The sequence below is a fragment of the Primulina tabacum genome, chromosome 10 (genome assembly GCF_025594145.1).
Source record: "Primulina tabacum isolate GXHZ01 chromosome 10, ASM2559414v2, whole genome shotgun sequence".
NCBI classification, from domain to species: Eukaryota; Viridiplantae; Streptophyta; class Magnoliopsida; order Lamiales; family Gesneriaceae; genus Primulina; species Primulina tabacum.
In genome coordinates, this window is record NC_134559.1 from 918,630 (window position 1) to 1,173,138 (window position 254,509).

A 254,509-nucleotide genomic window follows, 5' to 3' on the forward strand; every position below is an offset into this window, starting at 1 on the left:
AAATAATAAATATATTAAAGTCATCAGATACACTTGAAGTTGGCTTCAATTTAAAAATTTTGAATAAAAAGAATTTAATAATCAAGTTAGCTCGAAAAACTTGTGAATAAATAGTATATATTTCTAAACAGAGAGATGTAGCCGACATGAAGTTCGTTTCTAGATGTCTCAAAGGATACACTAGAAAGTATCAATGTATTGCCATTACTAAGAATGGAAATGAACAGACATTCATTAATCATAATCTAGTTTCGTTTATTTCATATAAATGACACTACCACCGAACTATTTTGCCCACAGAAGCAAAAAAGTTTCAACTGAAACAAAACAATAGCACAAAATGTCATACAGTGAAGAGTAGTATCATCTTCCTCGAGCTAATCTTTGATCATGTAGTGAGTAAATGCACACCGCACGAAATTGTGCAAATCATAAGCCCCAGCACAGCCAAGAATCCATATTTCCTGCACATGGAAAAACTATCAATTGTGTCATCATGGTCTCCTGCACACAAGAATCCCGTTTCCCTAAAGGATTGTGCCTAGATGAGAATTGCGATGCTCCGCAAGCCATAATGCGCGTCTTGTTGTGCACTTTCAATAATTAAGATTAACAGGCATGCATAAAAGTTAGAAACAAAGTGTGGTGCACAACCAAAATGGAACTGTTGTCTAGGCTTAAATAATATCAAGTAACCAAGTTGAAGTCCAACACGGTAATGTATCCCCCAGAGTTACTACTTAGCTTAGGCTTCACCCCGTTCCAAAACAAAAATCGATCAGTTTATTATGACTCCTGAAAACTCATTAACCACAAGTCTATTTCCATCAATGCTAAAGAAATTATTGGTCTTATTAATTGATTAGTTTGCGAACAAATTGACTTATAATCAACAATTTTAAAACTCCAAAGTGAAGCGCCATCGACTCAAGGCAATTCTAAGATAATGACACCTGAAAGCTTCCTATGTCATCACCGGAAAGAATCATGTTGGTTTAGTGGGGACAATCGTCGAATATGCATTCATGTGTTTCTTTAACTCACAATATGCATATTAAATATAATTAAAGTAAAAGATGATAGAATTGCCAACAAAGATCCAATAGTTAAGCATATCATAGATAAAGAATAGATCTATCTTCGTGTTTGGAATACAATACCATCAACCATAAGTTCTGAAACTGATCAAAGAGAATGAATGAAAGAAACAAACCCGATTGAAAGACGTTTTTGTGGATCACCAGTGGAATAGCCTTTGAAATAGTAAAAGCGCGAAACACTGTAAGCAACCCCGAGCGATGCACATATCACAGGATGCCTGATCCCTCCCAATATCATCAACATGAAAAACATTGGCATCATTTCCAACGAATTCTGGTGCCCCCTCTACACCCAAAAAATTTCTTACACATTATGTATCAACCAAGAATAATCATCACATAAGGAGAACACTTACAATCATTGGCTCGTTCAAATACAAATGCAACTTGCTTAATAAAGTTTTTCCACTTGAAAAAAAGGCTCAGTTAGACTAACCAAAGGCAATGCTTGATATGTTTTCTCGAATGTTTTCATTTCCAAAAACAAACATATTAAATCTGTTGAACTGCAATTGAAAATATATTTCAATCCGCTTTCACATGTCCTTAAACAATCATTATCTTAATTCAGCTTATCATTCTTAAGAATAATTTTAGTATTATATTACATTCTTATACAAAATATTACTTTTAAAGATTTTAAATCACGAGATCTAGAACAGAAAAAATGAACCTAAAAAAATAACAAATCATGAAATATTTTCAGGAAATTTTTTCTGAAAATACGTGAACATATAACCACAGATTCCAGAGCTTTAATTTCATTTCTATATGTTCATAATTTTATGTTATTCATTATTTATATCCATTAAAAATTAAGTTTTTTAAAGGCTTTAAAAAGTCAAACTTCAGTAAACCATGGTGATTAAAGTCCCAAGTTAGGAAAAATTGCTCCAAAAAGTTTTGAATCGGAGGGGTGATTCCATCCAAACATTCTAATTTGTAATGTTAAACTACGTTGGCTGATGAAATCTAGATATGATTCATGAAATATAATCAAGTCATAAATTAGGCCATAAATGAAACAAATAAAAAGCAAAAACCTGAACGCAGTTAAAGATCTTAGCATCTATGTTTTCAGCTTCTGTGACATACATCGTCGGATAGAACACTTTATACCTGCAATCAAATTAACATAATAAAACCCAGAAATTCAAGAACATGGCTTTCAATTAAATGCCTCAGATATCGTAATTAATTAAATCCCAGAGAAACAGTACCTCTTTCGGGCTCTGCCAACTTGTGAGGCCATCCAAAAATTGAGAAAACAGTAGAGAACGAGAACAAATACCACGTAGCCGTATTCTTTTGGCAGTAATTCAACTCCAGCCATGATAGTTTCTTTCGCAAAAGAACTCTCCGAAACTGGTTTCTTATCTTTTATTTTTTTGGGTGCATTTAGTGAGATTTCTCAGAGAACCGGTGGAGATTTTATCGACGGTGTTTCCCAGAATTAGCTTCTTCCCCAAGGCAGATTTATTGTTAAAATAATATAATTTTAGATATATCTATATATTATTAATTTGATTGAAATTCTGATTAAACGAAACTTATTTTTTTACTAACCTATAAATTATATATTTTATTTTATTTTACTTCAATTTAATTTTTCTATGATATCAAAATTTTATTAAATGTCTTTTATTTATTTGAAAATAATTTTTTTTATCACATTAACTAATTTAAACAATTACTCAAATTAATTTGTTTTTAGCCAAGACATTGCATGTATATTGCTCACAGAGTCGGAGTTATTCAGAAATGTATATACTATACGTAGTTAAGGTATGTATAGAAGATTTTCAAATCCATTCTTTTTTTTACTTAATTCATCGAAGATAAAACATCACAAAAATTATATAATGGATCCATTTAGGTACAATAATATTGTTTCTTGTTTTGGATTCTATGTATTAAAAAACGATTAACGGGTGATATACATAAATATGCTCAACACATGCTCGAACCTAATATGGTTCTAATTCCGGATGACAGACTCGGGCTCATCCCCAAGTCCGAGAACCGGTCTACTAAAACGGGCAGCTGAGGTGAGCAACCAAGACACTAGGAGGAGTGCTAAGTGGATAAAGCTGTGCCAAAGTGTTAGGATGAGTATTAAGGGGCTAGAGGTATGCATGCTAAGGAGTTGGGAGTTGTAGGGTGGGTTAAGTAGTTGAAATTCTGTCATGTGTAGACAAGGGGGTGACAAGAGAGTAGGTAATGAGAAAAATGCCTCAGGTAACTTTCTTTAGGGACCCGTTCTTCTGGCCTCCCCGACTTCTCGCCTTTTTCTTTTCTCCCACCCTCCCTCTTTTGTTTCTACGCCTCCTCCATGTTAATATATTTCTCAATCCGGGACAACAAATCCTCGAAATCCCAGGGTAATCTCTTCACTAATGATCTGAAGAAATCATCTTCTTGCAATCCATGTGTGAATGCAGTAGTTTTCGTCTCGGAGGCACATGATGGTACTTCTAGTGCTGCCCTGTTAAATTTGCGGATATAACCCCGTAGTGACTCATCTCATCCCTGTTTGACTTCAAAAAGGCTGAAAGCAGTCTTCTTGTATCTCTTACTGCTATTGAAATGATGCAAAAAGACTCTCTTGAAATTTTCAAAACTCCGTATACTCCGGGGCTCCAATCTGTTGAACCATCGTTGGGCAGAATCTACTAACGTGGTTAAAAAGGTCTTACACTTAATCTCATCGTCATAACAGTGTAACATGGTCATATTTTTGAATCGAGTCAAGTGTTTCCTCTGGATCAGAACTGCCATCGTATTCCCTGATGTTTGTCAACTTGAAATGGGTGGGCAAGGGCTCATTAATAATGTGGGCAGAGAAAGGGCATCCTCTCGGCTGGGCTCAGGGGACACACAAAGATCCAGCTTGCCCTTCCAGCTTCTTAACATTTTTTTCTTAAATCTTCTCGCTCCTCGGCCATAGTGGAGGCCTTAGAGCATTCTGGCGAGCTTTCTGTCTCTTCATCTTCTCATGAAAGGGGAGACTTGTCTCCTGCCCCTACCTTACGTTGTGCTCGGTTGTCACCAAGGGGTAACTTTTCCACTACATTTTTCTGGACTACCGCTGCTATGATTTGAGTGAGTTGCTCTTGATTTAATACAAAGGTCGATTGAAGTTAACCTTCTTGAGGGACTTCTGAGTCAGAGAGCTGCTTCCCAGCATCATCCCTTCTTGTGGATTTTTTTGTGGAAACCATGATCAACGTCTTAGATCGAAATTTCTCACAGACGGCGCCAATGATAATGACCGGGTGAATCATGTGTGAGCTTAGTGGGCGATTACACCGGGTCGGGTTGATGAGCCAGAGATGATTGCTTAGGTACCTGGACCTGCTCTCTCAAAAGAGAAAGGACGTTAATGGGCGCCGGAAGATTCTCCGGCGTGACCACTCCGACGCTCAAGTCAGTGAATGGTTAGAAAGAATCTTGCGGTAAATGTTATAGGTAATTTGTAAGTGAATGAATGCTTTAAATTTGAACAAACTTTATATTTATAGCAAGAAAGTCAATGATGATTTTGTTTTCATTGCTCACTTACTAATTATGGCAAGATAGTTGGTCATGCCTAGAAATGTAAATGAACCAAACCGTTTGTGAGCTATTCGAAGCTCGGCTCAATAAAAAACTCGTTTGAGTTCGTTTGTTAATCATATCAAGCCAAACTCAAGCTCGATTTCGAGCTCGAAAATTTAATCAAACCAAGCTGAAGAGCCTAATAAGCCTAAGGATATTAGGCTCGTGAGCTCGCAAACATGTTTGATAATAGGCTCGCAAACATGTTAGATAATAGGTTCGCGAGCTCGAGCTCGATTTGTTTAGGTGGCTCGTAAGATCGAGCTCGACTCGTTTAGGTGGCTCGTCAGTTCGAACTTGGCTCATTTGTTGAGTTGACAAATAAAAATATTAGTACTAATGTTAATGGAAGAAATTGAACACAAAACATAGTTGAAAAAAAAATTAATTTACACCACATAGTCACAATTACATTTTTTATATTACTTGCATATCATTATACTAAAATGTTATTTAAAACATAATAAATTAACAGAAATACATCAACTTATTCTTTTTTCCACAAAAAATTTACATCACCAAGTCATATGTTGAGTAACTTTAAAAATTATTATCTTAAAATATTATATTAAATTGAATATAATGAATTTATATTGATTAAAAAATAAAATTTATTTGGAACACAGCGAATAGAATATTAAAAGAATGAAATTATTGCAATATTATTTATATGGTGATATCAGTGTATGAATAATATTTGTTAACTGGATGTTGTATGTATTATTTTGGGATGTTCAATAATATAATGAGTTTATGTTTTTTTAGTTGTTCTTTTTGTCATTTTGGTTATTTACGAATGAATTTATATTTTTATGTCTGATTTAAAATTAGTTCATAGATATATTTAATTTTTAACAAGCTCAACTCGAGCTCAATTCTATGCTTTACGAGCTCGAAAACGAGCCGAGCTCAAGCCAGGTTTGTTAAACATGATAAACGAGCCATTAATGAATCAAGCTCGAGCCCGGCTTGATTAACATGATAAACGAACTTTTACTGAGCCGAGCTCGAGCTTTTTTCAAGCTTAGTAATTTCAATACAAACCGAACTCGAGCCTGATAATAGAAGCTCAAATCGAGCTCGAGCCTCAAACAATACTAAACGAACCAACCTCGAACCTGATACTGTTTGATTTGGTTTGGATTGTTTACATCTCTAGTCATGCCCTACTTTCTGACAACTTTTTTGACACGCCAAATCCCTATTATGGTAAGGTATTCAATACTTTGTATACTCGAGTGCGGTGCTACTATCGAGATAACCTGGATAGAAAACCCTTACCCGTGAACTTGCCTGGAAGCCCAGGCTTATCAACAGCCCAGAGAGATGTTGTCCCTGGAATGTATTTGTCATATTGGCCTAAAACTTCTCATACCTGATCCATGACCCGGGCTCATCTGATACCCATGACCCCGGGCCTCCCTGGGGGTATCACCATGAGGCATGGGTTGGGATGGACGAGCGGTATTCTGTCCTGTAGTGGCATCAACTGAGGAGAATGAGTGTTGGTGTGATACAAGTGCGGAATCATCGGCCTGGAGGCTGGAAGTGGGTGGACCAAGCATGAGTTTCTGACAAATTTCTGCCTGGCGTACTTCGGAAAATACTGTTCAATGGCTGGTTAAGGGCTTGGCGCCTGGAATACAGCTGCATACTTCATCTAGGTTAGGATTCAACCCAGATAGGAATTTGAATATTCGCCTCTTTTCAACAATCGATCAGTATCGACACGCATCATCTGTACATTTCCATTCAATCACTTCGAACAAGTCTATTTGCTGCCATAAACGTGTTAAGGTTGTGAAGTATGTTGTGACAGAACAATCATTCTGGAAGAATCCATGAAGTTTGCTTTCAATCTTGAAAAGTGCAGAGGTATTCTCTCTCGAGGAATACTCATCCTCCCTGCATCCCATATGTCCTTGGCCGTAGTGTATAACAGGAAGTTCACGCCAATCTCCGGCGTCATGGAATTAATTAGCCATGACATGACCAAACTATTCTCTGATTTCCAATTTTTGAATGATGGATCGGTGGGTTTTGGTTGAGTTGAATCTCCTGACAGAAGGTCATCCAAGTCTCGGCGCAAATGAACATCATCACTGACTGTGGCCATGCCGTAAAAGGCTCAAGTTGCCGCCATTGAAAAAGACTAGGAAACAGTAACAGCACAAATGCAAATGACGAATTTTCATTAAATGTGCGTTCTGTTGATGGTTTTCAGGGTGGCGAACAATGGACACCCCACCCCCACCCCATAGTGTCGAGGATTTTACTATCAATGTAAAAAAAAAAATACTATATTCTCATCTCAGAGAACCATGCTAAAATTTTAAAATCAAATTTGTGGTTTTCTAGATTCTTATGTAACAGTAGGCATCCGAAACTTTTGATCCAATCAATTTATTACAGCGTCTGATTTGGTTATCTGATTTATTTTTATTTAAATAAAAATTCAATATTATTATAAAGTTGGAAATTTTTATGAAATATAATTACACAGATGATATTATTTTTAAAATATATATTTTATTACATGTACAGAGGAAATATTTAAATAATAAAAAAATTACTATCGAGTGGCTATTCCGGAGAAGAAGAAATCCACGACAACATAAAAAAAAAACGTTTCAGCACAGTCTAATTTTATTTGCAAGATATAATTTGGCAGAAAAATAATTAAATAATAATACTTCAAAAGTGATATTTCAAAACTTGTATTACAGTCACCAGCATGTACCATGCACCAGGGCACTTCCCCCCAAGAGCATCAACATTTGGATTCATAAAAGGTTGGGTTTCTTGAACAAAGTAGTACAAATAACGTGTTTCGAGTACAGGGAGTTCTGTCTCAAACTCCAACTCACCTTTCATGTAAAAGCTGTGATGAATTTGTGGATCTTTGATTGTGCTCTCTCCTTCTCTTCCGGCCCATCGAGATCACCAATAAAGTCATGATATTCCTATAAATTTAGCCACAAAAGATAAAAATTGATCGCCGGTGTGTGTTACTTGCTGAATAACAAATGGTTGTGGAACTTCAGCAGATAATAATGGAAATAGTCAAAGTATAATTATGCATCAACTAATGGCAGAACCAGAATACGGTTTTTTTTTTCTTGGGGGTGGGGTGGGGTGGAGGTGCAGGGCTAATAAAATTTCAAGTGTAATATTAGCAAGTTCCTGGCATAATTGTTCTTTGTGCTTCAAGAAAGAGCGATTGTAATAATATGACAGGTCGCAAAGTTATATTGAAGAGGAATAAATTAAAACCAATATGCTACTTCTACGATTAAATGTCAACGGCTAACTCATACCTGAAGTATATCCTTAACATCCTTCCTTGTTAACTTTTGCTGCTTTAGTAACAATTCTATCCTTGCTCTCATCCGAGGATGCCTATGAAAGGAGGACATCAATTAAAAAGAAAAAAGGTCACAGAATCGACACAGGAAAACCACAACTTGCACCATGTGAGGCGGTAAGACTTACTCAGATGTCCAAAGATGACCCAAAATCACAGCAATTAACTGCAGCAGAAATAGATGGTCACACAACCAATGCAATTAAGAACAGAAAGTTTGATTGCTAATACAATAAAGAGTGAGGAGAGACACCTGAAGTGTATAGAGTCCAGAGTCTAGCTTCTGGTTATACTTATCTTCCTCAGAAATCTGCCATCATTATTAACGCTAGAATAGATTCGATGGTATTGTTTTGATTGTGCAACTTATGAAAAAGGATATTGGTTAAAGAAGAAGAATTCGATTAACCTCAAAATCATCCAGTACAAGCTTGTTAAGACGTTCGGTCTCCTCTTTCACTCTGTTGGAATATCTACAAATGTCAAAGAGAATAAAAGGGGTCAAAAAAGAACACGAGCTGCAGTGGTCTCATGATAATTCTTAATATAATATTCTATGGAGAAACCGAATTGGTTTTCCACTTCTGAAGCCTAGGCATGTAAACTAACCGTGTATAGAGTTCCATGAGTCTGTCTACTTTTTCACACTCATTCTCAACAAATTTACTCAGCAATCTTTCCCTTCTCGAACCCCTTAAAATACCACCTGGTAAATGGCATTGGTACATGCATAACATAAGCAGCTATTACAACTAATTAATTATCCTAAAACACAGACAAACTGCTTCTACTAAAAACGACAAGAGTTAAGGTCATCCAAAAGCCAAAAAAACTGTCAGGAAGACTAAAATGCAGCTGAAACAGAGCTAATGAAACACCTTTATGTAATCAAGTTACCTAACTCAAAAATAAAATATATTTATAGATGGCAAATGATTTCCAGACATCTTTTGTCCCAAATTCATGGAAATGCGAGAACTGTTTCCTGAAGGAACTTGCCTTACCAAATAGAGATGCAATCAACGAAATTAGACGCTCTTCCAGTTCTTCTTTGTATCGCTTTTTCTTGTTCTTCTTGTTCAAAGGTATCTAACAAGCCAAAGATTGCGTAAAAAAAGTGAGAGGGAATTGTAAGTTATCTAACAATCTGTCTTAGTTTTCAAGAGTATCAACTCGAATTCACTTGTGTATGGCCATCACAGATTAGTTTCTTGATCAATGAAACCAATCAAACGAGAAACTAACATGAAATTTCATCCTGAAGATCCCAAGGAGGACGGCATCTACATTAATAATTGATTTTATTTGAATCGAAAAAAATTTATCATTAGTCCCCGATACTGAAAGCTATCGGGCGCTGTTTTAGGGTCAACAAATTCGTTCAGAGGTAGCAAATCTCTCACGTGTAGAGAAGGGAACTGAACTTGCCTTACCCATAAAAGCAGGGAAAGCAGTCTTTAGACCCATGACATCAATAAACCGCTCACAGGCAGGAGGATAATTCGTTAGGGCAAAATCCAGAGCCCTGATAGCTGACCCATAACACGATTTCTTCTGATTCATGATAATGATCATCAACTCCACCCCTTCTGCCTTAACGAACCTCTCCTTATTCTCCAAGGGCATCAACAAGCAACACAGACAATCAAACAAATTCTCAACCATCTCTTCCTCGTCCTCCATTTTAGGGTCCTTTGATTTATACATGGCAACAGCCTGCAACAATGTGTCCACCCCATTCATCCCTCCAAACCTCTTCTGATTAGCAGCACTATTCTGCAAAAGAATGGCTAAAATCTCCGATGCATACTGCTTGTTGCTATCAAATTCGCGAACTTTAATCCTCGCCTGAAGCCACTTCAACAACTTCGTCTTCTCACAAACTAACTCGGTAACAGAAGGCTTAACCTCAATAAGATTCTCGATGGTGGACAACGTACTGTAAATAGCTGAAGATTCGTCCAAATCAGAGTCATTCAACCTAGCTAAATTCTGAACCAACAACTCGACCGCATTATTCTCAACCAACGCATCCACGAGCACCTGCGCCGGCTCGTCGTTATCCTCGATAACGTCAGCATCCGTAAGGTCCTGCAAGAGGCTAACCGCGTCAATGGCAATGTCCGTATTGTCGTGGTTGAGTAGAGCACTGATGGAATTGACGGTGCCGAGCGACACCAGGTCGGGGTAGAGTTCGGGTGCGGCAGCTAAAATTTTGAGCTTCTGGAGCTCGTCGTGCAGTTCGATTTCGGAATCAGCGAATTTTTCGGGTTGGTCTGGGTACTTGAGACGGGCTGCGGTGTTGGAATTGAGGCGGCGTTCGAAGGAGAGGGCAAGTTTCTTGAGGGTTTTGAGATCGAGGGTTTCGACGGGGTTGTGTTGCTGGGCTTGCTCGAGGGCTTCGAGGAGGGAGAGATCAACGGTGTCGACTGAAGGGAGAGGCGGAGGGGAAGCGGAGGCGCGTTTTCTCTTGGTGGGAAGAGGGGGCAGCTCCATTATAGTGATTTGGTGGAAGAGCACACTAAGCCAAGACCTAATTTGGTTTGGTAAACATACCTGGAAAGGCGACCATGATTGAATTGATTTCCGGGTACAATGAGCAATTATGACGTTCTTAATAGGAAATATCAGGTTCATCTTAATAATTTTACCATTTTGTTCTTAAATAAATATTAATATTATTTTTAATGTGTATAATAAAAAAAAAAAGATGTTGATTAAAAAATCGTATATCAGTTAAGACATATATAATAATTCTTACAAATATATTAAGGAGACAAATCTAAAGCTGAGGATCACTTTTTGAACCCCACTAATCTGTTAATTTATCTTATCTTAATATAAAGAGCGTGGTTCATCGATTTTGTTTTTTAAAAAACAAGACCATCCATAACAAAATAACCCAAAAATATTAATTAATGAAAAATACAAAACAAAGATAAAATAGAATTTAGTATATTAATTAATTTAAAACACAAAAACGGGTCAATCCAATTAAAACACTTGATACTCTGTAAAGTTCATATAAAACGAAACACCCTGGGAACATTTAAAAATTTAGGTCATTTATCAAAATGAAATATTAGTTAAATTTACTTTTGTTCTTACTGAATACATTTGAAATGTATTAATCTTGCCAATGATCATACCCGACTAGCCAATCCCAGTATAATTGCTATGAATCGCTACTTCTCCACAATGATATCCATCAATATTCACGGTTCAATCTCCTGTCATCTCTCAATCCGTAGCACCCGATCAACAAAATATCCGTCGCTGAATTCAGATCTCATCAGCCACACGTACTTGACAAAAAAAAAAAGAAAATGTATTTTCGGAACCATTGGTTCTGTCCTGATGCAGAAAAGCTATAGCTATTGCTTTTGTCGACGGAGAAATTCTTTCATTTCTGTGAAGATATCTGCTTTTACCACTAGACGCATCTTCTTCGAGTTATCCCAAAGCAAACCACCATATTCCCGAGCAAAGTCACAAGCAGCCTCATACACATCCTTGCATCAATATGATAAATAATGATAGTGAGACCCTTTAAAGATAAAGAATGGTATCGTGCTGAGTAACGGTTCGGTGCTCGTTCATACCCTGGATGGAAATTCATCATAAAGATGTGCAGGGGTCATCTCCACCCTGTTCAAATCTGATTCCCACAGCCTAATCTGGTTGAGCAAAGGTGTGATAGGCAGGGGGAGGGGGGAGAGAAATTTTTATTGATCTAACATCCTTTCAAGAAACATCGACAACAATTATCCATAAAATCATTAGACATAACAAAATAGAAATCGACGTTGTAGGGCCGATCATCTATAGTCGCACCAAAATCTATAATTAATGCTAATGAAACAAACTGAGTTTTTAAACCATATAAACAGCCAAAAAGGTTTGAGCAGGACCATTACAATGCACTATTACGCAGCCCGCCCAACACACTTCAAGTATATGTCGTCTTAGAACACGGCATGGAGTGTTAAGGTTTTTTTTAAGTAAGGAACATTAAAGAGAGAGCATAAAACAAAAGATAATTGAAATATTGGCAGTCGAGAGAAGCAAAAACCTGATCGGTAACATTTTCTGGTACAGAAGGGATTCTCTCAGCAACTCGAGGATGAGCATTCTGTTGAAGAAAAGATACTATCTGCATTCCACATATTAAGAAAGAAAGAGATTTAATCATTTCTCAATAAGAAAGAAAACAATAGCAAGATAATCTAGGCAGATGCACAACTTAAGAATTAAGATTAAAATCACATTGAACCAGCCATCTGTTATCATCTGGAAGCACAGATAATCCACCTTGCAATTGCACGTGTTTCGATGAAGAAAACACGTGGGTAATAAACAAATGAAAACTTCAAGATGGAGCTCAAATGATTGCTCATACACACACTATACAAAACCACAGCTACTATAGAATGTAATTTCTTAATCTTGCCTGCTCTGCAGTAATACCATGTTGAAATGCTTTATACAAGCTTTCTTTGGTAATTGCACAAACGATGAGGTTTGGTAGCTGGTACTCAACCCTGTCATTTCAGCAGAAGCTGTCATTCTTTGACTGACAAATAGCACATTCTGGAATAAATACACTGGAGTTCAATATAGTGTAAATACCACATTTTGGTTTTAATTTCTGAAAGAAAGAAACTAGAATTTATATTAGCAATCAGCACGTGTATATTATCTAGTGATCAATATTTTAATAATATGAGGAGTATCTAAAATATTAAATTAAAATTTGAGGTATGTTGCATTATATTAGAATTCATAGTTGATTTATAAGCACTGAAAATAATTTAATACAAAAGAAAATGAAAATGAGTTTGTAGTGTTGCTTTTTTTTTTAAGATAGGAAATTGCTTCAAAAAATAAAAACATACAAGACCTGTGTTTTCACCACCTTTATAACTTCTAAAGTGCATCAAAGTTTTGACACCGTTCAAAAAATGTGTCAACCACTTCACTTTTGGTAAAATATTAGATCAAGAATACATGCCAAGCTTAAGGAAGCAAAATGATGAGGCACCTTGAGAAGAGACGCAAGATCTCACAATGCAATTTGGATGACGAATATGCATACATCCGAAAGTTTGTTTCCACCACCACAAATCCCTGATGAAAGAAAACCCACTAAAAGTTATCAGGCAACTTTTCATTTTCACAAAACATTTCCTACGTATAGCCTAACAAAATAAAATAATATGACACCAATACAATGGAATCAAGTGGCTTGAAAAGTTTGCCAACAGAATCAAGATTATTACTCGTCTTGTAGAAATGAGCAGTAGGCTCTTCGATACCTGTTTTCTTGAAGTTGAATCTGCTAAGCTAATGGAGAGATTGGTAGCTAATTTAGTGGGAACAAACCAACTATCTTTCCTCCCCTGAACATGCCCTATCAGTATCGTTTAGTTCAGGATGAAGGCAGAAGTACCAACAAAACAAGTAGCAAACAGCATATTTGACCTGTTGGAGCTTGACCAGTCCCAAGTCGACAAGATCCTTTAGTATGTTCCGTTGTATGTCCGTCAGTGTGTTTAAGTTGTATGGCTACAAAAAGAGAGTTTCTGATCTCATATAAGAATTAATCTATTTCATATTAATTTTCATTTATTTCCGAAGAGGATGGGATAGTCCATGATCATTCTAAATAAAAAGGTTGAAGAAAATTCCAGTAAGGATCAAAAGAACGCCATAACAGTTGCTTCGTGGATGACAAACTCATAAAAAATGAAAACATTCATGATGTCCATTTTATTCCACCTATTAGTTTAGTATAAACAAGAATCTAATACCTCTCCAGTATTGTGAAAGCTGAGCTCCAGGAGGAATGATATAAGATCTGCTGCATCCACACCTCGCTCCTACAAAAGGAAATTTCGGATCGATATTTATTGAAAAAAGATAGACAACCACTATATATACCCATATATAATAGAAACTTCATTTGATGGATATAAGCAAAGTGTAAGGACATATATAATTCACAAGTTTTTTGGTAAAGAAACACAATCTTAATGCAAAACTGCGAAAGTACACACACAACCATGATAACTGGAAATAAGCATGATGAAGAGATTAAATCAAGCTGAGATCCAATATTTTTGTTAGCGAAAATGGTACTATATTATATCCAATTAAAGGTGGACTTGAAGTTGTCCTAGGTTTGAGAGCTCACCGTCGAATACAGTCTCAAGAAACCAATCAACAATTATTAAAAGAGAAGCAGACCTAGATATAAAATAAAACAAAGGACAGAGAGTCTAAGCATATGATACCTCAGAGTTGCTGATATATTCTCTGACAATGTACCAAAGTTGGGCATTTGTATCCATCAGCTGATCAAGGTAAGTATTAGTATTTTTAACCTTCGCTCAGAAGTTAATAGTTACTTTATTACGCTCATACCAGAAACTGAAAGCCACTTTCTGTCAATCTGGGTGGCTCCTTGTCATCTCTGAAAGTAAAAGTTTTGTGTAAATATCACACCTTCATAAAAAATAGTTTATTGGGTGCAGTAAATACTTTTGAGTCAGAAGACCACGCTGGAAAACTTTCATCATGGAATGAGCTGATGTTCGTTGACTTTTCAGCTTCGTTTGAGTTCATAAGGTGCAGCAAGAAACACTGATTTGTCACAGCTTGTTAGTCATAAGAAGATTGCCCAAACTATAGAAGGTAACACAGCATCATAACCAACACCGAAACCAAATAACTTCGACTTATTTTGTACATGGGTTGCCTTCTCTTGGTGCTTGGTTGATAAAAGTTTTTTGGAATACCGAAATAGAACCAACAATATAAAATGGAGAAGTTGATAACATTGATCAAAATTTGAGGTAGATTGCCTTGTAATGTGGTCTTTTAGTTAAAAACATATGCATGAAAGCAGAGAAAAATAAAAACGTAAATGAAGGTCACACCTCCCATTGTCGAAGAGCATATGAATCTAAATCCTCTAAGCTAGGGAGCCTCACTGCGATGTTTGAAGGCATTGGTTCTCTAGGTAAAACTCCCCTGCAGTTTACAAAATATTGGTTTTAGACAAACAATTCAAATAATTTATTGGCGTGTACTAGATAAGAAAACAAGCATAGATCATATGTGAACCTAAAGCGTACCCATGAACTATGTGCTTCTGGAGGTTAAGTCCGAAATGTTGGATTGAATCTATAAGTCGCTTCTTTTTTCCTGCCGCAGTCCCACAAAAAGAATTTAACAAAGTTTATAGTTAACCTTAAGATTTTGCTGTTTTCTTTGCAAAAGGGGCAATTTTATATATCATGGACTTTCAAGTGCGAACTACTGACCTCCAGCTCATCAAAGGAATAGCCGAATAGATATAAATTAGATGAGTTTTCTCTTTTACTTCATGATATTATATCTTGTCGATTTGCTTGTTTAGCTTTGTTAGGGACAAGCAAGTTTCCTTGTTGAGAGATATGATACACTGAGAAGAAATTTTCCTTCTATTCCCCATCCAATTATTCCAGATACTATTTTTGTTACCGAATAAAGAAGATTTCACCTTCCAATCTTCTCACTATGTGTTCATGTGCCTAGGGGGGTTGTGGATTAAGCACTCCAATGATCTTGACAGTAACATGTCTAGAGGTGAAGGCAGAGAGAGCTTTATAAAAAAATGGTGATGAGCAGGAGTATTGTAAGCAGCATTGTCCTGCTAGTGTAAATATTTTATATGGGTGGCTTGTTGTTTGGGCCTCTCAGATTACAGATCAAGACTAAATGCCTATTTCAAAAAATAGTGAATGGGAAACAACACAAGTACTTTAAAATGCACAACAAGTTATAATTTGCTTGAATGAAGTCCAGAACTATTCTATGAACCAATTCCTACCTACTTGTAGTCACTAATCCCAATTAAACTAAGATGTCAAAAAATGAGGGCAAATTTTCGGTGCATTTACAGAAACAGTCATAACAATGCTAAGAACCAAGTGAACCATTGGAAGCATAGATTATGCTACTAGTAATCACACGAAACAGAAAATGAAGACCAGAACAAGTGTGCAACCTGTCAAGAGTTTCAGTCAAGACTCTGAGCTGGATCAATCTATCTATGGCTACTTTGTGCTTTGAGATCCCATCAGCAAGAACCCATTCTTCTAACAACTTGGCTGACACTGCTGCGTCTACGTACAACAGCTGCAGCACATATTTCTTCGCCAATGGAGGCAAAGATCTGAGCACAACACAAGATCAAGTAAATACATAAAGGAAACCTAAAAGAAAATTGATTTTTACTTCTGCTGCCTATGGTTGTCTTAGAAAGGAAAATTCCGTTCCTGTCCAAGGTGGTTTTTTTTAGGTGGCAGTCATCTATAACATCAGAAGAAATTCTAGAGCATTGGACACACCAAAAGGGAAGCAAATTTACACCAGAACGTTGATTATAGGTATTACCTGAGAATGGCCTCGCAAATGAAGGAATTCTCATAAAGCCTGTCAAGTTTGATCGCGGGCAATGATGCCACCATGTCCATAAAATTTTTAGCCACGATTTTTACTTGCGGCATCTTATTCTTACCTTCGTAGAGCTACACAAAGCACAAATATCAATGAACAGTGATTAAAAATGGAAGATACCGACGGCAACACGGGAGAGCGCTGCGAAGGAAAATAGAAGACAAGGGGTCGCACAAAGAGAATAAATAAATAGACACAAATTAAATGTTTATATTTAAGTACAAAAAAAAACAATATTTTTATGTTCTAAATTTTTATTTAAAAATTAATATAAAATAGCAGCAGAAAAATCTTATTTTTAATCTCAAATTTTAATAAGCTTTTTATTTTGTCCCAAGATTGAACAAAATATTGGTAAATCAAAATTTGTATACCCAATAATTTTTATGTGCTATGTGAAAATAATTGACCATTACTTTCTCTATTCCTAAATCCTAATAAACGTTGAGATAAGACAAGAAATAATATCAAATTTTAACATCAAAAGTAAGATTTTTTTTTAATTATTTTTGTATATAATAAATAAGTTATAACAAATCTTCAAAACATAAAAATTCTAGTTGTTAACAAGCAAAAATATTTCCTTTGAGTTTTTTTAAGGCCAAGCCAAAATTTTACAATATTAGAAGGCAAAAACTTGTGTGAAACGATCTCACTGGGTCGTATTTTGTGAGACATATATCTTATTCAGGTTATCTATGAAAAAATATTACTTTTTATGCTAAAAGTATTACTTTTTATTGTGAATATCGGTAGGGTTGACCCATCTCACATATAAAGATTGGTGAGACCGTCTCACAAAAGACCTACTCATATTAGAAAGTTATTAGAAACAAGAGGGGTGAGAGCGACCTTGACGTTCATAACAAGAGTAGATCTATTGTGAGACGGTCTCACGAATCTTTATCTGTGAGACGGATCAACCCTACTGATATCCACAATAAAAAGTAATACTTTTAGCATAAAAAGTAATACTTTTTCATGGATGACACAAATAAGATATCCGTCTCACAAAATACGACCCGTGAAATCGTCCCACACAAGTTTTTGACTCGTAACAATATTCTCAATTTTTTTTACAAAAAAATAGATCACTGCATTACCATAAATATAAGATGTAAAAACTATACTTGGTTTCTTCAAGTATATAACTCAGTATTCAAGAAAGTTAACATGTTAAAATTTATGATTTTACAAGAGGAGATGAGGTTTTTGATGATGGTGGAACTAGAGACTTTGCATATGCCATTGGCAAAGCCATAATCTTCTTCGGTTTACTAACATAGGCCCTCCTCGTGAAATTGTTGTAGTCATTTGCTTCTATCTCGTCCAGTATTTGTCGGTACAACAGTAACGATGCCCACACCTGCACCGGACAAAACCAACGTAACAGAGCAGAAGATTAGTTTATATGGCATACAAATATTTTGTAACTAAAAGGGAGCTTGTTTAAAGTTAAAAGAGTAGTTTTGAAAAGGTAACAAATGCTTACGGGCCATCTGCTCGCTGAGCTGAGCTCTGTGACTCCTTTTTCTGCATCATCGAAGAATTTTCTTGCCCTCGCAATTTGTTTTTTCATAAAAGTTCGCCATTTGTCCGTTACCTCCCCGATGAATATGTCTTCATCCGAAAGCCCTGCCTGGGCTAACTCATCCTGAGGTAAATAGACCCTTCCCCTTCTTGCACTTCAAGAAGACAACAATGTTAGTATTCATCACAATTGTGTTTCATTACAAACCAAGTGCTATGTTTTGATCGACATGCCATATAGAACAGGGACAATTATTACCCAGAATGCATTTGTCAGAGATTAATATTCTCATCCAAGTAATTCGTTCATTACCTATATAAAACTATATAAAGTGTTGATAATAGAAAAGTTTTCTCATTGTGAACGGACATTATTACCCTTCATATGTTTACCTATTTTCATTATTAGGTAACATCTATATCTATACTATTATATTAAGTGTGAGGGCATTAGAATAACTATCTTTGAGGACACCAAAATATTTAATTCCATAACTACCCTTCTTATTCTACTAAAAATCTTTTCAAGTCACTCCATATTTTAAATAGAAAAAAATCAAAACAAAACTTCCCTTTTAAATCGAACAACTTTTCTAAGTCGAAAATAATTTTGTGTTAATTATTTAGTATTATTTGATCAAATTATCAAATTAAAAATAATAATAGTTGCATGTGCATCTTTTACTAGTACATATACAAAAGTGTTGATAATAGAAAATTTTTCTCATTGTGAATGGACATTATTATCTTTCGCATGTTTACCTATTTTCATTATTAGGTAACATATGTGGTAATTTCATATTTAGTCTATTAATTAATAAATAATACTAATTAACCACATTTTATGGTTATGATTTTGTGATTTTGACTTTTTTTATCCATATTCTTAAATGTTTGAGCTAATTTTAAAAAACATACTATTAAATTTACTTAATATTAATATCAATTATTTTTTTCATTTTAATAATTTTATTGGGCTTTCATTTAAATTCTAACTTAAATTAATTATGTTATATATTGTGCTATTTCACTATCATTTGAATAAATTCAATGAATTGTTAAATATAATTCTAAATTTAATATTGACAAATGAAAAAACAAAAATTAAATAATCATTATTATTTTTAAACTAAATAAATCAAATTGAATTGAAAATAAAATTATATTTAATCAAAATTTTAAATTTATTTTGTCAAACTATGAATTTCTAAATGTATGAAAAAATATAATTTCTTATAAACTTAAATTTTATTGTGAATTTAAATAATATTAATCAAAAAGTTAATAAATTAGAATCAGAAGAACCTATAAAAGTGTGGACAAATGAATCGTTATCCAAATACATTGGATGATATGATATTAGAAAAATATTGTTGTACAATTGCTAAAATAATAAGAAAGAAATATGTAGAAAATCAATCAATTTTTTCATTAGTTTTTTTTTCTTGTTTTTAGTTAACAAAAAATGAGGAAAAAGTTGAAAAAATTAGGCACAATGGAATCTAATGTATTGATAACCTTTTAATAATAATCAATTGAATTGGAAAATATTATTATAATTAAGTAATTATAATTTATTCTAATTCAAATTTAGTAACTTTTTAATGTCCAATATCTATACTTCTATACTATATTATTAAGTATGAACACATGATAATAACTACCTACAGAGGACACCAACTTTTTTTTTCCAATTTTACCTTTATATGATACTAATATTACACTTTTGTTTTTTGTTTTTTTAAATTTCAACACACACTTTTATTTTTATTTTTTTTATTTCAACCATTCAAATATCAATTTAGTTCTTCCATAATTTGTCAAATTTCACTTTAGTCCAACGATAATAATAAAAAAGATTGTACACACACGCATCGCGTGTGCAGAGTAACTAGTATATAGAATTCATCAGTAGTGTACATGATTTTATTTTTCAAATGATAATAAGAAAAATCTTAAAATATAAATATATAGTGAAAATGAATTTGAATTTTCTGTTAATAGCTTCTTTTCCAATGGTGAACGGACATAATTATCAATTATATGCTTATTTATTTTCATTATTAAGTAACATATGTGGTAATTTCACATTTAATCTATTAATTAATAATTAATACTAATTAATCACATTTTATTGTTATGATTTTGTGATTTGGATTTTCTTTCATTGTCTTTCTTTTATTCTAATAATATTTAATTAAGTCATATTTCATTAAAAAAAAACTTATTTCATTATATATATACATATAAATGTATTGATGATAGAAAAATTTTCTAATTGTTGTAAATAAGCTTGAAAAATAAAGTTGAGTTATATTTATATTTTAATTTATATGTAGCAAATAAGTCATCACCATGTTCTTAAATGTTTGAGCTATTTTTTAGAAAACATACTATTAAATTTACTTAATATTAATGTCAATTATTTTGTCCATTTTAATAATTTTATTAGACTCTCATTTAAATTTTAAATTAAATTAATTACGTTATTTATTGTTCTATTTCACTATATGTGAATACATTCAATGAATTATTAAAAATAAATTTTAATATAATTAGATTTAAAAAAAAACTTCAAAAAATTATATATATGAAGGACCTATGATAAAGTAACCGAGTGCTTTGAACGAAGAGTCATTCAAATAAATTCTAAATTAAATATTGAAAAATGAAAAAATAAAAATTTGAAATAATCATTTTTACTTTTAAATTAAATAAAACGAATTGAATTGAAAATAAAATTGTATTTAATCAAAATTTTAAATTTATTTTGGCAAACTATTAATTTCTAAATGCATGAAAAAATATAATATATTATAAACCTAAATTTAATTGTGAATTTAAATAAAATTAATAAAAAAATTAATAAATTTGAATCAGAAGTAGCTATAAAAGTGTGAACAAATGAATCGTTCATCCACATATATCGAATGATATTATACTAGAAAAATATTGTTGTACAGTTACTAAAATGAGAAATAAATATGTAGAAAATCAATCAATTTTTTCATTAGTTTTTTTCCACTAATTTTTATAATAAATAAAATAAATTGAATGATTAATTGTTTTAATTACTCTCATAGATTCTATTTTATTTAAGTCTCCCCTATTTATATATTATCAAATAGTCAATCATAACAATAATGCAATGACATTTTAATTGTATTTGTAGAGTTATTTACATACAATTATATAATGACAATTATATTGACAAAAAGATAATCAAACATTAAATAAAAAAATCAATAAACACTTAATTTGAACAAAAAAAATATTTTGAGTTTATTCATGTACGTTATCGCAATTGATACTTTTTCAGTTTATTTTTCTAAAAAAAATCAATGACGGCATCTATTATACGAAGAAAAAAAAATAGAATCAAATTGTACATAAATAAAATTATTATGAAATTGATTTAAAAAATGACACAAATGAGTCAAAAAAAATAAGAGTGAGATATTCCTACAAATAATTCTTAGTATAACGTTATCATAACTAAATTGAAAGTTATGTTGGTGCAGAGTAAGTCTCTTTTGAGACTGTCTCACGAATTTTTATCTGTGAGACATGTCAACCATACCGATATTCATAATAAAAAGTAATACTCTTAGCATAAAAATTAATACTTTTTCATGGATGACCCAAATAAGAGATTTGACTCACGAAATTGATCTGTGAGACCGTCTCACAAGAGTTTTTGTGGTTGATGTAATGAGAATCACCAGTTGTGCAAATAATATATAGAAATTAGAATTTAAATGAGATGATAATTAATTTTCTATATTTTATGTTAAAATTCTAAATTTTTATCTTTGTGATGCCTTTGAATTTGTATAAAGGAATAGATAATTTTATCTATTTACAATTGTAAAACAATTAAGTCATGACAATTATATCACTTAAATTAATATGATATAACAAATTTTAAAATACGAAAAAAAAGTTAGACCATTATAAAAATGACATTATCATCATTCATCTGACACCTCTAAAATATTTCTTATTATTATCATAAGTCGCAATTTTACCATCCCGATTAATAATTAATAAGAATTGATTAACCATTGTTATTACTATATCATTATTATTTATTATCTAATGTCTCACCATTTTGTGATGTTAAATTTTATTTTTTTAATTAACAAAAAAGAGAAAAAAGTTGAAGAAGTTAGACACGATATGAGTCTAATTTATTGATAATATTCTAATAATAACCAATTGAATTGAAAAATATTATTATACTTAAGTAATTATAATTTATTCTAATTAAAATTTATTAACTTTTTAATGTCCAATATATATATAGAATTCATTAGTAGTGTACATGATTTTACTTTTCAAACGATAATAAAAAATATTTTAAAATATAAATATATAGTGAAAACAAATTCAAATTTTCTGTTAATAGCTTCAAACCTTAGCAAATGTAATTCTAAAAAAATGAAAGGATAATGATTATGATGATACATGACACTGAAGATTAATTTAAAGTGGTGATATTTTTTTCTCTTTTCTGAGATAGAATATTGATATTTGAATGATTAATTTAAGGAAATGAATCTCCATTTAATAAAATTGTTGGAAATGAAGTTTTCTTAGTTCACTGCTTTAAGCAAATATATCGGGGATCTCAAAATACGATTTGTGTCCATAGGCTTTCTTTAGCTAATGTAATGTTTTATTATTTTTTTATATATAATTTATTGACTAACAAAATGTAGGTTTGTGAAAGATTTCGAATTTACGTGGTTATAGTTTAGAATATAACTTAAAATGAAAAATGGTTGTCACATGTTCTTAATTATTCCAAAATTATAAGTAAGTATTATTTTAGATTTTCAAGATATAATTTTTATATTTTAGGAACATATTTATCAATTAATTGATGTAATGAGTAGATAAATATCAACATCATATACTAAAATGTTTTCTTCCACTGTTATATTGCTTAATTAATTAAAATATATTCATATAATTCTATTTACACTCTTATATTGCTTAATCAATTAAAATTCTTTCATATCATTGTATTTGTATTGTTATGTTAGTTCAATTTAGTACTTGATCTGATAAATCATTATTTCAAATTCTTATAATTTGTTTTGATCTATCTTTTTTCGAACGAAATGTTATTTGATGATTTGATCATGTTATGTAAAGATTAAAAATATTTTTATTATTAATTTATTTTTTATTTAGTTAGAATATGGGTTTACGTGGGGATGCACGTGCTTTTTTGTCAGTTACAATAAATGCTTCAAAAAAATGTTGATATTTTCCAAGTTTAATCAATATAGACTTACTCTTCTCCAACGTCCCGGAGTATATTGGTCAACTGATTTGCAAGTCCTAGAGCCAAAGCCGCGTTATAGACACTTTCCGTGGTTGCCTGTGATCCAGGTGCGATTCCCATAACTGGTACACTCATCAATCCAACGGTACCAGCTACATAATAACAGTATAGATACAACTCATCAAAGTTTGAATATCTTGACTTCCACAGGTCCATCCTCATTCCTTCAATCATGTCTCTAAAAGGCTGAAAAATACATATGACGCGTCACATATAGTAATTACACTACGATTACAGACAATTGTAGTCACTGGCTGTTAATTCTTGAAAAGATACAGTTAAATCTGCTGATAAGGTACAACGAACATTCATTTTTGCATCAGCCTCCCCCATGTTCATATCAAATTGTTACATTTATTCATGCAGTTTGAACTTCCCTGTGAAAAGCCACAAATTATGCAAAATAACTGGCCTAATAAAATAATTTGACTTTAAGTAGCTTTGACATTAAAGAAAAATGGAAAACAAGTTTTTATTTATGCAATCAACTAATGTCTCCCTTATGTTTCCGAATTCTGGATTGTTTTTTAAATTCATCATGAACTGACATAAAAGTGCAGGAGGATATTTGAGTTTTAACCTGAATGTCGATAGGAAACTTGGAAACAGTATCAGATAAAGCAGCATCAAGCATGTCAAATGGACACCCTCTAAAGATATCATCCAACCTCGACTCCCACCTATCTAAGGCTGTAGGAGTTATATGTGATGCGTTTGGCCCGTCAACAAGTTCATCTGTTCTCCTACACCAAACTGCTCAAAGGACAATTGATAAAAGAATCGTGAGTCTTACACCATTAAGTCTTATCACTCTTGATTATGATTTCTTCTTTCTTTAAACAATCTGTTTTCAAGTTGAAATCAAAATTCAGGTTGTTAGTCATAACATTTATACTTTTAAATTATTCTTCAGAAATCATATTCATTTTTGTTTAATTTAAAAGAACATGCATCCTGAGTTGACGTTATCACACAATCACAAGAATCTAACATGAAAAACTTGCGAAAAAATGCGTCCAATAGGCATGATACTTGTAAATTTTATTTTTAAAATAAGGATCTGAAGACATCAGGCATTTAGAAATCATACTATCATTTTATCCAATGACCAACGACTTGTTGCTCTGGGCAATAGCAATATATCAACCTAGGTTAGCATTAACACAACAACTAGAGGCATTCTTTGTAATGCTTATTTCGGTTGGGGAGCTGAGAATAATTACTGACGACAGAAAATAATCAAAAGAATCAATTCTTACAAGGTGAAAGTAATGAATAATGGGTTTCTTGAAACCAAAACACGATTTGATTGCAAGATTTTCTTGATTCATGAAAATCAATCTATTGAATGCTGTTAAAAGGTAGCACTTTGCAAACTAAGATTGGATACATCTTTCAATACTTTCTCATAAAAAAAATAAGATTTATGCACCAATAAACCTTTACCATATATTGCCCAGATTGCTTTTCTCCTCTCGGGTGTCATGAGCATGGTTCCTGAAAAAGATTCCCCCAAAAAGGATCAGAAATAACTTCTATTTCTCCTAGTGAAAATTAAATTTTTGCTAACCAGATACTTGATCACAGGTACTAACCCAAATAAAACGTCTTGGCATACTCAGCACACACCTCACCACATCGATCATAAGCTTCACTCAATACGCTAAGAGATCCCGGAAGAACAATATCTGGTTTTACCTCCATGTTCTCAGTCGACTTCAGCTGTCTCTTAACCAATGCCGCCTGTTTCAAAACCACATCATAAACCTTTTGCTCGGATGATAAGGTGATACCTCCTGCTGGACTAGCCACCAAACTCGATGTCACAGAGAGTCTACTTGCAGTCCCTAAACCGGAGTTCCCCAGGTATGAATACCTAAAACCAGTATTTGTAAAACTAAAGTTCCGCCTATTCTTTTGTCCCTTATCGAGCCTGCCATTTCCGATCAAATTTCTACGCAGAGAAATGGACCTAAATGAACCAATAATTCGAGTTCCTTCATGAACAGGCTCCAGGAATCCAGTGCCATTAGAGATATCAGAAGCGGGAGAAACCACCCATAACAAAACAACAGACATTATGTACCTATGATTCTCGATGGACTAAACAATTCTAAGATGTTCTCCTTGAATTCTTTATCTAATCTCCGTAATTAATAAAACTGACGAATAACATTCAACTTTGTACCAATTTCCCACTTTACTTTAGAAAGAAAGAATGTAAAATCCAGCCGGGCAACAAAAACCAACTCAAAATTCAAGTAGGGCTTTGGTTCTTGCACAGCAACAGAACCACTCTAAAGGGCTTCTGCAGATTAGAAAACCACAAAATGACACAATATTAACGGTGCAAACACATGGCCTTTTCACAAAAAAAAAAAAAAAAAAAAAAACCACTAAATTAAATAACGAAAACATACAAAAGCACAAAGAGAGAAATCATTACGCTTCAAGAAACTGTTCGACTTGAATAAACTCAGCGTAACTCTACACCGTTATTATTTGAATAATGGGTTCACCCCGACATGATTAAAATAACCTCAAACTTTTGCTGCCACCAAAGTTGAGGCTATCTTGAATCTTCATATAGAAAAGATCCGAACTTTTTTATAATACCAATCTAACAAATCAACTAATTGGATTTTAAAATTTCCACTTACTTGATCTCAGAGGAATCAACGTCACTAGAAAGCAAATAAACAATGGCCAACCAATGACATCACGCTCTAGCACAACACACAGATGCTATTTACTCTTCCAGAAATTCAACGAAGCAGCAATTTGTCATTTAGTTCTCTTTTTATACTTAGCCTAGTTATTTTTCCATTTTGTGGCTGTGATGGAGTCATCGTTGGTGAATTATACAAGTCCAAGTTAATTCAAGAGGGTTAAAGGGAAGGAACTTTATTAAACGGGGCCCGCTCTCGACAGTGACCCGTTTGATTTGATTCCAAGATTCGGGTATTTCTGGAAATCGAGTGGAAAACGAGAAAGTAGTATTCATAGAAATATGATGCTTAACTTTAATATGATAGAATCCACCATTCAACGTGCAAGTTGAATACCGTAATCCACAGGTGCAATCCAGTCACCCAATGGGTGAAAGATAACCTAATCACCATGAAATTCCTAGTGGTCTACGTGGTCGTTTTTAAGTGGCTTGTTCACTAATACCCAAATTATTAATTTTTATCAGTCAAACACCAATTTATTCGAGGTGGTAGGAGGTAGTGAAGCGTCCCGTCTGTTTGGACAGTGCATACGAGCAAACCTCCGTCGTCTATGTATATAACACTGGTTCTCGATATTTTTAGAATAAAAATTATAATTTTTTCATTCATGAAATAATTTTACGGGAGTTTTTTGTCGTGTGTATATGTATACACACATACATACTATGGCATGTAAATTTGCACTCAATATTTTTCGGTACATACTGTGTAAATTTCGGTTAACGCAATAACCTGCAAATTATGTTAGCTAGATAAACAAATATTGAGAAAATTATGTTGGACAAACTCGTCCGATAATATAGATGACAACGGTGTGGGGCTGGGATGGGTTGTCATCCCCATCTCGGTCCCCGAATTTCATCCCCGTCTCCATACCACTCCTCAATCTCCGTCTTTTCGGGTTGAAAGAATCCTCGAACTCAAACAATCGGGATCAAATCCCTTTTAACATTCTCACCCTCACCCTACCTAATTTTCATTTCAAATACATTAATAGAATGTTACCCTCACCCTACCTAATTCTCATTTCAAATACATTAATAGAATGTTGCGTGAAACTTGTTATTTTTAATGATAATATTATTATATTATTATTATTGGGGTGTTCGATGATAAAGATAGAATCTTCATACTGTTCAAAATCTGAAAAAAAATCGGGGATCTCCATTTTCATATAGAGATTTTATGACGTCGAACCCATAAAAAAAATTTCGTCTCTATTAGAAATAATATGTTGATTGAGAGAATCAAATATCTAATAATTATTCAAGCTTCTCCTTATTCCACGACATCCTTTGGAAGCGACAATATCACTATGTTACCGTGGTTTTTATTTGAAGATTTTTTTTGTAAATAATACACCAACCATCAGAATTACTTGCCTCGGTACACGTATATTTATATGGTAAATAAATATTATGCATTGAATATGTATAATATATTTTTATTTCTAAAATAATTTGATGGAGTTATTATTGTTGTACAAAATAAGAATATAGATGTGTTTTTCTACCTTTAAAATTATGAGTAAAATTTTTAAAAAGTGACTTACCTTATGTCCTATACTATAGAAAATAATTAATATATATATATATATATATATATATATAACAATCATCAATAATAATATTTTTGACATAAAAAATATTTTTTCATAAATTAGTTCTAGTCAAAAATTTATATCGTAAAATTGATTTATGAAATTATTTTATATGAATTTTTATTATCTTGGATAATTAATAAACCCAAGTAATAAAATCTATCAAATATGATATTGGGACAAATTCATTTTTCTTTTTTTAATATACCAAAACGGCAACTTAGGTCATCTTCGACCACAAAATCTATTTTGGTGCAAATTTTACACTAAAATAGTGCGATTTCTACATCAAATACAACATCCGTCTCCAACCCATTTAATTCAAATCTTACACAAAAAAATATTTTCAAAATATTTTTTTATTTTACATATATTAATTATTATATTTTATTTAATATATTTTTAATTATAAATAATGTTTATATTACATATATTAATTTATTGCATTTGAATTATGTGTTTTAAGTTGCATTTGTATATCAATCATGTGTTTCAATTTAGTTATGAATTATATGGTTATATTAATTTTTTGCATTTGTATTTAATTATATTATTTATAAATCATTAAATCAAATCATTCATTAATTATTAATAATTAACATAAATAAATTAATATCTAAAAAATCAATAATTATTATTCTTTAATTTTTATTATTAAATATCTAATTATTAAAATAATAAAATATATAATATACTATTATTTAAAAAATCTTTATATTTTCTAATATAAATATTTATAATAAAAAATACAAATTTATGATATATATAAAAAAAAAAATACAACCCTCCACGCCAATTTGGCGCAGGGGCATGGCACAAGAATGATGTAAAACAAACATCATTTTGGTGTAGGATTGGAGATGTCCTCAGAACTCCTAATGCTTTAAAGTAAAAGATAATAATATATCATTATTATAGGGAAAAAAAATATGAAGTTTGCGTAAAGTTTGATAGAGTAGTGGAGCATGTCAATCGATGTTTCTCGATATAATCGATCAACATCTGAAGCAACTCAATATTTATATAAAAATTCATATAAAGTCATCTTCGTTCAATATTATTAAGTAAAAGATATGGTGAATTGGTGTCTGTAGCATATTTGAAACAAGTGTGACCTTAATAGTCCGGAAAAATCCTAATCTGAAATTCCGTCATGTACTTTTTGAATATCATCACGGACTATGGATATACCAAGGAATACTGCGGTGGTGCCTATGCCCTGTGGGAGATTTCTCTCTATTTACACACAACCTGGAGAAGAATCCGATCATTCATGCTGGAATTTTTATGAGAAGAGATCAGGTATTGCTCATACTCACTCATCACACATTATAAGAACTATGTTTAAGCCTGAAGATATTTCGTTTTTGTAATATAATTTTGGAGCAATAATAATCACATTTTACTTTTTTACTTCAGAATTTTTACGTGTCCTTTCGTCAAGAAACTGTGTGCGCCCGCTAAAAAATTTAGTGACATATGACCATTTTCCTGAGATCTTAATCAATATTAACTTAAATGCGGTTTTAATTTTTTGGTGGGTTTACAATCAAGAATTCCAGAGGCAACGGATCAAAATCCAACCTTGAATTTCTCCAGGGGATATTTTGCACAGGACAGTGTAATAAATTTCGATAATCTGACGAACTAATCCGGAATTATTTTCGATGAAAAACACCTTCTTTAAAAGAGATGAGTTCTACTGCAAATTTTAATCTTTTCAAGCTGAATCAAAAACAGAGATGGATCAGAATTCTGGCTTGAATTTTCCTCCAAAAAGGAAGAAAAAAACGAAATAGCGCTCAGTAATTTCATCGTCGAATCATCTGGGGAAATATTCATCACTTCCATCTCTTTGTCAAAAAAGATCAAATAAAAAAACCAAAAAAATTAGAGTTTAACCGCTTCTGATAGACTAAATCTCCTCTAGATTTGAAAAAAAAAGGGGATTTCTTGGAAAACAAGAAACGGCGGAGGAGAATTTAGCGTCGCCTCATACGTAAACGGCCATGGTACTAATCGGAGCGCCCGTAATCAGTAATCGACGCGAACAATTATTTCAAGATGTTTGGAACACAGGCAGTCGAGCATATGTATATATAGGAGGAAAAGTAGGGTGGCGGCTAGAGCTAGGCTAATTTGAGAATGAGGAGCACCGCTTCACGCTTTATAATAATATATTTTTGCGACTCTTTATTTTTTACTATAGTACTAACGTTTTGTGCCTTTGTGGCAAACAAGACAACTTTTCAACAAATATAATTATGCGAGCTTGAGCTTTTGTTTAATCTGGATTATATCATATATGTTTTGAAAAGTCGCCAATTTATTTAAAATACAAATACTATTATTAATGATAAATTGGAAAAAAAAATCAAATTTGAGTCCAAGTTGGATAATATTTTCAAAATCTTTGATTTGTTTACGTAGTTCATAATAAGGCGGCATTGGCTATGTATTGTAAACATAAAAACAGCGTCACTTTGGGCACTTGAAATTTCGTACAGAAACCAAAGGAAATTCGGGTGGCATTTTTCTTGAAAGTCTAGTAGAAAGAAAAGAATGATACCTAAATAAAATGCTCCTACCTTTGCTCCCTACGCGAATACAAGGAATCCTCCAACTATTTGGCTTGAGTAATAATGTTTGAGCATCAATATCATATCCATCAACCAAAAAATTCAAATTTACGTTTGAATTATTTAAAATTATGGATTCAGTCATCGTCCACACGATCGATTTCTTTAATGTGTTCGACAAAGATTCCTTTCTTTTGCTACATGATGAGCAAAGAAAGATGTTCTTAAATTGTTTAGCCATCCATCTATAAATTTCCACAAAGATCTTGAAAATAACCCATCAACCAAATCTTATTTCCTTCGATATCCAAGGCTCACTACCGTACAGTTAGACCCAATCCAATGGCTTCTAATGCACCGGCCTTGAAACGGTCAGAATCGATGGCAGAGAGCATGCCGGAGGCACTGAGGCAAAGCCGGTACCACATGAAGAGGTGCTTTGCTAAGTACATTGAAAAAGGAAGGAGATTGATGAAACTTCAACACTTGATGGATGAAATGGAACAAGTTATAGATGATAAGGCTGAAAGGACTCATTTACTTGAAGGGTTGCTCGGTTACATCTTGTGCACAACTCAGGTTTAAGAATCAAATTTGATATTATTACAATTACAATCTCTCTTACATATGCTCTGCGTGTAGTATAATTATATTTAACTTAAGTTTCGATTATATTAACTAAGAGATATCTCTTTCAACACTATATTGTTAGTACATGCACATGACGGTTGATGAATCTTTAGAATAATTTTAACTAAACTAACTCAGTTATTCGTCATTGAGTTTTACCAACGAGCATTCGGAACGAAAAATTTATGGCGGGTACATATTGTGCTAAATTTTCAGGAAGCAGCTGTAGTTCCTCCAAGTGTTGCTTTTGCCATCAGGCCTTCTCCTGGATTTTGGGAGTATGTCAAAGTCAATTCTAATGATCTATCGGGTGAAGAGATCACTGCAACCGAGTACCTGAAATACAAAGAGATGACAGTGGATGAGACTTGGTATTGACATACGTATAACATAAATCATCTTTTATTTGGTTTTTCCCCCTGGCATACCATAGAATCTACTTGTAGCAATTTAATGCATAATGAGGTCGATTCGAAGCATTTTTAAAAAAAGTCATAAAATTTGATGTATGGTTCATTTAGCATGAGATGAGTCATGAGTACCAACATGGTTTTAAACTGCAGGGCAAATGATCAGAATGCATTGGAGATTGATTTTGGAGCAATGGACTATTCTTTACCTCATTTGACCCTGTCTTCTTCTCTGGGAAATGGAGTTGGTTACATCTCCAAATTCCTTACTTCAAATCTGAATAACAAAAGCTTGGAAAGTGCACAATCTCTGGTGGATTATTTACTCTCCTTAAACCACCAAGGAGAAGTATGAAATTTCATTTTAGTGCACAACTTTTCATGAGTTTTACCTTATGTCCTAGTACTTTATTTCTACAAGAAAGAAACAATTCGGAGTAGTTGCCAATGAAGCATATAACAGGACCTTACCCAAATCTGGGCATATTAGACTTAACTGATAATAACGCTGACACAGATTCGGTATTAAACATACTTTTGGCCCTGGATTTGCAGAAACTCGTGATAAATGAGACCCTCAGCACAGTCTCAAAGCTCCAGGGAGCACTTATAGTTGCTGAATTGGCCCTCATGTCGCTACCCAAAGACACACCTTATCATAGCTTTGAGATGAGGTGGAAGTGGAACTATCAAATCATCCCAACATTCTTCTTAATTTTTCCAACTTTTGTTAACTCCAACCTTGATTCGGAAAAAAACGTACGATTATATATTTTATAATCAAATTCAGGTTTAAAGAATGGGGATTTGAGAAAGGATGGGGGGACACTGCTGAAAGAGTTCATGAAACAATGCACTCACTTTCAGAAATTCTGCAAGCTCCTGATCCATTAAACGTGGAGAAAATTTTTGGCAGGCTTCCGATTATCTTCAACATTGTGTTGTTTTCTGTTCATGGATACTTTGGTCAGTCCGATGTTCTCGGGTTACCAGATACAGGTGGACAGGTTGGTAAAATGGAAATGCATGTATAACATTTTCAAGACAAGAATATCCCACAACCGTTCTTGAGTTTAATGATTGAAATAATAGTTTTCGAGTGAATAAAATTTACTCCAATGCTCAAGTTCCTATTTCTTCTTTTGAACAGGTAGTTTATGTTTTGGATCAAGTAGTAGCTTTGGAAGAGGAATTGCTGCTAAGAATCAAGCAGCAAGGTCTTAATGTGAAGCCTCGGATTCTTGTGGTGAGTAGCAGAACTCTGAACATGGGAACATAATCTAGGGTCTAAACTTACTGTATTTGGGGGCAACCTTTCCTGCTCGCCTGAGATGAAATATTTTTCTGAAATACGTAAGAATGGATCAGAAAATATCAACATAGTCGTTACCTGTGATGCAGGTGACTCGACTCATTCCTGATGCAAAGGGGACTAAATGCAACCAGGAACTAGAACCAATTTTCAACACCAAGCATTCTCACATTCTTAGAGTGCCATTTAGGACAGAAGATGGAATCCTCCGACAATGGATTTCTCGGTTCGATATCTATCCATACCTGGAGAGGTTTACTCAGGTTTGGAATCCCTTCTCGCCCCATAGCTGAATCCTCCTCCCTTGTGTGTTTGTCTGTGAGTCATTTTGCAACTTGTTTTTTTCGATCTTTTGGTGTCAATTCATTATTTTACAGGATGCTACGAACAAAATCATTGAAGTCATGGAAGGAAAACCAGATTTAATAATTGGAAATTACACTGATGGAAACTTGGTGGCATCTCTTATGGCTAGAAAACTTGACATAACACTGGTACCAAAAGCTGATCCCTTTTATTTTGTTTGAACTATAAATATTTATTTACCAAAGCGCACACCAACACGACTTGAATCGAGCATGGGAACCTCATTTTGGAACAGGGAACAATTGCACATGCTTTAGAGAAGACAAAGTATGAAGATTCGGACATGAAATGGAAGGAACTTGACCCAAAGCACCACTTTTCTTGCCAGTTCACAGCCGATTTAATTGCCATGAATAGTGCAGATTTCATCATTACAAGCACATATCAAGAAATCGCGGGAAGGTATTCATGTCGAAAGAAATTTTAACTTCGACACTATTTAGAGTCTGAAGATTACATTTGATTTTTGGATAAAGACTAAGGCTTATGTTGGTGAAAACTTCTCCATATTTCAGCAAAGATAGGTCGGGACAGTACGAAAGCCACACTGCATTTACACTTCCAGGGCTGTATAGAGTTGTATCCGGCATCAATGTTTTCGAGCCGAAATTCAACATTTCTTCTCCAGGGTCCGATCAATCAGTATATTTTCCTCACACAGATAAACAAAAACGGTTTATGAACTACAGTGCTGCTATTGAAGAGCTTCTCTTTAGTAAAACTGATAATGATGAGCACATGTGAGTTTTGAGTTTCCTGAATACCTACATGCAAATATGGATCATTTGGTTGTAATTACTCTCGTTATTTCTTTCGAAAACAGTGGATATTTAGAAGACCGGGAGAAACCTATAATTTTTACCATGGCAAGGCTAGATATTGTGAAGAATATCGCTGGACTAACAGAGTGGTATGGCAAGAACAAAAGGCTTAGAAGCTTGGTAAATCTTGTCGTCGTTGGTGGTTTCTTCGACTCTTCAAAGTCGAAAGACAGAGAAGAAGCAGCAGAAATTAAGAAGATGCATCTTTTAATAGAAAATTACACGCTTAAAGGACAAATAAGATGGATAGCAGCTCAAACTGATAGACGAAGAAATGGTGAGCTCTATCGTGCCATTTCAGATACAAAGGGAGCTTTTGTCCAACCGGCTCTGTATGAGGCATTTGGACTAACGGTGGTCGAAGCCATGAACTGTGGATTACCAACTTTTGCAACTAATCAAGGTGGCCCAGCTGAGATAATAGTCGATGGCATTTCAGGATTCCACATTAATCCTAACAACGGAGATGAATCGAGCAACAAGATTGCTGATTTCTTTCAGAAGTCGAATGAGGATCCTTCTTACTGGAACAGAATTTCGGTCCAGGGGCTGCAGCGTATAAACGAATGGTAACTTTTATGTCAACATATCGACTACTATGTTTCACATAGAGTTAATTAGTTGAAACAGTACATTTCAGGAGATTAATTGTGGATTGCGAATGAATACTGACTTTTTTTCTCGGATTTGTTTGAAGCTATACATGGAAGATATATGCGAATAAAGTTCTGAATATGGGCTGCATCTATAGCTTCTGGAAAAAGTTGCACAAAGCTGAGAAACAGGCCAAAGGGAGATACATACAGACATTTTACAATCTTCAATTCAGGAGCTTGGTATATTATTTCCCTTCAAAACATGCTTTATTTTTGGGGAACTGTTGATTGAATTGTCTCGACTAAGCAAGTCGATCCTAACATGTAATAAAAACCGATGATAATTAGGTGAAGAATGTATTGATTAAAAAGGATGATGAAACTCCTCAACAAGGGGAAAAGGAGAAGCCGAAACAACAGATTTCAAGAAGGCGTTCCCAATCCCAGTCCACTTTGCAAAAGTAAGATTTGAAATATCAATGCTACATTTTTTTTATTAATCCGAATTTTAGTATGGTTTTTATGTTTATCGTGGATTCATAGGTTGTTTCGATCTTGATCAAGGTGTTTGAGAAGATGGTGGTAAAGATAATGGCATCGATAATCTGAAGAATGGACTCTTGGATAGTTGGATTCCTTCACAGGACATTTATACAAAAGATGTTGTACTACCAAAAAAAAAAAACAATTATTACCGAAAACTGATATGTAAACTAAAAAAATAAAGGTCAGAAAAATGAAGATTTATTATATTTATTTTTCCTTTTCTGTCATTTCTTCATCAGTTGATCATAAATCCACGTTCATAAAAAAATCAAAATCATATATTATAGAGCTTAGACAATTCAACCTCTTTGGTTACTTTTAAAAACCCAAGTACATGCAACCATTGATCACACCTCTTTAATCTATGAACAGCTATTGTATCTGGTATGAGATCATGTGAGCATCTTCCATTAGTTCCAGGATAGTCATATATAGCTGGTTTGTTCGAAAACCGGTTCTTCGCCTTCTTCCCGGTATTCAGCCATGTTGTGAAATTTAAATCAATCACAAACTGCAGACTTCACACGAGCATTCAAGAAACGCAAAACACTGAATCACCGAAAAATATGATCTGCACAATTATGTAATTCGATAAAGAAGAAGACTCAAGAATTATAGTGGTTCGGCTTAAAAATGCCTACAACCACTTTAGAACTCGGAGCAAAGCTTTATTGATGAATCACGAGAACAGTACAATATTACAGACTCTTTTAAGCAAGGTGAAGAAGATGATCTATCTCGCTAATCGATCACTCAACTGTTTATATATCAGATAACTGAATCTAATATCCAGTCCACTGACCTAATTAGCCCAGCCCAATGGCTTGTATCCTAAAAGGCCCATCCTTCTGTTCCTTAGTCCAAGTCAGTTGTTTATTCTTCCTTCATCACTTAACATTGGAATATGCTGATCAAAGTTTCAACAAATCTCCCCCTGATCAATATTCCAATATCTCCTCTGCTCCTCAAGTTCAATGCACTTTTCTGTTCAAGGAGGTTTACCAACTTTAAGTAGAGCTAGACAGCGTTGAAACTTGTCTCCAGCTACTACTTTAGTTAGCATATCTGAAGGATTGTCTTCGGTTGCTACCTTCTTGATATCGACTTTTCCACTTGCTATTACGTCCCGAAAGAAATGAAGCCTCACATCTATGTGTTTAGTTCTTTCATGGTGTATAGGATTCTTAGCTAACTGGACTGCTCCTTGGCTGTCACACCATACCGAAGCTTCTGCTTTCTTGCCTTCTATTTCTTCCACTATGCCTTTAATCCACAACGCCTCCTTAAAGGCTTCCGTGGCAACTACACATTCTGCCTCAATAGTTGAAAGAGCTACTATGTGTTGAAGGCTTGCTTTCCAGCTTATTGTGTTACCATAAAGAGTAAAGACATAGCCTGTTTGTGACTTTCTTCTGTCTTGATCACCAGCAAAGTCAGAGTCCACATACCCTTCAACATTTTCTCTTTCACTCCACCTGTTAGTGTAGGTTAGTCCAATATCTTGTGAACCCTTCAGATACCTTAGTATCCATTTAACAGCTTGCCAATGCTCCGGTCCGGGATTGGACATAAATCTACTGAATAAACTTGATGCATAGGCAAGATCTGGACGTGTACAAACCATTCCATACATTATACTTCCTACTGCATTGGCATATGGTATTGACTTCATTTCTTCTATACCATCCTCTGTTGTGGGACTTTGCACAGCCGATAGCTTTATATGAGCTCCTATCGGTGTTATAACTTGTTTGGCTTGTGCCATGTTGAACCGATTCAGGACTTTATTGAGGTAATTGCTCTGTGTAATGTGTAAAAATCCCTTTGATCTGTTTCTCTTAATTTCCATTCCCAGAATTTTTGATACTTGACCCATGTCTTTCATTTCAAACTCAGTGGCCAGTATTGCTTTTAGACTGCTTATGGTACTCTGTTTGTTGCTTGCTATGAGCATATCATCAACATATAAAATCAGGTAGATTACCCCATCACCTTGAGCATGTTTATAATAGAAACATGCATCATAGCAGCTTCTTCTAAACCCATTTTCTGTCATGAATTTGTCAAACCTAAAGTACCATTGTCTCGGTGCTTGTTTGAGGCCATATAGGGATTTTTTCAGTAAGCACACTTTATCCCTGTCCTTTTCCAGAGCATATCCTTCGGGTTGAGTCATGTAGATTGTCTCATCCAAGTTACCTATGCAAGAAAGCTGTCTTAACATCCATTTGTTCTAAATTAAGATCATAATGGACCACCATTGACAGCAGAATTCTTATTGATGTAAGTTTTACTACCGGAGAGAAAATTTCTTTAAAGTCTATGCCTTCTAGTTGTGCATACCCTTTAGCAACTAGTCTAGCTTTGTGTTTGGGATCCATAACCCCTGGAATTCCTTCTTTCAGCTTGAATATCCATTTGCTATCAATGATCCTTTGATTCTTTGGTTTTTGGACTAGAACCCAGGTGTCATTCTTCTTCAAGGATCTCATTTCCTCATCCATAGCAAATTTCCACAGTTGACTTGTGTCACTGCCCATAGCTTCATTGTAAGTTCTTGGTTCGTTGCTCATGAAGTCTGCTGCCGACATGAGTGCATATGCAGTAACTTCATCATATCCAAACTTTTCAGGAGGCTTTACAATTCTTCTTTGTCTATCCCTGGCTAGCTGGTAATGGCTTAAGTCATCTTGTTCATTTAAATCTTCTTCTTCAATATGAACTTGTGTAGCCTCTTGCTTTATCGTGGATATAATTTTTTCTTTATTTCCAGATGTTCCAAGATTTTCCTCATTTTCGTCTGTACCTCTGTCCTTTTCTGTAACACTTTGAGAAGGATTCTCTTCCAACATCTCTTGTTCATTGAAAGTCACATCCCTGCTTATAATGAGTTTAGACTTATCTCCATCCTTGGCCCAACATCTGTATCCTTTGGTTTCATCTGGATATCCCAAAAAAATACACTTCCTGGATCTTGGTTCAAGCTTTCCCTCATTCACATGTACATAGGCAGGACAACCAAAGATTCTCAGATTTGAATAATCAGTTTTCTTTCCAGACCACATCTCCTCTGGTGTTTTGAAACTTAGTGCAGTTGATGGTGACCTGTTGATCAAGTGTGCTGCTGTAGAAGCAGCTTCCCCCCAAAAACTCTTTCCTAAGTTTGCAAACTTTAACATGCATCGGACTCTTTCTAAGATGGTTCTATTCATCCTTTCCGCAACACCATTTTGTTGAGGAGTGTGTCTAACTGTCCGATGTCTTGCTATGCCATGTTCTTTACAGTATTCTGTGAATTCATGACTGAGGTATTCAAGTCCATTGTCAGTTCGGAGTCTTTTGATTCTTTTTCCTGTTTGATTTTCAATTAAAGATTTCCATTGCTTGAAGGTTTTGAAGGCTTAACTTTTCTGTTTTAGGACATATAGCCACACCTTCCTTGAATAATCATCAATGAAGGTGATGAAATATTTGGCTCCACCTAGTGTACTGATTGTTGCAGGCCCCCAAATATCCGAGTGTATATAGTCTACTATCCCTTTGGTTGTGTGTTTGGCAGTGTCAAACTTTACTCTAGTTTGTTTTCCAAACACACAATGTTCACAGAAACTCAGCCTATCAACTTCATCATTACCAAAAGCACCTTGTCTTTTTAATTCATCTATTCCTCTTTGGCTCATATGGCCTAGCCTCAGGTGCCAGACTCTAGTCATATCAGGTAGAGTTTATGTGGCTAAGCTGGTAGATGGGGAAATTGTATGACCCTGAAGCACATATAGACCATTTTGCTTGATTCCTTTCATAATGACCAGCGACCCAGAACTCACCTTCATTATTCCACCTTCTGCTTTGTAGGAGTAACCTTTGCCATCTAAACTTCCAAGTGATATTAAATTTCTCCTCAGTCCTGGTACGTATCGTACATCAGTGAGTGTTTTACATATGCCATCTTTCATTCTGATCCTTATAGATCCAATACCAGCAATGGTGCATTCAGCATCGTTACCCATTACCACTTTACCTCCTTCATAGTTGTTTAGTTGCACAAACCAATCTTTATTTGGAGTCATGTGGTATGTACATCCTGAGTCTAATATCCAGTCTTTATCGTTATGGGATGTTGAGACTGTTAACACCTCAGAACTTTCATACCCATCAGATAGCATTGCAAGATCACTTGTCTCATTTTCATTTGCTTTTCCTTTGTGTTTTCTCTCGGGACAGTCTCGCTTGAAGTGACCTTCTTTATGACAGAGAAAACACCTCAGTCTTGTTCGTGATTTAGATCTAGTTTTACTCTTTTTTCTGTATGAATTTAATCTTTTTTCTGGTCTACCTCTCATCATCAATCCTTCGCCATTTTCTTCATTCTTAGTCTTCCATTCTTGATTTTCTTTGGCCTTGATGGCAGTCACTACTTCATCAAGAGATATATTATCTCTTGAGAACTTCATTGTGTCAACTAAGATCTCATAAGATTTCGGTAATGAATTCATGATCAATATCGCTTTGTCCTCATCTTCAATATTGATTGCAAGGTTTTCCAATGCGATAATGATCTTGTTGAATTCATCAAGATTGTCTTCAATGGTTTTTTCTTCCATCATCTTGAATCCGAATAATTTCCCTTTGAGATGGATTCGGTTGTAAAGTGTGTTTGTCATGTATAGCTGTTCTAATTTTAGCCATACTCCTGCTGCGCTGGTTTCTTTGTCAACTTCACGTAGAACACGATCACTTAAATGCAAAATCAGAGTGATATACGCTTGTTCCAGGATCTCTGCTTTTTGATCGGGTGTGAGTGTTGATGGCAACTGTTTTTCCCCTTCAAGAGCTTTGGCAACCTTCATTTGTACCAGTATTGCTTTCATCCTCTTCCGCCATATTGAGAAATCTGCCTTGCCATCAAATCTTTCAATCTCTACGCGAGTCATTCCCATTCTTGATAATGTTGCCTCCGTGAAGCCCCAAGAACCTGGCTCCGATACCAGTTTGTTGTGAAATTTAAATCAATCACAAACTGCAGACTTCACACGAGCATTCAAGAAACGCAAAACACTGAATCACCGAAAAATATGATCTGCACAATTATGTAATTTGATAAAGAAGAAGACTCAAGAATTATAGTGGTTCGGCTTAAAAATGCCTACATCCACTTTAGAACTCGGAGCAAAGCTTTATTGATGAATCACGAGAACAGTACAATATTACAGACTCTTTTAAGCAAGGTGAAGAAGATGATCTATCTCGCTAATCGATCACTCAGCTGTTTATATATCAGATAACTGAATCTAATATCCAGTCCACTGACCTAATTAGCCCAGCCCAATGGCTTGTATCCTAAAAGGCCCATCCTTCTGTTCCTTAGTCCAAGTCAGTTGTTTATTCTTCCTTCATCACTTAACATTGGAATATGCTGATCAAAGTTTCAACAAGCCACTTCCCGACAAGCTTATCCTCTGGTCCAAAAGTATCGTTTTTAGGAATGAAATATCTCCTTATCCATTTAAAAAGATCCCAAGATAGCACAAATCCCATACTCGGCATGTAATTTACGAACGGGTTCATACTAGGACAAGGGATCACAAAACCATAGAAGGTGTCATTTCTTGGCAATGGATAGAGCGAAAAGGCTAGAGGTTTTAGCCGTAGATGCACATCGTCATCGGATTTCATGACATGGTCATATCGGGTGGAGAGGACTCTTGGAAGCGTGGAAAGTATGTGTAAGTCTTGCCCTGATTCATGTTTTCATGACAACTGAGGATGATTATGTCTTTGAAACTCGTGAGATACAAGGATTCTTTGTTCGAGTTTTGTGAGGTTGCAAAAAACAAACTTGATGTCTATTTTGGCGGTGGGAATGGATTGGGTTTGTGCCGTCGATCATAGGTGTCGGGACGGGCGAGGATTCCAATCAAGAGGGTGAGTTGAGTGAACGAGAGAGGGGAGATGTCGAAGATAATGAAGAAGGTTAAGAGCAGAATTACTATGGAGACTAATGTGGCTTGAATTAGCATTCAACGTAGCTTAATTCTTGCAAGGAAACGTAGTTCAAAAGAGTATGTGTGCATTTTTTTATCTAGCAAACTACTCACTCGGAGATTGATGAAAAACTGTGAGTTACTTGGGAAGACACGGTCAAAAAGGGCATTTTCATATGCTTTATCAAGATGTCTTCTGTCAGATTGCAAAGGATTTAATTCGATAGATTGCGAAATGGAAAAAAATACTCTGATTTGATCGATAAAATTATATATAAAAAAAATGAGAAAGATACATGACAAAAAACACTTTCTTTCTTTAATTTATTTTCTTAAATAAATATTGAAAATTTAGTACTGCAGTCAAGTAATATAAAATTATGATTAAGTATTTGATCTAGAGGAGTATCCAACACTCAATGATATTTCAATTGGCAATCTAAGATTGGTGGATCCATGGCAGTGGAGATGTCTCTGTTGCACATTTCAGGGCCAATGCTCACAATTCCTTCTCCCTGAAATAAATTGAAAAATAGTAATTTGCTTGCCCGTAAATATAATCTCACATCATCGTATTATTATATATCTCGGTGTCATATTTTTAAAAAAAAATTTGATTTCACGATTTAATATAATAAAACGAATTTTTTTTTAGAAAATCGATGTATAAAATATTAAATGTATATTTTACCTTAGCAATATTTCTGAAGTAAGTGAACGTGTAATTTGTAGATGGAAATAAAGTTTGGATTAGATCCGCCAGGACTAAATGGGGCTGAGAAATGGCTCCATCGTACCAATCTGCATCAAAATAAAATATTTAGATCATAGATTTTACTCAATGTATATCGAAAGATAACAGTTATGTGCATGTTCCCTCGTAATAATAATAATAATAATAATAATAATAATAATAATAATAATAATAAAACAAAACCAAAAGATTAAATATAATTCATTTACGTATTACATATAAAAGTTAAAGGAAAAAAAAAAATACCTAGAATAAGGGAATTTCGAGTTCTTTTGTCATATCTCCACAGGCTTTGATTGGACATGAAGGCAAAGCAAGATTGATCATCGACATTCAAATTTCGAAGAAAAGTGGAAGCTGTGTAGGATTGTGGATCATTAGTATAGCTTTCGTCGATCACCACGTCCACGCTCTAATAAATAATAAGATAATAATAATTTAAATGAATGATTATTATTTCTTTGTAAATTATATATATATATATATATATATATATATATAAAATAAATAAAATTAAACAATATATAATAACAGAGTTACGCATAGGATAGCCTGAAATGCATCCAATTCATCGAGCACTGAGACGTTATATGTTACTTTATTGATGGAAGAATGATCAACGTTTTCCCCACCCGAATCCTCCACGTACTGAATTAAATAAATTTAAAATCGCATTAAATGCATAATGCAATGCCTCTTAAAAATGAAATTAATTATATGTATACCTTTAACTTGTACGCCTCTTGCGTGAAAGACCACACCCCCTGCACCTCCATCTCATCATCACAATAAAATTATTCAAATAAAAAATATACAAGGAAAGAAGTTGTTTTTTACATCCTCAATATTGATTCTTTGTGTTATCAATAAAAAAAAAATAAAAGAAAATAGACTAAAATTGAAATTCGATAAGTTTGGACAAACAAAATGACCAAATTTACAATATTACTAAAAAAATAAAACCGATTTAATAAACCATAAAAAAAGAGTAATCAATGATGTTACATCTGTATAGGCCATCCAAGCCACCACTGGTTTGAAAGTCGACCCTTTCTTGTTGACCGCAGCCTTACTTAGGCACAAATAATTCTGTTTAATCTACAAATTATAATTAACACCGAAAAATCATATACAACCATCACAAGCATACATACATACACACACACACGTGTACTTACTGCATCGTAAACTTGATTTGCTCTCGTCTCCATATTTGCAAACACTCCCAAATATTTTATCCACTCCGCTCTCTGTCAGCCAACACAAAACTCCCAAAAAATGTATATGTTCTGGTGGCACCTCGAAGTTACATATAAGAATTGAATATAATATATATACATACCTGGAGAGGAGCTTCCTCATCCATGGGTAGAAAAGTTGCCAAATTACACGAGGATTGCGCGTCATTATTATTGATGAAATGGGCCTCAAATTGATTAAATTCGGTATTGTTGATGAGTTGAAGTTGGCCTTCACTGTACAGATTCAGTACACATTCCGAAGCCACTGAATCTGATGTAATGCCCATTAAACTTCCAAGTAATCCTAACAGCTGCATGCATGTCCTTACATATTTATATATATATATATAATACTTAAACATTAAACATAGCAAGAATGGCTTACAGAGTTGGGGATCTCACCTCCAAAAAAGAAACTGCGAGAATAAACAAAATAATTTATAATATATTAGAATATGAAATGACATTGTTTTCTGTAAAAATAACGAAAAACAGATGGACATACATATTGCCTATCTTTTTTTACTTTAAAAATGTAAAGGTTGGTTATTCAGGGAAAAAAAGTTTAAATTATTGAGATTGAAAATGGAATTAGCTTAAATATTTAATACTTACCTGGAAACTGGTTTCGAGTATCTATTGAATAGTTGGTTAAGGGAATGACAAAGGATTTTATCCTTGGGGAGCAATATTTCGTCCTATTTATTGCCATCTTCGAATTTTTCTGTGGAAATTTAAGAGACCATATCCCCATTCATAAGTTACTTAACAAATAGAGACCAATGAACGGTACACTGAAAATTTTACAAGTACTAAGGCACTGTTTAGACAAGTAAATTTTACAAAATGTTTTAAAAGTTGTTCTAAGAATAAATACGTGGTTTTACAATTATTTTATTACAAATGTTTTTAGAGTGGAAAGGTTGTTTGGATGAGTATTTGAAAAAACGATTTTATACACAAAAACAATTAAGAATGTGTTGAGACAACTATACTATAAAAAGTTTAAATCTCATTAATTAACACGTTTTTTTATTCTAAAAAAATAAAAAATATATACATCTCAATTATTTTTTAAACACTATATTTGGAGAACACTTTTTTTAAAAAAAAAAAAATTACCCAAACACATATTTTAATCAGTCTTTCATTTAAAAATACTAAAACATTTTTATGCCTACCGGACCAAAATTATTTTAGCTATTTTCCCTTTAGTACTTTAGCACACTGTACATATTTTTTGTCTTTCAAAGAGCGATTGAAGAAACAGAGCCTTTTTTTTTATTAAAAAAAAAGGTTGTCAAGCTTGAGTCTTTAGTTTATATAGAATCTGATTCTAAAATCACATTGGACCTAAATTAACTCGGATTTGGAGTCCGAGTTAGCTAGGTTGAGATATCGTGGAATAAACTCTACAACATGTCTCTTTATCCACAGAATTCTAAATAAACTCCTTATAATTTGTATTTTAAGGCCGTAGAAATACGTACGCAACCATATATACACACACACACAAACATATATATATATATATACCTGAATGAGAAGATAACTCTTTCCATCAAGTCCATTCTTGATAACTTTAAAAGTCTGCCCATAATATACTTGAAAGTTTATAGCATCTTCCACCCGTGAAATGTTTCCGACTTTCACCCTCGGAGCAGAAGCAGCATTGATCAGGATTCCAAAATTAATTAAGAAACAGGCGCCGAGATACACCAAAAACCTTGAAAACATTATTATTGCAGGCATGGCCTGACAAATGCCAACGAAATTAATGACCCTTTATAATTCTTCCCTTTGATCTCTTTATATATATACAGGAAGAATATTTCTGTAACCAACAGCATTAATTTATTACAAAGAGAAAGAAATATATAGAAAAGATCAAACCAGTCCACCAGTGTTTGTGTATGCTGAAACGCATGCAACCAACCCCGTTCTTCTTTGCTTGTTGAAAGGGCATCTTTATGATTGCGCATACTTTTATGGAATGTAATGACTCAGAATATATATGGTGGGTGGGTCATCTGGAGTACTTTAATTTGTGTCATGTAATATATAATATATATATATATATATATATATATATATAAAATAATAATTTAGATTAGTTCAAATGTACTCTAGCTCCAAATACAATTTAATAGGAGCTAGAATGCATTATGTGACAAAGAGTAGTTGAATTTGGCATGCATCTGCAGCAAAGAGTCGTGGTAGTTAATGACTAATTCATTAGTTAAAGGGCAGCCCGTGAATAGAAGTTGCCTTATTTCCTCTTGTCATCTCCCAAATAATCTTGAATATATATATATTGTTGCAGCATCAATGCATGTGCAACCAACCACTACCACTTTATTAATTTTCCCGAATAAAGCATTATAATCTTTTGTAAAAATTTATTACAAACTAGTAAGGGAAATAAAGAGAATATTGTCGTGCTTGTGGTTGTTTGTTTGGTAAGAGCTTTTCACTTTGCTCTCCTAGCTAATATATATTTTTATGTGATGTAATGTAAAAAATATATTAATCTCCGTTATCCCCACATTTGAAAATTCTCTCATCGGATTTCTGGTTTTGTCGACTCAAAACTGACACCCACAACATCTACTTGATATATATAGTTTGGTGATATGTTGATCATGACTTCAAAGTGGGTATCTACTGCTTTCGTTAATCAACCAAAGAATTTATAAAGCAGATTAGAAACAAAACAATGTAATCCTCATATATCTTGGGGGTTTTAAGTTTGTATTTGGATGGGAAGATTTCAAACCGAAGAGTTTAAAATGCATGAATGTTAAACTTGGAGAATGAATTTGAGATTGAAGAAAAATATACTTGAGCGACACAAAGATTTCAAATCCTTGATTTTAGTTTTCAGCCAAATGAATAAGATAGATTTCAGATCCTTGAATTCAAATGCATTCTAAAGTCTTTTCACAAAAGTTCAAGTACGATCAGTTAAACGGTAGTTAGATTTACATACTCTGATACAATATTGAAAATTCTCCTCATTAATTAATAGACCAAGGAATTTATACACCATATATAGTTATTATACTTCATATATATTTCAGGGGGGTTTTCAATTTACAACAGTATAATTTTAAAAATTAAAATTCGAAAAATGAGATGTAAATCATGAATTTTACAGCAAAACTAAATGATGTTTACACGAGTCATCTTCTCTAGCTAAACTTTATTTTTAATATAAACATTAAAAACATAGAATAAAAATGTACATTTTACGCCTTTACACGCTTACACTTGAAAAATCATTCGTATTTTTAGTTTCGTCTGAATTATTGACTCCAGATGCACAAATCTACATACGCTAGAGTCAAATATTCACTTAGCTAGAATCGCGAACATTAAATAAGGCAGAAAATTTGAAATGGAAAAATTAAATCACACCGTACCCCAGAGGTAGATGCTTCTGAATTTTACAAGTATTATAATTCACTTTAAAGGAAGTATATATGTCAACTAAATACCAGAAAACTACAGCATACATATTTAGAGCTAATTCATCTTATCTGACCCCATCTTCTCTATACCCCGAAATAAACCAAAAGAGAATAAAAAAAGAATCCAAATCTTGAAAGACTACCCTTTCATGTTACTTACATAACATTTACAGGAAATTAAATTGCATGAAAACATTTCGTGAAAATTTAAACATGTTGAAATCTCCAGGCAAGAAAGAACAATTGGCTTAATTAACCCCTATAAACGATTTTCACTATGCAACTTGCAACACCCAATTAAGGGGGCTTTAAGCCTACATTTTAAAATCAGTGAGTAGCCACTTTGTTTTCTTACTTAGAATTTTCAGCTCGATTAAATTTAATCAATGCTCAAAATGCAATTAACTATTCAGGTTCTACAAATCATGTGAGAAAGGTGTTAGAAATAGTGCCAAAACAAGGGCGAGATAAGGCCTTATAGCGCTCACAATCTTATCACAAAAGCTCCATCCCTTAAAATCATCTGTACCTTCATTTTCTTGAAGACCCCTTTCGCGACTTTGAATCATCAGATTCTTCAAACTCCAAGGCTTCATAACTCTAAAAAACCCTAATCCCTTGCTTCTTGAAAATGACACAAACTTATCACATAAACCCGAGCTCTTGGATATTGTTATTGGGAATTGATGGAATGCCACTTGATTATGGTGGACTCGAACCGTCTTTGATGGAACCACTTTATAGTAAAATGTTTTGGGTGCTTGCCGGGTCGAAATCAGCAATCCATGATTGATTTGTATCTTCTCATACATGTCAAAGTTTGGTGTACTAGAAAATTCATCCATGTCTCCATCATCATCAACCAAGAAATTGTCACTTGTATTGTCAATCACTAGTCCCTCAAAGATTTGATTATTTTTTAAATTCTGGTTACTTGTTTTTCCTACAATATTCATGCATACTGTATTATTCATATATATAATGAAGCTAGCTAGGTGTAGTTAGAGTAGAAAGGGTGGAAATGAGATTTTAAACTTCATAAAGTTTATATGAAAATAAATTATTTTTAATTTGAGGAGGTGATTTTCATGAAAATTGAACTTCCATGGACTGATTTTCAATGTTAATAAAATTTTCACTTATAGGATATGTGTTAACAGCTAGAAATGACTAACCTTGGAAGTCCTGACCTTCTCCTTGAATACTCGAAATATTTTCTACCGGAACACTCTTAAAATCATCCGAAAAATTCTGTCAAAGGACAAGGTATCGATGTTATATCTATATAAATACAAGAATGTGAATTGTGAATTTACATAAATATCCTTACCTTCATTTAATAATAATCATTAATACATATTTTCTTTTTCATATATTCTTTTAATAATAATCATTAATACATTTTTATTTTTTTCCATATATTCTTTTAATAATAATCATTAACACATTTTTATTTTTAAATTTAAAATTTACCTTTTTCATATATTCTTTTAATAATATTCTATATATATATCTCTATTATCCTTACCTTCATTTAATAATAATCATTAATACATGTTTTCTTTTTCATATATTTTTTTAATAATAATCATTAATACATTTTTATTTTTAAATTTAAAATTTACATAAATTAATACATGTTTTCTTTTTCATATATTCTTTTAATAATAATCTATATCTATATAAATATATGAATGTGAATTGTGAATCTAAATATATCTACAATTCACATTCGAGATCAAATTCACAGAAAATCACTATCATAATGTTATAAATTGTTAGTATTACGAACATTAAGGTAATAATGAGAAGACGAATAGAGATGAGTGTGATTAAATAAAATTAAATTAATAATAAATATTAAGGTCATATAACACATTTTTTTTCCCATTTAGAATGTAAATATATTTAGATTACTTATGTATCAACAAAAATACGTGATTGATAGAAAATATTTGTATGTAAGTGATTTCATTGCAAACATTTAAGTTATTTAATCAATTTTCAATATATTATGCTAAATACATATTACTAAATAATATATTATCTATTAATCTATTAAATATATGACTTTCATTTGTGAGCTTACTATTATATTATTTTTTTTGTTTTACAATTTGTCATGTTAATGGTGTTATTTAAGTCATTTTTTATCTTAGTTTAATAAGATCATTAATAGTGTATTTAACTCAATCAAACTAATTATTATTTTAATTTATTTTTAAATTTAATTTTAATTACTTAAATTTATACATTGCCGTCAAATAATAATAGGAAGACAAAGGGAGATGAGTCGGATTGAATAAAAATAAATTATTAATAAATATTTAGTCAATTTTTTTTATAAATGATGCTAAATAAATATTACTAAATAATATGCTCCATTTGACCATTTTGTATTCTTGCAATGAGAGGAGTTTTTTTACCCTAGCGTTAACATGTTTGATTGTTATATGTCATTTGTATTGATCATGTAATTGTGTTTGGATTATTTATGTGATTTGTTTGTTTGCACAAAGAAAAGAGAGAACAAAATCAAATATCCAACAAAAATTATTATTTTTCAATTTTTTATTGTTGAGATATTTTGTTAATTTTTAAACACATAATGCATGTTTTCTGTTTGCTTAGATTACTTGATTTGAAGTGACTTAGAAAATATTAAAAAAATTGAAATATTTCTTCGTTTTTACCTTATGTATCAGAATATCAAGAGATAATATTTTTTATTTATTGGGGCAATTGCAATTAGATGAGTTTTTTTACCCTAGCGTTAACATGTTTGATTGTTATATGTCATTTGTATTGATCATGTAATTGTGTTTGGATTGTTTATGTGATTTGTTTATTTGCACAAAGAAAAGAGAAAACAAAATCAAATATCCAACAAAAATGATTATTTTTCAATTTTTTATTGTTGAGATATTTTGTTAATTTTTAAACACATAATGCATGTTTTCTCTTTGCTTAGATTACCTGGTTTGAAGTGACTTAGAAAGTATTAAAAAAATTGAAATATTTATTCGTTTTTACCTTATGTCTCAGAATATCAAGAGATAATATTTTTTATTTATTGGGGCAAATGTATTTCCAAACTTCTGTCTATAAATCAATATTTAAAATTTTTACGACATTATTATATTCTCTAATCAATTTGTTTTACTTAAATTGATAGAAGACATTTTAGTTTGAGTTTTTATGTATTTGCTTATATTATTTTTGTAATATTATTTATTATGAAAATAATAGGTGAACTACAAAATTTGGTAGGTCTAAGAGTCTTCTGATGAACGACAAATATGGATAAATTATTAAAATATATAATATCCAGTAGATTTTTGGCATGCGATTTTGTTCTAATTCAATGATTATGCATGATTCTAAATTTTTATTATATCACAAGTTAACACATGCCTAATATTTTTCTATGGTTTAAGAAAAATTGTGTGACTTCCTCCAATATTATCTCGATATATTTCGAGGTGACAACAAGATTGTTTTTGTCTCTTTTTTTAGTCAAAGTGTCTAACCAGCTAATTCATAACATATATGATGGTAGCATAGAAAACCCCTCGTCAAATAAATTCACTAAGCCAAATATTGAAACTCAAATAAAATTCTACAATATTTCATCAAATTAATTTTGACTATCATAAAATGCTCATGAAATCTAAATGGTTATATTATTAGATGAGAATCATGAGATATTGAATGAGACAAATACTTTGACATATATTTGAATGATATCTCATATGCATATCTTAATTACATTATTCGTATTTCTTCTCAAGATTTTTAAAATACAATAATTAATTTTATATATCGTTCCACAAGATATAAAATATTATAAAACAAAATATAAACTCGATAGAAGAAAATTTGTTTAGTTTCAATGAATAATATAATATTATGTTCTAAACGCAACAAATGAGATTGAAACTATATCATCCTCATGACATGATGCACGCAATCATTATTTCAAAGCTTCCAAAAAATGACGATCAAGATGACTTTCTTCAATTGCGTCAAATTAAATGAGGACACAATTCTAAGATATAGTCATTTGAAGAGATTTCAAGTATTTTTCTCACAGTGATTGAGAGATAGTTGTTAAAAATTTATTAACCTTATAGCTATATGTTGATAATATTGATACTAAATATATAAAAATGATATCACAAATATCACAATATTTGAAGAAGGTGCAACATCATTCATTGGTTATGTTGTTGAAGAATACATAGGTTATACATATTTTTAGTCACAAGTGAAAACTTAACACGAGAAAAAACATTTTTTCTTAAGAGTTATAGTTGATGATTGTCAAAAGCGGAAAAATCATTTAACAATAAAAAAATAGTCGGGAAAATAAGATTATCAGATAAAAACAATGTAGAAAACAGAAAAAATGGCGTGATAAAGAAGCAAACTACGAGCATGTCAGATCCCCAATAAAGATTGTAAATAACATAATAGATGTTAAAGACGATCAGATACTTGCTGAACATACCAAAATAGTTATATGCATATTATAACAACTAAGACAAAGAGTTGTTGAGTTGTCAAAATCAACCAAGAAGCATATTGAAAAGTGTGTCAAGTGGATAAGATAATTTATCTGATTCATATACCGTCTATGGTCATGATTTTTTATTTTTTATGGCTTAGTTTGTTTCAGTTGATAAATGTTATTAACCATGTTTTAATTCATTTAAATATTATCAAAATTTCGTACATATATTTTCAACAGTTTAGATTTTTACGTGCAACGCACGCACATTTTTCTAGTATATATATATATACACACACACACACACACGAACTGAATGTTTAAAACTTGAAAAGTTAAAATGTTGTGCAGCCATTAGGTACCTTGTCAAATTCTTTGTTTGACGTGCCCACCCATCTCAAATTCTCTACCATTCTGTCCGGATTAAAAGCTTCATCCTTTTCCTCAATTTCAATAGGCCGATGAATCTGTTCTTCTCTTAAGTTGTTCATATATCTCGAAGAACTAATGTCAGGAATCTTTGGGTTATTACTATGAACAAAGAATGAAAAATCATCAGTAGGTGCGTAAGTTCTTGCAGTCCAAGGATCATGATTTTGAAGATTATGCGAAGCTTGAGCCACCGACAAGATTTCCTCTAAAATTTCAGTTTGATTTGTATTTTGATCATCGAACATAGGACTCGGACGCGAGAACGCGGTAGGATCCCTAGAAAAGTATGCCTGGGATAAGTGCTGTACTTCTAATGGAGGAAGTGAAAACCGGTGTTGTAACCTTGCACATTCTAAAGCTATGTCAACCTGAAAAATAGGGGAAAAAATAACAATTTGTAGCATAATTAAGTATTAGAAATAGGATGATGAATTTGTACAAAAATAATATAATTTTGACGGGGGGTACCTTTGATGGTGGACACGGTAACGGGTTGCAATCGGAGTAAGGATTTGGGAAGCTGAATGTCTCTTCGGATAAGTACTGCATCCATTTTGCATCACTTGATGGTCCAGTTACGATATCATCAACATCCTCCCCTGAGTTATAAAGATGCTGATGCTGGTGATGATCATTTATACCGGAGGACCGATCGCTTGCTGATGTTACGTGCTCGTCTCCTATTACTTTTGGCCCCATGTTCAAACTCTTCTTGAATATTCGGCACAGAGCATAAGCATCCTGAAAATATTTCCCGAAAAAAGAAGCAACTTTGATGATTTGATGTGATGTTAAAATTGCCAACCGATGTTAATACGTGTGTGTGTAATGTGCTGAGGTAATTATTATTCCGTACGTCTCATATATATATTAATTCTACTTTATAGAAAGCATGTTCAATTCCGAAACAACGAAACTAGGGTTCCAAGTTTCACCTGGAGGCCTGTATTCGTCTCGCATTCCCTTTCGTCGAGACGATATTCGTGCATGACCCAATCTGTCCGGGATCCATGAGGTGCCCTCCCTCTATAGTAAACTAGGGTTTTCTTCATGCCCACAGCCCTCATCTGTGAATTTACCTTCCTATCCTTTCCCGTGGCCTTCCAATATCCCGCTTTTGTAGCCCGATTAGTCCTCGAACCATTGGGATATTTACGATCTCGAGGGCTAAAAAAGTACCATTCAAGATCTTTGCTTGGCAACAATGATTTTCCTGCTTGTCATTATAATCTATTCAAATTAATGACTCAACATGCATGCCATCTTACCATATTTGTGACAAATAACTATCCATCAGATTCAAATTTCTCTTCATGAATTGAACATAAACTTCTTAATCAAAGATAATCACATGGGTTTATATGGCTTTTCTTGGAGTTGTTACAATTAAACTAAAGTAGCTAGGATAAAAAGCAGTGAGTTTTGTAAGATATATATTATTCAATCGAAGAATGTTCTTCTTTTATTTTCTTTTTGACTTATTACAATATGAAAAAGCTGTAGGGACCCGTCATGATTAAGCAATTTCCCCTTTCTCCAAGGGGTTACACTATTGAAAAAACAAAGCTAATTATTGTTGACCGATAAATTGGCAGTTCTTGAGGACTACTTTTTTAAAATTTAAAGCTCCAACTTAACGTTGTGTTAACTAAATAAATTCCATAATATTGGATACGTCAAAATTGTACAATTATAGTGTTATCAAATTTGTGTTTATGATTTTTCTCCATGTGCTACCGAAAATTTTAGTTAAATGGGATGGTCATGAAATCTCAAAATCATGTTATTATTTGAAGACCCTGACTGTGCATCAGGCGATGAATGAAATTTTTGGCAGATTCCCTCAGGAAATATTTTCTATGATTGTATAGTATGATATGTTGTCAAAATAAATACAGGAGTTGTACCTTTCTTCATCTTTTCACTTAAACTAATTTTGCAAATTTCTCCATTCTTTTCCTTCAGTCTTAATCAAAGTATAACGTTTTTGTCTTGCGTAACACAAAAAAAAAACACTGAATTTCACATAACCTATTTGCCATCATAACACTTTCTATCTAATCAACATTGTTTTAGAGAGATCAATGAATTTTGTTTTGACGATACTTTTACGTATATATTTTTAAAAAATACATAATTTATAATTTTAGAAAAAATTTCATTTTAAAAAATGGACTTTTCGTATTTCTCATGACTATACAACGTGATAGTAATGAAAGAAATATGTACCTGGCAGGTCCCATGGCTCACATTTGTATAGATCAACTTCAGGAATGACTTCAAGCTCTATTTTTTGACCATTGATCTTCCTCTTCAGATAATATGCAACAAGCTCCTCATCCGTCGGATGAAACCGGAAACCAGGTGGCAATGACACCGGGGCCATTGTGTATGATTAATCTTCTGATGAAAATGAAGAGAACTGTCTGGCTAGCCTCGAACCAAAAACAACAGAGACAGACCAGCCTCCTAAATATATATAGGACACCTATATATTGATCGAACTGTCGAAAAGCAACCAAATTAAAATAGATAACCTACACAAATCATAGTCCACACACATGTTTTGAATATAAAAATCGTAAATGCACATGTAAATACTGTATATATGCATACAAACAAATATATATACATGTTAAGAAAATAATGAGTGTGTCAGAGCCCAAGAATAGCGCAAATAAAAAATTTCAAGTCAAGAGAATAAGAGAGAACCTTAGTTCGAGAAGATCCAAAATGGATTGAGGAGGGAAACGATGAAGCACACAAATTGGTAGAAGGGGGAGGTTTTGATAAGAGAACAAAAAGAGAAAAGAATGCTTACAAAGAATAAAATATTAAAAAGCTAATGTGGGAGGCAGCCACCCCCTACAACTATTTCACTTTACCTTTAAGAAAAAATATACCATATTTTATTTATTTTTAATTAAAATGTTTGCTTTAATTGCCACTCTTTCTTCCCAAGCTCGCTTTCCTTTTCCTTGATCCTTTTCTTTGAGTTATGTGTGACACAAACTGATCGATCATTACATAAATATCTGTGAATACAACTTTGTTAATATTTCCCATTTTAATTTGTTATGATTTAATAATAAATATATTATTTTATATCTTAATAAAAAGGGAGTGTTAATTATTAATTAATTTTCCATATTAGCTAGCTAGCTAGTATATTGATCCTATTCTTGGGACATATCCTTTGTTGGAATCTGAGGTTGCCTGTTCCACGTGGTAACATGTCATTTGATGCATTGACATCATGAATTGAACTGGGTTTTGTTAGGGATCTTTGAATTGCTCCAAACTCAAACAAACATGTGTTTTCATTTGGCGGCTTTCTTAACTGTAACATCTCGACAAGAACATATATTATTTTTGCATTAATTATACATATATGTGTAGTAATAAATATTTTGGAACAATGATTGATTGTGATTATATGATTATACAATATCTATTTTTAGATGGTATATTTGATCTTACCTTATATTTTTTTCTGTTGAGAATTGTTTTTTTTTTTTTTTGGTAAAATATTAAGATTGTTTACTCCAAGTGTATAAATTTTTATGCCTTAATTGATCGATTAAAGCAAGATTAATGAAAGATATAACCACACATAAGAGGAAAAAGATTAGAGAACAATTTCCCATTTAATACATGGAAATTTTAATACATAAGATCTAAAGAATAACTTCCCATTTAATAATTACGTAATTATTGTTATTATTTTTGCCCTGTTATTATTAATTATTGCCTAGCTAGAAATCATCTACATCCAAAATAACCCATATTAAAACTCATTAAATAATAGTATAATAGAATATATATATATATATTTTTTAAAAAAATTTAACTTTTCTAATATTTTCCTTAATATGTGAAAACACATATACATGAGACGGATAGAGTAAAAAAAAACCTTAGGGAGATTTTGGCTAATTTTATTCGCACAAATGAAATTGAAACATGTGCAATAAATGGAGTGTAAATAAGATTTGTGGAGAATTTTCATTTCTTTCAAGTGTGGTAGTTATAGAATTATCATGCTGTCCCCTCCACACGTGCTATTGAATTTAAGAATATGGCTCTTTTAATTATTTTCGTGGAGATGAACTTTAGTTTTTTTAAAAGAAAAATAATTATTCAAAACTTAATATAATAGGACTCGATAAAAATTACTTGACTTTAGCTTTGCTATTCTTGCCTGATTAATAACATAAAACAAATATAAAGTAATCAAATTAAATCCCAACATTCGGTGATAAAAAAATTTATTAATATTTAAATAAATTTTTGAAGGGTATAAAAAATGTAGCATCAGACAAAAGTTTAAAGATTTTTTTTTAAAAAAAAAAATTGGAAACGATTGCTCACTCTTCCCTTGATGTGAAATAAAATATGATTTCATGATGATAAAAAAAAGGAGAAAAAGTTCGATACACAATTCCTTTCAGCAGTTCAATCCATTATTGGCTGTTTCTAGCAAAAGCATGATAATTCGCCACACATGCATCTGGATATCATTTTGCTTTAGCAAGACCACCCATCAACCTATTGTACGTAGCAATATCAGGTACAAACCCTCTATCCAACATCTCATTCACCAGAGCTTCCCCCTCTTCTCTTCTACCCTCCTTCGAGTAACCAGAAATCAATATCCTATACATCATTCCATCTTGATGCAAGCCCTTTTGAGAAGCCAACAACCTCAACTTGTTTGCTTCCACAGTTTGTCGAGAATCACACAAATGAGAAAGCAGACTATTAAACGTCACAGAGTCCGGAACAATATTCTCTTTAAGCATCTTTCTAACCAACTTCACTGATTCATCGCTCTTTCCAACACCACATAAAGCCTTCAATCAAAGTAGTGAACGAGAACAAGCTCGGTGCGTAACCTTGTCCCCACATCTCATCTACCAATTCAAATGCTCTTCCCGCATTTCCCTCCTTGCAGAGTTTCTCGATTAACATGAGATAATCGAACCCATGAGGCAGTACTCCTTTCCTAAAAAAATCAATCATCAAATCAGATGCTTCCACAATCTTTTCTTGCCTACAAAGTCCGTCAATTAAGATCTCACAAGTTGCACACGAAAACTTGCACCCGAAATCGATCATTTCATGTGCCAGTCCTATCGCCTCCTCAGTCTTTCCATCCTGAAAGAATCCTTTGAGCAAAGTATTAAAACTAACCACATTCGGTAGACAACCTTTTTCTTTCATTTCTCGGAACACATCTAATGCTAATGCAAACTTATTACTCCTACAGTAACCACTGATTAAGGTATTAAAGGTAACCACATCTGGATTCACCATGTCCCTGATCATCCTCCCATAAAACTCGACCCCTTTATCCAATTTCCCAAATTTAAAAAAACCATGAATCACAATATTATACAAAGCCGCATCAGGCTTTCCATCGATCAGTCTTTTCATAGTATCAAACGCAAAGAGAGCATTATCAAATTTACCACTCCTACAAAATGCACCAATCGAAACACGGAAAATAGCCTCAATCTTGGGGCAAGAGAAAATACCGTCAGCACAGGGGCAAGGATTGGCGGCGATGAACTCGAGAAGTGAGTGGAGAGAATCAAGGCGGTGGGAATAAACAAGGGAACGGGCCATGTACTCGAAAGTGGAATGGTCATGACGGAAAGAGTCAAGCGTGGCGGTATAACGGAAGAGGTAGAAGTCAAGGTGGCTGAGTGTGGGGTGGTGGCGGAGCCGGGTCTTCATAAAGTGGACGAGTTCATTAGGAGAAAAGCTCGTGGAGTTCTCTTTGAGATGGGTTTTGAAGAGGGTAGTGAGTTGGATGATTTGAGTTTGGGTGATGGAGGAGGTCGGAGTTAATTCCGAGAGAGAAAGTGGGGATTCTGGCAGAGTCAGTGGAGGTGGAGGCAGAGGTGGCACAGTGGGCAAGCGGTGGCCAGGTATTGGGAGTCTCTTGAGTGCTCTAGACATGCCCTGCTACTGTTTACTTGTTACAAGTCTCCAAAAACAGAAATTATCACATGAATTTTCGGAGTGCAATGCCTGACAGGATGCCTTTGGATATATAGGTGTTCAAGTTCAACCCGAATGATAAAATTAACAAGAACCCAGTACCAAATCTGACATGATCACAAAACAGTGAATAATTTCGACATGAATTTTTGTAAATCAGTTGCCAAGCTAAAACAGAGAACTTTCTTCTTCTATGCCCTGAGTTGTTACAAAATAAAATAAGGCACTAGTCTATGCCCATTCAAAAACCCCAAATCTGGTAATTTAGGGCAATCAAGTTTCATGGGAAAAGGGGTATAACGTTTATAATTCTAATTAGCAATTACATATCTTATCTTCCAATGGATCGAAGAACAAAAGCCAGTAGTGATCGTCGTCCCTTACCTTATAAAAGCTTCAAATTCGTGGAAGACGGCTGGGTAGAATCGGAATCGAGAAAGAAGTGGCGATAACTGATCGATTCTTCAAATTTTGGACCGATTGGATTGTTTTGTGGCTCAATTGGGTCCTTTCTCATTTCCAATATTTAATTTAGTTAGTAGAAAAAAAGTAAATAATGGGTTTAATTTCTGTTGATTTAATAATAAAATATGAATTTACGTTGGCTAAATCTAGATACTCTTACTTTGGGATCAAATGTTTTTGTAGTTATTTTCGGGTACAATTTTTGTATGCATTCAACAATTGTGTGTTTTTGAACTGTTTAGGGAAAATGTTTAGATTTCCAATCCGATCAACATCTGAACCAGCTAAATTTTCTGCTCCAAGAAACCATCAAGTCGAAGCAATCTTTGCAGTAGAATAAATTCATTAATAGATTGACTTGGGAAATATTTACAGCCAAAGGATTGACAATTTAGCCTCGACCAAATACTCATCGGTCAACATACATTTCTTTGTTACAAGTGTTGGATTATATATATAATATATATGTTGAGTTATGTGTTATTAGACTTTTTGTGTGTGTATTAAGGGTATGTAGTAAGTTTAAAATCATGAGTTTGGCTTTGCTAGAAAAATAAAGTTGGTATTACGAGTTTATTTTGAGGTACATTTTATGTATATATAACATTGACTAGTCAGGAGATACTCTCTCATATACTCATGTGCATTGAATGAATTGACTTGTGTGCGAAGGTGACTTGAGTGCGTCGAATGTCGGACCAACCAATGTGAAAATCGTCCATCTTTTGCTATTTATTATTCTCATTCAGACATTCCACATGCTCTACGAGACTTTTCACTGACTGTATGTTGTTGCTTCGGATAGGCAGACGTCTGGTGCTTTGGCTGGCCAACTTTTGGCCTTTCGGATGCTCATTATGTGATTGTGTGAGTATTCAAATATCATATATTAGTATCAGATCTTAAAATGTTGATACTCCAATATCATATATTAGTATCACACTTTTTATATTTTATAACGATTTTCATCGAGGAAAAGACATATGTCATTAATATCAACACTTAGGATACATGTTACTCGAATATCATATATTAGTTCCAAATTTAAAATATTATATATCATTAACATATTTTTAATATTTTATATTAATTTTCATTCTAAAGTCTAGTCATTAATATCAATATATATAATATTAGTATGATATTTTTTAATATTTGTACCATTTTCATAATATTGGATAATCTCCATCTCACTCAAAAAGACATGGAACACTGAGTTTTGTGACTCTCAGTTCATTTGACTCCCCTTCGGAAACCATTGGCCGTAGCCAGAGATCTCTTCTTTCCCTATTCCCATTTTCGGAAAGATTGATCTTGAGATAGAGAATATCAAGAAAAACCAAAGAGAACCGGAATGGGGTTCGAAAAGATCAAGGTGGCCAACCCCATCGTTGAGATGGACGGTCAGATTCAGGATGCTCTCTCTTTTTTCCACGATCTATTTATTTTTCTTTGCGATCGAATTTTCTTGTACATATTCTTTTTTATTCTGTTTATTTTGGCATATTTTGATGGTATTCATGAGTTGTTTGGAAAGATATATGCTTTTGCACTCTGTTTTTGGAGTATCTTCGGATCTTTTTTGATTTCCTGAGGAATGCGGGCCAAATTGCTCTGCTGTGAATTATCTAGTGTGACAAATCGATATGTGTTTCTGCACTATTTTATTGTCTGTGTCTGCTTAAATTGTTGGCCTGTATTTAACTGAATTTGTTTTTGAATATTTGATTCAAAATGGGCTTGAAATGATATGATTTTCTATTTACGTCCCTTCTCTGGCACCTTTTTTTGTTTCGTTTTTTACTTAAAATCTATATATGTTGTGCAGGAGATGAGATGACAAGGGTGATTTGGAAACTAATAAAGGACAAGGTATGAAATCAGATTTTCAGCTCAATCATAGTACCGATTTTCCCTATAGTGTCCTTTCAATAACCAGTGGATATGAATTCTTAATTGTGTTTTGATTAATAGCAGTTGATCTTGCCATTCTTGGAGTTGGACATAAAATACTTCGACCTTGGCCTTCCTCACCGTGACTCCACAGGATGATAAAGTTACGGTTGAAAGTGCAGAAGCTACTCTCAAGTAAGTGATCTGTATTTTTTTTGTAGGCTGGTAAACAAACAAAGCACGAATCAAGTGTTTAAAACATTTTCAGGCTTATATTTAGGCTCATGAAATCTAGGGTGGAACTTGAGTCGCTCATTGAACTAGTATAGAGTTGTTTGGGTTCAAAATTGAGTACATGAGTAGGAATCGTCTATTGTGTCGACGATATTAAACTGGATTCATTTTTGAAAGATTAAAAAATTGGTTTTATTATAGTATTTATTCACTATGTTTGATATGATATATGTTCAACATAGAGGTAAACAACCGCTAAGAATAATTAAAAGCTAACAACCAGCTCATGGAATAATCGAACTCTAGCCAAACAGCTAGGAAAAGTCATCTCGGCAAATCTTACCCCCGTGATCTAAATGAAACTCAACCATCCAAGAAGTAGACTTTGGTGTACTTCTATGACTCGTTTTTGTGTCTCCATACCAGCTGATTGTAGGGACGTATATGATGGAGAATCATTGTCAATTGATTATAGGCAAGTGTAATCCAGCTACTTTTCAGCAGTTTGCATGCTTCTGTAACCTTGCTATGGTTTTGGTTGGACATTTGATTATCTTTTACCCTTCTTTAATGGCCTTTCATGCTGTGTATATTCAAATTGCAGGTACAATGTAGCTATTAAGTGCGCAACCATTACTCCAGGTTTGTTAGCTTGAAAGTCATGGATTGCTCATGCCTCGTTGCTTTCTTCTAGATCTCTGCCACCATTAACCCTACTTCTTAATAAAGCGAATTATGATGACATAATGTTCAAAGCTTGCAGATGAAGCCCGTGTGAAGGAGTTTGGATTAAAGTACATGTGGAAGAGTCCGAATGGTACAATTAGGAACATTTTGAATGGTCAGTGAATCAACTTTCTTTGTACTCGTGAACTTTTGTTTTGTTTTTTAGATCTTGATGACCCCAATTCAACTCGATTTTCTCACAGGCACTGTCTTTAGAGAACCAATCATGTGCAACAATGTTCCTCGCCTTGTCCCAGGTAGGAGCTGTGACTTTTGTAGAGTTATTTAATTGGTTTTGTTACTAGAACTGTTCTAAACATTTTGATGCAACCTTCAGGATGGACAAAGCCAATTTGCATTGGAAGACATGCTTTTGGAGATCAATATCGAGCTACTGATGCGGTTATTAAAGGAGCTGGAAAGCTCAAATTGGTTTTCGGTACAGTATCCTAATTAACATTTTACTTGTGAATTTAAAGGTGCCTTAAGCTGTTTTGAATCTTTAATCGTATATCTTGGGTGAGTCTCTGAGTTTGTGACTGAATGATTAACTCGAAATACAGTGCCAGATGGAAAGGATGAGAAGGAAGTATTCGAGGTCTTCAACTTTACGGGTGCCGGTGGAGTTGCTCTATCGATGTACAACACTGATGAGGTTTTTCTTTACCAAACTTTCTGCTGAAGCTTTTGAATAAAACTGATAAGATGCTGGAAGCTGACTTATTTTTTGGGGATGCAGTCCATTCGTTCATTTGCTGAAGCTTCTATGAACACCGCATACCTGAAAAAGTGGCCGCTATATCTTAGCACTAAGAATACGATTCTCAAGAAATATGATGGCAGGTATACAATAAGTTTCTTACAATATTAATCATACAATTTTTCATTTTTACTCTGGTTATTATAATGCTCAATTTATTAGCATGGAACACCCTGAAAAGATTACCCCATGTGTCACCTCACCTTCTTCATTCTTGTCAATATAAGTCATATCAGGGGCCCATGGCCACTTCCATGTTAGCATATAATTTATTCATGAAAATATCCTTTTACAAAATCAAATAAACTAAGATTTCAAATGACATTTGTCATTTAAAAATTCTTAATTTGATATAGAGTGGATTTGAAATTCACTTGACTTAGTCTATTCAAATGAGTCAAGAAATTTGAAATTATAGATTAAAAATCCCCGTTTCAAATCCATCGATCCAAATGATTCTAAGTGAATCGAATATGTGGATAATACAATATCATTTGTGTAGAAGTGGTAAATGAATTGTAGGTGAGAGTAATTAATACTACGAGGCAATTGCATTCTAGGCAATAAAATAATAGAAGACTTGCAAATAAAGTTTATACTATATCTAGTGGCTATTTTGTATTTATTTATGACAAAAGAGCTTTGTGATTTCTATAAGCCAAATATAATAAAAGACTAATAATGAAAGCACTACACACTGAAAATTTCAAATTAAAAATTTGTCAAATAATTATCTTAATAATAATTATTTCATTTACTTTTTAAAAATGAAATATACATATAAGTTTGTGGAGCAATTTTTTTTATTAAAATAAAAAACCTGTCGTATATAAAAACTTTTTTTATAGATAATTTGCATAGCAAAGATTTTCTGAATTACTGATTGGTATCTTTTATTTTTAATAAAGTTTAAGCTTATTTTTTGAAAGCCAATGTTTGAAGTCTTATTTTTTATGAAATTCTCTCTTTATGTATAGATTTAATAAAGTTATATTTGATTTCCTGAATCACATTCTTTTGTTTTGCACATTGAAATTGAGATTAATTTTGAAAATATGCATTTTTGGATTGCCAATCTGAAGAGTTAAAGTTGCTTGTCTTTGCATTTATACAGAGAGTGGTATTGATCAAACTCATGTTTATTGTGTGCAGATTCAAGGACATCTTTCAAGATGTTTATGAATCTTCATGGAGATCCAAGTTCGAGGAAGCAGGAATCTGGTGAGTCGCCTGACCTATAATTTCCAGCATCTGGTTTTTCTTCAAATCTCACCCTGTTAACCTTCCACGATTTTCGCAAATGCAATATAAACTCAGGTATGAGCACCGTCTCATCGATGATATGGTTGCCTATGCTCTGAAGAGCGAAGGAGGTTATGTATGGGCTTGCAAGAACTACGATGGGGATGTTCAGAGTGATTTCTTAGCACAAGGTAGGCATTACTTTCTAAATCCCAACACAGTGCAAAAATCGTAATTATGCTTCTGATACTAATTTCCAGTGATCAAGGATCGAAGTGGACAGTAATTGTTCGTACCTAGAAGGGGCCTATCAATTATTATGTAACTTTTGGTGTTTATTGTCTCATCACCCATTTCAACACTATTTCAACTTTGTTCTTCCTTTATATTTGTGCTTTGAGTCGTTTCAATTCATTATTTCATCTATCTTGCAGGGTTTGGATCTCTTGGGCTGATGACATCAGTCCTGGTATGCATATACAATTTCTCTTCTATAGATTCTACCCACATTATTTTTATCTTGGATCCTTTTTGAATTTGTTGTCATAAAAAATTCTTATTTTTTTGAGACTCTTAACTTTCATTACTGAAATTCTATTGTATGTATTTGTTCACGACGTCAACTGCATTTCTTGTCTCCAAAATTAATAAACTCACTTATATCTGTTCATTTTCACCCTAGATTCTAACAGATTTCTGTACATGATTCAGGTATGCCCCGATGGTAAGACAATTGAGGCAGAAGCAGCCCATGGAACTGTTACGCGCCACTACAGGGTTCACCAAAAAGGAGGCGAAACCAGTACTAATAGCATTGCCTCAATCTTTGCTTGGACTCGTGGTCTTGCACACAGGTAACTATTAATATTTTTCAATATAAAAAATCCCCGTCTATCAAAAACCGAGCTTAAAATAGAAAACTAGTGATGACCGAGCCACACTTATTTATAGAGCAAAACTGGATGACAATGCAAAACTCTTGGATTTTACGGAGAAACTAGAAGCAGCTTGTGTCGGTGTTGTGGAATCTGGAAAGATGACCAAGGATCTTGCCCTTATAATCCATGGATCTAAGTGAGTCGCCGATGGGAGTTCTCAAATGACCCTTTCTTTTCCAAGTATGTTATAACTCGAAGTTTGGATTTATGTAATAACTCATTGTGTTTTTTAAAATTGTAGGCTTGGAAGAGATAAGTATCTGAACACCGAAGAGTTCATTGATGCGGTCGCTGATGAGCTTAAAGTCAAGCTTTCAAGCGGAGCATAATAAAATGGAGTTGAATCAGAAGAAAATGATATGAGAGATTGCTGCTTCCATTGTTTAAATGGATTTAATTTGTGTTGCAGTTGCAGCTGATGTTGAAATGAACCCTTTGGCTTAGTAGTTTTAGCTTCTTGCTACTATTAACTCTAGTTTTTCCAAGCATTTTGGAGAGATTTTAATACGCCGTTCCATTTTCTGTTTGCAGTTTTTTTTTTTTTTTTTTTGTGAGACTTGGATTTTCGAAAATGTCCTTTCACTCGACTCGATTGAATCATAATAAATTATTCTCAAGTTTTAGATCTTGAATTATATATCTATATCTATATAAGACAAAATTAATTCATATTCCTATAATATTTTATAGTGTAATTGTGAAATCAATTTGTTCACATGTTTGATTCAAACAAAAGATCAGGATCTAGAAACCAGCAGATTTGAAGACAGCCAAAGGAATTTAAATACTTTGACCGACCTAATACAAGACATGATTGACTTTTATGCAGAGAGATGGTAGCTGTGAATTAATTTGTAGGATCCCATTTAATTTAATTTTTTTACTATAGGTTAGCGGCTAAAATAAACTTTTATAATGTTTTGAATTGACAATTAGTCAGCATTCAATGGAACTCGTCAAATGTACATAGGCATTTATGTAATTTTGAGTTGGTCAAGAAGACGCATTATACCTACGGAAAGAATTGTTTTCAGTTGGCCGTTGGATGATAATAATCAAGAATTGATATTTATATTTTATTATTATTTTAATAATAATAATAATAATAATAAGTGTCCAGGGTCCCCATGCTTTTATTTTCACGCGTCCAAGCATATTCCTCCCCGCCATTATTTCATGGTATTGCTATTAAATTATACGACAAATGTTATATTTTTTAGCTTCTAAAAACACTTTTTTTTAAAAAAAAAAAAAATATTATACAAGACAATCCCTACAAATGGTTTAAGATCATACAATGTGGAATGGAGCTCCGTGAATGTAGATTGAGTGTTGGAAAGCTAAATTCATCATATTTTCCATGAAAATGTAATTGGCAAATTGTTTGGAACCGGAAACAATGCAATAATTTAAGAACATTGTTTTGTATTATATATAATCTTGTATATTATCCTGTGGCTGTGTCTGGTTTGACAAATCTGACTGCTAATTCCAAGTCTCAATTCAATGTTGATAAAGAAAAAAGCAAAAGCACCCCAATGAAAATAAAATATATCAAGTCGATCTAGACCATTATAATATGTTTGTTTGACGAAAAACCATTGAATAACGTACGTACGTGTGTTGTATGTAATAAAACCGTTCCAAAAGAATCGCTTTAGGAAGGTTCGGCCCTGTACTTGCCATCGGAGGCAGCTCACATTGGCCAAGTCCTGTCGATTGAAAAGTAAACGCATATATTATTAAATTAAATAATCCATTTATATATATATATATAGACACAACAGAAACCAACAATAAACCCCAACAAATTAAATATAAACATCTCTCTCTGATCAAGCTAATTATTCTTTGAGCTTAATTAACAAAGATGGTTCTCTCCAAGACCGCCTCGCAATCCGATGTGTCCGTCCACTCCACGTTCGGTTCTCGATACGTTCGAGACAGTCTTCCCAGGTAATTAAATCGCTCATCACAATTTCCATCGGAATATTAATTACAATTTTAATTTAAAACTCTTTTGGGCAATCGTCGTCTCTGTGCTGATGTGATCCTTTCTGGAAAATGCTAGCTGTGTCTGTGTTAAAACACGACCCGTTTGCTAAATCTGTCTGATTATTATAGCTGCGTCTGTGTTATGGATCAGGTTTAAATTGCCGGATAATTCGATCCCGAAAGAAGCAGCGTACCAGATCATAAACGATGAGCTGATGCTGGACGGGAATCCACGGCTGAATCTAGCATCATTCGTCACGACATGGATGGAACCTGAGTGTGACAAGCTCATCATGGCCGCCATTAACAAAAACTATGTAGACATGGATGAGTATCCTGTCACCACTGAGCTACAGGCAAGTCCAGTAAACTCCAAATTAAATACTGTATGCCCCCCTCGATTGGCTACCGGATCTTGATCAGGGACAAATCGAAGCCCCACCTATTAGACTTGCTTAAATAATTTAGAGTAATAATTTTATAAAATACCCAATATCGATCTCTATTTGTTCAGATAGGATGTATTCAACGACACATTCCAGAATATTAAAGTATTCTTGATTTTGAGAGAATAGTCACAATGGGATTCTTTAATAATGTAGAAAAGACATGCAAGTATTAAAATTCGCACCCCTTTAAGTAATTAGGTCAAGTAAAAATTAACTTTATACCTTTTCCCCCCATCAAAACGATGCTCTTGATTTTTTCTCAATTATTCTTAACCAAAGTCGCTAATTTTTTATTTTTATTTTTAATGTATGTACATTGAACAATCAAGATTTTAATCAATTTAGTATCTAATTTGTATTTTAACATTTTCAATTGTTTAGGATTAAGGCTATGCCCCACAAACACGTTGTCTTTGTTTTTTATTATCACCGATTCAGACCGGAAATTAAAGATGTTTACTTCGAGTGGAAGTGACTCAACTGATATTTATTCTCACGGGGCTTAGTGGTCCGTCCTTCCGGTGGCCGTCATAATATTTATTTCAGTTCAAATGATTTTCTACATTAACATTTTACATTATATATATTTTGTGTTTATTAGTGTTTGCATCGATTCTATATTTATTGTCTTTAAATTACTGTAGTTGGTGGTAAATTAATATCAGGCGGCTGCGTTAATCGCGGGACCAATATTAATGTTGTTGGATCACCTTTGACTTTTCCTTTATATATATATAGCCATTGTGATTTCTAATGCTTCGTTTTCTACACACACACATTGGTAGATCTATCACTGTTTTAATTATTTTGGTTGGTTGGATTGGATTTTTAAAATTTTTGGATTATTTAAATAAAAATTATATATATCCAAAATTGGATGTTACATCATCGTTTGAACCCAATCAATTTCTGTAATTGTTAGTAATTTATTTTATAAAACACAGAACGTGGCGCAATTTGATATTTTCATATATAAGAACCAATTAGGTTGACTAATTATTCTTAAAATTCTAGGAAAAAATGGGTTAAGGATGTTGGTGCTCCAAGCTTAATATAACACATCTAAATTATTTAGGAGTAACAGTAGTAAAATTGTAAATTGTAGCCTTCCCCTAAATCTCTGTGATTTTTTTTTAATTTTTTTTGAAATAAAATTTCAGTGATTTTAATAAAACTTGCAAGTTCATGATTGGAATTTCAATTAAATTGATTGACCCGAACTTCATTATTTCCGAATACGAAGCCCGTGAATTATCTATTTTTATGAGTACTATTAGCTACTTAAATTTTATATGCTCGTTTTTTTTATCTAAAATAAATTAAATTTCATATTATCATTTTGATTTCAGATGCGAGTAGTGACTCATATTCTATCTTAATTTATGCATATGCATGGTACATATGTAAGCCAGTTTTTCACAAAACCTTCTGCTTGGGTGCAGAATCGATGTGTCAACATCATTGCACATCTATTTAACGCACCACTCGAGGACGGGCAGGCGGCCGTAGGCGTGGGGACTGTTGGTTCGTCGGAGGCCATTATGCTGGCTGGGCTAGCGTTCAAGAGAAAATGGCAGAACAAGATGAAAGAACTTGGCAAACCCTACGACAAGCCCAACATTGTAACCGGTGCGAATGTTCAGGTATGTTGGGAGAAATTCGCACGTTACTTCGAAGTGGAGCTCAAGGAAGTTAAATTGAGAGATGGGTACTATGTTATGGACCCCGAGAAGGCTGTGGAAATCGTGGATGAGAACACTATCTGCGTGGCAGCGATCCTGGGTTCGACCCTGAATGGCGAGTTCGAAGATGTTAAATTATTGAACGATCTCTTGCTCAAGAAGAACAAAGAAACCGGGTACGTATATATGATCCTCACCATTCTTTTGCAACTCTCTCAATATATCGTTTGACTTTCCATCTTTGGCATATTTTGAATCATACTGAAAAAATTGTTTAACATAAAAGTATTATATATATATATATATATGAGGAATAGTGTGTTTTATATTTAAGTGTTAAATGAAGTGTTGTAAGACCTAAAACAACATGCAACATAATAATTTAGCACAAAATTTTATGTAAATAAATCAATACCGAAACAATTATGTACAAGTGAATACTTCACTTGTGCATGCCTCGGGACAAAAGATTTAATAGAAATATAGTCAGTTTACACACCAAAAGAATAATAATAAATAACAAAAGGCTAACAAATGACAATACAACAAAAACACGACGAAACTTAATTACTCGATTTTTCCGAAGCAACACACAGGTGCTCCGTTCTTCTTTGCTCTCTCTCATCGTCTCTCTTCTTTGCAGCATTTATCATTTAATAACATATTTAACCTAGAGATGATTATTTGAGTAATAGATACAAAACATGGAAAGTAAAGTTTTATTAAATATACGGATAACGTTTGTTTAATATGTTCGACACTCGATGCATTATCTTCTGTGTATCTGGAAATGAATATTGTAATTGATGGTGCAGATGGGATACACCAATCCACGTGGATGCTGCAAGTGGGGGGTTCATTGCGCCATTCCTATATCCAGAATTGGAGTGGGATTTTAGGTTGCCATTGGTAAAAAGTATAAACGTGAGTGGGCACAAGTATGGGCTAGTGTACGCTGGAATTGGTTGGGTTGTGTGGAGGACCAAAACGGACTTGCCAGAGGAACTCATTTTTCACATCAACTATCTCGGAGCCGATCAGCCCACTTTTACACTCAATTTCTCTAAAGGTAATTATATTATATATCGATCTACTCTCACTTTTCAATTCTTCACATTTCACACTCATCGGAAATTATCGCTCCATTGCAGTTGGTTTCATGTAACTGATAGAATGTACTCAATTTCTTGCAGGTTCTAGTCAGGTCATTGCTCAGTACTATCAGCTTATTCGCTTGGGTTACGAGGTTTGTGTAGCTTTTAATATTTGCCTCATGCTTCATAGCGATTAAGAATAATATATCGAGCAGATAAAAGATTTGTAATTTTTGGATATAATCTTTATCGAAAATCTGAGCATTATACTATGATAAATATATGCAGGGTTACCAAAACATAATGGAAAACTGTCAGGAGAACGCCATGGTACTCAAACAAGGTCTAGAGCGCACAGGACGCTTCAACATCATCTCCAAAGACCATGGAGTACCGCTTGTGGCATTCTCCCTCAAGGACAGCACCCGCCACAACGAGTTCGAAATCTCCGAAACGCTCCGCCGCTTTGGCTGGATTGTCCCCGCCTACACCATGCCTCCAGACGCCCAGCACGTGACAGTACTTCGTGTCGTGATTCGAGAGGATTTTTCGAGGACGCTAGCCGAGAGGCTTGTCTTGGACATAGAGAAGGTCGTCCATGAGCTCGATTCTCTCCCGGCTAGGGTCACAGAGAAACTTGCTGCCACGGCTGTGATGGAGGAACACCCCCCGGCCGTGGTGAAGAAGACGGCGATACAGGTGCAGAGGGAGATCACTGCTGCTTGGAGGAAGCTGGTTGCTGACAAGAAGAAAACTAATGGAGTTTGCTAGGCTGACTATAATATGGCTTTTCTTTAATTATATATGTCGTGTATTATTAGAGTGGTGAATCGAGAAACCGATTGAGCGGATACAGGGCCGTGCCTATTAAGAGGCAAATGAGTCCAGTGACTCAGGCTCATCTCTTTATTGAGGCCCAAAAATTTTAAAAAAAAATTATTATATATAATACTAGTTACTAGATAGCCCAAAACCAAGTATTTATTAAATGGAATTTGCTTAGCCTGTTATCGATTTATTCCCCAATCTTCCCCAATATTCATCTGCGGACAAGCCTTAATTGACTCCAGGCGTTGCGTCGTCTCTAGGTTTGATTGAAAGACCCGTGAGGAGCTGTAAGTCTATTTTCTTGTATTTGCTTTGCTCGGGCTTCTAATTTTTTATTGTAGTTTTTTACTTTCTTTGGGGCTTTATGTGGTATCTATAATCTACGCTTTTTGACTGAAATTTTGGTGGATGTAATGCTTATCCGTCTTTCAAATGCTCATATTGCTTATAAAATCTTGTTCACTGTCCCGGTCACAGTAGCAAGTGCAGAGCGAAGTTTCTCAAAGATAAAGCTCATCAAAACTTTTCTCCGATCAACCATGTCACAAGAAAGATTGAATGAATTGGCTATGTTATCGATTGAGAAAGAAATTACTGAACAACTTGATTATACATACTTGATAAGTATTTTAAGCTTTAAAACTATTAGGCGGGTTGTTTTTTAGTGACCATTTTGGACATAGTTGATATTTTTATTCTTTTAATTTTTTATATTGTCTTTGACGTATTGATTTAATTTGAAAAATTACTATGGAACTAAAAAAAATATGAACATACATTATGATTCAGAGACCTCTTTTTAAAAGTTAGACTCAGGCCCAAATATTGTTAGGATCGGCCCTGAGCGGATACTATTTAACGCTTTTTATTGTGTTATTGTTAAGTTTTGTTCACGAGTTTAATGTCTTTGTCTTCTCTAAAAGCATTAATGCAATATTATTATTGTGAGACAAAACATATTACTAGTTTTTTCATTCTCCTAATTAACTTAATTCAGGTAAGCAATCGTGTCTACTCTCTGCAGTAGAGTCTATATATATCTCGCTTGCTATTAATTTGCCCTCCTCTCAATCAAGAAAAATAATGAATATTTAAAATGTACTACTGTTTGACTCCGATTTTTGCGTGCAATTAGCGTGACAACACAAATCATGCCATAGTGTGATGAAAAAGTGAGCACATGAAACTTCTAATCGGACGTTGTGAGTCCTAATTCGGTCGCCCGCTCTAACTTCCTCGATTTTGACTTATTAACCAATGTAATCGAAGAACAAAAAAAATAAATTCTTCTAATGACTTGAATAAGCGATTATTTCATTAAGAGTTAAAAAAAATTATTTCTGCAAGACATAAAAAGTTGAAGTATGAAATCAAAGCTGAAGGAACGTAACTAAACAAAATATTTTAATTTTACATTTTCTTTTTCGGCACTCATGTTCATATGTGAGCGAACAAACTCTAAAATCTGAGTAGCCCTTTCTGCTTTGCCAACCAATAGGGCTAGACAGAGATTAAAACACAGTTACTCAAAAGCTGATCAATAAATAATAGAAACCCGTCAAAATTCATTCTTTAAATTAAGTAAAAGGCCTGATACTCACGAGAAATTTAGGGTCCGATTCCAGCAAGTGTCACTAGTCCAGACGCAGGTTTTGAAATTACCCTGAGCCTGAAATCACAAATAAGATCGTTATGAGGGGGCCAGGAGGGTGTCCTGGCGTAGCCCCTCCGACGCTCAAGTCAGAGACTGAGGATATATGGGGGGAGCAACTAAGGGTGCTGCTGAAAATAATATAATCATTTTTTTATCATACGCTCAAACATGGTATTTATAGGAGAATACCTGAGCTTTTCGTGGGCCAGTCACCTGTGGGCCTTAGAGATGGGCCGGGAATTTGGGCCGGATCTTGATGGGTTCATCCCTGGGGTATCACCAGTCTCCCCCTCCCGAGTCGAAGTGAATCGTAGGTTCAAAGTTCGATTAATTGTGTTGTTCTCGGTTTACAACATGTGAGTTGTGTGCCCTTCCTCTTCTGCTCCCTAGTCTCCAAAAATTTGGAAAGAAATTAAATCACCTTCCCCTTGTGAAGGGTCAGATAAATGTGGGGCTCCCCTAAAAATAGTCATCCATTCCTCACTTTATTCTCACTTCACCCACACAGCATTTTTCACCCACGCTCACGCCCTGCTCACGCAATCCATCTCCACGCTGCGCCGGATGCATGCCCCATCACCCCACTCGACCGGACACTGCCCGCCGCGCGCAGCCTGGTTCGCCGTCTCCCTGCCCAGCTAAAGCTTGCCTAAGCCCCCGAGTTCGCCTCGCCTGCCTCGTCGTCTCCCTGCCCAGCCGAGCTCACCCAAGCCCACACGTTAGCCCCTCGCTTGCCTCGCCGTCTCCCTGCCCAGCCGAGCTCGCCCAAGCCCACACGCCAGCCCCTCGCCCTCTCGCCCGCCAGCACCTCGCCCCTGCCCAGCCGCTCGCCTCTTTTCCTAGCTCCCTGCCTAGCCGAGCTCGCCGAAGCCCCCGAGCTCGCCTCGCCTGCCAGCACCTCGCCCAAGCTTCGCCCCCTCCTCCGCGCGCTCCCTCCCTAGCCCCTGCCCAGCCGCTCGCCTCCTTGCCTAGCTCCCTGCCCAGCCGAGCTCGCCTCGCCTGCCTCGTCTCTCGCCAACCCCTCTCACCTTCGCGTGCCAGCACCTCGCCCAAGCTTCGCCCCCTCCTCCGCGCACTCCTCCCCTCACCCCTGCCCAGCCGCTCGCCTCCTTGCCCAGCTCCCTGCCCAGCCGAGCTCGCCTCGCCTGCCTCGTCTCCTCGCCAACCCCTCTCCCCCTCGCCTGCCAGCACCTCGCCCAAGCTTCGCCCCCTCCTCTTGCTCGCCCACACCATGCCATGCTCGCCCCTCGCCCGATCGCCCAAGTCCTCGCATCGCCCATCCTTGTCCAGTATGTTGAGAATTTTGATATATTCCCTTGCGAAGGGTTGTGTGATTTCTGAATAGCTTTTTGAGGCGTTGCCCCCAAACCCCCATGACCTGACCAGGAAGGTCAATCCCCACGACCTGACCGGACATGTCGATCCCTGTAATTTTCACAGCAGCAAGCATTGTTCGTTAACGACAAACGAAAAAAAATTTTCTAACACAGTATGCTCTCGTCGCCGCCATCTTCAAGGTCCTCTACTAAGCTTTTGAAGAGAAATGGTTTCCACTTCCCCGCGCCCTTGACTCCTCTGCGAAAATAGTCCTTAGCAGGAAAAATAAAGCTTTAACCTCTTCATCTTCTAATTCCTCTGCTAGGTGATACCTTAGCAGGAAAATAAAATTCAACACCTCCACCCTGTAACTCCTCTGCTAGGTGATGCCTTAGCAGGAAAATAAAAATTCAACAACCTCCATCTCTAACTCCTCTGCTAGGCGATGCCTTAGCAGGAAAATAAATTCAACACCTTCACCCTCTAACTCCTCTGCTAGGCGATACCTTATCAGGAAAATAAAAATTCTCCACATTCACTCTCTAACTCCTCTGCTATGCGATACCTTAGCAGGAAAATAAAATTCAACACCTCCACCCTCTAACTCCTCTGCTAGGTGATGCCTTAGCAGAAAAATAAAAATTCAACACCCCCCATCTCTAACTCCTCTGCTAGGCGATGCCTTAGAAGGAAAATAAAAATTCAACACCTCCACCATCTAACTCCTCTACTAGGCGATGCCTTAGGAGGAAAATAAAATTCAACACCTCCACCCTCTAACTCCTCTGCTAGGTGATACCTTAGCAAGAAAATAAAAATTCAACACCCTCCATCTCTAACTCCTCTGCTAGACGATGCCTTAGCAGGAAAATAATTTCAACACCTTCACCCTCTAACTCCTTTGCTAGGCGATACCTTAGCAGGAAAATAAAATTCAACACCTCCACCCTCTAACTCCTCTGCTAGGTGATACCTTAGCAAAAAATAAAAATTCAACACTCCCGCCCTCTAACTCCTCTGCTAGGTGATACCTTAGCAGAAAATAAAAATTACACACTCCCACCCTCTAACTCCTCTGCTAGGTGATACCTTATCAGGAAAATTTAATTTTTCACGCTGCTCCTCTACTAGGCGATGCCTTAGTAGGAAAATAAAATTTCTCCGCGCCCCAACTCTGCTCCTCTACTAGGCGATGCCTTAGTAGGAAAATAAAACTTTTTCTCTTCTTCCAAACTCTGCTTCTCTACTAGGCGATGCCTTAGTAGGAAAATAAAATTTCTCCCCGCTCCAGCTCTGCTCCTCTACTAGGCGATGTCTTAGTAGGAAAATAAAATTTTTTCTCTTCTTCCAAACTCTGCTCCTCTACTAGGCGATGCCTTAGTAGGAAAATAAAATTTCTCCCCGCTCCAACTTTGCTCCTCTACTAGGCACAGCCTAAGTTGGAAAATAAAAAATAAAATTTTTTTTTCGCCCCAACTCTGCTCCTCTACTAGGCATAGCCTAAGTAGGAAAATAAAATTTTTCTCCGCCCCAACTCTGCTCACAGCCTAAGTAGGAAAATAAAATTTCTTCGCGCTCCAACTCTGCTCTTCTTGCACCTTCCTCAGGACCAAGTCACCTACCTGGAAGTTCCTCTGAATGACTCTCCGATTATAAGACTGTGCAATACGGTTTTTATAAGCTTCCATGTGAATGCTGGCAGCCTCTCTCTTTTCTTCCAAAAGATCAAGGTCAGTAGCGCGTCTCGCATCATTGTCTTCGTCATAAAACACTACCCTTGCCGATTCCAACCCAATCTCAGCCGGGAGCACTGCCTCATTACCGTAGACCAAACTGAAAAGAGTTTCTTTGGTTCCTTCCCTCAGAGTGGTTCGGTATGCCCATAAGACACTTGGTAGCTCATCCACCCAATTGCCCTTAGCTTTGCCAAGTCGAACCTTCAGACCCTGCACCAGTGTCCGATTAGTCACCTCTACCTGACCATTACTCTGTGGGTAAGCTACAGAGGTAAAGACTTGTTGGATTTTCATCTCTTTACACCAAGCTTGGATCCTGGCCCCTTGGAACTGTCTCACATTATCGGATATCAGTTTCCTAGGTACTCCGTATCTGCATACTATACTCTTCCACAAGAACTTCAGGACGTCATTCTCAGTGATTCTGGCTAGAGGCTCTGCTTCCACCCATTTTGAAAAATAGTCAACTGCTACCAATAGGAACTTCTTCTGAGCAGGAGCTATAGGGAAAGACCCCACAATATCTATTTCCACTGGTCAAAAGGACAGGCGGCGGTGACAGCCTTCATTGCCGCGGCCGGTCGGTGATGTAACCGGGCATGGCGTTGACAACTATCACAAGACAGCACTAACTCTTGAGCATCACGCAGCACGGAGGGCCAAGAATAACCGGCGAGCAGCACCTTCCTTGCCAATGCATAAGCCCCTAAATGATTTCCACAACATCCCTCGTGAACTTCTCGGAGCATATAATCAGCCTCTTGATAACTCAAGCACCGAAGAAGCGGCCCTGCAGAAGACGTTCTATATAAAACTTCTCCGATCATCACATAACGCGAACACTGGGTCTTCAACTTACGAGCTTCGCGGGGGTTATCAGGAAGCTTTCCCTCTTTCAAGTAATCAACTATGCCAGTCCTCCAATCATCCTCCTCTTGTTCAATTGCGAGTGAACTCGTGTGAGGTGTGAGTTCAACTTGAAATACCACATCTCTAGTCTTCCAACTTCCCATTGTTCCAGCCATTTTGGCTAGAGTGTCTGCCTTTTCATTTTCTTTCCTGGGAATCTGTTCAAATGTAATCTCTGCGAATTTCTCTCTGACTCTGTCCATTTCTCGAGCATACTCAATAAGCTTCTTATCTTTCACATCATACGTCCCCTTCATCTGTTGTGCTACCAACTGTGAGTCAGAAAAAATAAGTACCCGGGTAGCTCCCACATTTCTGGCTGCTCGCAGTCCTGCCAACACAGCCTCATACTCTGCCTCATTGTTGGATGCTCGAAAATCCAATCTCACAGCCAACTTCACTTCCTCTCCAGCCGGTGAAATCAATACTACTCTCACCCCACTTCCATCCTTCGACGAGGAACCATCCACATACACCTTCCAAGGGTCTTCATTCTCCTGATGCACTGTCTCAGCCAGAAAATCGGCTAAGGCTTGTGCTTTGATAGCTGTTCTAGGCTCATACTGGATGTCATACTCTCCCAGCTCAGTAGTCTATTTTACCAAACGGCCAGACATATCGGAATGAGTGAGGATTCTGCCCAATGGACTGTTAGTTAGCACCACAATTGGATGAGATAGGAAGTAGGGCCTCAAGCGCCTCGCTGTCATCACCAAAGCCAAAGCCAATTTTTCCAACCCTGAATACCTGATTTCTGCCCCTTTGAGTGCATGCGAAACGTAGTAAACCGACTGCTGAACTGATCCTTCCGACTTGACTAGGACCGAGCTCACAGCTCCTTCAGTGGCAGATAAATATACCCACAAAGGCTCGCCTGCTGCCGGTTTGGCCAGGACAGGAAGCTCAGCAAGATACTCCTTCAACTCGGTAAAAGCCTTCTCGCAATCCGGACCCCATTCAAATTTTTTCGCCTTGCGCAACGTCCGGAAGAATGGTAAACTACTGTGAGCGGACCTCGAGATAAAACGTGCTAGAGCAGCAATCTTCCCTGTCAACTGTTGAACATCTTTGGGTCCCCGAGGAGAGACCATATCTTGGATAGCTTGGAATTTCTCGGGGTTGGCCTCGATCCCTCTTTCTGTCACCATATAACCCAAAAACTTTCCACTCCTCACCCCGAAGATACACTTCTGAGGATTCAACTTCAGCCCGTAGGATTTGAGGGTCGCAAAGGTTTCCACCAAATCAGGTACAAGCTGGGATGAGTCTTTTGATTTTACCATGATGTCGTCCACATACACTTCGACATTCCTTCCCATCTGCTCAGAAAATACCCTATCCATCAGTCTCTGATACGTGGCTCCGTCATTTTTGAGTCTGAAGGGCATGACCACGTAGCAGAAAGTTCCTTCAGAGGTAATGAAACTCACTTTATTTTGGTCCTCCACGGCCAAAGGGATTTGGTGGTATCCCTGATAAGCATCCAACATACACAAATATTGATGTCCCGCTGTGGAGTCCACCAACTGATCTATCCGAGGCAGAGGATAACAATCTTTAGGACATGCCTTATCGAGGTCTCTGAAATCCACACACATCCTCCATTTCCCTGAACTTTTCGGAACAAGAACGACATTCGAGAGCCAAGTAGGAAACTGTACCTCTCGAATGTGCCTAGCATTGAGCAACTCCCTCACTTCTTTTTTTATAACTATATCTTTCTCAGGCTCGAAATGTCTCTTCTTCTGCTTTACGGGACGAGAATTCGGTAAGATGTTCAATCGGTGCTTTGCTACATCTGGGCTCGTCCCTGTGAGCTCTTGGGCTGACCAAGCGAATCCGCTAAGGTTAGCTTGTAAACAAATAATGAGTTCCGCCCTGACTTTTGGGTCAAGGTCAGGGGCTATTCTGAGGGTCTTCTCATCGGGCTCCAATGTCACAATCTCCGGCTTTTCATCCATCACCTCATGAACCTCCCTCACTACCACGGGCAACCCGCTTCGTCCCCTTCTAATCATATTGACTTCCACACGAGCCCTCTTCCCCTCTTCTTTCACTATTCCTTCATAACATCTTCGTGCAACTTTCTGGTCTCCACATAAGACTCCCACCTCCTTTCCCACAGGAAATTTCAACTTCTGATGATACGTGGAAGCTACGGCCCTGAAATCCTTTAAGACTAGCCGCCCCATGATTCCATTATACGATGAGGGGGCATCCACCACGGTAAATGTTATCATCTTTGTTACCCGCCGAGAGTCACGTCCCAAAGATAGAGGAAGAGTAATCTGACCCGACGGCGGAATGACATGGCCCGCGAACCCATATAGAGGAGTGGAGACTGGATCAAACTCGAATCCTTCAACCTTCATCTGATCCAACGTGCTCTTAAACAATATATTTACAGAGCTCCCATTATCAATGAAGATCCTTGCCACATCGTAGTTGGCAATGGTGGTCGTCACCACCAAGGCATCGTTATGAGGAGCCGCGATGCCTCGAAGGTCTTTCGGCCCGAAGCTGATGACAGGATCTTGGGGTAAGTCTGCATCCTTGGATATCTCAAAATTCTCCAACCTCCTTCCGTGCACTTTCCGGGCTCGCCCAGAGTCTCCATCAGTAGCACCCCCCGAGATCATGTGAATCATTCCTCTCGTGGGGTGGTTATCTTCATCTGCTCTCCTCCTCGGTTCGACAGGCTCCCGAGGAGCATCCTGACCCCGCCCTTCTCTTCTCGTCTCTCTGACCCTCTGGTTGATCCAAGGAGGACCTCGACCCCGCCTAGGAGACGGGCGAGGTTTTGGTCGATCCCCGGATGAGGATCCCTCTCGTCTGTCCATCGGAGGCATCTTAACTCCGCCCTCCGCTCTCTGCGACTTCTCCCACCTTCCCTCTGGCTCCCTTACCTCCATCACTTTATCACGATTCCTATTGAGATAAACATGTGACGAGAATTGTCCTCTACTTCTAGTTCTGTCCTCCTCTCTTTCCCCCACACCCCTCTTCCTTCCCACTTTCTCCACTCCATCAACTCTACTTCCTCCGGGCCGGTTCTCCATCCTTCTGTACCATTGGGCATCCTCCAAGTTTACATACTTCTCAGCTCGAGCCAACAGATCATGATAGCTCGACGGAGACTTCTTGACCAGCGACTTAAAAAACTCCCCTCCTCTCAGGCCTTGGGTAAAGGCACTTATCATGATGTCCGGGGTAGCCGCTGGTATCTCCAGTGTTGCATTGTTAAAACGCTGGACAAATTCTCGCAAAGTCTCAGACTCTTGTTGTTTCATCACGAACAGGCTCGAATAAATTTTCTGATATCTCTTGCTACTGGCGAACCGGTGCAAGAAAGCGACTGAAAAGTCCTCAAAAGAACAAATGGAGTTAGGCTGCAAGGTGTTAAACCACTGCTGGGCTGACCTCACTAACGTGCCCAAGAACACCCGGCATTTCACTTCATCTGTATACTGATGCAACAAAGCCGCATTCTCAAATCTCCCCAAATGCTCTTCGAGGTCGGAATGTCCATCATATTCTCCAACATTCAGTTGTCGGAAACTCGGGGGAAGTCCTTCTTCCAGAATGGCAAGCGAAAAAGGACTTTCTTTCTTGGGGGCCGGCGCTCTGCTTCCTACCTGCTCCCTCAACCTCCGTATCTCCTTCCACATCTCCCCCATCTCACTAATCTCCCCACTTTGGAGGGGATGCGTCTCTTCAACCCTACTCTGGTGGACTTCAACATTTTCCTCTCGCTCCTGGCGAGTGGCCTGCTCTTCAACAAACGTAGATTCTTGGTTCCTCTTCATAGCCTTATCCACGGTCCGAGTGATAAACTGGCCCAACTGCTCCAGGGTCAAGTTCCCCACATTTTCATTAGGACGGGGTTGCTCGACCTTGTTCTCTTGACGAAGTTGTTCTGTTCTCGCCTCCTGATGGGGTTGTTCCTGCCTTGCCTCAGCATGAGATTGTTCGGGTCCCCTCAGAGGACGCGATGATGCTGAGGTAGCTCTTCTACTCCCTCTCTTTCTTACCATCTCTACGTCTCAACTCAAATTTTCCCACAGACGGCGCGGGCTTAGCCCAGATGGAAGACATGGATGGGCCCACTACTCTTGCCTCATCACTAGCCCAAATGGAAGACAAGCCCATCAAGGGCCCAGGTATCTTCCTATAAATACCAGGTTTGATTGTTCGGTTAAATTATTCACTATATTGTTTTCAGCAGCACCCTTAGCTGCTCCCCTCATATATCCTCAGTCTCTGACTTGAGCGTTGGAGGGGCTACGTCAGGACACCCTCCTGGCCCCCTCCTAACGATATTATTTGTGATTTCAGGCTCATGGTAATTTCAAAACCTGCGTCTGGACTAGTGACACTTGCTGGAATCGGACCCTAAATTTCTCGTGAATATCAAGGCCCGTTAAGATGAAATACTAAACATGAACTTCAAGAAGACCACAATTTGCCCATTTCAAAAAAATGTAAAAGCCCAGGTTAGAAGCAACCTGCTGTTCATCCACGGGGAAGATATTAATTCTACCACGAGGTATATTTTTTATTTGGCTGTGAGCTGACCCTTCTGTTGCTGCTTTGCAAGGTTCCGATTTTTTTAAATATGTCTGCTGCTGTTTCACTTTAAAAAATCTATCATGCTTTGTAAAGCATGCTGTCTTGTATCTGAAAAGATAATATCCAAAAAATTGAAGTGATATTTAAAAGTGAATTATAGGTTGCTATCAAGCTGTGTACCATGGAGAGACAGAAGAAACGAGTGGAGAAGCAATGTAATCAATAATCATTATGGTGATATTTATTTTTTTTATTGTCGCATTAAAATTTGACCAAACAGATTGACCAAGTTTTATAATAAAAAAAAAAACTACAGCCACATTCTCTACATATGATCAAACAATTTTAGAATAATCCAAGTCCGAACAAGAAAGGCTCGTCTCCATATTTGCACCTTAATTGTGAAAGTTGGCTCAATTGTTACGTAGTCCTTTTTATATCGATTCATTCCATATTGAATCTTGCTCAGAGAGTAGTATTTCACAATAATAATTAATACATGCGATTATAAGTTTGTTTCTCATCTGTTGTATAATACGATTTTGAAAAATAAAATAAAACATCAGATGTATATTTTACCATGATCGATCTGCAAGAAATTTACGGTCTAGTACTATTGTCTCAGCCTTTGATTTGCTAGCAAATCCTATTATTTTAGGAGATATAATATATATATATATATATATATATATATATATATATATTGTATTGTTAACGCCTTTTCATTTTCAACTACATATATAAATATAACATTCAGCTAGCTAGTTCATTAATTGATGGAAAAATTATCTCAAATAATTAAAATATTGATTGATAAAACTAGAATCGCGTCACACAAGACAAGATAATGAAGAATTTATTTTTATTCACACACATTAACACAAGATTTAATATGTCCATTTTTTAATTAAAAAAATTACGTATTTGGATTTGTAGGTTGGGCCCAGCCCAATCCATGCTTTAACATACCGTATGTCGATGGCACAACCGTTTCCAAAAATCAAATTTCACGCTTAGGGTTCGCCATTTTCTCCATCGCTTTCCTCTTCATTCCTTCGAGGTAAGAAAATGTTTAATTTTCCTTTCTCCGATGAATATTTTTGTCGAATCGACCATACTTTCTTGAAGGAAACAGCCAGCAAGCTCTTAAATTATTATTTTTACTCTTTCGAAATTGTGTCGTATCGTGAAATTAATGTTTGAGCGTCATTCTTCTATCTGCAGTCTCGATTACGGTAACTGGAACATAATTTTTTACTAGTGATATATGTTTTTTTTTTGTTCGAATTCTGAATGCAATTATGTGAGCTTTACATGGGGTTGGATTTTAACACATTTGAGTTTGGCCGCGGGACTTTATTTGAAGAAGAAAATTCAATTTCAAGAATTGCGGAGTTGTGTAAATTTAAACGCGCTATCGACATTCCTTGATAATCTTCCTCTTATATTTAAGCTTTTGGCTTAACTGAATTTGAGCGTTATAAATGTCAAAAGCGACATTCTTGTGTTTTCTCAGGTTAAGTTCTAAGACCGTACTTTCCGTTTCTTTGTTTGCCTGTGGTTTACTTTTGAGTTTGCTATTATATTTTTTCTCCAATGTGTGATCAATCATGTTTAAACTTTAAGACTTTCTTGCGAATTCAGCAGGCAACTGAATGATTTACAATGTCTGAGATAAAATCAGCTGGGAGATCAATCGATCTACTATTTGAAAAGGTCCTGTGCATGAATATACTTTCTTCTGATTACTTTCGAGACCTTTTGAGATTAAAAACATATCATGAAGTCATTGATGAGATTTATACAACGGTTACACATGTGGAACCATGGATGACTGGCAACTGTCGGGGGCCTTCAACTGCATTCTGCCTTCTCTACAAATTCTTTACAATGAAACTCACTGTCAAACAAATGCACGGCCTGTTGAAACACCCTGATTCTCCTTACATAAGAGCAGTAAGTAGATATTTGGCATCACATGTATTATGTCTTTTTAAATTCGGAGCTCCAGTTTCCTATAATATTGAATTATGCAGAATTAACTACAAAGCAAATTATGTATTCTGGGCATGAATTATTATGAGTTATATCAATTAAATTGTTCGAATTCATACTTGTGATATGAGGTTCTTTTAGCTCCAAATAGTGTTAAAAGTGACTAAAGTTGCCTTTTCATCATTAAAATTTTAGTTGCATTTTTTACCTGTTAATTTATGTTCCATATTGCTTTTTATCTTGCATAACTTGGTTTGAAACTAGATTTCAACTTTCTTGTTTGCAAGGCATAAATCATGCATCACCTGCACCAAATTGAGCACCGAGCTTTACACTCAGTTAAATTTTTTGCATCCCGAAGGATTTACTGAGATGACTAAGGTACACATTTTCTTTTGCAGATTGGATTTCTGTATTTACGATATGTTGCAGATTCAAAGACATTATGGAGTTGGTACGAACCATACCTAAAGGATGACGAGGTGCGAAAATGGCTCATTTTCTTGCTTGTTATTTGTTATGTATTATTGTGATTCTGAGTTTTCAGTGCCATTTTAAGGTAATGGAATGCACATATTTACTGTGGCATTTCCTGAAGCATAATATGCCTGAAAATTTTTAGTGCTGAGTCCAAATAAGATGGATAGTATGTGCTGTGTGTGGTCTGTTACAGATCTGGTCTATATGTCTCGATATTAATATGAGATATTGGGTCTTGGAGGATCATTTGCCAAATGTAGCAGGTGTTACTTCCGTGAAACGTTGTGAAAAATCTCTGCTTTATCAAACAATCAATTTAGGAAATCCGTCTTTCATGCTTGTGCCATTACTTTTATTTGGTGTTGATTTCACACACTCAGTTAACATGATATTGAGCACTGCTTACTCATAAGATTATGCTCTTTCTCTGTGGGTTTGTGTGAATAGAGCTTTTCTTTTATTTGGGAATCTTCTGTTCTTGTTTCTTATACCCTGTGGCTCAGGAAGGAAGGATTTCTCAATCCCGCCGTGGTGCATCAGCGTGATTCTTGTGCAGGTGAACTGTCCTTGTGTGATAACCATGATTTAACGAAGATCTTGTTATTTTTGGGATAGAGTGGTTTAATGTCAGTCAACACTTTCCAGTTCTCTGTAAAGTTTCATAATGTGTTGCATGGGCAGGTTAAGGAGTGGGGTGGGGGTTGACTTCATGGATTTTGAAGAACTGACATCTTTTTTCTATGAAAATTTCTTTGAAACTGTCATTTAGTTTTACAGTGGCATCTTTAGGCGCTTCACTGTATAGGCCCTAGTTTATTTATTTTTGGTTTCCATACCTTCAAATTTTAACCCAGTTGAGTGTCGCCATATGATAAAGCTGATTTCTGTGGACATTCTTTATTCAACGTCAGGAATTCTCTCCTGGTTCAAACGGCCGAATGACCATGATGGGTGTGTATGTACGCGATTTGCTTCTTGGACAGGTTATTTTCACCACTTTATATCTCAAAATTTTCTCCACCAACTGCTAAGCTTCCATTCCTCACTATTTGTTTCTGAATGCAGTATTACTTTGACACTCTTTTCCCACGGATCCCTGTTCCAGTTTTGCGAACCATTGTAACAAATCTTGAAAATATGAAACTGCCTACAAAACATTGCGGAACTACTGGTGAGACAACTCGTGGATCTGAGGAGACTGCCAGGAGGCCACCTTCTGTCAAAGCTGCCCTTTCAGTCTCTTTTGGTCAGCGTGCTCCACACCGTGCGTCAACTAGGGATTCATCTCCAGTTCGTCGAACAATAGCTCCATCTTATGATAGAGATGCCGATTCTAGACGGTCCCCCAATCACCATCGGAGCCAGAGCCGTGACTTGTCAGATGGAGAATATGCAGACAGGGATCGGGACAGGGACAAAGACTGCGAGCGGGAAAGAGACAGGGACAAGGATCGTTCCCGTGACAGAGACCATGGGAGAGGTAGGTACAGAGATAGAGATAGAGATAGGAGGCATGATTATGACAGACGATCCAGAAATAGCTATCGAAGGGATTATGATAGGAGCGAACATGAAGGGCACCGTCGTGGAGAAGGTAGTTCTCTTCATAGTCGGAGCCGTAGCAGAAGCAGGAGCAGAAGTCGAAGCATTCACGAAAAGACCGGATATGATCAAAATCGTGAAAAGGCATCTGCTTCTAGTAATTTAGCCAAACTTAAGGATCTATATGGTGACTTGAACAACCAAAAGGAGGATGTAGGCAAAGACAAGGGTCCTAGCCGGTCTAGTGGTACTGAGGAGGTGATTAGACTCGGTGGTTCAACATGGAGGTAACGGGCATGAATTTGTTTGAGAACCACCGGACATGGGTTGAGTTCAGATTATGTTCCTGTCAACTATACTTTATGTTGCATTTCGAATTTCTTTAGTGCTTTGTATTTCAATCTACCCTGGCAAAAAATGAATATTATTCAGACACGAAGATAGATAGCAAACGCTACCTGGCACGCGTTGATATGTAATGAATGAAGGAATTCATCTGTAATATACGCAGTGTGTTATTTTCTATTAGATTAATAGCAGATTCTCGAGAACAGGGCATGTGATGAGATGGTACCTGAGCATACAACCTATTTTGTGACATTCTTTTTGGGTCTCTGTCTCTCCCAAGTTTTTTCCTTTTTCAGATTCAATTTATGAGATGATGTGCTTAAGTTGGCTGATTCCTCGGGGTCATGAAAGTTTACGGTTTGATGAAATTTGGAGCGATGGAATAATATATGATAAGCATCTTATTTTCATCATCGAAGGATGATCATTTCTAAATCATATGCAGTAAACAAATAAATCAAGGCATTTGACTCGCAGAGTTTCCGTTCCGTCCTATAATGGTTTCGTGCCCAAGTGTATAGTGAATTATTAGATATCTAAATCATGCCAGTGTGCTAAAAACCTAAAAAAAAAAAGTCGATAAATCTTGAAGAAAACGTAAGTTTTCAAGAATGGCGATGTAAAAGATGACATGCTCTCCATTCGAAAAGTCCTATTCCCCCTAGTTTCCTCTTCCACAGCAAAATGCCGACCATATTTATATAACGTGTAGGAGTACAATAAAATCCAGTAGCTCGGCTTACTAGCACTTAATCCAACCATAAATGTGTCGGACAAAAAAGATTGCTGCATGGAATCCAACAGTTCAAGCATGAGAAAGAATCCATAGCAAATGCACGCCATGTATCCGAAGAAGAACGAAGTTTGTATAAAGCCCGACATATCTGAGCGTGTGTAGAAGTAATAAAAACAGTCTCCATATATGAACAGCCCAGTCGAACCGCCGCATAGAAAGGACCTGTAGAATAAGCCATCAACAAATAGTTATGTCCATCAAAAGAAATTTGTAATTGGTTCATCACAAAATTTGTAGGATTGTACAAAAATGTTTTTATAATAGAGCTTAGAATTAGAGAGAACGATATGAATCAAAAAATTTAAAATAAGCGAAAATTTGCATTGTTGTGCCACATAAAGCAATTACACGGGGAAATAATGAAAATAATTGCTCTTAACACAATTCAAGCACGATAGGCAAAATCGATGAGGCACCAAGTCATTTAAGATGGTTGCAGAAATTTGATAATACAAGTGTGTGGAAAGAACATGAAGGGACTAGTAAAAAGGTCTTACCTCCACAACCATTCATGGTCTTCAGCAGCAAGCTGGGAAGTAAGTTAATGCCACAGCGATCAAAAGGACGATGAAGGACTATAAATAAGATGCTATAAATGGTATAGATCCTATGTCCCCACACACTGGCAAATATGTAATAGAGTTCAATGTATATGGCACTGAAAGGCAAGACCCAGCCATTGCCATGTGAGACACAGCTCCAAGGTACCAAGGTAGCGGCGGAATCTCTCTAGGATATTTTGTGGTACGACATGGAGCTTGGAATCCTTCTTTGCTATTCTTTCCAGCTAATCCCCCAAGACTAATAATGGGGAAGTCACAAAAGGTCATATAAGAAAAATGACAACAATAGTACCGAATGGCAATGCCTCAGTGGCATTGTATGCAATGGCAACAATATTAAGGAAGCAGAGGTTAGGTTCCTAACCTGCAAAATGAGAATACAGCATCAGAATCAGTCAATGCAAAGCCAAAAGGAGGATGATTTGGATAGCCACCCTCTTCCCTCAGAAATCTGCCGATAGACATTTATTTATACACAGGGTATGATTTGGCTCTCTCCAAACTTTTTATGTTCTAATTTTGCCTTTTAATGCAAATATTTGGCATCTCCACTGAACATTTTAAAACTCAGCATCTATACACTTTCTCGCTCTCTCCTTTCATTTACTTTAAGAAACAAATCAAAGAAGGAATTACCCCCGACATGGTTAATTTTGACCCATGATTATGACGTGGAAAACTGGTCATACAACTGCATCAGTGTAAAAAATGTTGTCGAGGAAGGTGATACAACCCATACATATCCAATTGGTTCCTTCTAGTTGGCCATAGAAAGAGGATGCAGTGTAGCCAGCAATCCCAGACAAAGTGCATAAATGACAACCAATGCAGTGAATAGAGTTCCATGGTTGTATGGATAAAACACACCGACCAATGCAAGGATAAAAATGAACACCGTGCTGCGCGTTAGAGATTATTGAAATTACAAAACTAAAACAATTTACGATCAGAAGTCAGTTGGATTGAGATGAATTTCAGTAAAAGTAGCTCAGATTAATACCTACAGGGTAAACAACTGGTTGCTAGAACCAAGAGATGCTGCAAACAAAGATTTGTATTTGGGAAACCTGAATACATCACCATGAATGTACTTCCAACCAGTCTCTTCTTGATCTTCAACTGTCTCCTCATCATGAGCATATCTTTACATTAATGAAATTATATTGCAAACATTAGAAGTCAGAAATTTCAAATAGAGAAGAGTAGATATAGATAAAACCAAGTAAGATCATACTCACTTAACGAAATCATTCTTAAGGACTCGCATGAGTATAGTAGCAAGAAAACCAGTCAGGAGAAGAACTGTCACACAGGAGTTGATTATCGAGAATCAGTGAATTTGCCAAATGCTGAGGCATTGCAGAAAACTGTGAATACTTCTCCATTCTCTTCTCAAAAGGAGGCTTGTTTCCTTCCATTTTACAGAGGTATATGAACTCTACATCAGTTTCCTTGTCCCCTGTTATGTCTACAGGGCATTTGGGCTGCTCGTGCATTAATCTCAATTACACATCTTTATTGTGAAAATGAATTAGATAAGCAATCTATCAATTAAAAGAAATCAGATAAGCAATATAATCGCATTGTAAATATATATCATCATCATTATTATTATGAATTAATTTATGCATGAAATTTTGATTATGATATGCAAAAATTATAAGAATTTTCAATATTTGGTTGTGAATCACATTTTTTAAAATAGTAATTTACAAGGCAAACACGAACTTTATGATAGAAATTGTGAAATGAAGGTGCTTGAATAGATAGAATTTGAATTCTCTGCGATCGGATTTTTCTTTTCTCTCAACTCTCCCCAAGAAACCCCAGAATGGCAAATCATCATAGTACATTTGGAAATAGTAATCCTTTGAGACAGCACTATGAAAGCGTGAAACTTCTTCCTTAGTTAACTTTTGTTGGAAACAGTTTCAGAGTGCAAAAAGTCTAGTTTATATGGGGCACTGACAAGTCGATCTCCGTTCAAAACTTCACCAAGAGCCTCTTCCTTCTCTTTTACATCAGCTACCGAGGAGTATCCACCATTGGCATGAAATTAGTACATGTCATAATTTTCCTAGTTTATATTCGTAAATAAAACAGGAGGCAAAAAAGATAAGACGAGAACCTGGGGAACAGAATGGAAGATCAAAGAACCTGCATGCTTCGCTGGCATTAAAAAACAAGCATCATCCTCATCGGTTCACCATAAATAAAATGCAAAAACCAAAGCTGATCTTTACAGTTAAGCACAATCGACTTAATCACCTGACACTTTAACACAATTAAGAATATTCGTCATACATAGCACCTCAATTAAAAAAAAAATCGATAAGAAGTATTTGTTTATAGAGCTCAAATAAATTCATTCAAGATGTCAATCAGATGCATGGCATGCCTAGCACCTTTCCCCCCCTTTTTAATGAATACGTAAGAACAGGTTTCATCTTATGTGTCCATTAAAATAAAAGATTTCACTTCTTGCTTTAGCTGTGATTATGGCATTCATACAAAAGAAAGAAAATAAAGGTGACATAGCAATACGAAGAATCAAAATCATTTTAAAGAAAACTTTCCAATAAAACTTCATTCCATGAAACTCGTTTAAAACAATCCGATGATACTAGAACTTTCAGACGCATCTACTTTAAAAATGAAGCAGATAAGAACCCCATCACTCTTATCATAACTGTAAAACTTCAAACTGGACTTCAGAACGCAGAACAATTTAGCAAATACAAAATCGATTGAGCGACTCAATATACATGCACACACAGTCGGCTTTTTTGCCAACCCAATTAAAGAGAGCAAAAGGTTAAATTTTCACCTGGGATTATGAAAAGGTCCGACTTTATTGCCATACAGTGGTACCGGATCCCCGACATTGTACTTGTGAGTTGTGATCCGAGACATCGAACCTCACGATATAGAGCAGCGCAGTAGGAGCAAAACTACAGCGTACCACGCCAATCTCCATTTTCGCACGCGAGCACATTCAAAGAGAATGAGAAGAGGACAGAATATCGATTTCCGAGCAAATGGACTCTGTCGCTCGTTCAGGTGATTGTGGATTAAAAACTTGTTAAAATCCGTAGAAAAAGTTATATAAAAATTTGATCTGAAAACTTATATAAAAAATTACAGTAATATTTGTCCACTTTTTAATTATATATGTTATTTTTAGATAAATATTATTGTTTTTTAATTATGCGCAACGAATAATTTAATTTTGTTTCAATTAATTTACTTTTTAAATACAAATATGACAGTTGTAAACTTGAATCGATATTTTTATAAAACAAACATTACAAAAAAACGCACGGGGTGGTGTATCATAGAATCACCAGCGAGGTATCGATATGGAATCTTGCATGTCGGCAGTGTCACGCTTCTAGACAGGGGCTGGTTGACACCGACGTTGCTCTCAAATTTACATTCGAAAACAATTAGCCTCAGAAGTACAGAATTCAGAAACCAGTCTTTTTATTCATAATACGGAATAAGTCAATTGTCTTATCTGTTATAACTCGAATACTAATGTTTTACAACGGAAATCTAAAACCAGACATAACAGTGTCTTAACAGATACAGCGGAATTAACATAAAAATAAACTGAGAACAATAATCTTCTTCACCAGCCCCAGAACTGGATCTACTCTTCTTCTTCTAATTTTTCTTCCTCGTTCTTATCTGAGATGGGTTTGGTGGGTGAGTGATATGATTGTCACTCAGTAAGCAGGGGCGGGAATAACTCCCGGTTTTCAAAAAACCATTTTTACAGAAACAGTAATACAATAATGTACAGAAAATTCTTATTTTCAGAACAGTAATCAGAGTTCAGAGATCACAGGTTTCAGAACAGAAATCAGAATTAGTAAGCACTGAGCACGTTAGTGAATTTCATGGCTAAACCGATATCAGTCCCCTATATGTTCTCTCCTCTAAGGGGTGAGGCCAGAATCAGAATCAGAATTCAGAAATGTTCAGAATATATATTCCTACCATTAGTTCACTAGAGAGTTTCAGTGCTTCAAAATCATATATCAGAAGTCTGGAAATCTGATTGCCTCGCTACTGGATTTTACAGCTTCGAAAAATGCAATCTCTTAGCTCTAATTTCAAGTGATAACTCAAGATTTTGGTAACATCAATTCAGAGATTGAGGGTGCTATTTATAGTCTAAAATCTGACTGTTAGTCTTCCAATTAATGACCATAATCTGTCATTAACAGCCTTTATTCCATGTTAAATACTTCAGTTATAAGTTCTGAGATCTGCTAGAATCTCGTTACTGAAATCTTCTGCTGCTGGATTCTGTCTGCTGAAACATCTTCTGAAATCTAAGTTGTTGCTGAAATTGTTAGCTTCTACTGAAATTTGCTAACTGCTGCTGCTGGAATCTCACGTTCGCACAGGCAGCCTGCGGGTGGGGTGGGAAACCAGGGACCGATCGTCTACGTGTTGGAAGCTCACTGGTCACATTGTTATGCATAAGCCACCCAATCAATTTCACTTTTCCTGTAGACGTGATATTCAACAATGGCGGAGGATGATACCAACGGAATACTGATCCAAGGCGACAGTACTGGCCAGCAAACGATTGACGAATCGACTCTTTACGATGTTCTCAATTGTTTGTTCTCAACGATCTTCTTCCCTGATCCGGATTCAGAGTATGCTTCTGCTCCGCTGCTGCAGAGGATCAAAGCTTCGCTCTCAGTTAATATTCCTCTGCTTTATGATGCCTCGAGGAACACTGGTCGTCGTGCTCTTCTCTGGACTCGCCGCGGCGGAACCTTCCGTGCGCTTCTCGTAGTTTCAGTGAGTGGCTTTTGCCCTGTTTCTGGGTTGATACTCTCTGGATTTGATTCCTTTGGTGCCATATATATGTTTTTTGACGAATCGAAAATTTTGGGTTTGAAATTCTAGGCTGATTGATTATAAATTGTCCACGACTTTCGTTTTATTTGTAAAACGAAAGGAATCTTTTCTTTGGATGCACAAACGCTAGCTTCTAAGAAAAGGTTTTCAGATCTTGATCTTTTTTTTTACGGCAATACCTTAGATTAAACACATTCAAGAACGTACATACTTGTTTACAACATTAGATTTTTTTTTTTTAAAAAAAGAGGAAGATTGTCCAACACTCAGCACTAGCTAGTTCTTGATCTTTTAAAGCATAAATAAGTTTTAAAAGTTGCCAATATTTGAAAGTAGCTACAGTTGAAAAAATGGTCGATCTCAAATAATGTGATTGTGTCCGTATATTTGCTACCGGTTCATAAGTTTTGGATTCTTTCTCAATCACATCTTTTAATTCCATATTTAATGTTTGTGAAGTATAAAAGGTTCAGACTTCAGAGGTTGCGTTCGAGCACATCTTTTGGAGAAAGTTTTTGGCTACTTTTGAATATTGATTTCATCAGTCATATAATATATTTCATCCATTTAAAAAAAAAGGGACTGAAACTTTACTATTCTTCTTATTCTGAAGATTTTTGTCCTTTAACTTCTGATCAAACTTTTATATTTTTCCAGGCTGGGACAATAGCTGTTGTCACCTTAACAGGATTGTTAGTGTTCATGCTCTTCTTCTTTGCGGCGACCTTCAATGCTGTGGTCATATCCCTTCTCATGTCTTTGGCAGCCGCTGGAGGATGCTTGACTCTATTCTTCGCCTTTGTTGCAGCCATTTACTTTGGGGCAATATCGGTTGCTTTATTTGTCATTTCCACAGCAGCTATTTCTTCGGTTATAGCTGTTCTTTTTGCTACAGGTACTGATATTGTTTTCTTTTTGTCACGATATACATTTTTGGCCAGGGTTTCCCACATTTTAGCTTAGGTTCGTTAATTATATGAAAACTGCACGAATTCTTTCACTGATTATATTTTTCTGCGTCCATTTGTTGAGTCCCAAAATTCTAGGCTTCGATCTGTATACCACATCCCCTTTAGCTTCTTCATATAGTAAGTTTGGCACAAAATCATATGTTCACCTTGTTTTTGCTCGAAATCAGGTTGGATTGGATTCATTTTAACGTTGTGGCTGGTTGCAAAGAAAAGCATCGGTGTGGCCAAGTATTCCTTGTTCGTGACCTGTTCTGCGGTTTCAGCTTATTCTACAGCTGCTTGGCATTCCCCGAACCAAAATGTATCCAAGAAATCAGATTGAAGCTCTTTGTGGCATGCAACGCTCTCGGTATAGCATACATGGCAAATGTTGATCGGTCCTCCTTGAGATGGGTTACCCGCATCAATTTTTCCACGGTAAGCTTTGTATTCGTTTCAAAATTTCCAGTTGGTGAGCAACTTTGTTTCTTGTGAATACTATTTGTGGAAAAATTAAGAAAACTATTGTAGCCTTTGTATAGTGAAATTTTTAATTTGTTTATTGGAATAGACCCATGGAGTCTTTAGAGTCGTATTGAATCCAAACCAATCCCTAATCAAATTAGACCAGAGAAAGTAGTACTTAGATCATTTTGGACCATTTGATTACTGTCTTTTTTGCTAACATGAACTCAACCGTTGATAAAGATATATTTTGGATAATTTGCTAAAACTTGGAGATGACTAATCAAATTCATGAAATAAAAAACATGTCGAAAGAAGCAACGAGGAATTTGGTAGCAGTCAAACCATACTTTCTATGGTTTGAATTATCTTTCCATCCGTGGAAAAAATAGTGGGAGCTTAATTAAGGATAAGGAAAAGAAAAAGATGAGCATAAAAATGAATAAATCTTGTATAAGACATGTCGACTTGATCCATATTAAAGTAATATTTTTTTTTTATCTATTTCATAGATTGGGTCGGATCTGAGATTTTTTTAATTAACCCCCGAGTCAATGTCATAAGAGTTGTCGTGACGAAACTTTAAATGGACCGATATATTCTTTTTACAAGTTTTGCTTATTTTCTTTTGGAATTAAATATAGTCGATGAATGTTATGTAAGATTTAATACTAATATTTAATTATACGAGCTTAAGTTATTCTTGCGTAGCATATACGATTTGTTAACCTCCTAAAATTTAAAGAAAATAAAAAATACTATGTTTTAATATTCATAGAGGGAACAAATAGCCATTTAAAACAGATATTTTTTATTTTCATTAAATTTTTGGAGGTTAACAAATGGTATATGCTAATGATCATCAAATGTAGAGGGGAACAAAATACCAATCGTATTTAATACTACTTTAAAGTGGACCCAGCAAACGAAACAAAAATATCGTAAACATACATGTAGTGAATTTGTTAAAACTGATCAGCAATAAACAATCATCGGAAAATTCAATTATTTTTTCAATATATGTTTCTTGTTAGTTTTTACATGCTGTCAGAGTTAAATTACATCATGAGTCATTCAATAATATCTTGTAAATTTTACGCTCTAGTTATTTATTTTTGAGTGTGAGAATGCATATTAAATATATCACATCAGTTAGACTAGGTCTTTAAAATTTTTATATATCAACTTGAGCAAACTCTCTTTCAAGAGTTGACTTTTAGGTCGAGTTAGATCAAAATCTCAATCTTAACAAATTTTAAAACAAATTCTTTAGCTTGAAAATAAAATTCGACAAGATAAAAATATCGTCCATTCCTTTTTTAAAAAACAATTCAATCCCAGAACCTAAATATAATATTAACTAAGAAATAAACAAGGATATAATAATGTCTTACTCTTACCATCGTTTTTGAACCGTGCTCTTACCATCGTTTTGATACCAGTATTAACTTATTAATATTTTCCATGATTTTAAATATTATTATCTAATTTTATTATATATCTTAAAATAATGAAAAAAATGTTCAATTAATACAAAGTAGTTTGGATATTTTTTTATAGGTAATTTGGCAATGAAAACATGTGATATTCTTTCCACGCATTTCTTTTATATTTATGACTAAAATTCATGCCACCCCGCAAATAATGTCGGTGTTTTATTATATATAATATATACATGTACGTTCGTTATATATATATATATATATATATATATATATATAAGATGTTAGGTCATAAGTCTATTTCGTCACAAAATTATAAAGCCACACAAATATTTCAGTAACATGTTATGGATGAGTGAAATGATCAATACTTGTAATGCTGGAAATAAAAATATTGTAATGATAATTGGAATTTTTCATATTATTTTGCTGAAAACACAATTTTTCTGAGAATAAATTTTTTTGGGTTTTCTTAGTTATAGTGCTGTAAATTGGCATGAAATATTGAATTGATCTCTAATAATGTAAAAAATAAAAAGAAAAATTGATGTAACAAATAGATTAATAACACATTTAAGGGCCTTAATTTGATCTCAAAAACAGAACCATAGGTAAAAAATTTGTGAACAAAACATATGGTATGAATGAGGATCGGAGTTTAAATATTTTCATAAGTTCAATCCATTTAAAATTATAGATTTGTCAAGAATCATTATCTCAATTAGCGAGAGAAGGACTAGTTTGATTTCGCTTTCCATAAATATTGTATAAAACAAAAAAGAAAATTGAAACATAAATTTGAAATAATTGATTATAAATAAGTAAATCTAAATTACTTAATCGTTAATTTAATTAAGTAGTTGTTGAGTATAATCTACGTAATGCAAGAGACTTGACGCCTCCCACCATGAAATTGACATAATTAAATTTATGTCCATGCAACAATAGCAATTTTTACGAGAACAAAAATTTCATTTATCAAAATTTCATGAACTCAGAATTAATGACTTCATTGTTTATTCTCCAACTTGGACTTGTTCAAACCTCACAAATCATACGTCAAAAGGCCAATCTTTATGAAATATCATGGAAACACCCCATGCAACTTCATATGAACCATCCCCGCCCTCTTTTGTCTCTATATATACATATACATCGCATATATATAGAAAAAAATTAGAACACACAAATTATTCTATATGGATTCTTTGAAATCAAATGTCGCAAATTTCAATGAAAAGAAACCAGGGAACTTCAAGGCCAATGCGCACTGCAAGAAGCACCCAAAACACAGGCAAGCACCGGGGGTTTGCTCCATATGTCTGGGGGAAAGACTCTCTCAATTACCAAACATTGCTACAAGTAGTGGTAGTTCGAAAGTCGGGGTGTCTTCATCACTTTCTTCTTCTTGTTCAGATCTATCTTCTTCGAATGCTTCTTCGTGTTCGTCTCCAGTCGTGAATTATACGTGCCGTGTGGAGTATTTGGAATCTGGGAAACCCATGAAAGTGTTCAAGAATGTTGGCCAAAATGTCCTCAAGAAGAGCAAATCAATGGTTTATGTGTTGCAGAGACGAAAAGAGGAGGGTCCCATGGACGATGATAATGGTAAAAATATCGACGTCAAACGAGGGTTTTGGTCGAAATTGTTACCTAGAAGAGGTAAGGCTTTGAGGTACTCGAGAACTATGAGAGAAAGAGTGGTTACGGAAGTTCATTAGCAGAATATATACGCTCAACGGTGGTGGAAGTGGTTCACGAATTTATGCAGTCGGTTCGAGTTATATTGGTTGCGTGCGTTTGGAATTTATGTGTTGAATCATTACTCGTGATCTCCATCAATTTTTAGTTTCTTTATCTAAATCGAAGATAAATAAAAGGGGATACCTGTAAAGGAAAACCTTTGTAGAAATTTGTGTTGGCTACGTCGTAAATATGGATTCTTCATTTGAAGGTGATTGCGGTAAAACGTTTCATTATATTTTTTGCCTCTTGTAACTTTGGATTCGTTCCTTCCACGTTGCCTCTTTCATGAATCAACTTTTAAAAGTTGGGGTATCGATCTGGATGTGTTGTGAAAAGAAGTTGTATTTTCTTTTTTGTTGAGAAAATGAATCAAATTGTATTTTGATTGATTGAAAATTTGTCAAAAGAAGTGTTGATTGTGATACGATCCAAATTACATACCAACATACACTCCAAGAATTGTAGAAGAGATGGGGATTGGAAAGAATTACCTCGAAGAAGAATAGAAAGATCAAACAAAACAAGAGAGACGAATAGGAGTACAGAACAAAGCACGATCATCTGAACATATGAATGATGCACGTTGGAAAAAACTGGGGAAAAATCTCAAAATGAAGAGCGAAACAACATTGCCCTTCGAATAGTTGCGATCTTTCCATGTATAAAATTAAATTCTATTTAAATTTGAGCCACCGAAGAATGCCATCTCAAACAGAATACAAATTTCATAAAGATGGATTGTTGCTAAAAGTATTCGAACTTTAAAGATGGATTGTATTTTAAAACAACAAATCTCAAGTTCTCAACATCAGCATATTCCTCAAATTACTATACAATTTGAGGTTGCAATATTCATAATAATAGCTTGAAAGATATACAGCCTTTGCAAGTAAGTTTGCTGCTCATCAATCAACTTAGAAAGCTTCCAACCGCTTCCTGAAAGTGAGTAAGACTTCAGACATCTTCTTGATCGGTCATTTAGCTGAATTGGCTTCAGTCGACTTAACTTCTCTTGCACACTGAGATACATACGGTTTTAGCTGCCAAAAAAGGCAGTACCATTAAAAAAAATAGCTTTATTGGTGGTAAATTGGTAATAGAAAATCAAGTACTAATCCATCTCAAAACTTATTCATGCTCGCACCAGTATTATTTTCAATATCACAAGGAGAGGGGCACGTGATTGGATTACACATCTCAGCTAAAAGTGTTTGGTCTATGTCAAGTTCGTGTGAACAAGGAAAATTTGAGCATAATTATAACCGAACAAAATTTGGAGACAGTTCAAGTCTAAAAAAGCTCAACTACAAATGGAAAAAAATGTCAGGTAGAGATTATTAAAGATAAATTTCACAGAAAAGCTTCTAAACCATGCAAATTAGATATATGAGCCGCCAATTTCAGGTGGGACTAGTACTTTTGTTAAGAACCTGAAGGCTTCCTAAATACGAAGCTGAAAGGGCAATAAACGAGATGAAGAATCCTGACGTGAGCATTAAACAAACATTATCATCACAACGATCAGCTCAATATCCAAAACCGAGAAAAGGAAAAAATAAAATAAAAACCATAATAACTTCTATGCATGAATTATAAATGAAACTTTACACTTTGGGAATTAAAAACTGGAGAACAAGAAAGGCAAAAACACAAAGGGTGGGAGGACAAACGTCACAGCCAGTTCCTACTGTTGTTCCACACTTCCAATACAAAGAGAGGATTTGTTGAAAATAAGACAAATTCAAGTGATATTCTATAATATTAAAAAAAAAAGTGATATTCTCTTATAGTCGAAATATAACTGAAATCATAAGCAGCCACTAGCCATCCAGAAACACTAAGCAGTCTTATACTTCTCCACGAAGATTAATGTGCTCTTACTCACCATTATTGCCACTATGATTTTGTGATGTGAATGTGTTTTGAGTACATTTTTTCTTTGATTACGAACCTTGAAGTCAGTCAAATCTGGTACTACATAGTGCGGCAACTTTTCAGGCATAACCACATAACCACCTGCATAAACACCAAATTACTCTGTTATTACGAAATTTTATTTGTAACTGCTTTTCTTTCATTTTTACTCATAAATCATACACAGTATCAGGATGTATTGCACCATGAACAGAAGTGAAAATGTTAACATGAACAGACCAAATCACATTAATCAATAGAAATGAGAACATAGTCTTCGGTGGCTTCTTCATTTTGAAAAGGACACCACTTTCTCAATATTTCCTTTTCTCCCCATTGTAATAATCATTTTCTTACTTTATAAACGAGAAACAAATACAAGATAATTGTAGGAAAAAAAACCATTTTGGTGCATAAAAGCTTGTTCTTTGATTATTCGAAAAAAATAGTTGTATGTGAAAAATCTATCAATATGTGCAATGTAAGATTTTTACCTATCTTCTTCCACACTTGAAAACAACCTAAAAACTCGTGAAATTATCATGAGTCAACCTCACGAACGCATTCTCGAGTTCAAGTTTTATTTGTTTGGTTTAAGCTTGACCCCAAGTATGAAAATTTTAAGGTGGTTGAACTCATTATATGAGTTCCGAACTTTGTGAAATTCTACAGCTTATGAAATTTACCAGCAATTCACTAGAGATATACCTTTGCGAGTGTGAAAGCCAGTGGGTTTGCAATTCTTTCCCTTGTAAAAACCTCGAGGACACTTCTTGGTCGTTAGAATATCAAGTGATGAGGTCCGCTTCCTCCTAAACGCCCTTCCTATTCCCAATATCAGTCCTATCGCCATTTAAGATCTTTTTCTACTTTTCCTCCTGAAATCTGAAACATAATTTTCGTGTTTTACTGCATAAACAAACTACAGCAACTATTTTGTCGTCATCATACCATAAAAAATGTTGGTCAGAAAATAAAAAATACCGGAGTGGAAAAAAGGTCAGCATTGTAAGCAAATAATAGATTGACGACCTAAAACAAAAGTTAACAGCCAAAGCCACAATAGTTGGTCAATTTTGGCAGCACTCCTGCTCAATTTCACCAGAACCGTCAAACAGAAGGGAAATGAGCACGATAATGCCAAGAGTGTATGAATTTACAATCATCAGTTCAACTCGATTAGGAAAAAAATTCGAAGGAGAAAGGACTCACCTTGAAGCGATGAGGAGCTAACGAGCCCTAAAATTTGATTTTAGGAGGCCCTTCAGCTGAAACACATAGCCCTGGCTCTCAATAGGTAATTATTTTTAGTAGGATTGTCTAAATCTCAATTATTTGTTTTGGTTTTAATTTAATTTTGTTCAAATTGTATGAGGTCAAAATTATACATAGTTTCAAGAAAAAAGACGGAGGGGGTAAAAATTAAATTAGTTAATTTTGTGAGACATATCTCATATTTGATCTATAAAAAATATAAATTTTTTTTATTTCAAATGTATTGTTTTGACTTTATATATATATTATACCGACTCGTCTGGTATCTTATTGAGAAAAAAGATATTAATATTCTTTAAGTCACACCTCAACTACAAAGCTAAATGAGATTAATTATTATAAGCTGGATATCGATATATTCCAATGTTTTAATTAAAAAAGAAATATTTACATATTTTTATTAAAATATTAATAATATAATTAAAGTGAAATTTCGATTCCGTTGCGAATAAAATTCAGCAATACAGTTTGTTATCTGAATCGGTGCGGCGGTGCTCCACTCACCGGCGTACACTTTCTCATCTTGAATTTTTTATCCAATAATTAATAAGAAGCGAGAAAAAAAATGAAGACTTTATCACTACCAACCTCCTTCCTTAATCTACGCCACCTCCCTCCTTTTTCCAATGTTAACACATCAATAATTTACTCCTTTGTCGCCATTCATCTCCTCCGATCCGCCGCCGGACGCTTATAATTCAATCCATGGCCGCCTCCACTAGTTCCGACCTTAATCAGGTATTGCTAATCGTTATTAGTTCCTCTTGATTTTCCTTGGCTTAGTTATCAAGGTGTGTACTGGAATTCGAAGAAGCGAGCTTTAACTGATTTTGGTGAAAAATCTTATTTTTTAGAATTACTACGTTTCTTTTCATTTATTTACTGATGATTTTTCATTAACGATTATTTGGCGAATTGACTTATTATTAAATTGTTTTTTGGAGCAAAGCTCGTATGATAAAAGAAATACATAAAAACTGATACTTTTTCACTGGAGAAAACTTGGCTCCTCTCGTTCATTCTGTTTATTTATTCATGGTTTTTTGATTCTTTGTGGGTATGTTGATTGTGGTGGATTAGGCAACTTAATATATTTTGAGAGCTGAACGGAGACACTGGAAAAAAATTGAATTTTTCTCCTTTTGAATTGCCATCTTATTATTAATATGCATTTCGACTCATGTCATTTTAAAATGCAAAAAAATCCTTCGTTTCTATTTATGTGATTCACTGCATTTTTTTGTGATTCAACGCCTTTTTTACTCACGATAATAACTCCAACGCACACTCTTAGAATATTAACACTGAAAGTTATTTTTTAACAAATCGTATAATTAGCGGAAAAAAAAGGTATCTATTACTAACTAATTTTAAGCTTTTATCTCTAGCATATGCTGACTAATGAGTGAAAAGAAAGAACGTTCCATTTCCATAGGATAGAGAAGCGTCTACTGCCCTACTGGACTATGTAAAAGAGCAAAAAAAAAAATCATAAAGATTCTTAATAGGCCATTAAAAAACTTCATTGAAGAACAGGGGACCTTTAGCCAAAATTTTAAATCATAGGGTGTTGCGCCTATTTTTTAGGGCATTTTTTTATGCATTTGGCCCTGTAGTTTACTAATTTCTTTCACGTGATGCTTATTGATGGTTTTTGCATTGAAATGAGTCTGTGTCACCGCCGTGGATGGTAATTGGTGATGAATTTCGTCAGTCTAATAATTTGAAGTCAAATTTACATTTTTGAGGTGATAATCGAGTATAAAAATCTAAGCAATTCCGCCACTGATCTTCTTATCTATTTCATTTGGCTAATTTATGATTTTCTCACAGGACAATTCAGTATCGATTGCTTCTAATGTTAATAACGATGTCTTTCAACTCATTCAAGCTCACCAAAATAAAGCTTCAAGGTTAACACCCGTACAGGAAGTTAAGACATTTCTGTGCCACAGCTTACGTGGAGTTCTCTCAACTGTCTCCATGGTAATTTTGAAACTGTATACATATTAATCTTTCACCCAAATTTATGACGTGTCTTAGTGTTTCGTTAACTTGAATGCTACAGAAGCACGAGGGTTATCCATCTGGATCCATGGTTGACTTTGCTTGTGAAGCTTATGGAGCTCCAATATTGGCAGTAAGTGATTTGGCAGTTCATACAAAGGTATGCATGCACGACAATCTTGAATTTAGTGTAAACAAACGTGGAGTTTTTGTATTTTGTCTTAAATTTGAAACTAAATTTCTTATGGTAATTCAGAACCTTATGGCCAATCCCAAATGCTCACTGCTTGTGTCAAAAGATCCCCAAGATCGAACTGAGTTAGTAGTCACTGTGCACGGTGATGCCGTTCCAGTAAGCATAATTTTACCATTCTTGTTTATCTTTTTTTTTTTTAATGGTGAATCCAAAGAAAGCCTGTATAGCTCTTGTTGGGGATTCAGAATTAACATGGGATTTTCAATTAACCCTAATGTTCTATGTGGTATGTTCATGTAGCTACGGCCGAGATGTGGTGTTTGAACTACTATATGATCTAAGAGAATTGAGTTGTACTTGGTGACGCGATAGGTGCTTGGTTTTTCAATTGTTAATAGAGGCAAAGATATACATTTTTTGATTTTCATGAGTAGTAAGGTTGTGTAATGATTTGAAAGGGGGTTATCGAGGACCGATACTTGCGTTGCTATTTTTTGTGGCTGCATAGTGCGCTGCGGTTATTTATTTATGGCACTTGGGTTGCTATGCAACAACTATCTGCTGAGCTTTTTTTTTGTTTTAAACTTCCATCTAAACTTGAATATTACTTGTTTAATACAGGTCCCTGAAAAACAAAGGGAAGAAATTCGAGCAATGTATTTGGGCCAGCATCCAAATGCGTTTTGGGTAATCTTTTGACATGCCTAATTCTCGCATCCTCAAATTTCTGACCATTGTGAATGGTAATATTTGATAGATAACCCCTTTTGAAGGTTGACTTTGGCGACTTCCAATTTCTTCGCATTGAACCAAAGGTCGTTCAATACGTGTCAGGAGTTGCAACAGCTTTGTTAGGTTCTGGAGGTTTGATTTGCCAAACTTGCCCGTTTTTCAGTTGCCTGTTTCCCGTGTCCCTTTTATTTACGTATCATGCCTTTGTAGCTTCTTTAATTTCTGGAAGATTTGTGAGAATTTCATCGGTATCCATTTACTTTACTTTCAGAATTTAGCAGAGAGGAGTTTCTAACAGCTGTAGTGGATCCTATATATCAATTCTCAAAGCCCATTACGGTATGCCGAGCAGTAATTGTGATGTGTTGAATTGTCCTCTAGTGTTTCGCTACTTAAAAGTTTAAGTTGTACTAATTTGTTATACATATTAATTTATTCAGTCACATATGAATAAAGATCATACTGAAGATACAAAATTGATCGTACAGCACTCTACATCTGTCCCGGTAACATTTACGGTTTTCTCAAAACATTTCATTTTCATTCATAATGAAGTGATTTTATTATATACCAAAACAATTCTTTCAGGTTGACTTTGCCCAAATGTTGGATGTAGACAGTCTGGGCTTCAATGTGAAGGTTATATTTTACTATCTTCTATTTCCCTACTTAGACGTTTTATGATCTCTTTATATCCTGATAGAAGCTCGCATTCTCGACATGTATCACGTTTCGTGGCATGAATGTCATGAATTGTTAAAGTATATTTCAGGCTGACTGTCAAGGGAACACTTTTAAGCTTCGAATTCCTTTTCCAAGGCGTGCGGCAGACAGAAAGTGAGTCATCCCGCACCAATGTGTACAATCCCATTTCTTTATGTATGAAATAAAAAAATTCATCAAGTCATGATCATTGTGTACCACGCTCATTCTCTCTCATCAAATTTACACAGGGATGTGAAGGCACTCATAGTTGAAATGCTTCAAGCGGCCAAGGCCTCCAAAGCTACTTGATTACGCTCATGAAGGTTCGATTTTCGAATTCATTTGTGCTTGTTTTCTGTGCAATTTTCCGGCTGGCGGTACTGTTCTGACTTTTTAACATGATATGAAACAGAAGGATTTGCGGGACGTGCCAAGAACAATATTCAAGTGACTTAAATGGACATGAAACTTCGTGCAAAGTTTACAAGGAATAATGTCTCTTATGTACAGAGATATAGCTGATATATTATAATTTTTGCTCTGCGACAAGATGCTTGAGGAGGAATGACGATCAAGAAAACATGTACACAGGTAGATTTGTGGAATACGTATTATTTACGACATATAACATGTAAACAAAATAATGTCACATCGTTAATATGTCACGCCTTTGGGCCTGCAGTTGGAGCGCATGCAAGTGAGACTGCCTATAATGAATTATGCTAACCACCAACTCATATTTGTTCCAACTTTTAATATTAATTAAAATAATACATCCCTTTTATAATATAACATGACCTTTTTTGTCATGCTAAAATATTCAAAACATTGCTTCTTTTTGCACAATATTAGTGCAAATATTCAGAATTGTTTAATTATATAAGTTAGAACACGTGCACGTCTGATCATAGATTATGTTTCAAATCATCCACTGGAATCGAATCTAGAGATAGATCGTCAAAGGGTAGTATAAGTGCAAAACAAAAATTTGAAAGCTTTGGAGACCAAAATGTGAAAATAAGGGTAATATCACGTTTTAGTCGTTAATATATAGTATTAGTAGAATACATTTATTCCATGAGAAGACTGCGGAACTCAGATTGTGACAATCTGAGCTCCACTAATGCAATGCTTTTGATACATGAATAGAACTGAAAATTGACAACATAAATCTCAATGGAACAAATTAAACATACAAGACTGAAATAGCAATCGCACCAAGCCAACGCTGCAAACGACTTTCAAGGCTCACAAAATGGGAATGAAAACAAAATTATATTTATAAATTATCCTATGATATCCCGAAATGAGATAGATTTTTTTAAAAAAGAAAAGGAACCAAGGAAAAATAAATGAAAAATATAAAAATTTTCTTCTTCTTCTTCTTCTTTTACTCAGAATACTTTCTTATACATTCATGCATTCTTTTCTTGAAAGAGTTATACAATTTATACTCAGAGTCGAATTCGAGAGAGAGACTAAAGAGGGGCTGATAGTCGAGGCTATACGAGATGACTATCGTCGTGAAACTTTTCATTGTTGAGCCCTAGCGTGAACTCCAAACTTGGGTTTTTATAATTTTCTCCATTCTGAATTGCGCCATAGCTCTTTCCCCTTATGGATTCGCATTCCTGCATATGCATTTGTACGTAATGTTTAAAATAAGGAACTGATCTTTACGTTTATAAAACACACATGCTTTGTACTAACATATGCATATCAATATGAAAAACAGTATAAAATACATCAAATAATAGTTCATTTACTATAGTTCAAGATTACAAAATACTGCTCAAAATTTTGTAATTTTTTTTTTTTTGGAATTTCTCATAAATTTATTTACATTGCATGTTCAAAGGAGCTGATTTGGTAATTGTATGTATATAGTCAAATGATGGGTCGATCCGATCCATACTTACCCTAAAATAATATTTTTAATGAGTTGGGTCGGGTCGGATATTCGTCTCATAAAATTGACTCATGAGATGTCTTACTAAAGTTTTTGTATAATTAAATTAGAGAAACAAATTATAATCTCCACTGCAATCTTGACTAATCATAATGCTAATATTATACATGATTAACAACTAAAACTTTCTAAAATTATCAATCAAGTTCTTGACTTGAAGTAAAACTCAATTACCTCCATTAATTGATTGGACGACGATATGTTAATGAAGCTGCGCGACTCACCAGCATTCGCTTGTAACCAATCCTCTCTACTACTGAAAATATTGAAACATAATTTACTTTGTTAGACTAATAAATTAAACTAGATTACTATAATTTAAATATTTCGGGATAGATCAAGTACAAATGTTAATTACAAGAGAATAATAAGATATTTTATATATTTGCAGAAACTCAAACGATATATTTTGATAGTCATTTTTTCATCCAGACGATGATGATAAAGGACAACTGATTGCGTGCAGATGCTCACTAATTACGTTTGTTGCGTAAATTTTGAAATAGGATTCTTTCATTTTAATAATCATTAATGAAGTAATTTGTATTAGAACACAAAATCAATGGAAGTATTCGTATTTTATTTACTCTATATCAAAAAAAAGTATGATATGAGTCAACTAATGGTGCAATGATTTTGAAAGGAAGTGAAACTTTAAGAAAAGACATGAAAATTTGTTTTTAAAAAATTAAGTCAGGGGAGGAGGAGGCGAATTGTCTCCTCTTGCACTCTATTGAAACTCCCATTTCTTCCATTTTTCCGCTCTTAATTAATACATATTGGATTATGAAATTGATGTATTAGACAAAGTAGAGGATCTTTAAATTGGTCATCTCATTTCTCTTCTTGACAAACAAATAATAATTGTGAATTTATAAATTTTTAGGGCTATAGTTTTTCAAGTTACAGTATTATTCCAGCAAGTTGTTCTTTTATTCATTTTTATAAATTTTTTAACGTAGCACAGATGTGGTACAGCACATTTCAGCAAGTTACAGTACCACAATATCATTGGTGAAAATGGACAAAAAGTGAAAATAAAAACCAACTTACTGAATTAAAACTAAAACGATCAGTTTATTAATCAAAATTTTAATTTTCCCTGAATTACTATCAAAAGAAAAGGAGAGTATTCAATGTATACAGCTAAATAAACATTAAGCAGTAATAGTATCATGCCCTCGAACGAAAAAAAAAACCATAAAACCAAATGTTAAGTATCATGATATATTATCATGAAATGAAATGTTATATTTTTTCAAAATGTTTGCCATATATATGTAGCATTTTTAACAATCCATGAATAAAGTATTCGGTAATATCAATGTAATGCAACATGTAAATAACGCCGAACTCCAAATTTAATAATAATTTTTTTAAAAAGCATTTTTTTAGTATATAACATAAAGTTTTAGAAAATAGAACCAAATTAAGGAGTCTCCATCAATTAAAAAATCAATAAAGTTTGAATTAAAGCAGAAACTTTTTATGGGGTGAAAAATTATTCACCAAATTCAGACAAAAGTGTTGGTGAAAATCAAAAGCCTAAAAATGGAAACAATATCTCTTAAACAAGAAAATGATGAAGTAAAAAAAAAAAAAAGAACCCTCCTGCTGAAACCAAAACGTACAGAAGTTAAAAAAGGCTCATAAACAGAAAACAGCATCGTTTTGGAGTTAGGAACCTGTTTGTTTCAACATTTTGGACAGTGTGTGAATTAAACAATTTGTTTTGTATAAAAAAGAGGAATTATCCAAACAAAATAAATGACAAAAAAGCTGGTATCAAACATTGCTTTAAACTATCTATGCTACTATTTCAGTATGCAACGGCTTTGTGAAAATTAAAGAGATGTAGATGAATAAGAATGATTAGATGGATGCATGATAAATTTAAATTTTATTGCAAACTCCTTTTCAAATTAACAATCTACTACAAGAAATAACGGGCGATAGCGACGGTTTGGATCGACTGCTTAAGCTATAAGAGGGCTTAAACATTTGTCATCCATCAATCAGAACAAAAATAATGATGGGTCAATCTCAGGTGAAAATCTTCCGAAATATTAAAAGATCATATTAAAGAAAAGCAAAGAAGAAACTGAACATAAGTAAAGTAAAAGCTTACGCAAGAACCCCTTTGTTCTTCGAAAATGGTGGACGAAATTTCACATTTGAGTTTCAGGCACCATGCAAAAGGAATTCATAATCATTACATTTTAAGATAATTTATATGTGAACATCAATATGAGTCTTAAGCACTATTCAAAATCCATCGGATCTCATTATTTCGTTGGCAATCGAGTTTATTTATCTATTATTTACTAAACTTTTCGAGACTCTTTTTCATGGATATCTTTTCCTTTTTAGAAAAACTTGTTGACTACGTACCTAGAGGAATTGCTCCATAATGTACCCGCGGCGGTGGAAGGGTAATCCACATCTTGTTGCGAAGAACCGTCGATTCCTCCTCCTCTTTGATCCAAGAATCGTCCCTGATCAGTGCTACCGCCTCCTCCATTACCGATCGTGGAGAGATCATCTTCACCGGACCCATCGGAGTGCCCTTCATGAAATTATACATATATATAGTATTCCGAGATGTCAAGAGATATACAATGATCAACTCATCATGATATTTATGCACATGATGTCTAGTCAAGAGACTGATCCAACGAGAACAAGCAAGCCGATTTATTTTTTCGGGTTGCCCGTTTGAAGAAAAGCATAACGTTTTTGTAGTTAATGCTGAAATAATAAAATCAATTGTATAAACTTATTTTCAAATGATCGATGGAAGCAGCTCGGAGTGATTCATGAGAAGTGAATATGATTTGCAGCTAATATACCTGAAGAAACTGCAGGCTTGTCAGTTGTTTTAACAGTTCGATACATCTGTAATTTAAAACCATTAAACAGAATGAAAAACTAAAATCATTGGAAATCAAAAAAGAATTGAAAAAAAAAAATGAAAGAAAGAAAAGACAGTGGACTATGCATAAAGTCTAGTGCTACTCCTACTCCAAAGTACTGTAGGATTTCTGGGCTTCTGAATCATGTCTTGTTTTCACCAATAATCGAAGAAAATTAAATTACGTAATATCATTGAGAAATGATGACTTTTGTCCCACTGTAATCTCTCTCTTTATATTCATTCATCATCGATTTTTGTGCAAGAAAAGTAGACATCATAAACCTGCAGAGCTAAGAGTGAAAATGTAAGGTTGGATTGAATTTATTTTCTTGGTCTTTTTTTGTTTTTGTTTTTTTTTTCTTTCGGAATAGAGCAATAAGATATACCTGTAAATGGCTCTTGACGTGAGCTAAGGTGAGATCCTTCACATCCATGAGCTCCAGTACAGATTTTGGAGTCGCTCCTGAAATTCAAAACCAGTCAAATTTAAAATAATAGTAATAAAAATAGACCTAAATTTTTCATCTTGGGACTGGGAATATGAAAAAAGGAAAAAGAAAGCGAGAAAATTGGGGGGAAGACAGAAAATAGAAGTATATGAATCTTACTTTCATGGCCACCAAGAAGCTCAACTGCATGCACAAACCGCGCGTGAAGTGTACTCGTCCACCTCATTCTTGGTGCCCTCATGCTTCTTTTAGCCGGAAGCTTCGGCAGAAATCTTGATCTCAAAATGCCATTATGTGAAGTGTCGTGCGAAGCCCCCAAACCATACTGGTAAGAAGCTGCGAGCCCACTAAACCTGGCGCTGCCGCCGCCCGGGATACGGTAACCACCGACCGGAAAAGATGCATTAGGCCCCGGATTAAACATTGGCATGTGAGTTTGATTCAAACCACCGCCGAAACACGTAGAACAGGGGCGATTCGAAATCGAAGAAGACGAAGAGCAAAAGGAGGAGCAAGAAGAAGAAGATGATGACGACCAGGAAGGATAAGGCATTTGGTAGTAATACATCTTTGGATCTCTCTCTCTGGTGTGATTGTCCAGAGGGAGGAATGGGAATGGCCGGTTGGGATAAACTGGAATCCCCTTTATGGGTCTCAGACCGTCGGATACATCGAGCAAAGAAACCCCACCATTAATTTGATTCAACTGGGGATTAGATTGGTGGTAGCTCAAATGGTGATAAGGTTTTTGGAGCTGTTCTTGCTGCGATGCTTCTGATGTGAAGAAGCTCTTTTGAACAGGCCGGAATATTTCGTCGTTTGAGGGATGAGCTAGGGATAGCTCGACGAAAGAACTGCTGCAATTCTTGGGGGTTTTGTTGCTCCTCAAAAGATCGAAACTCGAAACCACTTCTCTTCCGCCGTTGCAGATTCCTGAGGAATTAATGTTGGGAGGGCTGATGTGAAGAGAAAGATCCGGAGCTTGCTTTGAAGAGACGTCGACAAATATCCCTTCCAAGGGCATTATTTTCCCTTTCACAAGACTATTCTTCTTGAAATTGGGGAAAAAATGGTGGCTTTTTTATCCCTTGAAGTATTTTTCTTCCAAAAAAATGGAAATATTTTGCAAAAGTCGAATGGGAAAAAAAATATTGGGGAGTGAAAGACACACGGACAGCTAAAGGGGACAAATATTTGACAAATCTTCAAACTGATATGTAAGCATACAAAGAAACGGAAATTAAAGGGTTCAAAACTGCAAAGTCTTGAGAAGAAATGAAAACATAGGTAACCTAAAAAAGAAGATGAAATCTCAGACAAGTTAAAGCTAAAGCAAGGATATTGCAGGCTCTCTAAATTTATTTCCAAACCAAATCCAAGTACTTGTTGACGAGCAAATCAAGAAGAATATTTTTTTAAAAAAACAAGTCTTAAAGATATGAAAACCCACAATTTTGAGTTGATTCTTGTAAGATTTGAAGGGGGGACTAATTCCCCATACGAGATTGTAAAGTTGTGAAAAGATAGAGCTTGTCTGATATGTTGAAAAAGCCAATTAAAGGAGGAGAACTCAAAGAAATAGCGATGAAGAAGACTCTTTTAATTAATTACCCTCGTGGAGAAGAGAGAGAGAGAGAGAGATTCAGAAAAGATTGGTATTTGGTGTAATTCTATTCCTCCTCGAAAGTATATCTCTGAAAACGACACTTGAACAAGGCCTCTCACTCACTAGTCAAAACATACAATATTAGTTTCTCATTCAGTATGAATCCATTTATTATTATTTTTTTGAAATGTAAAGTGAGTATATATATACTTTCTTCCTCCCGATAATATTACGTTGTTACAACTTTATCTATTTTTAAATAATAATATACTAAGATTGATTTAAATATTTAATTTCGTAAAATAGTTAATATATAGAATAAACTCTTGACAAATATTAAAAGCAAAAAAAAAAAAAAAGAAAAAAAGAAAATGAATTTGTTTGATGGAATAGAAAACAAGGGAATATGAATTTTATATATATTGTGATGATTTGATTTCCTGGTTCCCCGTAGACGACGGGTTAAAATTGGTTTGACAGAAAGTAAGTGTCAAGTGTGGGATACCTTTCCCCCCACCCTCTTCGCTTCGTATTATAATCTCTCACATCCGCACGCACGCAAAAAGAGATCCACAATTTTATGATTTTATTTTATATATTTTGGATGGAACTTTTACACAAAATAATTCTATTTTCATGTAAGACAGGCCAGGCCAGGCCAGCCCATATTAAATATATGGTCTCGTGATTGTTAGGTCAAATATTATTTGGACTGGAGTGAAAAGTTTCAAAGTTAAAAAGTTAATTTTGTGTTCTTGTGATTAAATATTATTTAGTTAATTTGATCATTTTACTATTGTTGAAAAAGTTGAATTAAGTTACACGCTATGTATGTAATTAAACAGTGATTGATTTCACAAAATCATTGATATATGTTTTTTATTTAATAAAAAATATTAATACCAATTTCAGCAAGATCACAAAAACGTAAATTAGAATATGCTCTTGCTTATTATATAAAGAGAATTAATTTTTAGTTTTGACAAATTCGGGCATTTTTGTTTAATTTCTGACGTGTCATACGATAATGTGACGCATTTTCCGAAGTCACATGAACATTTTCCGAAGTCACGTCAATAATTAAACCAAAATAATCGAAAATTAAACCCATAGTTCAATAAGTTGGTGGAAAAAAAATATTTTCCCACGTTTTAACTAAATTTTTAAAAATAAAATGCTCGAATTTGTCATTTGGGATGTTTAGCTAAAGTTTATCGGTTAGTCAATTTATTTTTTCATTTTTTACATTGACTACAATTAACGCTTAACACTCCACGCGAATCTTGCTCTCTTATGTAAAATTTACGTGCTGCTTTAGATATTACATTGTATGCTAATTAGTTACTTGATTGGATCGTTTTCGTGTGTGTTCGTTGATTTAATTAAAAAAAACTCATTCACTAAAATAAATGTGATCGTCATTAAGTAATATTCATCGGTATAATATAAAATAGTTATTTTGAAATGAGAATATATATATCTTTTAATCATTGACTCTTCTCCCACCACCGCCCCAAAATATTTGGGGTTTTATTTTCAAAACCCTAGGTTGGATCGAAGAGTAAAACTATATTTATTTTTAGCTGTAAAAAAGGCTATATTTATTTTGGATACATATATATATGCACACATTTCGTCTCAAATATATAGATTTGTTTTTCACACAGATTAAGAAACAAATTTTACAAATAAAGTTTATATTTTATCCTTATTTAATTCATTAAAAAAAATTATTTCACATTTACAAGACTTAGTTAATATACTATTGAGAAACAAGAAAAAATCATATTAATTTTAGAAATTGGGTTATATATTTGGGACAACGAAAGAAGGAAAAAAAACTATATAATTTTTATGACATGCGAACCCGTTTCTGCTATTTTTCAATGCATACTAGGTAATCTCCCGAGCTAACTCAGTATCTTGCATGTGTGTGTACGTGTGTGCGCGTGCAAATTTGTGTATATGTTAGAATACTTTAAATTTCCCCTCAATTACGCTACTTCTCACAATTTCTTCTTAAACGCGAAAGTTTTTTTTATTTCTTTTAAGAACCTGTAAAAAGAATATTCTAGAATATATTTATATCATGCAAACTTGATTTTCTAATTTTCAAAAAGATATAGTACCATAATTTAAATTTTAATTAATTAAATAAGTACGTAGATCAAAGTTTCGAGATAAGAGTAGCCGTGAATTTATTATCACTTTCGATGAAAAAAATAAAGAATTTTCGCATAACACTGTTGAATTTTCGTTACTTGCGTAGACTTTGCTTTCCGTAATAATGGTACTGAACGAAGCTTTTTGGTCCTGTGATTAGAAAAATGATGGTATATTAATAATGGGACAAGATAGTTAGCTAATTCAATTAATAAAATGTTGAATATCTCTTTGGGTATATATTGCATCGATCGTTGCATTTTCAATTTTTTTTTATATAAAATTATATTTTGAAACAATATTGCATGAATTTATTACCTTGGGAATCGTTGTCATTCATACCATCGACTGAGGATTTCTAAGTCTAATCTATAAATGTATCGACTCCGGATTTTTTGTTGTACTATTTTGTAAGATGTAGAGCGTCAAACTCAAATGACAATTATATATATATATATTTCGACTGTTTTTGAAAATTACTCATGGACACATCGATTTTATTCAATGTCACTAAATTTGACAAGAACGTAACCTGAGAGATCACTATTCCTTTACAATTACATACTCAAAACAAAAATTTACCATTGGAAACCACTTGTATCATATTTATTACATCAAATTGTTTGTATTTTCGATCAACAATATAAAATATCAAAATCGTAAAAAGATAAATATAAAAAAACAAAAATTACAACATGGGATAAGCCATTAACTTTGTTACAAGAGAATATTTGAAAGAAAAAAAAAAATGTCGAGCACATAGAAGTTAGAATCTTTATCTTTGGTGGCGTGTGAAGTTTCATTTTCCTGGAAAACTTTTTATGGTAGTAAATAAAAGAAGAGGAGCTGTTTATTTTTTGAGTGAAGGAGCTATTTAATTCGAAGACAACATGAGAGTTCCTTCGTTCTGTATGGCCAACCGAACCTTCAATATAACTCGCTGTAATATTTATCCTATACAGGACCCACCAGCTAAATTAGCATTGTCAGAAAATGTGTTGCACAAGCATTTTGTGTCGGAAAAATTATTAAAATAAATAATCTTTGTACTAAAATTACTATTGTGTCATAATTATAATAAATAAAACTATCTAATTAACCAACCTAATTTTCAAAAGAAAAACCCAGTAATTCAAAACTCACTAATTCATAATGAAACATGAAACTTTAATAGAATTTTCTTTTCTTAGAACATGCACGAAAGGATAATATTTTAGATTTGTCAGACGGTATTCTTTATGTTAATTAATCAAAATAATATGGTTATAATTAAAATAAGCATATACATGATATATTAATTTTAACTTAATAAAGCTTACAATTAGGTTAAACAAGCATTAATTTTGCAGATTCCATATATAAGATATATATGTATATCACAATAGGAGCATAGATTGAATCATATTAAGTGTTGAATATTGATCAATTGTATAGTTAAGCAATTGTCATAATTAGTAAAAATCATAAATATAATTTAAAAATAGAATCCAGATTACATTTTCAAGATTCAAATTTCGTACACATCTTCCAAGTTATGGATATGCATGGTATGTTACATAATAAAATATGAAATTCTTATACCAAGATCATAAGAATACAAGATTCCCTATTAATTAGTTTTGTATCATCTCGTCACTTCCCATGATTTTAAATGTTCTAATTGTTTTCGTGACAGAGGGGCGTTGATTTTTATATATGTCGAACTGGGATCTCGAGATATATAAGAATTGTGATATATATATATATATATATATATATATATATATATATATATATATATATATATATACAGGTTAGATTATGGATACGATGAGTATGCTTCTTGTTAGATGTGATGATTAATTGAAACTTTAGACTCGGAACATAGGTAGCTAGTGGCTAAGTATGGAATCAAATTGCGTAACATTGCAATTTTTATTCATTTTTTTTCTTTTTGTGTTTAAAACAAATATATATATATGGAATACTTAGATAGATAGACGGTAGAGATATGTATTTAGTTTGTAATATATATATATATATATATATATTACAAACTAAATACATATCTCCACCGTCTATCTATCTAAGTATTCCCGTTAAGAAAAGCATAGCTTTAGCGAAGTGAAAAGACATTGCCTAAACTAAAAGGAAATTATTAATTTCTCAAATAAAATACCTAAGCAACCCCTTTTATATTGAAGCATGGTACTACCTGTCAATACCATGAAATAGAAACCTTTATATTTAATATTACATGGTTTGGTGTCCAAATACTCTTTTATTTTGTTAACTCAACTGGAGAGTTGGCAATTAATAAATTCGAGAAATCGACCGAGTCATAAATGGGACCCGATCGAGGAGACTGTAGAATTTCCTACAGGACATGGCATTGAATACCAAAATGCTCAAGATTGATGCTGATACATCAAATTGAAATGTCAAATCTTTTGTGCAATAGTTGTGATTAAAATATAGGGCCGATAATATCTTAATTGTCACGTCAAATTCCCTAGAAATGGAATGTCATGTTAACCTCAAATAATTCTATTTCTTTTCTGCAAATTCTCATCAGATCAAATCCCATGCCCAATGCTTCACCAAACCAAACCTTAACTACTCATTAACGTAAACAATAGTTATTAGTACTACATAGTTTTAATTTCTAGTTTCTTTAAGGTGTTTAATAGAAATTAAATCTTTCTCATCCAAATCAATCTTGTGATAAAGTATTCCATTGAGACGATGCCGTATGTTTGGGAGATTCCATGTTTATTAAATGAAAAAAAAAAAAACATATAATTTAAAATCTCTATACAATTAAATTTGGTTTAATTTCATTTACACATATGCATACTGTGGATATGTGTTTGACTATGACCTTTCATGAAGGAATATAGTTGATTATAAAAGCCACCCCGATTGTAAAAAGATATTGTACCTAGGATAAGATAAGAAACCAAATTTCACGAAAATACAGAATACCACTCAATTGTAGGCGTTGCATTTTTTCTTCATAGATTGTAAAATGATAGCAAGCCTTTTTTTTATTTTTATTTTTTCACCATCATTTTAGATAACTTAAAATATGTATGTGTGAGAGAGGGAGAGAGAAAAAGAGGAAATATGTAGTAGGAAAAAAGGATTATATTACAAGGAGCAATCAAAATCACAAGGCAAGAAAAAGGGTACTCGATTGCCATCCGACTTTCGCTATTCCACGTGCTTCTATTTCTTTTTAATGTTAATTTGTTCCTATTTTTCATTTTAAACCTAAAATACATATCAGAATACACAAGTTTGTGACGATCTTTTTTTTGATTAAAAAATATTAGAAAAAATTGCTAAAAACAGTAACGTAGAAACCAACTCGTAAAGATAAAGCAGTAACCGAAACAAGTGTAATGTTTACAGTAAGAATATCGTGCAAAGGAAATCAAAACCAAACCGAGGTCTGTAGCGTGTACAGTTTCCTTAAAACAGATTCGTCCTCTCCGGTATGTGCTTCGAGATTTCAGCGGACGTCTGTTTCCCAGGATACAACGGAACAACCAGCAGTGACTTAGCACGAGACACTACTACGGCGAACTGAAAACGTACCTTTACTTTATCACCAAGATTTAACGGGGGCCAAATGGAAAGATAACAATATGAAATGCAAGAGAGTACTTAAAAGAGATAAAATTTTCATGTGTATGAAATGAGGAATTGAACACACTATTTATAAGCCCCAAAATGCATACCAAGAGTCATGCAAGATTAATTAACTCAATTGATCTTCCCATTATCTCAACAATATGAAGAGCCAAAACTCTTCAACTAATTCAAGAATGTGGAGAGCCAAAAGACACTCCCACATTCATGAGATATAATTTTTATTCAAACTTTTCAAATTTCCAACAATCCCCCACATGAATGAAAATTGATACAAATCTTGGTGACAAAGTTCTACAGTTGAATCATGCATATGATAGGTAGGTGTTACCCTTTGAACCTTCCATCATGAAATATATTTGCTTTACTAGCTGACCAATAGACATGAAGCCCTTGAACTGTTCTGTCGTTTATGTAAATTAAGATATACTTCACACAAGACTCTCCCTGATACTATTCAGTTCTCATGATTGTGTTCGTTTTGGCCATGAACACAAGTCTGGTTCTGCAAGAGGGTCTAGAATTGAGCCCTGCAATTCCTTCGAAGCGGCCCCACTTCTCTCTCACATAGGTGATTCTATATTGCTTCTTATCAGAATCATTAAAAGCCATAAGCTTATCCCCAACATTCACTGTTTCATAATAGGAATGGACTAGGGATAACCCCCACAATGATATACCAAATCAGTGCGATTAGGTTGTCCCATTGAACCTAGTTCTTGGGATCTCCAGTTAGCGTAGGTTGGGTTTTCCTTCGCACCAATTTATACTATAGGCTTGAGCCCCATTCCCTTTGACGATTTCGCAACTAACTCTCTGTTTAACCCCTTGGTCAGCGGATCCGCTATATTATCCTTTGACTTTACATAGTCAACAGAGATAACTCCAGTTGAGAGTAGTTGTCTAATGGTATTATGTCTACGACGCAGATTGGCTATCACAATGTATGCATATAGCCGGGACTGGTTTTTTCCATCCTGGAACATCTCCTAAGAAGTGACGCAGCCATTCAGCCTCTTCAGCACACTTGTCAAGAGCTATAAACTCATATTCCATTGTGGATCTGACTATTACAGTTTGTTTAGAAGATTTCCACGTAATTGCTGCACCTCCTAAAGTGAATACAAATCCACTTGTAGATATTGAGTCTTTCATATCAGATATCCAATTTGCATCGCTGTATCCTTCAATAACAGCAGGATATCTGGTATAGTGCAGCCCATGATCACGAGTGTACCTTAAGTACCTTAGCAATCTGATAATTGATTTCCAGTGTTCAACTCCTGGATTACTCGTGAATCTACTCAATTTGTTCACTGCATAAGCTATGTCTGGTCTTGTACAACTCATTAAGTACATCAGACTTCCAATGACTCGAAAATATTCTAATTGAGACATACTCTCACCTCGATTCTTTGATAGATGCTGACTGATATCTATTGGGGTTCTAGCCAATGGCAGAGTCATCCTTATTGAATTTCTCAAGTATTTTGTCAACATAATGTGACTGACTTAGAACTAGCCATTCTGATGTTCTATGAATTTTAATTCCGATGATTACATCGGCTAAGCCCAAATCTTTCATGTCAAATCTTGAGTTCAATAACTTCTTGGTGGATTTGATCATCTTATCATTACTACCAATGATAAGTATGTCATCTACGTAAAGACATAAAATGACATATCCAATTTCAGTTGTTTATATGTATACACATTTGTCACATTCACTGAATTTAAATCCACTTTCTATCATGGCTTTATCAAATTTTTCGTGTCATTGCTTTGGCGCTTGTTTTAAGCCATACAGAAACTTCATTAGTTTACAAACCTTGTTTTCTTGCCCAATCGCAGAAAACAAGCGATGGGACATTAAGCCATACAGAGATTTTCATGACTTAATGTCCCATCGCTTTCTTTGCATGTAGGAATTTCTTTTGTGCATCTGTCTTTTCTCATGCAATATATCTATCAGTCGGTCTTATTTAATTTTGTACAATTAACTTTGGCCCAACGCTACATGGTATAACACCGTATGATAAAAAGGGATTATGCGGTCCACACACACACACTATATACACACACACACACACACATGGCCAAAGCATGCTCTCTCTATGCATGTATGTGTGTTGTCAGAGAGAGGCATGCAGGGAGGAGGTGACAGCTTAGGGCCTAATGAAAGGAACAAAGGCTCTGTATTTCATTCAATATCGACCGAATATATATAATTTCACCTCAAACCAAATTTAAAAATTTATTATGAATTTCAACAATATGTAAATAATAATAAAACCAAATTGCGTGGGTTCGACTGATGGGTGGGATTTATAGATATATTGAAAATAAAATGCATATGTTTAATGTAATAATTGAGGTGACTGATGGATCTGATTAGGCCATGCATGACCGATATATATCTATCTATCTCCTCGACAAACTGCTACCCATTTAATAAATAATTCGTCGACACTGGGAACAAAGGCCTAAGCATAAGAAGTTGACAAGAGTGGAGTGGGGGCAGGGAGGGTTTGTCTCATTTCCTCCAAAAGTGAGTAATAATAAATATATATTACAGAGTAGATAAAAGATTTATTTATGCGAGTGGTGAATCATTTTGTAATCGATTGCTTTATGATTGAGCTATTATAGATGTATATATATATATATATATATATTAATTTATTATAACATTAAACAAGTAGAAGTATGTACTGAATACGACTTTCAACAAGGAGAAGAAAATAGCAGCAACCTTTTTGGGACCTCCTCCCGTATATATTATATAATAATCGGGTTATATTTTTTAAATATGTTAGGTTGGTAAGTTTTGTTGTTATTCACAGCTCTATAATTTTTATAGTATTAATTAATTAATTAAGTGGTTCTGATTGAGGAAGAGAAGAGCAATCAATCAGGATGAGAGAATAGAACTGCACTTGTATTTCTTGTCTCTCCCACTGCCCTAGGTAATTTAAATCAAGGACCCCCCCAACAATAATAATCCATATATATATTTATTCAGGACGAACCCGACATTTAATCGACTATATATAATAATTTAGCAAAAAGAAAGAAAAAAAAAAAAAAAACTTTTTCGATGTATTAGTTAAGTTTGAGCTAAAATATATGTTCATTGAATATCGGGGGTGAAAGGGGGGGCCTATGCGAGTAGAGACTGATGTTATCCTTCACGAAATTAAAGTCGCTGACCGTATTGTCTACCCCGCCATTCAAAGCTCGCCATTGTGCTTCCAACCCCACCATATTATTATATATTAATCAAATGAAATTTTTTAATATTAAATACTCTGGTCCTGGTATAAGATTAAATCGATTGAATATTTGAATTTTGTAAAATTTTTTGTTAAAATATTTTAATTAGAAGGTTAATTGTGAAATGAAGACTTTTGGACATGTAATTTATGAACGTACGTACAGCATGTTGATGAGATTCATAAATAGTAACTTAATGGACAGTAACCACACCAAATGCTACAATGGGGTTACCTCTATTTATTTTATTGATTAAAAGTAGTCTTAATTTCCAACTTTATTCTTTACTTTTGTGGACCCAAAATTCAAATTGTAGAGATTTATTTAAATGGCATTCAAAGTCACTATTATTTATTTATATGTTCATAAAAGAGCAAGGGATGCTGCTCTTTGTGTATATATATATATTTATTTATTTATTTTTTTTACTTTTGGCCAAATAATTTTTTTTTTATACTTTTGGCCAAATAATTTATAGACAAAAACTTGTATGAGACAGTCTCACGGATCGTATTTGTGAGACGGATATCTTATTTGGGTCATCCATGAAAATGTATTACTTTTTATGCTTAGAGTATTACTTTTTATTATGAATATCGGTAGGGTTGACTCGTTTCACAGATAAAGATTCGTGAGACCGTCTCACAAGAGATCTACTCTAATTTATATATGATGGATTTTGCCGAATTGCAAACTATTGTTTGGCTGCTTCTGTTCTCCTGGTTTTGAAATGTAATCAGCCCCATATTGGAAACACATGGGTACTTGGCCCTAGGTATCATTAATATTTTTCGGGCCGGTCCTTCACAGTCAAGGCCCAACCTAGCACCATTATTGCCTAGGTCGTCGGAACGACTTTTTAAAATTATATATTTTTATAAAGTTGATAGATTTGTACAAACTTTCATGTAATTGTAAAAACGTGGATTCCTGTAAATTTTTTATAAGATTTTTACCAATCTATGAAATTCCATAGATTTTATAACTTGAACAATGTTGAAGATGACGATGATCAAATATAAAAAAAAAAAAAACTGAACATCATAGTATATCGACCAATGATATCATATATTTTTACCCTAATATGTTATTTTAAACACAAAATGGCAACATTTTTTTAAAATAAAATCAGCAAAAAAGTAACATTATTGTTTGAATTTTTCAAAAAACAGATTAAAACAAATTATATCATTAAACTCCTATGAAGTCGTACAATTTTTATCATAATGTATTCATTTATTTTTTTAATTTCACCAACTAAATAAGCGATTAAAAAATTTAATCATTATGATCCAATATTTTAATAAATTAATTTTACTACTGTGTAAATTGTGATATTTTTTAAAAAAAGTAAACATAAAAATACATTTAAATGCGGGAATCAAAATGGTGGAGAGAAGATGTTTGAAAATTAGATAAATAATAGAAAGAAAAGAATTTAATTAAATTAATTATGAACTTATATTAAATTTTGATGGTTTTATTTCATATTTATTATTATATAACTTTTCATTATTGATGCTACACGAAATTCAGGTGATAAATCTGCCCGGGTGAACACGTTAGTATGAGAGGATATCCGCTACTTTCGCGTCCACACCAATAAATCTCGGGGTCGCCACCTATGTCACGAATTGAGGTTAGAGGTATCGAGGGATACCCAACAAAAAAAATCCTCCACTCTCAAATTAGCAAACACCCCAAAATATGTACTCTCAAAAGCTAGATACTTATGGAGCATATAATGAGATAATGTGAATCCCCCCTTAAAATGGTGGGATGGCTCCTATTTATAGGCTTCCTAGTTGAACCATGAGCTTAGATTATCTTGGGCTCTCTATTGGGCCTAATCCTTAATTTATGGCCTAATCCAATCTCCACACAATTAATTATGCCTAACTTACAAAAATAAACAATTTTTTAGACTAATACCCATCATAAGCCCCCCACTCTGGAACACCTACATTTTATTGAAGGTGATCGAGAGTAACAATTTATTAGAAGAAAAAGCTTCCTCCTACGCTCCTAATAAAATAACAATACAATAACTTAAAAAACTTATTCTATCATTTGCTTTAATTTTGCAATTAGGTTGAGCCCTACTCCCCTATAAAAGGGGCCCACACGCCTCACTCCTCTCCTGATCTTCCGCCGTCATGTCAGGTATCCTCTCTGCTCTATTCCCTTTCTTTATGGGTCTTTGCTGCTGGTACTATATTATACTATATAATATATATTACAAATGCTTTTCCTTTATGTATTCGAATTTGTGCTCCATGAAATAATAGTCTTTCTTCTTCCTTCCATTTGCTTTACTGTTCGTAATCTTGTGAGGCTCCCGGGGACTCTTTTTCTGTGAACATCACCATAGAGCAAAGAAATACGTACAGTAAGCCACCATTTTTGGGAAAACTCAGGCGACTTATATGTCGCAAGATGGTCCGACCAAGGCTTCGGCCCTGGTTCCAGGTGGTGCTATGCTTTTGTGGGTTTGAAATAACCGGAAATCTTAAAAAGATCTCATGCAATCCATGCGTATCTGTGAGCCTCGTTCTGTATATACTGGTGAGAAGTCATCTTCGCTGCTACTCAGCCCAGCAGATGCTAGTAGAACCGATCTTACGGAGCTGCTCCAATCGGGGTGCACGGATTCGAGCAGAGCCGCTGCGCTGGCGACGGTACTGGGCTGGTGCAAGGGTATTGGGTTGGTGCAAGGGTATTGGGCTGGGCTGGTGCAAGGGTATTGGGCTGGTGCAAGGGTATTGGGCTGGGCTTTATTTATGTAATGGGTTTGAGTTGGGGTGGTTTGGGCTAGGGATTGGGTTGGGTTGTTGCAAGGGTATTGGGCTGGTGCAAGGGTATTGGGCTGGGCTTTATTAATGTAATGGGTTTGAGTTGGGGTGGTTTGGGCTAGGGATTGGGTTGGGTTGGTGCAAGGGTATTGGGCTGGTTTGATTCATTTGGGATAGGGATTAGACTGAGATTATTTGTGGATTGGATTTGGGTTGGGGTATTGACTAATCTTTACAACATGATACGGGTTGTGCACCTAATGCTACTTCTCTCGGGTTATCTGATAAATTTTTAAACTTCTTGCAGGGTGCGCGCCTCGTGGTAAGGAGTACTCTTTACTAATGGCTAGTCGTATGCACAAATCTTCCCTTTCGAGTGATTTTAGTAGGGGTGAAGCTTCAGATACTTACTCTTATCACTCTGACACTCCGTCCCTCTTGAGCGATTTGGGTTCTTTGGGTGACCTGACCCTCCTTGGTGACTTGGGTTCTTTGGGTGATGATGTTTTAATGGATGATCTCGAGAGTTCTTTCCCTCCTATCCCTCAAGTGCCATTACCTTGCCCTCGTGGTTCCTCGTTTGGTGATAATCCTGACCAAGAAGTTATTCCTGAGGACCTAGATCGGAGCCTTCTGACTCCTCAGGATGTGAAGTGCTTGAGTGGTAAACTGAAAATCTCCTCTGACTATGAGTTTAAGGCTCCTAGCTTGGGGGATTCTTATCACAACCCACCCGCAGGGTATTTTACCGTGACCCTTGCCCATTTTAATAGCGGGTTTTCCATTCCTCCTCATTCCTTACTAGTCGAGGTGACTCGTACCTTAGGTGTAAGCTTCAGTCAATTGTCCCCAAACTCACTTACTTATTTTCTGGGATTCTGTCATCGAGCAAACGAGTTTCAAATTCAGGCTACTACTTCTTTGTTCCATTCTCTTTTCTCAGTACGATGCCTTAAACCTGACTACTCCGTCTACTTCCAACCTCGTGCTGGTTTCAAGTTCATGGTCAGACTACGCTCGACTCGAGGGGATTGGCGATCCCACTTTCTTTTTGTAAAGGATAGTGGTTGGGACGTACCTTCAACTTGGAGCTCTAGTTGTAGTGTTGTGAAAATGAGAATGATTCATCGACATTTGCAAGTTCAGTGCCAAACCCTGGGGTTTTTTGATTATATATTTGATCCTAAGAGTTTGTTAACCCGCGGTATCTCTTTTGTTGCTTTAATTGCCTTTTTGCACATCGTTGATTTTCACTATTTTTAACTTTTACGTTTGAGTTATGAAATTTTAATGCTTCATTGCCCCCTATTTTTCTTGTAGGGTTGCGCGTGAACTTGGCCACCCTTCAGGCTCGCGAAGACACTATGGGGAGGTCTCTTTCTATCGGAGAGAAGAAAAGAGTTGATGACCGGCGCTACCCTCCCGCTCCTCGATCTTCTATCCCTTCTTAGGGGTCAGCACCCCCAGTCTGGTCGTGGAGGAGGGTCTAGCTCTCAAGTTCGTCAGGGGCCTCATCCTATGTCCACTGACAACCATGCTTCTGGAACTGTTATGGATAAAAGAAAGGACCAGTATACTAGAGGACATGACGATGGCAAGAGGAAGGGCGAAGTGGCCACCCCACCAAACTTTAAGAAAGGTCGTGGAGATCCGATATCGTCTTCTCGAGGCTCTCAGAAGAACTCTCTATTCTTGGAAGGAGTTAATGCTAAGGAGAAAGTGGGGTCTTTTTGGGATATAGATGACCCTGATATGGGATGGAGAAAGGGGAGGGAGATGATATGTGATCATGACATGGCTCATTTGGTCCCTCAGCCCCCTGCTGCTCAATCCCACTGCCTAGCCTTGATAGGTTGCCAGGTGCTTTCCCCGCCCCTCAGTGACTTTTCTGTAGGGACGTTTATGTGATGTAACCAACTGTCTCTTGCTTTTCAGGCTGTGTCTCTGGCTTGTGCTTATCAGGCTCGAGAGAAGAGAGGTCGAGCTGAGGAGGCTCGATTTCGCCGAGAGCTCTCCCAATTAAAGGAAGAAAATGAACGTCTTCGATCGGAGAACATGAAGTTCCAAGACGATCTTTCTTTCTTGACAAAGAAATGTGAAGAAAAGACTAGATATGATGAGGAATTGCGTAAAGAGCTCGGTTCCCTCTATGACAAACACCATACCGAGGTGAAGACTGGCGGGATGTTCTTGGCTTCTAAGACGGGGAAGTCCTTGGTGACGGGTGTTGAGGAGAAGGCACTAGCAGCCTTTCGTGCTTCTTCGGCTTATGCTGATGAGGTTTACAGTCACGCATTTGGTCTCCGTGACGAGGTGGTGCGAGACTGTCGTCTCCAGCTCCGCTTGACAGGTTTGGTTCCTGAGGAGGTGATTATGAGGATTTCACCTCATGTGGCAGAGTTGGATGACACCGCTCAGGTTGACCCTCTGCCAGAGTTTCCTCCAGCGGGGGATGTTGACTGCGAGGTCATTGGTGCGCTGCACTTGCTCCCTACTGACGAGGCTATCGAGGATGGATGATTTTTGCCTTCGCCACTAGACCTGTCTGAGCTTTATTCTAAGATCGTACTTTTGCATAACTATTTTGCTTAGTCGAAGTTTATTTTGATTACTATGTCATATGGGCATTAATTTTCGTTTTTTTTTTATCATGCTTTATGCTTGCTGCTTAATTAAATATGAATTTGGGCATAACTAAGCCTCTGTGGTCTCGACGGGAAGTTATTACCCTAGCGTAGGTATCCCGGGACTCTATTTTGGTGACCTCTTATAGTGTCTGAGCACTTTCCCGCTGGGCTGGCCAAGCCTCTTATGCTTGGGTGGCTCTCTATGACATCTTGGGTCTCGCGATGACTTTCGCGCGCGTTACACACATTTTTTTTCTTGGTTCTTTAATTAAGTAAAACGAAAAGACGATAATTGCAAGGAAAACTTTTAAATTTATTGATAAACGTAACTCAGGTAATAACATCATGTCACTGACTGCTCTTTAAGTAAAAACAAATAGAAACACGTAGTCTATACGTAAAATTTCTTTAAGTTCGCAATGTTCCACGTTCTTGGTAAGGTCTTCCCATCTGGTTGATGAAGACGATATGCTCCTCCTTTGATTATCTCGATTACTTTGTACGGGCCTTCCCATTTTGGATCGAGTTTACCTATCTGCCGCAAGATTTCTGCCCTCCTCAAGACTAAGTCCCCTACTTGAAATGACCTATGCTTAACCTTGTTATTGTATGCTCTGGCCATTTGCGCTCTGTTCCTTTCTGCACGGAGTGATGCCTCTTCCCTAAGCTCTTCTATGAGATCCAAAGATAACCTCATCGCTCTTTCATTATCCGCTAGAGTATAATTCTGGACTCTCATGGAAGGTTCTCCTATTTCTGCGGGAGCCACTGCTTCTGCCCCATAAACCAAGTTGAAGGGTGATTCTCTGGTAGAGGTGCGTGACGTAGTCCTATAAGCCCAGAGGGCACTCGGCAGTTCATCCACCCATTTGCCTTTGGCCGCTCCTAATCGGGTTTTGAGGTGCTGCAAGATAGTACGATTTGTAACTTCCGTTTGTCCATTCGCTTGGGGGTTTCCTACGGAAGTGAAGAATTGTTTGATGGAAAACCCCTCACACCACTTTCTTAATTTGGAACCTGAGAATTGTGCTCCGTTATCTGAGACGAAGGCTTGTGGTATTCCAAACCTACAGATTATATTCTTCCACACAAAGTTTATTACGTCTCTTTCGGCTATCTTAGCTAAAGGTTCAGCTTCTACCCACTTTGTGAAGTAATCGACGGCCATAAGAAGGAACTTTCTCTGCCCAGTAGCTATGGGAAATGGTCCCACGATATCCATTCCCCATTGTGCAAAAGGCAAAGGGCTTTCTAAGGGTTGCAGGAGCGTAGCTGGCCGATGATTGATATTCGCGTGTTCTTGGCATGTACGACAGTGTCTTACCAACTTTTCTGCGTCACGCCTCATTGTGGGCCAAAAGTACCCTTGTCGCAGAGCTTTATGGGCCAATGCCCTTCCTCCTAAATGATTCCCACAAATTCCTTCGTGAATCTCTCGAAGTACGTAATTAGCATTACTGGGAGCAAGACACTTCAAGTATGGTAAGGAGTAGCTCCTTTTGTACAACTCATTATCTACTATTGTAAATCGAGCGGCTCTTATCCGAAGCTTTCGGGCTGTAGAAGGATCTTGTGGTACGCTTCCTTGTACAAGGAAACTGATGATTTCATCTTTCCAGCTCGGTTCACCCTCTCCAGTGCACAGAATGTCAAGAGTTGGTCCCTCCGCCTCTTCCTTAGTAACGACTAGAAAAGTGACCCTTCTACTGTCAATATTTGTCATAGAACTTGCCATCTTGGCTAACCTATCTGCTACTTCATTCTGGGCCCTGGGTATCTGCTTTATCTCATAGTTCTCTAGACGCGAGAGCGGCTCATTAACCCGGAGCACATACTTGGCCATTTTCTCCTCCTTAGCCACATAAGTCCCTTGAAGTTGGTTAACCACAAGCTGGGAGTCACTGTGCGCTATCAACCTCTTTGATCCTGCAGCTAAGGCTAGCTTTAATCCTACTATAATAGCCTCGTACTCTGCTTCGTTATTTGATTCCAAAAATTGAAGCCTTATGGAATACTGAAACTTGTCTCCATGAGGATTTTCTAACAATATTCCGGCTCCACTTCCTGATGCAGTGGAAGATCCATCAACAAACAGTGTCCAAGTGGGGCTGGAACATTCTGCCTCCATTATCTCCATTTCTACTATGAAATCTGCCAGAACCTGGGCCTTGACCGCCGGGCGCGGTTGGTACTCCAATCCGTACTCGCTCAACTCCACCGCCCATTTGACCATCCTACCACATGCCTCAGGGCTGGAGAGTACCTTCTTCAAGGGATGGTTGGTCAACACTACTACTTGATGAGATTGGAGGTAAGGACGTAGTTTCCTTCCTGCAATGACTAGTGCTAGGGCCAATTTCTCGATATTGGTGTATCGAAGTTCTGCTCCCTGCAATGTTTTGCTCACGTAATATACTGGCTTATGCTCGCGTCCTTCCTCTAAGGTTAGCACTGCGCTGACTGCTTCGGACGAGACTGCTAGATAAAGGAACAACGTATCTCCTTCACACGGTTTTACAAGTAAGGGTGATGTGGTTAAGTACTTTTTCAAGCTGTCGAAGGCTTGCTGACACTCGTCCGTCCATTCGAATCTACTTCCTTGTCTGAGCACTTTGAAGAATGGCAGGCCTTTATCTGCCGACCGAGAGATGAATCGATTAAGACCGGCGATCCGTCCTGTTAACTCTTGTATTCCTTTCAACGTCTTCGGAGGAGACATGTTTAAAATTGCATTGATCTTCTCGGAATTAGCTTCTATCCCTCTAACTGAGACCATATAACCTAGGAATTTCCCTCCTCCGACCCCGAATGTGCACTTTTCGGGGTTCAACCTTATTTTATACTTTCTTAGAATGCCAAAGCATTCTCTGAGATCTTCGGTGTGGGTTGAGGCCCGTATGCTCTTGACAAGCATGTCGTCTATATATACTTCCATGTTGTGCCCGATTGTTTTTTCAAACATCTTGTTTACCAACCGTTGGTAAGTTGCCCCTGCGTTCTTTAATCCGAATGGCATCACCTCGAAGCAGTAAATCCCTCGATCAGTTACAAAGCTTGTTTTTTCCTGATCCTCGGGTGCTAGCCGAATCTGATTGTAGCCTTGATATGCATCCAAGAAGCTGAGCATGTCGCACCCGGCGGTGGAGTCGACCAATGAATCAATCATTGGCAACGAGAAAGAATCCTTAGGGCATGCCTTATTCAGATCAGTGAAATCTATGCACAAACGCCACTTGTTTCCTGGCTTCGGAACGAGCACGACATTTGACAACCACTCTGGGTACATGACAGGGCGGATGTACTTAGCTGTTAATAGCTTCTCTACTTCTTCACTGATATGTTTGCTCTTCTCGAGACCGAACGTTCTTTTCTTTTGTTTAATTGGTTTTATCTTTGGATCTGCTTTGAGTTTGTGGAGTGCATACTCCTGGGGTATTCCGGGCAGTGCTTCATCTTTCCAAGGCAAACACATCTGCGTTATTTCTTAGAAAAGTTGTCAGGGCTTCTTCTAAATTAGTTGGCAGGCCCGTTCCAACCTTGACCTTGCTCTCGGAATTTCCTGGTATTATTTCTATACTTTTCAGTAATTCTGCGGCTTTAAGTCTCTCGTCTCTTCCCGATTTGCTCTCAACAACATGAACCTCGCTGTTTTCCGGATGATGCTCCAACTTCTTCTTACTTCTGGGTGATGAGTCCTTTGAGGCAGCCTGCTTCTTTCGGTGATTTGTTGTCCCCTACAAGGTGATGGCATGACATTCTCTCGCCAATCGGCTATCACCGGTTGCCTCCCCTATTCCTCCGTGTGTGGGGAACTTAAGTTTCATGTGATACGTAGAGCCTATTGCCTGAAACAAATTTAAGCTAGGCCGTCCCAAAATAATGTTGTATGCTGACGGAGACTTAACTACGAGAAACCTCACCATCTTTGTGGTTCTTAGTGGGTAAGACCCCAAGGAAAGGGGAAGCGTAACCTCTCCTAATGCCTCAACTACCTCCCCCGCAAATCCAACTAGAGGGGTATTTACCGGGGCTAGTAGGGCATTGTCAATTCCAAGTTTTACAAAAGCGCTATAGAAAATGATGTCCGCAGAACTTCCTGAATCTACTAGTATCTTTCTCACCCAGAAATTGGAAATGGTGGCGGAGATGACTAAGGCGTCATTGTGTTCCCCACGAGGGAACTCTAGATCACTGTCACCGAACGCCATATCTTTCTTTGACTGGACTATCTCGAGCATGGTGTGCGATATGGTATTGACCGCAGATGGAAGTTCTTGCACCGCTGCGCGAACCAAGGTTTTTCTCGCCCTGTTTGAATCCCCACATGCCGGGCCTCCAGAAATTACTGCGATGACTCCTCCAGTAGGCAGGTTCTCCTCTATCCTTTCGGGTCGTTTCCCTTGGTCCTTGTTCCCTCTCAGAGGTCTGGGCTTGCGCTGGAACTCTGGGCGCTTATTGTCCTGCTGATTTCGTGACTTATCCACGAAACTACCCAAGTATCCTCGCTTGATGAGTTTCTCTATTTCTGCTCGCAGGACAAAACAGTCTTCTGTGGTATGGCCTTTGTCCTTGTGAAAACGACAATACTTGTCAGATTGCTGTCTTTTCGAGTTCTCTTTCATAGGGCGTGGGGGCTGCAAAAGACCTTGCTTCTCGGCTACTACTAATATGTCCGTCAAGCGTGAGTTCAGCGGGATGTGTTGGAGATGAGGGCTCTGAGTTACCCGCCTTTCTTCTTTCTTGTCTCCAAATTTCTCATCCTCTCTCTTTCTTTTCCCAAGGCAACGAGGTTCTACTGCTTCTTCGATGCGAATATATTTTTCTGCTCTTTCAAGTAATTCTTCTAAAGTGTTAGGGGGTTTTCCCGCTATTGACTCTTTGAATCTCCGGTGACGAAGGTTTTGCTGCATGATTCCTGCCAGTAAATCGTGATTGACGTGCGGGACCTCATGAACGGCCTGAGTGAATCGCTGTACGAACTCTCTTAGGCTCTCTCCCTCTCTTTGGACTATGGTGAACAAATAAGATGCTGTCTTGGGATATTTCCTATTAATGGAGAATTGTTGAAGAAAACGTCTGGTGAGTTCATCCAGGCTGCCTACTGTCCCCGGGGGTAGCTTGTTGAACCAAGTAAGGGCTTGTCCTGATAGGGTAGTTCGAAAGATTTTACAGTAAGCAGCATCGCTGATGTCATAAAGGTCTGCCTTAGCATAAAATTTGTCGAGGTGATCTTGTGGATCCCCTTCTCCTTTATACTCAGGTAGGTTTGCTATCTTTAATCCAACCGGCAGCATTTCTGCTAGTACAGCTGTGGTGAAAGGGCTACGTCGTGCAGGTGAAATTGCAATTGTGACCTCTTCTCCTCTCTTGGCGTGGAGTTTCTGATAAGAAGGAGGTGCCTGGCTATGAGCCTCGTCATCTTGGAGTGCAGTCCCTTTCTTTAGGTTTGTCGGCGGCACGTCGTTGGTCCCGACTACCTCTCTCTCTGGTAAGATTCTCTCTGAACGATGCGAATGGGCTCCTTCACCGTGCGCTCCCCTGCTCTCGTTGTACTGCTGCCGAGTTGCGAGGTATCGCGCCACGGCTTCGGCTGCAGCCCTAGACGCTGCTTCCTCCATCATCACCTTCAGAACCTCGGACGTGATCAGGAACTCCTCCTGCTGTGGGCGAGCTGGAGGAGGGCGCCCATGCTCCTCTGGAGCGTCATGAGTCGTACGCGACTGTGTTTGCATTCTCAGTGATCAGGTGGCAGGTGTTCCCACAGACGGCGCCAAACTGATGCTACACGAAATTCAGGTGATAAATCTGCCCGGGTGAACACGTTAGTATGAGAGGATATCCGCTACTTTCGCGTCCACACCAATAAATCTCGGGGTCGCCACCTATGTCACGAATTGAGGTTAGAGGTATCGAGGGATACCCAACAAAAAAAATCCTCCACTCTCAAATTAGCAAACACCCCAAAATATGTACTCTCAAAAGCTAGATACTTATGGAGCATATAATGAGATAATGTGAATCCCCCCTTAAAATGGTGGGATGACTCCTATTTATAGGCTTCCTAGTTGAACCATGAGCTTAGATTATCTTGGGCTCTCTATTGGGCCTAATCCTTAATTTATGGCCCAATCCAATCTCCACACAATTAATTATGCCTAACTTACAAAAATAAACCATTTTTTAGACTAATACCCATCAATTATAAAAACTTTGGTGCATGCAAGGGGAGGGGGTGGTGCAAGCGGTGTCCCCCAACCCAAACGCCCAAATAACCCCGTCTCCACTCCCCCAACCGAACAAAGATATATAAAAGTAATTTTTTGATAACTTTTTTTGGTAATTAATGGGGTGACCCAATTAAAATTTTTGAAAAAGACAAGAAGTTGGTTACCTTTCACTTATTCATGAGTCTGAATGTGTCATTGCATGTGAAACTGTCAATATTATGATGCTAGTGATAGAAGGATTCCCCATTATAATATATAATTCTACAATATTAGATGGAGATCTTTGTCGATTGCATATAAATTTAAGGTTTCCGTGTTGATTTTGCTTGTAACTTATATTCTTAAGATGGTCTAATAAGCTTTTCTTTAAACTAGCTGACACTGCTGTTGGGATTATTGGCTGAACCAAGAGCGAACCATATATCACAGACTGAGGAGGAATGAAACGTACGTAACTCTTTTATAGTGAAAAGATTGTCATCAATCTCTTGAATAAATTTCTAGGTCTCTTTATATATAGAAATTTGGTACATGTTTATCAATTGAACAATGATACTCACGGGAAATTTAGGGTCCGATTCACGCAAGCGTCACTAATCCAGACACGGGCTTCAAAATTACCCTGAGCCTGAAATCACAAATAAGACCGTTAGGAGGGGGCCATGAGGGTGTCCCGGCGTAGCCCCTCCGACGCTCAAGTCAGAGACTGAGGATATATGGGGGGAGCAGCTAAGGGCGCTGCTGAAAACAATATAGTAAATGAATTATCATACGCTCAAACCTGATATTTATAGGAGAATACCTGGGCTTGTCATGGGCCAGTCACCTGTGGGACCTCAAAGATGGGCCGGGAGTTTGGGCCGGATCTTGAAAGGTTCATCCCTGGGGTATCACCAGTCTCCCCCTCCCAAGTCGAACTGAATCGTAGGTTCAAAGTTCGATTAATTGCGTTGTTCTCGGTCTACCGGGTGCGAGTTGTGCATTTTCTTCCAGCCGTTCGTCACTGCCGCACGCTCGCCCCTCGCCGAGTCGCACTGCCGCGACGCTGCCCTCGCCTCAACCGCCAGCTTCGCCAGCACGCTGCTACACCCTCGCCAAGCGCCTCTCACCCTCCTGCCATGCACGCGCAGCCGCGCACACGCTCGTCCTCGCCGAGCACTCCTGCCGGGCGCCCCTGCCGAGCGCGCCTCGCTCGCCCACAGCAGCTCGCCCACCGCGCGCCTGCCACGCTCGCCCCCAGCAGCTCGCCCACCGTGCGCCTGCCCCATCTGCCACGCTCGCCCACCATGCGCCTGCCCGTCTGCCACGCTCGCCCACGGCAGCTCGCCCTCACCCCCAGCTCGCCCACCGAGCACCTGCCCCGTCTGCCACGCTCGCCCACTTCAGCTCGCCCTCACCCCCAGCTCGCCCACCGCGCACCTGTCCCGTCGTCCACGCTCGCCCACAGCAGCTCGCCCTCACCCCGAGCTCGCCCACCGTGCGCCTGCCCCGTCTGCCACGCTCGCCCACAACAGCTCGCCCACCGTGCGCTCGTGCCTGCTCAGCGGACGTCAGCCCGTCGCCTCGCCCCTCGCCCTCATGCAGCCTCGCCCCTAACTCCCCAGCGCGCAGCCTCTCGCCCTAGCACTGCCCTCGTGCTCGCCCAGCCACCACCGCCACACTCGCCCCTCGTAAGCCCCGCCCAAGCATGTTGAGATTTTTATTTCGAAGAGGTTACAATAGAGATATTCACTTGTGAATGATTGTTTCTGAAAAAATTATGGGGGCGTTGCCCCCACACCCCCATGACCTGACCGGGCAGGTCGATCCCCGCGACCTGACCGGGCAGGTCGATCCCCGTAATTTTCGCAGCGGCAACATTGTTCGTTAACGACAAACGAAATAAATTTCTCTAACACAGTATGCCCTCGTCGCCCCCATCTTCAAGGTCCTCCACTAAACTTTTGAAGGAAAATAATTTATACTTCCCCGCGCCCTTGAATCCTCTACAAAAATAGTCCTTAGCAGGAAAAATAAAAACTTCAACCTCCTCACCCTCTAACTCCTCTGCTAAATCGGGCCTTAACAGGAAAAATCAAACTCTCACCTCAGCATCCATAACTCCTCTGCTAAGCCGGACCTTAGCAGGAAAAATAAAAATTCCTCACTCTAACCCTCTAAATCCTCTGCTAGGCGATGCCTTAGCAGGAAAATAAAATTCAACACCTCCACCCCCTAACTCCTCTGCTAGGTGATACCTTAGCAGGAAAGTAAAAACTCACCACCTCCACCCTCTAACTCCTCTGCTAGGTGATACCTTAGCAGAAAAATAAAAATTTAACACCTCCACCCTCTGACTCCTCCGCTAAGCCGAGCCTTAGCAGAAAATAAAAATTCAACATCTCCACCCTCTAACTCCTCTGCTAGGGGACACCTTAGCAGGAAAATAAAAATTCAACATCTCCACCCTCTAATTCCTCTGCTAGGGGACACCTTAGCAGGAAAATAAAAATTTATCACCTCCACACTCTGCTCATCTACTAGGCGATGCCTTAGTAGGAAAATAAAAATGTACCACCTCCACCCTCTGCTCCTCTGCTAGGTGACACCTTAGCAGGAAAATAGAAATTCAACATCTCCACCCTCTAACTCCTCTGCTAGGGGAGACCTTAGCAGGAAAATAAAAATTTATCACCTCCACCCTCTGCTCATCTACTAGGCGATGCCTTAGTAGGAAAATAAAAATTTTTCTCCTACCCATCTCTGCTCCTCTGCTAGGCGATGCCTTAGTAGGAAAAATCAAACTTCAGTCTCCTCACCCTCTGCTCCTCTGCTAGGCGATGCCTTAGTAGGAAAATAAAATTTTTCTCCTACCCATCTCTACTCCTCTGCTAGGCGATGCCTTAGCAGGAAAAATCAAACTTCAACCTCCTCACCATCTGCTCCTCTGTTAGGCGATGCCTTAGCAGGAAAATAAAATCAACACCTCCACCCTCTAAATCCTCTGCTAAGCCAGGCCTTGCCGGGCCTTAGCAGAAAAATAAAATTCAACGCGCCCACCCTCTAACTCCTCTGCTATGCGATGCCTCAGCAGGAAAATAAAATCAACACGTCCACCCTCTAACTCCTCTGCTAAGCCGGGCCTTAGCAGGAAAAATCAAACTCTCACCTCATCATCTCATAACTCCTCTGCTAAGCCGGGCCTTAGCAGGAAAATAAAATCAACACCTCCACCCTCTAACTCCTCTGCTAAGCCAGGCCTTGCCGGGCCTTAGCAGGAAAATAAATTCAACGCGCCCACCCTCTAACTCCTCTGCTAGGCGATGCCTTAGCAGGAAAATAAAATCAACACCTCCACCCTCTAACTCCTCTGCTAAGCCGGGCCTTAGCAGGAAAATAAAGATTCCACCTCGTCATCCTTAAACTCCTCTGCTAGGCAACACCTTAGCAGGAAAATAAATATTCTCCACCCTCACCCTCAAACTCCTCTGCTAGGCGACACCTTAGCAGGAAAATAAAATTTTTCTTCTCCCCAACTCTGCTCCTCAGCTAGGCGATGCCTTAGCAGGAAAATTTATTTCTCCTCCTCCACTCTGCTCCTCTGCTAGGCGATGCCTTAGCAGGAAAAATTTAACTTTTTCCCTCCCCCCCCCCCCTCTTCTCCTCTACTAGGTGCAGCCTAAGTAGGTAAAATTTAATTCATATAATCCCCATAATACAAGAACAACCATGAACTTAATATAAGAACTTGGCTTTATTAAATATCAACTGATAACGTAAGACAAATTCAGGAACGAAATACATCAAAAATGAAGTAAAGATATTCTCTAAGGTGGTAAGCGTTCCCATACCTCTTTAGAGCCTTACCCAGCGCATTCTCCAACTTTCCTCTCTGCTCCTCTTGTACCTCCACAGGACAAAGTTACCCACTTAGAAGCTTCTTCGAATGACTCTACAACTGCAAGACTGAGCTCAAGCTTCCATGCGAATGCTCGTGACCTCTCTTTTCTTCTTCCTTCACGATTCTTTCATAACAACGACGTGCGACTTTTTGGTCCCCGCACAGGACTCCAACTCCTTTTCCCACAGGAAACTTAAGCTTCTGATGATAACTGGAAGCTACTGCTCTAAAATCCTTCAGGGCTGGTCGTCCTAGAATTCCATTATACGCTGACGGGGTATCTACTACAGTGAAGGCTATCATCTTTGTTACCCGCCGAGAATCAGTCCCCAAGGATAGGGGAAGAACAATCTGACCCAAAGGCAAGATGACGTGTTCTGCAAACCCATACAGCGGGGTGGATATCAGCTCAAACTCAAATCCTCCCATCTTCATTTGATCCAACGTGCTCTTGAACAAGACGTTCACGGAGCTTCCATTATCAATAAATATTCTCGCCACATCATAATTGACAATGGTGGTCGTTACCACCAAGGCATCGTTATGTGGAGTCACAACGCCTCGGAAGTCTTCCAGCCCAAAGCTGATGACGGGGTCTTGTTGTAAGTCTGCACCCCTAGATATCTCAAAGTTCTCCAACCTTCTCCCATGTGCCTTCCGAGCTCGCCCAGAGTCTCCATCAGTAGCACCCCCCGAGATCATATGAATCATTCCTCTCGTAGGGTGGTTATCCTCATTCATTCCCCTCCTCGGTTCGACGAGCTCCTGAGGGACATCTTGACATCGACCTTCCCCTCTCTGCTCCCCGATCCTCTGATTTATCCATGGAGGGCCTTGACCACGCCTAGGGGGCGAGCGAGACCTTTGTCGACTCCTGAATGAGGATCCTTCTCGTCTATCCCGTGAAGGCAATCTAGCACTGCACCCAACCCTTCGTGAATTCTCCCACCTCCTCGCGGGCTCCCTCACCTCCATCACCTCGTCACGACTCCTATCCAGGGGAACATGTGATGAGAATTGTCCTCTACTTCTAGTTCTGTCTTCCTCTCTTTCCCCCGCACCCCTCTTCCTTCCTCCTTTCTCCACTCCCTCAACTCTACTTCCTCCGTTCCGGTTCTCCATCCTTCTGTACCGTTGGACATCTTCCAAGTTTACATATTTCTCAGCTCGAGCCAACAGTTCATCATAGCTTGACGGGGGCTTCTTGACCAGCGACTTGAAAAACTCCCATCCCCTCAATCCTTGTGTGAAGGCACTTATCATGATGTCAGGAGTAGCCGCTGGTATTTCCAGCGCTGCACTGTTGAAACGCTGGACAAATTCTCGTAAAGTTTCATTCTCTTGCTGTTTCATCACGAACAGGCTCAAATAATTTTTCTGGTGCCTCTTGCTGCTAGCAAATCGGTGCAAGAAGGCAGCTGAGAAGTCCTCAAAAGAACGTATAGAGTTGGGCTGCAAAGTATTAAACCACTGCTGGGCTGATCTCACCAACGTGCCCAGAAAAACCCTACACCTGACTCCATCTGAATATTGTGCAACAGAGCCGCATTCTCAAATCTCCCCAAATGCTCTTCGGGGTCGGTATGTCCATCATATTCTCCAACATTCGGTTGTCGGAAACTCGGGGGAAGTCCTTCTTTCAGAATGGCAAGCGAAAAAGGACTTCCTTTCTTGGGGGCCGGCGCTCTACTTCCCACCTGTTGTCTCAACATCTGTACTTCCTTCCACATCTCTCCAATATCTGCATTCCATTCGCTTGGGAGGGGCTGGGTCTCTTCGATTCTGCTCTGCTGGCCCTCAACATTTTCCTCTCGCTCCTGGCGAGTGGCCTGCTCTTCAATGAACACAGATTATTGGTTCCTCTTCATAGCCTCATCTACTGTCCGAGTGATAAATTGACCCAACTGCTCTAGGGTCAAGTTCCCCACATTTTCATTAGGACGGGGTTGCTCGACCCTGGTCTCTTGACGAGGTTGTTCAGTTTTTGTCTCCTGATGGGGTTGTTCCTGCCTCGCCTCAGCATGAGACTGTTCGGGTCCCCTCTGAGGACGCGATGACGCTGAGTTAACTCTTCTACTCCCTCTCCTCCCTACCATCTCTACGTCTCAACTCAAATGTTCCCACAGACGGCGCCAAATGATACTCACGGGAAATTTAGGGTCCGATCCACGCAAGCGTCACTAATCCAGACACGGGCTTCAAAATTACCCTGGGCCTGAAATCACAAATAAGACCGTTAGGAGGGGGCGAGGAGGGTGTCCCGGCGTAGCCCCTCCGACGCTCAAGTCAGAGACTGAGGATATATGGGGGGAGCAGCTAAGGGCGCTGCTGAAAACAATATAGTGAATGAATTATCATACGCTCAAACCTGGTATTTATAGGAGAATATCCTGGGCTTGTCATGGGCCAGTTACCTGTGGGCCTCAGAGATGGACGGGGAGTTTGGGCCGGATCTTGAAAGGTTCATCCCTGGGGTATCAAACAACATGAGCTGGATTTTGGTTATATATAAATCACTCTCGAGCCGACATGATGACCCAATGGACCATATATATATTTACCGATCGATCTTCATTTTCATGTATGGACTCTATGAAAATCAACTGTGCTTATGAGGACCATATAAATCATACTAATAAATACTTTGAAATTGGGATAAATATTGTCCCCATCTTCAAACTACGAAACGCCTTGTTCGAAATGAAACTAAATGCCATTAGCCCAAAAGCGTGACATTTTGTGGCCGTTTTGATGCCTATGATCGGGCCATAAATTTAAGAAATTTCGATTTTAAATAGTAATAAAAAATGGAAATTTCAAATATGATTGTTTATTTTATATATTGACATTGTTGTCAAGAAAATGAAGCTTTAGTTCCTGTCAATATGCACGAGTTTTGACGCAGCTGGGATTTGTCGTTTACTATCGGCGGTTTCTAGAAAAATGGATTCACTTTCGTAAACACATGATAGGTACGTTCCAATAACTTGCATACACATTTTCATATCAAATTTTATTTCTTCATACGTACGGTCTTCCCAATGACAGCCTACATATCATATATGTGCCCAACAACTAACAATATCCATGTTAATTACTAGTCTACATTAGGGGTGCAAATGCTGGACTCAAGCTCGGTCAAAATTCGAGAATGGGCTTGAGTCGAGTTTCGATAGTTCGATCAAATAAACTTAAGTATAGGATTTGTACGTCAAGTTATGTGGAATGGACTTTTAAACTGTTTATATATTAAACAAATTGTATATGAACCCGTGACATATGAAGTACGTACTATAGGATATATCATAATGATTTATGACATGTGTACAGTGTTTTGCCATATCCACTATCTAACTATACAGAGGGACGTTTTTGAACTAATAATCATCCGTATATTACATTTTAAATGCTATATCACAATTTAACGAAATAAATAATATAAAATTGTCCACCAATTATAGCCTATTTGATATCACAGTTCCAAGTTTGAAACAAAATTTTTGTTTAATTTTTTTATTGATAAGTAAATGTAATAGTTCACTGCTCTTTCTAGAGAGGCTCGTTTTTACGTCTTGTTTGATTGAAATTTTGGAAGTTTAATTATTGTAATTCTTTGAATAATTAATGAAATTGCATTTTTTTTTTTTAATAAAAAAAAATTGGAAGAAAATTTCGAGTTGGAAATTCAATTGATTATAACAGACTATTCCAGGAAAAAAAAACCAGCATGCTCCTTCCTCATTGATCACGGCAAAAGAAATGTTAGAAAAAGTGAGGTTATGATCTGTCAAAAATAATGGCAGACCAGCTAACTGATTCATATTTACTTACGTTGTTATACAAGATAGCTCTAATATTTTATGTGATATTATTGATTCTTTTTGGTTTCCAATTTGGTGTCCTAATTATCTTTTGAAACTCCATGTCATTTCGTAGAATCACTTAGCTTATAAATAACTCAACTGTGCAATAGATGTACTCCCAAATGTGACTGGCCAGCTCTAGACATCAACTTTTTGGCCATTGGCATCCGCCGAGAAACTAAATTCTTCCCCGGCATCACACCTCAAAAAGTTTAATTATTTATAAAATAAATCATATTACTATACATAAATTAAAGCTATTGGAATTATATATATCATAACGCTTTTTATTTCTCAGTAGCTCTTCATCTTTTAACACCATTCATTTTATATATATCCTCAGGTATATATATCGACATGCATGTCAAGAACCTTGGATCTATCTCTCTTCTGATTTTTCAAAATATACACGCTGTTACTATTTTTTATATATGTTTTGTCCACATGACATCAAATTTTTAAATCCGTCTAGCTCTAACCATAACTCATGCGAGATATTAGAAAATGAATGCATGCATCGAGAGCTTTTGTTTGAATTGAAGCCTCTTAATGCAAAGGAGCATACTATAATTAAGATGCAAGATGCTGCCTCAACTGGAAACAAACTTATTTCTTTCTCACCTTCTCTTTTCTTCATCATAGTCAAATGGCTCATTCCAAATTAAATGGATTCAAACTTAGGGCAACCATAATAGTCGTCTCCCACACACACACACACACACACAGAGACATATATCTAATTTTTATTTTAATATATTGATCGGTTTCTTGGGATGAATTTGAAATCCATTCAACAAAAATTCCTTCGAATAAGTTTAAAATCCATTTCATTCAATTACAACCTCGATATTATAATAAAATAATTACTTTCGTAATTTATTCGGATGAATAGAGTTGTACTATTTGTCAAAAAAATCTCTTGCTCTGCTCTGTGGTTCCAAAGTTGAAGAGGGCTACTACATTTTTGTTTTTATATTATTTTTGAAAATCAAGAGGGATACATCATAGATCAGACAATGAAGCCTAGGTCTACGAAATAGGCGAATTATATAATTAAAGTGGGTCCCTTTCTTAATAAAGAAGGTAGGGTGGCGTCCGCCGACGGAAGAGGACAAGACAGGGTCAAGGTCTTGACTTTATATCTCCACGGGGGTGACGTTTAATTTATTATTATTATTAAATAAAATATATACACAACACAATACAAACCTGAGGACGTTATATTTAAAAACACATTAGATTAAACATCTATTAATATTTCACGGGGTTTAACACAACTTTGATTTCCCCAGTTCTCACACTAACTAAAAGTAAAACTAAAAAATAAAATAAAATAAAATCGATATGCTGATTTAATTTATTTAACTTAAAAATGAAAAAATGTCGAGCACCAAATTTAACTGATCCAGGGAAGGTTAGAGTTTGGTCCATGTTCGCCATTAAAGATAAAACTTGCTAATAAATAAATGTTTGGCTCTTTCTATTAATTAATTTTTATAAATGATCCAAATAGGATCAAAATACGATATGAAAAATTGTTTCACACAGATTTTTTGCCTAAAAAAACCCAATTTTGCAAAGACGGAAGCCAACAAATAATAGTTGTCTAATAGAATCTTGGATTCTTTATACTATAAATTCCAAAACCTTTGATCACTCTCGTCTCTTCCCCCACCATTCCACACCTATGTCTCTAACTTTTTGGGCCACAAAATGGATTCTTCACCGTTCAGAAAAGAAGATATCTCTAAAGAGATTGAGTCGTTCAGTATTTTCAACCCACCTGAAACTTCCCCATCAGACACAGCTGAGAAATCAGAAATTAAAACTGAAAAACGATATCTCGGTGTTCGAAAACGGCCATGGGGGAAGTACGCAGCAGAGATTCGGGATTCCACCAGGAATGGAGCTAGGGTTTGGCTCGGAACATTCAGTACAGCAGAGGAAGCAGCATTGGCTTACGATGAAGCCGCGTATGCCATGCGTGGATCCACGGTCCCTCTCAACTTCCTTTAGAACAAGTAATGGAATCACTTGAGAAGATGAATTACAGTTACAAAGAGGGCTCGTCACCAGCTAAAACCCTGAAGGAATCACACAAAGTACTAAGTGCGACCACGAAAACACAAAGGAATGGTAAAAAGAAACGAGTCAGTCAAGAAGAAATGGTTATTCTTGAAGACTTGGGATCTGAGTTGTTGGATGAGCTTTTATCCCAGAGTTCAACTACCAGTAAGTGAAATACGTACACAAGATTGATAGTTTGATAGTTTCTGTTAGGATTATTTTGTCCGACGGATGCTACAAATAATAAGACTTTCTGTATAGGATGTAAAACAATAAATTTGTGTTTTATCATAATTAAATGTTGTGCCAGATGTTACAACATTTCGGACAACATCTATATGCAGCGAAAAATTAACTTTTATAACACAAATTGATTTGAAATAAATAGATTGACAAGATTAAATATGCACAAGTATTAATACTTGTGCGGTGCCTTATGGCAAAAATTAATCACTAAAGAAACCAAATCGTTTACAAAAACCTAACACTAGTGATTATGACAAAAATCAATTTCCTCAACAAGTTGAGAAAACAAATGCTTTCTAAAAAACAAACAACCAGAATAAAACTAAAACAAGAAAGCAAAAACTTGATCCCGGAAACCACTATCAACTAGATGCAATCTTCAGTCAACATCAGTTACGGATGTTGTCTATAGATGTTGGCACCATTCAACTTAACACGGGAATCACCACTCCAAACAGCAACGGCTTCGAGAATAATTTTTCTCTGTAAATCTCTGCAACGTGTGTGTATGTATGGTCGATATTGCAGCGGCGGCTATCAATGAGCTTTTCTTCTTATTTATAGGTGAAGAATCATATCTCCTCAAGGAAATCTAAAATACAAGGAAAGTGAGAGTTTTATTAGGAATAAACTCTTTTTAAACACTAATACCATATCTCTTGAATTAAGATCTCATTATCTAAGGAAGGCAAAATCATATCAAATATTTGCTCAATCAAATTAACAAGGAAAACTTTATTAGGGAAATAAATAAAATATATCATTTAAAATCGAAATCTTATTTCCCTTCATTCTCCCCCTTTTTGCATTTCTTGGACAAAATGAGATCAAACTCATTTATCCTTGTTAAGATCAAATCAACTCCCCCTGAGTTTTAGATTTTCTCCCCCTGAAAAAAATACTGTTAGTACGGGGTGTTGTTAGAATTGTTGGCAACACTTAACACAACACCTGCACCAGTTCCATTGACAGTTAGAGATTTAGCCAAGACAAGAATACAAACAGAAATATTAACAGACAATTAAGAGCAGAGATAGAAACATTTAAGCCAACAAAATCTAAACATCATCATCTTCATCCTCCTCATCCTCAGTTTCTTCATCCTCACCGTCCTCTTCCTCTTCATCATCCTTGGTCCGTGACGGACCAGCACCAGTTTGATCATCTCCTCCTTTTTGTCCATGAACGGTCATATCTAACATGACACTGATGGCAGCAGCCAAACTCTCATAGTAGGCCAAGTCGGCCTTAGCCTGGGCAATTTTCTTAAGAGCATGATCGAGATGGGTCTAGACACCTGCTACGGTAATCTTCACATAACCAGGTTTAGGTGGTCGAGAGGTAGACGCAGGAGATGGTCCAGTAGCATTCGGTGCGTTGGATGAGTCTTTCCATGTAAGGTCAACTTTGCGGTTTCCTTTGAACAGGGCCTTGGCAATTTTGATTGTTTCTCGGAAATCAGACAGACCCTCATCAACATTGCGAACAAACCCTTGAGACACCAGTATCCCATAGATCAGACTGGGAAATGGGAGTTTGGATGACTTTAATCCCCCATCAGCATACTGCATCACAGTGTAAAATACCATACGCCCAAAATTAAGAGTGCCATTGCCAATGGCAAACAGAGTCAGTGCTTGAGATTTGGTAACCACCGTGGTGTTTGTGGACGGCGTCCAATTCCGGGTGGCAACCTTGTGCAAGGCAGAGTATAGGGTCGTGAGATTAGCAGCTGAGACCTTGTGTGGATGGGCAGGGAATTTGCCAATCAATCCACCAGTTAGTACAGAGACTACCTCATTAAGATCTGGTGGAGGGCCTTCAGGAACAGATGGTGTGCTGTAGTAATCATTAATGATTTGTGGGTCAAAGTTATATATCTTGTTCCGTACAAAAACCTTGCCAAATTTGGCCGATCTTGGATCACTGACCCCCGATGAGAGATTGCCATAGAATTCAGCCACAGCTTTATGGCAATAGGGCAATACAGATGAGACGGTAGAGAGCAGACCACGAGTTTTAAGAAACTCGATCAAATTGTTTCGGGAGAAGGCTTGCCATATCAGCGTTGCGTTCTTCAACAAACTCCCTGTTGGTATAGAGATCCCAGTTGGAGAGTGACTTCTCAGTATAAAACTTGGAGTTATAGCTACCGTCTAGATCATACTCGCTAAGATCAGTGTTGTCAGAGGTGTCGGCAACATCGTTGACAGTATCCTCGTCCACTGCCTCGTTTGTTTCAGGGGCTTCATTGACTGCAGCAGGAGTATCAGCAAAATTGCTGGAATCAGTGGACTTTTCAGTTTCTTGGGGAGCAACAGGAGCGACAGGGGCGTCACTTTTATGATTTTTCAGGTTGGCCATAAATTGGGCCAACGTGATTTCTTCTGCAGTGGAGGGCGAGATCTCTTGTGGAGGAACATGGGTTGTTTGCTCAGTGGTGTTAGTGGCATTGATGGAGGTAGACTTGCATTCCGTAGGCGGAGGGGCACTCTTCTTACGGGCCACAAACTCATAATTCGCATCATCAGAGTCATCACCGGAGGTGTCTTCTGGATCAATCAGCGAGGGGCGAGTGGATGGCTGACCCTTGTATCGGAAACGTTTGCCCAGCGTGAGGTCTGGGTTATGCCCAGCGTGAGGTCTGGGTTATACCCAGCTTGTCGTTTTGAGCGTCTTTTTGGAGGAGAGGGAGGATCGAAAACCCTAATGATAGGTGGGTTATCAATATCCTGTGGATTACCAGGCTCACCTGGCTGAATAATCTCCAGGGGCACTGCGTCTTCAACAGCAAGTATCAAAGGTAGCGGCGATTCCACAGTGGGTGTTGTAACAGATGTTGTCGTGCTGGGGGCAACATCATCTGTGTTTCCCATTTCACTTCGAATATCATGGGGGTCAAATCCCTTTCCTGCCATTGATAGTAGATCGAAAATTAATTTACGAACAGGGAGGAAAGTAAAAAATTTCGAAACAATGAAATATTCCTTCAAAGAAAAATTTCGAGATGCCGCTGTGAAATTTAGAGAACTGATTAAGTAAACAGAGATGAATTAGGCGGTGTAACTCACAGAGTTAATAACGAGCGCACAGTACAACGGTAAGAAAATTAGTAACAGATTATTCAAAAAGAACAACGGGTAGAAAAATAACCGTTACTGCCTTCAGAGTTTATCGCAATAATTTTGTGCAATATCAGTTCAAAAATTAACTCCAGTCATAAAACCCACATCGAATTATAGCTCCACTTACCATCAAGGTGCACATTAATTCGATTTCCTGCGAAGATTGGATTTGTAACAAAACGTCTTTGTTGTAATACAAATAACCTCATTACCCAATTCACACTGTTATGTTTATGCATGACTTATGGATGCCTAAAAACAGAATGGAACATAGATAAAAACATGAGAGCAAATATGAGATATGTTTACAGATGAAGTGTTGTCACAAATGTTGGCAACATCTCTATTCAACACCCACAGTTCCTGAAAACAAAATTTGATAATCTTCACACTCAGTGACTTAATAATCTTTTTAACCTAGAAGTGGTAGCTCCCACACTAGAGGAACAGTCTTCATTGGACTCCTCTAGGTAGCTTTTTCCATTTTCTTCTATTTCTGTGTTAATTTTAGAAGGGGTAGCTCACACACTAAAAGCACAGCCTTCATTGGGCTCTTTTATGTAGCTTTTTCCATCTTTCTTTCTAATCACAGACCCATCACTTGATTTTTCAATTTTACTTCGTTTACTTGTCACATTGGTTAGAGTCAAGTGACCACACTTCAAATCTTTCTGTGACTAAGTTCACATGTAAAGGTGTGAAGTTTGATAACAAGGAATTGTAGAGGTGCAACAGAGAATTATGCTACACATGTTCAACACATCATATCACAGTATGAATGCAATGCAGAATGTCTAAGTCCTATAAATGTATATGCAAATGAGATGTTGTCCGAGATGTTGTAACATCTGAGACAACATCCAAGAATGATTAGGCAGAACACATGCTGAGAGATTTCCGAAGGTTGGAAAATCTCTCAAAATCCAATGCTTTGGTGAATATGTCGGCCAGTTGGTTATTTGTATCAACAAACTCCATTTGGATCAATCCTTTCTCTACAAGATCTCGAATAAAATGATGTCTTATGTCAATGTGCTTTGTTCGAGAGTGTTGTACTGGATTTTTTGAAATGTTAATTGCACTAGAATTATCACAATACACGACTAAGGATTCACTTTTAAGCCCATAATCTTCTATCATTTGATTCATCCATAAAATTTGGGTGCACGCATTTCCAGCTGTCACATATTCTGATTCAGCAGTGGAAAGTGAAACACAGTTCTGTTTTCGACTATGCCAAGAAATCAGATTATTGCCAAGATAGAAACACCCCCCAGAAGTGCTTTTTCTATCATCTAAATCCCCAGCCCAATCAGCATCAGAAAATCCTACCAGGTTTGAGTTGGTTTCGTGTGTATACCATAATCCTAATTCAATTGTTCATGCTATGTAACGTAAAATACGTTTAACAGCTTTCAAATGAGAAATTTTAGGATTGGATTGATATCTAGCACATAAGCAAACACTAAACATGATGTCAGGGCGACTGGCAGTCAAATACAGGAGGCTACCTATGATGCTACGATATAAGGTGTTGTCAACATTTTCGGCAACATCATCTTTGCACAATTTCTCACTCGATCCGATAGGAGTTTTCATGTGTTTTGGGTTTTATTTGCAAATTTCTTAATCAAATTCTTAGCATACTTGCTTTGACACAAAAAGATGCCATCATGCATTTGTTTAATTTGCAAACCAAGAAAGAAATTTAGCTCACCAACCATGCTCATTTCAAATGTAGATGACATGCACTCAACGAAATCATCAGCATGCTTTTGAGAGGAAGAACCAAAGATTATATCATCAACATATACTTGACAAATAAGAATCTCACCTTTGGACTTTTGAATAAAAAGAGTTTTGTCTACCTCACCTCGTTTGAAGCCAATTTCGAGTAGATATTCAGTCAATCTCCCATACCATGCACGTGGTGCTTGCTTCAAGCCATAAAGTGCCTTATTCAACTTGTATACATGATCCAAATGGTGTGGATCCTCAAAACCCTTAGGTTGTCTAAGATACACTTCCTCACTCAAAATACCATTTAAAAATGCACTTTTAACATCCATTTGAAAAAGTTTGATTTTCATGTAGCATGCAACGGCTAGTAGTAGTCTGACTGACTCAATACGGGCTACAGGAGCAAAGGTCTCATCAAAATCAACCCCCTCAACCTGTGTGTATCCTTGAGCAACCAATCTTGCTTTGTTTCTAATGATGTTTCCAGACCCATTGGTTTTATTTTTGAAAATCCATTTTGTACCAATTATGTTACCATGGTCAGGAGGTAGAACCAAGTCCCACACATCATTTCGAACAAATTGCTCAAGTTCATCATGCATAGCATTAATCCAAAACTCATCTTTCAAAGCTTCGTCAACATTTTTAGGCTCAATATTTGATATAAAACATGAAAATCTAACCTGTGAGTATGTAGAACTCATGCAAATCAGTCCAGCCATTTTTCGGTAATCAATCTTTTCTTTCTTCCGAGTTTGAACATCTCCACGCATGTTTCCAATTATTTGAGATGATGGATGGTTTTTCTGAATTTTGCTTGGAATACACGATCCATCATCTACTGTATCATCATTGCAATGCGGTTCTTCAGATTCAGTGTCTTCAGTGTCACATGTTGTGCCAGATGTTGCAACATCTGGGGCAACATCTGCATTTTTCAGTGAGATTGGATTGTCCAGAAGGTCTTCAACGTCATCTTCAGCAGTTTTCCTCTTGAGATCTGCACAATCATCAAACACCACATTAATGGATTCCATAATAGTCCTAGTTCTTAGATTAAACATGCGATAAGCTCGACTATTTGTGGCATAGCCCAAAAACAAACACTTGTCGCTCTTTGAATCAAACTTTGCAAGTTGATCCCTGTCATTCAAAGTGTAGCAAACACAACCGAAAACATGAAAATATTTAAGATTAGGCTTCTTTCCCATAATGATTTCATATGAAGTCATGGTTGAACCACTTCTTAAATAGACTCTATTCGATATATGGCATGCTGTATTAAGGGCTTCAGCCCAAAAACGCTTTGAAATATTCTTTGAGGCTAGCATCACCCTTGCCATTTCTTGCAGAGTCCTGTTCTTGCGTTCGACAATGCCATTTTGCTGTGGGGTTTTTGGTGCTGAAAATTCGTGTGAAATACCTTTCATGTCACAGTAGGATGAGAAGGATATGTTTTCAAATTCTTTACCGTGATCAGTTCTGATCCTTCTCACTTTTAAATTGTGGAATTTTGAGATTCTTGTGAGCAATTGTTTAAACACATCATAAGTGTCCGATTTCTCCCTAATGAAGCTCACCCATGAAAACCGCGAGAAATCATCAACACACACAAAAGAATACTTCTTACCTCCAATGCTTTCTACTTCCATGGGACCCATAAGATCCATGTGCAGTAATTCCAGACAGCATGTTGTCCCAGATGTTGGCAACACTGGGTGCGACACACGCGTCTGTTTTCCCTTTTGACAATCTCCGCACACATATGATATTCCAGATGAAAGATTAGGCATACCTCTAACTGCATGGTACTTACTCAAGTTCTTCAAGGTTTTGAAATTTGCATGTCCGAGTTTTTTATGCCAAAGGTCAAGTTCGGTGATTTGCACATGTTTGCACGAAAGTTCCTTACTTATTTGATAGCAATTATCCGAAGACCTTGTACCTGTCATTATGCACTTGTCAGATTCATCAAAAACTTCACAAGGATGTTTATCAAACTTAACAAGCAAATTATCATCACACAGTTGGCTTATGCTTATCAAATTTGAATTTAATCCTTCAACATGAAGCACATTGTGGAGCTTTGGTAGTCCTTCAACTGTCAAAGTACCCTTTCCAACAATTTTTCCCTTAGCTCCCCCTCCATATGTAACTTTGCCATCTTTTTGCTCAACATAATTGGTGAGACATTCTCGTGATCCAGTCATGTGACGGGAGCTTCCACTATCAAAGTACCAATGACCTGCAGTGTTAGTTTTTAACGAGGTATAAACAACTTTACAATGAGTTTTTACCTTTGGGACCCAAATTTGTCTTACTGTAGGTCGATGGTGGGAGGTGTTGTGGAAAGTGTTGGACAACATTCGGGGCAACATCCGACTCGACTTTTGATTCTTGCGATCATCCCTGAGTTTAAAACAGTAGGGCCTGATATGACCAGGCTTAAAGCAGTAATGACATACATACCTGCGTTTTCTTTTCTTAGCGATTGGTGCAGCAGGTTGTCTTTTTGATGAAGAGATTTTGATTGGTGAATTGGATTGTGGTTGTGGAGATGTATCAGCTTTTCCCTTCACAAAAATCGTAGACTTGGAAGATTCACCTATTTCAAACACACCGTCTTTGAACCCTAAGCCTTTCTTGTCATCTCTTCCCATCAAAAGTATGGATTCAAGCTTGGATGTGCTTGAATTAAACTTGGACAAGGTTTCAGTTGCCTTTTGAAGTTCTTCTTTAGACTTACCAAGTTCCAAGTCCTTTTTGCTCAAAATTACTTCAAGTTTGGCAACTACGGCTTTTAGTTCAACGTTCTCCTTCATGAGACTTGAGTTCAACTTGTTTCTTTTGGTCCAATCTTCAAACAACTCTTCATAAAGCTTTTGCACACTCTCAAGAGTGAGTTCTTCATAATCAGCTTCTGATTGATCATCTCCACTCAAATTTCAAGAAGTTGTGGATTTCAAACATACTGAATTTTTGCAGATGTTGCGGCCAGGTGTGGCAACACCTAGGGCAACACCTAAAGGATTCACCTGCAGCCAGCAATTTTCTGTAAATAGTGCAGTCGAGGAGGTTTGACTTTCTTCATCAGTGGATTTCTCCTCAGCATCGGATTCTTCATCGCTTAGAGACACATTGTAGCCTTTGTTTTTTCGCAGTCGGTTAGCACATTCATTGGCATAGTGTCCAAAGCCCTTGCATTCTCTACACTGCACCGAATCGTACCTTTTTGAATTGTATTGTCCCTTGCCTTCATTCCGTGGCTGAAATTGTTGCTTGGCAGGGTACTGTTGTGACTTTTCAGGTGCAGGCAGGCTAGGAAATTTAGATGGTTGTGCATTCTTCTTTTTATCTCGGATTCTTTTCAAATAATCACCAAATTTTTTTGTGATAAAAGAGATAGAATCATCGCAGAGATCAGAATCATTGACTTCTTGAGATATTTGAAGGAGTTCATTGCAGGAGTCATTTGAAGCTTGGAGTGCAATTGTTTTCCCTTTATCCTTCTTCTGCATGTCCAAGTTCATCTCGAAAGTACGTAATGAACTGATAAGATCTTCCAATGCCATCTTAGAAGTGTCCTTAGCCTCATCTATTGCGCAAATTTTTATGTTGAATCTTTCGGGCAGAGAACGGAGGACTTTGCTAACTAGGCGCTCATTTGAGATAGCTTCTCCAACACCGAATGCCTCGTTAGCAATTTCCCGTAGGCGACGATCATACTCAAGTATGTTCTCAGATTCTTCCATCCTCATCATCTCGAATTTGGAAGTAAGCATCCTTAATCTGGTTCGTCGCACACTCTCAGACCCTTCACAGTGACTTTGGAGAATATCCCATGCACTTTTAGCCGAAGTACAGTTTGTGATTAAACTGAACATGTTCATGTCAACCGATGTAAATATAGCATTCAAAGCCTTTGAGTTGTGGTTCGAATTTTGCACTTCATCAGCAGTCCAGTCAGTTTCAGGCTTTGGCCGTTTGTCACCCTCTTGATCTATCATGACTGGTGGAGTCCATCCATTGATGACACGCTGCCATGCCCGTTCATCTAGAGATTTTATATAGTATCTTATTTTGACCTTCCATAGGCTGTAATTGGTACCATCTAGAACTGGTGGTCGAAGTGCTGCGCTTGCAAATGAATTGTCCATCGGATTAGTTCTGTCAAACAAAAACAAAAACCAGAATCAGCACTTAGTATATCAAGAACCTGCTCTGATACCACTTGTTAGGATTATTTTGTCCGACAGATGCTACAAATAATAAGACTTTCTGTATAGGATGTAAAACAGTAAATTTGTGTTTTATCAGAATTAAATGTTGTGCCAGATGTTACAACATCTCGGACAACATCTATATGCAGCGGAAAATTAACTTTTATAACACAAATTGATTTGAAATAAATAGATGGACAAGATTAAATATGCACAAGTATTTTATACTTGTGCGGTGCCTTATGGCAAAAATTAATCACTAGAAAAACCAAATCGTTTACAAAAACCTAACACTAGTGATTATGACAAAAATCAATTTTCTCAACAAGTTGAGAAAACAAATGCTTTCTAAAAAACAAACAACCAGAATAAAACTAAAACAAGAAAGCAAAAACTTGATCCCGGAAACCACTATCAACTAGATGCAATCTTCAGTCAACATCGTTACGGATGTTGTCTATAGATGTTGGCACCATTCAACTTAACACGGGAAACACCACTCCAAACAGCAACAACTTCGAGAATAATTTTTCTCTGTAAATCTCTGCAACGTGTGTGTATGTATGGTCGATATTGCAGCGGCGGCTATCAATGAGCTTTTCTTCTTATTTATAGGTGAAGAATCATATCTCCTCAAGGAAATCTAAAATACAAGGAAAGTGAGAGTTTTATTAGGAATAAACTCTTTTTAAACACTAATATCATATCTCTTGAATTAAGATCACATTATCTAAGGAAGACAAAATCATATCAAATATTTGCTCAATCAAATTAACAAGGAAAACTTTATTAGGAAATAAATAAAATATATCATTTAAAATCGAAATCTTATTTCTTCAGTTCTTTCTTCTTTGTTGTTCTTTTTAAAAAAATAATTGAAATGACAATATTTGAAAAGGAAAAGTAATCTGACATTTTTTGTCTTTGTGGGATTTGATACTGTTTCTTGGTTGAACCCTACTGGAACACAAGTTATACTATTAATTGTCCAATTCATTGGCAGATTTAGGCGACACGGCAATTCATGCAGTTAACTTATCTTCTCCGGAAAATTTATAAGATGATTAAGATTTTTAATTAATAGATGTGATTATTTATTATATTATCAATACGTATATATCAGAGACACTCATTCTCATGATTTTGCTACTATTTCCAACAGTACTAACGAATATTTTTCTTTTCAGGTTTAGGACAAAAATGTGAAATTCTTATATATTTTTTTTTATTTTGTGTGTGCGTACGTACGTACATATTAGTTTCTTGAATCAGTATTATGATCACTCTTAAGCTTTAGTGACCTTTCATGAAATTCACGTACTTAAAAATGATTGCCTTTTGTTCATTTTATCTTTGGAACAAATGAATTTGGGTATCAAGAGACTGAGTAAAATGTAACTAATATATCAGGTCTCTTTCTACCTTGATGCTTGAATATTTTTAGGCAATCACTTTGGTTTCACATATATATGTTTACTCAATTGCATCACGCAAACACAAACTAAATGTTATCTTGTTTCTACTAATTTATTCAATATATTTTTTAGTTCATTATAGCTTAAGTTTACTAGTGAACTTTTCGATTTCGGTGAAAAAGATCTTCGATATAAACTTCTCTTTGCGCGTGAATTTTCATGAGAAACAACTCTATCATTCTTGGCAGATTAGAAATGGTCATTCTTTTGGTATTAAAATTATAAAAATGTAATAACTAATGGTGAGAGAATATTAGTAATGAGTATATATCTCTTATTCATAGCAAAATTGTTTTGCTGTGGCAATGTTGTCAAAAATTTCATGGTCGGGTATATCAGTTTCAGTGACTAGCCCTCAATAAATCATGGATAAAATTAAATCTTGCATATGGGTTGATGTATGTGTTGCCATATATATGCATTGTTTTTGGTCTATCAATTTGTCTAATTTTAGGTTTTGGTTCATTAAGCTTTCCAAGTTTTATTTTGGTATATTAATTTTTATTTTAGCCTGAATATTGTTGACTTGTGTCGACGTGTCATTAGACAATTGAGCAATTTCCAATGCCACAGTAAGAATTTTTCGATGTCACATCAACATTTTTCGATGTCACATCAGTATTACGACGAAATGAGATTGAAAGCACAAAACATATTAAAAGCTAGTAAACAAAAACAAAATTTGAAAATTTGATAAACCAAAACATAAAGTACGAAAAGTTGGTGGATAAAAAAATTATTTTCGCATTTTATTAACACTACATAAGTCATCATGTTATTATTCACCCGTATTGTTGTGTCTTATATGATTCCTAATTTGAGATTGTTTACCAAACATTATTTAATGATGAGATATTTTGTTTTGTTAGGATGTTTTTATAGGATAAAGAATTTTTTTTTAAAATAATCTAATTTGTAGGTCATGGTTAAAAAAATTCAAGATATATACTCGTAAGATATTTTCACGAAATCTTTATTTAATTTTACAAAGCTTAATGTCATATATATTTGAACACAATGAGTTGTGTGTGTGCCAGATAATTCTTTTGGCATATTTTGAATATGAATGTTAAAATTAGTATAAGCACATTTTTTATTCCTAAATAATTAATGCAAATTTATAAAACTTGATCGACTGATAAAACAATCACATCAACTTGTTATATATAGTTGTAGAAATTGAAACAAAGAAAAAAGAACAGCAAAAGATCAAGCTTAATTCCACCTGTTTCTTCTCAAACAAAAAATAACTGTTTTTTTTAATCTCTCTTTAATTCAGGTCCACGGGGTTTGAATATATTTATGTATGTTTCAATCTCTAGGTTTTTCTGATCATGTTAAGCCTTGAAAAAGCTTCTCCATTTTTGTGCAGAGAGCACTTCTTGCTGGGTATAAACCACTCCATAAATTTTTTCAGAACCCTCTTCCAGGTAAAAAGTGGCAATTTAATCAACCCCCTCAATTGAGAGAGCTTCATGAATGAATATTCGAGTGCACATACAAAAATAGCTAAAACGGTTACCAAAGGGTGTCTGAAATCTCATCTCTTATAGAATAACAACTACAATATATATATTTATATTATGTAGTGAAAAACATATCGTATCGTTTGGTTCGAGCAATGAGATCGATGATTAAAGAAGTATTAAATCTATATATATAAATAACTCTAATCTCTAACCAAACGATTAAGTGAAATAATAAAGTATAATAATTTAATGTTTTATTGGCACGTAATCTTGTACCTAGATTATACCTCATGCCATATTAATATAATACATATGGGGCGAAAGAAATTATTGTTGATCGTATACACACCAGTAACAACAATTCTCTACTTCCATTATTGAATAGTGGGGTCATTTTGGAGTCTTGTCGAACTCTCAAATGGAGTACACACGTGGATGAGCATTTCAAAGCTTGTCAACCAAGAAAAGTTGAAACGCTAAAGTCTCTATTTATTGAACATTTTCTAGTCTAAAGCTTGACAAATCTACTCAATATTAATCCACATTCAACTTCCCTTGTCAAAATTACTCTCATGTTTTGATTAAAAAAAAGAAGAAGATGATACATCTTTCATCAAGCGAAAAGAAATATTTCTAGCTAGAACTTTTTCCACTGGTTTGACATCTATCTACTCAAGGCATGGACAGAAAGGAAAAAAAGCTTCGAATTTCTTCTATCCCCCTGTTAGGTTGTGTTATGGAAGCTATTTTGGTTATAATTTTCGGAGGAAATGATGAAATTATGTTGGAGGACGATTGTAATGCTCCAGCAGCTTGTAATGTGGCAGCTCAAAAGCATTTTAGGCAAAGTCAGCAGGTCTGGCGTGGTTGATAATTAATTAGTTTGTTTTCTTGCAAGTCAATATATAGCTTGGTGCCAATAATTGAAAAATATAAATAAATTAGTTGAGCTGTGGGATGATTTAATGTTGAAACGATAATCAATAATATGTGTTATGATTTTGTAAGTGATTGTGGAGCCTCGTTTCGTTTGCAGACTATTGCGTTTAAATTTATCTAAAACATCAAATATAATGACTACAGGTTCTCGAGATCTATTATTATAAAAACAATGATGATAACAAACTTTTCTTAAAAATTTGGGACGGAACTTAAAGATCGAAGGTTTGGATAACTCTAAAATTCAAATAAGCTAATATAATTTTTTGGCAAAAACTTTGGAAAGAACGGAGAGAAGAACCATGGGGGTTTGAAGGAAGGAAATTGGACCTTAAATATCTTTTATTATAAACTTCTATCATCCCGGGTCACACAACCAACAGGCTAGAGCTTCAGTAAAGGGCCGATTGCCATTAAACTCGACGGAATAGTTTTGTAGTCTGTGCAACCGACAGTATTTTACCGAGAAGTAGCACAAATGATCAATTCGATACTTGTGAATCTTCAGTTTGGATTCCATGGCCTAGGGATTTCAAGTTTAAATCTTCCTGGCAATTTTCTTACCGTTGACTGAACACTACGCCATGGACTCGTACCTCCCGTTACTCTTCTTCGTCGCTCATTTCCACCACTCTTTATCAGGTTTTTTTTTTTTTTTTTTGACTCGACTTTAATTCCTAAATGAGAGGGCCGTTATCAAAATTTGATTTTTATCAAGGGTTTTGGTCATCCGTTGGCTCATTGTACGTTTTGACGGGAATTGTGTGCAGATTGAACGGTTGAGCTTCGATTGGGAAATTATAGAATGAAACTAAGGAGCTATTATTATTATTTTTATCAGCAGCTAAATTTGATTACCACTCCATTTGTAAAACCATTATAATTTAGTTCTAGTGAAATGCTTATAGCAGCTTCTACATCTGAGCTATATTGATTTTGGACAATTTTGGCATAGCCAATCTCATTCAAGTGGACAGCTTCAGATAATCAAATTCATTTGAGTTGTTTTCTGATAATGTAAATGCTCTGTTATTTGAAATCCCTTCTCGGTTTTATCGCGTTTGCAATTTGTTTTGATTTAATATTAGTTTGATCTGGGTTTGAGCTTTATATTGACTTTGAACAGCTTCAGGGAAGACAATTTCTTTTGAGTCAGTTCCTGATCTTGAAAAGTCTATGTACACACAAATTGACGGATATCCATGTGTACGACTGCTCAACATTTCTGGGGAAATTGGTTGTTCAAGTGGGTACTGTTATTATAAGGTTCAGTTAGTCGGACGATGAGGTATAATCAGCTAATTATTAATTTGGATTTTGGATCCTGGTCGAGGGAAAGTTGTTACTCCAATTGTACAATTTAAGAATGCAGATGTGTTGGTCAGATCAACTGCAATATGGGTTTCTGCGGATGAATTTGAAAGCTTACTTTCAAAGCATGCAGTTTTTGGTTTCTAATATAGCTGCCAAAAATTAACAGTTTCATTCCTCATCGAGTTTTCTTCCTGGCACGTTTTACTATTCTGACAATTTTATTAGGTTTTTCTGATGCTTTATGTCCCATCAATGCATTCAAATTCCATTTCAGTTATTCAGCAATATGTGTCCATTCGTTGGTAGACTTGGTCGGGTCTTTGATTGTATTTAAGTCTTTATTTGCTTCTTCCCTTTCTTCGTGTCGTACTCCTACTGTACCAGTTTTCTCATGGTGGCCCAAAAATAAATGTATTTCATGAAGTTGGCACCAGTTCATCCCTCTCAGAAGAGTCAGAACCATGATTAATATTCACCAAAATTGAGTATGAACTATTTGAGCTGACACTAATAGCAGCAAACATTGAAGAAATAGTGTAGAACAAAATTTGGATTATAGTTATTACTATGGTAAATGACTGAGCGCTTGGATGTAATTAATTTTTTTAAAATGACAAAAAAGAAACTAGGCGTCATAATATATGTGGGTCCATATAATGTCTGCTTTTAGTTTTCATCACATTTATTATCCTCTATGCTTATTCAATATGGTATGTTCAAATTATTGTTTCCTTTAAACATTTATCTTTTGAACTTGTTTTTATAATTAATTTTGTTCTGTAACTACTGGTGTTTATGCTGTTAACTCCAGTCAATTGAGGAATATTCTCTTTTATTAGTTTTCACTATTTGTTGTGTGTATCTTAGAGTATCAAAAGATCCAATTTTTTCAAGGAATGTGGCTGGGGTTTTAGTTGAAGCAAGAGCACTCAGGTCCAAAATGGTTTAAAGGGTGAGTTATTTAGTTAATTTTGTTTGTTGAATATTGAGAGAAAAAGAGTTCATTAGCTAACAGTTAGTGGTCATTGCAGGAAATTCCCCAGATGCAAGTTTCCACAAGCTGAATTTGCTCCATATAAAAGCAACAACTTTTAGTGGAATCCATCGGTGTGTGGTGAAAAATGATTAGCATTTTAAAGCTGCACACTTTTGCTAGTTGAAGTTTCTTGAAACACATTTGGGCTAACCTTATTAATTAATTAAAAGACATAAATACTTAGATAGCATTCCAAGGAAATTGATGTTTTTGTAGTCATCTACGCCATTGAGTTTTTTTTTCTTATGAATCTGTTTTTTCTCCTTATCTTCCCGATGTGGATTATCTTCCTTTTTCAGTTATTCCACTGACTATCTTATATACATTACTATCCAGGTTTTAATGATGTTCCTTAGGGCTTAGAGACATCCAATGGTGACTGAATACATTTCATGGAATTGCTTGTATATATCAAGTTCTTGCTGCGTCTTTTATGCATGTATATTCCTGCATCATACTCTCTTTGGAAATCCAGCATATTTCAATTTTTGTGAATATGATCTTGTTGTCAACACCTGCAGGGTTCTGGAATTATGTGGAAAGCTTTTAACTTCCATGTGGTTTTACTCTCTGAAACTAGCACACCAATCTTGCAAAAGGTATTGAGTTCTAAAGACAATTTACATTTGACACTTTGAATTTCTAGGTAATTACTTGAGTTATTGGTTCCAGAAGATTACTAGATGCTAAAAATAGCAAGATGTAGTTGTGTTTTATGAAAGTCCTAGTAGCTGTTAAAGACACTAAAGATTTTTCCTCCTTTTTCTGTTTGTTGATAAGTTTCTGTTGACTGGGTTAAAGCCTCAGACACCACTACCATAGTTGTTAATATGACACAGCCGGTTTCACCTAGGAGTTGAACCTGTATTCCATCAAAATCCATAGATGGAAGAAGATGCTGTAAATTAGATGCAAACGAGAATCATTAGTGTTAGCACTCTTCCCTTTACAATCTCTCACTTAATTATCCATAAATCTTAACTAAATCTAAGTGTCCACTGCTGAAGAATTGACCCATAAGTCACCAACTCAATCAGTATTTTGCATTCTTCGTGCACAATGCATCCATCACAAGAAAAAAAATTCCCATTCTGCAGGCTGTCTCGACAAATGACAAGAGAAGGGCATCTTATACTGAAGATGTTGTTGAGTTTGATCTGGTGATGGATGTAAGAAATTCTGGAGACCGAATTGATGTCCGCTATATTTTTTTCGAAACCATAAAAGTTGAGGATATTCGAGGACTCTTATCACCCGATGCTAGAATGTTAAAGTTTTTTGAAGTTCCGTGTTCTAAAGCTTGGTTGTCATCCCAGGTATGTCCCTGCATATTCAACCCGATTGAAATACGAATCAGGTGGCTGGACATTGCTACCCTACAACTCTTCAGATATCATGAGCATGGAGGATCCAGTTTGGACTGAAAGTAATTGGGATACAATTGGTATCGGAGTGTATACGGTCCAAGACGCTACTTATGACCGTCTGATTTTGGTGTCGGGCATCGTTATAACTCTCTTGGCTTACCTTTTGATAGCGTTAGTTAGAATTCTAATCCGAAAGGCGTTGAAGCAAGACTGAAACGCTGCTTTTTTGCATCATTTTTTGGACCTCTAGTTCAGGTTATATTTGTCGCGCAACTGAACTTTTACGGATGTGTGGCGACTGTTGTATATATCGTTCTAAGTTTTACTTGTAACAATCGGTTATTCTAGAACGGTACACGACATGTTTAGTATGATTATTTGTTCTATCTTGAGCCTAATTTAAGGCTCTAGTCAAATAAGTTGAGCATTAATCCGTTTCAGGTCACGGGTCACAAAAATTTACAAGGAACTCATAAATCTTAAAAGTTTTATAATAAAATAGAATATACTCAGCTCCCTTGGAAGCAACTTTCATAGTCATCCAAACCATTACATACATGCCGTGAGCCACCGTTATAAGCATAACTTATTCCAAATAACTTTTTAAAATGCAGACATCCGACATCTAATCTATAGTAGAGGATATCATTGATAACTAAATGATATTCTAATTAATTCGCACGCAAAATTCAAGTTCGAAAATTTTAATTGTTTTTGAATGTTGAGTTTTGATTTAGAAGGGTTGCCCAGAATCATGATTGAACCGACCTTGTTTAAATTTATAAATAACAAAGAAATATATATCTTAAGAACATGATTTAAAAGAGCTTTTTAGGATAGTTCTGTGATTTAACAATAAATAGTGCATATAGTATTTTCCATTTCAAATTTAGGTCTATATTTCTCTTAAAAAACGATAAGAAAAATATTTCATTAACTTCTCGATTTTGATTTATTAAGATTTCTTTTAAAAAATAAGTCCATGTGCAATTAAATTAAAAAATAAAATAAAATTTGTACCAACACTCGCATACAATATGCAAGAACCTGGAGACATAAACGTGTATTGGAATCTCCAGTAGTACTTCCGCAGAGTGTACACAAAATTCAATCTCTTCTTCAAAATTCAAAACTCTCTGCAACTAGTCAGTTTCCGACGCAAGAAGAATAGTTTTGGTTGAGTGATGTTATCAATTGAAAACGAGAATTTAATATTTGACATTTCACTTGCAGCAGTGGCATTGACAAGTGGTGGTTTTTCCGGCATTTTGGAGACCTACAAGCGAAAGTTCCATTTCCTGTTTGAAGAACAAGCTGAAAGGGAATTTTAATAAAATCCTAAGCCTGTAAGGTATGATTCTCGATTTGTCGTCAAGATTTTTCAACTAAATTCTTCGTACAAAAGTTCAAGAGCATAATTTTTCTGAAAATAACTTCAATACATGGGAGCACATATACCTATTGCAACACATGACAAAAAACGAACTTCTGTCGGTAAAAAGCCAGTAAATAAATTGCTGTCAAACATATGAAGGTAATATTTTTTGGCTTACATTAAAAATCTGCTCATGGATGCAGATTTTCTATCATCCGAATTCATACTTGCTTTACTGTGAACTGGTTTTATTGCTAGGCATAGCTAAGATTTATGCTGACATTTTTTGGAGCTAAAAGATTAAAAAAATCAGAACATGTCTCAAACATTGGGTAGAATACTTCGTTGACACAAATATTGAGTTCAGAAATGACTCCTAAACAGCTAAGTAACTCATACTAGACACACAAGGTTCTCGTACTCGATCAACTTCTAGAGATTTCATCTTGAACACGCTGAATCTCATTTTCTATTTCTTTCCCCATTGCAATCTCACTTGCCTTGCTTTTGCTGATTAAATCGTTTAGACACTGTAAACAGGAGAGATACTCGGCTTTTACTTCAGAAGAGTCCAACAATGACTTCTCATTGCCAAACTGCAGGAAAGTAAGAAAGGAAGCATTTGAACAAAAATAATTACGCATAAATAACATAATACACATTTACATCACTAACTCATCAAATAATAATATATAACTATTGTCTGTAGGAGTTGTTCAGTGTAGAACAAAAATAATAAAACAATCAAACGTCACATTACATACTATCAAACCACGTAGAATACAGAAAAAATTCGAACTAAATTAGCATGTACCTCCTTCAAAATAGACATGCATTGAAGAAGTGAAGCCTCAGCCTCAGACGGAATGCACTCCTGTTTTATCAAGGAAACAATGATTATCTTCTAGTATAGAAAGGTAGACTCACAATGACAGATGGTGAAATTAGACAAGATGAATGCGACACAAGCTACTGGGATAGAAATAAAATCGATGCTTCATAGACTGTCAGTAAGAGTCATGAAGTTCAAAAAAGGAAAAAAATCTTGGCAAGCCCCATGCTTCTTCCGATACTATGAAGGTAAAGATTGAAACAGATATACTTCACTCTGCATTTTCTCACAAATTTCTCTAAAAGTCGTGTTTATCATATAACTCATTAGGGAGAAGAAACAGAGGAAAATAATGCTGCTCTGAATTTTCCAAATGCAATAACACATCAGCTAAAAGACATACAAAATTATGGATATGTATAATAAGCAAGCAACAACATGTTTGGAACACGATAATTTCATCATGTAAAACAACTTATGGATGCAAACAAAAGGGTTGCAAAAATATTTCAGTCCACGGAGTATAAATTACTCAGATTTTGAAAATTATTGTGATACATTTCTGAATCATGCAATTTCAAATGGTATGATCCCAGTTCTATCATATATTGTAGCCATAATCAAGGATAGTAGAAGAAAATCCGCCTAAAACATTTCAAGATCAATCATAATTTGACAGAATAAATTCCATACAATTATCTCTATCAGGTTAATGCATACTGACCCTTGAATCCTGAAATTGCAGTTTTCTTATCTCCAATGATCCGAGAGCATTGAGTGATTGTAGCTACAAGAAGATTTACACAAAATGAGCTATCTTGCAACACATAAAGTGGTATCAGCAGATAAAATATGAGCGAGTTTAAAAATGCAAATTACATAATCAAGTAAAATACATAATAGGTGAATGTTATATAGCTGGTCCGTTGTGCACTAGATTGCAAATTAACATAGTAAACGAACCAATATCAACATCATGGGATGCCCATCTTTTCCGGTTTTTGGGTACACCACAATGGGCTCTTCGTTCCCTTTCTCTTTCACAAATTGGAGAAGAATTTGTCGAGCTATTCTGTTGAAGATAGCCATTAAAAAATGTAAAACACAATTTACTTCAACAAAGCCAAATTTTGTTTATTTAAATATAAAAAACCACTTTATACAGAGAAAGAAAAAAGAGCATGTTCCAATTGGAAAAACAAAGCCAACAGATAATGGTTAAGAATATCTTCGACTATCCTAGCAGTTAATACCTCCTAAAATTACTGATATAGTAACTCTCTGATCAATGCTGATATAAGAAAACACGAAAAATACTTTTAACTTTTTTCCAGGAATGCGTACCATTTGAAATGAAAATTAACATTTGACTAATGGAAGATATGTATTATAAGTTTGCTGTGATTTGTGAATGCACATAATTTTCCAAAAAAATGCCTTGAAAATGTATCTCAAGAATAGAAAAAAGGTGCTATTTTAAGATTTTTAAAAAAATCAGGAAGCTCAATTGAAACTATCACAAGCAATACGACATTGTCAGTAAATATTCAGCCGCACTAACCTTATCGATCCCCTTAGTAGTTTTTTGGCCCTATCAAGCTCAGTAATTGCTTGAGAACTATTTCTCTTCATTAGATCGTCGGAGATGAGCATTTTCACTTTAGCAATGTACAGCATGTTGGCAGCATTCTGTTCACAGAGAAATATGGTACTAAGTGTGTCACCTTAACGAAGGGACACGATAAGGGGAAAAACGCAACACAGAAAAAGAGAGCATCAAAGTTTAAATTGTAAGTATCTGAGTAGTGCTTGAAACTTGGCTGCTATCATTTAATCACATTAGCTGATTATAGTGGGACCCAAATGATAGGAAAAGGATTTTGTGAAAGAGAAACCAAGAGAAGGGAGCAAGTTATTGTAGTTTCAGTTGCCGCATTTTAAACAATAGATCCACATGAGATGGAAAATAAGATGAGGCGTCTGAAAACAGCAAAAATATTAAACCTGAATATGTTCTGCAGGAAGTAAGTGCGTCTGAGCTTCAAGACATCTGCTACAGAAGAACATCATGTCATTCTCGAGCAGAAACATCTGTGGTTTTGAATTCACGGGGTAGTTAAGTATGAAAGTACCTCTCCAGTAGCTCTTCAGCTTCACTAAGCTTCCCCAATGATTGGAGGGTTAAAGCAAGGCGTTCAGCTGCGACAACAGTGCCCAACGATTTCCACCCCTTTGACATGAAATAATATCTCATTTATGCTTACAAATGAAACCATGGAAAATCCAGAAAGATTGAAGGTAATTAACAAATTAAGTAGGATCTCAAATTCACATTAGTTACAATATTTTAGGGCCTATAGCAGTGTGTTCAATAGGAGGGTAATTCATAACCAACTGATGAAAACATGTTCATTTGCCTTGATAAAATCAGAGTGGTGGAGCTGGCAACATTAAAGGAAACAATACATGCCTAAGTTACTATTTCAATGCATGGTATATGTGAGGAACCGATGTCTGATGAATATAATAGCTTTCTTGAGAGATATGCATAACAATAATATGAATGACACTTGATAAAAGTAAACGACTCATAAAACAGACAAGAAACAGAAAACAAAGATGATAAACCTTTGATAATTCCAACATATGCAGAATCTTTCTCAATAAGATCTCAGCTTCAGCAAATTGATTCGACTTGACGTACATCTATAGTAAATGGCGGAGAAAAAATCACGACACTATGATTAGATTATAAGAATAATTCAAAAACAGAAGACATACAAGCAAAAACATTCTCCAAGAAAAATATCCCCCAGATAGCGTATATGATGGCTAAAGGACAATATTCATGTGATTAGGTGTACTGATCACGTTCATGATTCTTAAAGTAAATATCCTGCCAACTACAGTTTCTCTCAAGTGATCTGTTCGAGTAAAAATCCATTTTGACATAAGTTTTTGAAAGCATGGTATGAATTGAACCATTCATGGAAAATAGAAGTCGTGAACAAGAGGGGATATTACGATTTCATTGCACTTATCTTTCTTCCTCTTTTCCTCCTTGGAGGTGGGACAGCAGAGGGTACCAATGGTCAACCACAAACCGTCTAAGATAAGGGAGACACAACAAAAAACATTCATTTGGCAAATGCATTATCTAACAACACCAAGCTTTATGAGATGAGATATGTACAGTGTTTTTGAATCTGCAATATGTGGATAACAGTAGAAACATAGGTAAGAGGCTGCCCATATGGGGAGATTTGAAGGTCGTCAAAATGTTTTTGTTGTGACATTCTTTTTGGGGAATTTTTCACTATTAAGGCATAAAATATTTTATTCAGGTTTTTGTGGTGTGTGTGTGCATAACATTGGAGTGTATAAGAGTGTGTTCGGACTTATTTTATCACATACTGTGGCAGTCTCAAATTGTTGTTAGATAAGGAATTACAACCTGAGCAAGATATTGCAATCTCCTAATACATATGATGGTCTCCCCTTGCCCACTTTCCTACAAGGTTAACAGGAAACAGTCGGGAGAAAAACTTTTTATTTCACATAGAAAATCAGCACTCATCATGAAAGAATATTGGCAGACCTCCAGGATTCTAATCGAATTCAAAATTAAGTCTTCAGAATCCTTTACTTTCCCTTCAAGATACAAAACCTGTTCATTGATAACTTTTTTAGAAAAAGGCTCATAATTGATATTACATCTTCATGCCTTCACTGACGATTCCATCGGATCATTTTGTAGCAACCAGTTTAGTAATGACAGCAGAATAAGTAAAGGCAACAAACATCGAGGCATATTTACTTGAAGGTGAAATGGATTTCAATTCAATCCTTACAAGATATATGACAATTTTCTGCGCACAAAATACCATTGAAACACAACCACCTTGGCCATAGGCTCACCATGACAACCGGTCACATCAAGTCATAACACTACCACGAAGCACGAGAAGGCTATAGGCACGAGTAGTGAGGAGGGGATAAATAAACAGGGGAGTTAGTTATATTTCAAATTTTTACCGGGAATCTAGAAAGGGAAGAGGGAGAGTTTGCATGTGTGGGGGGAAAGGGATAAAAAACAGGGGAGTTAGTTTTTTGGTAGAGAATTTTTTCTGATTGAATGTTGCTAGGGTGGGAGAGGATTGTATTCTGCTAAGAGCACTATTCCTCTCAAGGACCGTATCTATTGGAAAGAGTGATTACTATCTTGTAAAAAACTTACCTGTTCAATGAAATTTTTCTATTGTTATTGAGTTCCAATCCTGTATATATTCTCCCATAAATTGTTGGTTGAATTAGTGGTTGCAACAGCTTTCATATATCTTCAACCCCTTCGAAAAGATGAGTTAAACTTGACAGACTTGATTCTCACTTCTAATTTTTTTTAGGGACACGCATCAAGACTAGAGTGACAAATATACCAACATGCAGCTCCTTGCCCATAAAGTGCAATTGTCATGAACATATATTTCAAATGTGTTCCATCAGATAAAAAGCAAAAGGAATTTCAAGGGTTAAAACCACAAAAAAACAACAAAGAATAATTGATTAGTTTTTCAAATTCCATGTCTGTAAAAATAGACAAAGAGGTGAGCTTACAGTGCCAAGATGATACATGGTATCAGCATAGTCTGTGTTTGTTTCTCCCAGAACACTTCGCTTTTTCTGATCAATAATAAAATGGTAACGAAAGTACAGAATATTTAGCTGAGAAAGAAAAAGGTTGGATGTACTGCTTGATATGTACCTTCAAAGCATGCTGCCAAAATTGTAAAAAAATAATTTAGAAAACGTTAGAAACAAAGAAAATTATGGCGAAAGTGAAGAATGATACAGCCATATCATATGCAAAAACTCAGTATAGACGAGCAATATTACACCTCTATCAAACATTATCAGCAGTTAATGCTTCACGGCAATTGATGAAAGAATAGTATGGTACTTTTACACATCAGCCAACACAAATTACAACTTTCAAAATGCCAAGAAAAAAATTAAAAAAATGTTTTAAAAAAAAGAATTATAACAACAAATTGACATCTATAGTGTGAACATTTACCTCATAGCAACCACGAGCCTTTTCCAACTCTCTCTGCACAAGGAAGAATTGGCCTAGATTATGAAAAGCAGCCCCAACTCTACAATATACAATAGGTAAAGGCTACATAAGATGTATTAAGGTGATTTTAAGCAATCAAGCTCCATTATAGATTCCAGAAAAGATGTGAGAAAAAGTAACAATGTCAAAATTTTCTAAGATGTGCCATATGGCCCATATCTACAACTGATCATTCATTGTCTAAAACAGTCGTTGAGGTCGTTGAGGCCATTAGCCACATGCTTATGATTAAGATATGGTAGGGCTAGCCAACCCCCATCTTGTGACGGCACTTCAACAAAAATTTCAAACCTTCTTGCATACGAAAAAGATTATAACATAAGCAGCACATGTTGATGTACAGTTTTTTATATATTGAAATACATTAAAACATGCAGCTTTTGTACAAATACACCAAACATGAAGAAAATGTGGCTTTTATAAAGTCATTTTTTTGTTACACTGAGACTCAACTCGAAGAAATTTTACACGAAGCAAAAGAAAACATTCAAAAAGTTGTGATACAAGTACATAAAGTTAATTGAAAAGGTTCAAATTATACATGCCTACCTTACGTCATCGGGTCCAAAAGATTCTTCCAGTATATGTATGGCCTTCATGTACAATGGTTCTGCTTTGTCCAAGTCCTTTTTGATCCTATAGAGCTCTGCCTGCGTATAACATTACTGTTTCATCGACTTCAAAGAATATCTTGTTGTCAGGAATTTTAGAAGGACAGATCACTACAAGTATCTCAAACAGGAAGAAGTTTCCACGATGGGCGTTCCTTAATAAGAGGTTTATGGTGTTCCAAGGAGATATGCCTGATGCTCTGACCCAGAATCAAAACCAGAATAAAAGTAGAAAATGAATCTAGCTCATGCGCTGATTAGAAAGTAATTTATCATTTACCATTTGTGTTACTCCAGATGGGGATTCATCTATCATCGTATATAGTTTATTTTGTGTTAAGAAACAGGCAGAGGCTCGTAGAAGAAATGAGACATATCAAAGTTCCATTAAAAAAACTCTAGAGCACAAGTTCATCGTGATACAACCATATTAGGCACAATAATGATTATCTTTACTGTGTTTTAAAGAGGACTCACCAGATTGTTACAAGCAGAGGCAACATGTGGATCACTTTCTCCAAAACCTTCAATAGCTTCTTGTAATGCTGATACAAAAAATTTCTCAGCTAGCTCAAACTTTCCCTAGATGATATCAAATGACAATCAGACGACTTGCTAAATTATGAAGAGAAACTCAAAGATAATAATAGCTTATTTTGGAAAGCCCAAAGAAATGTAATCAAGAACGTTCACCTGCATAAAAAAATCTCTACCACTATCAGTAAAAACTCTCCATTTGGATGTATGCTCGTTCGATATCACAGAGCCATCTTCAACTTTATTCAAGACAGAAACATCAGCCAAACTTGTACCCTTTTTGGAAGTTGATTCAATAGAAATATCATCCGCCCTTGAAGGCATGGAATTCATCCCCAGAATTAATACTAAAGAGAAAATATTGAGCAGTTGTCATTTTTGAGACTCGGTTACAAAAAACAAGTAATTGTTGGGAATGCAACCAAAGTCCCACATTGAAAGATCGAGAAGAAGATAATAGGTTGTTAATAAAATAGAATGATATCTCCATTGATATGATGTCTTTTGGGTAAAGTCTAAAAACAAAACCATGAGGGTTGATGTAAGGTCTAGAAAATTCAAACTATGTAGCCTGACTGCATGCAATCTAGGGTTTTACTAAAACATGTGTTTAATTATTTTAATGCATTAAATGCATGGTTATTGCATGGATATGTATTTTATTTCATGATTTATTATTTCATGGTTTATTAAGGTTTCATGCATTATGATTTTTAGTAGTATTTCGCGCTCGAACGAGGAACGGAGACTGGGGTTAATGAGGAAAAATATTTTTATTAAATTTAATATATGGTGTAATTAAAGGTGATTTTCGAAAATGAGCATCGGTTGGGTATTTTTACTCGTCAGGTCATATTTTAAACCAGTATGCAAAATTTAGCGAGTCGGGTACTTTTTGAGGGTTCGGGCAATATTTTCAAAAACGTGCCTAAACTAGCAAGTGTTGGTTCGGGGCTGGTCCATGTCGGTTAGGCTTAGAGTCAAAGATTTGGCTCGGCGGTGCAACTAGGATTAGGGTTATACGTACATAATTTTTCCAGCAGGTTGCAGCCGAGATTAGGGGGCTCAAAATAGCCGGAATATGGTTGGTTAGGGGCTGGTAGGGTGTGATTAAGTTGTGGTTTAAGTTTGGAAAAGTTTGGTTGAGTTTCGGGTTTATTCAGGTTAAAACCAGGACCCCGGTCTAAGTTTTAAAACGAATCATAAAAGTTACGGAACGGCTCGAAGTTACGTCTAAGAAATGATTATAAATATTTTCAAAAACGTACCTAAAAGTTAGTAGTTGACGTTTCAGTTGATGCCCAAATGGACAATATCATACCAATGTGGAAATATCTGAGTTTCATTGCACTACAAGCCAAAATGTTAGCCGTAGGCCAGGGACTAAACTGTGGTAACATACAAGGAATGATTAACAACATCCACATGAAAGCATTTTACTGATTAAAAATATAACATATGTTCCTAAATATAATCAATTCTTTAGAAGAAAGAAATATAAGTGTAAAAGAGCAACATAAATACGAAAGACTTAAGCTGCGATGAAACACATAACTGACTTAAGTATTGTAATCATACGAATACATATATGCTCAGTACTTATTATTGCCTCAGAGAGAAACAGTTCCATTCAATCAAGCTCAACGGACACCAACCAGATAAGCCAAATAATCTCCTGACACACCTTGAATCCTTGTGAAGAGCTCGAGTTATGAGCCATTATAATATTTGTATGCTTATTACCTTGCCTGTTTGGCAGTGATCTTTCATACCTTGATTTTCTATTTCTAGCAGAGACGGAGCCAAAAGAGGGGTGGGTGTGACCGCCTCACCTCAATTCCTCCCATCCTCTTCCTCTTACTCCTATTTCATTAAGAAATATTTATTTTTCTAAATAATTTTAGCACTCTTGCCCCCCTTTAATTTAGTCAATACCATTCATAGTCCTACTAATTCTTAAATACAGGTTTCCAAACACAAAATTGTTCGATAAAAATTCTTTTACTAATAATATTTATTTTAATAGTGTATTGAAAAATAACAATAATGAAATTTCACCCCCCCTGATGAAATTTTCTGGCTCCGTCATTTTCTAGGTTTGACAGGTCATTGAACCACTAACACTATTGTTCACGTTGAGAATCGACACCGGGGAAGCGAAAACATAGGAAGAGGCTATCCTCAATCAGTACTGATAAAATGGTTTAGGTTGACATTATAAGATGTATTTACCGCAGCATACACTAAATACCGACAAATGAGTAAAGGATAGCCAGAGAGGACAATTGTGAATGAGTTGTATGTCTGGGGCCCGACAGTCTGACGTGGATACTTCCCAGATCTTATCAATTGTTACTACATTGAGATGTAATCAAAACATATATATTTTTGAGATGGTAACCCAAGGCATCATGCATACCAGCGGACCCAGGCAAAAAAACCCATCGAAGTGCTTCCGTGTGGTGCCTCCAATCACAATAGCCAAAACCATGTTCCAAAGAAGTTTTCAGCTCTCCTGAAAATGACAACAAAAGTTGCTGATGAATACCAACATGAGATGAAAGGCACAATGAACAAAATATAATTCAGACTTTATATATCCTGATGACTAAATTAGACATGGCAGTCTAGTCATGAAGGAAAAAGCTAGGAGCATTTGTTATTAGTTTAGTTCAACATCATTTTTATTTTATGAAAAAGGAAAGCAGCTTATCAAAATTGCTTTGGTGCTCCAGACTTCAAATACTCATTTAAAGTTAAAAAAGAAATAGCATCAAACAACAAATAACTCACAGTCTCACAGAGAATGATGCTGGTATCGTCCAGAAACTTCTTTACCAAATAGAGGAATGCTAAAAGTAATGCCAAGTTAGCGGATAGTATGATGGAAACTATGGTGTATATGTCAGGATTAGATTAAAGCCGTGCATGGTGGATATTGGTCATACATTGCCGTATTGGATAACAAAGCAACCATTCAATACTAATTCAATCCAATATAATGTGTGTGTCAACATTTGATAACATAGGCAGTCAAAGAGGAAATACAAAGAAAGAACCAATAGATAATAGTGATACGTATTTTTACCGAATGAATAAATGGCGCCAGTCATATTCATATGTACTACACTGCCAACTAATTTACAAAAATAACTGATTCCAGAATAGACATTCCCTATTTCTCTGTATCGCACTTTAATTTTGCTAGCTGAATTCGAGTTTGCTAGTACACCCATAAATCTATTATCTTGGTAAGAAGTTACCTGTATTTTGCAGAGAATTACAGGGTTTTGCCGGTAATGAATGACAAGACCGGATCCTACCACATAATTTAGCCACCGATTGCCGATAATACATTTCTTCTTGCCTTCAAAATTTAAAACTCAGTGAATTCGAAAATCACCAGAGGAATCGTTCCCCTTTCCACTCAAACAACCAACCAACTCGGATGCCTAGCGGGGCCGAATTGGTCCGGATCCGTACTAAAATTACGGGTAAAATAACCCGAACAAGTTGGCAGCTTAGATTGGACCGGATGTGGGAGGGCATTCATTCCTAGGACTTGTTAAACAAGGCCTCCAATAATTTTAAAAAATAAAATAAGATATTTAAAAAAACTTATATTATTTTGTTCATCAAAATTTTAAAAAATAAATAAATATTTTTTAAAACATCAAAACTTTTTTATTTTATCGATCATAAATTATTCGGATCTTGAACTTTTTTCTGGGATCTTTTCTCATTAATTAGTTCTTTCTGAGAATTCTTCCATCATGTTGGCAATGGGACGGGACGGGGGAGGGTTTGCCATCCCCGTCCCCTAATTATATCCTCGCTCCCATCCCCGCACCCATCCCCGGATCTACCTAATCGGGGAATCCCCGTCCCTGAACCCGCGGGGATAAAATTCCCGTCCCCGTCCCCGAACCCGTTTGAAATACCCGAATATATTATTGGATTTATATATATATATATATATATATATATATATTACTGTATTTATATATATATATATATATATAAGTATTATATTACTGTATATACTTTTTCTCTATAATATATATATTACTGTATTTATATATATATAACTGTATATCTATATATATATGTTATCGGGGCGGGTTTGGGAGGGTTTGGTATGGGGATAGAATTCTCAAACCCGTCCCAATATATTTCGGGGATTTTTAAAAATCCCCGAATCCGAAATCAAACACATTAACATATCCCCAAACCCGTCCCATTTCGGGTTTTTCTCGCGGAGCCTCGAAACCGCGGGGAAAATTGACATCCCTGTCTGTGACAGACCCACATGGTAAGACACTCGAACTGTCCAATTTTTATAAAAAAAATTATATGTAAATTTTTGATTAATATTATATTAACCCGGATATATCAATTTAAAATATTAAAAAATTCTAGAGTTTAAAATTTTAGCTCGAGTAGAATTATATTCTTGACTCCACCACTACCCACAACAGCTCTCGACTATCAATTCCCCTTAAAAAAAAAAAAAAAGAGTAGTTGAATTGCTTTTGCTTTCATTTAGGTTGCACGTGAATTAAGGAATTTGAAGTGTTGTTCGAATGAATTTTGATTTTACGTGAAATTCAAATCCATCACCACTTTTTAAATTTATATAATATAAATAGTAACAATGATGAATTCGTGAATAGATTGAGGATGCTTTTCATTTCAAATTATTATTTTTAAATAGGCTGATGGTTGTTCTTGTTCGAATAAATAATAACAAATTTTTTATAAAATCAAAAAAACAAATAATAGTTAATTTACTAACTTGAATTTATTAAACGGCCTTCAATGAATCCCAACACTAGCTAGTCCACATGTTTATAAGAAATTCATAAATGCAAGAAATACAAATTCACGTCATAAAGATTAGAGATCGCCTTGCGCATTATTCTATTTTTCTAAATATATATCAAATATGGTTTTCTATCATATTCACAACGAGAGCGTAATTTTCTCACCCAAATCGTGAATGATAAAATTTCAACTGCGTGAGAAAACATGGAGGAGTGGACATGAATCTAGCGACAAACTGTCAGAGAACTTATTACACAGAAAAAGATAGCTAGGCTGGGAGAGCAGCAAATAAAATGGAAGCCAGCACAACCCATTACCACAGATTTACTTACCACATCATCATTTTCAATATGAAATCCTATCAATCATTTTGTAGTTCTTGAGTGTTTTATGAGCCAATCGATCACGACGTCTATGTTCACCGACTCCTTGCAAGAGATCATGTAGCAGCAAACTTCCCTATCTGAAATCGAACTCAGACCCCTGGAAACATAACGAACGAGAATGAATATCGAATACACATTTGGTAAATTCGAGTTTATGGGAGTAACACTTACAACTGATCAACCAGTGCTTGCCTTGAAAGAGCTTCAGACTTGTCAATTTTGTTTCCAAGGACAAGCAAAGGAATCCCGCCTAATGAAGGTTTCTTCAAGAGCTCGTCTAATTCACTCCGAGTGATAGGGATGCTGTCTCGATCTGCAGCATCAACCACGTATCTGCCTCAAAAACACAATAATTATTTAGGACTGACAAACAGGGGAGTGAACAACCATTTACCAGACTCAGCAGGGAAGGGAGTAGAATTATAGTCTCTGAAATGAATATTCCTTAATTTTCATGGGTAATATTTCTAAAATGGCCAATTTTGCCCCTCCTCGACACACTAAATTAATTCCAGTTTATTGAATTTTCCAAGTCCGTCAGGATACACTACACGAAAACAGTCAACCAACTCTCTTCATTTTTTTCCTTTTGCCCCCTTGAACTAGTCAGCCAACTTGCATTTCGGTTATATAACAGAATACACTCACAATTCTTTTCACAACAGAATTAAATTAGCTTTAAGGATTTGAAGTTTGCGACTTACAGGATAGCTGAGACACCACGGCAGTAACGCTCCCACATGGAACGAAATCTCCGTTGTCCCCCCAAGTCCCACAATTTTATGGTCACATTTCCTTTCGTAACTTTACGCATATTAAATCCAACCTGTTTTCAAACACATGAAGAATAGTTTTGATTTGAGTAACGTTATCAATTGAAAACGAGAAGTTGGGGCAATTTGCATTAACAAAAAAACATAATACGTACGGTTGGAATCATGTCTTCACTATAGCCTCCTGTCTGAAGAAAAACAGTATCGATAACGATTAAAATATGAGAAATTTCGCAGGAATGGAGGTGAAGTTTGTGTTTTAGCATATAAAATGTGCTTTGTATGTGAGCGAGAGAAAGAAAGAAATCTGCAAAAAATTGGCATTTCGCTTACAGCAATGGCATTAACAAGTGATGTTTTTCCGGCATTTTGGAGACCTACAAGTGAAAGTTCCATTTCCTGTTTGAAGAACAAGCTGAAAAAATATAGTCGGAAACAAAGTAATTTTAGATGTAGATATCAAATATATTCTCATGGTAATATTTTACAAATTTTAATAAAATAAGTCCATAAGGTACGATAGAGGTGATCCTCGATTTGTCATCAAGACTTTTCAACTAAACTCTTCATACAAAAGTTGAATCATGCTAGTTCAAGAGCATCCATCTCAAGACATCATTAATTGGAACAATGATTGTTTCACATTCAATGTTTTTTTTCTGACGATAACCTCAACAGATGGGAACACATATACCTATTGCAACATAAGGACCATGGCAAAAAACTAACTTATATCGATAAAAATCCAGTAAATAAGTTGCTATCAAACAAATGGATGTAATATTTTTTGGCTTACGTGAAAAATCTGCTCATGGCAAGTATGAATTCGGATGATAGAAAATCTGCTCCGAATTCATACTTGCTTTGCTGTGAACTATTTTTATTGCTAGGCATAGCTAAGATTTATGCTGACATTTTTGGGAGCCAAAAGATTTAAAAAAATCAGAATATGACTCAAACATCGGGTAGAATACTTCGTTGACACAAATATTGAGTCCTGAATTGACTCCTAAACAGAAATACAACCTAAGGGGCCAATTTTCCCAAATGATAGTCGTGCAATGGGTAATTGTGGATCATGGACTCTACCAAGAAAACCATAGACATAAAGTCCATAAAGAGTTTTTGATATAAGATGTAAAGAACTTAATTTTATTTATTTCATTCATTTTCATGATATTCAACACCATCAAAAATTACTCCTTATTTCCTTGAAGGAAAATTAATTGAAAATCTGTTCCATACATTGATTTCGTTGTTTTTTTCCATTTCATCAAAATCCTGAATATTACGAGGGTCTCCTCAATTCAGAGTCAATGCCAGAATACACAGCTACAGCTTCAACGTTCAATTTCTAAAACCAGGATACGGGTTTCTAACTCATTTATAAACAAAATGTGAACAGATTTGGTCGTGAATCTATTTCCATTAGCACAGCTGGGGCAGGCAGCTAAGTGGAAAGGAGAGAGCTGCACCATGTCCTTACAAACATGGATTTTGCAGGATTGCGAGTGTATTCAAATTTCAATGAAATAACAACACATATTCCGTATACATCACATTTAAGCCTTTGTTTCTCATTACTCTCAACGCTAGTAGGCATAAATGTAATTAACTACTACCCCATACCAATTCCCTCCTTCTTAGTCACATAATAAAAACATTTTAAACAAATATTACGGCCAATCAACACTTTACCTGAACGGAACCAAACTCATAAACCAATATGCATGATGAAGAATTTTAGAATCTAAACAATATATAGCAAAAATAAAAACTTCATGCACAATATCTTGATCGAACAAGCACTATAAGTATGTACATCTAACTAATCGATAAGGCAAAAAGCCAATAGAAAATATGTGGTGTAAATCCATTTCAAATAAAGAGCTACACAAAGTTCACCTCCGGAGCCAGTTGAGAAAAGAATCCCACAAGCCCATAATCACGACTCAAAAGATTAAAAATTGAGACTTTTTGGATGAAATCAGCAAAAAGAGAGGTTGGAAAATGAACCCTTTGGATATTTCGCAAGGTGAGTTCTTGAATTATCCGGGGGGAGCACAAAGGTGACAAATGAGAGGAGGTGGGTGGGACAGACAAATGGGAAACTTCACCGACTGAAACAAAGAATCGCTTCTTACTATTAATTTCTTTATAATCAAAATCGCATTTCCACGACATATCATCTTTTTTTCTTTTCCATGTATATGATAATTGTATTGTAAATACATATTTTTATTAAAAACTTTAAAATTAGATCATTATTACAAAATTATGTGAGATTAAAGTTAAGTAATTCGTGGAAAAAAAAAGATATAATCCAGAACCAACTATGGGAAATTTATTAGTTAAATAATTTATTATTATAGGTTTTTTCATGTTTTTAATTTCGACTTAATACTTAAAAAAACAAAATATCATTATTTAAATAATGTTCATTGTAACAAGAGAGTAGATAGTAATAATGATAATTAAATTGCATTTCATCTAACATAAAAGTCTCAAATTTGAAACTATATTTTGAATCTCAATTATATCGATATTCTCGTCCAACTCAAAATAATAATAATAATATAATAATAATAATAATGAAGACTAACAAAATATTATAATATAATGATGCTAAATATTATCGTTACAAAAAAAAAGTTTTATTTGTCCTCGTTTTTAATTCGATGCAATTTAGGTTTTGAAATGAAATCATTTAATTTTGTAGATTTTTGGAGATTGTATTGGGCTCTCAATATATAATATAACGCACATGGATGGATTTGTGGCTTTGTTGAACTGATTTAAGTAATGATAGCATCGTAATTCTACCTTAAAGAATTATTTCATCTAATTCACAGCAACTATATATATTCCAAATAACTTTATGACTAATTCTTTTGTGCTGTGTTTGAGGTTTAATTATTAATTGTAACCAAGCAAGCTCTCATTCTAAAAAGTCTTGAAAAAAGCTTTTTTTCCCTCCGGAAAAAAAAAAGAAAAAAAAAAAAGAAGAAGACCCCATTTACATTCTGTCGTCTCACACTAAACCCTAATCTCGTTGGTATAAATAAGGGCATGGAAACACTTACATACATAAACGGCGACAATCCCAGCCAATGCTTACATTTTTAGGTTTTTTTTTTAAAAAAAAAATTCTCGTTTGATACTGCCGCAATCGGTTTGCGTATTCGATTATCTCGTCTGTGTGGAAAAAATCACAGAAAATGGAAGCGATTGCCATAAAAACATATATTTATGTGCTCATGGACACGCAGACTCCTGTTTTTCTCCATAGATTACTGCGTTTTCTCGTGAGTTCTACACTCTTCTTCGTAACTTTTTTTTCAAATTTTTACTGCAAAAATGCTCGATGATGATGGATTTGCTTTAACCACACCGAAGAGAAGCTGATGGATCTGGAATATCGATTAGATTTTACGGCAAAGGAAGATTTCGCCGTCTCGCTTCGGATCTGCTTAATGGTGGTTTTGTGAATCTTTTCTCCACCGAGTTAAGATGAGAACTCTGTTAAGCTCTTTCGAATGGGAATGGTGAAAGAATTTCTTATTTTGCTTTAAATCTTTGAGGGATTTGATCGATGTCAGTTTTCTAGTGTGGAAGAATTTGGCCTTTTCATCTGAGAGCTCGAAAACGTCTTCAAATTGTTCGCGAACTGATTTAAAATTTGCTTGACGCCGGTGCTGAAATCACGATATTCAAGTAAGATTAGTTGGAATTTACCCAGCTTTGAACTGGAAATTATGTTGTATCGATGAATAAATTTCGTATGACTAATAGCGCCAATGAGCATGAGCAATATTTTTCTACATTAAACTCATACTCAGATTTACATTTCTTTTGAATTCATTTAGATATCTTATATTTTTTGTATTTCTATTAACGTATGTAATTTGTGAAATAAAATATTGCACAGGAGCGGAAGTGCAGGGACAATGAAAGATTCCAAATAAAATCCTCTCCTTATTATATTCTATATTGCACAGGAGCGGAAGTGCAATATATGATTATCGTATACATTTGCATAACTTTAAGAATAAGATTATAGCCAAAAAAATATTCATTTACCTCTGTTTTTCTCATGCAAACTTCTAAAATGAAAACGAAAAACACGCATCTGTAAACAGAGTTCAGTAAAATGCATGTTTCATTATTTTTGTGTAAAATATATATATTCTTTTATTAAAATACGATCTTTATAAATTAGTTATTATACAAAATTTACAACGATAATTAATTTTTAGATAAATTATAAATAATTTGAAGAAAAAAACCAAATGTATAATATTTAACAAATATTATAAAAAACATCATTAAAAAACCAGTTGAGAAGATGATAAATTCCGAACAAGCATCATCAGCAATAGAGCCAAAACCAAATCTAGCAGAACGTTGAACCTCGAATTTGTACAGCTAAAGATCTATCGAATATACAGTTTCCAGGTCTAAGTTCAGAAAAAGGTTGAAGTAAACCATCAACTCTGCATAGCTTCAGCGTGATAGTGGTCCAGCTCCTTGTCAAGTTCATCTGCAGATTTCTCCTCAATCTTTCTCCCACGAGCTACACCACTGCCTCGGCCGCGACCACGGCCTCTTCCACCACCACGTCCACCTCCATGACCAAAATTTGAACCACCAAGACCCCTATGAATGTCAACATAATGAAAATAAGCTCCAGCTCCTATAACACAAATCATTAAGAAAGTCCAAAAAATTGGGTTCAGGGGAAACTTACATGGGTCCCCGGTTATTCTTATCCACCCTGGAGCCACCCCCGAAACGACCAGTTCCAGGCCTGTGTATTAGTGAAGATGTGGTTGAAATGATTAATCAATCACAAAATATTATGAAAACAACCTTTCCTAAAATTTTAGCTACTCACACATCTATAAAACACAACGAAGCAAACAAGCCAAGAAGCCCTTCAAAGAAGGATCCAGGTGTAATAAGGCTACTAAATCAATATGCACATACAGCAAGGGAAGATGCTAACATCTGATGTTAATAAGGATCCAACCAGATCTCCCTTAGACAGATCAGTATTATCAGTTTCAAAAAAAAAAAAAAGATCAAATGGAGTGGATCATCGATCAGTAAACCGTATATAATCAATCCAACTAAAAATTTTTGGTATTTTCCAGGCTAATCTTGATATTAACTTGGAAAAATTTATAGACAAGTAGAGCTTGCATAAAACCACTCAACACAAGAAGGCGAAAAAATAAACTTCGATATGTTATTAACCTTATATTCAAATGACCATACACTGTAGCAGACAACACCCAAGTAAAGAAAAATACACATTAAAAAGCTTAAAAATTAAAGCCACGTACCCCATTACAACAGTTCTTTTTCCAATAGCTTTTCCAAAAATGTTCAAACGAGCAGAAACAGGGATCTCAGCATCATCACCAATTATCTCGACCTTCATGGGCTTCCCATCCAATTGGACATTGTTATATCGCTTAAGCGCTTGAAATGCATCACTCCTCCGGACAAATATCACTTCAGCCGAACCCTGTTTAATAGGTGAAGAAATTATTAAAAGATGAAAACTAAAGTAAAGCAATCAAGTACGGCAAGTACAAAATAACAGAGCATTCTTTTAGTTACATTCCTTCCCATTCAATCAAAGCAAAACTATCAAAATCAAAGCAAAAATCTGCAAGCTAGTAAGAATATACAGAGCAATCCTCCCACACAGGGCAACAACAAACAAACAAAAATAATAATACATTTTCCATTAATTATTTCTAAGACCAGCAGCCAATATGTTGAAGAGGATAAAAAATTTAAGTCATCATATAATGCTCCAACTTACACTTGGGCGTCCATTTTTGTCATAGTGAACTGCATAATGCATCAGCTCTCCAATCTCAGAAAATAGATCCTGTCCCCACACCCATCTTCAGAAAATATAGAAAAGTATACCAAAGTCGTAAAATAGCAAAAGATACGGCTCAAAATTGGTACCCTTATATCTTCAATAGTGACTCCAATGTCCAAGTTGGAAACGTACAACTTTGTACCATTTACTAATCCAGATAACCCAGCAGCTTTTAGACTATCCTCGAGGAGACCATTCCGCCACAGCAAATTCTTGGTTCTGCGGAAGGTCTGAGGCAAGCAAACCAATTATCGAGATTGCGAAAAGCGTCAGAATCAGACCACAAAAAATAATTGAGATTCTTTTATTGAAACATCAGGATATTTCCGGGACAAAGTCACATTGAAATGCTCTAAAAGAGATCCATGGAAAATAAGGGAATGCAATTAAGTCTACATGGTTGATGGTAGTTGAGATACAATCCACAACATGCAAACTAGTGTCATGCCAGACGTGGAGCTCCAGTTCAGAATTTCAGCGAAGGAAGCCACCTTTGCAAAACGCCATGAACTGAGATATGACAGAAAGTCTCACTCCCCAAGTAACTCCAGCATATACGGATGATATAGATCATAATATCATTCTTCATACATCAAACCAATCCATCATTAACTCCCAAATGACAACGGGTAACGACAAACAGAGAGCCAATGATTAATAATTATTATCGATAAATAATGAAACTCAGTTTCATGCTTTCAGTTCTTAATGGATGTTAATGGCAAAAGCTCTTAGCATCAAGATAATGAAGCTCCTCTATATAGGGTGCAAAGTGTCATTAAGGGGCTACGAAATCTTCCACTTTTGACATATATAGCTCCATCGCAAGTTGTCAGAAACCAACATTTACTGAAAAATCTCCTCAAGAACAGAAAAACTGTCAGAAAACTCGGGAACTTTTGCTACAACATAACATTTTTTCCAGGCTCAAAATGGTGTCTTCCCCCGAATGACGAATAATGCCACAAATCAATCAGATTTCGATTTCTAAAGCAAAACAAGAAATCTTCATGTAACGTACTAAGGGCGTAGCAGATTTGGCTATGTAATGCATAAGACATCCACAATTTAATCTTGCCTTGGCAATCATTTGAGCTGACGGTCGAGTATTAAGTCCAAGTGGACCTCTCCGAGGAGGTCCATATGTTCTGCCGCCACCCCGGGATGATGACCCTCCTGGCCCTCGTCCCCTTCGTGAGCCTCTTGAGCTGGCTTGTCCTCTGTTACGCTCACTATTTTTGCGGATTTTAATCATATCATCCAACGACATATCCAAGGAGGCCATTGACACCAAATACTGCAAATTCCTGTAACAAGAGCACCATTCACACTACTAATTCAGTGCCAGCGGCAGAAAAGCGGGAATCCAGTTGCAACTTGATAGATTAGAGCAGACGGCAAAAATGGAAATTCACATCAAAGCTACAACATGATCCAAAGGAGAATCAAATCAGTTATTTCTTTCAAAGTAGAAAATGCAAATCAATTCACCATACCTAAAGCATTTAACCGTCAGAAAAAAATTCCAAAAAAGGCCCATTATTAGAACATGGTATTTGCACATCTATCAAGAATAACGAAGAAAAAAAAAAGAAGTAAGATAAACATCTAATTAGCATCCACCAATCCATCGAACAAGATACGCAAAATCAGATTACAGAACAAAACGCGTCACAGGTCATCATTAAATTAAACGATTAAAACGGATCTTGATTCTTGATATATTAAAAAGACATCGCAAAAAATCCTACAAAGACAAACATTCGCACAATTATCCCAAAAATATCACCAGCAAATTCATTCTACATAATCGCATCATCTTATTCGTAGAAATAAATGAAGAACTAACATAGACATCGAAATACGTGCAGATAATACGAAAAACTCGTACCAGAATCAAATCCCCAACAGAGAAGACGGCGAACAACTGATTTCCGCGGATCGAAATGAATTATTAGGTAAATACTGAAAAGACGGAGAAGATTCGAGAGCTGCGGGAGGCTTGGGGAGAGTCGCAATTAAAACACCCCGGGTTTCTTGACGTACAAGACTATTGGAGAGGCGACGGCCCATATATAATATATTGGGTTTGTGGAGGATTTGGATCGAATTTACCCGACCCAACATCCTGGATTTGATTATTAGTTGCGATGCGGGGTGGATAATTAATTTAAAATTTTGAAAACTGATACTCACGGGAAATTTAGGGTCCGATTCCGGCAAGGGTCACTAGTCCAGACGCGGGTTCTGAAATTACCCTGAGCCTGAAATCACAAATAAGATCGTTACGAGGGGGCCAGGAGGGTGTCCTGGCGTAGCCCCTCCGACGCTCAAGTCAGTGACTGAGGATATATGGGGGGAGCAGCTAAGGGTGCTGCTGAAAACAATATATTGAATCCAATAATCATACGCTCCAACCTGGTATTTATAGAAGAATACCTGGGCTTGTCATGGGCCATTCACCTGTGGGCCTTAATGATGGGCCGGGAATTGGGCCGGATCTTGATGGGTTCATCCCTGGGTATCACCAGTCTCCCCCTCCCGAGTCGAACTGAATCGTAGGTTCAAAGTTCGATTGATTGCGTTGTTCTCGGTTTACAACATGTGAGTTGTGCATTTTCTTCCAGCCCTCCGTCAGTCTCCAAAAAGTTGGAAACAAATCAAATATCAATCCTAGCACCGCTTCATCATCACCTCGCCGCCTGCACGCCAGCCCCAACAGCGTGCGTCCTCCCTTGCGCGCCTCGCCCCCTCGCGCGCTCGCCCGGCGCCCTCGCCCCTCGCGCACTCGCCCCCTCGCGCACCACGCTCGCCTGCTCGCCCGGGCGCCGGCTCGCCCGCGTGCCACAGGCTCGCCCTCAAGCCCTCGGCCATGCCTTCGCCCTAGCGCCTGCTCGCAAGCGCCACGCCAGCTCGCCCGCACCCCGCAGCTCGCCCGCCACTCCCGCTCGCCCGAGCACCAGCTCGCCCCTAGCCCCTCGTCTGCCGCTCTCGCCCTGGCCCGCCGAGCGTCTGCTCGCCGCGCACCCGAGCGCCACACGCCAGCTCGCCCGCGCCCCGCAGCTCGCCCGCCACTCCGGCTCGCCCGAGTGCCACACGCCAGCTCGCCCGCGCCCCGCAGCTCGCCCGCCACTCCGGCTCGCCCGAGCGCCTGCTCGCCCCCGCCACGTCACGCCAGCTCGCCCTCACCATGCCAGCTCGCCGAGAGCCTGCCTGCCCGCCACTCGCTTGCCCTCGCGCCACAGGCTCGCCCTCAAGCCCTCGGCCACGCCTTCGCCTCGTCCAATACGTTGAGAAATTTGATATATTCCCTTGCGAATGATTGTGTGATTTCTGAAAAAATTATGGGGGCGTTGCCCCCACACCCCCACGACCTGACCGGGCAAGTCGATCCCCGTAAACTCTGTTCCCCGTAAACATCTTTTGTTATCGACTAACCAAATAAATTTTTCTCTTCCCAAACTCTGCTCCTCTGCTAGGCGATGCCTTAGCAGGAAAATAAAAACTCAACATCTCCACCCTCTAACTCCTCTGCTAGGTGACACCTTAGCAGGAAAAATAAATTTAATTCTCCTCATCCACTATTCTCCTCTGCTAGGCGATGCCTTAGCAGGAAAATAACATTTTTCTCCTCCCAAACTCTGCTCCTCTGCTAGGTGATGCCTTAGCAGGAAAATAAAAATTCACCACCCCCACCCTCTAGCTCCTCTGCTAAGCCGGGTCTTAGCAGGAAAATAAAATTCAACTCATCCATCTAACTCCTCTGCTAGGTGATACCTTAGCAGGAAAATTTAAATTCAACACATCCACCCTCTAACTCCTCTGCTAGGCCGGGCCCTAGCAGAAAAATAAAATTCAACTCCTCCATCTAACTCTTCTGCTAGGTGATACCTTAGCAGGAAAATAAAATCAACACATCCATCCTCTAACTCCTCTGCTAGGCGATGCCTTAGCAGGAAAATAAAATTCAACGCGCCCACTCTCTAACTCCTCTACTAGGCGATGCCTTAGCAGGAAAATAAAATCAACACCTCCACCCTCTAACTCCTCTGCTAAGCCGGGCCTTAGCAGGAAAAATCAAACTCTCACCTCATCATCTCATAACTCCTCTGCTAAGCCGGGCCTTAGCAGGAAAATAAAATCAACACCTCCACCCTCTAACTCCTCTGCTAAGCCAGGCCTTGCCGGGCCTTAGCAGGAAATTAAAATTCAACGCGCCCACCCTCTAACTCCTCTGCTAGGCGATGCTTTAGCAGGAAAATAAAATCAACACCTCCACCCTAACTCTGCTCCTCTGCTATGCGATGCCTTAGCAGGAAAATAAAATTTTTCTTTTCCCCAACTATGCTCCTCTGCTAGGCGATTAACTTAGCAGGAAAATAAAACCTCTCCTCATCCCCAACTCCGCTCACCCCCTAACTGCTCTGCTAGGCGACACCTTAGCAGGAAGACAAAGATTCTCCACCCTCACCCCTAACTCCTCTGCTAGGTGATGCCATAGCAGGAAAATAAAATTCAACGCGCCCACCCTCTAACTCATCTGCTAGGCGATGCCTTAGCAGAAAAATAAAATTCAACGCCCCCACCCTCTAACTCCTCTGCTAGGTGACGCCTTAGCAGGAAAATAAAATTCAACGCCCCCACCCTCTAACTCCTCTGCTAGGTGACGCCTTAGCAGGAAAATAAAATTCAACGCGCCCACCCTCTAACTCCTCTGCTAGGCGATACCTTAGCAGGAAAATAAAATTCAACCCCTCCACCCTCTAACTCCTCTGCTAGGAGATACCTTAGCAGGAAAATAAAAATTCTTCTCTTCCACTATGCTCCTCTCATCGCCGACTCTGCTCCTCTGCTAGGCGATGCCTTAGCAGGAAAATAAATATTCTCCACCTCACCCTCTACTCCTCTGCTAGGCAATGCCTTAGCTGGAAAAATTTAACTTTTCTCCCCCCCACTCTTCTCCTCTACTAGGCGCAACCTAAGTAGGTAAAATAAAATTCATATAATCCTCATAATACAAGAACAACCACGAACTTAATATAAGAACTTGGCTTTATTAAATATCAATTGATAACGTAAGACAAATTTAGGAACGAAATACATCAAAAATGAAGTATAATATTCTCTAAGGTGGTAAGCGTTCGCATGACTCTTTAGAGTCTTACCCAGCGCATTCTCCAATTTTCCTCTCTGCTCCTCTTGTACCTCCACAGGACAAATTTACCCACGTAGAAGCTTCTCCGAATGACTCTACAACTGCAAGACTGAGCTCAAGCTTCCATGCGAATGCTCGTGACTTCTCGTTTCTTCTTCCGTCACGATTCTTTCATAACAACGACGTGCGACTTTTTGGTCCCCGCACAAGACTCCAACTCCTTTTCCCACATGAAACTTAAGCTTCTGATGATAACTGGAAGCTACTGCTCTAAAATCCTTCAGGGCTGGTCGTCCTAGAATTCCATTATACGCTGACGGGGTATCTACTACAGTGAAGGCTATCATCTTTGTTACACGCCGAGAATCAGTCCCCAAGGATAGGGGAAGAACAATCTGACCCAAAGGTAAGATGACGTGTTCTGCAAACCCATACAGCGGGGTGGATACCGGCTCAAACTCAAATCCTCCCATCTTCATTTGATCCAACGTGCTCTTAAACAAGACGTTCACGGAGCTTCCATTATCAATAAATATTCTCGCCACATCATAATTGGCAATGGTGGTCGTTACCACCAAGGCATCGTTATGTGGAGTCACAACGCCTCGGAGGTCTTCCGGCCCAAAGCTGATGACGGGGTCTTGTGGTAAGTCTGCACCCCTAGATATCTCAAAGTTCTCCAACCTTCTCCCATGTGCCTTCCGAGCTCGCCCAGAGTCTCCATCAGTAGCACCCCCCGAGATCATATGAATCATTCCTCTCGTAGGGTGGTTATCCTCATTCATTCCCCTCTTCGGTTCAACGAGCTCCTGAGGGACATCTTGACATCGACCTTCCCCTCTCTGCTCCCCGATCCCTCTGATTTATCCATGGAGGGCCTGGACCACGCCTAGGGGACGAGCGAGACCTTTGTCGACTCCTTAATGAGGATCCTCCTCGTCTATCCCTTGAAGACAATCTAGCACTGTACCCAACCCTTCGCGACTTCTCCCACTTCCCCACGGGCTCCCTCACCTCCATCACCTCGTCCCGACTCCTATCTAGGCGAACATGGGATGAAAATTGTCTTCTACTACTAGTTATGTCTTCCTCTCTTTCCCCCGCACGCCTCTTCCTTCCTCCTTTCTCCGCTCCCTCAACTCTACTTCCTCCAGGCCGGCTCTCCATCCTTTTGTACCGTTGGACATCTTCCAAGTTTACATATTTCTCAGCTCGAGCCAACAGATCATCATAGCTCAACGGAGGCTTCTTGAACAGCGACTTGAAAAACTCCCCTCCCCTCAGTCCTTGTGTGAAGGCACTTATCATGATGTCAGGGGTAGCCGCTGGTATTTCCAGCGCTGCACTGTTGAAACGCTGGACAAATTCTCGCAAAGTTTCATTCTCTTGTTGTTTCATCACGAACAGGCTCAAATAATTTTTCTGGTGCCTCTTGCTGCTGGCAAATCTGTGCAAGAAAGCTGTAGCAAAATCGTCAAAAGACTGTATGGAGTTGGGCTGCAGGGTATTAAACCATTGCTGGGCTGACCTCACCAACGTGCCCAGGAACACCCTGCACCTGACTCCATCTGAATATTGATGTAACAGGGCCGCATTCTCAAATCTCCCCAAGTGTTCCTCGGGGTCAATATGTCCATCGTACTCTCCCACATTCGACTGTCGAAAATTCGGAGGAAGCCCTTCCTCTAATATGGCTAGTGAAAAAGGGCTTCCTCTCTTGGGTACCGGCGCCCTACTCCCTACCTGCTCCCTCAACCTCCGTATCTCCTTCCACATCTCCCCCATCTCACTAATCTCTCCACTTTGTATGGGTTGCGTCTCATCCACCCTACTCTGGTGGACTTCAACATTTCCCTCATGCTCCTGACGAGGGGCCTGTTCCCCAGCACCCATGGACTTTTGGTTCCTCCTCATGACCTCATCTACTGTACGGGCGATGAATTGGCCCAACTGTTCCAAGGTCAAGTTTTCCACGTTCTCATTAGGACGGGTTTGCTCAACCCTCGTCTCGTGACGGGGCTGCTCAGCTCTTGTCTCTTGACGAGGTTGTTCATGTCTCGTCTCCAGACGCGTTTGTTCCTGTCTTGTCTCAACATGAGACTGTTCGGGTCCCCTCTGAGGACGCGATGATGCTGAGGTAGCTCTTCTACTTCCTTTCCTGCCTGCCATCTCTACGTATTAACTCAAGTTTTCCCACAGACGGCGCCAAGTGATACTCACGGAAAATTTAGGGTCCGATTCCGGCAAGTGTCACTAGTCCAGACGCAGGTTCTGAAATTACCCTGAGCCTGAAATCACAAATAAGATCGTTAGGAGGGGGCCAGGAGGGTGTCCTGGCGTAGCCCCTCCGACGCTCAAGTCAGTGACTGAGGATATATGGGGGGAGCAGCTAAGGGTGCTGCTGAAAACAATATATTGAATCCAATAATCATACGCTCCAACCTGGTATTTATAGGAGAATACCTGGGCTTGTCATGGGCCATTCACCTGTGGGCCTTAATGATGGGTCGGGAATTTGGGCCGGATCTTGATGGGTTCATCCCTGGGTATCAAAAACCAATTTAAGAATTTCAAGTTTTTTTAACGAGAGACCATCTCAGTTCAACCAGAACCTTTTTCCATGTAAATAGCATCAAGTATGTTTAATTTCTTGTTAATGTCAAATTGCAATAATCCATATTTCGAGTCCGATTCATTTCCGTAAATTTTATTACCTAACTAAAATTATTAGACGAAACTAATTAAATGAAATAATAAATACAAGATAATCCTGAAATGGGGGGGCTTGGGATTAATATATTGTGGTTTGATCCGGCCCAAAACAGTTAAACCTTTTTAAAAAGATTTGTGTCATATCAAAATATCTTTTAATTATGAAATAATATTTTTTTTTAGCCTAGTTCAAATATTAAGCAAACCAAAGTTATTTGTCGCTCTCAGCAGTCGTGGAAAATATTCAATTGCATTTTACATGCATGACTTTTGAAAATGACAAAAAATTGCAAATTTACAACAAGAAGAATAGCTCCCATCCAAAGAGGAAGAGCTGGATATTTCATAAATGATTTGCTCCATTTTATATCATTATTTGCCATGCTTGCAGTTTGTACATTTTTTTTTTTTTGGCCTTATAGAATTCGTTATTTAGTTTTCTGGATATATATTCTAAATATTTCCATGCCTGCCTTTAGAATTTGCCAACTTTAGAAAATTTGCTCGTGCATCTCACAGTATACAAAATTATCTAGCTAGTTACGACTTACGACCGACTATTAATATTAATTAGACTAGTAGGACATTGTCTTAAAGCTAGGATCTCATGTCCCCGTTCGGAATTATAATATTATTTAGGACATCAAGAAACTCGCGTACGTACAACGTACAATTAAGATGCTCTTAAAGGAACCAACAAATTTAACCCCACCATGGGGGAGAAAAAAAAAACCCACACTCGGATACAGTAATTAAAATAGTTAGTTATATGCTATACCTCTATTTTGTACTATTTCAAGTGAAAATACTTCAGATGTCCCCTCCATTATTGTACTATGTCTTTTTTCCTATTTATATTCAGCTGGGGTTTGTACCCTCTACACATTTCTCGATCAATGCATATATGCAATGCGTTTTCCATGTATAAAATAGATACCTGAATAGTTAACTCGATCGTACAGTATTCAATAAATAAATAATAATATACAGACAATTCCATCTATCACACACATGCATGCAGTATCCTGTCGACTCGATCGAGGCTATCACTGAGCTCGATCGGTACCACTTCCCCAACTAATCCGTGTTCCTATTTATTTCTTACATTTACTTTTCCCTCGACTTTTTATTTACCTTGCATGAATTATCACTACTGTTACGTTAGTCCCAGGTTCCAATTTATGGCGCACATCACATACAGCAAATTATTTGGTCCAATTTGTATTAACAACGTATAACCCCAGATATACATACCATCTTGTAAAATTTCAGTGGTACGATGGTCTTTTGATACTTATCATTCCAAACTAAAGATGATTCCATGTCATTTTCTCATCCCACATTAATATATAAACTAGCATAAGCTAGCGCACTGTGCTCGAATGTATTATATAACATTATATTAGCGTCTTTTGGAACATATGCTGCATACACGTACATTAATATTTTGTGTTGTGTGAAACGTCTAGATATTATATTGAAATCATCTTTTCTTCTATTTTGAATGATATTATCATTTAAAAATTCAATATTATAGCTAGATATATAAATTAACACATATATATGATGTCAAATTTTAGTATTCATCTGTTATCTTAGTCTTTTTATAATTTAAATACGTTGAACCGTTGATATGTGCATGTAGTTCTACATCAGACTATTGATAAAAAAAAAATACAAAAATTGAAAGATATATGACGACTAAGATTGAATTTTTTTAAAAAAAGTGAAAACCACAAAAAATATATATATATAATACCAAAATTGCAGCTTTCTCCTATAAATGTTGCATGCACTAAGAATTATAAGACGATAGAGGGTTTATATTGTTGATTTTTATTTTTATTAAAAAAAAAAGAGAGAGGTTATTACACATAATATAATTGTGGCATCCAGAAGAAAGGGTAGAAAACTCTTGGGCCACGATCACATGCACATTAAATTCCAACCAATCATTCCATGGTTCTCATACATGTGTACATGCATGATCGAAAGAAAGCTTCCACCCAATTATTTACATGGCATCTTGGTCCTAATTTTTTTCGGTCGCCCTCATTTATTCTCCTAAAACAAAAAATTCTTCGTTTTATTATTTTCTATTCTTTTTTCAACTACATGCGTGGATTGATCTCTCTATTCTACCTGACCCCCCCATTAGATAATCTGCTGTACGTCTTTTCTTTTTTATAAGACCCCTCCTTTCCATACCCTCATATTTCTCTGTGTATGGCTTGTATGTATATATCACTTTCTGGTAAGATACGTTCGCACACTTGAAATCAACTTATTTCATTCCAAGACCAGAGATCTAACCTGCATAAACACATCTCATATAGTTTTCTGTTGATTCTTGAACCTTGATGAAGATCACAAGAAACCGTGATTAATTTCTGTTCCTTATCTTTCAAATCCATGCATGAAATCAATTATATATGAATTCATCACTATCTTTCCCTCCGAACTAGGAAACCGTTAATCAAAACCAAGCATTTGGATCATGGATTCACAACTAATTTTATCTGTTTCTTCACATGTTTGTTTAGTACAAGTTCACATTATTATATTCACCTTCCTTTGTGTAGGGTTTTAGTTAATCACAAGTCTTACATCATGTCAGCTGATAACGAATCACTAGCTGCCGGAAAGGATGAGTGCCAGGGCTCCAGCTGCCGGAGAAACACTGTTGTATGGTCTCAAGAACCGGCTCTCAAGTGCCCGAGATGCGATTCAGCCAACACTAAATTTTGCTACTACAACAACTACAACCTTACACAGCCTAGGCATTTCTGTAAGACATGTAGAAGGTACTGGACTAAAGGAGGGGCCCTTCGCAGCGTCCCGATCGGAGGTGGCAGCCGGAAAAGCAAGAAAATGAAGTATTCTCCAAGGGTTCCGGGGGATTCAAATGGACCACATCCCTTATTGTTGGGCTGAAGTTATATCAGAACATTTCACCGGCCATGGATTTTCAGCTCGGAGGGTTGAATTTACCTAGGTCCACTCGACAGATGCCAGTCTTTTCAACCAGTTCTCATCTTTTGAACACATATCAAGCACTTCTGATGCGATTTCTTCAAGCCATTTTCTTAATCTCAACCCTTCAGCAAGTTCAAATTTTCCAATACTTAGATTCAACAGCGCTACTGATCCAGGGTTTGAAGAAATGGGATCTTTGAACATTAGCAGCAGCAATCTTCTGTCTTCAATTGAATCAATGAGTTGTATAAACCAAGACCTTTACTGGAAGTTGCAGCAGCAGAGATTGAACATGCCGTTTACTGAAGACAATGAGAAAAAGAACAGCACAGCACTCCAATTGGCTTCGAATTTGGAAGGGCCTATGAGTGTTCAGAGACCACAGCCCATTTTATTCCAAAATCAGGATAGTTCAGAGCAAGAATCTTATGGAATTGGACGTTCAAGAAAAGAAGGCGACTTATCAACTGAATGGTTCTTTGATAAGTATCATGCAAGGGTGGCTCCAACTCTAGCATCAGGTAGAAGCAATGGAAATAATCAGGAGAGTACAAGTCATTCTTGGAGTGGAATTCAAGCATGGAGATCTGATTTGACTCGGTACACTGCATTGCCCTAATTAATCGAGGTCATGAATCAAAGGGAGAATAGATCTTGTTGAGGCCAGTGTACTACTTCATGTCGAATAATTAGCTTTCATCTCAGTAGGGAATTGGTAGGTTTGATTGATGTTCCTTGTCTTTTAACTTAATCTAATCAATTTTTATTTATTTGCATTTCGATTTGCAACTCTGTAGCTAGAATCTCAGGTGGGTTTAATTTTATTTGTTGGATGCTACGGGCACGAGAGTTGCGTTCTTAAATATTGAGGATTGATAGACCAGGACAAGATCGAGTTATATTTATGTAATAAGACAAACGAATTGATATAAAAATATAATTACTCGTAAACCAATTAATGTGTTAATCTTCGGAGTAGTCCAACTTTAGAACCCGGCCGGAGTATAAATACTAGGGTACTCCGTTCCAAAAAATAAATTTGCCCTTTTTTCCATTGCATTGCTCACCGTTGATCTTGCTTGTTGCTTAAATAATTTTGGACCGTTATTATTTAAGGATATCTTAGATTAGCTTCCTGAACTATACTATGTGTCAGAGGTGAGGTAACCAATATCTCAGAATTTAAGGAATGCTGTGACACTCTATGTAGGCCTGATTCTCAACCCACTTTAATTAATTACTACCAATAAAATAAAAAATTGGAGTGGCTTATGTGGGGGTGAAGGAGAGATACATGTGTGACATGATTAAACTAAGTGCGAGTGTGATATGCAAGAATTTCACGACTCTTCGCATCGCTTTTTTTGTTTGTTTTGTTTGCTTCATCTCACGCATTAGCTAGTTGGTCACTTGCATTGAGCACTCGTCGTTACATGTGATGTATGCAAAAATACAAATTGTAGATGAAACGTCTGCTTATTCGTTTTCTTAAAAAGTAATAGAAATTTTTTTTTTCCAAACTTCACGTAGCATTCGGCCGAATCATAAAATATTTTGGAACTATTTTAAAAGTAAAACAACCAACTATTTTATAAACCCAAAAACATTATTTGAAAAGTATAGCCCATACTATAACCTCTCAAAAATCTCTCGTAACATAAATAAAGGTCGTAAAGACATCTTTAACATAACTTAAAATCATGAATCATAACTAGTGCGGAAAACTAGCGTCGGTCCTCGGGTTATGTGCACCTCCAGTCCAGTCAGATCAACCATCAAGACCTCCATTAACATATTATCATAATCACCTGCATCAATCACACCTAGTGAGTCTAAAGACTCAACACATCATATTCTTGATAACAAGTAATACGTAATACAGTTAACATATAACGGTGAAAAATACTTGTACTTAAAATATCATTTTCATGAAGATGCATAAACTTAAACTTAAACATTTTCGTAAACATTTTCATGATGCATAAAAACATTTTCATAAAAATATAAACATATTCATATTCATATTCGTATTCATATTCATATGCATATCCATATTCATATCCATATTCATATTCGTATTCATGTTCATGTTCGTGTTTGTTGAATTCAGATCGTGATTGTGACTCGTATTCTTAAACGTATTGGGCGATGGATCCATCTAAAGAAACCACAGTACTGGGCGGCGGGGACACCAGCAACACTCTCACCGGTCAACTGGGCCTGGGCCTACTTATTAACATATCATGTAATTGGAAATACGATCTTCGGGGCTCCCACTGGGGTCTTTTCCCATAAATGGGCTCCCTCTGGGGCCTTCTTCCCTCACGACATCTCCAATCATATCATCGTATTCGTATTCGTATCAACGGAAAAACGATTGTCGGGCTCCCACTGGGACCATAACTCTCACGATATTTCCAACATGTAGTAGTCACAATCTCTTCACGTCCTTCAACATGTTATCATCACTTAATAAAAACATGCATATAATATCATTTTTATTTTGAAATCAAGCATGCAACATGTCTTTTAAATGCCCATATTTAAATCATAAAAATCATAGACATTTAAAAATCATAACTTAACATATTAAAAATCATAAACATCGATGAACATTTTAATATACATTTTTAACATCGTAAACGTTTAAAATAAACATTTAAATCATAAATATTTAAAATAAACGTTTTAGCATATTAAATCATAAAGCATCAAACATATTATCTTAAAAATCCATAAACATTTAAAATTGACATATGACCATATAAACATCCATAATCATTGAAAATAATCATATTAACATATAAAACAGCATTCAGGACACTGCCATGACGTTTACTAATTTTTAGGTGTAAAAAGACCGTTTTACCCCTGTACGTAAAATTTCACGTTTTTGATATTATCTTAATTTCATTGACTCAATCATGTCACAAATAATTATTTAAGCTTACATGAATTTTCTCATATTTTTATTTAGTTTAAATCGAGGGTTTTTAAATTAATCTTTAAATATAACATATTAATGCGTTTTAATCCCGAATTAAACCAAACCTAAATATAAAATTCCCAAATTTAAAACTTAGACTTATAATAATTATTTAAGCTTAAACCTAATTTTTCATAATTTTATAAAGCTTAAACTAGGCATTTCAATTAATTCTTTAATTAACGTTTCGTGCGGCGATTAAATCCCGAATAAACCCAAAACTCGTTATTTTAATCCCAAATTTTAAACATAGCATTTTTAAGATTTATTCTACCCTTCCAAGTCATGAGCCACACCCGTGGACCCATGGATTCAATTTTAGCCTTTTAATTTTCGTTTTTGACACCTAATTGAACACACCGAGCCATCTCCTAATTTACCTGAGCCACGCCCGAGCCACCTTGAGCCAAAACCTAGCCAACCCATATATGAACCCTACTGACCAGCCCCACGCCCAAGAACCAGCCCCTAAGCCGCACAAAACCTTCCTGGAAACTGACCCAAGTTCTGCCCCTGTGTGTGCGTGTGTTATCCTTGAGCCACAGGACTCCTAATTGAACTAGGACTCATCTAGCTGTGAATCGCTCGACCCCTCATGAACCTAACCTTCCCTGGACCACGCCCAGACCAAGCCCAGACCGACCCAGCCCCCTGAACCCAAGCAGGGAAGCTCTGAACCAGATGACAGCAACCTGCGCTACTACCCCTTGCAACTCACGGGTTCCCTCTCCTCTCGAGCCAGCGGCCAGCACCGCTACTCCAGCCCCTGGCCCAGCCCTTGCCCATCATCCTTAGACCCTAAAGGACCCACCTGGCACACCCCCAGGCTATCCGCAAGCCCCTTTTTCTCAGCCTCAACAGAACCTGTGCGTGAAGATGGGAGGAGTCCCACTTCGGGTGGACTCCTTCCACAAGCCTAGAACTCGAACCCTAGCCATTCTAGGACCCTTCCTATCCCTAGACCGAGACCCCCACTGCCCCTGGACGAGCCCCAACAGCCCATGCATAGAACGAGCCACTTGACTCTTGCACAACCCAACACACTTCGGCCCCTACTTTGCTGCTCATGCCTTCAGTTTTGGTTCTTCCTGATTGCAACGTTTCTGGTGTGTTTTAGGACTCTTTAAAACATGTAAAAACATCCCCTAACAATTACTAATCATGGCAGCCCCTTTGACAACAAAACAAACATGTTTTTGGATGAAAAATCAAGAGTTTAGAACACATATATGCATAGTTAAGAAAATATCAAGTTGTGTGTCTTGTTTTCTTTCAAATCATATTCCAATAAATATTATGATGTGATAGATTTTTGAAGGAAAGAAATATGGCATGCCTTTGCGTTAAATACGCTCGAATATCTGTTGACGACGAAGAACGGAGGGACACCTTGGCTTGTACTTGTGCTTGAACCTTACGAATTGCTCCTCAAAGCATCGAGTGAAGTGAAGTGGGTGTGGAGAGGTGCTTGAGAGAATTTTCAGAATTTTAAAACTAGGTGGCCGTGAATTTGCTTTGCAAGGTGTAGGGTTTTGGGATTTTTAATATATTATATACTCTAATTAACCACTAACTAGGCTTTAGGCCTATTAAGCCTTGAAATTTAAGCCCATTAGTTTTAATTAGGATTAAATAAAATATTATCATAGCTTTGATTAAATAAATTTGTGAATTTATTAGCCGGGTTTGCCAAAAAGCTCGCATTTTGTTGAAAAGCCAACACCGATAAAATTTACGTCCCGGCGTATAAAATCATCTCAAAACCCTATATTTTCAAAAATAAGAAAAAGCAACACCCATATTTTTAATAATTTAAAAACAATTAACCAATAAAAATTATTTTTTATTTTTCAGCCCTCGATCTCCGTTCCTCGATCGCAACTCGAATATCCTTTAAAAATACATTTTAATGCAACCATGTAGAAAAATATATTTTAAACATGTAATTAATGCAATTAAATCATTTAATTACAATACAAGAGAATTTAATAAATCGTATGCATATGGTTCGCGTGGACCTTTAAATTTTCGGGGCGTTACAGTAGACGACGATGAACCCCATGACTTGGTTGGCTTATGTTTTACAACTTCACGAAAATTATGATAATATACAACATTTCCATGGTATTGAGATAATTCTTACATTTGCGGAAATAAGAAAAATGCGTGGATGATATCACTTCAATTTAGCGTTACATGCCCGAAAAGAAAATGCTCATTGTGGTAAAGATGGTAATGTAAGAGGAATCATTACTGAAAGGGACTCGGCAGCTCAGAGAATGTATAACAGTAGAAGATCGAAGGCAGAAATTTAGAGACTGACAAATTCCTCTAGTATCTCGTGTGTAAATCATTAAAAGATTTTGTTCGCTCTTCGTCTTTGAAACTATGCCATAAACGTTACTGTGATAAAAGTAATGAATAGATTTTCGTATAATGAGCCATGAAAAAGGCAAGAGCTGATTCAGTAATGGAAAACAGGTTGAAAATTAATCCATAACCAGGGTGCCCCTGCTCATCTTTCAGCTTTCATGTTATGGGCAAAGCTTAATGAAAATAAGCTTACTTTACAGCGTTCCAGCTTCTCCCTAAAGATCTAAAGCCTTTTATAAGAGTGAAAACTTATCCTAGCTCTTACCGGGTTAGATACCACAAATCCCACAAATAAAAACTACAGTTACTAAACATCAGTAGAAGATTAGTATTGTTAATAGGACTGGTGAGGCCAAATGAAGAACTCCGGTTGGGACGGCATCAGAGTAACCATGGATGAGACTGTGCTAGATGAGTCGGTCCCAAATGAATTGCTTGTTTGGAGGTGTTGAAAGAAGTGGTGGTGATAGAAGGGCACTGAAGTGTCGAATGGGATGCCACAAGGGATGCTGGAAACAGTTGGGGTTGAACCAACACTGATGCTGCTGCCGACGTTGCTGCATGATGGAGTTTGAAGGATAATGTTGCTTATAGGTTGTGTTTCTTCGGATTCAAGAGAGAGTTTCAGCCTTTTTGCAGCTCCTCCAATGGGGAGAGAGGTCTTGGAGATGGCCTCCACATCGTATCGGTTCATCTCAAAATTAGTCACTGCATTTACTCCTCTGAACTTTATTGCAGCTATGTCATATGCCTCAGCTGCTTCCTCCTCAGTTGCTGCCATCATGATAATGAAATTAGTAAATTATAAATAGTTGGAGCACAATTCCAATCTTCTCTGCAATATAGTAGAGAATGATGCATGAAATGTAGGTTGAATCTAATATTCATAACGGTTCAAGAATGCTCCTATTCTTTAATTCATATTGAAGCAAATATATGTGGTTTTTTCATGGACTCGATCAAAAGTGATCATTTGAATAGGAAGTACAGATAAAAGTATTATGTCTGTGCATACCGAATGTACCGAGGTATAGATCTTTATTCCCTGCAACTCGACCAATCCTTGCTTGCCATCGGCCTTGTTGATGATGCCTAAACAAATTCAACACACTGTAATGATGAAGACGACTAAAAGACAACAGGAACACAGGCCTATACTGTACAATAAGATATCAAACCTTGTAACACCCCTATAGATGGATGCTCCTCTCGAGAACCCGCTGCTTTTCCTGGCGACATTCAATAAGTTTTCATGAGAAATTTTGACATATCTGATTTAACTTTCATCATTGATAAAAAAAACTCAAGAACATTTATAAGAATATGCAAACCTTCGAAGCGAGGCAATGAATTCTTGTTTCGTCTCATTCTTCATATCCTCTATTTCTTTACTATAATCGGAGATCTAAAATGCGGATATTTCCATTACATTTAGGTTATGCCTCAAGTCCAAATGACTAATCATTAAAGTTAGAAGAGTACGTAAAGTTACAGGGAAGTTCGTAGTAGCAGTAGAACCCCAATATTTCAAAGCTGCCAAATCATACGCCCGTGCCGCTTTCTCTTCTTTGTCATAACCACCTGCATTCCCAGAGAGTCCATCGTAAATAATGGCGACACGTACAATTATATTGCACAACATATATAGAGCATAAAAAGCTTACAAACAAGGTATCTTACCCAAGTAAACTGCAGAATATAGTCCAGGATGTAGCAGCGTCCAGTTTAAAATTCGATCCCCGTCCATACAAAGAGTAAAGCTCGTTAAAACATCGCTAGTGTAATGGCTTAAATTAGCCAAAAATCACACTTCCTACGGTAAATCATACGCAAACTACATTGCCATGTAAAATGAATCTGCACACTTCCGCCTCACACGTAAGTCCAAGCTAATGTAGTAAACAAGATGTCAATGGAGAAGTATTTGTTTAGGCCATATAGACCCTACTTTTCCATATTAATTACAACAATTTTCTAATTAATGTAATAATAAACCAAACACTAATATCTAACAGACATAGCCAAAAGTATTCGTAAGATGAGGTTGTCATATTCGAGGTCAGTTCATTTATATTTTCGTATTGGGGATGGAAACTTTGGTCAAAACCATCACGGGTCTTTGACAGAAAACAGAAAAGGTAGAAAAGTAATCTGAAATTATTCAGAATTTCATTCATTTTTGTTCAGAAAAATAAGTCTAGCTGTGATGTAGAGTATAACAGTGTGGGCACCAAAAGAAAGGTGTGGGGACCACGAAACTGTTCCGTCTCGACTCAATTTCTTGGTGCTATTTTTCCAGGAATTTGAATTTCTAAGATAAATGATTAGTTTTAATACTGGCCTTTTTCATTCAAATAGTTTGACTAGACTAGATCAATCAAGACCACGTTCCAAAATTTGGAAACTAATTTGAGTTAATTCTTGATTCGATATATATACGTATTAACTCATGGACAAATTGAATCTCCACCTATAAACCTAAGGATGAAACAGAATAACCAGAATGTAGAATATATTTGTAAAAAGGTCAGCCCAGAAGATGAATAAAAATGGCGGCACATCTGATCAAATCAGTGAAAGATTGAAGTACACTTTGTGCATGCATATTCCAGTCAATAAATCATCGCATAAAAAGTTTGATTGAAACAACAAATTTTGCGAAGAACCCTAATTTTCTCATCACTATTTCGTTTGACACCCAAAATTTTGTAGAATATATACCTTGACGCCCTTTTCTTGCTTGGCCTTCCCTTCTACAGCTGTTATCCCATAGATGCGCTTCATATCTTCCTGTCCATCTATGTCTGCAAGAACCACCACCATCAAATTAAATTAATCAACTTTTTCTGTTCAGCAAATGAAAAAAGAAGGGTTCTTAACATTGTTATCAAGAAATGAAAAACAAATTAATTAAATCAGTACCTGGTAACGCCTCTGTAGATCGAAGTTCTTTGACCAAAAGTATCAGAAATTTTCTTGGAATTATCAGAGTCAACAGAAACAATGGTTTTGCAACCATTATTCTCGGTGCCCAAAGCATTCTTACTATTAACTCCAAAAGATAAAGCATTAGTTGTAGCAGTAAAAGTGAACTGAGAGTAGGCCGCTATTTCGTTTCCCGATTCGGCCGGCGATTGGATTTGCCCTCCGAACGACGTGGCATCCCCTTCGGAGCCCGAGTTTGCGGAGAATGCCTGAAACCCAGTAATGTTATTGAGTTCTTGCTGCTGATCTCCATGGCTGAAGAAGTAGCCTGCGGCGGATGCGCCGTCTCCAGTGTTGTGGCAGTGGTCGTATAAGTGAGTCAAACTCGAATCTTGCGTTTCCGTTGAGTCGCCGCCGAAAAAATATTCCAGCTTCGGCGGCGGTTGCACTTGCGATGAATCCATGTAGCTTACAGGTTGATGATTTTCAACTTCAGGTAGGACCGTAGGAAGGGAGGACGAAAACAGAAAAAAAAAAAAAAAAAAACGGAAAAATTAGAGTGATATGAGCTGCGAAGAACTCGAAAAAAAAATGCAATAAATATCGAGTCTAAAATGACATATAACCGAACGAAAGCTCAAGATCGTAAAAAGTATGACGATTGGAATGGGAAAAAAAAGAACGGAAAATGAGATACACGGGTGCATTTTTGTTGTCCTTTCTGCTTTATTCAAACTTGGTCTGCTCAGCAAACAAACCGAAACACGGAGGGTTATATGCAAAATTTCCATCATTTACTCAAACATACGTACATGCACATTAATGCATGTATATAATATAAAATGTAAATTTTATGTTCATTTACCATCGGCATAGAAATTATCAGAAAAGGAGTAGAAACGGTGAGAGTCTGCAGACTGCGAAGAAGGGTTGAGCATTTGATCCACTGAAGATTGCAGAGAGAACGACAGCCAATTGTTTTCTGGTGCCATTTTCTTGCTTCTACCAAAACCACCTTCAGATTTCTTAACTTCGCCTCAAAAATTGCAATCCGACTTGGGAACAGCACAAATTAGTCCCAAAAGACTGCATAAAGCATAAGTACAAACAAAGTTAAAAATAAAGAAACAGTAATAATTTTGTGTACACACACTCGATCGTATATGTATATATCATATATATAAAGTAAAGTTTAAGAGGAAGTGACCGTGAAAGGAGACATGGTTAATTATCATACATCGCTAATCAAGGATCAACCATCTGCCATAAAGAATTTAACTTTGAAGCCTTCATGAACATCTGAGAAAATGGAGACAGTTTTACATTCTTTAAGTAAAATAAACAAGAAGCATTCATATTTAAACTGAAAGAAAAGGGGTATAGATTAGATTCACTCAGCAAATTAAACTCTTAAGCAAGAAATAAAGAGATTAAATTGAAGGGATCTAAACCGAGCACATGCAAAAGTTAAAAGATGCTAGAAAATTACTCAAGATACAGCTAGATAGCATCCCAGCAGGAGGCATACGCGAGTGAGAAAATGGTTTCCCGTGGCTTCATCCCCACTCATCACGACATATACATACGATGTGTGTGCGTGTAGTAACGAGACAAACACGAGCCGATCGAGTAGTAAAAATAAACGAGTGAAGATAGACAGTGGTGGCAGGTGGAGGAATATAATGGGAAGAAAGAGGCGGTACAATCTGCCATATTCGGCGCAAAACCAGAGGGAGGATTCATATTTTATTATATATATAACTTATTTTTTACTAGTCTCTGTATTTATTAGAATTATGTGGTGGTGGAGTAATTTTGGAGGTGTTGGCTTTGCGAATGGGGGAATTTGTCTGCTTAGCAAAGGTAGCGAAACATCCGGGCGACTGCTCGTTTTCTTGGAGCATGATTTGAAATTTTGTTTGCTAATGTGTGTTAGTGGTGTTTCATTGTTTTTGCCAACTGGGCTGGGGAGACTTTTGGACTTCGAAATTAATATATAATTTTTTAAAAATATATATTGAAATAAGGCTCGTTTTCTAATTTCAAAAAATTATGTATTTTAAACAAACTGAAACTTTGAGTTGGAGTCGAAGATAAATTGTAATAATTTCTGTGTTGGTATAATTTGATTGATTTGGAATTAGTAAAGACATTGTGTCGTGTCTCGCTCGTATCCATGTATATTGTACTAGCATGAATTATAACGTCTATATATGCCATTTTAAGCTGGATTTAATTCAATAATTTAATTTGTGTGATGTGAAATATGCCATAAAACTTGGTACCGAATAATATATAATCTGAATTAATAAATATATATGTAAAACTGTATATATGTTGCATGCGTCCAAAAGTTGCAGTCCATATATTTTTCACTACTAGTTATAAGAATTAAGTAAACACATCAAAACACGATGGTTAATTGATGTATCAAGTTAAATTTATGAAAAACTTTAATTTTAATATAATTTAATATGAAGATAATTACGAGCGACACACGAGAGAATTCAAAGATTTGGATTTGGATGCATGCAATTACCAACACGTAAACATTTGTTGATTTATTTATTATCATCATTTATTTTTTATATCTATAAATAGAAATTTAAATATATATATATATATATATATATTTATTAATTATTATATACTTTTATATAGAAGAATATTCCAAATTAATAGGATAATAATTCTATTAATAATTATAATATATACTGCTTTCAATATACTATTTCGAACCTCAAAAAAGGCTCTTTTTTTTTTTTTTGTTATGTGAAATCTTAAAATTGTTGTGAAAAAGTAAAAATTTATGGTAAAAAGTAAAAATCTCAAACTCTCAAAATTTACCAAACTACACACTTTATAATATTTTTCTCTCTACTCAATTGTGATTTTCTTCACAAATGAGAGATCTATTTATAGGAAATCTTTACAAGTAATCCAAAAATAAAATACATCATTACCTACATCATCACACACTAATTTTCAATATTTACAACTCTTATTTTCAACATTCAAATATTCAACATTCAAATATTCAATACTCACATTTTAAATATATTTTTCAACACTCCCCCTTGTGATGATGATCATAATGATTGTCTTCATTACGTGTTTTTATACTGCCTCGTTAAAAACCTTACTAGGAAAAACCCATTGGGATAAAAACCATAGTAAGGGAAAAAGAGTGCAGTCACGTAAACTCCCCCTCATGTTGACACGAACAATTCTTCACAAATTTCGTAGATTGCGCATCCCAATATTATATATGTGCTTTCTGAATATTGACGTAGGAAGTGCCTTTGTGAAGAGATCTGATGAGTTTTCACTTGATTGAATGTGACGAACATCAATACATCTATTCTTCTCAAGCTCCTTGGTGAATGCGAAGAACTTAGGAGGAATATGTTTAGTTCTGTCGCTTTTTATGTATCCTTCTTTCATTTGAGCAACACATGCAGCATTATCTTCATATAGTATCACAGGCTTCTCATCAGATGATAATCCGCATGAAATTTGGATATGTTGGGTCATTGATTTTAACCACACACATTCACGACTTGCTTCATGTAGTGCAATAATCTCGGCATGATTTGATGAAGTTGTTACGAGCGTTTGTTTCTGAGAACGCCAAGATATTGCAGTGCCTCCACGAGTAAATACATATCCAGTTTGGGAACGTGCCTTGTGTGGATCAGATAAGTATCCAGCATCAGCATAACCAATTATACTTGGATTAGCATCTTTTGAATACAAAAGTCCCAAGTCTGTCGTTCCTCGTAGATAACGGAATATATGTTTAATTCCGTTCCAGTGTCTCTTTGTTGGATATGTGCTAAATCTTGCCAACAGATTCACGGCAAAAGATATATCAGGCCTTGTACAATTTGTAAGGTACATAAGGGCACCGATGGCACTTAGATATGGTACTTTTGGACCAAGAATATCTTCATCATCTTCACATGGAAGGAATGGATCCTTTTCTATGTTTAATGATCTAACAACCATTGGAGTACTTAAAGGATTTGCTTTATCCATATTAAAACGTTTAAGGATCTTTTCTGTATAATTTGTCTGGTGAACAAACATTCCACATTCTTTTTGTTCAATTTGTAAACCCAGACAATATTTGGTTTTTCCAAGATCCTTCATTTCAAATTCTTCCTTCAAGTATGACACAACTTCTTGAATTTCTTTATTCGTTCCAATGATGTTTAAATCATCAACATATACAGCAATAATTACGCATCCGGATGTTGTTTTCTTAATGAAAACACAAGGGCATATTGAATTATTTACATATCCCTTTTTCATCAAGTGATCACTTAGTCGATTATACCACATTCGACCTGATTGCTTTAACCCATATAATGATCTTTGTAATTTCACAGAATAACATTCCCTGGGTTTTGAACTTTGTGCTTCAGGCATCTTAAATCCTTCAGGGATTTTCATATATATATTACTATCAAGTGATCCATATAAGTAAGCTGTAACAACATCCATAAGACGCATTTCTAAATTTTCAGATACCGCCAAGCTAATCAAATACCGAAACGTAATTGCATCCATCACAGGAGAATACGTTTCTTCATAATCAATTCCAGGCCTTTGAGAAAAACCTTGTGCAACAAGTCGAGCTTTATATCTTACTATTTCATTTTTCTCATTTCGCTTTCGAATAAAAACCCATTTGTATCCAACAGGTTTTACACCTTCAGGTGTAAGGACTATAGGTCCAAAAACATTACGTTTATTTAGCGAATTTAATTCAACCTGGATGGCATCTTTCCATTTTATCCAATCCTGCCGATTTTTACATTCACCAAAAGATTTTGGTTCATGATCTTCGTTATCATTTATGATGTCGATTGCCACATTATAAGAAAATATATCATCAATTTCATCTATATCTTTTCGGTTCCATATTTTTCCAGTATTAATATAATTGATAGAGATTTCATGATTCTCGTCAGTTTGTGGTTCTGACAGAACATTTTCATCATCCTGTGTTTCTTCAGGAACACCATTCTCTATTTTGTGATCATCATGTGTTTCTTCAGAAACGACATTCTTTATTTTGTGATCATCGTGTTTCTCTATGAATTTTCTTTTTCGAGGATTTTTATCCTTTGAACCGACTGGCCTTCCACGCTTCAGGCGTTTAATGACATCATGAGTATCTTCCATTTGTTTCTTTGGAATTTCAATTCGAGCAGGGGCATTTGCAGCATGTATATATGATTTAGTTACCCCTTTTGTGTCTGCAAATGCATCTGGTATTTGATTTGCTATTCTTTGCAAGTGTACAATTTGTTGTACATCTTTTTCACATTGTTTTGTTCTTGGATCCAGATGTAACAATGATGATACATACCATGTAATTTCTTTTTCGGTATGTTTCTGTTCTCCCCCTAACATTGGGAAGATTTCCTCATTAAAATGACAATCAGCAAAACGTGCTGTGAACACGTCGCCTTTCTGAGGTTCAAGATATCGAATGATTGATGGACTATCATAACCGATATAAATTCCAACCTTTCTTTGAGGTCCCATTTTCTTTCGTTGCGGTGGTGCAATAGGCACATACACCATACATCCAAAAATTCTCAGATGAGAAATGTCTGGTTCTTTACCAAATGCAAGCTGCAATGGGGAGTATTTATGATATGCACTTGGTCTGATGCGAATTAATGAAGCAGCGTGTAAAATTGCATGTCCCCATATAGAAATAGGGAGCTTTGTTTTCATTATCATTGGTCTAGCAATCATTTGCAGACGTTTAATCAATGATTCAGCCAATCCATTCTGTGTATGTACATGAGCAACAGGATGCTCAACAATGATTCCCATAGACATACAATAATCATTGAAAGTTTGGGAAGTAAATTCACCAGCATTATCAAGTCTAATTTTCTTGATTGTATAATCGGGAAATTGATTCCTCAATTTTATTATTTGAGCAAGTAATCTTGCAAATGCAACATTTCGAGTTGATAATAAACATACATGTGACCATCTGCTGGAGGCATCAATCAATACCATAAAGTATCTGAATGGTCCACATGGTGGATGGATTGGTCCACAAATATCACCCTGAATACGTTCAAGAAACATTGGTGATTCAGTTTGGATTTTGACTGGTGATGGTCTTATAATAAGTTTTCCAAGAGAACATGCTTTACATTGAAACTTATTATTCTGAAAGATCTTCTGGTCTTTCAGTGGATGACCATGTGTATTTTCTATAATTCTTCGCATCATTGTTGAACCAGGATGTCCCAATCGATCATGCCAATTGGTTAATATCGAAGAATTATCAACTACCATGTTTGATTCAATGGGACTTATATGTGTATAATGCAATCCAGTAGGGAGCATTGGTAGTTTTTCAATCACATATTTCTTTCCTGATTTATATGTGATAAGACACATATATTTCTCATTCCCTTCATTCATTGTTTGAGTATCATACCCATGGGAATATATATCATTAAAACTCAACAAATTTCTTTTCGATTGTGGTGAATATAAAGCATCATTGATCAAAAATTTTGTACCATTAGGTAACAAAAATTGTGCTTTACCACATCCTTTAATCAAGTCTACAGGACCTGATATTGTATTCACCGTTGTTTTTGTTGGTTTTAGTTCCAAGAAATATCTTTTATCTCGGAGGATAGTGTGCGTTGTACCACTATCGGGTATGCAAACTTCACCTTTGCTCATAGCATTTTCCATATTTCAACTTCAAAAAATATATGCAATGAAATAAAATTACTGACAATAAAATGCAAAAATATAGCACACAATAAAACATTATCATATGGGCACATAAAATATTTTACATATTTATTCCACCAGCAAATTGATCATTGTCTGAGAAATCAATCAGAAAATCTCCAGCATCAAAATGAGTTAAATCACTCAAAGATTCACTTTGTTCAGTGAAGTTGGTCTCCTTTTCTTTCCCCTTTAATGATTCTTTATAAAGTTTACAAAGATGCTCAGGGGCTCGACAAATATGGGACTAATGTCCTGGAGTACCACATCTGAAACAAGAACTTTCATATCTTTTTGAGTGATTCTCATTAACACTCATATTTTCATGATGCCTTTTCTGTGGATGGTTTGGGACGTTCTTTTGAGATGAGTTATAAAAGTAACTATCTCGATTATTTTCAAAACCACGGCCGCGTCCACGACCACTTCCACGTCCACATCCACGACCACGACCACGACCAAGATTTCGTCCACGACCAAAATCTTGTTTATAACTTTGATTTTGGTTTCCAGATTTAAATTCATTTTTGCTTACGACATTTACTTCAGGAAATGCCGTTGAACCAGTGGGTCGTGCCTGATGATTTCTCACTAAATTCATTTGTTCGAATCTTTCTTTTAATCCCTTCCACAAAGCCATGGGATGCCAACGCAAAAATATCATGGCTTTTGCCTTTTCTTGGGATGTCGATATGCCATTTTCTTTTATGGTCTCATTTAGACTCAATGACTCAAGATGCATTTATACATCGAGAGTCCATGGCATATAATTTTTTTTCCGTGATATCAAGAGGAATGAATTCGAGTTTTGCCAAGTTTGACATGGTGGTACTAAAAAAATTACGATGCATTTTATTAGTTAATGAATATTGCAATACAAAGTAATGGATAAACAACAAGTACAAGTATTTGTAAAAATAAAAAAAACACACGAGGAGGATATTCTCCGATAAATAAAATACTCGTGAGTATGATAACCAAAATAATTAAAAATAACTTTGAGAAAGTCATCTTCTTTTTTCTTCGAAAAATTTGATGAAGAATAATTTTAGAGAAGAAGAGAAAGTTGGAGTGATTGAATGTGTTTGTGAGATGATATTTGTAGGGCAAAAACTAGCCGTTTTGTTACCGTTTATGACCGTTGGTGTACAAAAAATAAATGTATGTATTTGTATAATTTTATGGTAATAATATGGTGAATATAATATTAATCATGTTTAAATAATTATGTATATCACATTATTATAACGAGGTGTCGTAAGTTATTTTGTTTAAAAATCTTATAGGCTTTTATACTTGTCGTATCCCTTACCGGGAGTGTGGGATGTCGTCTTAACATCCTCCCAGGATTTATAACAAGTTTTTGAAAAATTTATTTTTATTATTTCTAATAATAACATTATATTGTATATTAAATAAATACACAATAAATAAATAACAGTAAAATAAATATAATTATTTTTGTTACCTTTTTCTTCTGTTTGGAGCTTGGAAAAGTATGTAGGACTTTTAGAGCTTCGTGCTGATAACGTGTTGTGAAAAAGTAAAAATTTATGGTAAAAAGTAAAAATCTCAAACTCTCAAAATTTACCAAACTACACACTTTATAATATTTTTCTCTCTACTCAATTGTGATTTTCTTCACAAATGAGAGATCTATTTATAGGAAATCTTTACAAATAATCCAAAAATAAAATACATCATTACCTACATCATCACACACTAATTTTCAATATTTACAACTCTTATTTTCAACATTCAAATATTCAACATTCAAATATTCAATACTCACATTTTAAATATATTTTTCAACAAAAATGAGTGAAGTGAAAATTAGAGAGAGGTGTAATTTTGATTTCAATCAATCAGATATAACTCAAATTCCATTTTTTAAATTATTATCAGATCATCGTTATAATTCACATGCATGCCACGATTGATATTTGGTCAATATTATCAACTGTCATCATCCCATTAATTTATGTTTTGACCTTTGACTGGGATTTCACGTGCGTGGCATCTTTTTGACTCGATAATCACGGAGACGCGCACGTGCGCTTTCTGTCTCAATCTGAGCATAATAATATTCTTCCAGCCGGTATTTGTGTTTATGCTAAAAATATTTGGTGTTGAAGAATTTGGAAGTTATAATAATAATAATAAAAAAAAAGAGATGATACTGACGAAGAATTTAGGAGAAAATCGGAGTGATTTAGTTGACAGTACTACTCTACTGTTTGAGGCCTCCGTTGGCCCATACTTAAGCTTACTAAAGGATTTGATTTATATTGGAGTGACTATATTTTTTTCAAGTCTCAATTCTAAATTATCCATATTTTATGAATAATAAAATAAAATGAAAAACCCACCCAAATTCCGTCTCTTCTAGTATCGGGCATATTCCTGATTCATTCAAAAGTTAAAATCATCATAGTGATCAGAGTGTATTAATCAACCAGATATGATTGCTTCCTCTAACAGTTTAAAGAGAAACAGGCTCAAGATTCCGTCCGTGGTCTGGCCTACTTTGAAATTTAGGAACGTAAAAATGTAATAACAAATCAACAACAATATCTGAATTGTACAAGTACCAACTTGTTAAAAGAATCGAACAACAATCGAAAGATCCAAGTGTTCCAAAGATCTTTATGTATGTGTACTACCTCTCATGAGAGGGAATCTTCTATTTGGATGCATACAAGCTAAAATAGAATGCTTCTGCTTCTTCGGTTTCGTTCCAAAAATAAATGATCGTAAAGGGATTCGTGACCTGCTCATGGCCTGCTTCAGTTGCTGTTGATCACTGCAGATCCCGAACTCTTCATTCAACTTTCTTAGCCATTTTTCGATATCAAGTTGCAGCGTGCTAACATGATCAAGACCAGCTTGTAGTTCATCCCTAACCTTAATATTCTCTTGTTTCATGTTCAAGATTTCTCCTTGGAATTTTGCAGCTTGATGGCTGCTAAACCCGATTTCTTCTCCTTCAACACCTTCTTTCAGACCTTTCGTAATCTCCTCTTGAATGCTGCATAATGATGCAAATCTTCGTTTCTGTTCATCTTTTAAAGACGCGCTTTGTTCCAACCAAACAGTTAGCTCGGTTTGAATTTCCCTTAGGTGCTTGTAGATTGGCCGCACTTCTGATTTTTGCTCCGTTGTAACACTTCCCACTTGCATTTTCTTCTCTTGAAGTTTCAGTATTTCATCCTGCAGATCTTGAACTTCGGTTTTGAATTTCTGAATCTGATGAAAAGCAGTGCTGAATCTTAACCAGAAATCCAAATTCTCGTCCAGTATTGCATCGATGTCCGTACGAAGCTTTTCTTCGACTGCTGAGATCGGTGAAGTTCTATCGATAAAAACTAATTTGATGTCGCCTTCCTTGTTTATGAACGGATTTTCTTCGAGGTCATCACCTCCAGCCTCAGGTTTAACGCCACGTTCGTCTGGAACAGAATCTACCTTGTTTTCTGGAAGAAGGTTTAGTTTTTGGCGTAGACGCTGAATTTCTTCGTCTCTTTTTGCTATAGCATCCTTCAGCTCTCTCATTTTCACTATGATATCAAATTGGCTATCCCTCTCTTGCTTCTCCATGTCACCGAGCTTCTTCTTGACATCCTTATAATTTCTTAAAATCGTGGTATACTCTTTCAGCAGAATTTTCTCTCTGTCCTCCATTCCTGTCAAGAGCATCTGCTGCCAGTTTAGCTCTTCGTCTTTCTCCATATTTTCTTTTGCTTGAGCATTTATAAGATCATCTGAATGATCCACCAGGATTTGTATCTTCTGTTTCTGATCCAAGAATGTGACGGTTTTTTTGGTTGAACATTTACCTGATGACTTTGTGCCTTCAACCGTCGTATCTATTTCTTTTACGTCCACGGAGTCTTCTGTTTTCGAATTACTCAAGAATTTTTCACCGCCACCTGGGCTTGGCAAAGCTGGCTCATCTTGAACTGAACTTGTCTCCTCTTGCTCTTCGTCTGGCTTGATACTACTTAATTTCTCAGACAGGTCATCAAGACTATTACGGGCTTCGGCGAAATTTGTTTGTAGATTTCTGTTTTGGTTTTCCAAATTCTTGTTCAGATCCTGAACCTTCCGCAACTTTTCCTCAATTTCTTTCAACCTGGTGGTTAAAATGTGCGTGCTATTAATCAGGGTCGCCTTCTCATCTTCCAATCTCTGAATCTGTGAATGGAGATCGTCCGCTTCTGTTCTTAAGGTGCTGATAAGGACCGTTTGAGACGACACCACAGTTTCCAGGCCGATCACCTTGTTCACAAGTTTGTCAACCTTCTCTGCCATTTCTGTCACCGTAAGAGATTCCAATTCTTCTTGAATTTTTACAAATGATGCCTCGACACCCTCCATCTCTTGAATCACTTCAACCACATCTATAGTCGAGCTTTGTGATTCATCCTCAAAGTTTGATATTTTATCATTGTCATTCATCTTTTCCTCATTAGTTCCATCATTCAGAAATTCTTTTTTAAGGGACTCGAGTCTCTCGTGAGCAGTTTCGATCTTTAGCGACTCTTCTCTCGCCTCAATGGCAGACCTTTCTTGTTTATTCTGCAACTGAATCAATGTTTCTTGACACGATTTAAGGGCTGCCTCAGCCATCAACGTCCTAGCTTCATCATCCTCAATAACCGTATCCACATTAAATTCATCCTGCAACCTGCAAATTTTTTGTTGCATTTCCATTATCTGGTTTTCAGTCCCCCAATACTTCGAAAGCCCACTTTCGTATGAACTCCTAGCAAACTCTTTAACAGTTTGTAATGCTAGAATATCTTTCTGAAGCTTATCAATCTCTTCAACAGCTTCTTCCTTGGTTAAACCAGATTTTTGAACAACTTTATTAGTTTTTGATAATTTCTTGGCTTGCAATTGCTTCGAAGTTGTGGTTATCAGGCCTTTTAGATCTTTAATGGGCGCCTTTGGAGCATTTGGAGCATTTCCTATATCTGGTATTTGGGAATTCTTGGTCATTTTTGCCGAGACTGATTCATCATCTTCATCCATTGCAAACTGAACCTGTTCTGGGAAAACAGTGGCAATTGTATGGTTGGCATTTTGAAGTTCTTTGGATAAGAGGTCGTAACGATCAGCCAATGCTCGGAAAGCCTTGTAAGCTTCTTCTACGGATGTTATAAGCTCTGGCCTCCTCTTGTAGTACATCTCAGCTCTCTTGGCAAAGGAATCTCCATCTTCTTCTATGAGCTTTAGCATATTTTGCACCTTTTCTTCCATATCTACAATGTGATATAGAACATTTGAAAGCATGCAAAAAATATCTAAAGCATGTAACTGAGACGGAACCAGCAGAAATCACAACCTCGAATGAAAGAAGTCAAAATTTTGTTCATTTTACCGCTTCCTTGAGAAAAATTTGTTAAGCTTGCATTTGAAATCATCAATTTGGATATATTATTTTGATAGAAGACTAGTCTGGAAGGGGGAATAGATTTCTCAGAATTCATGATCATAGCTTGAAAATGGAGGATTTCAAAAGCATCGCAAAATCCTTCAAGAAAATTATAATCTAAGTCGAGGGGGGAAAGAAGATGTCCTATAAATTCAAGAAATGAGACACATCCGATCAAGACGATTCAATCGCACATTTTCTATGATCATATTATTGATACATAATAATATCACATTAAAAATGATAATAGAAACGAGAAGAGAATACGTCATGATGGATCAAATTTCATGCTTAATTTTTTTTTTTCCTGAAAATATAAGCTTAATGGCTAGACCATAAAAGAAAAAGCAAACATCGTGGATGGATAATGAGGGAAGAGAATTTTACCCTGAAGGCTTTGATCCAGCCATTTCGATTGCTTGGTCCGAATGTGACTAGCCCACCACCATGAATACGCGTTGTTCGCGGCTCTCTGCAACATCTTTCGATAATCTGATCCTTAATTCTTCCTCGTAAATCTTAAATTATCATCTTTCGCTCCTTCACAAGAGGGAATAGGAGGAGTTTTTGAGGAAAGCGGAGAAATTAAATTAAAGAACAAAATCTCAGATATTTTGGGACAAGAATGGTGAAAAGAGATCACGGAAATGTCATGGGATGCATGACCGGTGGAGAGATGGTTTCGCTGCATTAGCACTGATCGGCAGTCACAACATGAACGTGGCGTCCACTGCCCTTGAACAGCTTGGGTGGCATTCTGAGCTACAAAGGAAAACTGTCGCCTTTTTATCCTTCCTTCCACACCAAATTTGTACTATTAATTATATCCAATCGGGTTCGGTTTTTGGATTAATATTTTCCCAAGAGAGTACAATCCTATATAAACTTTACATGACAAAGTGATCATATAGTTTTGTATTTATAGAACAATAACAAACACAAGACCTAAATCAAGCTATAATTTTAATCAATCCGACCCGGACTCAGTTTTAGCAGGAGGGATAATATATATATATTTTTTCTGTCAGATCCTACCCATCAGTAAATCAAACTTTTAAAAAAATGTAGCCTCGTTGTGTTGATTGGGCTTGAAATCTTGCTTGTCTGGTCCATACCCATAATCAATAGTAAGAATTGTACGGGGTTCAATATCTTTTACATCATATCGAGAACATGATGGTTTGAAGCTCACACACCATTGGCGGTCAAATGCTTGTTTGATCAACTGTGGTCTACTACACTGTATTACATGATCAGAAATGTGAAAGAAAACCTGCTTTCGGTTATTAAAATGTAATTTTTACATGCAGCAATAAAACAAAAAACAAAAAAAAAAAACAAAAAACTCATATGTATCTTTACAATGGTGGGGTAGCTTCATTTCTCAGCAGCAGGAGGCTTCCTTCCCAAATGAAAAGTCTTGGGCTTTATTCCAGTACGAGGTAATCTTATTATCAGGGAATGGCCAACATAATAGTCGATTTGTAATGTTGAAAGTCGCAACAAACTTTAAACCACAATGTGAAATCACAAATTTCGATCCATCTCTGCGAGTGATATCAGTTTCTTCTGTATCAGATGGCCGAATATGACTTACCCCAAGCCCCATGTCATCGTGGAAGCAAGATGTGATGCCATATTCATAAGATACACAATTTGCTATATCCATAAATAAATCACGACTACAATATACTTTTGATACATTAGTTTATTCTTAATGTGCGAATGAATAAATAAAACTCAATTTTATGATTTAATTTGTTATCTAATTATACCAATTTTATACACACGCTTAAGTTCATGATCTGATTTATTTTGCTTAAAATTAACATAATATAATAAAATATAAAACTAAATTCTTATAAATTTGACCAAGAAACTAATTTATTTACTGAGTTTACATAAAACTATTTTATAAAGAGTTTAATTTATATATAATTATTTTTAAAGTATACCGTTTAAACTAATGATTTATATTAAAATTAAGTTGATCGATCTAAAACCAAGTTGATGGACATTATTTTTGCGAACAAAAAATCAAGCATTTTGTCATTTTGAATGTGTGACAAGTAGTATAGTAAACTTCAAAATAAGTAAAAATTACAATTGTTTGGATGTTTTATTTCTTCATAGGGGTTTCTAGTATTTTCTAGTACAATTACAGGAATTGAGATTAAATTAATTTGAGGAACAAAACTTATAATTTCATAAACAATGTCATATAATATTCAACAATAGTTGCTTCATTCTCAGACAAGTCGGATATGAAATTTAGAACTTTCTAGTGTAAAAGAGAGACTTCACCAAAATATTTACACCATAAAGATATCAGATATGAAATTTAGAACTTTACAAGCCCCTATTGGATCAAATCCCAGTTATCCATCCTGACTAGCGCAAACAGAAACAAGAAATGAGACAGGTATGGATAGCTTTGTTCCATCATTCGGCATCTTTACAAATATATTTACACCATAAAGTTTAAGGTGTTAGCACTTGGTACAAATTCACAATGGTTGTTTAATTACGATAACCAATCAGCAAGACATGGCAAAGTTTCAACCAGCCACAGTTGACATGAGAACCTATAGCCAAGATCCCGAAGAACATATTGAACCACCCAATCGTCTGAAAGTTGAAGAGACGAATCAAGTTTACCCCACGATGCATTTCTCCGCAATTTCAGCCTTAAAACCGTGTCCTGGTTAATTTCAACAAGAATAGAATGAATGACAAATGTGGTCGACGATCAAGTATATGGTCAAAAGCTATGGCGGCTTCAAAAATTCTGAAGAGATGAAAGCCACTGCTCCATGTACTTCTTGCCTTCTGAAACTGAAAATAAAAAATCGGTTTCAGATTATCAAAATGCAGGAAAAAAGTTAATAATATACGAAAAACAAATATGTCTTTTTCCCCAACACTATGGTGGCAAAGTACCAAACACGATACGCTATAAGAATAAATTAGATGCATATGGCTTCAAAACAAATAACATATAAGGCATAAACCAATGCACATAAATTAAATGGTTCCAAAAGAGTAAGAATAACAACATTTGAAACATTAAACAAGGAGCCACTTTAAACTAGTGTTAGACAAATTACAAGCTAGTTGTTCTTTTTAAGGGTTCTCCCATTTGTTGGCTATGAAAATGATGGCCAAAATCAGTCTTCAGTAGAGATTCAGAAGAACATGAGTTGAATCTCACTGGGAAGCCAGGCACACAAGGTTTGAAGGGAATAAAGCATGCAATCATGCAACTCATTCAACATTGTAATCCTAAAAACTAATTTAAAAAAGAGCAGGCAACAGACCATAAGACCAATTCCTCTGCTCTATGGCTAGCTAATTGTATTCTAACAAGTTTTTTGTTTGGGGCTAACATGGTCAGTAATCTGCACAAAACCATGGTTTTCTTATAAAAACAAAAATGCAAATCCTAGTTAGATGGCAGGGAAAAAACTAAATCACTTAACCTTTGATTCTGTACTTTCTCAAAGTAATTATAGAGTATTCGATAAATCCAAAGGTACCCAACAACGATCAACACATTGTACAGAAGATGAAATAAGCAGGGGTATTTAGTTACTTCGGCACGGCAAGCATACAAATGTTTTATTTCCCAAATCCAAACAAAATAAAACCCAAATTGTAAATAGCAAAGGAAAGACAAATCAGAAGAAGCAAAACAGGGAAAAAAAATTCGAATAAGAGATACATGAAAGCAGCCAAAGATATCCAATTTCTTCATATAATCCCAAGCTCTTACCAGCAGAATAACCATTTGGAACGTTCTTAATGGCACTCAAGAATGGAACACTAGGCTCCTCGCTATTCTCCTCTAAAGTCTTGCAATCATGCCTATAGCAAGGAACTAACACAGCAAAGCTATCATCAGCCTCTTCATCACTCTGGAAACCAGGAGCGTGTGGCTCTAGCCACCCAATCGACCAATCCGAATCATCCATCTCCGATCCCGATAAACCAACCCCATCAGACGGCACCAACACCACATCATATTCTTTATCAATGCTCCTGCTCCTCTCCTCCCTACTCTTCCATTTCTTCTTCATTTTCCTACAGGAACTCGAAGACGGCATTCTTTTATCAACCCCCTTCACAGAGTTAAACTTCAAGCTTTCTGGTTCTCCTCTCAATCCTAAACCCCAGTCACTTAACGAATTTAATGAACTAGCAAGTGACCCATTCGATACTTGCTCTTTTTCTTTACCACCCAACCATAGCCACGACAATCTAGTGAAAGAAACAGCCATATCTTGTACTCTTTTGCTCAAAGAACACAAGAAAAATGATATTACGTGTATATACAAGTAGAATCAATGAAATAGCAAGCTGAAAGGAATCGGAAACTTTGAAGCTTCATACAAAAGAACAGAAGATAGAACTTTCAACCAATCAGATCTAAGCTCCAATATATGCATCGAACAACAATAAAATATCTAGAGCAAGAAATAGCCACAAGTCTTTGGTATGAATACCAGTTTCAAATGATCGGGAACTAGTCCTTTTCAAATGCCCGAGTTACAAAATTTTGAAGAGTTGAAAAAGAATTTTCAGCAGTGATTAAATGTAATAATCATGTCGACAGGCATAACATCATTACCATATTTACATATAAAGATCAAACTCAAATGAGGTAACATATCCAAAGATAGCCTCGATTGGAACACAGCGGACTTCGTCAACAGTTCAAAGAGTCATCCAACACCAAATAATCAAGGAAATCAAAATTCCAGAGGAAAAAGCAAGGAAATTATTGAAGATGATGGTACTGAAAGACCCTTTTGTCCACCCATAAAGGCCTCAGCTTTATAAAATTTTGAATTAAAATCAAACGCTGTGATCACCGGGGAAGCGGACATAATATCCAAGATTGAACAAAATCAAACAGTAATATCACCGGAAACCCAACTTCCAGAGGAAAATTGGGATGCAAGTTAAAAGAGAGAAGCAGAAATTAAATTTGAAGCTATCTTTCAATGAAATCCATTTTTTGACGACCCCTTCTCCGATTTTCTCTCCGTTATCCTTCCCCAAAGTTATCAGAAACAAGAAATCAAAGGAAAGTCGTGTGGGGTGCGGCCATCATACACAAGCGATTGTTTTTGTCTTATTTAAATTTAAATAATAAATGTGAATATGTCCATATTTTTTTAAAAAGACTATTAGCAAACATAATTAAGGGATTTTTGGAGTTACTTTCGCTGTATTTGTTCTCTGATATTTGCACCCTGTGTGTTAAATTTAAATAATAAATGTGAATATGTCCATATTTTTTAAGAGTAGGTTTCTTGTGAGACGGTCTCACGAATATTTATCTGTGAGACGGGTCAACCCTATCGATATTCACAATAAAAAGTAATACTCTTAGCATAAAAAGTAATATTTTTTGATTTATGACCCAAATAAAAGATCCGTCTCATAAATACGACCCGTGAAACCGTCTCACAAAATTTTTTATCTTTTTTAAAAAATACTATCAGCAAACAAAAGTAAGGGACTTTTGGAGTTACATTAGCTGTATTTGCTCTCTGATATTTGCACCCTTTGTGTTAATTATTATTATTATTAATAAATAAATGTCTGATAGATTTACCATTATGTATATACAAGGACATAAAAATAATTCACAATTTATAATTAAAAAAATTGTGAGAAAACCTTCCCATCCCATCCCATCCCAATTCACGTCTGTCGTCTGCGATTCTGGCAAAAATATGCTTTCTTGCATGATTCATTCATGTAAACATTTTTATGAGTCGGTGTATAAAATTTATGGTGTAGACGTAAGTGGATACAACATGTTTCGACTCATGGATGATTCATATTCTATCGCAAAGGGTCAAGGCTAAGGGAAAGTAGGAGAGATTCCTATTTTGGAAGGTTTTGTTCCGGGTAGCGAATAAACCATTATTATAAACAATGATGAGGATATGCGATCTTGATTTGATATGTGTACCATAGAACAGTTCATATCAGATTGAGTTTATTGCAGGCAAATAGTATAATGGGGGTGATCATAATGAAGAGTCTCATATGAGTGATAACTCTAGCTTGTAAGGAGTGTGACTGGAATGATGAAGAAAGGAATAGTGGGGAGCCAGATGGCTTTACAGCATTTTTCTATCAGAAGATGTGGTCTATTGTGGGTGAACATGTGATTACAGCAGCGCTATCTATTCTGAACGATCAGGGTGACCCTTCAGAATGGAATAAAACGTTAATCACTCTTATCCCTAAAAATCAGATTCCGGAATCACTGAAAGACTTCAGGCCTATCAGTTTGTGCAACACATGTTACAAGATAGTGGTGCGAGCGATTACTAACAGACTCCGGCCCATACTCACCCAAATTATTGATCAATATCAAAGTGCGTTCATCCCAGGTAGACTGATCTTTGACAATGTGATTGTGGGATTTGAATGTATGCATTGGATTCGAAACCACCGTAAGGCCAAATCTGGTTTTGCAGCCTTAAAATTAGAAATGAGCAAGGCCTATGATCGGATAGAATGGAGTTTTTTGGAAGCAATGTTGCTGAAATTGGGTTTTGCGGCATCTTGGGTGAGACTGATTTTGAAATGCGTCTCAACAGTTTCTTATTCTTTCTGCATTAATCAGTCCATTTTTGTTGTCACTCGTCCTTCCCGGGGCTTAAGACAGGGAGATCCTCTTTCTCCTTATCTATTTGTTATTTGTGCTCAACTAAAATCATTTCAAATGCAGTGGATCAGAAGCTAATTCGGGGTGTTAACGTGGCACAATTGTGTCCTGTTATTTCACATATATTTTTCGTCGATGACTGCCTTATTTTCTTTCGGGCTTCCAAGACGGACTATTTACAAGTTCAGAATTGTCTCAAGATGTATGAAAAGGCATTCGAACAGATGGTCAATTTCGAAAAATCAGCCTTACTTTTAGTCCGAGCACCACAATTCAGCCCATTGATAGTATTAGACGGATTTTCACAATTCCAGTGGTTAAGGGTCATGATCTTTATTTAGGATTGCCCATCTTCTCCTTAAGAAAGAAAAGATCCAATTTGATTAATTGGGTGAACGAGTCCTTAAAAAATCTCAAAGTTGGAATTCTAAAATTTTCTCCATGGGTGGTCGTGAAGTCCTTATCAAAGCAGTGTTACAAGCCATCCCAACCTACGCAATGTCTTGTTTCAAACTTTCGATTACTCTATGCCGCAATATTGAACAAGTTTTTGCTAGATTTTGGTGGAATGCTCATGGTGATCAATAAGGAATGCATTGGACCAAATGGAAAAATATTTGTCAGCCTAAAGGGGTCGGAGGTATGGACCTTCAAAAACTTAAGTGCTTTCAACAAAGCGCTTCTAGCAAAACAAGTGTGGAGAATTATCCAATATTCAAATTCTTCGCTGGCGCGAGTGCTTAAAATTCGAGTGCTTAAAAGTCGATATTTTAGAAGTAAAGACATCATGCTGACAGATTTAGGTTCAAGACCGTCTTTTGCTTGGCGTTCTTTGATTTGGGGCAGGGATCTTCTTGAAAAGGGTTGTGCTGGAGAGTTGGCAATGAAAATTCAATATTGGCACATCAAGATCATTGGCTCCCGACTTTGCCTGCAGGTTGGTGCAGACACTACTCGATTATGTATGCCAGTTTTACAGTGGCACAGTTTAAAAGTATGGATAATTGAAAAGTTTTCCAATCCAATTTTGAAAAGACGCAAATGTCCTCCTTATTAATAAAAATCCAAAAACTCAATAAGGATATATATGTAAAATCCTAACAAATGCTAATGAATTATTACTACAATTATATTGATTACAATAATTTATATAATTTTAAGAATAAAATGTAACTCCTAATTAAATTTCTCAAATAATTCATCTTTATACTACCTTTAAATGTTTTATCTTTTTAATTTTCTCTCTACATCATATTATATAATAATACGAAGTTTAATACTAACAAATTTTTTGGTTTTTTAACTAAGAATTGAAATTAAGGAGTTTAATAAATTATTTAGGAGAATTTTTATCAACAATTACGAGTGTTAATATATTAATAATATCATAAAATATGAATATCTTATAAGAATTCAAATAAGTTAACCTGCAATAAGAAATTTAAAGATTTTAGTAACACTTTTTTAAAAAATATATGTATCAAACAAATTTATACATACAATAAACAAAATTTGGTAGTATTTAAAATATCTGCTAAAAATGTTTAAGATTTAGGTAATAAGGTTCAAAAGATAGACTCGACCATGGTTTTCAAAAATACTGAAACCAAAATCAGAACTAAATTTTTTCTTGACTTCAGTTCCAAAATCTGCTCTCATAATATATAAATTTAAGGCATAACTGTTAAAAAATTAATTTAACCATTTACATATTGTATAATTATTTTATTTAATATTTAAAAATGGATAATAATAGCGATTTTTTTTAAAAAAAATGATATGTTAGACAAATTTATAAATGCAATACAAAAAATTTGGTTGTATGCGATCTATTGATTTATAAATTTTTGATTTATATATATGTTTTTTTAATTATTTATGAAATTTTAAGAAAATAAAAAAAATCTACAATCAAGTCGTTGACATAAAGATTGCATATAATTTGATTATGATATAACTCTAAAACTTAAAAACGAATTATTTCAAATATTCAATACTACGACCTATTTGATATTAGAAAATCGATCATAAAAAACAAATAGTTTGAAATGTCCAATATACATACATATGTAAGTACTAAACACATACAAATACATATATATATATGTGTGTGTGTAACAATGCTGATATAAAATAAATTATCTATGATATAAAATTTTAAAAACAAATAGTAAAAAGTTATGCAGAATGTTAAATATTTTTAAATTAAATATTTTGAGTTATATTTTACTATCAATATTATTATTTTATTAGTTTTGATATTGTTTTGATGAGACACGAAAGTTATTTTCTAAAAGAAAAAATAATATATGACATAATTCTTATAATAAATAAAAATTATAATGATCATTGATTAACATATATTTTTTAAAAATGTGTGTCAGTTCATTTGTTTGATATATTATGCTAATTATAATTTATTATATGACATAAATTAATATTTTGAATTTTAATTTGACAAAAAATTCGAACATAAATTATATAAGTTCTTAGTTAATTTATTCGTCTAATATAACAAGAGATCAAGCTGATCAAATAAATAACAAAATGAATTCAAATTATTTTTTTAGAAAATCAAAATTTTTATTTTTTATCATCTATATCTATACTATATCTATACTATATTATTAAGTGTGAGGACATGATAATAACTACCTAGAGAGGACACCATCTTTTTCTTTCAATTTTACCTTTATATGATACTAATATTACACTTTTGTTTTTTGTTTTTTTTTCCAATTTCAACACACACTTTTATTTTTATTTTTTTTATTTCAACAATTCAAATATCAATTTAGTCCCTCTATAATTTGTCAAATTTCACTTTAGTCCATCGATAATGATAAAAAAGATTGTACACACGCATAGCGTGTGCAGAATAACTAGTGTAAATGATATTTACGTGTATCGCACGTGCTTCATGCTAGTTAACTTAAAAATACATAACATGAATTCAAATAATACAATTTTTATTGTCCCAAAAAAAAAAAAAAACAGATGTATAAAATTATATCCATTGACATGAGTGTGGGCGGTGAGGAGGGTGTGGTGCCTTCTTCTACTACTGCATGTTTATCTCTACCTCTCCCGGGCCGTACACGATCTCAGCAGCGACGGTATTACCGACAGAAGGCGGCTCAATCGAGTTTGCCTTACGGGCGACCTCCTGATCCAGGATGATTTAGTTTTTCGTGTTTTTGGGAGATATGTGATGGGCGTTCACTGCAGGGTTCTCCTTGCCCATCGTTGTGATTATTTTGCTTTTGCTGACATATTCCAGGGTGCCCTGTTGGACTTGATGTGTTTTTTGGTGTTGATTTCTGGGCTCTCTGTTGTAGTGTGTTTGTCTTTTGTTATGATGTGATGATTGTATAGCCTTTGCGGATGTCTTGGTCTAGCCCCCATCCGTTATGTTTTATTTGTGCTGATATTTTGTTGTGTATACAGGTAGGGGTCTGCCTAACCCCCCGCTTCCGACGGTGTTTTTTTTTTTTTTTTTAAAAAAAAAACTATATCCATTGACATTAATTATTGATGAACATTGAATATTTAAAAAAAAAACTATATCCATTGACATTAATTATTGATGAACATTGAATAAGTGAATGTGGAGATCAGACTTGTAATTCAGCAAGTCTCACCTACCGTAATTTTTTTGTAAAAAAAAAAAAAATTAACTTGATGTGGTTATTAATAAATTGGAAAATTTGTTTCATGTACATACTTATTAAAACAACTGAAAGTGTGGGGGGAAAAGTGTGAAAATTTCTGAAATTAAACTATCTGTGCATCTATTGAGATTTCTACAACGACCGCAAATGCGAAAATACCCCGATTAAACCTTCTCTCGAATAATATATATATATATATATATTCTCAAACATCAAAAGAAATAAAAACGGATCTCGTTCCTCAAAAAACTAAAGAAAAGGAAAATAATACTCATCTACAACTTCCTTTTTACACGATATAATATTTAACAAGACTTACATTTGAAAAAAGGTGATAGATACATAAACTAAAATTTGCAACGCCTAACCAGGTTCGAATAAAAACATACACTTAACCGATAACCTCCTCCTTGAGCTGCTTAACTCTAGCAACAAATTCCTCCCTATTTTGCTGAAAAATAGAGTATCAATAGTCAGTGGAAGAGAAAAGGATCTAAATGGACAGAGGGAACATGGATTGAACAATATCTTGTTGAATCCTAACCTCGAAAATGAGATATCGGGTGGTGAACCAAATCGTGTAGCCCAGACCCACAAGTTCCAACACTTTTGGGAGCTGAAATTTAAACCATCTTACAAGTTAGTAAAAAGGTATAGTCCAAGTGTAATCACGGAAGGATAAAGCATGGACAAAATCCATGCGCACTCACCAAGGGAATAGAATCGATGGCACCTATGACAGCAACTGATATCCTAAGGGCAATTAAGCCGCCAACGCCAAATGCAATGATTGAATATTTATCTTCATAGTCGAACTGATGGGAAAAAAACAAATATCAGATATAGAAAACAAATCAATCAGAAATGGTTACCTTTGCAGAGACAAAAAATAAACCATATATTAATGCCAACACCCCTAAATGGGTTCGATCCCACGGTAAAGCAAAACCCCCCATTCTAATTGTACTAAAAATAAATAAACCATCTGTATTACTCCTTTGCTATTTTTAAAGGACGCATATTCACTGTGGCAACCCTGGGATTTTCATGTACAGTAAGGGTACACGTAAGTGCCTTTTGGAGGAGCCGAAACTCACAATTTCTGAAGACTACAAAAAAGACTTGTGGTATTTCAACAATTGCAAATTATAAGTGATATCAAAATTCAGACATCTTTCAGTCGGTAAGATACACTCAAGTTCCAAGTATTGAGTGAAAGCATATTAGAGAACCGCCAAATCTAAAAAGAAATTATATAAAGAAAAAATGCAATATTCAGAGCATAAAAATAATAGATGAGGGCTATACTGGGAAGTTATTCGAATCAGTGAAAGAATATTGAAACAACAAAATAAGTACAGCATAAAGGTTGCTCAGGTAACCGCTCAGAGTCGACATCATAGTCGATGTTTCATTAAGCGTTCAAAAGCTTGCATCATATTGAAAATACTCCTCACAGCAACCCAGTTCATATTATCAACCAGCCACTTTCCAGTGAGAAAATGTTAAAAAGCAAAACAGGTAGAATAGGAAGGTACATGCAAGTGTGTTGGAGTGGGCACGCCAACAGCAACTTGCGTTGTACACTGAAAATTTGAAACAATATGATTTCAAAACACAGCCAAAGAACAAGGAATAAAATAGAGTGCGGTCTTCAAGCTAGGAGACAACTACTAGACTCAATAATGATGGGAGATTTGGAAAAATTCGCTCTTGTGAAATGAAAATTACGATTAAAATGTCAGTTTTTCTCTTATGCCTTCTCTTTTTGTGGAATTTAGAGGACTATACAGGAAAAAGAATGAAAAATGCCATAGACAACAATCAAACTGAACAGACAAGTAGAAGTTTCAGCCCAGGAAAGAGTGTGTGAATGGTTAAAACAACGAAACGTTTGAGATATAAGAATGCAGAAACAACGACACGCTGACCAAAAGAACAAATAGTATGGAAAGCATAACCATTAGGACATACTATACACATGGACAACAAAATAAAAAACATGCGAAAAACCTTTATATTAAGGTCCTCCAAGAACTTAAGTAGTTGCAATGAATCATCTTCTTGGGGTACCACATCAGGCTGATTAATGTAATCTTCCTTCTTTTCAACAGGTAGAGACTCAACCACTTCGACTGTAATCACACTGTCAGATTCTGGCTCATCTTTGATATCAAAGGTTGCTTCAGTCACGGCTGTCACAGGCACGGTTTCCTCGGAAGCAGATGCCTCAGACAATGTATCCTCAGGCGAGGTTGTCACAGTTGTCGTATCATCGGGCGAGGCTGCCTCATAAGTGGTTGCCTCAGTCGTGGAGCTGAGACATGACATAATTGTGTATCGTTGCCCTGTTCAAATGATTACAGGAAATAAGTATCTTCATTGTCGAAGTTGACGAAAATGCATCACACCACCAGCAATAGAAAAAATCATCATAAGAAAAGATCATTTAAATTAAATACAGAGAGATAAGTCCGAATCCCGTCACTCACTTAAAGTTACTATAAGCACGTTTCAAGCAAACAAAATATTTAAAAACATCAACAGCATAAATATTGTTCCCGAATCATCATTTCTCATCAGCGTCCAAAATAAAGTCTTATAACATCTCAACAACTAAGCAAAGATTCGAAGATCTACAGCGAAAACTACAAAAAAAAAAAATAGCAGGCCAGCCAAATTTTTTTCTAATATCCGGCATATAAGTGGAAAAAGAAACCTAATTGAGACTAAACATTACCAGAAGTAGAGCGGGTTTGCTTCAGATGGCCAGGAAAAGGAGCTCTGCATTGGATTAGGCATCCAAAATGGTTAGGAACAATGTGGGGAGGCGGCTTGTGAAAAAGGAGATTGGATATGCCTCGAGCTGTGCACAGCTCCATGTTTTTTGAATGGACGGTATTATAGGAAAGGGATGATCAATGCTAGGGTTTTTATTTGGGGAGAGAGGAGATCAGATTGGGTTTCGATGCTGTGTTTGGTTTAACAAGGTAACACGTGGAAAAACAAATCGATTTTTATTCGACCAAACCAAAAGCCAGCGGGGTCGATCTAATAGCTTTGATTTTTTCGAGCTAATTTTTTTTTTTTTTTTTTTACGGGGATAACAAACCGTTTGTATGTCAATAAAACAGCGAAAAATTACTGACATGCAGAAAAAGGTCCCCTAAAAACCCATCCTTGGTGAGATTGCGTCAACTTCCATTAGCAACAAAAGCACATTCATCAATCATCGAGGGGTGAGTTCCCAATGGCCGATTGCAACAGCTTTGACTGTTCAGAGCCAAACTTGCTCTGTGACGAAGAAAATAGTGGCTTTTGCTCTAAAGGTGACGATGAGTATGATTATCTTTTTAATGAAAAAATTGGGTCAAATGGCGGATCAGAATCAGGGCCGTTGATTCCTTTGCCATGCCCGAGTGCAGGAACACATTGGTTGGATGGCTGAAAGAGAGAGGGAGTTCCTGCTCGGAGATGCGTATCTTGAAAGATTGAGGAGTGGGGAGCTTGTTTTGGGTTTCAGGAAAGAAGCTTTGGATTGGATGTATAAGGTCAGTCAATTCCCTTCTTTATAATTTTGGTTTCTGATCAAATTGAATTTTACGATTGTTCATTTGCTGATTGGGTTTTCGTTTTGATCAGCATTTTTGGGTGCTGCTTGTATTTTTTTTTAATTTCCAATTATTTTTGCCAAAATGGGATCTTTCCCCCACATTTATGGATAATCGTCTAAAATAGATCAGTGTCCGTCATTCATCAGTTTTATTTTCTGATTTTTCTTAATTCATTCAATGGTTTATCGGAGGCGAATCAACCGAAATGTGTTTTTATTAGAAATAAAAATGAACTATGAGTATTTATTTCTGAAAATTTCATTGAATTCTTCTGTCATTTGTGTTTTTCAGGCTTGTGCTTACCATAATTTTGGAGAATTGTGTCTGTATTTGGCTGTGAACTACTTGGATAGGTTTCTATCCGTACATATATAGCATGCCCGTGTGTTCATCGGAAAACGTAAGAACCTATGGGATTTATTTCCCTATAATGACATTTTGTTATTTTAATTGCATTTGAATACCAATGTCTTATATTTTTGTCTGCCGATTTGTTCTCTTTGGCGCGAACAGGGAGGTATAAAAAGTGGACAACTCAGTTAGTAGCTGTAACATGTTTATTACTTGCAGCCAAGATGGAGGAGGTGAATGTCCCTTCTACTCTTGGCATACATACTCACCGAGATGTTGTCATGTATGGCTGCCTATGTGACACAACCATTGAAGTGTGACAACTGCTATAATGATATTTTTGGTTGTCATCGGATATAATTTTTTGGTTATGGAGAACCCAAGTCTCATACTTTTGGATTGCCTTTTCGTATGATTGATTCAATATTTTGACTATTGAGGAAAAGTTGTTGTTTTGAGTTGAGGAGGGTGATTGCTGACTGATGTTTATTGCATATGTATGAATGGCACAGGCGGGGGAGATGGAAGTTGTGTTTCAAGGTAAAACCGTGCAAAGAATGGAGATTGTGGTGCTGGAATACGTGAAGTGGAGGATGAAAGCTTATACACCACGCAACTGCATAGACTATTGCCTTAGAAAGATTAATGATATTGAAATTACACCAGAGCCATTGATCTCCAGATCCGTTGAAATCATTTTAAGCACAATAAAAGGTTTGTTTTCAATTTGTGGTCAATTTAATGCAATATACTACTTCATTCAGAGAATGAAGTCTTGATTCGGTTTGTTGGTTGAGAATTCAAAGCAGGTTTTGATTTCTTGGGATTCAGGCCTTCCGAGATAGTTGAAGCAAGTTGCAGTGAATGTTCCCTGCCTCGTTTCACGGGAATAGAAAAGGTAGGAATTTACGTTGGTCCTTAGTATTTTACCTAGGGCAGGACATTTAATTCCCATGTTTTTTGTCGATATTATGAAATCTATGATTTTAGAACCCGGTCAATTTCAAATAATGCATGGCATAAAAATGAGTTTGATTTTCTGATTGTAACACTGAAAGTTGAGTCATAAGTCGAATACTTGAATTTTCATCGACATTAGGCAGGGCTCGAAGGCATGACAAATAGTAGCGGATCAGGTTTTCAAAGTACTACTGATCATGTGGAGAATTCAGTTGAGTGGAACACCATTGGTACCATCAATCGAAGTGCTTGGAAATGATTTTGCAGGAAAAAGTAGTGAAGTCCTGGAATTGATTCAAGATTTGACATCAAATAGTGGGACTACGGTTCCATCATCAGTGCCCCACAGTCCAATTGAGGTGTTGGACGCCGCGAGCTTGAGCTATAAAAGTGAAAGAACCACAGTTGGCTCATGCCCAAGTTCTTCAAACACGAGTCCCGACAACAAAAAGAGGAAACTTGACCGGACTACATCCAATTCTTTGATTTCCTGAAATTGTACGTAAATTCTACTTTTCTTTTTTCATTCCGTTTTCTGCGTAAATGGTTATAATCGTTTTTTTTAATTATATTTTCTTTTTTAATAATATTGTGCATATGAAATTATGTAGTTTTGTATTTCCAGACTATTTATATTTTTGATAAACTCTAGTTTCTTGGAATTAACCCCAACAAAATTTTCAGATAGATAAAATTCTGTGTATTTTTTTAAAGATAATTTGTGCTTACGATAGACATAATTTTAAATTTTTAATTGTTTGGTAATTATTCACGAGTAAGATAACGGTAAGCACGGTAAGGCGTTGGAATTCAAGCACATTGGCTAAGCTAAGTATTAAAGAATTAATCCAGAAAATATGCTAAACTGACAAAACGTACTTTGTGCATTCTTCTTATCATACACGAAAACAAATTTCACTCATATTTTTGCGAGGCATCTTGTAGGCATTTCACTGCTCCATCATAAATCAAAAACCCCATGTATCAAAATTCATGGTTATCAACAGATATAACCTGATCAATATATTTTTCAGCTTTATTGGCTCTACTCAAGAAAGAATTCACGGCTTTGAGTTGATGATGGGATAACCACGTACCTGTTCAAAAAATATTTGCATCGGAAACTTTTAAATGCCAAGGTAGAAAATATATATACGATAGATTGCAGCCAACAGGTAAACATAAAAGGCGTTTGCATGGTAAATGCTGAAGTATTAACAATTTCTTACGTCCCAATATTCAGAGCTGATACAACATTAAATAATACCATGCAATATCTCCATTCGGTACTGTCACCAGATTTGTATGACAGTGGATTGTCGCTGCAAATGCAAGTTTTGCAGTAGAGACATACAAAAACCCCATGCCTGGACCGGCCGACGTAGATAGCTAGGTAACATGCATATGAACTCGTCAGCAGTTCCTCAGGAACTGTATCAAATGTCTCTCTAAATATCTTCACGTAGCCTCCTTCAGCTAGAACCTTTGTTCCCTGCAGTATTCTTAAAAGCCGTAGGGGCTAGACTAGTCGGGCCGTATAGACGATATCTAGATGATTTTTTTTAAAAAAAACTTAATTATTTAATTTTTTTATCTCCATATTTCTCCAATAATTCCTCTATATTATATTATAGCTCAAAATAAGTGATATATCTTCATTTTTATCTGATAATCATTTTTAAAAAAAATAACAAAATAATGTATATATTACATTACACGTACGGCCGCCCAGATGGATCTAAAAATCGTAGTGGTGGGCGACCGTCGAGCGATTAAACGCGGTTCTAAACAGCATCTTTTAAAACCCTGATTCCCTCTGCTATTCTTCCTAAGGCAGCATCAGCTAGACTAGGGATTGGTTTCACCGAATCGTCGAAAACAGAACCAACAAAGGAAGGAAACAAAATCTAAGCAACCAGTAATCTATATATATACCTATAAAAGTACGATGATGGATAAAGTTTTTGCGTTATGATTTTACTACATTGCCTAAAAACTATGTATTGTTTGTATTAATTGCGCTGGTATTTGGTGAAAAAAGTATATAAAATTTAGTGACAAATTTGGGATATTGAATTTGTGATGTATTGATTATTTATTTAATTGATGCATTTATTTTTTTGAACTCATTAAACACATGAGGATTATAGTACTTTTATTTTTTTAATAGAAAATTGTAAAATAAGAAAGTTTGAAAATAATATTACATAAAAATAGAATATATATTTGATAATAAAAAATACATTATAAAAATAATATTTTCTTCGTACATAATTCTTACAAAAAATATTAAAAGAATAGATTTTTTAATAAAAAAATATATTTTTGATTATAAATATTAGAAGAATATATATTTAACTATTATACTTATAAGAGTGTAAAAAGAATAACAAAGTTTTTCATTGTAAATTTTCTATTATTCCTTGTGTGTTAGATTAATTGCATGAAAATTTTCTACACAATCATTAAATACATGAGGATCATAATAGTGTTTTTATTTTTTTAATTAAAATTACAACATAAGAAACTTTGAAAATAATGTTACATAAAAATTGAATAGATATTTGATAATAAAAATACAGTAGAGAAATAACATTTTCTTCATACAGCATTCTTAGAAAAAATATTAATAGAATAGATTTTTTTATTTAAAAAAAAACATTAAAAATACTAAAAATATATATATTTAACTATTATACTTATAAAAGTAAAAAAAAATAACAAAGTTTTTCATTGTAAATTTTCTACTATCCCCTTAAATTGCGTGTTGTTAGATTAATTGCATGGAATGTTTTTACACAATTTATAGGAAATCTATGCATTAAAAATGAATATATGTTTGATAATAAAAATATATATTTTTTATCTATATACCTACAAAAATGTAGATAATTGGTCATGTTTTTCAATTGTCAAAAGATCAAAATGACCTTCTCATCAATACATATCCAAAGATTCAATAAAAATATATTTGTAAATTTCTAATTGTTGTAAGTGTATAATGAAATATCAAAAAATTTTATTTATTCCACCTAATATATAATTAATTAGTAGCCTAATTATTTCACATAATATATAATTAATAGTCTAACACATGCTAATGAATTATCACTACAATATACATTGATTGTAATAATTTATATCATTTCAAGAATAAAATGTAACTCCTATATTAATTTTCTCAAATAATAATCTTTATACTAACTTTAAATATTTTATCTTTTTAATTTTCTTTCTACATGTTATTTCATGATTTTAATGAAATTTCGTAATTATATTTTAATGTAGTTTCTAATTAAATAATAAATTATAGTATCATAAAAAGATATAAGAAAAAAATAATTATATATGCAATAGTACAATAACATGATAATTATATAATAATATGAAATTTAATACTAATATATTTTATGATTTTTTAACTAAGAATTGAAAAGTAAAGAATTTAAAAAATTATTTAGTAGAATTTATATTAATAATTATGAATTTTAATATACTAATAATATCATAAAATATAAATCTGATAGAAAAATTAAGAGAGTTGGCTATAATATTAAATTTAAATATTTTTGTAGCACTTTTATAAAAATTATATATCAGACAAAGTCTTTTAGTGGAATCCTTCTTACAGAGGAAGAAGGGGTGACATATGAGTGTTTTTCTCCGAACATCCATAAAATTTTCGTGAATTTAATTTTCACAAGATTTTACATTTCAAACTATATCTTGTTTTTTAGATTGTCAACCAGTTGAAAATATCATTAGAAATATTGAACCGTCTTCCACACTTTTCACGTGGTTTATATTTCTAACAATTTAAGAAAATCTTTCAACTGACTAAAAACGATTGAAAACAAATTTTAAAAGCAAATATTTTTTAAAGAGTTTATTCACTCACAGCTAAATTCTTTCTTGATCTTAACAATATACAATCACTAATCACATACAAATACATAATGAAAAATATAAATTATATACTTTTTAAAAAATTGTTAGATCTAAATTTATTGTAGCGATGAAAATAAAAATCAGTAGAAAGGGGAAAATTGTTAGATCTAAATTTATTCTGGCGATGAAAATCAAAACTAGTAGATCACTCGTTAAAACAGTAGATAACTAAAAAGCAGAATCAGTAGCGTAGAAAAGCAAAAGAAGTACCTAAACGGATATAGAATCAGAAGCAGAAGAAAGGACTTTATTAGACTCGACATCTTAACGTTATCAGCTTTAAATGTTACCGTTACCTTTTTCTAGTACAAGTATTAATTGCAGCATTAATCACTGTACGAAGTCATTTAATTCACTTTGCCGATTTTAGTATAAAACATGACTGATTGTTTTATAGCTTTTCTGCAGGAACCTATTTCGGTAACAAAGCTGATTCTATCAGAAGTCAGAAGATAGTTTTTGATTAAAGACGTTGAACTCAGTCACCTATATATATGGAACAAACCCATATAGAAGACAGTGTGAAATATCTCTAAAAATCAATTTGTATTTCACGAAACGAGAAAAACAACGAATCCATGATATCTTCGAGTTCAACATAAAGAAAAGTAGCACATGCTTCATAGCAGATATCTGATCTATTGAGATCATTTTGTGCTACTGTTTCTTACACTCTTCACAATTATTCACTGCACTCATATTTTATTAAGTAGAGTTTGTAATCTGAAAAGAATCTTTTCAGAACTTTGTTGTATCGTATTTTCATTGTGTTGAGTAACTAAGAGTTTCAGTAGGCAAAGGGTAAGCCCTGCTGAAGTGGGTGTGTACAAGAGTTGTACTGTAAAATCCAAAGTCTTTTAGTGATACCTTCTGGAAACAGAAGAAGGGGAGACGTAGAAGACTTTATCTTCGAACTTCCATAAACAACTGCTGTCTACTGATATTACTATTTTTATTCACTCCATCAGATTGTTTCCGCACTTAATATTGTAATCTGTTGGAAGTATTCACGACAAGATAAGCTACTATCCCTAACAGGATTTTAGCACCTTCTTTATCCAAGAAAGAAAAGAAGAAATTGGAGAAGAGTTCATTCACCCCCCCTCTTAACTCTTCCTCGATTTCCAACAATTGGTATCAGGGCAGGTTATTCTTGTCCCTGAAAATACATACAGATGGCACACTTCAGCAAGGTTCTCATGTTCTCGAAAGAAGATTTTGATGATTGGAAGATCCGTATGCAAGCTCACCTTGCAGCGCAGGATGATGACATGTGGTATGTCATCACAGACGGACCATTAAAGATCTTAAAGCCAAATACAGCTATTGCTGTTACTGAAGGTGCACCTCAAATGGTTGAAAAACCACGAAACGAATGGAGTGGCGAAGATATGAAGAAAGTCAATCTTGATAATGTCGCTAAGGACATTCTTTACAAAACTCTTGATAAGAACACATTCAGCAAAATCAAGATGCGTTCTACTGCTAAAGAGATCTGGGAAAAGCTCATTCAGATATGTGAAGAAAATGAGCAAACAAAAGAAAATAAACTGTCTAGTAGCAATGAAGAAGTTTGAAAATTTAAAGATGAAGGCTGGTGAAACTCTAAATGAGTTTGATGAACGTTTTAGTAGCCTAGTCAATGAGCTAGCAGCTCTGGACAACGAGCACGACAATCGAGAAATAGCGCTCAAAGTAATGAGAGCATTACTGTGAGACCCCGAAAATAAAATAGCTTTGATGACATTTTGGTAAATAAGTTGAAAAATATTCAATTTATTTTGATGACATTTTCGTAAATAAGTTGAAAAATAATGAATTAATTTTAAGGGCAAAATGGTAATTATGTTATGGATTTTAACATAATTGTCCGAATATTAGCCCAAATGATTTGAGATTTGAATATAACGTAGAAAACTCAAAGATATAGAAGTTTCATGTTTTAAGTTTTGAAAATTTTGATCGTTTGACTGATCCAAAGGGATGTAGCGATGTTAAAATGTTAAATAATATATATATTATATTATATTAAATTAATATTATTTTATTAATATAATATAATATAATATAATATTTAAAATTTAAAAAAAAGATAAAGATAAACCAACTTACGTGAATGAAAAATTCATTCACAGAGAGTTGATGAAAAAGTGATCGAGAGAGATAAAGGTGAGAAGAGGGTTTTTGAATTTTCTTTTCGATCGTGCGATTTATCGGTTTATCCAATCGACGAACCGACTTCAGTTCTGGGATTGTTGACACAAGGTCTTCAATTTGAGGTATAAATTTTATAGTTTTGGTGATGTTTGAAATTCGTCGATTTTTGGAATAAATCCGATAAATTGTTAAATCATACTGGAATTGAAGATTGTTGAATAGTGTGTGATTTTAACGAAGAAGAGCTGATTATAGTGATGTTATTTTGAATTATTCTCAATTTATTATAATTAGAGAATTTTAATCATTTGACTGAGATTGAAGAATTATTTGTCGGTTATATATGCGGTAGAATAACTGACAAGAAACTAAGTTTTGAAGTCGGAATTGAATTATGATATGATTTTGATTTGATATGAATTTTTGGAGTTTCAAATGATATTTGAAACTCATATTAATGATTTTGGATTATGTTATTGATTGGAATGAGTATGTTATTAAAGTAGATAAATTATTATACCGATATCTTCAGGCTACATCAACTGGAACGAAGAATTGAGGTATGTTGCGACCGGGTAACATACGACATGTATCTGTATTATATGATATATGCCGGATTGATTTGATTGATTGGAATGAGAATACATGTCTATATGCCTTATTTGTTGATTGATGTGGCATACATGACATTGAGATTGAGATATCGATGTATAAAATAAATGTTTTGTTAACACACATCTTTTGATGCATACATCGATACATGACATGCACGTTGAGCTATGATCCTTGGATACCCTGATATGATTTGATTGGATTATGGGGTTTGTGAACACAATGCTATGTTTGGTATTACATGACCCTTAAAACATAGACATTTGTGGCCCCGACGATTGATATGAGATTTGGGATTTGATGGCGCTTCGTCAACGCTATCATACGAGTATCCCTTATTGAGGCCGGTGTGCCAGCTCGAGCATTGATTTGATAGCGATTCGTTTGATTCTGACATGTGCTCAGTGGATGGGCATTTGACCCGATACCTCCACGACATACATGCATTGCATACCATATATCATTGTTTAGATACTTGTGGTATATATGATGGTTGTTCCATACGGAGCTTTGCTCACCCCCAAGGGGGGTTGTTGTTGTCTTTGTGTGTGGACAATGGCAGGTACTCCAGGATATCAGGAGACCGGAGTGGGTACTTCTGGAGGGAGTCACAGTTGAGTTGAGGTTTATGTTTTGTTCCCAGTATATATGTATATGTATTTATATACCGGGGCATGTCCCGAGAATATGAGTTGTTTGTATATGATTGGTTATGATTTCGTGTGGGCATGTTTATGATGTGAGATTAAATACTATTTTTAGTATTAAATTATAGAAGAAATATTTCGGGCTCATTGTAAAGAAATTTTAAACTCGTTTTCCGCTGTATTTATTTAACCCTAATCAAAGTGCATTGTAATAACGATTAGGAGCTAAGGGCCCCACAATTACCCAGAGAATGGGACGTAAAAACAATGGCTATGAGAGTCTCTAAAGATCTAAACAAGTTGGAATTACATGACTTGTTTGCTGACTTAAAAGCCTACGAGTTTGAACTAGAAGTAAGAGGTGGAGAAGAGTCCTCAACAAATCTGCCAACCAAGGCCCTTGCTGCTACTACTGCTATTACTTCTACTGCTGCTGCTGCAGCCATTCCACAAGCAGTACCTGTTACCCTTACTTAAAGTACTTCTGAAAAGACTGCTGAAAAAATCAGCAATGAAGCTATGTCCTTATTTGTGAAAAAGTTCTCTAGATTCATGAGAAAGAATCATCGAGCCTACCAAAACCCTAATCGCAACTTCAAAAAAGATTCACCATCTGGTGATATGGCATGCTTCAACTGTGGAAAGATTGGTCACTTTATTGCTGACTGTCCAAAGCCCAAGAAAGATGACCAGAAGAAGAAAGAGTACAAAAGGAATGACAAAAAGATCAGAAAAGACCGCAAAGCAATGATTGCTGAAGAAAGCAAATCTAAATGGGCGGATTCCAGCTCTGATCAGAAAGTCATTCTAGTGAAAGTGATGCAGAAGAGATTAAATGTCTTATAGCAGATGTTGAATCAAACTCAACATCTGAAGAGGTATTCGACTTCGACTCTGACGAATTTACACGAACTGATTTAATTAAGGCATTACATGACATGGTAAGTGAGTACTCAAGACTTTCTCAATCATTCGAGGAAGTTAAGATTGAAAATCTAAACTTAAGAAATCAAGTCAGTAAGGTCACTTGCTTGCAAGAGAATAGCTGCGATGATTTGAAAGTGGAGATGAGTAAGTTGAAAACCGAGAATGAGAAAGTAAAAGCAGATTACCAGACAATGAAATCTGACAATCAGAAGCTGTCTGTTCTGGTAAATGCTTGGAATAAGTCTTCTATTTCATTGGAAAAGATGCAAGAATTGCAGAAGCAATCTGGAGATAGAAGTGGTCTCGGATTCAGCAATGATGAAAGCACTTCTGAAATAAGTACTCAGCTAGAACTGGATACCAACAAAACAAAATACACTCGATTTATTAAATCCAGTGTGGTATATGAACCAGAAGTACCGACTGTTCAAGTTGAAAGAAATATAAATCAGATGAACAGAAGAAAGAATTATGGTCTTGGTTATATTGAACCTAAGGGAAAAGTTGACCAAAGTTCTGGATCCAGTAGAGGATTCAACTCAGGAAGACAACCCCCCATGAAGGTTAAAAACTACCAGTACTATAATTCTAGACCTGTTCAGAAGAGATACAGGCTAGACAATAGGAACAGAAGGGAAGAACAACATTCTGAGATGCATAGAAATAATAGACCCTCTACTGCACACACCTCCTTGGATATCCGAAGTACAAAATCACCAAAAATTGTACAAATGTGGGTTCCTAAGGGACTAATAAGGTTGGACCCAAGTAGATTGGGTACCAGATACTAAAATTTGTGTTTGCAGGAACAGGAAAAGAAAGATAAAGTAAGCAGCTCCACATGGTATTCGGACAGTGGATGTTCCAGACACATGACTGGACGGAAAAATCTACTTTCAGAAGTAATAAGTTGTACTGGACCAAAATAACATTTGGGGATAACTCAAAAGGTAAAACCGTGGGTAAGGGTAAGATTATCCATGGTAACATAACTATCAATGACGTACTACTGGTTGAGAATCTCTGTTATAATTTAATCGGCATTAGTCAACTGTGTGATAATGGTTATTCTGTAATTTTTCAGAAGCACACATGCATAGTTAAAGATTCTGTTGAGTCTACTGTATTAACTGGAAAGATAGAGGGCAACACCTACAGAGTTTCTTGGAAATTAGATCATGTTAATGCTCCTACATGTTTAGTTGCCTCTCTTAGTGAGAAACATTGGCTCTGGCACAAGAGATTGAATCATCTGAATTTCAAATCTATCAACAATCTCAAAAAGCATAATATAGTCGACGGCTTACCTGATATTAATTTTGTTAAGAATCATGTTTGTTCTGCTTGTCAGCTTGGGAAACAGATAAGATCCAGCTTCAAGAACAAAGGCAGCAAATCGACTTCAAGATGTTTGGAATTGCTGCACATGGACTTATTTGGTCCAATCCCTATCATGAGCTTAGGGGGAATGAAATATACCCTTGTTGTTATTGATGATTTTTCTAGATTTACTTGGGTAATATTTCTTGCTGGAAAAGATCAAACCAGTAGCCTCCTGATCAAGCTTCTGAAAAAGATTCAAAATGAAAAATCCTCTTCTATAATTAAAATCAGAAGTGATCGGGGTACTGAGTTCACTAACAGAATTCTTGAGTTGTACTTAGATGAACATGTGATTCATCATGAATATTCAGCTGCCAGAACGCCTCAACAAAACAGAGTAGCTGAGAGGAGAAACAGAACCCTCAAGGAAGCTGCTAGAGCAATGCTAGCAGATGCAGACATTTCTCAGCGCTTCTGGGCAGAAGCAATCAACACTGCATGCTATACGCAAAACAGAACAATGATCAACAAAAGGCATAACCAGACTCCTTATGAGATATGGAAAGGGAGTAAGCCTAATATATCTTATTTTCATGTTTTCGGCTGCAAATGCTTTGTGCTCAATAATGGCAAAAACTATTTAACTGCATTTGAATCAAAATCAGATGCTGGACTTTTCCTTGGTTACTCTGCTGTGAGCAAAGCCTTCAGAATCTTCAATAATAGAACTCTTACTGTTGAAGAATCGATTCATGTTGTCTTTGACGAGGACAGCAGTGCTCCTGAAATATCTAATATGTCAAATTTGAGTAACATGTTAGACAAAATTCACTTGGAACTGGATAGTAAAGATGATACAGAAGCTAGTATAAAAGATGTTCAAAATCCAGAACCAGACATTCCATTAGCAGAACCAGAAGTACAAATATTAGACATACCAGTACCAGCAGCTGATAATCCAGAAACTGCTACTGGTTCAGATGAGATCAATCCAAATATATCAAATCAGGAAGAAATTCCTTTAAACCCTTTTATTTGGAGAAAATCTCATCCTCCCTCTTTGGTTATTGAAAATCCAGCAGCGCCTTTGAGAACCAGAAGGCAAATGATTAATGAATATATGCACGCTGCTTTCATTTCTCAGGATGAACCAAAGAAAATTGAAGAAGCCCTTCTGGATCCTAGTTGGATTGAAGCTATGCAAGAAGAGCTGAATCAATTCAAAAGAAACGAAGTTTGGTTTCTAGTACCTAGACCATCTCACCAAGCTGTCATTGGAACCCGGTGGGTATTCAGAAACAAACTAAATGAAGAAGGCACAGTGATCAGAAATAAAGCAAGACTGGTGGCTCAAGGCTTTAGACAAGAAGAATGAATAGACTATGATGAAACCTACGCACCAGTAGCAAGGCTTGAAGCTATTAGAATATTTTTGGCCTTTGCTGCTTTCAAAAATTTCAAAGTCTATCAAATGAACGTGAAGAGTGCTTTTCTAAATGGTCTACTACAAGAAGAGGTCTACGTCGAACAACCTCCAGGTTTTATTGATCATTTCTTACCTCATCATGTATTCAAATTACATAAAGCCTTGTATGGTCTAAAACAGACACCTAGAGCATGGTATGATACTATATCACAATTTCTTGTCAATCATGATTTTACAATTGGGACAATAGACAAAACTCTGTTCACTCTAATCAAGAATAAACATATCCTATTAGTACAGATTTACGTTGATGATATTATTTTTGGGTCAACTAACCCCAAACTATGTGCAAAGTTTGCTAAGTTGATGCAGGATCAATTCGAAAGGAGCATGATGGGAGAATTAACATTCTTCCTAGGATTACAGATCAAACAACTTGATACTGGAATTTTCATAAATCAAGCCAAGTATACTAAGGAGCTTCTGAAAAAGTTTGGTATGGAAGCATGCTCTGCTGCTTCCACTCCAATGAGCTCATCTATCAAACTTGATAAAGATGAAAGTGGAATTCCAGTAGAGGTAACTCAGTATCGTGGTCTTATTGGCTCATTGTTATATCTTACTGTCAGTAGACCAGATATTATTTTTGCTTTTTGTATTAGTGCGAGATTTCAATCTAACCCTAAACAGTCTCATTATATTGCTGCTAAACGTATTTTGAAGTACTTGAAAGGAACTCAAAATGTCGGTTTATGGTATCCTAATGATTCATCGTTCAATCTTATTGGATATTCAGATGCTGATTATTCAGGTTGCAAATTAGACAGGAAAAGCACAAGTGGTTTCTGTCAATTCCTTGGTGATAGGCTGATCTCCTGGTTTAGTAAAAAGCAGACTTCTATAGCCACATCTACTGCAGAAGCAGAATATCTGGCTGCTGGAAGCTGCTGTTCTCAAATACTATGGATACAACAACAATTAAAAGACTACGGAATTCAGGCCTCCGAATCACCTATCTTCTGTGACAATACCAGTGCTATTGCAATTACACAAAATCCAGTACTTCATTCCAGAACGAAGCACATAGATATCAGACATCATTTCATCAGAGATCACGTGCAGAAGAAGGACATTCGTCTGGAATATGTCTCTACTGATCAACAAACAGCAGACATCTTTACGAAACCTCTGCCTGAGAATAAGTTTTCTTATTTTCGAAATACACTTGGATTGATAGACTTAAATTAATTGTTTGTTATCTTCATTCCATTGATATATTGTGACTTAATCTTCCTTTGTGTTTGTTTAGTTTTAGTTTGCAGAAAATAAAAGCTGAGCGAAAGAGACAATCAGTAAACAAAATATAAAAACTTCATTAATGATAGAAGCGGGGGCGTACAATCTTTATTTTCTTTTTAACGTACTCTCTCCAGATTGCCAACCAGGTGGTCATCTCTCCGGTGGAGGTACGCAGAAACTCCTCTGAAAAAGCAATCTTTTTCAGAGTCCTCTGCTCTTTTAAGAGCATGAGGAGGTAGACGCCATCTTCAGAGAAGACGTCTGCGCTATCAACACTATGGAGACGTCGATAATACTTCTCCATTGCTGACAGCTCCTTGGAAGAAGACACCAGCCCACCTTCAAAGGCGGACTGAAGCTATCACTTCCTTCATGAACTCCTCAGCCAAATCAGGACTATTCTTTCCTGCCATATTCTTTTTGTTTAAAAGTGACTATATGGCTAACCTCTATGCATGTATTTATAGATGGCAAACCAGGTACCAAAGATCGAGGTAATCATGACTGCAGTAAAGAATGTGAAGCGTTCTGTGTCAAGCTATCGACGGTTCATTTACCAAGAATTATCATTTAATAATTGCATTAATTTAGGGGGAACTTTATTCTGATTATACTTGATTTTATGTCAGATGCAGAAGGCGATTTGTCTTTTTGATACAACAAGGCATTCTTTATCATCCAGTAGAAGCTATCATAAGACGACAAACTCCCTTCTGAATCTCTTTTATCATTTATCAGTTATATATATTATTCAGTTGATATTGAGTTATTTGCAGAAAAATAAAGAAACACCAAGTACTTCAACTGAAATTTTATTAAGGAACCATTTCAGTACATTAAACGATGAAGAAGTGGAAAAGTCTCAAGTCAACCGAAACGTCTTCTGATTTACCAGACTAAGCTTCTCTTACTCAAACTATTTTATTATTCAATGAAAGCAGTAGATAAACAATGTCAAAATATTCTTTAACCAGAAGCTTTACATTGAGTTTGTCTACTACATTTGTTGATATCAGCAGCTTGAAGTACTTTCCTTGTTGCAAAGTACTTTAGCAAGAAAAGGATGGTCTTCTCCGAAACGATTCCAGCAAGCTTGGGTCTTGTAAGACTCTGGCAAGCTTGGGTCTTGTCAGCACAAATGTATTAGAAAAAGATGTCTTCAAACATCTGCTTACGAGAGACTGAAAATTGTCTTTGGAATTCCTCTGCTGATTCTGACTCTGGAGAAGACTCCGAGATATCATTTGCACCTATCATGTGTATTGGTTTGATAAAAGAACTCTTGAATGGATTAGTTTGTAAACTTGCAGGCACTTATATAGAGTCTCAGGAAGCTGAAGAGACGGCAATTTGGTTACACGAATACCAAGATTCATCCCTCTTATCCTCAGATATCACATCTCTGCATTTATTGGTTGCATTTATCGAGGAGGAACAGTCTTTTAGTCAGACTAAGATTTTCGTATCTTTTTCCGAAAACAGATAGAATGTCTGTCCTTTTGATAAAACAACAATTCTACTGGTTTTATCAAAGTGTTCAATTATTTCAGTACTTTAAAACTTCCAGTAGACGTTATCATAAAACGACAACTTCTCTTCTGATTATTTCAAAAGTAACCGCTTGGACAGCCCGCTCTTATCACAAAATTTCAAAATTTAAAATCATTGGTCTATCTGACACGTTTTGAATTTTTTAACTCAATCGTAAACATATTGACACGTGTCATTGTGTTTACAATGACGGCTGTAAATTTTCTTTTGAATATTAACTGCCTTTGTTTCTTCTATTCATTTTTTTTTACGTTTCCAGAATCTTATCCTCTAACTACTGTTTTCTTTTGAAATCGTGCTTACTCAATCTCTTTGAAGTTACTTTCTTTCAAGGAAACAAATGGCCGGAGCTTACACCCTGAATGCTTACCAGGTTAACTTCTCCTCTGTCCTTACCATCAAGGATGAGAATCTTCTGAAGATGTTTCAAGCCCTAGAGAAATCAGGACTCCGAAAATTCTTGGAAGCACCTGCTACGATATACAAAACTGCTCTTCTGGATTTCTATACTAGGGCAACTATTCAAGAAGGAAAGATCATTCACTCTCAATGAGACGCATCCATCTCCATTGATGCAGCACTATTGGGATCAACCTTCTTCCTCCCATGTTCAGGTATTTCTGAACTCTCCGATATTTCTAAGCAAGAGATGTCTACTGCTCTCAGCACCTTCTCAGCTTCTGGAGAAGAATTTTCTCCATCTTGCTTCAAGAAGCTTCTCAAAATAGAGTATCAAGTGCTTGCTGACATTGTGGCAAAGGCCTTATTGGTCAAAGCTGGCACGTTTGATAAACTGACTAAGGAGAAAGTCCAAGTGATGGTTGCCATCACTTCAGGAATTAAAATGGATTGGAGTCATTTCTTATTTCGAATAATGAAAGATATGGTTACAAGGAAAAGTTCTGGATTTGCTGTTCAGATCAGCACAATGCTAAAAGATGCTGGTTTTGCCCTCACTTCTGAATCAGACGCATCATATGTCACTATGACAGACGCTGCCAACGTGCTTGCTCTTCGAACTAAGCCAACTGTGGCTGAGTTTATTTCTATGAAAAAGGAAGAAGACGATGCTCAAACTAAGGCTGTGGCACTTCAGAAGAAAGATAAAAGAAAGAGAGTGGTCATCTCTACTGATTCTGACAAAACAGTATCCGAGGAGTCTGCTGCTCCTACCAAACCCTCTCAGCCACCCACTCCCCTCAAAAAGAAAGCTCGAACAGTTCTTCGTATCAAGAAGACAACAGCCCTCTCTGATCTGGAAACTGTTCCTTTGAGGCAAGTGTTCCCAAAAGATGTTCCCTATGCTCGACCAACTGTCTCTGCCTCTACACCAACCATTACTGTTGTTATTCCAACAACATCTACTACGTCAACTTTTAGACCCGTGTCTGGAATTGTCTTTCGAGAATCTACTACAGGGTCTTCTGCGTTTCGACCAGTGCCGACTGTATCTATTTCAGAAAAGGGAAAAGAGAAACTTGTGGAACTATCAAATTTTCAAACTAACCAATCATCTGTCTCGACTGGTGTTGATCTTCATCTCGAAGAAATCAAAAATTTTGCAAATGAGGAAATGGAGTTCTTTGATGAATGGCACAAGGTCAGGGTATTTCATCCCCTCACCTTTTTCAAAACTAAGGGTTCGTTTGGACGACTAGTAAGGCATGAGTTAAAGGTCTTTGATCTTGCAAAGACTGTGAATGTGATTGAAGCGATGTGCCGTCGGAGCTTCATTGTTGAGTAGATTAAACGAAACAAACTGGACTCAATCTTAAAGACTCTTCAGTCCAATTTTGATGCCTTAATCCCAACTGCTGCTCTTGATCAAGAAGTGATCCTTGTCCTGACAGAACGTCTGAGAATAATAGATGAGCAACTCAGTGCTCAAGAACAAAAGTTTGGAGAAACTGGACCGTATTCAATAAGCCTTATTCCGGATCTTGCTCAGATTCGGTCAGTTGAGGAACAATCTATAGCTATTCCAGAAGCTATAATTTCCAGTACTCCTGCATTTTCCAAGATGCCTATTCCGTCCTCTTCACTTGTATCTGTTCGTGAATTGGCTTCAGTAGAGGAAGTCATTCAATCTATCACTCGGGACTCCCCTGTGGTATCGGATACCGTTCCAGCTGATGATTCCGGCCACCCAACAGTCCAACCAGCAGAACCAACTCAGGAAGATTCGCATGCTGACCAGTCTCCTTCCTTGCCGAATTTGGCGATTTTCTCTACTGAACATCAAGAGGAGATGGTCCTGATTTTGAATGATTCGATTCAACCCGATCAACAATTGAACGCCATGGCAGTAGTTCAACCAGCAGAAAACACACTTCCTACACCTTCTACTGTTTTTGAACCTGCTGATGTTGAACTCGTGGCTGCTGAACAATCTGCTGGTCAGGAAGGCCTCACTACTGCATTATCTACTGCTCTCGTTCCCACCTTTTCTGCTCAAGCAGAAGCTCAACCCTCTACTGCTTTTGCTTTATCCACAATTGCCCAAACTGCTCGTGATGATCGAATTGAAGAAATGAGGCGTCGTATGCGTAAGAACTCCGTCACCAGAACCATTCGATATCGAACATGAGATATATATTTTACAGAAAATTCTCAACAATCTCTCTGATATAGTTCGGAAGCTATCTCATGAATATGCTGCAGAAGTCAGTGGTTCTAAGTTCTTTCAAGACCGCATTACAAGAGAAATCTTCAACACGGCAGAATCTATGAGCAGGATGCATGCTGAAACCATTGCCTTCAGACAAACAATTTCCAAAGGATACGATACCTTAGTGCTTGGTCAGAATGATATTTTGCAATGTCTCACTGATCATGATGCACTTATCTGCTCGTTCTGTAACACCATGGAATCTTTGGATACCAAGATTGATTCCCAATCTCAATCTCTCACTACTCTTCATGACCGAGTTTCTACTCAGGTTCCTTATCTTGAAATTGTTACAAATGAGCTTCAAAATTTGTCTGGACGCATGGATGACTTAATTGCTCGGGTCATTGCCAATGATGCCAAAAAGGGGGAAGAAAACAAAGAGAAAGAGTTCTAATAGAAGAAGAACGAAGGAGAAACAGAGATAACGCAGAATCCTCAGTCAGACAAAGAGACCAAGATGACCAGAATGAAGAAATCATTTACAGGGATATTGAAACCAATACTTAAAATTCGTGTTAAAACTCTTACTGCTTTCTTATATTTATGTTTTGCATTTATCTTATCTTTATTGTTGTTCTAACATTATCTAGGTTTTGGCATAACCACAAAGGGGGAAATTGTTAGATCTAAATTTATTGTGGCGATGAAAATCAAAACCAGTAAATCACTCGTTAAAACAGTAGATAACTAAAAAGCAGAATCAGTAGTGTAGAAAAGCAGAAGAAGTACCTAAATGGATATAGAATCAGAAGCAGAAGAAAGGACTTTATTAGACTCGACATCTTAACGTTATCAGCTTTAAATGTTACCGTTACCTTTTTCTAGTACAAGTATTAATTGCAGCATTAATCACTGTACGAAGTCATTTAATTCACTTTGCCGATTTTAGTATAAAACAGGACTGATTGTTTTATAGCTTTTCTGCAGGAACCTATTTCGGTAACAAAGCTGATTCTATCAGAAGTCAAAAGACAGTTTCTGATTAAAGACGTTGAACTCAGTCACCTATATATATGGAACAAACCCATATAGAAGACAGTGTGAAATATCTTTAAAAATCAATCTGTATTTCACGAAACGAGAAAAACCACGAATCCTTGATATCTTCGAGTTCAACATAAAGAAAAGTAGCTCACGCTTCATAACAGATATCTGATCTATTGAGATCATTTTGTGCTACTGTTTCTTACACTCTTCACAATTATTCACTGCACTCATATTTTATTAAGAAGAGTTTGTAATCTGAAAAGAGTCTTTTCAGAACTTTGTTGTATCGTATTTTCACTGTGTTGAGTAACTAAGAGTTTCAGTAGGCAAAGGGTAAGCCCTGCTGAAGTGGGTGTGTACAAGAGTTGTACTGTAAAATCCAAAGTCTTTTAGTGATACATTCTGGAAACAGAAGAAGGGGAGACGTAGAAGACTTTATCTTCGAACTTCCATTAAAAACTGCTGTCTACTGATATTACTATTTTTATTCACTCCATCAGATTGTTTCCGCACTTAATATTGTAATCTGTTGGAAGTATTCACGACAAGATAAGCTACTATCCCTAACAGGATTTTAGCACCTTCTTTATCCAAGAAATAAAAGAAGAAATTGGAGAAGAGTTCATTTACCCCCCCTTCTAAACTCTTCCTCGATCCCCAACAAAAATTATTCATTAACTAATGTATATAAAAATTAATTTATCTATGATATATAATTCTAAAGCAAAAGATAAAAAAGTTCGATATGAGGTAAAATAATATTTAAATTGAATATTATGGGTTATATTTTATTATCAATATTATTATTTCATTAGTTTTGATAATATTTTGATGAGTTAGTCACAAATATTTTAAATTGATAATTATTTGTCCTTAGTGTGCTTCACTTATATAAATTATGATTTATGCATTTATAAAATTCATAATTTGGTTGATTTTTATGTTATTATACCTTATACGTGGTTCTTAGATATATATTTTTTTCAAAATTTGTTTCAGTTCAATTTGTTCTATATACTATGCTCATTATAATTTATTATATAACATAAAATCAACGGCTTAAATTTTAATTTGAGAAATAATTTTGAAAGTACGATATATAAGTTCTTAATTATTTATTCGTCTAATATGACAAAAGACTAAACTAATATAAATAAAAAAATGATTCAAATTATTTTTTAAAATAATCAAATTTTAATTTTTACTAAATAGTTAATATTTACGTGTATCGTACGTGTTTCTTGCTAGTTGAACAGAAAAGAAGGGAAAGAATGGAGAGAGGGTGGCCTTGTACTTTTATTATTATTATCCAAAAGGAGTAAAGAAAAAACTATGTTACACGACAATTATCCAATAAGCAACCACAGTGGAGTGAGATTATATTTCCCAAGAAACAAAATGGAGACAAGTGGGTCGCTTAAAAGATTATCTAAGGGATATTGTCGGTAAAATAATTAACAAAGGTGAGGACATACATAATAAATGCATGCAGCAAAGAATTCAACAAAATGCAGCGGAGAATTCTTATATGGTTTGCTTTATTGAAAAATGGAGAGAACGCGTTTTCTGAAAACGCGTTCCACATTGATCAGCTTCACTCCTTCATTCTGAAATCATATCTTCTTCGAGTTTTCTCTCATCCTATTGGTTCTATAATATTTGTGAGATGTTTTGTTCTCTTGTATTAAGAGAGTGTGGTTCTATTTGAAAAACACAATGAGTGAGTTGTACACCATAAAATATTATAGTGGAATTCTTTTCATCTTGTCTGTGGCTTGTACCCTAATAATTTTTAAGGGTTTTCCACGTAAATCTCGGTGTCCAGTTTATTCTTTATTTTCGGGTTTTATTATCCCAAATTACCGCACGTGGGACTAACAAGTGGTATCAGAGCCTTAGTTTAAAATTTCTTAAAATTCTGAGTATGCTCTGTGGTTGTAGCCTAGACTGATCTTCTACATCAGAAAAGATTTTTTGAGATTTTTTTATTAAGGCAGGATTATTTTGTTCAGTCTACTAAATTGTTGTAGACATAATGGCGGGCAGGTACGAGATATCAAAGTTCAACATAAGCAATTTTATGCTGTGGAAAATAAAGATACAAGCAGTTTTAAGAAAGGAGAATTTCTTGGCGGCTATTGGAGATAGACCGGTGGAAATTACGGACGATGAAAAGTGTAATAAGATGAATGATAATGATGTTGTCAATTTATACTTGGCTATAGTAGACGAAGTACTGTCAAGTATCTCTGAGATAAAAACAGCCAAAGTTATCTGGGATACTCTGAAAAAGATGTACGAGGTCAAGTCGGTACACAACATGATTTTCCTAAAGAGAAGGCTTTATACTCTTCGGATGGCGGAATCCTCATCGATGACCGACCATATCAACACACTAAATACTCTATTTGCCCAAATCACTTCCATGAGGCATAAAATAGGGGAAAATGAACGTGCGGAGCTTCTACTTCAAAGTCTACCAGATTCATATGATCAACTTATCATCAACATAACCAACAATATTCTTATGGGCTTTCTAAGATTCGACGATGTCTTAACTACGGTGGAGAAGAAAGCCGGCACAAGAATAAGGAAGATATGTTGGTAACATTGAAGCAGACAGAATCTATACCGATGATAAGAGGAAGATTTATGGATCGTGACTCCAGTGGGAGTCAAAGACGAGATAGATCAAAGTCGAGAAATAAGAAGAAAAATATTACTGCTTTAAATGTGGCGGTAAAAGGGCACTTCAAGAAAGAGTGTACGAGTATCGAGAAAAGTTCTCAAGGAAATGTTGTCAGTACTTCAGACGGTGGTGAAATATTATTCAACGAAGCAGCAACTATTGCAGAATGCATGAACAAATTTTGTGACACATGGATTATGGATTCAGGAGCGACGTGGCACATGATGTCTTGGAGAGAATGGTTTGATCGTTATGAACCCGTCTCAGGAGGATCTGTACTCATGAGAAATGATCATGTCTTGGAAATCACTGGGGTCGGTACTATCAAAATAAAAATGTTTAATGGTACTATTCGCACCATACAAGAGGTACGACATGTGAAGGGACTGACGAAAATTTTTTGTCCTTGGGGCAATTGGATGACATCGGGTGCAAAACCCGTATCGAGAAAGGGATCATGAAAATTGTGAAGGGTGCGCTTGTGGTTATGAAGGCGGAAAAAGTTGCTGCAAATCTGTATGTAATTTTGAATGAAACACACAAAAAGGCATAACTAGCTGTTGCATCAATTGGTTCAGGAGAAGAATTAACGGTGTTATAGCATAGAAAGCTCGGGCATATGTCAGAACGGAGATTGAAAATTCTCTCATAACGGAAGCTGCTGCCAGGAATTATAAAAGTGTCACTACCCTTTTGTGAGCACTGTGTTACCAGTAAACAACACATATTAAAGTTCGGCACTCCTACTGCCAAGAGCAAAAGCATATTGGAACTGATTCATCGGATGTTTGGGAAGCACCGGTTGTATCCCTAGGAGGAGCGAGATACTTTGTCTCGTTCATTGATGATTTCTCTAGGAGATGTTGGGTGTATCCAATCAAGAAAAAATCAGATGCTTTCCAGATTTTCAAAGATTTCAAAGCGCGGGTTGAACTTGATTCTGAAAAGAAAATCAAGTGTTTGAGGACTGACAATGGAGGAGAAAATACCAGTGAAGAATTTGATGCATATTGTCAATATGAGGGCATCAAAAGACAGTTTACGACGACTTACACACCTCAACAGAATGGAGTGGTGGAGCGGATGAACAGAACCTTGTTGGACAGAACAAGAGCTATGTTGAGGACTGCAGGTCTAGAAAAGTCATTTTGGGTAGAAGCAGTCAAAACCGCTTGTTATATTATCAATTGTTCTCCTTCAGTGGGGATTGATCTGAAGACTCCGATGGAGATGTGGACTGGGAAGCCGACAAATTATTCTCATTTGCATACATTTGGAAGTCTTGTGTACGTTCTGTACAATGAGAAAGAAAGATCGAAGTTGGATTCGAAATCCAGAAAATGTATCTTCTTGGGTTATGCCGATGGAGTAAAGGGGTTTCGCTTGTGGGATCCTACTGTTCACAAGCTTGTCATCAGTAGAGATGTTATCTTCGAGGAAGATAAAGTAAATGGAGACAAATGTACATTGAATTCAGAAACTACTATATTTCAGGCGGAAAATAAGACGGATGAAGGTCAAGTTTCTTGTGAAGCAGTACCAAAGAACGAAGAACAAGAACATGTTGAGTCTGAGGTTTTCAGTCAAATCAAGATAGAAGACCACCAGATTGGCTTTCAGATTATGTCACTGAAAGCAACATTGCATATTGTCTATTATCATAGGATGGTGAGCCATCTAGTTTCCACGAGGCTACTCAAAGCTCAGATGTATCCTTGTGGATGATAGCAATGCAAGAAGAATTGGAGGCATTAGACATGAATAAAACTTGGGATCTTGTTACACTACCACGAGGGACGAAATCCATTGGTAACAGATGGGTCTATAAGATCATGTATGGTGGCAATAACCAAGTGGAGCGGTATCGTACTAGATTGGTTGTAAAAGGGTATGCTCAGAAAAAAGACATTGACTTCAATAAGATATTTTCTCATGTGGTTCGTCTTACAACAGTCAGAGTGGTGTTTGCATTGTGTGCGGTGTTTGACCTACATCTAGAACGGCTAGATGTGAAAACGGCGTTTCTTCATGAAGATCTTGAAGAAGAAATCTATATGCTCCAGCCAGAAGGTTTTGCGGAAAAAGGCAAAGAGAACTTGGTTTGCAGGTTGAACAAATATCTGTATAGTCTCAAACAGGCGCCGAGGTGTTGGTACAAGAGATTTGATTCCTATATCATGAGCCTTGGATACAATAGATTGAGTGCAGACCTTTGTACATATTTCAAGAGGTCTGGTGATGATCATATTATTTTGCTGTTGTATATGGACGACATGTTGGTAGCAGGCCCCAACAAAGAATAGGTCCAAGGATTGAAGACACAGTTGGCTAGGGAATTTGATATGAAGGACTTGGGACCAACAAACAAGATTATAGGGATGCAAGTTCACCGAGATAGAACTAACAGAAAGATTTGGCTTTCCTAGAAAAATTTTTTGAAGAAAATCTTGCAACGCTTCAACATGCAAGATAGCAAGTCAATATCGATCCCTCTTCCTGTTAACTTCAAGTTATCCTCCGAGATGTGTCCTAGCAGTGAAGCAGAGAGGATGGAGATGTCTCGAGTACTATATGCATCAGCAGTGGGAAGTTTGATGTTCGCCATGATCTGTACAAGATCGGACATTGCTCAAGCAGTGGGAGCAGTTAGTCGGTATATGAAAAATCCTGGACGAGAGCATTGGAGCACTGTCAAGAGGATCCTTAGATACATTAAGGGTACCTCGAATGCTGCATTATGTTATGGTGGATCGGATTTTACACTCAGGGGCTATGTCGATTCAGGTTATGCAGGTGATCATGATAAGAGGAAATCTACAACTGGTCATGTGTTTATGCTTGCGAATGGAGCAGTAAACTGGGTTTCAAAACTGCAAACAGTTGTGACGTTATCTACGACGGAGGCAGAATACATGGCAGCTACTCAAGCTTGCAAGGAATCAATATGGACTAAAAGGTTATTGGATGAGATCGGACACAAACAAGAGAATGTTTCTTTGTTTTGTGATAGTCAGAGTGCCTTGCACATCGCAAGGAATCCAGCTTTTCATTCCAAGACAAAACATATTGGAGTTCAATTTCACTTCGTGCGGGAAATAGTAGAAGAAGGGAGCGTAGATATGCAGAAGATCCATACAAAAGATAACATAGCTGATTTTCTTACCAAGTCAGTTAACAATAATAAGTTTGAGTGGTGTAAATCCTCAAGTAGCCTAACAGAAACGTAAGCAGCAGGTGATGACAAGATTGAAAGGATGTGTGGAGATGTGTTTGATTCTCAATCAAATCTCCAAGTGGGAGAAATGTTGACAAAATAATTAACAAAGGTGGGGACATACATAATAAATGCATGCAACAAAGAATTCAACAAAATGCAGCGGAGAATTCTTATATGGTTTTCTTTGTTGAAAAATGGAGAGAATGCGTTTTCTGAAAACGCGTTCCATAGTGATCAGAGAGCTCTATAAATAGTGCTCCACTACCTCATTCTAAAATCATCATTTCTTCGAGTTTTCTCTCATCTTATTAGTTCTATAATATTTGTGAGGTGTTTTGTTCTCTTGTATTAAGAGAGTGTGTGTTCTCTTTGGAAACACAGTGAGTGAATTGTACACCATAAAATATTATAGTGTAATTCTTTTCATCTTGCCCGTGGTTTTTACCCTAATAATTTTTAGGATTTTTCTGCGTAAATCTCAGTGTCCAGTTTATTCTTTATTTTCGGGTTTTTTAACCTCAAATTACCGCACGTAGGACCAACAGATATGATAGAAGAGCTTACCTATTTTATCGTTATGATTACTCGTGAATCCATTCAACTGAGCTTCATAGGTACTTGAATGTCCTGGTAAACATTCGAAGATACCCACCACATCACATAGTTATAACCATCGAGTGTCTTAACATACATATAGTGTCCAATTTGAATGCTTTAGCAGACTAGCAGTGCTAGTTATTGGCTGTGCATGTTTGGATAAATGGTTAATGAATCTTTAGCCATGTATGTGAATAATGTGGTGAGTCAAGGTGGTTTCAAGCCACCAACAGAGCTAGGTAGTGCAGGGCATCAAAATGTTCTAAGAAAGATTGACATAAGAACAGGGTGGTAGGGGAGTGAATGGATCAAGATCGAGTCAAACTTTTGAAAATTTTCGAACTCACATATAAGATTGATAATTTTTCAGTCCAGCTCGAACCGTTAATTAAATAAGTTTGGCCTATAGTTGATCAGATTTAAAATCGAGAAGACGTAAGGCATCCTATATTTTATTTTAAGATAATGTTGTGTGATTTTTGAACTAGTGGACGACGATGATATTTTTTATTTAATCATAAATAACTCTAGTGATTAATCAATTGATGTCAAGTATCATGTATTTAACGTATAAAGACTTGTACTAATTAAAAAGCTTGTGAGCCTATTCATATTTTTCGGGCAACCATATAAAAGCTCAAATTCGGTACTAATGAAGCTCGAGTCAAACAGTTCATGAGTTGAATAAGGCTATCTTACACTCTTCAAAGAGGATTTGGAGATTGAATGGATATAACGTGAAAATCCAAGCATCCAATCACGATATTCATCACCATCACCATCACCATCACCATCACCATTATAATCGTTATGATATGCACATTCCCGCTAGTTACGGGGTCAACCACATGGATATTAATTCTTCAAACTAAATGATTTTTCCACATGTCATCTCTTAAACAAAAATCTAAGATATTTTTTACCATTTTTATCCAAGTTTTCAATTATTTACTCCTCTTTTTACTCTTTCCATTAACTTGTCAATCTAAGATTTATCGGATTGGGGCCTCTCATCCTCGCATGACCAAATTATATTAGACGTGTCTCCATAATTTATCCTCCATGAGGGCTACACCTAAATAGCTCATAATCTTTTCATTCTTAATTTGATCATTTCGCGTTTTGTCACACATCCATATTAACACACACATATCTGCTACCGCCATCTTATGTATATGTAATTTTGTATTGGCCCAACACTATAAATCATAAAGCATAGCTGGTCGAACAATAGTCTTATAATATTTTCCTTTCAATCTTCGGGCATCCTTCTCCCATTTCATCTACTCTGCTTAATCATATGATCTATATCCTCTCTAATTTCTCCAGTCTTTTGGATAATAAATCTTATATAGCGAAAATCTTCACACTCTGATACTTCTCGACTTTCAATCACAATTGGGCTACTCATTTATCAAGATTAAGGACCAAAGTACCAAGCTAAATATTCCGTTTTTTAGCGACTAATTTTAAAACATTAACTCTCAAAAGCTTTACAACATCTATCTAATTTTTTATTTACACATTTTTAGTTTCGTCCATTGGGACAATATTATCTGCAAACAACATACACCAAAGTACCTCTTCCTGAACATGTTTGGCAGTTCATCCATAACCAACGCTAAAAGGTAAAGGCTTAAAACCGATCCTTGATGAAATCCTATTGTCATGGAAAATTAACATGACATCCCTCCAACAGACCTAATACTAGTTACAATATCTTTGATGTGACTGGGTAAAAATGGGTGCAATATGCGTGGACAATTTCACCGAATCGGGTTATGTAAATGATACGGGATGAGAGCACAGCGAGATGTATCAAGAGGAACTGAACTAAAAATTCGTAAAGTAGCTGTCGAGAAGAAAACCCTTGCCCGAAGGGTTGGTGAAGAGGAAACCCGTGTTAGAAACTTAATTTCAGAGTTTGACAAATTGAGCGTGTGACAAAAAGACTGAAAGTAACTGAACTAAAAATTCGTAAACTGATTAGTTGTTCGAACTGAAAATTAGTGCGTACATAATCAAAGGCAACTGAACTAAGCTAACTAAACTTCATAGTCAACTGGATTATCAGTTGAAACTGATCAGTTACACTACAGTCAGTTGAGAACAATCAGTTAATCGTATCGGCTATGTCAACTGATAAATCAATTGTGACACGTCATCAGTTAAAAAACGTATCTTTCAACCGAAAATTGTACAAGAGCAGACTGCAACGTATAGTGGGAACTCCACATTTCAGAAAAGCTATTGTGTACGATTGTCAGAATAATATTGACATGGCTATACAATGGATATGTAGATTCAAAATGCATTCACTGTTACCGTTGGAAGCAAAGCCTATAAATATCCGAGAAGATCAGCTGAAGAAAGATAATCAGGGAATCAAGCAATCAAGCTACGAAAGTATTCAAGTTATCAAGCAGAACTCTGTGTATATTCTTTCAAGTTTAAAAGCTCTCAAAAGCTCGCGCTTAGTATACACATTCATAGCTTTCAGACTATACTTTGAGCTTAAAAGCACAAACACTCATTGTTGTATTATTCGATCTTGTAGATATCAGTTGTGCTAAGAAGTTACACATCAATTGAATACTGATAAATTGTATTGAAACTAAGATTTTTAGTTTTGGCATTATTAAGTCCAAACTGAAGTGGATTTGTACGAATCTTTGTATAGATCAAAGTCTTTTAGTAAATATCTTATCTTCGAGATAGAATGTGTGACATCCGTGCTAAAAATATAGATAAAGACCTTGATTATGCTTTAATATAAATGAATTGTATTTCGATTTTGAAACTCCTTTGTAAACACGGTATATTCTAAATTCGTTTCTAGTCGATTCAGTCGTCTAAAAACAAAGATAAAGACCGCTTGAGCTTGAGACTAACATCTGTGATGTTTGAACCGCGTTTCTTGATAAAGTCATAGAGATGTCCAATCATGCAGATTAGTAATCATATGATGATTATACCAAACAACCCTCCATCGGACTTTTTAAGTGGTTATCATTCATCGAGAGAAAAAATATGTGGTTATGATTGTACAACATTAGTCCTTACGACGTGTGACAACACCGAGACTCTACATGCTAGGATTGTGCTTTGACTCGTTTGCTGACTCTGCTAGAGTCACAAGGTGGCGAGGTTGGATGTAATTGCGACACGTGCAGGAGTCAGTGCATTGTATTCAGGAATTCACCGCTCACCTACGGGTGTGAATATAAATTTTTAAACTTTCATTGCATTTTGGACAGGAGAAAACCGATTTATAAGTTGAGTCATGTGACGTGGGATGAACAAAATTTTCATTAATCAATATATTAATAAATATAATTATACGCGTCTCTTTATTTTGAACAAATTAAAATTTTTCCACTTCTTGAAATTGAATGGAATTTAATAGTTATTCTTTTTTTTAAGGTTCTATTATAAATCGAAAAAACACAGACACACACACATATCTTTATTTTCTTCTTCTTTAGAATTGATAATAATAATAATATTTGATGTGATGGTTTATTCCAAAAATATCATAGACGCCTCTAGTTTAATAAATACTATTTACTATCATATATATGAACAACAAACCCCAAAGTGAAATTAAAATTGATAAATGAATAATTTGAAATATGCATGCTTCAAAATTTAATATTTGATCAAGTATTCTAGATTTAGTTCCATGCATTAAAATTTCTACCTCAAATTTATAAATTACTATAAAAGTGTTAAAAATTAATATTTAAAATGTGTGTATTGAATATTTGAATATTGAATATTTGAATGTTGAAAATTAGGTGTTGAATATTGAAAATTAGTGTGTGATGATGTATGTAATGATAAATTTATTTTTTGGATTATTTGTAAAAAAATTCTATAAATAGGCTCACCATTTGTGAAGAAATTCACAATTGAGTAGAGAGAAAAATGTTATAAAGTGTGTAGTTTGGTAAATTTTAAGAGTTTGAGATTTTTTACTTTTTACCATAAATTTTTACTTTTTCACAACACGTTATCAGCACGAAGCTCTAAATGTCCTCCATATTTTTCCAAACTCCAAAACAGAAGAAAAATGTAACAAAAGTAATAATATTTATTTTACTGTTTATTTATTGTGTATATATTTAATATATAATATAATGTTATTATATAATAAAATAAATTTTTCAAAAACTTGTTATAAATCTTGGGAGGATATTAAGACGACATCCCACACTCCCGGCAAGGGATACGACAATTATAAAAGCCTATAAGATTTTTAAACAAAATAACTTATGACACCTCATTATAATAATGTGATATGATATACATAATTATTTAAACATGACTAATATTATATGCATCATATTATTACCATAAAATTATACAAATACATACATTTATTTTTTTGTACACCAACGATCATAAACGGTAACTAAACGGCTAGTTTTTGCCCTATAAATATGATCTCACAAACACATTCAATCACTCCAACTTTCTCTTCTTCTCTAAAAATTATTCTTCACCAAATTTTCGAAGAAAAAAAGATGGCTTTCTCAAGGCTATTTTTAATTATTTTGGTTATCATACTCACGAGTCTTGTATTTATCGGAGAATATCATCCTCGTGTGTTTTCTTTATTTTTACGAATGCTTGTATTTGTTGTTTATCCATTACTTTGTATTGCAATATTCATTAACTAATAAAATGCATCGTAATTTTTTTAGTACTACCATGTCAAATTTGACAAAGCTCGAATTTGTTGCGCTCGACATCACGGGAAAAAATTATATGCCATGGACTCTCGATGTAGAAATGCATCTTGAGTCATTGGGTCTAAGCGAGACCATTAAAGAAAATGGTATATCTTCATCACAAGAAAAAGCAAAAGCTATAATATTTTTGCGTCGACATCTCGATGAAGATTTAAAATGTGAATATCTCATCGAAAAAGATCCCTTGGCTCTGTGGAAAGGATTAAAAGAAAGATTTGAACATATAAGGGAAGTTATACATCCGATCGCCCATGATGAATGGAATATGTTAAGATTCCAAGATTTTAAGAAATTCAGTGATTATAATTCAGCGATGTATCGAATAATCTCGCAGCTAAAATTTTGTGGACATGAGGTTACAGAATCGAAAATGCTTGAAAAAACATTTTCCACGTTTCACGCATCAAATATAACTTTACAGCAACAATATAGAGTGCGTGGATTTGCGAGATATTCTGAACTCATCGCCTGTCTTCTTGTGACGGAAAAGAACAACGAGCTGCTAATGAGAAATCATCAGTCCCGACCCACTGGATCAACAGCATTTCCAGAAGTAAATGCTGTAAGTAAAAATGAATTTAAACCTGGAAACCAAAATCAAATTCAAAGACAAGGTTTTGGTCGAGATCGAGGTCAAGGTCGTGGTCGTGGACGTGGAATTGGTCGTGGTCGTGGTCGAGGCCGTGGTTTTGAAAACAATAGAGATAGTTATTTTTATAACTCATCTCAAAAGGGCGTCACGAACCACCCACAGAAAAGGCATCATTAGAACATGAATGTTAATGAAAATCACTCGAAAAGATTTGAAAGTTCTTGTTTCAGATGCGGCACTCCAGGACATTGGTCTCGTATTTGTCGAGCCCCCGAGCACATTTGCAAGCTCTATAAAGAATTTATAAAGGGGAAAGAGAAAGAGACCAACTTCACTGAACGCAGTGACCGTTTGAGTGATTCAACTCATTTTGATGCTGCTGATTTTCTGAATGATTTCTCTGGAAATGATCAATATGTTGGTGGGATAGAAATGAAAAATATAGATGCTTCAGATTTTCTCAATAATTTTTCTGAAAATGAACAATATAGTGGTAGAATATAAATGTACAATAATTTATTTTTCAAGTATTCATATAATAATGTCTTATTGTATAATTATGATATGTGTTATATTTAAATATGTATTGCCAGTAATTTTATTTCATTGCCTATTTTTTTTGAAGTTCAAATATGGAAAATGCTATGAGCAAAGCTGAAGTTTGCATACCCGATAGTGGTACAACGCACACTATCCTCCGAGATAAAAGATATTTCTTGGAACTAAAACAAACAAAAACAACGGTGAATACAATATCAGGTCCTGTAGACTTGATTAAAGGATGTGGTAAAGCACAATTTTTGTTACCTAATGGTACAAAATTTTTGATCAATGATGCTTTATATTCACCACAATCGAAAAGAAATTTGTTGAGTTTTAATGATATATATTCTCATGGGTATGATACTCAAACAATGAATGAAGGGAATGAGAAATATATGTGTCTTACCACATATAAATCAGGAAAGAAATATGTGATTGAAAAACTACCAATGCTCCCTACTAGATTGCATTATACACATATAGATACCATTGAATCAAACATGGTAGTTGATAATTCTTCAATATTAACAAATTGGCATGACCTATTGGGACATCCTGGTTCAACAATGATGCGAAGAATCATAGAAAATACACATGGTCATCCACTGAAAGACTAGAAGATCTTTCAGAATAATAAGTTTCAATGTAAAGCATGTTCTCTTGGAAAACTTATTATAAGACCATCACCAGTCAAAATCCAAATTGAATCACCAATGTTTCTTGAACGTATTCAGGGTGATATTTGTGGACCAATTCATCCACCATGTGGACCATTCAGATACTTTATGGTATTGATTGATGCCTCCAGCAGATGGTCACATGTATGTTTATTATCAACTCGAAATGTTGCATTTGCAAGATTACTTACTCAAATAATAAAATTGAGGAATCAATTTTCCGATTATACAATCAAGAAAATTAGACTTGATAATGCTGGTGAATTTACTTCCCAGACTTTCAATGATTATTGTATGTCTATGTGAATCATTGTTGAGCATCATGTTTCTCATGTACATACACAAAATGGATTGGCTGAATCATTGATTAAACGTCTGCAAATGATTGCTAGACCAATGATTATGAAAACAAAGCTTCCTATTTTTATATGGGGACATGCAATTTTACACGCTGCTTCATTAATTCGCATCAGACCAAGTGCATATCATAAATACTCCCCATTGCAGCTTGCATTTGGTAAAGAACCAGACAT

General features: G+C 36.0%; 27 protein-coding genes, 2 long non-coding RNA genes, 2 other non-coding genes and 3 pseudogenes across 59 annotated transcripts; 12 read left to right on the top strand and 22 right to left on the bottom strand.

Moving 5' to 3' along the window:
- Positions 1 to 176: 176 nt before the first annotated feature.
- On the bottom strand, positions 177 to 2,580 carry LOC142505915 (uncharacterized). Its single transcript, XM_075619059.1, has 4 exons — positions 2,321 to 2,580; positions 2,144 to 2,219; positions 1,214 to 1,386; positions 177 to 464 (listed from the first exon to the last, which is right to left on the bottom strand). Exons 1-4 carry the CDS (start codon positions 2,431 to 2,433, stop codon positions 389 to 391), a joined length of 438 nt encoding a protein of 145 aa, XP_075475174.1. The 5' UTR covers positions 2,434 to 2,580; the 3' UTR covers positions 177 to 388.
- Positions 2,581 to 7,373: 4,793 nt separating this feature from the next.
- Positions 7,374 to 10,648, bottom strand: LOC142505305 (uncharacterized). The gene is made up of 8 exons (XM_075618236.1): positions 9,490 to 10,648; positions 9,066 to 9,150; positions 8,671 to 8,767; positions 8,471 to 8,534; positions 8,315 to 8,371; positions 8,190 to 8,227; positions 8,015 to 8,096; positions 7,374 to 7,660 (listed from the first exon to the last, which is right to left on the bottom strand). The coding sequence occupies exons 1-8, from the start codon at positions 10,555 to 10,557 to the stop codon at positions 7,568 to 7,570; spliced, it is 1,584 nt and encodes a 527-aa protein (XP_075474351.1). The 5' UTR covers positions 10,558 to 10,648; the 3' UTR covers positions 7,374 to 7,567.
- Positions 10,649 to 11,055: 407 nt separating this feature from the next.
- On the bottom strand, positions 11,056 to 16,756 carry LOC142505227 (general transcription and DNA repair factor IIH subunit TFB2). Its single transcript, XM_075618116.1, is given in 17 exon segments — positions 11,056 to 11,573; positions 11,664 to 11,738; positions 12,134 to 12,214; positions 12,512 to 12,602; positions 13,103 to 13,188; positions 13,377 to 13,460; positions 13,543 to 13,626; positions 13,872 to 13,940; positions 14,355 to 14,414; positions 14,485 to 14,533; positions 14,602 to 14,642; positions 14,644 to 14,703; positions 15,000 to 15,093; positions 15,198 to 15,223; positions 15,225 to 15,267; positions 16,112 to 16,279; positions 16,501 to 16,756. Coding segments are annotated over 17 exon segments (1,362 nt in total). The 5' UTR covers positions 16,614 to 16,756; the 3' UTR covers positions 11,056 to 11,435.
- A 925-nt stretch (positions 16,757 to 17,681) lies between these two features.
- Positions 17,682 to 26,334, bottom strand: LOC142505238 (phytoene synthase 2, chloroplastic). 4 transcript variants are annotated; one of them, XM_075618129.1, is made up of 8 exons: positions 26,107 to 26,334; positions 25,893 to 26,026; positions 25,042 to 25,754; positions 24,893 to 24,943; positions 24,027 to 24,199; positions 23,397 to 23,632; positions 18,056 to 18,248; positions 17,682 to 17,929 (listed from the first exon to the last, which is right to left on the bottom strand). In XM_075618129.1, the coding sequence occupies exons 3-8, from the start codon at positions 25,523 to 25,525 to the stop codon at positions 17,747 to 17,749; spliced, it is 1,320 nt and encodes a 439-aa protein (XP_075474244.1). In that variant the 5' UTR covers positions 25,526 to 25,754; positions 25,893 to 26,026; positions 26,107 to 26,334; the 3' UTR covers positions 17,682 to 17,746. The 4 variants fall into 4 exon arrangements, with proteins under 4 accessions (XP_075474244.1, XP_075474243.1, XP_075474246.1 ...); XM_075618128.1 differs by having other exon boundaries at positions 25,867 to 26,026; XM_075618131.1 differs by lacking the exon at positions 25,893 to 26,026 and having other exon boundaries at positions 26,158 to 26,334.
- A 3,186-nt stretch (positions 26,335 to 29,520) lies between these two features.
- On the bottom strand, positions 29,521 to 29,629 carry LOC142513043 (small nucleolar RNA Z103). The gene has a single exon (XR_012809010.1). It is a non-coding gene; the product is annotated as a small nucleolar RNA Z103 (small nucleolar RNA).
- A 993-nt stretch (positions 29,630 to 30,622) lies between these two features.
- On the top strand, positions 30,623 to 35,265 carry LOC142505888 (sucrose synthase 5-like). Of its 2 annotated transcripts, none has more exons than XM_075619029.1 (14): positions 30,623 to 30,936; positions 31,204 to 31,358; positions 31,551 to 31,746; positions 31,953 to 32,071; positions 32,188 to 32,404; positions 32,548 to 32,643; positions 32,799 to 32,972; positions 33,087 to 33,203; positions 33,311 to 33,477; positions 33,591 to 33,815; positions 33,899 to 34,465; positions 34,594 to 34,732; positions 34,841 to 34,953; positions 35,036 to 35,265. In XM_075619029.1, exons 1-14 carry the CDS (start codon positions 30,700 to 30,702, stop codon positions 35,049 to 35,051), a joined length of 2,538 nt encoding a protein of 845 aa, XP_075475144.1. In that variant the 5' UTR covers positions 30,623 to 30,699; the 3' UTR covers positions 35,052 to 35,265. The 2 variants fall into 2 exon arrangements, with proteins under 2 accessions (XP_075475144.1, XP_075475143.1); XM_075619028.1 differs by having other exon boundaries at positions 35,057 to 35,265.
- Positions 35,266 to 41,391: 6,126 nt separating this feature from the next.
- On the bottom strand, positions 41,392 to 44,918 carry LOC142505627 (uncharacterized). The gene is made up of 11 exons (XM_075618692.1): positions 44,554 to 44,918; positions 43,633 to 43,741; positions 43,420 to 43,433; positions 43,119 to 43,328; positions 42,955 to 43,026; positions 42,782 to 42,874; positions 42,502 to 42,540; positions 42,317 to 42,424; positions 42,023 to 42,188; positions 41,714 to 41,823; positions 41,392 to 41,537 (listed from the first exon to the last, which is right to left on the bottom strand). Exons 1-11 carry the CDS (start codon positions 44,767 to 44,769, stop codon positions 41,439 to 41,441), a joined length of 1,236 nt encoding a protein of 411 aa, XP_075474807.1. The 5' UTR covers positions 44,770 to 44,918; the 3' UTR covers positions 41,392 to 41,438.
- Positions 44,919 to 46,445: 1,527 nt separating this feature from the next.
- Positions 46,446 to 54,234, bottom strand: LOC142506224 (NAC domain-containing protein 54-like). Of its 2 annotated transcripts, none has more exons than XM_075619409.1 (7): positions 54,142 to 54,234; positions 53,659 to 53,832; positions 52,365 to 52,642; positions 51,898 to 52,170; positions 51,360 to 51,797; positions 47,663 to 47,738; positions 46,446 to 47,430 (listed from the first exon to the last, which is right to left on the bottom strand). In XM_075619409.1, the coding sequence occupies exons 2-7, from the start codon at positions 53,813 to 53,815 to the stop codon at positions 46,904 to 46,906; spliced, it is 1,749 nt and encodes a 582-aa protein (XP_075475524.1). In that variant the 5' UTR covers positions 53,816 to 53,832; positions 54,142 to 54,234; the 3' UTR covers positions 46,446 to 46,903. The 2 variants fall into 2 exon arrangements, with proteins under 2 accessions (XP_075475524.1, XP_075475523.1); XM_075619408.1 differs by having other exon boundaries at positions 53,659 to 53,933; positions 54,142 to 54,230.
- Positions 54,235 to 55,807: 1,573 nt separating this feature from the next.
- On the bottom strand, positions 55,808 to 57,967 carry LOC142505520 (uncharacterized; annotated as a pseudogene).
- A 1,103-nt stretch (positions 57,968 to 59,070) lies between these two features.
- LOC142505289 (isocitrate dehydrogenase [NADP]-like) lies at positions 59,071 to 64,316 on the top strand. The gene is given in 16 exon segments (XM_075618211.1): positions 59,071 to 59,303; positions 59,729 to 59,772; positions 59,878 to 59,946; positions 59,948 to 59,988; positions 60,632 to 60,669; positions 60,791 to 60,868; positions 60,957 to 61,010; positions 61,091 to 61,192; positions 61,317 to 61,408; positions 61,493 to 61,596; positions 62,666 to 62,734; positions 62,831 to 62,946; positions 63,190 to 63,224; positions 63,467 to 63,609; positions 63,707 to 63,829; positions 63,935 to 64,316. Coding segments are annotated over 16 exon segments (1,245 nt in total). The 5' UTR covers positions 59,071 to 59,254; the 3' UTR covers positions 64,023 to 64,316.
- A 1,171-nt stretch (positions 64,317 to 65,487) lies between these two features.
- Positions 65,488 to 69,878, top strand: LOC142505257 (glutamate decarboxylase-like). Its single transcript, XM_075618163.1, has 6 exons — positions 65,488 to 65,649; positions 65,840 to 66,044; positions 67,580 to 67,995; positions 68,635 to 68,888; positions 69,013 to 69,065; positions 69,202 to 69,878. The coding sequence occupies exons 1-6, from the start codon at positions 65,564 to 65,566 to the stop codon at positions 69,682 to 69,684; spliced, it is 1,497 nt and encodes a 498-aa protein (XP_075474278.1). The 5' UTR covers positions 65,488 to 65,563; the 3' UTR covers positions 69,685 to 69,878.
- A 2,219-nt stretch (positions 69,879 to 72,097) lies between these two features.
- On the bottom strand, positions 72,098 to 79,163 carry LOC142505964 (uncharacterized). Its single transcript, XM_075619101.1, has 5 exons — positions 78,077 to 79,163; positions 76,071 to 77,968; positions 74,996 to 75,950; positions 74,335 to 74,948; positions 72,098 to 72,820 (listed from the first exon to the last, which is right to left on the bottom strand). The coding sequence occupies exons 1-5, from the start codon at positions 79,161 to 79,163 to the stop codon at positions 72,098 to 72,100; spliced, it is 5,277 nt and encodes a 1,758-aa protein (XP_075475216.1).
- A 1,709-nt stretch (positions 79,164 to 80,872) lies between these two features.
- Positions 80,873 to 84,494, top strand: LOC142505127 (pre-mRNA splicing factor SR-like 1). Of its 8 annotated transcripts, XR_012804379.1 has the most exons (6): positions 80,873 to 80,986; positions 81,574 to 81,882; positions 82,323 to 82,403; positions 82,905 to 82,957; positions 83,313 to 83,384; positions 83,467 to 83,630. XR_012804379.1 is itself a non-coding variant. In XM_075617958.1 (5 exons), exons 2-5 carry the CDS (start codon positions 81,592 to 81,594, stop codon positions 84,232 to 84,234), a joined length of 1,212 nt encoding a protein of 403 aa, XP_075474073.1. In that variant the 5' UTR covers positions 80,873 to 80,986; positions 81,574 to 81,591; the 3' UTR covers positions 84,235 to 84,494. The 8 variants fall into 8 exon arrangements, 7 of the variants coding, with proteins under 7 accessions (XP_075474073.1, XP_075474079.1, XP_075474078.1 ...); XM_075617958.1 differs by lacking the exon at positions 82,905 to 82,957 and having other exon boundaries at positions 83,467 to 84,494; XM_075617960.1 differs by lacking the exons at positions 80,873 to 80,986; positions 82,905 to 82,957 and adding an exon at positions 81,262 to 81,442 and having other exon boundaries at positions 83,467 to 84,494.
- Positions 84,495 to 84,743: 249 nt separating this feature from the next.
- LOC142505965 (transmembrane 9 superfamily member 2-like) lies at positions 84,744 to 89,141 on the bottom strand (annotated as a pseudogene).
- Positions 89,142 to 90,083: 942 nt separating this feature from the next.
- LOC142505648 (uncharacterized) lies at positions 90,084 to 92,028 on the top strand. The gene is made up of 3 exons (XM_075618718.1): positions 90,084 to 90,471; positions 91,189 to 91,426; positions 91,670 to 92,028. The coding sequence occupies exons 1-3, from the start codon at positions 90,190 to 90,192 to the stop codon at positions 91,822 to 91,824; spliced, it is 675 nt and encodes a 224-aa protein (XP_075474833.1). The 5' UTR covers positions 90,084 to 90,189; the 3' UTR covers positions 91,825 to 92,028.
- A 3,813-nt stretch (positions 92,029 to 95,841) lies between these two features.
- LOC142506028 (uncharacterized) lies at positions 95,842 to 98,414 on the bottom strand. 2 transcript variants are annotated; one of them, XM_075619165.1, is made up of 5 exons: positions 98,261 to 98,357; positions 98,033 to 98,136; positions 97,757 to 97,933; positions 97,086 to 97,150; positions 95,842 to 96,174 (listed from the first exon to the last, which is right to left on the bottom strand). In XM_075619165.1, exons 3-5 carry the CDS (start codon positions 97,899 to 97,901, stop codon positions 96,109 to 96,111), a joined length of 276 nt encoding a protein of 91 aa, XP_075475280.1. In that variant the 5' UTR covers positions 97,902 to 97,933; positions 98,033 to 98,136; positions 98,261 to 98,357; the 3' UTR covers positions 95,842 to 96,108. The 2 variants fall into 2 exon arrangements, with proteins under 2 accessions (XP_075475280.1, XP_075475279.1); XM_075619164.1 differs by lacking the exon at positions 98,033 to 98,136 and having other exon boundaries at positions 98,261 to 98,414.
- LOC142506029 (uncharacterized) lies at positions 96,182 to 96,849 on the top strand. Its single transcript, XR_012804519.1, has 2 exons — positions 96,182 to 96,555; positions 96,608 to 96,849. It is a non-coding gene; the product is annotated as an uncharacterized LOC142506029 (long non-coding RNA).
- Positions 98,415 to 98,763: 349 nt separating the features above from the next.
- LOC142505877 (non-canonical heme oxygenase HOZ, chloroplastic-like) lies at positions 98,764 to 102,755 on the top strand. Of its 3 annotated transcripts, XR_012804509.1 has the most exons (13): positions 98,765 to 99,061; positions 100,157 to 100,309; positions 100,392 to 100,490; positions 100,587 to 100,682; positions 101,148 to 101,213; positions 101,300 to 101,390; positions 101,530 to 101,597; positions 101,699 to 101,764; positions 101,847 to 101,897; positions 102,031 to 102,095; positions 102,212 to 102,286; positions 102,376 to 102,562; positions 102,646 to 102,755. XR_012804509.1 is itself a non-coding variant. In XM_075619008.1 (12 exons), exons 1-11 carry the CDS (start codon positions 99,029 to 99,031, stop codon positions 102,270 to 102,272), a joined length of 849 nt encoding a protein of 282 aa, XP_075475123.1. In that variant the 5' UTR covers positions 98,765 to 99,028; the 3' UTR covers positions 102,273 to 102,286; positions 102,376 to 102,591. The 3 variants fall into 3 exon arrangements, 2 of the variants coding, with proteins under 2 accessions (XP_075475124.1, XP_075475123.1); XM_075619008.1 differs by lacking the exon at positions 102,646 to 102,755 and having other exon boundaries at positions 102,376 to 102,591; XM_075619009.1 differs by lacking the exons at positions 100,587 to 100,682; positions 102,646 to 102,755 and having other exon boundaries at positions 98,764 to 99,061; positions 102,376 to 102,591.
- Positions 102,487 to 102,779, bottom strand: LOC142505878 (uncharacterized). The gene is made up of 2 exons (XR_012804510.1): positions 102,671 to 102,779; positions 102,487 to 102,639 (listed from the first exon to the last, which is right to left on the bottom strand). It is a non-coding gene; the product is annotated as an uncharacterized LOC142505878 (long non-coding RNA).
- A 450-nt stretch (positions 102,780 to 103,229) lies between these two features.
- On the bottom strand, positions 103,230 to 108,931 carry LOC142505771 (transcription repressor KAN1-like). Its single transcript, XM_075618881.1, has 6 exons — positions 107,455 to 108,931; positions 107,233 to 107,309; positions 106,782 to 106,827; positions 106,324 to 106,498; positions 104,107 to 104,188; positions 103,230 to 103,594 (listed from the first exon to the last, which is right to left on the bottom strand). Exons 1-6 carry the CDS (start codon positions 108,317 to 108,319, stop codon positions 103,466 to 103,468), a joined length of 1,374 nt encoding a protein of 457 aa, XP_075474996.1. The 5' UTR covers positions 108,320 to 108,931; the 3' UTR covers positions 103,230 to 103,465.
- Positions 108,932 to 120,971: 12,040 nt separating this feature from the next.
- On the top strand, positions 120,972 to 122,213 carry LOC142505966 (uncharacterized). Its single transcript, XM_075619102.1, has 2 exons — positions 120,972 to 121,966; positions 122,083 to 122,213. Exons 1-2 carry the CDS (start codon positions 121,105 to 121,107, stop codon positions 122,211 to 122,213), a joined length of 993 nt encoding a protein of 330 aa, XP_075475217.1. The 5' UTR covers positions 120,972 to 121,104.
- Positions 122,214 to 127,123: 4,910 nt separating this feature from the next.
- LOC142505967 (uncharacterized) lies at positions 127,124 to 129,121 on the bottom strand. The gene has a single exon (XM_075619103.1). It carries the CDS (start codon positions 129,119 to 129,121, stop codon positions 127,124 to 127,126), a length of 1,998 nt encoding a protein of 665 aa, XP_075475218.1.
- A 9,951-nt stretch (positions 129,122 to 139,072) lies between these two features.
- On the top strand, positions 139,073 to 139,375 carry LOC142505969 (ethylene-response factor C3-like). Its single transcript, XM_075619107.1, has one exon. The coding sequence runs from the start codon at positions 139,073 to 139,075 to the stop codon at positions 139,373 to 139,375; it is 303 nt and encodes a 100-aa protein (XP_075475222.1).
- A 13,484-nt stretch (positions 139,376 to 152,859) lies between these two features.
- On the top strand, positions 152,860 to 156,764 carry LOC142505740 (nicastrin-like). Of its 6 annotated transcripts, none has more exons than XR_012804491.1 (7): positions 152,860 to 153,282; positions 153,411 to 153,657; positions 153,767 to 154,906; positions 154,986 to 155,061; positions 155,327 to 155,429; positions 155,512 to 155,589; positions 156,088 to 156,764. XR_012804491.1 is itself a non-coding variant. In XM_075618841.1 (7 exons), exons 4-7 carry the CDS (start codon positions 155,424 to 155,426, stop codon positions 156,412 to 156,414), a joined length of 264 nt encoding a protein of 87 aa, XP_075474956.1. In that variant the 5' UTR covers positions 152,860 to 153,282; positions 153,767 to 154,906; positions 154,986 to 155,061; positions 155,327 to 155,423; the 3' UTR covers positions 156,415 to 156,764. The 6 variants fall into 6 exon arrangements, 1 of the variants encoding a protein (XP_075474956.1); XR_012804492.1 differs by lacking the exon at positions 153,411 to 153,657 and having other exon boundaries at positions 153,767 to 153,928; positions 154,822 to 154,906; XM_075618841.1 differs by lacking the exon at positions 153,411 to 153,657 and having other exon boundaries at positions 156,088 to 156,159; positions 156,307 to 156,764.
- A 1,103-nt stretch (positions 156,765 to 157,867) lies between these two features.
- On the bottom strand, positions 157,868 to 168,436 carry LOC142505575 (uncharacterized). Of its 5 annotated transcripts, XM_075618617.1 has the most exons (18): positions 167,935 to 167,954; positions 167,266 to 167,361; positions 166,115 to 166,234; positions 165,003 to 165,193; positions 164,787 to 164,891; positions 164,248 to 164,348; positions 163,639 to 163,717; positions 163,179 to 163,244; positions 162,163 to 162,231; positions 162,019 to 162,075; positions 161,193 to 161,270; positions 160,697 to 160,794; positions 160,569 to 160,617; positions 160,126 to 160,253; positions 159,528 to 159,636; positions 159,289 to 159,351; positions 158,547 to 158,606; positions 157,868 to 158,328 (listed from the first exon to the last, which is right to left on the bottom strand). In XM_075618617.1, exons 4-18 carry the CDS (start codon positions 165,177 to 165,179, stop codon positions 158,158 to 158,160), a joined length of 1,410 nt encoding a protein of 469 aa, XP_075474732.1. In that variant the 5' UTR covers positions 165,180 to 165,193; positions 166,115 to 166,234; positions 167,266 to 167,361; positions 167,935 to 167,954; the 3' UTR covers positions 157,868 to 158,157. The 5 variants fall into 5 exon arrangements, with proteins under 5 accessions (XP_075474732.1, XP_075474730.1, XP_075474728.1 ...); XM_075618615.1 differs by lacking the exons at positions 166,115 to 166,234; positions 167,935 to 167,954 and adding an exon at positions 168,110 to 168,436; XM_075618613.1 differs by lacking the exon at positions 166,115 to 166,234 and having other exon boundaries at positions 167,935 to 168,038.
- Positions 168,437 to 169,718: 1,282 nt separating this feature from the next.
- On the bottom strand, positions 169,719 to 172,952 carry LOC142505576 (ADP-ribosylation factor-like protein 8c). 2 transcript variants are annotated; one of them, XM_075618618.1, is made up of 6 exons: positions 172,735 to 172,952; positions 171,163 to 171,244; positions 170,985 to 171,017; positions 170,761 to 170,882; positions 170,228 to 170,389; positions 169,719 to 170,153 (listed from the first exon to the last, which is right to left on the bottom strand). In XM_075618618.1, the coding sequence occupies exons 1-6, from the start codon at positions 172,770 to 172,772 to the stop codon at positions 170,036 to 170,038; spliced, it is 555 nt and encodes a 184-aa protein (XP_075474733.1). In that variant the 5' UTR covers positions 172,773 to 172,952; the 3' UTR covers positions 169,719 to 170,035. The 2 variants fall into 2 exon arrangements, with proteins under 2 accessions (XP_075474733.1, XP_075474734.1); XM_075618619.1 differs by lacking the exon at positions 172,735 to 172,952 and having other exon boundaries at positions 170,985 to 171,013.
- A 2,167-nt stretch (positions 172,953 to 175,119) lies between these two features.
- On the bottom strand, positions 175,120 to 178,785 carry LOC142505477 (THO complex subunit 4C-like). 3 transcript variants are annotated; one of them, XM_075618461.1, is made up of 7 exons: positions 178,620 to 178,785; positions 177,807 to 178,035; positions 176,815 to 176,958; positions 176,663 to 176,731; positions 176,175 to 176,359; positions 175,577 to 175,636; positions 175,120 to 175,485 (listed from the first exon to the last, which is right to left on the bottom strand). In XM_075618461.1, the coding sequence occupies exons 2-7, from the start codon at positions 178,011 to 178,013 to the stop codon at positions 175,317 to 175,319; spliced, it is 834 nt and encodes a 277-aa protein (XP_075474576.1). In that variant the 5' UTR covers positions 178,014 to 178,035; positions 178,620 to 178,785; the 3' UTR covers positions 175,120 to 175,316. The 3 variants fall into 3 exon arrangements, with proteins under 3 accessions (XP_075474576.1, XP_075474577.1, XP_075474578.1); XM_075618462.1 differs by having other exon boundaries at positions 177,807 to 178,150; positions 178,620 to 178,784; XM_075618463.1 differs by lacking the exon at positions 175,577 to 175,636.
- An 8,117-nt stretch (positions 178,786 to 186,902) lies between these two features.
- On the top strand, positions 186,903 to 188,336 carry LOC142505824 (dof zinc finger protein DOF5.7-like; annotated as a pseudogene).
- A 4,671-nt stretch (positions 188,337 to 193,007) lies between these two features.
- On the bottom strand, positions 193,008 to 197,470 carry LOC142506251 (AP2-like ethylene-responsive transcription factor AIL7). Of its 2 annotated transcripts, none has more exons than XM_075619453.1 (11): positions 197,345 to 197,470; positions 197,093 to 197,154; positions 196,721 to 196,941; positions 195,853 to 196,345; positions 195,652 to 195,734; positions 194,611 to 194,619; positions 194,423 to 194,511; positions 194,262 to 194,335; positions 194,109 to 194,159; positions 193,955 to 194,022; positions 193,008 to 193,704 (listed from the first exon to the last, which is right to left on the bottom strand). In XM_075619453.1, the coding sequence occupies exons 3-11, from the start codon at positions 196,845 to 196,847 to the stop codon at positions 193,265 to 193,267; spliced, it is 1,434 nt and encodes a 477-aa protein (XP_075475568.1). In that variant the 5' UTR covers positions 196,848 to 196,941; positions 197,093 to 197,154; positions 197,345 to 197,470; the 3' UTR covers positions 193,008 to 193,264. The 2 variants fall into 2 exon arrangements, with proteins under 2 accessions (XP_075475568.1, XP_075475567.1); XM_075619452.1 differs by having other exon boundaries at positions 193,946 to 194,022.
- Positions 197,471 to 205,245: 7,775 nt separating this feature from the next.
- On the bottom strand, positions 205,246 to 208,859 carry LOC142506206 (kinase-interacting protein 1-like). Its single transcript, XM_075619384.1, has 2 exons — positions 208,463 to 208,859; positions 205,246 to 207,902 (listed from the first exon to the last, which is right to left on the bottom strand). The coding sequence occupies exons 1-2, from the start codon at positions 208,554 to 208,556 to the stop codon at positions 205,285 to 205,287; spliced, it is 2,712 nt and encodes a 903-aa protein (XP_075475499.1). The 5' UTR covers positions 208,557 to 208,859; the 3' UTR covers positions 205,246 to 205,284.
- Positions 208,860 to 210,297: 1,438 nt separating this feature from the next.
- LOC142505228 (uncharacterized) lies at positions 210,298 to 213,194 on the bottom strand. The gene is made up of 2 exons (XM_075618117.1): positions 211,848 to 213,194; positions 210,298 to 210,910 (listed from the first exon to the last, which is right to left on the bottom strand). Exons 1-2 carry the CDS (start codon positions 212,350 to 212,352, stop codon positions 210,855 to 210,857), a joined length of 561 nt encoding a protein of 186 aa, XP_075474232.1. The 5' UTR covers positions 212,353 to 213,194; the 3' UTR covers positions 210,298 to 210,854.
- A 5,462-nt stretch (positions 213,195 to 218,656) lies between these two features.
- On the bottom strand, positions 218,657 to 221,408 carry LOC142505832 (uncharacterized). The gene is made up of 5 exons (XM_075618950.1): positions 221,175 to 221,408; positions 220,448 to 220,782; positions 219,145 to 219,249; positions 218,979 to 219,050; positions 218,657 to 218,885 (listed from the first exon to the last, which is right to left on the bottom strand). The coding sequence occupies exons 1-5, from the start codon at positions 221,314 to 221,316 to the stop codon at positions 218,826 to 218,828; spliced, it is 714 nt and encodes a 237-aa protein (XP_075475065.1). The 5' UTR covers positions 221,317 to 221,408; the 3' UTR covers positions 218,657 to 218,825.
- LOC142513047 (small nucleolar RNA snoR128) lies at positions 219,804 to 219,896 on the bottom strand. The gene has a single exon (XR_012809014.1). It is a non-coding gene; the product is annotated as a small nucleolar RNA snoR128 (small nucleolar RNA).
- A 146-nt stretch (positions 221,409 to 221,554) lies between the features above and the next one.
- On the top strand, positions 221,555 to 223,942 carry LOC142505623 (cyclin-D4-1-like). Its single transcript, XM_075618685.1, has 4 exons — positions 221,555 to 221,985; positions 222,912 to 223,113; positions 223,209 to 223,297; positions 223,499 to 223,942. The coding sequence occupies exons 1-4, from the start codon at positions 221,875 to 221,877 to the stop codon at positions 223,616 to 223,618; spliced, it is 522 nt and encodes a 173-aa protein (XP_075474800.1). The 5' UTR covers positions 221,555 to 221,874; the 3' UTR covers positions 223,619 to 223,942.
- Positions 223,943 to 254,509: the final 30,567 nt, after the last annotated feature.

Bases quoted from the DNA above. Each gene is read 5' to 3' on its own strand.
- LOC142505915 (XM_075619059.1), bottom strand. From the start codon at position 2,433: ATGGCTGGAGTTGAATTACTGCCAAAAGAATACGGCTACGTGGTATTT. The intron at 2,220-2,320 runs GTACTGTTTCTC...ATTTGATTGCAG, and splicing joins GTTGGCAGAGCCCGAAAGAG to GTATAAAGTGTTCTATCCGA. The intron at 465-1,213 runs GTTTGTTTCTTT...TTCCATGTGCAG, and splicing joins CAAAAACGTCTTTCAATCGG to GAAATATGGATTCTTGGCTG.
- LOC142505305 (XM_075618236.1), bottom strand. From the start codon at position 10,557: ATGGAGCTGCCCCCTCTTCCCACCAAGAGAAAACGCGCCTCCGCTTCC. The intron at 9,151-9,489 runs GCAAGTTCAGTT...TTGGCTTGTTAG, and splicing joins TCCCTGCTTTTATGGGTAAG to ATACCTTTGAACAAGAAGAA. The intron at 8,228-8,314 runs GTGTCTCTCCTC...TTTCTGCTGCAG, and splicing joins CTGGACTCTATACACTTCAG to TTAATTGCTGTGATTTTGGG.
- LOC142505238 (XM_075618131.1), bottom strand. From the start codon at position 25,525: ATGTCTGTTGTTTTGTTATGGGTGGTTTCTCCCGCTTCTGATATCTCT. The intron at 24,200-24,892 runs GTAAAGGTTTAT...TCCTTTGAGCAG, and splicing joins AGCAATCTGGGCAATATATG to TTTGGTGTAGGAGAACAGAT. The intron at 17,930-18,055 runs GTAAGCATTTGT...TGTCCGGTGCAG, and splicing joins GCTCAGCGAGCAGATGGCCC to GTGTGGGCATCGTTACTGTT.
- LOC142505888 (XM_075619028.1), top strand. From the start codon at position 30,700: ATGGCTTCTAATGCACCGGCCTTGAAACGGTCAGAATCGATGGCAGAG. The intron at 32,072-32,187 runs GTGGAAGTGGAA...AATCAAATTCAG, and splicing joins TATCATAGCTTTGAGATGAG to GTTTAAAGAATGGGGATTTG. The intron at 32,973-33,086 runs GTTTGGAATCCC...ATTATTTTACAG, and splicing joins ACCTGGAGAGGTTTACTCAG to GATGCTACGAACAAAATCAT.
- LOC142505627 (XM_075618692.1), bottom strand. From the start codon at position 44,769: ATGCCTGCAATAATAATGTTTTCAAGGTTTTTGGTGTATCTCGGCGCC. The intron at 42,875-42,954 runs GTAAGTACACGT...TATAATTTGTAG, and splicing joins CAAATCAAGTTTACGATGCA to ATTAAACAGAATTATTTGTG. The intron at 41,824-42,022 runs GTATTTTTTTTT...ATTTTGATGCAG, and splicing joins TCGAAATTCCCTTATTCTAG to ATTGGTACGATGGAGCCATT.
- LOC142506224 (XM_075619409.1), bottom strand. From the start codon at position 53,815: ATGGCCCCGGTGTCATTGCCACCTGGTTTCCGGTTTCATCCGACGGAT. The intron at 52,643-53,658 runs GTACATATTTCT...AATGACAAGCAG, and splicing joins TGAGCCATGGGACCTGCCAG to GAAAATCATTGTTGCCAAGC. The intron at 47,739-51,359 runs GTACCTAATGGC...GTCCTTTGACAG, and splicing joins CAAACAAAGAATTTGACAAG to AATTTTTCGGATGATTTTAA.
- LOC142505257 (XM_075618163.1), top strand. From the start codon at position 65,564: ATGGTTCTCTCCAAGACCGCCTCGCAATCCGATGTGTCCGTCCACTCC. The intron at 66,045-67,579 runs GCAAGTCCAGTA...GCTTGGGTGCAG, and splicing joins CTGTCACCACTGAGCTACAG to AATCGATGTGTCAACATCAT. The intron at 68,889-69,012 runs GTAATTATATTA...AATTTCTTGCAG, and splicing joins TACACTCAATTTCTCTAAAG to GTTCTAGTCAGGTCATTGCT.
- LOC142505964 (XM_075619101.1), bottom strand. From the start codon at position 79,163: ATGAAGAGGAACCAAGAATCTACGTTTGTTGAAGAGCAGGCCACTCGC. The intron at 77,969-78,076 runs GTCAGGATGCTC...CTACTGATGGAG, and splicing joins GACGAGAAGAGAAGGGCGGG to ACTCTGGGCGAGCCCGGAAA. The intron at 75,951-76,070 runs GTGATGACAGCG...TTGGTAAAATAG, and splicing joins AAAAATTGGCTTTGGCTTTG to ACTACTGAGCTGGGAGAGTA.
- LOC142505127 (XM_075617958.1), top strand. From the start codon at position 81,592: ATGTCTGAGATAAAATCAGCTGGGAGATCAATCGATCTACTATTTGAA. The intron at 81,883-82,322 runs GTAAGTAGATAT...TTTCTTTTGCAG, and splicing joins ATTCTCCTTACATAAGAGCA to ATTGGATTTCTGTATTTACG. The intron at 82,404-83,312 runs GTGCGAAAATGG...ATTCAACGTCAG, and splicing joins CATACCTAAAGGATGACGAG to GAATTCTCTCCTGGTTCAAA.
- LOC142505648 (XM_075618718.1), top strand. From the start codon at position 90,190: ATGGCGGAGGATGATACCAACGGAATACTGATCCAAGGCGACAGTACT. The intron at 90,472-91,188 runs GTGAGTGGCTTT...ATATTTTTCCAG, and splicing joins GTGCGCTTCTCGTAGTTTCA to GCTGGGACAATAGCTGTTGT. The intron at 91,427-91,669 runs GTACTGATATTG...GCTCGAAATCAG, and splicing joins AGCTGTTCTTTTTGCTACAG to GTTGGATTGGATTCATTTTA.
- LOC142506028 (XM_075619164.1), bottom strand. From the start codon at position 97,901: ATGGCGATAGGACTGATATTGGGAATAGGAAGGGCGTTTAGGAGGAAG. The intron at 97,151-97,756 runs GTATATCTCTAG...GTGTTTATGCAG, and splicing joins TGGCTTTCACACTCGCAAAG to GTGGTTATGTGGTTATGCCT. The intron at 96,175-97,085 runs GTTCGTAATCAA...CTTTTTTGGCAG, and splicing joins CAGATTTGACTGACTTCAAG to CTAAAACCGTATGTATCTCA.
- LOC142505877 (XM_075619008.1), top strand. From the start codon at position 99,029: ATGGCCGCCTCCACTAGTTCCGACCTTAATCAG. The intron at 99,062-100,156 runs GTATTGCTAATC...ATTTTCTCACAG, and splicing joins CTAGTTCCGACCTTAATCAG to GACAATTCAGTATCGATTGC. The intron at 102,096-102,211 runs GTGAGTCATCCC...AAATTTACACAG, and splicing joins AGGCGTGCGGCAGACAGAAA to GGATGTGAAGGCACTCATAG.
- LOC142505771 (XM_075618881.1), bottom strand. From the start codon at position 108,319: ATGCCCTTGGAAGGGATATTTGTCGACGTCTCTTCAAAGCAAGCTCCG. The intron at 107,310-107,454 runs GTAAGATTCATA...TTTGAATTTCAG, and splicing joins GCTTCTTGGTGGCCATGAAA to GAGCGACTCCAAAATCTGTA. The intron at 104,189-106,323 runs GTACGTAGTCAA...CAATATTTTCAG, and splicing joins TTATGGAGCAATTCCTCTAG to TAGTAGAGAGGATTGGTTAC.
- LOC142505966 (XM_075619102.1), top strand. From the start codon at position 121,105: ATGGCTAGTCGTATGCACAAATCTTCCCTTTCGAGTGATTTTAGTAGG. The intron at 121,967-122,082 runs GTATCTCTTTTG...TTTTTCTTGTAG, and splicing joins TAAGAGTTTGTTAACCCGCG to GGTTGCGCGTGAACTTGGCC.
- LOC142505967 (XM_075619103.1), bottom strand. From the start codon at position 129,121: ATGCAAACACAGTCGCGTACGACTCATGACGCTCCAGAGGAGCATGGG.
- LOC142505969 (XM_075619107.1), top strand. From the start codon at position 139,073: ATGGATTCTTCACCGTTCAGAAAAGAAGATATCTCTAAAGAGATTGAG.
- LOC142505740 (XM_075618841.1), top strand. The intron at 155,590-156,087 runs GTATTGAGTTCT...CCCATTCTGCAG, and splicing joins GCACACCAATCTTGCAAAAG to GCTGTCTCGACAAATGACAA. The intron at 156,160-156,306 runs GTAAGAAATTCT...TTGTCATCCCAG, and splicing joins AGTTTGATCTGGTGATGGAT to GTATGTCCCTGCATATTCAA.
- LOC142505575 (XM_075618615.1), bottom strand. From the start codon at position 168,203: ATGTATTATCGGCAATCGGTGGCTAAATTATGTGGTAGGATCCGGTCT. The intron at 162,232-163,178 runs GTAAGCTCACCT...ATCAATGAACAG, and splicing joins CCATGTATCATCTTGGCACT to GTTTTGTATCTTGAAGGGAA. The intron at 159,637-160,125 runs GTTAGTGCGGCT...TATCTTCAACAG, and splicing joins CTACTAAGGGGATCGATAAG to AATAGCTCGACAAATTCTTC.
- LOC142505576 (XM_075618618.1), bottom strand. From the start codon at position 172,772: ATGGGCTTGTGGGATTCTTTTCTCAACTGGCTCCGGAG. The intron at 171,245-172,734 runs GTGAACTTTGTG...ATATTTTTTCAG, and splicing joins TTTCTCAACTGGCTCCGGAG to CTTGTTCTTCAAACAGGAAA. The intron at 170,390-170,760 runs GTAAGTCGCAAA...TTTTTGAGGCAG, and splicing joins CGTGGTGTCTCAGCTATCCT to ATACGTGGTTGATGCTGCAG.
- LOC142505477 (XM_075618461.1), bottom strand. From the start codon at position 178,013: ATGGCCTCCTTGGATATGTCGTTGGATGATATGATTAAAATCCGCAAA. The intron at 176,959-177,806 runs GCAAGATTAAAT...TGCTTGCCTCAG, and splicing joins CAGCTCAAATGATTGCCAAG to ACCTTCCGCAGAACCAAGAA. The intron at 175,486-175,576 runs GTAAGTTTCCCC...TGACATTCATAG, and splicing joins AAGAATAACCGGGGACCCAT to GGGTCTTGGTGGTTCAAATT.
- LOC142506251 (XM_075619452.1), bottom strand. From the start codon at position 196,847: ATGGCACCAGAAAACAATTGGCTGTCGTTCTCTCTGCAATCTTCAGTG. The intron at 195,735-195,852 runs GTACTGATTTAA...TGGTTCTTGCAG, and splicing joins ATCTACAGAGGCGTTACCAG to ACATAGATGGACAGGAAGAT. The intron at 194,160-194,261 runs GTTTGCATATTC...GAATGTCGCCAG, and splicing joins TTCATTGCCTCGCTTCGAAG to GAAAAGCAGCGGGTTCTCGA.
- LOC142506206 (XM_075619384.1), bottom strand. From the start codon at position 208,556: ATGTTGCAGAGAGCCGCGAACAACGCGTATTCATGGTGGTGGGCTAGT. The intron at 207,903-208,462 runs GTAAAATTCTCT...ATCACATTGTAG, and splicing joins GCTGGATCAAAGCCTTCAGG to ATATGGAAGAAAAGGTGCAA.
- LOC142505228 (XM_075618117.1), bottom strand. From the start codon at position 212,352: ATGGCTGTTTCTTTCACTAGATTGTCGTGGCTATGGTTGGGTGGTAAA. The intron at 210,911-211,847 runs GTAAGAGCTTGG...TTTTATTTTCAG, and splicing joins TCCAAATGGTTATTCTGCTG to TTTCAGAAGGCAAGAAGTAC.
- LOC142505832 (XM_075618950.1), bottom strand. From the start codon at position 221,316: ATGGAGCTGTGCACAGCTCGAGGCATATCCAATCTCCTTTTTCACAAG. The intron at 219,250-220,447 runs GTTTTTCGCATG...TTTTCCCATCAG, and splicing joins TGGAGGACCTTAATATAAAG to TTCGACTATGAAGATAAATA. The intron at 218,886-218,978 runs GTTAGGATTCAA...TCTATTTTTCAG, and splicing joins CCCGATATCTCATTTTCGAG to CAAAATAGGGAGGAATTTGT.
- LOC142505623 (XM_075618685.1), top strand. From the start codon at position 221,875: ATGGCTGAAAGAGAGAGGGAGTTCCTGCTCGGAGATGCGTATCTTGAA. The intron at 221,986-222,911 runs GTCAGTCAATTC...TGAATGGCACAG, and splicing joins CTTTGGATTGGATGTATAAG to GCGGGGGAGATGGAAGTTGT. The intron at 223,114-223,208 runs GTTTGTTTTCAA...AATTCAAAGCAG, and splicing joins CATTTTAAGCACAATAAAAG to GTTTTGATTTCTTGGGATTC.